At 48.9% G+C, this 276,131-nt stretch overlaps 1 protein-coding gene across 8 annotated transcripts; it reads right to left on the reverse strand.

Annotated features, from left to right (window-relative positions):
- Positions 1 to 4,273: 4,273 nt before the first annotated feature.
- LOC144933913 (diacylglycerol kinase zeta-like) lies at positions 4,274 to 240,304 on the reverse strand. Of its 8 annotated transcripts, none has more exons than XM_078859216.1 (34): positions 240,123 to 240,304; positions 138,854 to 139,785; positions 134,709 to 134,844; positions 132,139 to 132,234; positions 129,397 to 129,474; positions 128,269 to 128,325; positions 119,445 to 119,513; positions 118,638 to 118,709; positions 117,058 to 117,174; positions 115,726 to 115,800; positions 115,307 to 115,408; positions 113,811 to 113,893; positions 111,185 to 111,245; positions 109,528 to 109,641; positions 108,835 to 108,972; positions 93,192 to 93,270; positions 87,180 to 87,235; positions 86,106 to 86,168; positions 83,960 to 84,033; positions 79,146 to 79,257; positions 77,294 to 77,493; positions 75,195 to 75,295; positions 62,134 to 62,213; positions 60,340 to 60,381; positions 59,073 to 59,145; positions 49,689 to 49,729; positions 47,046 to 47,218; positions 28,750 to 28,872; positions 17,075 to 17,100; positions 16,895 to 16,932; positions 16,269 to 16,389; positions 14,342 to 14,378; positions 13,349 to 13,448; positions 4,274 to 9,929 (listed from the first exon to the last, which is right to left on the reverse strand). In XM_078859216.1, exons 2-34 carry the CDS (start codon positions 139,681 to 139,683, stop codon positions 9,813 to 9,815), a joined length of 3,684 nt encoding a protein of 1,227 aa, XP_078715342.1. In that variant the 5' UTR covers positions 139,684 to 139,785; positions 240,123 to 240,304; the 3' UTR covers positions 4,274 to 9,812. The 8 variants fall into 8 exon arrangements, with proteins under 8 accessions (XP_078715342.1, XP_078715341.1, XP_078715345.1 ...); XM_078859215.1 differs by lacking the exon at positions 240,123 to 240,304 and adding an exon at positions 185,259 to 185,365; XM_078859219.1 differs by lacking the exon at positions 240,123 to 240,304 and adding an exon at positions 141,562 to 141,920 and having other exon boundaries at positions 118,638 to 118,697.
- Between the last annotated feature and the right edge of the window lie 35,827 nt (positions 240,305 to 276,131).

The raw sequence follows: 276,131 nt of genomic DNA on the forward strand, positions 1-276,131 counted from the left end.
TACCGAAAGAACCAAGAAAATGAATCCCTGCAGTCACGAAAGCTTTAAATCAAGATGTTACGGAGCCTTCACGAAAACACCGTTTTGCGTCTTCCAACGGCGACATGTCCATCTCTGAAGTCCCACGCAAGGCAATGAATGGCTCCCTTAACGTGCATTCAAGTTCGTACCAAATGAAGAAGACATTTCCACCTCAAGTCAGTCAAACCCGCACGCCGCCTCCAACCTCTCTCTCTCTCTCCCCACGAGGCCGCAGTTCATTGTCGCGCCGTGTCCATCGGCTTTGATGAAGAGTCCCTGGCACCCCTATCTCGTTTAGAGGGTAGCGGAATGCGTAAGTCGGGCGCGCTAATCGGCCCCCAGAAAGCCTCACCTCGATAAACCCAGGACCGTCCCTGCCACAAACGACAAAGATCCCCCGTGTAGCCTTAACAGACTGTTGGGGCAAGTGCTGTTAGCGAGCACCTATGAAGGCCGGCACGGTACACGAGGGAGTGGGTGGCCAACACCACGCCCGGACGCCTTTGCCTCCCCCAGCGGCGATATTTACACAGGTACTCATTTGAGGCTGAGTCGACCTAGGGGGGAAGCCCACGACCAGTTCAAATAATCGTCACTGGTGTTGTGCCGTGAGCAGGAGTCTAACTCGGGTGGCAGAGGTTTGTAGCGCAGCGCGCTAACCGTTACACTACCGCTCCCTGCCACCACCACCACCACGGATGTATAGTTTGTCAGGGAGATGGACTATTCGCGAGTCCAGTGCATAACATCGATCTCCGTCCACTTCCACCGTGACCCGTGAAAGCCACGGCAAGTTCAGTTTCACCAGGGATCGATTCCTAACGCGGTTCGAGCGATCGCCGGTCAATTCCTCCGGCATCAATTTCTCGAGGGAATGTCATTTACATTTCATTGAGTGATGCGTTCCCCGATTTGTAACAAAGCTACAACAGCGGAACGCAGAACGGTGGGGCGGTGGTTTCGTGCGTCGTGCTCTGAGCCCGGTGAGCCGAGTTCGATTCCCGGCCACGGCTAACATCAGTGGCGAGTGATAAATAAACGTCCCTCCCCTGAACCAACCTGCACTGACCAGCGTGGCGAAGTTTAGTCAAACAACTTCCATGACCAAAACAGCGTGGTGGAGTCTTTCATCAATTGGTGGTTAGAAATATACAGCAGGCGTCAGGGTCGGGATCAAACCCACGTCCTCTTGCATACCAGGCGAGGTAGTTAACATCTCGCCACCGTGGCACCCAAGTGAGTTGGCTTGAGCAGGCCGCGTGATTGGTTCTTTCGGTAAAATCACGTTGAATGGAAACAATAAAAATAATAAAATAAAACATAATAAAATATTTCCTGATGACGGCTGCTTGCGTTGTGGCCGAAACGTCGTGAGAAATATTTTATTATGTTTTATTTTATTATTTTTATTGTTTCCATTCTACGTGACTTTACCGAAAGAACTAAGAAGATGAATCCCTGCAGTCACGAAAGCTTTAAATTGTTGGTTATTAGCGACAGCTGTAGGGATAATGTCATCCTCGCAACGGCTTTTTGTTCAGCCATCGAACAAAGACGGTCACTGCATCGCGCGCTTTCAGATCTACTTCTGCGGCCGTCTGGAATGTTCTTTCTTCCGATATTAGGAAGCCACTGGAGCTATGCACTTTTAAATCTACATTTTTAAAATATTTTTTTCAAAACTGCCTTTGTGCTTCGTTTGTTGTCCTACTCCCACACCTCCGATTAACGCGGTTGGCTACGTAGGGTGCGAAATAAGTTCAACATACGTATGCAGGGTTGGTGTTAATGACTGTTCAGTGAAGTGAACGGTGGTTGATATTGACAGGCAAGGTAGGCAGGCGTCACAAATGTGGCTATTTTGAAAATGTCTCAGAGGGGTCCCCCCATTTCACGCTGTGACAGAAGGAGTTCGAGCAGGGAGTAGCCGTCACCTGAAGTGAGACAGGCACAAGCTTTGCGTCAAATCTGCAGTCAAGGACAGGTCTTGGCGCTCCCTCGCCCAGAGGATTATCCCTAAGCGGACCGTTCTCCACTCCTCTGCCACCATCACCCGACCCCCTCCCCTCTCTCCTCCCCGTGCACCGCTGTGCCCTCGTGATATAATGAAACGTGAGCGCATTGCGCATCGCAGAATCTGACCTCAGGTGTGAATGGCACATACGCCTGCTGCTGTATATTTGGAGTTCGCATGTCTTCTCCCCGTGGATTTTCTCCGATTCCTCCGGTTTCCCCCTCCACGTTTAGAATCAACGTGCGTTTGGAGTATTCGCCAGCTATAAATGTCCACGTGATGATAAGCCACTTCGTTGAGCTATCATTTGTGGGCAGGTGACTTCTGAAAAAAGAGTCAAATAGCTCAGTGGGCCTTACCTGGTAAAATAAAATAGTTTCGTTTATTAATGCGAAGCGGAGAAGCCGTGATGATTGATGGAACACTCAATGGACTTGAGGCAAAATATATTTGATATTCCCAAAAATTTACCAGAGAATGCTGCACGGAGAACTGAGACTGGTTTTCGAGTTCTACCTTGTGATCTGTAACCAATTTAATTTAAACAAAGAAGTGTTCAGTGAGGCTTTGCTAATTGTATGTCACTCGTGGCATTTATCCATGATAAAGTCACCGAGTTTCAAGACTTTTTTTTTTCAGGAGGGTCCTGCCTCCCAGAGGCATACAGTAGCAGGGAACATCAATGACTCTACTCTACTGATGAGTCCCGGTCTGGATAACGCTGAGCACTTTAAAATATATATATACAAACAACACAGCAGCCGTTTGTGTGTAGTTACATCTATTGGGATTCATGTCCAGTGCCATCAACGAGTGTTTAGCTTCAATGGGAGGACACTGGCGTACCTGACGAAAATCCACCACTCGTACAAGGGGGATAAACACCGAAAGACACACAGAGACATATTCAATCCAGACCCAATGGATGATCCACACTGCCACGTGGACTGAGCCCAGTGCTGGACTGCCTTCTAAGTGGGAAGAGGAGGGGAGGGGACTGGCTGTAAGGACCCACCCCGCCGTGCTTTATCTATCAAGAGTAATTAAACCATTAGTTTGTTTAATTTACACGTGTCCGGGCCTGAACGCCGATAGAGACATCGACTCGATAGCTAACAGCCTCTTCCACGGCTCTGTCGGGGCTCAGAGGGAAGGAATCAGCAACGCAGTTGCCAAGGCAACTCCCTCTCCATCTGCACTGCAAGTACGTTGCAGGCTTTCTCGATCAATATTATCCATAATAAAGGCGGGGGGGGGGGGGGTTACATCGTACATTGGCTGCGTCGGGTGGTGGCGGGTTAACGACACATTTATATTTATGGAATCCAACACCCCCCCCCCTTTATTATGGACTTTCTGCGAGTTGAGTGACGTCCCATTAAACTTAGCATGCAGCAATCCGCACTGACGATTTCCGCACCGCGACGAGTCCAACTTTTTTCATGCGGGGGGGGGGGGACGACGACAACCCCATGGGCTAACGGCACTCCGCACTGACGATTTCCACACTTCTTTCACGGCCCAGGGGTTGGGCGGGTGACCACCGAACGCACGAGACAGAACGGCGCGACTCAAATGGGGAAGGCTACAGCCATCCGTGGTGGAAATGGAAAAAAATGGTGAGAATTTTGCTAAGAATACAAGAAGAGGCGGATCCTTGAGATGTATGTGTTGAACTTCTTTCGCACCGACGTAACCAGCCATGCTAATCGGAGGTGTGAGATGAGTGGCAGAGACATCTTTCAGAACGAATGGCGCACTTACATACGCAGTCTATTAAGAGGCGGCCACGTAATTCATATTATCGTGAGAACCAATCAGGGGGGAGTGGTGGTGAAGTGATTAGGGCACTGCTTCAAAGCCGGTGATCCGAGTTTAATTCCCGGCCATGGATATCATCAATGAAATCAATGCCGAGCGATATCTGAATCGGTTCCTGACGAATCCACCCTTCACCAACCCACGACCAGTGTGGTGAAGTATGGTCAAACACCCCCCCACCTCCCCATAGCTGACTTGGCATGGGGAGGTCTTCATCCAACAGTAGATTGATGAAGGGCTGTAACTAATATATATTTGGCGACGAGCATAATTAATTTCTGAAAGCATAGCGATATTAATTTCCTTTTTCTCAGTCGTGCAGGCCAATTTCTCTTTTCCACAGCTCTTATTTTTAATTAAACTGACGTCTTCAACTCATCAACGCTGCAAACATCAGTGATGGACAGAAACAACCCCTAAAGAGCGCATCACGACGACTTCAGCAAGTCACTCGATGTCATTTTAATCACGTCACAGATAATATATTCTTGTTAAAGCCACATTGTCACTGACGAATGTGTTGAAATGTTGTTGATGTTAATTGTTCTCGGGAACCAGTGCCAACGAAGAAGCAGCGGCAGCCGTGGCATCACCACCACCAAATATTCTGTAAGAATGTTCAATTCGGTCGATGATTGACCTGCGCCCACGTACTGAAAAGTGCTTTAAAAAAAATTCCAATGTCCAGCAATAATTATTTTGGTAATATAAATGACAAAAGTAATATCTGGGGGAGACACAACTGGAAAACAATAGCAGAATATAAGTAGCGAGATAAAATTACCGAGAAGCGGATCAGAAGCATAATGATGAAATAAAGAGATGGACAAGGCCAAGATGGATTGAATTTGTAGAAATTAATTTGAAAAATAAAGAGAAACACATCAATGTGCCTGAATGACACGTCCCCATTAGTGCATATTACTCACGATGACGACTGATTATTAAATAAGAACGGAACAAAATGCTGAAAAGTGTGGCAACCACACGGCAGAGATGCAAGAGTAGAGTTGACCTGAGAGACAGAAAGAGAATTCACGTGGATCAGGGACGAGACTCACATTGGAGACACAATGACTGCTCGGGAAAGTCAGTGGGAAAGGGCAGGATCTATTATCACGAGATGGGATGATGGCCGATACATGAGACTGACGACAGAATGCAGCCAAAGTAGAGACATCACCCAAGAGGACGACCACCAAGGAAGACGGAGTGCACAGATCAGCTGATGTACAAGAGCGAGATAAGACTGTGGCAACAAGGGACCGTGAGGGATGGTGGCAGTGTGGGGAGGCCTTAATCCAGCAATGGCCGACGATAACAAAACTGACCTATCTTTGCCGATTGCCATTTTTGTCAACATCTAAATAGTGCATCAGCCACACAATCGTCTGTATTGTGAGCTCCCCAGAAGCAAGGAGCAGCCACCGCTGAGCTGATCGCTCACGAAATCCAGAATGGCAGGGGGTCAACAGTCGGCTTTGCCTATAAATAGGCAGAGGAGAGTCCATTAATGTGGGGGCACTTTTCCCAATAGGTCAAAATAAATGCTACCACTTAACACGTGATGTGAAAAGGCTTAGCCCCAGTGCTTGAAGCGGTTCCAACAGATTACATCCATTAGCATTCTTCCCAGTAAACGTGCAACGTCGGGCTAACGTTTACGTGTCGTTGGGGAACCGTTGGATCAATGTTGAGGCAGCGTCGAGGCAACGTTCCATGCTTACTGGGTTGCTGCTTCACGATTAAAACTCGACAAAGTCAAAGCGATTCATTGAGCCGACGGCTTTGGTTGTCATCTGTGCAGCCTTAGAGCTATTTGTTATTAAGTTCACTGGTTATGTCACAACACAATTAACAATATTGAGTGATGAGCTACAGTCTGTCGAAAAGACGCGCAATTGCAATTGAAAAAAACGAGCCTTCGTTTGATAATTATTCTTGTTTATGGATGTGTAGTGAACTACGATAAAAAAAAAGTTTTATATTCACAGAAAAATTGCTGGAAAGAAAATCAACATCGAGGCCCTGGCCCATGCCTTGGTGATATTTACCACCAGAAATGCCAAACGCACATTTATAAAATGGGATATTAGGAGTATCCCCAGAATAAATCTTACATTTCTGTCAATAGTCAACTGGAACATCATTAAATATATTCCACTGGCATTTACAAGCGGATACAAAGACACCCCTCAACATTTGGTCATTTCGACCTTTTAGAAAAAAAGTGGTTCTCAATATATTGTTCCTCCTCCTCACACACGAAATAAAAACTAGAAATATCAACAGTTCTTTTGCAAACACTTTTTTTTTGTTGCAGATATTTCTTCCTCCTACCCCGGAGAAGGGACAGATCGTGCAAGCTACTAACTCTCATTCGTTACGCACGTTCCATGTACGTACGCCAAACTTCTTTCGCACCCGCACGCAGCCAACCGTGCTAATCGGAGGACGTAGCGACATCGCAGTCGTTTCTCTCCCAACGTCGGCGATCGTCAGTTCTCCCGGGGCCCGGTTGCCGACAGCCAGGTGCGGTCAGCACTGCAACCCCGAGTGAGAGAAACACGCGCGCGATTTCGAATCAAAACTCCAATGCACAACTGGAGCTTTGAGTGGGGAGAGAAGGGAGGGAGGGAGGCGGGACAGATGCCAGTCAGACTTCCCAACGAGTCAGCAAACACACAGCAACTTTTTTTTTTCCTCCATATCATTTAATCTCTGCCCACAGAGCTGCAATCATTTCGTATTGCACCACATAGAAAATAAAAAGAAAACACTTAACATGGATGTTTAAAAGAAAAAAGTCATTGCGCTAGGGCGAGGGTGGTGGAGAGAAAGGCCACCACAGGTGGTTTGCGTCAATGATCGGGCATGCAGTCCAACAATCATTTAGCCGGGAGTGTTAATGCGGAACACAAGCAGCGGGAATGATGTGCAACCGAAGGCTAAATGTCAGAGGTGGGACAAAGTCATTGTTATGCAAGTCCAAGTCGAGTCGCAAGTCATCAAATTCATGACTCGAGTCTGACTCGAGTCCAAGTCACATGACTCGAGTCCACATCTCATAGGTGGGACAAAGTCATTGTTATGCAAGTCCAAGTCGAGTCGCAAGTCATCAAATTCATGACTCGAGTCTGACTCGAGTCCAAGTCACATGACTCGAGTCCACACCTCTGCTAAATGTAAACGAGAAATCAAATGTGTTGACACGACGCCAACTCGCGGGCGAAGCAACGTAAGCAAACTCAACGGAGCTGGCGTTGGATTTGGTGTCGATCCTTCTGTTCGCCGCAAGCCAGTCGCTCTTTACAACCCAACGAAATACCTCATAGAAACCGCTCTTGTCTCACGTCCGCTCGCTCGCCCGCCCCACCTACGACGCAAACTGCTCGCTCTAAATTAAAACATTTTGTGTTTACGTGATGCCGTTAGATTTAGCCGCGTAAAAAAAAAAAACATCAATTGCGAATCCGACGGAACCGAGAGTCGATTTGAGGGGGGGGGAAGAGTGAGGCAAGCCGCGGGGCTCGCCGAAGAGCGCAGTCGCTCGCTCATCGTTCGCTCGACGACTCGCTTCGGCGATCTCGAGACGGCGACATCACGGGAACAAAGCCTTGAGGAGAGTGGCAATGACGGCGCTACTGGCACGAGTGCAGGCTGGAGCCTGCCTCCCTCCCTCCCAGATGTAGCTCTCGCTTTATTTTTCTTTCGGCATTACTTTTACGAACTTGAATTCTATTTAGCCGTGGACGCCCGTGCACCGCCAAACTCACCACTCGCCCAAGGACACAAACCCCAAAATATGCGTGAAAAGTCCCAAAAAAAACAATGACAGCGTGTATAGTTATATGCAGTTAAATATGCACCAATCAACTTAAGGCAATGACGACAACAAAGGAGAATAAACGTCTGTCACTGCAATGTTTAAAATGCCGGTAGTGAGCACCCGCTGTGATGGACGCTAGTCCACGAAAATTGGGCTCCGTCCATCTGCTTGGATGTCCCAAGCCGAGTATAAGCAAAGGACTCCCACATGTCAATCCCCATCGCAGCCACACCTCGCTGCACTCAAGGTCACACATTTGGACACATCACGATCATCAGAACCCTCCTTCCGTGCCCTTTTGGAAATTAATCGAATTTAACCACAGCACAGATTGAGCGTCAGAAGAAAGCCTAAACAATCATAATACGCGAAGGCAATTTATGGGCGGTATTTGACAGCAAAATCATCACTGGCAATGGTTTGCCGCATCTCATTGTAAAAAAAAAAACAGTTGCCCAATTATGGATGAATCTGATTGCGGATCCCCAGTGGGCAACTTCCAATCACATCTCACACAGAGGTCACATGATAATCCTAGGTTGTGTGCTCTGTCGACGAATATTTTTTTCTACTCACTAAACACACTCCTCAAATAAACTCAGAGCATTGCCACTCTCTGCCATGCTGTACCAAGTTGCTATAGTTGTTAATTAGTAAGTGCACGGCCGGTGACGATTTGGCTGCTAAGATTGCCAGAAAAGCGTCCCAGGTGTATTAATGGTCTTTGGCCCAGTGCGGCGTGCGTTTAAAGAGCCGGCAGAAAAAAAGCACCTGAGGACTTGACAAAATTCAGTGTCTTCCATGGCACCTTTGTCACCGGGGCCCCATCTAGAGGGTCGGCGGGCGGGCATAGACGTGGAGACATTTTCCCTGGCCCTCACACAAAAGAGGGCTCCACAATGAGTATGTTATTTTTGTCATGAATAAGGAACACCCCTCCCCTCCCTCCCTCCCTCCCGTGTTATTCTGCCCTGGGCATCCAGCCGCGCGCTTCCAGGATTCCTCCGGGCAGAAGAGTTTACCACCAGAAAACCCAATGTTTGACTTTCCTTGCTCCTGGCTATCACTGCAGGGCAGCGAGAGATTCACCTTACACTTTGAGTTATCTCAAAGTGTGTTTGGTTTTTTTTCTCTTCCTCTCTCTCCTTCTCTGATGTAAAACAATAACTTACCGTTTGATTTCAAACCGAAAATTGACGTGGATCAATCGTAGAGACATCTAAAAGAAAACGAGTGAAGATGTGCATTGACGAGAAGCTAAGATTTAAAAAGTGAATCCACTCTTTAAAAATGTACATGGGTGCAACACACTATACAACGGGGACCTTTGATAAATCTGGTCCCAAACGTTCTTACACCAAAGCGTACACTAGTAGCTATGGCAAAGAGAAATACATTATATATCCTTCAACTATACCTGAAAGGCAATGTGCGAAACCATAGCGAACGCACTTCCTGTAACTTCACAAGGTAGAGAATGACTGTAAAATCGATCTAAAAATTATCACCTAAAAAAATCATCGTTTTATTCTTTATTATTTATAAATAATGACACCATAATTAGCCTACTCGAATGTAACTTTACACCAGGATAAACATAAATATCGAAGCAATTTAAAAAAGCCACTGAATATTGTAACAAAACTTTGTCGACAAATGCTGAGAGATTTAAGAGAACTGACATTCTTTACGCTGCTCTTGTCATTTTTGTTTTTACTTCCGTCGCCATTGCAATAAAAATACAACATTTCATCAATAAAAGCTGCTGTAAAAAGAGGAAATTGATTAAATCTTCGTTTAAAAAATAAACTAGTCACATCATCCATCATTATTATCATCATCATCAGAGCCTTTGCATCACCATTTTTAAAATATGATTCCATTGGGGGGGGAGAGTCGAAGAGTGATTTTCCATTCTACCGCAGAGTGCAACATGTAAACTTTAAATTTGTTTTTTTTAATCAGCTCCCCTTTACAATGCGTCTCATTATACCCAACGCTCGCGTCGTCGCTCTGTAACATACACTCGTTTTCTGAATAAAACGTCAGCCTCCTTTTCCTGCCCAATCGTGGCAAAAAAAATCTCATGGAGAACGTCCGTCCTCGCGAGAGCGGCACCGGCGCCGGCTATACGGCCGTCTCCTGGTCCTCACGCACGATCATCTGGTAGTGTTGTCTGTTCTCCAGGTAGGCGGCCAGCTCCGGGTCTCCGGCCTCTTGAGCCTTGTGCTGCGGCGTGTTACCCTAGCAGGCGGTATCGAAGCAGAAAAAGGAGGCCACGGAGAATTACAAAGCATCGTAACGACACGGCGGTGGGGGAGGAGGAGGGCGCAGTTTTTACGTTGCTAAAAGAGGGCCCACTGCTTCTGAGTTATTACAGTGTTAACGAAAAAATACGGATGATGATGATCATAATAATGCCCTTATTTATCCAGGGACATTCCAGCATCTGCTTCTGCACACTGTCACCAGTCTCCAAAGTTGTATTCTTTGTTTATGCAACAGAACAACAAATATATCGTTTTAAAGTTTAAAAATAATGTGCTCTTCCAACAATTCTATTTTTTATTGCGCTATCGGCATAATTCCACAAAACGTAAAAAAAACATTTGGAACTCTGCAGCTAAGCAGTGCATCACCGTGTGTCAGAGAACGACTCCAGTAGATGATGTCGCAGAACTGCTTCTGAGCTCTTGTCAAAATAACTCGATATAGACTCGGGGCAGGCGTTATATAAATATGCCCTGCAAAGATTGACCATTACATGTCAGCCAATAAATACGTTTATTCACATGGGGGTGAAATTCGGTCATATGAATGTTAAAATATAAAAAAAAGATTGACATGATGTTGCGTGTGTGTGTGCAGTCATTGGTGACAACACTGCGACCATCAACTCGCGACACTTGAGAACCCGGTTTTATCAAGGGTGGATGAGACCTGGATTCGAACTCAGGTTCTCGGCAGTATCAGCTCGGCCCTCTGATCTCCCCGCGGGTCAACTGGCCATGTAAAAAAAAAACTTTCACAACTACATATTTTACGTAATTACTCATGGTTATTCAACAAACCATTGGTATATATTGATTCTATTACGTAATTGTGTCAAGGTTAGGCAAATACATATTTCACTGGGGGAAATCTGAAACGTCTCAAGCCATTTTCGACATCTCAACATCAGCTGCAGATGGATGTCTAACGACGTAATTCGTTTTACATTAACGAAATAAAACACCCACCAAAGTTCCAGTCACGATTTGCTTCAATCCGGCCGGATGGCTCAGCAGCAGAGCAAGCGGCCCGCTATCGGAAGGTTGAGAGTTCAAATCCTGGTTGAGCGCAGGGAGGCGAGGGGGGGGGGTTGCCTCATCCTATCATCCCTTTGGGGGTCAATATAATGATTACCACTGTGTGGGGAATTCCACAGCGGCTGTCCTACGGAAAGACTCTCCACCCGTCCGAGAAATGTGGAATCTCCACGAGTGGCTCAGGGCTGCCAACGGGAGACGAGGACTTTCCTCGGTGCTCATTTGAGCAGCAAATCACTTTGACGTTTTGAGAGATTGCTTGAACTTTCAGACGACGGGGACAGCGACGATGTGTGATCGCTGAACTGTGTCCAATGCCCCCCCCCCCCACCTCTACCCCATGTAGAGCCACATCTGTCGATGTAATTTTCCACCCTCGTGCGCATTCAACGAGATCAAGACCTGTCCATTCGATCGTCGCCCCAGGGTACATTCATTCGTGGGAACTTACGGTTAAATGTTATATCTCAACTTCTCTCTTGCAACTTTCGTTTTTCTTGCCAAACAAAAAAAACCTCACAATGGTTCGTTCAACATTGTCCCATACAGGAATGGTGAATCGCCTTTACAGAGCGTTCAGCGAACACGTGATATGCAATACATACGCGTGTGGAAAACGCACAACTGCGGCGCTGCAGAATGACATAAAGCCCCATTGCTCTGTTGTCACGCCGGATTAGCTAGAATTTTCAGACAGGAAGTTGTTTCAGCCTTTTCTCCAGGCAGGTCACATTTGTTTTCAATTGGTCCGGTTCGTATTCCCTGTGTCATGTTTTTTAATTTCACAGTCTATTAGCTTCAAGACCACGACTTTAATGCGAGCAATAGGTTACTTACATCCTCTTGGGTTTTTGGGCGTAATGATTTAATTCGGCATTTTGAGTACTGTAATTTTATAAATGGTATAAATTGCAGTAATCAATTCGAATAGCAGCTGGGCGCACAGGTGTAGGTATTTCTTACAGCGATGTAATTATCCTATCAGAGAGGTTTAAAATACTCCAGCACCAATTAAAATAGCATTCACAATGCCCATTATTTGCAGCAAGATCGTCTCAATGAATCACAATAATAATTTCTCAAGAGGGTCCTGCATCTGGCTGTCTGGCTCTTTCCTTTAACAAGCGCTTGGGTTCATGTGGGAGAACATTTTAGGGCCTGCAGAAAAAAAACCCAACGCACACGAGGAGCTAACACTCAAAGCTGCGCAAAGACATATTCAGGAAATCGTGTCGCTGCACTGCCATTTTCCGTCCGCTTCTTAGCCGGGGCCTCTACGACAGCTTGCATACTCAAGCAGTCTCCCGTGTCACACAAGTACTGACCAGGCTCGGCGGCGCTCGACGGCGCTCAGCTTCAGAGATATACGACCCGATGGGGCTCCCCCGGGGAGCGATTTTTGGTCGACGGCAAAAAAATAAAACGAGTGCCGGATTCGGCGCGGGCCTGCAAGAGGCCGGCGCCGGTGTTTTTTTTGCCGCTGGACGGAGGTAGTGGGCGCACTTGGGTTGGGTTGCGGCGTCATCCCGCTGGTGGCGGACGCGTCAATTCACGGCGGAGCCGTCGCCTGGCCTGGCTCGTGAGTTAGCGTCGTCGCCTCACGTCCGCGGCCGCCGCTTTGGCTCGGCAGGAAAAAAAACTCTGCCTCACGTGCCGGACCTGAAGCTTTTTGTCGGTTCAGCAGATTGAGCATAAGTTCATAACGAAGAAATAAAATGGATATGTCTGTAAAAATAACCCCCATCTCTTTGGGCCAGCTGGTCCTCCTCAGGAAATGAAGCCAGCGGAAATATTTACACTTTTCTGTTTTTAATCATATGCACGTTATAAAACTATAAGTGGCATCAGTGACATTTAGTTTCAAATAAGGCTTCAAAAGGAGGTGGTTAGCGCACTGTGCGATAAATCTGGCGATCCGAGTTAAATTCATTGGCCACGGCTAACATCAGTCGCGAGCGATGTCTGAATCATTCCTGGTCCAACTGCCCGACTGACCAGCATGGTGAAGTATGGTCAAACGGTCTACATTACGGAGGCCTTTATCCAACAGTGCATTGTACATACGTATGTATGTTGAATTTCTTTCGCACCACACGTAGCCAACTGCGTTAATCGGAGGTGCATTGATAAATGACTGTACACATACATCTGAATTATATACGCAATTGGTTCACGTGATCGCTCCAGCCACTTGACGCACTGCATTCACCGCAACGAAGAACAATCGATTCTACAAACGCTGACTCGCAATGCCAAACCACGACCATTCACCAAGCGGCGAGAGCAGGGGGGGAGATGGGGGGTAACCAAATCGTTCCACGCTCAGTAAATGACCGCTGATGGTGAAAGCCGCACCTGTAAGTCTGTCTTCATGAGCGAGGCACCCTTTTCCACCAGGTAGTAGCAGATTGTCCGGTGGTGGAGGGCAGCCGCCTTGTGCAGAGCCGTTTCACCACTGCCGGGAGAAGGGGAGAATGGGGAAAAGGGGGGTGCGGTGGGGGAGTGAGGGCCAGGGGATGAGTGTTATTGCAACTTGCTGACCTGGTGCCCCTACTGGACATACGTGAGAAAGAGCTTCATAGCTCATTGGATTTCTCCAGGATAATTAAAGATTCTGATTCTGTACAGAGAGAGAGAGAGAAACGTGTTTGTAAAAAGTGGTAAGACGGTGGTGGGATGGATAGGTGTACACACACCCACACATGGAGGCTACTTAGCACATGGCCTGGACAAGGCCTAGTCCAGGAGTTGGTGACTATACGGCTCACGGGAGTGATTGTGGCCCGCGACTGCATTACACACTGCCCCCGGGGTCACGTGAGGGCTACCACTCAGAAAACTCTATTTATTTATCACTTAAAGCTTCTCAGCCACGCTAATCGGGTACTAGAGGGCAATATTTTCGATCTGGCACACAAAAGCCGTTTCTAATTTTAGCACGTTCATAGTCGCTTCTGTCGCCGTAAGGGCCCTCTCGTATGGACACGACTTGCAAGTCCACTGCAGCCCTCCCCGCAGGGGAAAGGTTTCTCATCCCTGGCCTCGACAGCGAAGCCACGTTCACGCTGTGGCTTCAAAATGAACGGGGCGACAGACCACAAAGCCCGACGCCGTCGTCGCGACATCAATCTGCTGACGGTAATGAACGGAAGACCAATTACCGTTATCTAACAAAATACAATAACCGCCGTTCAATTACTGCGCTGATGATTTTGATGGACAAGGATGGGGAAACCGTGTATCAGCTTAAAGGCCGTGAATTTAAATATTACACGGGGGGGGGGGGGGGTGGTATGGTAATTGCACCCATTCGTGTCTTGTTCTGCGCAATGCGGTCGATTGACTTACGTTTCCGTGTCAGCCATGTCCAACAGCTCTGACGGGCCTAGAAACAGATAAAAAGGTTTGTTGTGTTCCGATCATGGATCGACGCTTGCTCGCCGCCGGGTGGCTATGTACGTACGTACATATGTTGAACTTCTTTCGCACCGTACATAGCCAACCGTGTTAACAGGAGGTACAGGAAACGGCTAAAAGTAGCACGTTTTAGCCGTTCATCTCAGTCAGTCAACTCATAACACCTCGGCCTGTCCTGTGACCTCCTGCCAGCGAGCTTTCCAAACTTTACGTGGCCTCTAAGTGCCTCTAGCTTGGCACAAGTGTCGTGGTGACGTCACCATCGTTTCGTAGCAAACAGCGGCAACTGTTGTACTTGAAGAGACACAGAAGCACAGATCAATTCTTGTAAGGCCAACGTGGTTTTTTTCAACAATGACAGTGAGGCACAAATATACTTGTGCAGCACAAAGAATAGGCACAGGCGGCCATCTATTCCCTGCGGTATTCATTGTACTGGGCACCCGATAGGGTGTGCCATTAAATAGGCATACCTGGTCACGTGACATCTTAATGAGGTAATGAGTCATGTGACCATCTTAATGAGTTAATGAGGTAATAGACACATTCGTATGCATGGCATTCGTTCGTACCCTAATTCGCAACAATGTTTTCCACTTCTCACAGGATTTCCAGAGGTTAGTTTAAACAGGCACTTTTTGTTAAGTGGCAATAATATTCATTGCGGTAAAATTTAAATATATATTTAAAACTAACGGGATAGCATAGAGACGCGTTTTTGAGGTAACACAATACCGAGCGGTGATTAAACGTTTATTAAAAAGCAAATCCTCATCCTTATATGAGCTTCAAATAATTTCCCAAAATTGTGGCGGGACTTTTACAGAAAAAGTAGAGAGAGATTAAGACGAGGCGGTGGCGGCGGGGTACCTCGGTTAAGCCACTGTGGAATGAAGCGCCGAACAGAGAGAACTGAACAAAAACAAACAACGCTTTATTTCCAGGATTACCTTCGTCTGCCAAAACAATTTTGAGCGACGACGGGTACGGATCCCCCCCCCCTCCCCCAAGTAAAATTAACAAGAGCCTCACTGGAGGAAGCGCGAGGCAGCGAAACGGCGGGGACAGTTTGCCGGGATGCTGACGGATCGCTTGCGAGACTCTTTCTTTGACCTGCTGCCTTTAATCTCTCCGATTCCACCTGCCAGTTAGGGCCCCTCCCGCAGACGTGCCTCTCGTGCCAACCCCTTCCTCACCGCCCCCCCCCCCCCCAACAACCCCCCCAACCCATTCACGTCTGCGGCATTGTGATCGTGTATCCCACGAGAGCCTGATCTAGCGGCTCCTGATTTGGCTTTTATTTAGGCCACCAAAGCGGGTTGGTGGGGGGGTGATTGGAGAGGAACAAAACTGCCCAGGGGCCCCTTCTTTCTTTTGTGGGGGGGGGGGGGTGGAGGAAAGAAAATGTGCAGAAATGATTGAAACAGAAATGGCACGGAGGCACAGAGAAACGGAAACGAACATAGGGCCCAAACGAGATCTACAGCTGCGAAGGCAAGCGACGAGGAAACGCGATACAGGAAGAGGAAAGGTAATGAGAGAGGACGATAAAGATGGTCCGGATCACACGAGACCACAAGGGGAGAAATAAAACAGCCTTTGCCGTGGAAAATGTTCAGGGCACACGAAGGCGCCGCTTGTGAATTATTCAGACTTCAACGAAAGGCCCTGTCGCTTTCTCTTTCGACATAATCTATTCTCCTACCTCGCTCCAGAGAATGAAGAATAAAATAAAAAACCGAGGTGGAATAAAAACATTCCAACAACTGCAGAAGGAAGACTACGACTCTGAAGAGTTAGGGCTCAGAAGTGTGTGTTCGCGGAGATTGCCGCTGCTCGTTATTAATGTAACTTTTACCACTGCTCAGGATGAATCGGACCAGATCCTTGTGCCCGAGGTTCGCCGCGTGATGCAACACCGTCCAGCCGGCCGAGTCCGTCGTCAGCATGGCCTCGCCGCTCTTGTAGGCGTCGAGGAACTGTAGTGCAGACAGGAGGGAGACGCTGGCACCGACGGACCAAGGACACGGCGAGGCGATGACTCGCGAGCTCGCAGGAGCTCCTGACGGTCCGGCTTAATAATAATTCGCTCACTCTCGATGAGAGAACGACTCACGAGGCACGAGGAGGAACCACAGACAGGCGGTATAGGCAACCCAGGGGGTGAACCGACGCCAACAATTGCCCAAGCTCTGCAGTCCTCTACGTATGAAGATGTGTTTGGCCAATTAATGAGTATTTACATGTGGGAGAAAACCAGAACGCCCGGAGAAAATCCACGCGTGCAAGCGGCGGCAACACTCTCTCCCACACAGATGGAACAGAGAGAGGCCACATTTGCAATATTGCGTTCTTCTGGCGAGCCAGGCACGCAGGGGAAGGGAGTCTCACAACATCTGTGCGATCCAACAACCCTTGCCTCCAGTGCTTCGTGCGGACAAGCTACATGCGTCGCGTCAGTCGAACATAAAGGTGACGGCGTACCTTTTCATAGTCTCCTATCCTCGCGGCGGACATGATATCTGCACCGTGGTGGCGGGGGGAGAAGTGTGCGAAAGGTGGAAATAAATTACATTGAGGACAAAAAACACGCAGTTTTACGAAACGGATTATGAAACATCATGTTCGAAGGCAAATGTGTATGTTTCCAAACGAGAGTCTTACCCGAGTCTTCAGAAGAGAATGTAATCCTAGAACCAAAGAGTAACAAAAAAACAATGAGTTCACAAGATGAAGCAGCAGGTATCTTTCTGATGGTCAATTAGGAATTTTCACAACGCAAACGCAATATTCAATTTTAAACGATTTCAACTCTGCACTGCGAAAATCTATCATGAAATCGGTGTAGCCTACATCTGCTGCGCCATGCTGATAGATAAGTAACCTATCTGTATACATAATCAATGCAAAATCCAAAACAAATGTAAAAAAAAAAGCATCAAGAGGGCATCACGTAAACATGGACAACCGGCACAAACGCCACACAAAGCCAGCAGCAACAGGAACAACAACCACAAATGACTCTGTAGTAATTTTTTTTCTATTGGGGTGGGGGGGGGGCGTTCAGGGGTGGATTGACATAAAAACAGTAAGATTGGCACAATGGATGACACCAAAAAGCCTTGAAGTGAAACTCAAAAATCAAGCTGAAAGCGTGGGCTTTTAAAGCCCAATTTTTTCGTGCGTTTCCCAGGAGACGTAGAGTGCTATTAATCTGGCGTCCAAAAACGGGCGAGAGCCTCGAAGCGCGTGCACTTTAAGCCACGCTCGCGCGCTCGTGATCCCGACGCGAATCTGCATGTGTAAAGGGGGCCAACGGTTGGCCTCCCTCGCGCTCCGCCTCCCCCCGCCCGCTCGCACTCCCCGCCTCGACCTCCATTCAACTCGGAGACAGTTAATGAAGCTTGAGCCGCTGGAAAAGGGGCCCGCGCTTGTTTAGGCGTGCTTGTTGCATCGTCTGGCGCCGCGTGGCCCCGATTCGGCGGCCACTCTTCGCACATTTCCAGGAAAGCGCGACGATTAACAGAGTGCCGATACCGATTTGCGACAAACTCGGGCGCACGCGCCTCAGTTTTTAATATTCAGGCGCGCGCGCGTGGGCAGGTTAACTGCGCGGGAGAAACATCTCAATCGGTTGTGGGGGTGATTGTGCGGAACCCTCAAAAGTCAACCTGAGGACAATGCCCCCTCATTTTCTGCCGGCTCGGATTCCGTGACATTTATAAGTTAATTATTTCAATACAACTTGCAGTGACACCTTCCAAATTGCATTTCAAATTAAAAGCTTTTTGGGAGAGAAAAAGGTAAAAACCCCGATTTCCATACATTCAATTCACGAAACGTAATTACAGTGTTAAGTTATTTGGGAGAAACGACCAAATTATTACCACTGCAATTACTGCAAAGGCCGCAATTAGCTACAATGATATTTACTCTCGGCCCCCACATTTCACGATTCATTATAAGCGCTTCAACCCATGGCTTGACGGAACCTGAGTCCTAGCCCTGGAAATTTCACGGAGCGAAAACCAGATGTGTAACCCGATCGCAACGCGCTGCGCTGCGCACGATTCTTCGTACGCACGTACTCGATTTACAAAAGAATTATGGCTCAGACCAGGGCGTCTGTCTGTCTCTCGACAGATTTAACTCTTTAATTCGAACCTTCCAAATCTGCTCAACTCAGTCAAAACTGAACGTAGCAAAATACTCTCTTGCCAGGAAATTTTGGCAAAAGAAATCACGAACCCACCCCTCCCACCCCCGACCTACCCCACTCCCGCCAACCTCTCGTTCCCCACCCCCAAAAAATACAGAGCACTCAGTATCAACCGAGAAAAAAGCAGCTGCTGCACCAAAGGGGTCATGAGGATTCAAAAAAATATATATTTCGAGTTTGGAGGTTTCTCAGCTCATGCGCAGCCTGAGACAATCTCACTTACATGACTCTGCGGGGACTCTTTTAATTTTATTCCCTTCCAGATAATTCCACATGGGTCGACCAAGTGGCGAGAATTTATCAAGTGTCGGAGGATTACTTGCAGATACTGCCTCTCTGTATGATGGATGTGCGTGCTGTACAAGTTGGGCCAGGAACAGAGGACCACAGACACTTAGTAACATCGCACTTTGTTTTGAATAGACTTTTTGGATTGCGTTTTTTTTGTCATACATTCATTGCCAAATGTGATTTGGAAGGTTAAGGAAACATAACTCTTAATTTGGCTACGGAATAAAACATTCCAAGTGACCTATCTGTGTGCAGCAGAGGCAGACGGCGTGTCTATGAGTTTTTTTCCCCAGCTTTATGTTTTTTTTATAGAATGCCCTTACCCCTGGACTAAAGGATTTAAGATGTTATACCAAATCACGAATTTATAAAAATGCATATTTTTTCACGACTTTATTCGTGGAAGTCTTGCAGAGGAGCGAGCGCAGATTCCCACGCATCTGAGAACGGCTGCGTTAAAATATTTTCAAAGAGCCTCTTCTGAAAAACCCTTCAAGTGACCTTTTTAAAATCTTTACACAACAGGGGGCACATTTTCCCACACACACGCCACTATGAGATTGTCACTTAATGTTCACGGCGAGATTGTATTTTTTTAAGCTGATGGTTTTGTTGTGGAGTAATTGACCAGATTGAGACCATCAACTCGGTATCCCTGAGAACCCAGTTTAAGGGTGCCAAGATGGCGAGATGTTAACTACCTTGCCTGGTATACAGGAGGTCGTGGGTTTCATCCAATTATACAATGCCTGTATATTTGGAGTTTGCATGTTCTCCCCGTGGTCGCGTGGATTTTTCTCGGGGGACGGGCGGCGGGGCAAGGGTGGCATGAGAAAGGACAGCTTTCTCGTGCCAAGGGGCGATGGCACTCCCTCCGGCTACTTTTCCTCGTCGATTAATGACTAAAAAGTGCAATCGACCACGTATTTCTTCGTGGTCGATTCCTCGAGCCTCTTGTGAAGAAAGGCGTTCGCCCCCTCCCTCCCCCCACCAAGTCCTGACTCCCGAAGGCAGGAAACCCCCCTCCCGGCCGCCATGCCCGTCGTGACACGGCCGACGACGCCGGTGGTGACACTGCGCCGGCACACACGCACGGGAACAGGCCACGGGGACCCCTTAGTCCCCCGTCACTCCACGTGTAATCCGATTAGTCGAGCGATCGAACCCAAAATAATATTAACGACAATCGGGTCGAGCAATCGATAACTTACAATGAACGGGGACTGCCTGGCTCTAACGCCATCGGCCGCCCTGCACAGAGCAGAGACTCCACATGGGCAGGGTGCCCACGTGCGAAAGGGTAGGAGGTGCGCGCTCTGCGATCCCTTGCTCGTGCCACCGCTGGTCGGAAGGGCCTCCGCGAGAGCGAGCTCGAGAGAATCCCTCTGGAGGGCATTTGGCCAACGTGGAAGCCGGTCGTTGACGGACCGCAGTCGCGTCCTTTCGGAGCGTGCCGGGTGGACGGAGAGGAAACCGTCCCACTGTTTCAGGCGCCGCGCGGCGGAGATCGGAATGAACCAGCGACTTCTGGATTGCAAATCCGGCGCGCTAACCATTACACCACAGTGAGCATTGGTGACTGCACTGTACTGATGAGTCCTAGTAAGGACAAAAACAGTCTACGGTTGTCCATCGCTGTATCGCTGCTGCTGACGGTCACATTTGCTAAAAATTTGTTTTTTATGGGAACCTAAGAGGACCACGGTGGAGTTCTTCAGAGCCTGTCTGTGGTTGTTTCAAAAGGCACAAAGGCCGAGCGATGTTTGTACATGTTTCTGTGTGTTGTTTGAAACATTACACCGGCAGCAGCACACGTGCGGGAGGTGTTGAAATGTAGCAAAGTGCTCCTCCTTCCCCACCTACCCCCATCTATCTCCAACTACCCCCCACCTACCCACCACCTACGCCCCCCCCACCTCTCCACCTACCCCCCCTGTCCATTGCGCCCTCCCCCCCAAACCCCACCCCACCACTTTGGCCCCCCTCCACCGAGACTCCCCAGCCCAGTGGTAAAACAAACTGGTAACTGATTGGAAAGCTGACCTGGGTTACGGGTCGCAGGTGCCCTGTAATGCAATTTACTTACATGCAGTGGGATTCCTTTTCCAGTTGTGTTAGCTTAATTAACTTTGAGTCTGTGTAAGCCGAGGACAGTCAATGGCCAACGCATTACCAACAACGCACATTAAAATGGGGCAGCACGAGCTTCTAATGATGCAAGTGGAGCTAATTATGTTTTCCTTTAACATGAATAACTAACAAACAAAAAGTTTTAGTTAAACGAAGAACGTATTGCCGCGATGCTGTTGTGTAAACCTTGGCAAACTACAAACTCTGGGGAAATGATGATCTGTTGTTCCCAGTAATGTTTGTATAGAACTACAAAAATGTGCGTGCCACCACTGACTAATAAACGTAACCTCAACGTACATTTTAATACCGTGCAACGTTTTATGTTCATAGCAATTACAGCATTAACCCATCACGCATTGCATGATAAATAATTTACTCCGCTGAAATATGGACCAACGCCAACTTAAATCCTTTAAGACAGGACAAAGAAAAGGCATATCGGCGTTATTTATTTTCCTAACAGCAAGAAAACTATGACTGATAATTTATTCTGCTTAGGGGGACGATTAAACGCTTATTGTATTCAACGGCCACGCATTTTGGTGCGCGTTCCAGACCATAAGTCTCTTGGCTGAAGCTTTTTTGTCCGCACGCCAACAGCCGCCGGTGTATGACGCCAACGATCGGCGGGCACCAGCGATCCGTGTGGACGTATGGGAGAGGCTTTAAACAAAAAAAACGCAGCTTTTGCAGGACAAAAATTCCAATGCAGTTACGGAGCTTAAGGACGCCCGTAAAACTGTCACGGTGTAACAATACGCAGAAAGCCTGCCTCGGATAGCTCGGTAATAAACCAAAACTCCCGCGGAGAGCCAGAGACGGAGAGAGGGCGAGCGAGTGAGACGTTGCCAGGCCCAACTTGCGTTGCGCTACCGTGGGTGTCGTGGGTGTCTGGACACCGACGACATGTTTAGCTTTGGGGGTAAAAAAAAAAACTCCTGCCATTGCAGGGTCAGCGTTTTCCCTCCCCTCCTGCGAGGAGACGTGTAAAATGCTGATTATGCTGTTCACGGGGTAGAGTTAAACACAGGGTTTGTATGCAGGCAGAAAACTCGGTACCCGAGTGAGCAGCCGCTAGTCGTGTGGATTTTATATAGTTACGGCTTCATTTGATGCTGGAGCTGTTCAGGGCTGAGCTCCAGAAAAAAAATATGTCCGTGCCCGACCTCCTGTTGAGGATCCAGGAAGTTTTGGGACCCCCAGAAAATATTCCCAAACAAATTAAGCCCCGAATACAATTCTGGTGCGGTCGAACTACTCTTGTCCATGATGAGGTTAGGGGGTGCAACTTCTCCGACCTTGTTTGTAAATCTTAAACTAAGCATTGTTGAACTTATTTCGCACCACCATACGGAGCCAACCGTGCCAATCGGAGGAAGGACGACCAGCTAAACACAAAAAGCGATTATAAAGAAATGAGTTTTCAATCTAGACGATGATGTAAAAGTGCACAGCTCCAGTGGCTTCCTAACATCGGAAGGAAGAGCGTTCCAGACGGCCCCAGAAGTGCATCTGAAAGTGCGCGACGCGGTGACCAGCCCTTGTTCGATGGCCAGACAAAAACAACATTGGCGATACACAACATTGACAGCGGTCACCAACGTATGAAGAACTCCACAACTCTGGCTGTCGCCTGATGATGCCAGTTGTAATTACTGGCGAAACGTCACAGTACTCGAATTGTAAATGTTATGGGTTTACTCTCCAACACACCGGTGCACTGTACTAGTAACCAAATGGCATGTTTTATTTACATGACAAACCTTACTAATCGGCTATGTCTAGTGGTGGCGGGTTTAGCGACATTCATATTTACGCGATCTAACCCAAAAACCTCTATTATGGAAGAACTCATACTTCCCCGGCCTCTATTTAAGTGCGATAGCTTAAAATGACACCAGTTATATATTTTTTTCATTTGTAATTATAAAAAAAAATAACCACAGGACCCCATTCGCCGCTAGTGGGACAACGATCCACGTCCAGTGTAGCTGCACCCCCCCCCCACCCTCGTGCTCGTAACTTGGTGGGGGGAGGGGGGGCTCCCTCCGCATTCCCTGCAGCCGCAACGAATTGGCCTAATGCATTCAGGGTGCGTGTGTTCCATCACCCGTCCCATTCCTGGCATAATAAAGGTTGCAAATGATACTCCAGTGACGCTAAACAGTTTCGGTCCAAAGAACGTCCTCAGCAAAAAAAGAAAAATGAGCATCGTAGAATTTACTACGCTTGCTGAAACAAAAAAAATGGTAAGTGTTCCACAAACGAGACTTTAATGCGGTCTCTCAGTGGTTGGAGGTGGAATGCATTTCGGTTTCATTTCATGTAAAAGAAAGGCAGAAAATGTGTCAACTCTATAGATGAAGTTGATTCAGTGAGGCTGAATTTCATAAACAACATCTATGCCCAACTTACAAACAAGTAGCGTTTCATTGTTCGAAACATCAGCCAATGTTGATTATGACGATGTTTAGCCAATCATTCTGACATCTTTTTGAGTAGATTCAAAAAGGGATCATTTCGCGAAAAAGAGTCCCAGGGTAAAACATCAAACTCAAGCCAAATGGGGCTGGGGGAGTGGGGTGAGCCAGCTCTGAGTTTGCCCGAGGAGCTCCGATGGAGTGTGGCCACATTTAAACGGGGCAGAAAGTGCAATCTCAACTCGCGTACGGTGCACACTAGACATATATGTATATGCAAGGGCCAGGTCGGAGGCGCTTGCAGTGAAACACAAACTTAGCGCGGTCCTGCATCTGCACACTCGCTCGTTTCGAGAGAGGAAGAAAAAAAATCTCTCCCGACAACAAAGCTTCCTAATTTACACTTCCGTGGAAAAAGAAAAGCAGACAAAGAAACGGTGGGAACGTCTCGCCGGTTTGGAACTTTATGACATAGCGTCAGTTATACAAGTACCAGGAGCCAGACTTTAAAGTTTACCCTTCATTTAGCTGGGAAGCTTACACTCGAGGGAGTAATGGCACATCCATTCATTGATTATAATTATCGATTTTTTCAAGCTCACAATACCTGCATTCCAAATGCTTTCTAACAACTTGTGTTTAACAATTAGAATATATATATGTTGCTGTTGGGTAGTGTATCGTACTATGAACCTAGAGACCTGAGCTCACCACATCCCGACTGGACGACAGCAAATGGTCTCCTTCACGCTCATCCCAAATCCCTCATCTCTAAACTCACTCGTAAACGTTACCTCATCACTGCAATACTCACATCGTAGTTCCCACCGGCACTGAATCCAGTCCAAGAAACTTTCAAGATAGGACTAATCAGCATATTCAATTTCCTCCAAGCACCCGTCCCCTGCCTACCTCTCTCCCTCCTCATCTTGATCTACTTCCCTCCAAATACTCTCCTACTGCTCACCTCACTCTACTCACCTCCATGCACTCTCCGATCTCTCAATTCTCATCTCACTCCACTGCCCACCACACTCGCTCCAGCAACCAAGGCTTTCTGTAACATTTCCCAGCCCACTTTTGCTTAGTGGGAGGTCGCTCATTCTCCTCTGCTGCTTTCCCCCAGCCGTCCGTGCTGTCAATTCCCCACCCCTATTCAAGACCTGCCTTTTCCCCCCTCTGCCTTTGACTGAATGACTCTTTCTCCCGATAAAATGTCCACTGTTCTGCACAGCATGGCGAGATGCAGCTGCATTTCAACGGTCTATAAATCCAACCATAAACACTCCTAATAGAGCCGCCACAATGTAGGTGACAGCAGTCCACGTGGAACGTTCAGCATCTATAGCGCACGCTGTTAGGATAGGGTGCGACAGGAACTCCCTCATTTCACCCAGAATGCAGTTGGTCATGACATCCCATGACTGACTGCATTCAAGTGACCACACTGTTGATGAAATTAAAAAGTACGTAACCAGTCTCGACACATTTTTAACTTTTGAACTGAAGTACGTATTGGAAATAACTCGTGTTTTTTTTCTTCTTCTTTGTTAAATACATAATTAAGCGTGCTGTTCAAGTAACTCAATATCCCACTAAATATTTTTCTCAATTGAATAAATCGTGCTTCAAAAGGCCAAAAATAAAAGGCAACTGTTTAGCCATGTGGAACTTGCTTTCAATAATAAATCTGGATGGCAGCAGTAAATTATTAGAAGCACAATGAACAACTACCCTTCTCTGAACTCACAGTCATCCGTCAGTGCCAGTGAGCTGTGGAGACTCAGCATTTTTCCACGTACTCAAGCTGGGGGAATGTATTTACTGAATTTAAGCATCTGCAGCTCACCAAGGCATCACCACGTGGTCAGGCATATCCTGAAAACCGCAACGAAGATTCGCATATGGTGCATCCTCGAGAATCACGAACATCGCCCACAGGCATTTCAGAAGGATGTCTGTTAACTGCCATCCTACCCAGCTGGTTCAGCAGCACTGGATTCACCGATTCACAACCTCCCCGATACCACGAACGATCGCAACTCGTCGTCCCAATTCCAATTTAAGACGCCAATTTCTCTCTTAACACCACTCACGGCGGAAGCTCCTCCACTCGATAAGAGCCCCGGAAATCCCCTCGACAGGGATTTTGCATTGCTTACTCTCCTAAGCCAGCCGTCTCAGAAGTGGTGGGGGTTAACCACAACTTTTCACCCCACCACAAGCATCCTGCCTAACGACTAACTGCGGCGCATCCGTTTACGCAGCTGGGTAGACAGAGTTGTGGCAATGTAAGGATCTTTCCCCGCTGTTTCAATCCGCAGGTTACGATCAAGATATGATGCATGCACCGCAACCACAGGAATCAATACTAATCGACGAAGCAATAGCCCACGTTGCTCAAATGCGCTATGGGCACAAATATCATGAATAAAGTCGAAGCATAGTATTTTAATTGCCTCTCCGCTCTTTCTCTATCCCTGCTTTTGCCCACGGAAAATAATTGCCTGCTCTGTGTTTGAAACTCAAATTCGATGGCCACCAATGTGAATTTGTTATCCGTTTGAAATACCCCAAATTCACATGGCAACCGGTGCCAGCTTGACTTGTGTGCAGGACGGGTTGCACGACTGCAGGCCCCAGCAGGGCAGACTGATGCCTTCCAAAGCTCTCGTGTTGCACATATCAGGAGAGACTGCACTGCCAACAGATTGAGTCTACAAGCAGCTGTTTGACCTGATCAAGAAAACACACCTGCACCACAATTAATTTCACTCTTCATCTGCACGATCACGCAATTACAATCTATCGTTAACAGAGGAGAGCGGAGGTGAATGTTAATTTTTTTATTTGAAAAAAAGTATGCAGTGAACAATCTGGAAAAAGCTGATAACATATAGTCCAGGTTATTTTTGCTCTCCCAGCATGTTACAGCATTTCACATTTGTTGTTAAAAATACTGTATATATTCTTTCGATAATAAAGCATTCCCATCCACCACCGGAATAGCACGGAATAGAATTGTAAGCTAAAATTATAATGGCATGATTAAATAATGCAGCAATGCCACCTGCTCCAGCGGAGACAGATGGCCGCATCTGCAGTTGTGCCCCTTTTCTCAGCAGAACATTCCCCTCGAAAAAGTTGAAATGAAGCGCGCAGTGAAAAATGAATGAAGTCGGGTAATCGCTCGAAGTCTCGGGCCATCTGCCACGCCGGCGTCACGCCTTCCAAACGGAGCTCCTCTCTCCCCGCGGCTCAAGTGCGAGTGCAGACGTGACGAGGCAACAAAATCAAGCGGCGGACGTACGGACGGACGGAGCGGCCAAGGCCATCAATCCAGCTACCGTCACAGAGCATCGACGCTCGGAATCACTCCCCCTTGCCCGGCACGCCCGGCACGCCTGGCAACGCGAGGACGGGCCGGCCGGGCGGCCTCGGCCGTGCCACAACGAGCCGCAGTTCTTGGCCCTGAGCCGCCACCGGTCAATCTCGGATACCCGTCCACAGGCATCGATCTTGTCACCGGCTGGCGAGAGCTCCGGGGTGAGAGAGCGTTCCACGAGTAAATAATTCGTGGTGCGCCTAGCGCGTAGCGCTCGCGAGGCCGCTAGCTTCGCGGGAAAGCGCGCCGCTAGCGCATCGCGATGGTTGTCGCCAACGCGACGATGTTCAGCTTACGCGATGCCGCGCAGCAAAGTGTAAACAACGAAAACCATACTTACAGCTCCCTCGGCTGAGATGACACAAGTCTGTCAACACCGATGTATTGCTTAAGATGAAATTTGAAGTCGCATACCCAGGTGACTTTTGTAAAATAGTCACAACAGGGACAAACGGGCGGCGTGTCTGTGCACAATGTTACTTTCGCATTCCCAAAATCACCTGATACATTATCAACATCACGATCACCATTATCACCGATGCTCTATCCACTGCCGCCCCACACTGTCACCACCCCTCGCGGAATCGCAATGCCGCTATCCATCTCGTTCCTGTATGACTCTGGATCTAATCGCCTCATCACTGCAGTGGTCACTCTCTTGGGCGCGCATTACATCCTTCGGCTAACATTCTGTGACCAGACTCGCCCATGGTCCATTAAACCCACTTGCTTACCATGTCCCCAATTTCCACTTTCGACCCTATCCATATGATTCTCTTTCTATCTCCAAGTGTAATACAATACAGTAATAGTGTATATATATAGTCTATGCACTTGGCATAGAGATTGCTGTTATATAATTACGTACAAAAGTCCACATATGAGATCACCAACACACACACACTCGACCTCTCTTGTGAACACCACAACCACCCTGAGAAGCTTGAACAAGATCGGGTGGCACACCCCAACCCCTCGTCCCACCCGCCCCCCAACCGTCGGTGGTGAAAGCCACGCTTCTTTATTCGCATGGCAGAGAGTCCATCCAGATTTGACCAAACTTCACCGTAATGACGTTCACGTCGGCGACTGCCGAGCGAGCCGGCGACAGCCCCCCCCCAACCCACCCCGCCGGTGACCAATGTCAGCGGGCGGCGCGCGTGGCCACGCCGATTCCCGGTGGTTTTCAGCTCGGCCGCCGCTGTCCCCTACCCCACACCACCCCCCCTCAGCCTCAACTCTGCGGGGGGCAATTCTGAAAGGGGGCCACATCTGCCGTGCCGGGCGAACAAGAAGGGCGGCGCCGTGAAGTAAAAAAACGATCGCCCGCTCGCTCGCTCGCCCGCCTGCCCGCTCGCCCCCGGGGCGAAACACCACGATCGGTTCAACTGGGGGCGAAGTGGGTGGTCGGGTAAAGAAAAGAAAATAAAAATATGGAGGGTTAAGGGCAAGTTATCTTAAAGGCCAAATAAATGTGGAGATCGTTTCGTCTTCCCGGTTGTTACCTCCATTAAATTGTAGCCAATTTGTTCTCGACGGCAGGTAAGAAAAAGAAACCCAAGGAGCAACTGCAATGTCCAACCACGAGGAGATCCATTGTTGATGTCACCGAATCGACTCCACGACGGCGATGACGGGCTGAGCCAACCACTCCGGCAGTGATTTCGAAGAGACTAACCTCTCCGAATGCCCATTACAAAAACCACCCGCGGAAAGTTCCAGATCTCGTCGGATCTCAAAAGCTCAGCAGGTTTGAGTCTGGTTGTTCCCACCGCCTGTATACCTGTGGCAGCAAAAAGGAAGCTTACCAATGGGGAATACTGTGTGCGTGCGCGTGCGGGCGTGCGCGGCATTCCCAACGACCGTGCTGTGAGCGTGCGAGGTGACGTACAAGGGAGGCGTCTGAACGTGGGACGAGTTCTCCGGGAGGCACCTGGGCACCAACTGGTCACCAGCGGATGCAGCTCCCTCCAATCGGTCACCTGCATCATCCGCAGCAACTGCTCCCTCCGGCCTGCAGGTCAAGCAAATGGAACATCGTCATCCTCGTCGTCCTTGCAATTACGGATGAGGTCATCGGCAACCGCCCCCGCTGAACTAAGGCATCCCCACGCCTTTTGAGTCATGGGGGTTATTTGACCATACCTCACCGTGCAGGTCAGTTTGTTTTTGATATAGGCGGGGAGTGGGCGGAGCGTACGGGTGCAGTACAAGAATGTTTTTTTGGTGCACTACCCATTGCTGTCTCCAGTGCAGGCCCGTAGCAGCCCGGTTTCATCCGACGTAGTAGCCAAGCACCCTAGAACAATCCAGGCTCGAACCCGCTTAGCTCCCGAGACAATAAAATGGGAAAATTAATTGCCGATATGTGGGAAGTGGACAGCGGTCTCCCTAGGGAGAGACTGAGGCCATCTCTGGGAATGTGTCAAATGTTCACGACTGGCCCTGGACCGCCGCTGCCAATGGAGATGAGTGGAGCCTTCCGAGCTCGTACGGACCTTGACTTTTATAGCAACAACAAAGGCTCTAATTGGAACGTGAACGTTAATTGCATATTGTGAGTACTCCAAGCGCACCAATAAATACGTCCAAACGATGACATTAACAAGAACCGGAATGAACGCACCATGCGCCGTGAAGCTTAAACGCATCCCGTTCACAACAATCGGAGCGCGTGTACGTTTCTAAGGACAATCGACGCGTCTGTACGTTAATAATCACAATCGACATGTGTACGTTTCTAATGACAATCGACGCGTCTGTACGTTAATAATCACAATCGACATGTGTACGTTTCTCATGACAATCGGCACGCGTGTACGTTTATAAATTGGAAGCAACAGCGTGGCACACCACACTCCGCCTTGGGCAAAACGCTAAAAACCAGAACGATCCGCTGTTTACCATTGGCCCACTTGCAGAGCTCATTTACGTTTATTTATACAATACACGTACACTAGCCTTCGTCCATAATGCCTTGAGGAGCCCATTACAGCACGTGCTAATTGAACCAAAGTGCTTGTTTAAGTCTAATAGCGCTGTGCTGGGAGAAGAGAAGGCAAGGGGGGGTGGGGGGGTAAATAAAAGTCCTCACGGACCACGGCTAATTGTCATGGAAATACGGGCAGGAGAAGAGGTAAACTTTAGAAAAAGCACGTGCACAGTTTGTTGACTCAGCTTAACGGGGGAGAGTGGCCTCGGTTGTTTTCGCTGGAAAGCCCAGGGCCGAAGCCAATTTAAATTTGAGCACGGGGCGGCGGGCGATTGACGGATGGACGGACGGGGTCAAGCAAACACTCGCTGTTGACAGGCACGTGCAGGTTTGGTCAGACTGGACTGGACTCACGGACGGACGGGCTGACTTATGAACTGACCGACGGATGGACGGATTGACCGATGAACTGAATTTACTGACGCATGCACGGACAGGACTGAGCGACGGACACACAGACTGGACAGACAGACTGGACATACTGATGGACACACGAATGGGCTGATTCACCGCTGAACACACAGACAGACTGACCCACGGACCGATATACTGATCGATTGATGGACAAACGAGCAGGCTGACTGATTTACCGATGAACGGTCAGATAGACAACACTGACGGAGAGACTGACTGATGGACACACGAATGGGCTGACGTACTGCTGCAAAGACAGTCAGACTGACTGACGGTCAGACAGGCTGATGGACACACGAATGGGCTGATTCACCGCTGAACAGACAGACTGACCCACGGACCGATAGACTGATCGATTGACGGACAAACGAACAGGCTGACTGATTTACCAATGAACGGTCAGATAGACACACTGACGGACAGATTGACTGATGGACACACGAATGGGCTGACGTACTGCTGCAAAGACAGTCAGACTGACTGACGGTCAGATAGGCTGATGGACTGACGACCGACCGACGGTCCGATGGACGGAGCGGACATCTGGCAAAGGCGCCGCCGACCGAAAGGAAAGGGGTTGTCTAACGAAAGCAGCAGCTGGTGCGCGTTTGTGTCCCGTCCACGTTGGCGAGCTGAGCCAGGTCGGGCCAGCGCCAGCGGGCTCGCTGTCAAAACAAATCCCCTGTGACGACGTCGCCGTAATGCCCGTGTCAGATTTCCCCCCCCTCTCTCCACCCAGAAGAGTGGCGGGAGGGAGGAGGCATAAGGGGTCGGTGGAGGGGTATAGGTCCTGATGTACACGCGCGCGACACTGACTGTCTTCGGTTTAGAGTTGCCAACCAAGCGCCTGCTGACCGAGTGGTATTTGACCATTTGCAACAAGAATAATGACGCTTATAACGCGCCAGATTTTGCAGACAAGTCAACTGGATTTCGTCCGAAGGAATACAAAAGCCATCCCTCCCCTTTATCCAATCTTTACATCAATAAACAAGTGCGTCATCAAGCAGGCAGGCACTCATGCACGGAGATTAGCGGTTTCCAGATAGGGCGCAGTTTACATTGTACACGATGGGCACTGATGAATTGAGACAAAAAACCAGGGGCAATGCAAACACAGAGCACTTAAGCGCATCCGCGGGCCTAAAGCCGACAGCTGTTTTTGGTGACGCCATGGTACTTTTCCCGCTATTGTGCGAGCGGGACTGATCTGTCCGTCATAGCCGTACGCACACACCCACACGGCATGCGCGTACCCACACGGCATGCGCGCACCCACACGGGGCATCACGAGACACCCAACGCTTATGCCAATGCTAGAGCAGAAATGCCACTTGTTGGGGAGCGCCCTCATCGAGCGGTGGATGAAAAGGGCATTCATTGTATTGTGATTAAAATCGTTATTAACGTGCAACAAAAAATAAAAAAAACCTCCATCAAAAATGAGCAGCTTTAAGAATTATTTGAAGGATTTTTAGAAACGAAAGAATAAATTGTTTGTATGATCCAAGACGTTTTCCGTGATCTCAGCAGGAGCAGAGGCTGAATAGCGGTCACTGGCGGATGAGCCAGTGGGTGGGCAGAGAACTGATAACAGACATCGTGAGCATAGCGGACACACGCACACAGCCATTTGGCAGCACGCTGCGTCTTGCACGGCCCGTACATCGCCATTGCTGCCATCCTGGCCGAACAACAACGACGACGACGACGCAACATAAACAACGTGACGCGCTCCACCTCACTGCGAGTGCTGTCGTCGAGCATTCCATCATCATCATCAGCCATGATCTATCCACTGCTGGTTAAAGGCTTTTCATCTCTCACGGTTCTGCGATGTAACATTCATTCAAATTTTTTTTTGTAAAAACTCGCCCGCACTAAAGAGGGTACTTTACAGGATGCATTAAACGAAGGTTGTACCCCCACCTATAAAATCAAGACACATGTAAAGATATAAAAATGAGAGGACGTACTCAAGGAAAAGCTAAAAGAAAAAGTCTTGAACTGTTTGTTCGGTGCTCGGAGTCAATATGAGGGCCGGCAAAACAGAGTTCTCCACATCTGAGGCACCACACTCGAGAAGGCCCCGACTGCGACCACTACCGCCCAGCGTAGAATGAAACATCCTAGGTTGAGCTCGCAGGACCTGGCCCGAGGAGCGTCCCATCTAGAGGACCTGCACACCAGCCGATTCTCCACGGAGGACGTCCTCTCAGGCGCGTTTCCTCGCCCTGGTGGCCACCGCTGGTTGGGCTCTAACCACTGACCACCACCATCCCTGCTCGCCATGACAAGGCCTGCCCAAACACACTCACTTTACTTAACAATGACTCTAACTTGCGTACTTGCTCAAATCCACGGGTGCCTTCGAGCATTATTGGCGATAGGTAAAATAAATATATAGATTTGCTGTTCCACGGAAAAATCAGAGATTTTTGTTTCAAAGTCAAATCAGTCTTCCAGACTTATGTCAACCAGGCATGTAACAATAAATTAGCCTAAACTGTACAGAGGAATAATAAGCAATAATAATAAACAAGCAATGAATACCAACGAGAGGGTACATTTTTTTATGAAAAATAATTTATTCTGGAATCGAATTGCTAGAGTCAAGATTCGTGACAATATAATTGTCAGGGGAAGTTGAGAATCGCTACACGCCATGCGTGCACGCTGAGCCCTTTCTTAATCCACTGCTGGATGAGGGCCTCCCCACGGCAACGTGTCATTGGCGTTATTTAATCATGTCATTACGTGAGCCTATAACAACTTTGTTACGAACGGAGGTCACCCATCCACGCACTATCCAGGATTAGGTCAGCTTAGATTCCGAGGTCTGACAAAATTGGGACACACTGCTGGTGATTTAGTCATCTGGAAATGTACAGCACGTTTTGAAGGCCGGGCCATGGTTTGAGTTATTTGCGGAGCCAATTTGGAAAGCTTTTTGAGGACCCTTTCCAATGCCAGAGTGGAACCACAATCCAACAAATGCTACCAGCCTGCCTGACAGGTCGCCAACAGTCATCAGCGCGTGTCTGCGCCGGATAGGCAATTTGGCACAATCTCTTACACGTTTCCCTCCCACAGAGGCCACGTTGTATACGTTTAGCGCCTACGTACGCCGTAAATACGCTGCAAGCCAGGTGCGTTGTTCGCCTTCAGGAGCATGGCGCACTACTTTTCAGGTGCGGTATCTAAAAAAGGCCTTAGTGCAAATATTCCCAAGTGATTGAATACATGAACTCGTCCTTATATAATACAAAGTGTAGTTTTAGTTTTTTTTTAACGCAGTAATAATTACATTCATACGGGTCCGTGATTCAATGGTTGGGGAGGTGAGGGCTGGCGGATCACGTGGAGATTTGTGAGATTCCCAGATGGCAGTACAGCAAAAGTGGATGTAATGAAACTGTACGGAACTCTTGAGTGCTCTCCCCCTTGTACGAGTTGGTTTTCGCCAGGCACATGGTGGATAGCTACCACAAGCCGAAGGCTAATTAATGGATATGGTCAAACATGCCATTTGCAGGACTCTCCTGAAACGAGATGCATTGGAACCCAATGAGATTTTCCTGGATCAACAAGGGGCATGCTTTTCATTACTACTCCCACTACTACTTCATTACAGCAGTGTGCCGAAGGCAGAACACAATGAAGCCAGAGTCATCAGCCCCAATCGCTCAAATCCTGAGAGTTGGCCACAAGCAAAGACTTGAAAGCTCCTTTTCCTCTGGCCAACTTTAAGCTCGAGGCTTTAAGGGGTTCTGAAAACAACAGCGGAGTGCCAGCGCGCGCTCGCTCGCCTTCCCCACTCAAACGGGTGCACGATGACGGAAAGGGACGGAGAAACCGAGAGTTGTACGGCGGCGTCCATTCTCATTTTCCAGATCGGGTTGAAATATTTATGTCGTGGCCGTGCAGTGGTTAGTGCACCGTGCTCTGAATCCGGCAGCCGTGAGTTCAAGTCCCGGCCAACGCCTGACAGCATTGGTGAGCAATATCCGAACCGGTCCTGGGAAATCCCCACCACCCTTCACCAGCTCGCCTTGACCAGCGTGGTGAAGTATGGTTGAGCAAAAACAACCCCCATCACCGAAACGGCGCGTGGACGCCTTCATCAACCGGACGATTGACAAATGCCCGTACAAGTTGAATTACGAACCTTTATGCGAAGAAATGTAATAGCACCGCCACAATAGCGTAGCTGGACGCCTCTAGTGGGAATGTCCGTTCATTCGCAGATGAGGATAAACAAAACACTTTATTCTTTGGTTCTTTTCGGTTAAGTCACGTCTAAAAATAAAATAATAAATCAAAATAAAACAACACATTACGACGTTTCGATTGCAACACAAGCAATCATCATCAGGCATAAAAGAAATAGCAACAAAAATCTAACTAGAAAACTATAGACCGACATACATATAGTTTTCTAGTTAGATTTTTGTTGCTATTTCTTTTATGCCTGATGATGATTGCTTGTGTTGCAATCGAAACGTCGTAATGTGTTGTTTTATTTTGATTTATTATTTTATTTTTAGACGTGACTTAACCGAAAAGAACCAAAGAATAATTCCTGCAGTCACGAAAGCTCCCAAATTAAGACAAAACACTTTGGCAGGGTACGGGAAAATAAAGAGTCTGAAGCGGATAAAGAGAGAAGGAAAAGCAGTTTAATGTAAACATTCTATTTAGAATCAATAAATGTCCAAATGATGGGCCACTTTGTTGAGCAATCGTGTGTGGCCAGGTAGCTCAATACCTCAGTGGGCTTTGCCTGATAGGATGGGGATGGGTTTAGTTTTTCAACGGTTTTACTTAACTTGACTCCTATGTTTGTCGTGGTCAAATCTTGTAATCAAAATTGAGTCTACTTCCTGTTCAATCAATTCAAAATGTTACACACGTACTCAGATCCGGTGACAACGCATGCCTGTATCAAAATCGGCATCAATTAATCAATTAATTCGCTACTTTAAAGCAATTTACATTTTGTATGGACGCCTTATTATTTATATATTTGTGTAGGTAAAAAAACGCCGCGGTCCCTCAACTCTCGAATCGCCTGCTCCGTGTGAACGAGTTACAGAAGTAATCTATGAATTAAAGTCAGCGATGATGTGGGAGCAGGCGCCGCATCATTGACGTACTTCTCGACCGTGATTTCAACGAAGTTGTTAATAAAACCGTTGTTTAAATAGAACATTTTTAAGGAGTTTATATTTGTATGTGTTCGTGTCATTTGTTTGTCTTTCTTGTACTTTGCACTACTTTAACTTTTTTGGACTATTTGCTGTAAACTTCTTACCTGCCCTTACTGGACATCTGCGACAAAGAGCTTCATAGATTCCGCCAGTAGAAATAAATATTATGATTTTGATTCAGAGATGGAGCGATGAAATCAGCTCATTTGCAGATGCCAGTATAGGTGGATATGTTCATCGCAGGATTATTTTGACAGAAGGCGATGGCTAGGGGGGAGCCCTCCTTCCAGCAGTGGATTGATCACAGCCCCCGCTGCCACGTCCAGCAACAAATGTCATTTATTTCGGTGGTGAGGGCTCACGCGAGAGCTCGGGAAAGGGAAGACTCGGGCGAGCAGAGCCTTGAGAATCAAATTCTGAGCCCTGCTGCAATCTGCCCCGCAAGGCGAATGTGCCGACCTGCAGGACTCGCGGTGCCTCTCATGCAAACGGAATTCTCGGCACAGCAACACACTGCAACGCACTGCAACGTACTGCATCGCACTGCAACACAAAGACAAAACAAAGACAAAGATCCCCCGTACAGCCTGAACAGACTCTTGGGGCAAGTGCTGCGTGTGCCTTACGACAGTCCGTTGTTGAGGAACCGGAGTGAGCTGACTTAGTCACCGTTTGCCCCTCTAAATATGTACGTACTATGTACATTAAGTCTAGTGTTGTTCTCCTTGGATGGGCACTCACTCTCCTCTGCTGACAGCATAGTTTAGAACTCCCTTCCCCAGTCATCCATGCTGTTGACTCACTGCCAGGCTCAAGACCTTCCCTTTTTCCTCTGCCTATGACCGACTGCCTCTTCTTCCTGTAAAATAAATATCACTGATGTAGAGCTCTGCAGAGCGTCTTGGGAAGCCGTCACATTTTGACCATTTAAGTTTGAATCGATATAGCCAATGCTTAAAAAATAATAAGTTGTCTCGAGGCTACGGTCCTCTACGCAAACACAAAAATAAAACCCAGACACAAATTTGGTTCTAAATTCAACCGCATTTCACAGAGGAGGATGCTGCCGGAGGGGAATGAAGAGGTGCTCACGTTGCTTACATGAATAGAAGGGGGAACATTCTTGTTGCCTCGAAATTCTTCAGTGTTGCCACACACACGGGGCACTTGATGCAGCGTGAGGCTCGGTGGAACCCCCATCACGCCCACCCACCCCTCAAAATTACCCCCGTACTCCGCGCGGGATCCTTAACACATCGCGAGGGGCGGTGGATACTCGGTGGCGTGGAAACACAAGCGCCGCGGGATCGCATTATGGACGGGAGGGCAAATACAAACGTCACAAAACGTCGCAGACCTTCCATCCAGTAGGGCCCGTGGGACGCAGCCGCGCGAGATGACCACAGCCAGCGGAATTCCCGTTACGCTCGGCCGCCCACCCAGTCCCATGCTACCCCCCCCGGCCACCCTTCCCCGCCCCTCCCTCACCCCTTTCTTTTGTTGAGGAGCCACCTCCAGTCCCAATGTCCTGCACCCAAAGTCCTGCTTCCAATAAGCGCGATGGATATATTTGGGAGGGTGGGGGGGTGGGGACCATGAACATTGACCAGATCACCTGGAATTCACCGGAACTCGTCCCACCGTAAAAGCCAAGCAGGTCTCAAATGGGATACTGCTTGGACAGACGACGATGATGCACCATAGGTTCGTATAGGCTGTGGGGCTATGTGGTGTGCAGGAGAGGGCAGTATGGAAAACATCGCCATTGTACAGTACTCTACTTCTACGCTCCGAGATCTATGCTACCCTCGCCTTTCACCAACCCACACTGACCGACGTGGTAAGGTATGGTCGATTAATCCCCACGATCTGCACGGTGTGGTGGAGGGGCCCTCATCCGGCAGTGCATTCAGAAAGCGCCTGATCATGTGCATGTATTTGTTTACGGGTGTACCATTTCTTCTGTTCGTAAGTGGATCATCGTATAGCATGGGATAACTGGGCGAGTTGAGCACAACATTCGAAATCTAAATCGGATCTGCGGAAATGTAATAGGATCAGAATCAGAACTGAGATAATGATTGATGATTATGATGACAACAATAATTTGTTTCTGAAACGATCAGAACAATGTGATAAGGCCTGAACCTTGCATGTAGACGATGTGTGCATGTAAATATATTGTAATATGACAATGCATTCTGATTTAGTGGCTGTGACTCATTGTGAGTAAAATAATTTATTTGGAGCCAAACAGCTGAGAACAACGGCGTCTTTGTCACGTTCAATAAATAAAAGTGTTTATTGCTCTAAGCCAGGTTGAAACAAATCAAACAGTCGTGTAAATGTCTATACATTTGGAGATTATCAAATTGTGTCATTTACACCACTTCAAATGTGCTGCTTTACCAGAATCGGCTTTTAATGTAGCAAATATAAATAAGCGATAGAAGCAGCACGCAGCCACGTCACCACATCTGTTTCTGAAATTGTTTGAATTATTATTTATCATAAAAATACGAACTTTTTTCCACCCTAATTTTGGTGGCCACAAAAAAAAGTCTGCCCCTTTTAAATCGCTTCTACGGCAACATTTTGCAAAAAAAAATAACTTAGAATTTTTACTTTCAATTGTAAAAAAATACTTATTTTAAAAAATCTCATTGTTTTGGCTTTGGTGCAAGTTTCCCCAGATTTTTTTTGGTTCCAAAGTCTGCTCTGGTTTGTATTGAAGATTTTTTTTTAAAGTAATGTTTTTTTAAAACAATTAAATATGTCAAACGTTACAAAATTAATCAGAATAAAAAGACTTCTACCTCATTAGATAGAATTATTCCTACGGCCAGTAAAGCTTATCCAGTGAACGATAAATTAATCTCGCTGTCTAATTAAATGGCGATAAATAACGCAGCAAAAACTACCCGAAGGGGCTGGATTCTGTGCAGCAGCGGAGAACCATTTCAGGAATGCTTCAGACAATTAATCCTGCAGGAGCCCTTAAGTGTCCGTGCACGTGGGTGGTTTAGACAGCTGCATAGTGTCTGTCGATGTGGGGGTATTCGACAGCCCAGTGACGAGGATTAAGGTGCAGCCCTGAAAATGCTTTCGCTCAAGCCACCGCTGGCAGATCCGACCGTGTCCGTCCAGAGCTCACTGAGCTGCATTGGCATCCAGTTGCCGGTTGGCGAATGAATGCATTATCATGTTGCACACTCATTACACACAAAGTGCTCGCCACAAACGAACCACAATACCTTGCTGATCTCGTCAAGGGGCATAAACCATCAGGTGAACTCCGGTCATTCTAAACAGCGGGCTTTTGGCTGGCACAGCCCACCTCGTTCGCTTTCAGATGCGCTTCTGCGGCCATCTGGAACGCTCTTCCTTTCCGATATTAGGAAGCCACTGGAGCGATGCACTTTAAAATCTCGATTGAAAATGAATTTATTGAAAACTGCTTTTGTAGTCAGTGTATTGTCCTTCCTCCCGCACCTCCGATTCTCGCGGTTGGCTACACACGTTGAGAAAGAAGTTGAGCATACATAGACTCGAAGGGTGTCTCGAAAGCCTCCTCTAGGAGGGTACTTTTGACCTCCCCCTTCACACTGGCCAGACGTCTTGGAAGAGGTGGGCGTACCCACACTTCACCCCACTGCGCACGACCAGCCAATCGGCTCGCTGCGGTGATTACCCGAGGGCGAAGGGAAGGAGGAGGAATCGTAAAGTAGAGTCAACGCACAGAATCAGAAGAGGGTCAAGATGGGAATTTGTGATGCTGGTATTTTGACAAGCACTGACATAATAATCAATGCCACGTCAGCTTGAAGCGCGTGAAAAGACTGGGCGATATAGCAATCTTCCTCGGGACAAACTACATCAGGGATTTGCTTCAAACAGCATATTTTTTCACGGTCTAACCACTTCATCGTACTGTTCAGTTTCACCAATTAAAAATTCAGTTGATCTGAGATCGAAGCAACAACAAAAAACTGTTTGAACCGGGAATCAAGACTGAAATTACAAAAAGTTACAAAATGCTGTCACTGCTTAGCTCTCAGATGCGAGTTGTAGCACGAATCGTTCTGCATGATGCCTGACATTCCACTCCATGTGCCGGGAGTTACGTTTGGGTGCCAGGGTGGTGAGATGTTAACTACCCGCCTGGTATATCGTGGGTTCGATCCTGACCATGACGCCTGTATATTTGGAGTTTGCATGTTCTCCCCGTGGTCGCGTGGATTTTACCCCGGGTTCCTCCGGTTTTTCCCTCCATATTTAACAACGTGCGTTTAGAGTACTTTGCTGCTATAAATGTCCACGTGATGATAAGCCACTTCGTTGGGCTACCATTGTGGTCAGGTAACTTCCGTAATAAAGAGCTATAATAGCTCAGTGGGCCTTTCCTGGTAAATTTTTTTTTAAGTTTAGTTGCTCGGCACAATGTCGGCGAACATCACGTGCCGAACAAACACGCGGCACGACCCAAGAAAAAAGAAAATCCATACTGCGTCGCGTGTGGCACAACCACGAAAATCGTCCGCAAAGCACTCTTCCCGCTGTTGTTCAAACTGACGGTCGAACCAAGGCCACGACATTTCCAATTAAATTTCGGTGTAACTTTGCCAAGAAATAAATTCAGCATTTTGAATGAAAAAAAATAAGAGAAAAAGTTCGGCGTTGAAGTGTACAGCGAGAGAGAGAGAGGCCTCATTAAATACAGCCCCATGGAAGTGGTTGCGATGTGAAACCGCAGCTTCCACACAGCACCCTCGTGCACACCAGATTTTCTCCATCACCATTATCTTCCTGGCACTCGTCTTTGCCTTTCTTGTAATTTGCCATCAATTCCATGCAGTGCATTTGTTCTCCACTTTTCTTAAGAGCAGCGGTGCAATAACGCTGCACTTCGTAACACCATTAACCTTTAAAAAAACAGAAGAAAAATTATAATATACAAAAATAAACACCGCGAAGAGCGAAGTGATTTCTGCTGCCTCAACATCCATCTCCACGTACCCCTCCTGCTACCCAGAGCCACAACCATCCAACTCGACACATTTTGTATTTGTATTACCTACCCATGGCAGATAACAGTAGACGGGTGTGGCAGACGCCACAGCCGACTGAGTGATCTTGCGCAAAAGCTCCGTGTGATGAAACGCAAATTAGTGGTAAGAAGAGTGGGAGGAGAACGGGCTACAATGGTCGCAACGTGGCGTCCTTCAGCCGAACCCGTCCACCTTGCTGGTGACACGGCCACCAGGCTAGATCGTAACGCGCGCAGGCTGTTTGACGAATCCGTTTCTCGCCAAATTTGAGCTTCGCACGGCCACATGGAATGACACATTAGCGCAGAAAAGGGGGCTTACTGGAGCTGTCTGGGGCTGAGCTCTGGAAATGATTGTCCTAATTCACTGCACCCCGCCCACCACCCCCCGGCCTTTCTCTGCCGCTGCTGTCAAGGGCATAGACACATGGAAGTGCGAATGGAGTGCTGGCACATCCTGGAACCATGTGCACAATTGTCGTTGTATTTTAAGAGACGAAGCATTCATTTGTGTCACGGTGGAAAACGGTGATGCTGCTTCAGAGCGAAACGGTGAGTATCGTTTTAGACATATCGTGACACCTGCAACGGGTTAACATTCCAGGGGAAAGTGAGCCAGACGATGAGAATATAATTTGAAATATTTGTTTTGCCCACGATAATACATTTCAAGGCAGTGACAGCCCACACATTAATAACTCCCACTTAGAGCACGTCTGTCCCCAACTCGTGGAAATATCTTCTCACGGAATGCTTTTGAAAATAAATCAAAAAGTGAAGCGCGTACGGACACACTCAACGTATCGCTACGTATAGCGCTTTGAGAATCGAGGGCTCTTTTTACCCCCCCCCCACCTCTAAAAACTCTGTCCGCACTTGAGCTTAAAGACGCATGTGTGGGCATGTTGCAAGGAGACACAGATTTTGCTCTGGCACGCGACATTTCGGGATCTTTTGAGGCCATCGGGACGAGCGGCCACATGTCTGTCACACTGGCAACGCTTGAAGGAGGTGAACGCCGCGAGAGGAAAAAAAAGTGTTGCTTCGGAAGCCAAACCACCGCTCGCTCGCTCGCAGATAAATCGTCACACAGCACTGCAACGAGCGAACGCGACGGCGCTGAGCCTACACGGGCAGATTAAAACAACGCGCATTTCTGTAGGTGTGCTCACAAACAGCGGGCAGCCACAACTGTTACCAGGGGTGGATTTAAAATATCAAGCTTTTTAAGTAGGGCCCTACATTAGTAAACAAAAACATTCATAAAACATACATTTGCAGGGTGTCAAGGTGGGGGAGGCAAGGGGCGATTGCACCCCCCCCGCCCCCACATTGGATTCGTCACCACCTCCCACCATGGCTTGTCATGTGACCACCACATTGCATGTACAATGCTCTCTTGGCCTTGTCTAAGCCACCAGCTCGATAGAACTGAACGTGCGGTCGGACGGTATCGTTGTTTCAATCTGCAACTCAAAAGAAGACTTGAATAATTTGACCATCCCAACGGGGCAGCATTGAAACACAAAGACAGCTGTAGGCTGTCTTCTTGGTTCTTTCAAAAATAATTCTCACGACGTTTCGGCCACAACGCAAGCAGCCGTCCTCACGTGAAGAACAGGTCTGTTCTTCACCTGAGGACAGCTGCTAAAATAAAAGAAAGTTTTATTTTTATTATTTTATTATTTCCCTTCTACGTGACTTTACCGAAAGAACCAAGAAGATGAATCCCTGCAGTCACGAAAGCTTTAAATCGAAAGCTGTAGGCTGGTTTCGTTTTTAATGAGGACTCATCAGCACAGTCATCAATCTTGCATTGCCGCCATCTCTCTCTGGCAGCCCACATACGTTAGCAGAGGGCTTACCACTACAGTCTACAGTATGGTGGGGGGGACCTCCCATTGGTGCCCGCCTGAAGTAAAACATAACTCAAACCCTACGCGTTCTGTTAACGACGAGGGAACCCATCACCACATGGAAAGAGGCGACTTGGAAACGCCGCCGACCGAGCCGCTTAAACGAGGCAAGCGTCGGCAGCGAATGCAACAGAGGGTTGAGAGTGAGGGGAGATCTCATTAGGAGCCCACGGCAAAGGCTAGATGGGCAGAGAGGCGTGGGCGTGCATCGCATCACACAGGGACGCAGTCGTCCCGGCAGGGAACGTCTGACCCCGCCGGTAATGAGAGATGATTTGGGCCAATGGCTTGGCTAAAATCCATGCACAAGCCGAGATGCTCTCACCGCCAGCGTAATGCACCCCCCGATCTTTCATGTCCACTCTCAACGGCTCATTTTACAATGATAAATAATGGATGAAAAGGTTTTATTTTGTCTGTTTGTCCGCCCTGCTTATATTGGCTTGCAAAACACATGAATAATAAAGCCTTTTTGAAATGCGGAACCATCATTTGTGATTTTATGACAGGAAATGTTGTTGTTATTTTCATCGTAATGGATAGTGTGCATTGAAGCTGGGGGGAAAAGTCAAGATAATGAGCGATATGAAGAGAGGAAAATGCCAAACAATCCATAGAATACTGTACTATAAAATAAATGTATTTACCAGGTAAGGCCCACTGAGCTTTATAGCTATTTTAAAGTAGCGACCTGGCCACAAATGATCGCTCAATAAAGTGGCTCATCACGTAGAAATTTATAGCAGCTGAATACTCTAAACGCGCCATGATTCTAAATGTGGAGGGAAAAACCGGAGGACCTGGAGAAAAATCCACGCGACCACGAGGAGAACACGCAAACTCCAAATATACAGGCGTCAGGTTTGTGATAGAACCCCCGACCTCCTGTATACCAAGCGAGGTATTTAAAGTCTCAACTTTGTAAAAAGAATACGTGAAGAAAAGAGTGAGAAAAGACATCGGACTGCACAACAGTGAAGTGATTGCAGAGACCACAACAAACAATGGGAGCCGTAAAAATAGAAGTCGAGGATTGATAAATCGCAAAAAGTAGCACTTAAGACGGCAGGATGGAACCCTATTGCACGATAGAAACAGAATAATAAAAACGAGCGGAGGAATGTTATGAATATATCTATGGAAAAAATAATCATACGCCCCAGGAAATGAATCAATTTTGTGAGAAGGAAATTCCAGACATCACACTTGAAAAAGTAACCACTACTCTTCGCAGTATGAAAACGAAAGGGGGGAGGCTTGTGGATGAGATGGAATAAACTGTGGACATCGTGACAGAAGGGGTACCAGATGTTATAATAAAGTTATCAGTGGAAAGTTATTAGTGGAAACAGCTCCACTAAGTTTTAGCCTGTTATAAAACAGAACTGAAGGACTGTATAGAGTTACGTTGGGATGTCTCTAGCTGCAAGGGATAAACTGTCTAGGCGTTTAATGATCGTAATAAAAACTGTATGCAAGTGAAGAATAGGCAGGGATATAAAATGTTTGTTAATTTTGACATGTTATCAGTCGGTAAAGGGCCTATAACAACTACGTTGATGAATCTGAGCCTTCGTGGAGGCATTTCGATCCTATTTCGCACAAACTAACAAAGCCACCCTTCACTCTGCATTTCTTTCACTAAGCACCGCTATGGAGACACGTATTGAACAGGCATCAGGGGACTGAAGAAAATGCAGCCAATATCTGAATCTTATCCACATCGATATAAGGGACAGCTTTCCAGAAAGCAACCAACCATCCATCCAATTACACAGCCCTGCCCTTTTGCTCAGATCTCCTTCATTTGCCGACGATCTGCTAATCGGTTTCTGGAGGACGGTGCTTATAAACCGCGGCACGTGTCCCAGCGTCAAATGCGTCAAACGTTCAACGAATGCGATTCAAAGACAAAGATTGGGGTTAATCAGAAACCTACAAGAGACACGCCTTTGAGCAGTCATTTTCCATCACTGTGGGTACCAAAAAAAATACAAAATAACAAAAATGTTTTTTTATCGTGTTTGCGTGTGCATGCTGACTGCAGCACAGGCGCACGGTGACGGAACTCTGCAGCAAAAAAAAACTGGAAAAGCGCAAAGAAGCACGGAAAGATGCGTGCTCGGATATTACACCGACAGACAGAAAGCGGAACATGTGGAGACATACGCAGGTGAATTAAATCATCCAAACCGTAACAAAACAAAATCACGTGGGCTTTAGGCAGGCTGTGTCGCGAGTTGGAATGGAAACCTGCCCGCGAGAACGTCCACCGGGGAGACGGAGTGATGGAATCCGTTCGCGTGCGGGAGCTTCCGTGGAATATTACAGGGCAGGATCGTAAGAGGTGGCGGCATCTCAGGGCAGCCTTCAACCAGCAGTGGATTGACCATGGCTGATGATTACGAGAATGATGAGCCATTCAAGATTTTCAATTTTAGCTCAGACAATTTTTACTAGGACATGAAAGCCAGAGACGCATTAATGTCTCTCCAGATTGCTCTCTGGACTCTTAAGCCAAATTGCCTTGACTAACTCTCAGCCAATTCTTAAGGGGGGGTTGCGGGTGGGCGGGTGATGGAATAGGCAGTCTCACTTGAGTGCATGAACGTACCACAGGCTTACTGGCACGGAATACTAACGAACACGCATCCAAAGGGCGTGAAAATGACCACGGGTGGATATTATGTTTTTCAAGACCGCGAACAAGTTTGACGAAGGAAAAACACAAGCAAACTTGCCAATTGGGTACGCGCGCACGTTCTGTGAGCGTGCGCGCACGAGGCGACGGGGGAAAGAAAACGACTAAGCGCTCCGTTGTGCCGCTCCATAGCGGCGGCGATGAAAAGCGGCCACGCGGAAAGGGTGGCCGAGGAAACTCCACTTTTAGAGCAGGGGTGGGGAACCTTCTAATTTACCGATGGCCCAACAGGGCTTTCAAATGCCTTTGGCGGGCAGCCACACACATTAACGCAGAAACAAAGACGGAGATCTCCCGTACAAGCCTGGAACAGACTGTTGGGGCAAGTGCTGTTAGCGAGCACCTATGAAGGCCGGCATGGCACACGAGGGGGTGGGTAGCCAACACCATGCCCGGCCGCCTTTGTCTCCCAAGTAGTGATGTGTACACACTGCACTAGGTGCTAATTTGAGGCCGAGTCGACCTAGGGGAAGCCCAGGACCAGTTAAAATAATCGTCACTGAGTGTTGGCCGTGAGTGCGAATCACATGAAGGCACACACACACCCTGTAGTGACTTCTGAAAGGAAAACTTTTGAAACACAGTTGTTGCCGGGTCGAAAATATTCCTCCACTCGTAGACGATTCAGTGGGCGGGGGGGGCTAAGATTCTTGCAGTGACGAGTAAATATCGTCTTGTGGCCCATTTTAAAGTGATAGGCCTCACTAATGTGGCCGGGGCACGTAACGAAGTCACGGGGATAACGGGTTCCCGAGGGGCATTAGGTCTGATGCCTCTACCTGAACGTTAGCAGTAAACGTGGACATTTTCACGGGACATAAAGGCAACTCAATGGCAAGCCCAGCAGAGAACACATAGAGTTTGCTTGGCCAACAGTTTGTATTTTTTGAGGAAAATTATTTTGTCTGCAGCATCAACAACAACAAAAAACACGCGAAGGTTGTTTGCAGTGCAGGCCTCATTTTGATCATGATATTCTACAGTTCTTGCACAACCCACCGTTGAGGCTTCCCCACACCGTGTGACTGCACTTCACCACGCTGGTCATTGAGGGTTCGTGAAATGGTGGGGGCCTATAACCAGTTTAGATATCATAGTTGCTACTGATGTTAGCCGTGCCCTGGTATTCAACTCAGGTCACCGGGTTCATAGCGCAGTTCATGAAACCACGGTGCTGTCGCTACACACCAAAGCGTGCAGTATGTACAGTAAAAAAAACACATAAATAACGTACGGCTCTTTGTCAATGTGGATCCACTTCTGTATTAAGACTTCCCCAGGCCATGCAAGTCACAAGGTCTGCTTGACCATACCTCGAACGTGAAGGCCAGTATGAGTTTGGCGAAAGTGAGATTCAAATTAATTGCAGTCCACGATCCGGCGCGACAAAAAATTTTCGTGGGCGGCTGCCAAAGACGTCGCATTCTCAATGTGACAAGTAAAAACCGCAATTTTTACTTTATTTTATTTCTTTTTTTCTTTTGCAAAAGCTTAAAACGTTTACGCCCAATAATTCCTCGTGTGTCAGCTGTGTTTTTGGTGAGGTTCTTATTTATTTATATATCTCTGTTGGGATAAGCTTTGATGCTCGCTAGATGGCTGAGCATTTGAGAGCTCTCAGTTGCCTCCCAGGGGAATGGAATTTGTGTGCAGTCAGGTGAGACGGCTTAGGGGGGGGGGCTTGTGGGGGGGGAATGAACACCCGCTTTGTTCAAGCCCCCGCCAGCTCAGACATTAAGCCCTGGTACCGCAGAACCTGCACTTACGAGCGTACGGTTCTCAAGGTTTTTTCATGCTTACCTCGCTGCAAACGGCAGGCGCGATAAAGATAAAGCGAGCGGGGCGAGCGGCTCGGGCGGGAATGGACAAGGGTTGTTGTTTTTTTTGGCTTGCGCGACTCAACTCACCCTCCGGTCGTGGGCTCCACGAGGTCCGGCATGCCCGGCCCGGCCCCCGTCACGCCGCCGCCGCCGCCTCCGCCGGCCGTCCCCTCCCCTGCGAGGCCGCCACATGCCACCGGCTCCGGGTCGAGCACAAAGAGCTCGTCCACAGAGGTGTCCACCACCAGGTGGAGGTGCTCCTGCAAGGCCCACAGCGCGACGGTCGAGTTGGCCCAGTTCAAGAGGGAAAAATCGCATGACGTCGCAAACGGCTGAGCGTCTTCAAGGGATTTTCTTTTTTTTTCTTATAAATTCCCCTCCCCAAGTTTATGCCAACATCGCTGTCGATACCGTGTCACGTACAGCCCTTTTGTCACTCCACTTGTAGATGAGGGCCTTCTCACACGGTGTGGGTCGTGAGGGTTATTTGACCATACTACACACTGATCGGTGAGGGTTGGTGAAGGCCAGAAGCAAAGACATGGCAGCATAATGCACTCTTACAATGGATTTTTCAGCAACTGAACACTCTGATGCCCACAGTGTAGCCCCGCAGTAGCCAAGAACACCTGTATGTACGTTGTATGTATGTTGAACTTCTTTCGCACCATACGTAGCCAACCGTGCCAATCGGAGGTGCGGAATATCGAATCGGAAGGGCGGAATATTAATGCTACTGAATACACTTTCGCAATTGCATTCACGAGCTTATTATCCGCACCAGTAGCAAAGAGTTAACTGGCATAGCAATCAAAGCAATGTGTTTAGTCCTCAGACCTTGCACCCGCCAAATTAAGTGACAAACAAACATTTTAATAGTTACATTTTTCTTTGCAACCGTGCTAACAACGACAACTCGTGGCTTACACGAGAACCAGGCTAAACCGTGTGGCACGCCTGGAATCGAACTTGGAACCTCAGAAGCGGTGGCTCGGTGCTCCAACACGCAGATTATGTTTTTCTGAGCCTTCGCAGTCGCCTCGAATACGAGAGGTAATTTCAACAGAATATCGGGATGTCCACATTTGCGAAACGTGTGCCCGGGCACGATGCTGAGTACGCAGAGAGAAGCGCCACCAAGGACCGGCGAAAAAAACACCTCCACGTGCTAAATTTGGTACAAGCCGCAACCTATTAAGCATACATCAAATGTGAATACGTCTATTTGATCTGCGTAGTAAAGAAAAAAACCCACAAAGCATTCAGTGGGATATCATCATAGAAGCGGCAAAATATCACTTTGGTGACCTCTGCACTTGCCTTTACCGTCTGAAAAATTCCGAATTTTAAAAGTCCCATTACGGGGGGGGGGGGGGGGCATTCCAATAGTGCCCCGGGGTAACGGCCAGATCGCGGTGTGCCAGTGTAAAGCACCCAACGCGTGGACAAAAAAAAAAACCCTCCATGGTGGAAAAGTTAGCGTAGCGCTAATTGTGCTCGCTGCATACAGATTGTGCCGGCAAATGGCTATCAAGAGTAAAATGAAGGAAAACAAAAACCAAATCAGCACATCATTGTACCACATTATCACAACAGATGGCCTGTTTACGAAACGGTATTTTATTTTTAATATGAACGCCACTGTTCCGTCAGCGTAGCTGATCAAAGCCCACAATTTGTAAATATTGCAATCAGAATTTCTAAAAACGCGACCACAGAGTGTTTAGACGCAAAGCCGCACGTTTGTTTTGTTAATGTGCCCCCTTCCCCCAGATTGATGCCGCGGGAGATCCATACAGTCAAAGAGCGTTACTGAAGCATTAGATCATTGCGGTCGTTAAAGAGAAGCTCATTCTTGCGATGAAAGCTGCCTTGCTGAGGGGCCCACAGTCCGCGAGGAAGCTGCCTTGCATTCTCCGCTGCTGCCCTCCGCGTCGTCTAGCAACCGCTATTTGAAACAGGCAGGAGGCTGGCCAGCTAAGGTCACCGATCAGTGAGGTCCTTCTATTCACCCAGTGAATTTAGGAAAAACAAGGCAGCATAGAATTCACAAAAAAGCTTTTCTTCAGAGTGGTTGGGCCTTCCTCGGCTCTTCTCGCAACAGAATAATGAATGCAGATCTTTGTCTTCCAAATGACCCGATTTCTAAAACATCTTTTAGAGGCGAAAATTAAAAAGCGACCACACTTGGTCTAAGAATGGGTCCGCATGCCACCCTGGAGTAAATGCCCTTCATTACGAGGCCCCTTAAACACGCGATCATGCGAGGAGTTTCAAACCTACAGGTCAACTATACAAATGTAGGATTACCGAGACATTAATTGTTAAGACTCCTCTCTATTATGAGTCAAATAAGCAATCCATGGGGCTTTAAACTGCGTTAATATTGATCCTTCTGTCCTTCCTTAATGGGGTAAACTCAATTCTCCTCCGTGCAAGTGCATTAGCCAACTGCATGATTTACAATTCAATTACAAGTTTTAGTGCAATACATTTACTGCCTCTGCCGCCGCCGTTGCCGCATTGGGGATTCTTATGCAGCTTAAACGATCTTCACGGTCACGTGCGGCGGGGGCCCAGCGATGGACATTTTTAATTGCATTTCACCCCGTCCGGCCTGCGCAGCCGCAACAAGATGCCAGACGCCAGAAAACGGCGGGTTTGCGAACAGGGAAAATAAATGACAGCAGCATGGCCCGGCAAGCCGTGGGGCAAAGGAAAGGTACGTACCTGTGCTCTGTCTATCCTGAAAAAACGCTCGGCAGATGTGGCTGTAAAATAAACGACAAAAGTAACACACTTCAGTCAGGCGAGGCACTTGGGCACGTTTCTCTCAATTCGAGCCGCAGTAGCAAATGTCCCCTGAAATTTGATTAACCGAAAAAAAAACAGCGGTATCACCCCGAATGTCTGGCCTTATCCACAACCTTGTTTGCAAAGATTTAAATCACCTTAAAATAAAGGGGATATTTACGAGCAAATATTTTTACCCTTAAAGTTTGACTCAATGGGGGTTTTTTTCCCCTCCATTGTGGGGCACAAACACAGAGGGCGCTATTGTCGAAAGCACTCGTGTGTCAGTGTGTACAGAGTGTCACTGTGTGCGCAGGCGAACGCACACTTGTGGCAGAACAAAGAGCATTAGACAAAATACAGGATTTATAATGTACGTGAATCATACAAAAACATTAATACGGTAAACATACACGTATCCTGATGGGTGGCTCAGTAGCAGAGTGAGCGGCTTGCGGTCAGAAGATTGCGAAATCAGATCGAGGGTTGTGGATCGACACAGCCAATCATCCCTCCAGGGATGATAAAACGGTTACACCACTTTGTGGGGAAGCCAACAGTGGTTTTCCTATGGCAATTCTAGTGCCTGTCATTGGCATGTGAACAATTCCACCACTGACTCAAGGATGTGGTAATATTTTTTATTTATTTTATAGAGCGTCATTCGTGAAAATTGCATCTCAATACGATGGATACTCATCCTCAAGCACTCTCATGGCTAGCAGACCTCGACATTGGCATTTAGCTCCTGGACGTATTGCCATCGCAAGAATAGATTACAGAACATACACAAATGGACGAGAACACTGCAGAGACACAAAACCACACACGTCCACGGGAACGGAAGTCAACAACATGGGGACCAGAAGGAGCGAAGGGGGAACGCTTGAGCTCCTGGCAGGAGAAAATCTAGGGAATGACCATACATAGGCGGCAAAAGCACCAACTCCTCACATAGGCCAAGAGTGCCACCACCTCCTCCTGTGTGGAGTTTGTATGCGCTCCCCCTGTTCTGCATGCATCTCCTCCAGATTCTACGATTTCGTCCCATAGCTAAACAAAAAAAACACCCGTGCAATGCAACTGGTTAGTGGCCTAAATGTCCGAATGCTCCATAAATTACCTGGAAATTACTCAATTGGAACCACACACAGCAGCAGCATCAGCCCATATTGCAAAAACTGGACAGGACCCTCCTGAACAAGAGTCTTGAGACTCCGCAAAGCTTTCCCGGTAAAACATACGTCATAATCATAATAAAACACACCAGAGATGTGTACAGGAGAACCCCAAGAACAACCTACGCAGTGGTATCAAGTGAGAGGGGCGTGCGATTCGTGAAAGCCGGGGAGTGCCGTTCCATTTTTCAGAGCTTTTTTGGATCACTACCGGGAGTTTACAATTCCTCGGGGACAAAAGCGACGGGCGCTGGGGTCAAGATCATAAATCACCGTGGGAATTCCCCATTTATCTGGCCGACGCGCGGGCTGCCCCCGCATCGCCAAAATGCGGTGGGCATCGCGCGTGGAGAGAATGGCAAACCGACTCTGGTGAACGAGATCCGGTTGCTACCTCTGTGGTAGAAACAAAAAAATAACAACACCGGGACGTATCATGGGGGAAACAGCAGAAGCGTATCTGACTTAACCAGAATTAGGGGAGAGCCACATGAACAATGCATTCCTCTCGTTTGCTCTGTTGCTGGCAAAAAAAAAATCGGGAAGTTCGGTGTCGCGGGAAGAATTAAATACATTTCTCCGTGAGAAAATGGCTACCTCAAAAAAAGGGACAATCCCGGGGGGAAAAAAACCCCTAGCTCCACGTCGCAATAGCACACGCGTGTGTGCTCAGGAAGCACTGCTCCCATCCCTGAAACAATTCACCCACTCGTCGCTGCTTAAAACAAAACGAAAAATTCTAAACAGTGGTGAAGATGGAAATAATTAAAACTTGGTTAAAAAAAGAAACGGGACAGTGCGCGGAGTTAAGAATGTCCCCATCTGCACCCAATCTTATAAGTAAACGATGGAAATAACGTTTGCTGCGGACTCACTATTAAACTAAACTATTTTAAATTTTACCAGGTATGGCCCACTGAGCTGTATATCTCTTTCTCAGAAGCGACCTGGCCACAAATCATAGCTCAAACGAAGTGGCTTATCACGTGGAAATGTATAGCAGGCAAATACTCCAAACACATGTTGATTCTAATTGTGGAAGGAAAAACCGGAGGACCCGGAGAAAAATCCACGCGACCACGGGAGAGAGAACATGCAAACTCCAAATATAAGGTATCGTCAGGGCCGGGATCGAACCCACGACCTCCTGCATATCGAGCGAGGTGGTTAACATCTCACCACTTCGGCGCCCTTAGTGCGGAATTATCCTGCGCGTCTCTACCGCCACAACGCTTATCCCCAACTCGGGAAACAATTTGTGTCTCCGTGACGCCTCCGACGGAGCCATATGTCAAACTTCGCAGCCTCGCTCACCGCCCGCAGGAACAGCTGTTTTTGAATTGAGAGGCAGTCAATAATTTATGTCCACTCTGCCAGTGCCGGGGCATCTGCTACAAAACAGTTCTGCCGTCTCTAACAGCCTCAGGGTCAGCCCATAAAAGGAAGCAAGAAGCCAGAATTACTGTACGCACTTAATGCCTCGCAGCCCAATGGCACTACGCGTGTAGTGGCACTGTGGGGAATAGGGCCGTCGCCGATGTTTTTGCTCAGCGCCAAAAAGAAGCACGCAAAAAAAGAAGCCATACTGCGCTGTCGTATTATTTCCCGCATCCAATTCTATTCTCACATGTTATGGCAGCAATGTGTTTGGGAGCTAAATTGCCAATGTCGAGCTCTGATAACCAAGTTTCGTGACTGCAGGGATTCATATTCTTGGTTCTTTCGGTAAAACAATAAAAAATCCAGAAAATGTTTTATTGTTTCATATTTTTATTATTTTATTATTTCCCTTGTACGTGACTTTACCGAAAGAACCAAGAATATGAGATAGAGTTTGTTTCGTGTTTCTGTCCCTACGTCGACGTAGTGCAGACCACAGTGGTTTATGATAGAGTCAATAGTTTGGGTTGCATGACCAAAGTCACACCACTGTGACTCGTCTTTAACGTTCCGTTCATCAAGGATATGTTCGCATCGGCCTGTTGGTCTTCTGATGCCATTGATGTTTCTGCCAGCATCGAGGAATGTCAGAGGCACGGCTTGCGATGACGTTTGGGTCTCGAATGAAGGGTTTATTCTGGACGTCCAAGGTCGTTCCATGCTGTTCGCTAGTAGTGCTCTTTCGGATCTGGCTGAGATTCTGGGATGGTGACAGCAGCAGTGCAATCCCAGAAAGGGGGATCGGGACTTGAGACTGCGGCGAAGTTCACTGTCGAGGTCTTCGTTGATGGGTAGTAGTTTTCTTTTTCCTGCATTAAAAGCCTACCATTCTACGAGAGTAGCACAAACTTTCTCAAACACCGCACAACAACTCTCCAACCCTTCTCACTCACGCACTCACGCACGCAGGCAAGCACGCACGTGGACAAAAAGCTGCCCTTCTTTTCAAATGTCACGCGTAATGCCGCAATTTTATAAAACACACATTCCTCTTCGAAGAATTTGCTTTGACTTTGAGGTAAAACCAGTGCCGTTATGTTCTTTAAAAAGCCGCCATATGTAAAAACGTTACGTGCTCCGTGTACGAAATACAACTGATAAAAACACATAAAGCCCAGCGACGTCACGCCATGGCAAATGGAGCGTCTCTTCTTTCCAAGGGAGTTCCTAATTTCAGCCTCAATAATAACGCCACTCACTTACCCATGGATACTCACGTGATATAATTTCGTTTCGATGAATTGCAAGCCTTAAAACAGGTCCAAATCGCCTACAGGGCCTACAATCATGGACTATAATAATGGTGACAATTATTTACCAAGAGTCTGAAGGACTCTTTTTCAACAGAGTCTTACTACATTGGGATATTTGCCCGATCCCATTTTTTTTGCGTGTTTGGCTTCATGTTGGCAAGGAATCTGTAGTACCCAGAAGAAAGGGAGTGGCATGCAACATCGCCACCTCCTGGCCACAACATCCCAGACCCTGGCCTACAACACCCGGCAAGCTCGCGCATTGTTCACCCATCCCAACACTATCCGACCTCAACCTTGCATAGCTTTACGAGATTTTAACAAGATTGGGTTGCATTCTGGGCAATTTGGCCGTACGTCTTTGAACATATACATAGCGTTTATTTTAACCGCATTTGTTAAAGCCCACACTGGCACGCTGTCAATCGGCATATCTTGACTGTGGGGGAGAGCGGGTGGGACGGGGCGGGTTTTGATGTCCGTGTGCAGAATAGGCTGAAAGAGACCCATTATTCCGCAGATATTATGGCTCGTCTTACACGTAATGGAGCTATTAAAGCGATCCTGACGACGCTCGTGCTTGACAAGGGGCGACAGTCACTGCTCGTTATTAAGCCGCGGAGGTCTGCGAATGCCTGCACGCGTGCACCGCACGTCAGTCACGCGCGCTCGTGATGACCCGGGGCGAGAGCGACGCACGCGGGACATTTATGCACGGCACGAAAATGGAAATCGCGGACGCGAAACGCACGGGGCTCCTCGGCAGAGAGAATCTCTCCACCGTCTCCCTGTGAACGTAATTAGCATACGGTCTAGACGTTTTTTTTTTATTTTTCTTGCAGACAACTGGAATCGCACACCTGTAATTGGCGACAGCATCAATCGGTGGGAACTGATGCTTGGTTTTGCACTGTCTCTCCGCTCATCGATTGAGATGCTTCAATTTCATTCCTGACACATCAGCCCTCACGCGGTAACTCTTGGGGGGGATGTTTGGAAACATAAAGTAGTAAAAACGTGATGGTGTGTAAGAATAAATGTATTTAAACACGCGTGTGGGAAACAAAAACGGTGCCCGAGTGCCGGGCAAAGGAGGGAATGTAGACCAAAAAGGATGTTCACCGCTGGGATGGAGCTACGGAATCAGCAAAAGTGCAGGTGCTAGATGGATTGTTGAATTGCAAGACCACAAACAAATCAGGAAAGCATTCATCCAACAGTGGATGGATCATGGCTGATGACGATGTGGTGTTTTGAACGCACACATATTATACACGTATAAATTTAACGATACAAACATTGACGGCCATTTGCGAATCCACTGTTGGATGAAGGTCTCCTAGTCTCACATAAGTTACGGGATGGATGGTGAAGGCAGAGGCCAGGAACGGTTCAGATATCTGTGAAAAAAGAGCATCATAAGCTCATCAGATGCTTCCAGTCCAGTATAAACAAAGGTATCACTCGTCACTGATGGTGGCCATTGCCCAGAGTAAAACGCAGGTGGCCAGATCCATCACGTGGCTTTGCAATCCAACGCGCCGCCGCTCCAGTGGCGAGCGACAATTAAACCGTTCCCGGGACCTCCGTCCCAATTCGCCAACCCAGTGCGGTGAAGTATCGTTGAACAACCCCCAAGGCCGGCACAAGGAGTAGCCTTCATCCAGCCGTGGACCAAATGGGCTAGATTAGTTTTTTTTTTATGTTGACATAGAACTTAGATAAACAATACGAGTTATTGGTGAAAATTAGAAATCTGTGGGTGGTTTGGAACCCAACAACGTGGTTTCTCAATGTTCACTCTGAGCAAAATATATACACACGCATTTCTTATTGCTCGCTCGCGCGCATGTGCGTTTTGTTATTTTCTTTGTTTTTTTTTATCGCTCCACAGCAATGTTTTGGCAGGAGAGGGCCGGATTAAGTCCTGTTCTATAAAGAGCACTGTATGATGTTTCGATTGTAGATTTGCCGTTTTGTCAAAAGTCAGACTCTAAAGCTGCGTGGAAAGCCTATCTCGCGCTTCTGACAGAAAAGCTTGCACGGACAAGGCAGACTTGCAGGCAGACTGGCAGGCAGGTGCAGAAACCCAAACGACTGCTCTCGACAGGGCCAGTAACTAACCCAGGATTGCTTCAATAATTCCTTGCGGCCTCGCAAACATGCGCCAAAGCGGACAGGACATCTTGGACCACGCCATTCAGAAACGGGGTCTGACGTGAATCGTTGAGGCGAGAATCGCTGATGGAGCGGCGGCGGCGGCAGCAACAGCTTAGAAAGGCTTGACAAAGCAGAGCGGACGTGGGTGGATAATTGTTAATGAGATGCTTTTGCGAGTGGGCCACGCTGCACGTGCTGATCATGCTAACGAGCTCGCGTCGTTGTGCTCAGTCCGTCGAGTTGCATGGGGAACGGCGAAGGAGGCGCGGCCCTAGAGTCGAGTGAGAGATCGCGGAGGGGCATCCTGCCATGGCACGCTCGTCAGACTGCGAGGGAAGAGAAGAGGAGGTGCTTGCAGTGCAGCACGAAATATCAGCGCAGTAGCAACATTCGCACGAGGAGAGGCGATCGAGGTGGCAAAGGTGCAGCCGTCCAATCACTTGCTTATATGACGGTTGGCAGAAGTGCCTCTGCTTGAGGGAGCTCTATAGGAGCCTTCTGGAGGGTCTTTGGCCTGCTGGGTTCACACTGGCCTGACATCTTTATTGACGAGGTGGGAGAGAGCCCAAACTTTACGCCACCGTGCCCGATCGCCTGACTCTGGCGCCCCCCATAGAAACCGGCCGGGTGGGCAGAGCGGGCAGCAGGGCGGATGGTAAGAGGGCTTTGTCCATCGTTGCAACTGCGACGCAGGCGAATCTAATACGAGCCGTGCGAACCACGACGCGCCAGGGCAGCAACCCCGCGGAAGGCGAAGCTTTGCGTCGGACTTTTCGCGTCCTCGCTGAGCGGCGACCCCGTACGCAGACGTCCCCAAGAAGCTGACGCCTTGGCCCCCAGCCGCGAAAAGCATCTTGCAGAGCCGGCCCCTCGCCTAACGAGGCAAATGCCGCGAGGCACAAGAGCTCTGAAGCACAGCCGCCTAACGAGCCCAATTCTCACGCGTAGCTCGCAGCTATTTTCATAACGAGGCGTCTTTAATCGCGATCTGTTTACTCTGGAAGATAAAAAAAATCACGTAAAGTGGTCGTAACGTTAAGAGGCTGCGTTGTTTCGTGTCGGGGTGTTTTTCTCTCCCCCAAGTCACGGCTGTAGCGGCGTTGGAAATCGCACGGCGCGTGTAAGCAGGCCGTTAATTATTTCCCTTGTTTGAACATTTCCATCTTTGGGGAGGGGGGTGGGGGGAAACATGAGGTTTGGCATCGACAAGTCCGATCGATACGACATCCGCGTCGATCCGCCGGTCAATTAATCTCTGATAATGAGGCCACCGGGTCCTCCAGGGGGCTTGGAGCAAACGAGCACAACGTGGGCGTCCGGCTCCCGCTTGAAGTCGGAAAACCCCCGGGAGACTCCAGGGGTCTTCACCTGCCTGTCCCTCGTCTCAGCAAGGTCACGCAATTGATGTGCCCCACGGCCAAGCCGGAAGTTTTGACCGGAGAATTTTAAATGAATCATTTCACGGGGAGTGGGGGCATGGGGATGGGAGATGTATACACACACGGAAGGAAATCTAATGAAGCATTAAGACATATATTTGAGACTAGGCTATAGCCCCGTCCAAGGAGGTGTATTGCAGTTAATCTGAAATATTAAATTGAAAATAATGACCCGCTCATGATTACATTTTGCCTTAAAACTTTCGTGACTGCAGGAATTAATATTCGGTAAAGTCACGTAGATATAAAAATAGAAATAAAGTGAATAAAAATGTAAAATAATATCTTAATTTTAGAACTATAATAATAAAAAATAATAAAAAACAAAAACCACTCATGTAGACTGTAGCCTGGTTCTTAATCTGAGTGAGTGTACTGGCAGTCTATAATGTAGACTGTAGCAATGGTTGTTAAGCTGGGTGAGTGTGCTGGCTATTTTAATTATTTTAATTTTTTATTAACTTTCTATTTATTACCGATCATGATTATTAATGAGGGATGGGGCGGGGTCCACATGAGTGACGTCATCAGCTCATGATCATTAATTAGGGGGGGGTGCCCAATGTGGAGTGACGTCACCCGCTAATTATTATGAATGAGGGGGGTGCCTCACGTCACCCGCTCATGATTATTGAGGGTGGTGCTCTATGTGGAGTGACGTCACCCGCTCATGATTATTAATGACGGGGGGGGGGGGCTCATGTGGAGTGACGTCACGTGCGGGACACACACACACAGCCTTGTTTGGCCCGTTATATTAGCTGCTGCTTCGATTTCTTTATTCGCTTTAATTTCCATAATTAAAGGTCAAAATGAAAGTTAATTTGCGTAAACAAATTTTCGTTTCCGCTCCACCTTCTTCATGCGGAGTGACGTCACCCGTTCATGATTTTTAATGACGGGGGGGGGGGGTGGAGGACCCCACCTGTTCATGATTATTAATGAGGGGGGCTGATCGACGTGGAGTGAGGTCACGCGCGTTACACACAGACATTCTTGGCTCATATATTAGTGACTGTGATACTGATGTTTGTATAAAGTCCACTGTGACGCCGAACTGAATTCATGTTTGGACCGAGGCTCTATCGGTGATTTTGTAGCAATTTTAAATCATCGTAATAGTTTTGAGCCTTTGTGGATGTGAAACTCACCACACCACGTCGGTTATAGGGGATTGTTTGACCATACTTGACCGCACGGGTGAGTGCGGGTTGACGAGGTGGGGATATAATTTGCCACTGATGCTAGCCGTGGGTGGGAATCGAACTTGGCTGAGTTAAACCACTGAGCCACCGCGCTACCATTTGAAATACGTAAAGATGAACATGAATCTATACCAACTTCTAACAAACAAATTATAATCACAAAGCAAGTACAATTATTAATACGTTAGTAGTAGCATTGACAGCCCATAGTGTAGAGGGAGGAACTTGCCAACAACAGTAGTATACCAAACAGTCTTTGTTAAAAACACTTTCATTTCAAAATAAACAAACTCATTCCAGTGTTTCACATGTAAACATGTAACACAACACATTATGTTACACAACAACACAACAGGACCATGCAAAAACATAACTGCAATTGGTTGTAATTCCTCATACTCCAACAATCGATATCTATACTTGCAAATGTACAGCCCTTTTGTCAATCCACTGCCAGATTAGGGCCTCCCCACGCCTGACCTGGGCGACGAGGGCTATCTGACCGTACTTCACCACGCCGGTCGGCGCGGATTTGGTGAAGGCGTCGGGAGCATAACAAGGGGGCAGGGGAAGCGTAGAAGTAGAGGACAACGATGGATTTCGCCGCACGGATGCGTTGGTCGCCGGATCGGGCGATGTTACTCACAGTCGAGGAAACACCACTTGGGCGAGAGACGCTGGGAAGACAGCACCCGAGGATTGGTGCCATCGCCCTCCTGCTGCACAGACGAGAGAGACGGCGGGTCTCAATATGTGGCGCGCACGTGTCGAACATGCACACAGCACCCACCAGTTCACGGTCACACCTCGATGCCAGTGATCCTCCAAGCAAGGTACTCACCCGCCGCCCCACACCATCGTGGAAAAATCACAAACCTTCGACTTAAAGCTTTCGTGACTGCAGGAATTCATATTCTTGGGTTTTTCGGTAAAGTCATGTAGATAGGTTCCAAGAAAATAACAAAAAATAACAAAAAAAACTACTACGTTTCGATCTTCCTGATGACGAACTCTTGTGTTGCGATCAAAAAACGTATTTTTATTTTTCTTTGAACCTATCTACGTGACTTTACCGAAAGACCCAAGAATATCACAAACTTTGCTAATTAAATGAAATCGATTCGTATGAGATGCACGGGGAGAGAGGGGGGCAGGCGAGTGGTACGCGTTGGGGATGGAGGTTATCGTCCCATTCGTAAAATGAGAAGATTTTGTGGCCTACGAGTCAGAGCTTCCCCTATTTCATTGCAATCGCGATATTCATTTCAGCGGTGGCGCAGCACAATCACAGCCTCGTCGTACAAACAACCAGGAAGCCATGCATAGTCCACGATGTCAGGTGCGTCGTTTGAACTGGGCCCACGTAAGCAACGTGCTGTGTATTTGGTGTAAAATCCAGTAACTCCCGACGCATGCAAAATCACATGAGCGGAGCAGCTCAGCAATCACATACGCGAGACGACGTCGACAAAATCAAGAGGAAAGATTGAGGACGAACAAAGCCAAAGCTCCCCCGTATAGCCTCAACAAACTGTTGGGGCAAGTACTGTTAGCAAGCACCTAAGAAGGCCCGCATGGCACACGAGGGGTGTGGGTGGCCAGCACCATGCCCGGCGGCCTTTGTCTCCCTCGTCGTGATGTTTACACACCGCTCCAGGTACTCATTTGAGGCTGAGTCGATCAAGGGGAGGCCCGTGACCAGTTCAGATAATCATCACTGGTGTTGGCCATGAGCAGGAATCGAACTCGGGTCGCCGAGTGTTCGTAGCGCAGCGCGCTGACCACTACGCTTCCGCTTCCGACGAAGAAACACACGCAACCGCATGCCCCACATGTGAACGTGCATGCCAAACACGGGGGCATGGCACAGGATTGGGATGCAGAGGGATGCAGGGCGGGTGGGGGGGACAGACCTGGAACCTTCGCTGGAAGCTGGGAGGGATAAAGGGAAAGTCCTGCAAGGAGAAACAAAGGCGACGCAGCCAGAGAGTGAAGCTAACGCCGGTCCTTCCTTTCCCCCCCCCTCCACCTCCTGCCAGCTTCCCTCCCGTGGAGTTAAACACCGGCCAGCAGATGCACTCACCCTGGCTCGGACATGCGCAGAGAGAGCTGTGTTGGAAAAGAAGAGCGAGAACTTTTTATTGATGCTCATAATTTCCATTCGGACCCCCGACTGTTTCTTATCAATGCCAGGACAAACCCCGTCGCAGCGTCGCAGCGTTTTAATAGTGAGGACCGGTGCTCCCCCCTCCTGCCCCCCGCACAAATCGTTACCCCTGCCTAGTTTCCACTCGGCAAACGCACGCTGTGCCCTGTGCATGTGAGACCACATCTCTGCAACACGAGTGTTGTAGCAGAATTTTGCATTTTGGAGTTGGGTGGGGGGCAGGAGGGGCGGGGAATGGGGTGGCAGGGGGGGGGCGGGGGGGCAGGGGGGGCTTGGGGAGGGGTTGCAAGGGGGGCGGGGGTGACAGGGGGGGTGGGGGGGGGCGGGGGCTGCTTGCGTGGGTTTGAACATGGATGCCGCCCCCCCCCCCTTTTTTTTCCTCCGGAAAATGCAATTAAATCAATCGTGGATTTTCTTCAAATTTTCTCTATGTTTAAGAGGATTTCGTACTCATAAAGAACCCATGTGGTTAAAAAAAAAACTCTCCCCTAGCAACCAGAGGACAAGCTATGAAAGTCACCGGGTTATGGGAAACGGTCTGTGGCTAAGAGCATGAGGGTTATATGTTTAGACAAATGAGTCCAGGGTAAAAAGGGCAGCCGACCAGTCTGACGTAACTGCAGGGAGGATTGCGTTTCCTTGCACGCGCGCGCGCTCAGAATTCACGCCAGCCCTTCCATTTCTCATTCTCTCCCGCTGCGCTGCTTTAGCTCCGCTGATGGCGGCCGCCCCCCCGTGGCATCAGAACTATCGCCAACGATTACTTTTTTTTGCGCCCCCCCCCCCCCGCATACCATCCCCCACAATCCCCTCCTCTTACGTTCTTTTTGTGTGGGAACACCGCGGGGTCTCCTGATGCTACGCAAAAAAAAAAAACCCCGGGTGAATGCAGACCACCTAATAATGCAGCCCGCGACGAAATCACGTACGCATGCGCGCCGCGAGCGCGTTGAATGTCTCGTGCGTTTTTTTTCCCCCGCCCGCGTTTTGAAGAACGTCATGTGCTCGCGAACGCGTGCGCACTCCGCCACCGCCGCCGCTCTGACCGCCCGCAGCTGGACCCTGTGACAGCGCAGCAGGGCAAGGGGGCTGCTGGATCATCGCTCGCCCGCGAGTGGCGGAAACAAACGCAGACGAGCTGCCGCCGTCGATCGCCGAGTCCCCGGGCGGGCGCAACCGCCGAGACGCGTGTGTAATCGGCGCGGCAGCGACTCCGCGCGATCGGCGGGGTTGGAGCGCTGCCTCAACGTGCCGCGTGGTTGTTGTTCGGCGCGACGTCCGACGTTTCGCTCCGCGCGCTGCCAGCTTCTTGAGAACGTGAAACGTCGGACGTCGCGCCGATCGACACGCGGCGGCGCGACGGAGAGCTGTTCGGCATCGCCGTGAGAACCTGCGCGGGAAGTGCCGCGGAGATTCGCGCTGACAACGTAAGGCTTCGCAAGGATTTAAGGCAAAAAAAAAACGAGCCCGATTGTTTCCAGTTCACGCACGGACTTACAAATGCAGGTTGTGCAAGAACACACGCACGCACGGCGCTCACCTCTTGAAGGCGGTCAATGTGTGTCCGACACACCATGAGGTCGCAATCGCCAGGCACCACAATGACCCCCAAGGGCACGGCTGGAGGGGACACGTGAAGGGCAGCGGGGGAGAGAAGTTGAAAGCGAATTGAGCCAAGGAACAACAACCGCAAATGTCACCACACTTACCGCAAGGCAGTTATTTTCGTTAACTGTAACCAAGTTTCCAACTGATTCTTTTTCTTTTCTAAAAATTGGAGTTTCATCGGATGTTTATAAGCATTCAAATGTCCTGCCAAAAAATGTTTATACTACTCAATAACATAAAAAAAAACATTTTAATTTGGTTCACGTTCTTTTGAGTGAAATCATTTTGGATGCAGCAAACATTATTATTTTGTTTATTGGAAATAAGCTACATGTCACGAAAACTGTCCAATAATCACAGTTACAATGTGGACACGCCTCTAACCGCTACACAGAGACTCGGGCTCTATTTCAGCCGGTAGGGCCCGTCGAGCCAAGCGGCTCTTTTAGAACAACAGCCACAGCCCCAAGACCATTGGCCGTAGTGGCTATGAGATGTTAACTCAGGAAGTCGTCGGTTCGATCCTGACCGTGACACCTGCATATTTTGAGTTTGTATGTTTCTCCCCGTGGTCGCGTGGATTTTTCTCCGGGTCCTCCGGTTTTCGCCTCCGCATTTAAAATCAACGTGCGTTTAGAGTATTTGGCTGCTGTGCATTCCCACGTGGTGATAAGTCACTTTGTTGAGCTATCATTTGTGGCCAGGTCGCTTCTGAAATAGAACTACATAGCTCAGTGGGCCTTACCTGGTATTAAACAAATTTAAAACATTTATAGAACGTGCAAACCAACAAGAGCAAAAAACAACTTATTCATATGTGAAACATGCCAAAACTTACTGCAAGCAGGAAACACATTACATAAAGTGTTTAAAAACCAATCAACAACAGTGCTGCTATAAATGTCCACATGATGTGCCACTTCATTGAGCTATCGTTGGTGGCGAGGTCGCTTCTGAAAAATAAACTAATGGCTCAGTGGTCTTTACCTGGTAAAAAAAAAATAGTTTAGTTGTATTTGTATTTTTTTTATGATTTTCTCACCTTTCCCATACTTAGCACTCCTATCGTGTTTTTTATATTGTTTGTTGTTGTAATGTTCTTACCTGTGCCCCTACTGGACATCTGCGAAAAAGAGCTTCATAGCTCATCGGATTCCTCCAGTATAAATAATGATTCTGATCCTGATTCTTGTCACAGGTGCAAGTAAATAAACCGTGTATACACCCTCAGATATAACGAAACTTGGTTCGAGCATTCATAGCGATCGTGGGCTGACGTGATTCTGCAGCAGTGTCTTAAAACGCATATGGCTAGGGAAGTTACTGTGACCCTCACCAGGACAAACGGATTGAGAAACAAACGACCAAATAAAAATTTTTATTTAATGCGAACTAGAAACCCAGTGCAATGCAGAGGGGCTCTATTTTTCACAGCGCATCTTGAGATGAGGTCTCCCTCGTAGACGCTTTATAAATCCAAAACGTAAGTGATGATCTATCCTTCCAACACTAATGTAAGCAGATTCATCATTGTACAACATTTTTCAGCAACATACAAATCGACTCAAGTCTTGTCTTGAAAGTGCTTGCACTTACACCAACTCTCACAATGCTATACGGGGCTCCTCGTGGTGACATAGGCACTTTGTAGAGATTACCATTTAATAACTTGTATTTTAAAATGTTTCTGCAAAATTCCTCCACGGCTCGTAAAAAATGTGACGGAGTTTGCGTGCGTGGGCATAGCATGTTTACAAAGCGGTGTTTGATAAACTTGGATATGTCAACAGAAAATGTGCGGGACTGCGAATGCACGAGAACTCAGATCCTAACGCACATCGATGTGTGACCTGAACAGACACACCAGTCACACTGTGATGCTATACCCAATATAAAATTGAAAATCAATCAAACCAATGCAAGAGAGAGCGAGAGCTCACAGTCCACACTGATCTACAATTCTTCGGCTCACAAACACTGCACGCGATGTTATCTTGGCATTCAAAATAACGTAAATGAAAGAGAGCCCATTAATGTTTGCGGAATTTACTGCAAAGTGGCGGCATTAATCCGTGACAACGGGATGTAACCATCTCCCCCGGGAGAGCGATCCGGCAACAAAAAAAAACTGGATAACTTCTAAGCGGGGAAAACTTTTAATTAATTTTGTAAACTCTTCATATTTATTCCAAGCACTTGCAACGTAATTGCCCCAGTTGTAATACATCTCTCAAATTAAAGTTCCCAGAGAAAGGGAAATTATGGTGCTTTCATATCACGCTCTGCGGCCGAAATAAAGGAAGAGAATCCTCCAAAGCTCTCACCTGGGCTGTACTGGACCATCTGTGGGAAAAAAATAGCTTTATAGATCGTCGGATTCATCCAGTATAAATACATAAATTTCGATTTAAAGCTTTCGTGACTGCAGGGATTCATCTTCTTGGTTCTTTCGGTAAAGTCACGTAGAAGGGAAATAATTAAATAATAACAATAAAACATAATAAAATAATTTGATTATGTTTTGTTTTTATTATTTTCTTATAATAATATTTTATTATAATAATAAAAATAAAACATAATACAATGATTTTATTGTTTTATATGTATTATTTTATTATTTCCCTTCTACGTGACTTTACCGAATAAACCAAGAAGATATAAATACATATTTTTATGATTCAGATTTTTTTTACGTGGTGCCAGAAGTGAAGATGCAGTCCTGCAATTGCTTTCTTGTGCCACTGCTGGTGGAAGCCCCTCCACTAGAGGAGAGCTTTCGAGAGCCCCAAGCAGGTATTTTCTCACACTGTTGCAGCCTCATATCAGTCCTCTGCTGTCACCCCCTCGGTGTGGAACTCTCTATCCCTTTGCACATCCGCAAAATCAAATACACTCCGACTTTTAAGAAACATCTAAAGGCCTCTATCTGTTTGGCCAGGCTTTCGAGCAGCCCTGAGCTTGGCTCCGCGCCTTCGAGCTGTTGGCTTGTCTGCAAAATCTGGCGCATTTTAAATGTCATTATTATCATTTGGCCGACTCCTCAACATTGTCCACACATCTTGGAAGAGGTGCGAGTAACCACACTTAACCCCAACTACACGACAAAACCTGCTAATCGAGAATAATCTGTCGGTGTAATCATTTATTCTGCTGAGTGGGCAACAGGCGGAGGAAGATCGGGAATTTTAAAAACTTGCGCCCATTGTTTCAACCGCCACGCCAGGAGGTCAAACCGGCGACCTCTGGATCGGTGCGCGCTGGCCGCTGCGCTATGGCAGCAGTCATATCACCAAGAATGGGCCTGATGTCATCAGATCGATGAAGCTCAGCAGGTTTGTACCTGGACAGTTTTTTCGGATGGGTGACCACCACGCACAACAGGCAAGACAGCAGTAAAAGCTATTGTTGTATTGTGCTTCTATGCTCCGATGCCAATGCCTTCACCAGCATGCACTAACCAGCAGGGTGACGAATGGTCAAATACATTCCGCAGGGAGGACCTCAGGAGTGGATTGACAAGAGTGCTGTCGAGAACAGCCCAAAAGGTCAACAATATTCGTATTAATTGCAACAGTCTCCCATCAGTTGACCTCTGATATGGCATTGTGGAGCCGTGGCGCAGTTGTTAAGAAAAGTGCTGGGGTATCATGCTGGCGACCTAAGTCTGATTCCCGGTCAAGGCTAAGATCAGTGGCAAGCGACAGCTGAATGGGCTCTGGGCCCAACTCCTTCACCAACCGGTACGCTCAAACGAACAAGTATGCTCCAACAAACCCTGACAGTCGACATGGCGTGGCAAGGCTTTCATCTAGCAGTAGACTGACAAAGACCTGTAAACGATCACTTAATACGTTAATCATCACAGCATTGTGAGCGGCATTAAAACAGCTGCCCTCAAAAATGCCTGAGCAGCAGCACGCACTGAGGTTAGAAGCGTCGAGCTGAATTGAAAGATGCACACACATTGATGTGCACAGCATTCCAAGGCACTCAGTGGGAGTGCCCGGCGCTTCGCGACCGCACTCTGTCATGAAGCCACTTGTTAGGAGACACAACCTCAAGAATGCGTGACCTTCAAGTGTTATTATTATTATTGCCGCCGCCACCGTGCGAAGCCTCATAACTTTGTCTGGGAGCAGGCGAACAACAGAGAATGATTCACTCGTCTGCCTCGAAAGGCTACCGGGGAAACCAGCTGTTAGCGAGCACTTGTGCTATTGTGGCTTTTGTGTCGCATGAGGCCAGAGGGCCATCAATCCTGGCTCTGCTGACGATGATGGTGATGTATAATGCACCGCGTCCGGCGCTCATTTTAGGCCGAGCAGATCCCCACGAGGTACGGGCTGCGGATGCCGATTGTCCCGTCATAAGCATGGCCACATTATGGACTTGTGTCACTGCAATCAAGACAGTTCACTAACCGCTACGCCACTGCTTGCCACGTGAAAGTATGTTTGGAGGCTCACTGTTGGCGAGCACCTATTAAGGGCAGAGCGGCCCGGCGCATGTGTGGCCAGCACCATGCCTGGCCACCTTTGTCTCCCCAGTGCAAATATTTAAACACCACATCAGGTACTCGTATTCAAGGCTATGCATATGTAGGGGAGGCCCAGGACCGGATCAAATTGTGTCGCTGGTGTTAGCTGTCGTCGCCGAGTTCACAGTGGAGTGAGCTCACAAAAACAAAGATTCCCTATCATAGCCTCCCCAGGTACACATGTACATCAACATAGGTAAGGTCCAGGAGCAACGAGCTAAACACTACACTACACAAAGATCCTCCATATAGTCTTAACAGACTGTTGGGGCACGTGCTGATAGCAAGCACCCATGAAAGCTGGCACAGCACACGAGGGCGTGAGTGGCCAACACCATGACTTGCCAACACCATGCCTTGCCGCCTTTGTTTCCCCAGTGCTTATGTTTACACACTGCACCAGGTACTCATTTGAGGCTGAGTCGAGCTAGGGGAGGCCCAAGGCCCGTTTCGGATCATCGTCACTGGTACATATGTACGCGATCTAACCCAAAAAAGCTCGATTAAATATACCGGTCGCGAAAGCCTACGTGTTAAATCGTCACCGGTGTTGGCCATTAGCGGGAATCGAACTCGGGTGGCTGGGTTCGTAGCGCGGCACGCTGACCGCTGCACTACCGCTCACCACACACACAAAAGTACACTCTAACATTTGAACAAAAGCCAAGAAACGAAATATAAATCAGAGGGCACTATGCTGGGGAGAACTGGCCTATAAAACAAAAAAAACGCATTCAATTCTAGCGCCTCCATTACCGTTTTACAGAAAATCCGCCGGTGGTCGCCAAGGGCCGGTTAAAACTCGTTAATCGAAGCGTAACCTGCCTGCATGTCTTGTGCGCACAGCAGTTAGAGCTCACTTTGTATCCCGTACTTTATGTACGCACGTTGAAATTCTTTCGCACAGTACGTAGTCGACGGTGCTCTTCGGAGGCTCCGGGAGTGTGCGTTGCGCGACGATCGTTCTACTGGAGCGGCGGCGCAGCGGTTAGCACACACCGCAGCATGAACCCGGTGAACTTAGGTTCGATTCCCAGCCACAGATAACGTCAGCGGCGAATGGTATTAACAATCAGTCCTCGGCACCCCTCTCGGCCCTCCACCAACCCTCCTCTGACCAGCGTGGTGAAGTAAAGTCAAACAACCACACCTTGAGGCTAACGAAGCATGCGGGCGCCTTCAGGCGGAAAGTGTATAAACTAGATTCAGATGCCCGCTTGCACTTCCGAGCAAAAGTTGTGCACTTGTGCAAGCCCGCCAATTCACCTGCAAGGCAATTTTCCACATTGATAGCCAAGCGAGTCGGCCACAGCACTGAATTCTCCCCCCCCCCCCACCACAAATAAACTTTCAAGGCAGCTCAACCCAAAATTTGCTCATTTTGCTAACACCCTCAAACCCCCCGATCCCCATGTCGACGATCCACGGAAATCCCAATTCCAAGTGGTGTGTTTTAAACGCACAAATAAAATCCTACCAACCCCCCCCCCCCTCCCGTTTTTTTTGACCGAGAGAGATGTGACGTGGGGGGGGTAAAAGAGGCTTGGGAAAGCGGAGGATTTTTGTTTTATTTTAACAACACGCAAGGAAATGGATTAGCGGCACAAAATGGAGGGCTCTGCCTTTGCCGGCCAAGATTACCAGCAAAGCGACCTCTCTGTGGCTGGAGTTGGCGACGAGCAATCGATTCGGGTAACCCCCGGTTTGTCGCACCTGCTGAGGGAATTAAATGTTGAAACAAACCAATTATTTGTTTTATTAATGGTAACGGACTGTCTGCTAAGGACTGCATGAGGCGGCAATTTGTCCTGTTGTTTTTTTGTTCGTGAACAGTACTTATCTCCAGTCGGGCAGCTGGTGAACATGTTTGATATCGGTTTCTCTATCCACGAACATGGCCCGGCGGTTGATTGCCCAATGCAACGTTAAAACGCGGAGAATAAATAATAACAAAAATTAATTCACTAGCACTGCCCTGGCTTATGAATGGGCAAGTTTAAGGTGAGCAGTTAACCCATTATTTGGTGGGAATTGTTCAAATGAGATACCGTTGGGTTAGACAAAGCCGGTATTTATATTGTAGTCCCAGTTGACAGGAAATTTATAATAAGTGGCAGAATTGTCCGCGCCTGCCCGCCCGCCCGCCCGCCCACTCAAACAATGAAACGCCGTGAAACAAACTGTAACAAGGGCACTATAATTAAGTATTGCACAGCCATTTGCTAAAGGAGGTGGGCATTAAAGCTCAACTTAATACATTTTGACAATGCCAAGTGCACCTTGCTGATCGGAACTTTAGAAGAAGTGTATTTATAAACCGGTGATGAAGACACGCCGTGCACTATAACACTGGAATTGTTTAGGGCTCGCATCTCTCCGTACGCTTCCCCTTCCATCGTGTTCTGCGCCCCCTTGCTGCGCTTGCAGGCATCCCCATGCAAGGCCCCAGTCAAGCTCCGCTCCTTTCAAAGGTCACTTCTTCTCTGCTGCTGCCCAGATGCACTGGGATTTTGTTCCCCGGCCATCTGTCCTGCTAAGTCAAGTTACCATGTTCCAAAAGTCCATGCTTGTCTTCTGCCCATAACGGACTCTTTCTCTCCAGTTTTCAGTATTCAGAAAGATAGGTGGGCTTGATGGATGGGGTGGTAAGACCGTGATGAGAAAATTAACTGGGGGAGCAAGATTGACGATAAAAGAACTGGCAACCTCGTAAAAAAAATCTTAAGCTCAACTTTTCAACCTTCGTTAGTGAGGTTCTTAATTGTAATTCATATATTTCCATTGCTTTTTGAACAAAATCAATGCATTTTCTGTGATGTGAAGAGGGCTAAGACACAACCAACTTGGTTCTCAAAAAATGAAAATACTAAGCAAAGAACTCTCAACAGCCAGCAATTCATACCATGAATGATTTGGGGAAAAGAAATCTTCAGCAGAAAATGTGAACATTTTCATTCCAAAAGGGTTTAGGTTTATAGTGCTTTGACGAATTAAGCTCTGTATATGCATCAATGCCATACTACCTACTGTGGCGTACGGTTCAGAAGCACGGTAATCAATGACAGAATGGGGATTCGAAGTTGAAAGGTGCACGCTTGGAATTACACATTGAGATACAAAGGACCACGTGGATTACAGAACACATGAAGGTTTAAGGATATCATTCAAACTGTTAAGAAATGTAAGTGGGCTTTGGCAGAACACATCACAAGGAGGGTCGATGGCTGATGATCAAGGACAATGATGGAATGGAACGCGTAGGACAGGACATGGACTGGGGAGATGGAGCGATTAAATGAGCTCAGAGGAGTATTAGATCACAGGATCGCAGGAAGTGGCACTGGCGTGAAAGGGCCTTCATCCAACAGTGGACTGAGGATGGCCGAGAGTTTAGCTTGTTTGTTCTTCCCCCGCACCTCCGATTAGCACGGTTGGCTACGAACGGTGCAAAAGAAGTTCTACATACCATACATAGACTCACACAGAGACCCATAGACTCATACAGAGACCCATAGACTCACACAGAGACCCATAGACTCACACAGAGACCCATAGACTCACACAGAGACCCATAGACTCACACAGAGGCCCAAAGACTCACACAGAGACCCATAGACTCACACAGAGACCCATAGACTCACACAGAGACCCATAGACTCACACAGAGACCCATAGACTCACACAGAGACCCATAGACTCACACAGAGTCCCATAGACTCACACAGAGACCCATAGACTCACACAGAGACCCATAGACTCACACAGAAACCCATAGACTCACACAGAGACCCATAGACTCACACAAAGACCCATAGACTCACACAGAGACCCATAGACTCACACAGAGACCCAAAGACTCACACAGAGACCCATAGACTCACACAGAGAGCCATAGACTCACACAGAGACCCATAGACTCACACAGAGACCCATAGACTCACACAGAGACCCAACGACTCACACAGAGACCCATAGACTCACACAGAGACCCATAGACTCATACAGAGACCCATAGACTCACACAGAGACCCATAGACTCACACAGAGACCCATAGACTCATACAGAGACCCATAGACTCACACAGAAACCCATAGACTCACACAGAGACCCATAGACTCACACAGAGACCCATAGACTCACACAGAGACCCATAGACTCACACAGAAACCGAAAGACTCACACAGAGACCCATAGACTCACACAGAGACCCATAGACTCACACAGAGACCCATAAACTCACACAGAGACCCATAGACTCACACAGAGACCCATAGAATCACACAGAGACCCATAGACTCACACAGAGACCCATAGACTCACAGAGACCCATAGATTGTTGTCCTTCCCCCGCACCTCCGATTAGCACGGTTGGCTACGAACGGTGCGAAAGAAGTTCAACATACACATATATATATCAATGCATGATGCATTCATTGAGCTTCTCTTGCATATTTACATATTAGTACTATACTCAATATACATCAATGTTTTAATCTTTCAGTAGCCTAGTTTTTCAAATGTGCTATGATAAAATGTGGAGGTGATTAGTCCGAGCCAATTTGCGCTGCAGGAAATGAAAAATTCAGCTTTGATTTAACGTTGATTCATGCATGTGCACTGTGTTCGATTCCTCGTGTGATGCATGTTTTTGTTTTTAGTCATGGATTTTGTTCTGCTTGCTTTTTTACTTTTTTTTGCCATCTTTATTTTCGTTGGTTTTTCTTTTGTCATTGCAGTGTCCTGCCAGGCCAATCCAGCTAATGACACTCGTCCCAGGTCTCTCTTGAGTGAAACAAAAGCCAACTTGAAACTTGACCGTGAACTTCGCTAACAAGAAGCCCATTAAGCGAATAAAACACGAGGAGGACCCAGATTAGGGGCAATTAGTCAGCCAAGGGAATTTCTGTCTCGGAAAAAAATATCACTCCATGAAATATGCATGGTAACTCCCAAAAATAATATGCCTCATTATAAAAGCAATTACTATTGAATCAAACATATCTGTCGAGATAATGCCATATCGGACAACTGAACAGAAAAAAAAACATTAGTATGGAAAGTAAGTCAGTCAAATAATTCGGCAACATGTCAGAAATTCTACCCGTGAGTTAATGGCCTGTGTGGTTCGGTCAATGAAAATAGCAGCAGCTGCCAATTAATAAGAGTTATCAATAATTCACTCTCCTAAATCTTATATAATTTTAAAACGCATCCAATTGTTTGTTTGTTTTTTGCCCAAAAGCTGCAAGCTCATTCATAGTTAATCATCACTATTTTTATTCTGCGCACAAGTTGGCAGCACACTAAACATTACAATCAAAGATATATCTAGCCGTGCTCCATCTATCAATCACTGAGATCCATTAATGTAACTCGGCTTCCCAGACCCCCGCTACTGCAAGCACCGCAGATTCACACTTTCCACTTCATTGAAATGGCAGGAAAAAGTCTGGCGTTTGTTGTGCAAGGGTTTTAATAGCTGGCGCTAATAAAACGTATTTAACACAAAAACGTGCAAATGACAGAGGTCACACATTACTGGTGACGTCGGCACAAAACTTTTACCGTCGCTTAAAAATGTAGCGTCGTCTGACCCCGCTCATCGTGCTCCACGTCAACAGGAAGCCGCTCTTACCGTGGCCATCAATCATTGGTGCGTGACGATGGTCAAAATGTGCCGATCTCAATGACGCCGCTTTGCTCTTTTGAGATAAAGACAGATGCAACCCGCTCGGGCGACGGATTTAATTCGAATGAGACGCCACCCGCGGCACCCCTCATTTCATGTCATCCGAAGAATGAGCCGCAACAACAACTGTGTAGTCGCGAGCCAAGGAAGCCATTCGGATCTCTCATCTGGCGCCGCAAAGCTTTTCGTGCGTGAGAACGGCCCACGGAAAGTGGGTATCGGGGAGCTACCTTCGAGATGCCTTGCGGTGACCTCTGGTCCCACCCTGCCCCGCATATGTTCGTCAAGCTCGTCGAGTGACAATCAAACCAGTGAGTTGATGGCCCCAGGCCGGTCACCAATGGCAAGAAATATACCATCACAGTTAATGCGGTTCTGCACTTAATTTGCCCAGTTTCCAGCTATGTTTAATTAAGTTTAATTGAAGGCGGTTGCCTGAATTCAAACCCAGGACCTCAGCGGCGCCGGCTCAGCGCTTGGAGCCCCGAGCCGCCCGGCCAACTCCTCCTTAAACGTGTTCAAAAAAGAATCTTCACGCTCGCCGTGGTTTTCATGGCAGCCAGCGACCGTGTAAAATATTTCATCAGATTACCCCTGCGCGAACGTCTGCAAATAAGCCCCCTTTGTCTAAGGCAGGTTAAGTCCGTGTGAAGGCAATGTTCTACTTTTCCTGTGATCAAGCGCCCGTAATGTACACAACGCTCCCGCAATTTTCTCCGCGAGCCTTTCCCGAATGCAAAGCCGTTCGCTGGCTTACATTCTGTCCAACAAGACTCGTAATAACGAGACGACGGGGACTAAGCTACGGGAGGTCGCGCACCCCGGCGAGCAGTCTGAGCTGTAAAAGAAATGCAATTTGTGGGTTGCGCTCCATTGCTAAAAGAGTAAAAAAAAAAGAATCCACATTATAATTGTCTGCATACAATAGCAGCTGGCGCAAACAAAAAAAAACTGCTTTTGCCCGTGCATTCTCCATAGACCTGAAATTCCCATGGACAAGATTCTAACACTTAATGAATTCCAATGGGATGCAATTAAAAAAATAAAAATAAAATGCACACGCCGAATTTGTCTCCAGAACCCCAATCATTTCCCCCCCCCCACCCCCGTTGTGAAATATAACGACGAGATGGGAGTAATTTGTGGCACTTGCGCGCGTAATACATCAATAAAAAGATCCGATGCATTGGATTCCACCATTTCCCACTCGCTAACAATTAAAGCAACTAATATTGCATTGATTTGACATGCCACGGATTTATTGAATAAACTGTTCCAAACGCTGCACCTGGGAACGTAATAGGGAGGCAAGGGTGCAACCATGCAAGCGCTCGCTCAATGCCACCGCTGGCGAAGGGGCCTCCCCCCCCTCTCGAGGATATTCGGCCTACTCTTCCAAGCCAGAGAGACGTCTCGGAAGACGAGGAAGTACCTACATTTTACCCCACCGCATCGACTGACTGAGGCGCACCATTTGTGCTACTGGGTCGACAGTGGTGAGAGGATTTAAGAAACACATTTTATTTGTTTCGACTGACGCGCAAGAAGGTGGAATCGAACCGGCAACCCTCTGAACTGCAAGTCCAGTGTGCCAACTATTACACCACCGTGGTAGCATCCGCATGAGGACTGTGTGTACATTATATACCATCTTACACGCTTAAACATCACCAGATGGTTCTAGTGAAGGGCATAAGTCCTCTCAAACGATGAAGCGTTTCCAATGGGTGCAGAAAAGCACCAAGGGCTTTTCGCGGGCAGGCGAGTGCAAATTTTTAACGATGCGCGACTTAATGTCTTCCTCAGTTTCCAAAGCTTCTTGACGTCTTCATTGCAGGTCGGGGTTTTTTTTGTTTTTGTTACAGATCATAAATTCAGATCATAAATTCAGCAATTAATCATGCGCTTGGCTTGTCCGCATGTTTTTCTTTGTTTTTAATCAGCCTTCAAAAGCTCGCCCCCATCATCCACAATCTCTGCACTTTCACCCACTGTTCCGACAAAACCCATGTTTGGAAAATCGCTAATAACCCGCAAAGGCATACTTGGAAATCGTCAAGCGAAGGAGGACCGGTCCTCAGCGCACCTGCGTCTGCCACGTGAAGCCACCGAGTTAAAGGCGAGAGGCAAACTTACAATAGATGGCAAAGGGAAGAGATGCCGTAAAAAAACTAAGAAGAAAAAAACCACAAACAAGTGCTGCTTTTTCGTCCGCTCACAAAATGACTTCTCGCAGCCACTTAACTATGGAAACCAATGATTTCAAGTGGAATTTGCATAAGCTTACAAGAGGAGCAATTATGTAAAAGCTCACGACAACATGTCTCCCAATTGCGAATCGAAGCGTTATCATGAACGTGGGGGTGCAACTCGCTTCCAGAGTCGAGTCTTCTCTCTTTCATTGCACTGAACGTGTGTTCCTAAACCGCGATATACACTTGTTGAAACCTTGTTATTTCGCCACATTTGAAATACAGCGCTACGCAGTGAACAAACGATATGGCAATACTGCGTTGGCAGCGGCGCACAATGCACAAATGACAACAAAAAACCTCAACACACGTTCGTCAACAACGCCGTGCGTGGCCTTCAAAGGAAAAAAATATACAATAGGCGACGTTTCAGACGATGGCTCTGCCGCGTGCACATATAAACCTACAGAGGGCCAGAGAGACAAGAGTGGGTATAGAGTTGGAGACGAAGCTTTTTTCACCATGGGAGCGCTTGCGTGCCGGGCCATGAACTGTGACACCGTGGGGGACTCACAGGCTTCCCGCAGCTTCTCCTTGTCGTAGTACAGCGCCTCGTAGTTGTGCATGCTCACGCGGCTCACTCGGATGCGCAGCTGCTCCGGGAGCGACTGCTGGCTGCGGACAAAAGAAAAAAAGAAAATTAATACGATGAAAAATGCACGAGGATTTAATCGCGCGCGCGCAGGATCGACGCGCACGCTGATGCCACAACACCGCGCCGTCGCTTTCGCGCTTCTCCCGAGGTCCCGCAGGTTGTCGCAAAGTCAAACACCCGACCGACCTTCAAGGAGCAGCTCTTATAGTCTCATCGTGGCCACCGGTTGCCTTCAGCTCACCTCCTTGATCGCTGCCCTCTGGCTGCCGCTCTGATGCCCGTCTCGGTGAGCTGCCCTCCCCCAGGGTAGTGCACGTGGCCCCACCATCACAACCTCCTTTTCCTGACAACCTCTACAACGCTCGTGCTGATTCTGAACCTGCAAGTTGTTTATCCTATTCTAAACCCGTAAGTTTCTTCCCTCTTTGTTCGAGTCGCACACGCATAAACGTCGACAAACACAGCAAGGCATGCATACTACTGCTGTCAGCATCTATTGAAGCCCGCATGCCCATGCCGAGGTGCCTTTGTCTTCCCGTGATAATGTTTACACATTGCACCAAGTACTAATTTTAAGCCGAGTCAACTTAGGGGAGGCCGAGGATAGGTTCAGATACCACTTGCCACTGATGCTAGCCATGGCTGGATATAGAACCCAGGTCAAACGCTGGGTTGGTAGCGCAGTGCGCCAACCACTGTGCCACAACTCCCCGCATACACACTCTCACAGACACACAGCACAATTCTCAACCCCCTCTCCATGCCAATACATAGACATTTTTGCATGTGAGCTTTAGCTTTAACTTGTTCTAACGCCAGCTGCGCTTACCATCGTACAATCCAGCAGTGTAGCGAGTGCGATATTTAACGGGAAGCTCCACATGTGAATACGGCAATTACAGAAATAATCTCTCGGATTACGTTTGAGCATACAGTCGGCATCTTCCCAACACCGATTGTGGCCGCTCCCAGCGCCACAAAGGATAGTTAGGGGAATAAATAATTCGCATACTTCAATGGAAGTCAACCGTTCCAAAAAGACAACAAAAACTAAAATTGACTTGGGACTGCCGGAGCAGCAGTGCGAGAAATACGTCTGTACTTGGCGATGTATTGAAAATTTCTCGTGATTAATTCATCCAATGAGCACGTGGCAGGACAACAACGAGCCTAATTAAAGGGCCTTGTTATAAAGCAATATAAAATGTCAGCGTTAAAATGACAAATTAAGCTTCAAAGCACAATGAGTGCTCCAATGTATGCGACGTAGTTGCTGGATCGCTTTGCCGAAACGTCTGCCGGTAAGCTTCGGTTCCCTGGAAAATGTTCCTGATTATTTTGCCTAATGTCACGGGTTCAAAAACATGCCACACAAAATCACGGGTGATTAATCACGCTGCCACAAATGTACACGTGCCTTGGGTTACGTACGGTTATTTTTTTTATCGTGGCAGTTAAATTACCAAATTGCATTAGAACCTTCACCGGGGGGGGGTTCACCGCTGTTGTCAGGTTTGTTAATCAAAAAAATTGGGAACATCGCCACTCAGTGCCAGTGCCTTTATTTAACCCTTTACAGGGACGCGCTTTGCGGCCTCGTGCCCTCGGAAGACAGCAATAAAAATATAAAGTGGATTAATTTCCTTAAAAATACAAAACCTTTGTAAAATCATGCATAATAATGCCTGTTCTGCGTCCGTGACGGAGAGAAATGTATCAGAGCGCAGTTTTATTTAGCCTAGGGGACCCTCTATAGTGGCAGCTGTCCCCGTGCAGCACAAGTAGGGGGCATCATCGCTCGAACTTATACCAAACGGGTACTGCCATTGTAATCAGGAAAGGGCTGACGGTGGGCGCTGGGTCACGATGACCTCAACGTACGTACGTTGAACTTCTTCCCCACCGTACGTATGTGAACCGCGCTAATCGATGACCTGAAAAATCCGTCCCCGAGATAATTCGCGCGTCGGGCGGGGCGACAGCGCCGAAGCGACGCGGCCCGAGGCCGCGCCACTCACTCGTTGAGGAGCGGCATGGAGGGGCGCCGCTTGGCCTTCTGCACCATGTTGGCCTTGTTACGCAGCGCGATGTGGATGATGGATGGCGCAAGCCTGCAGGGCTCCCCGTCCACCTGCATGGGGATGCTCTTGTAGGTGGTCAGCGTCACCTCCTTGCACTGGTGGAGCCTCTCGCCGTGACCTCCGACCTGCAGCGCCGCCTGCAGGGTGTGCGGCAAAGCCGGGGGGAGGTTGTTGGAGGTGAAAGGGGCTATCGTTTGTCCGCACCGAAGGGAAAAATAAAAGCGTTAAAAAGAGGGATTCGTCATTGTCAGGCTCACAGATGGGAGATCCCCCGCTCGCCTGCCCACCATGATGAAAACGTACGGCTGTGAAGCACCGCACTCGGCCATCGGATGTCGCCTTGAAAACGATCGCGTGGGCATGTAAATAGGGGTGGAGGGATGCAGGGATTCATCGATTTAAATTGATTCTTCGGCTCCAGATAATAAAAGCACTGAAACTGTGCTTGGGAAATTCTGTTTTACAATGTGTGCGTGTTGCATGCGATGGGTGCATTGTCACTCACCGCAGCCACTTGAGGGACTACTTTGTTTCTTTTTATCGAATCGCACCCCTAAAATGCATTGACAACTTGTCATTCCGCGGAAGTACGGCGGCAGTTGAATTGTTCGTCCCCTCGTCATTACTCGGCCAGATGACAATGAGACGACCACCGACACCGGTACAAATTAACATTTGTTTCTACCTGTGAGCGTCCCTAAGGGTTTTTGGATTGCCATCGCTGTCGATAAATTTGAGAACCGGAAAACAAAACAAAAAAGCGGCTGGAGGACGGCTTCGACCGCGGCAGCGCGGGGGCGCAGCTCAGCGTCAATAGCAAAAGGCTTGAAATAACACAACGTGCACGTGTGGGATCATTCATATGAATAAGTGACAGCCTACTGTGAAGCCACTGCTATGCATCACCATGCAATGTTGGTCAGAGGGGTTGTTGGACCATACTTCAACCCACGTTGGTCAGGGCAGGTTGGTGAATGGGGGCGGGGGAGGCAGTGGGGGGCCAGGCTGGGACCGTTTCAGATATCCCTCGCTTCTGATGTTAGCCGTGGCCGGGGATCGAACTCAGGTGAGGCAGGTTCAGAAGGTAGTGTGCTAACCACAGTGCCACTGCTCCCCCCCCTCCCCCACAGAATTACTACGTGAATAAAACGACTTTCATGGACTATATTTACACCCAAATTATTCACATTGCAATGGAGACGCGGATATATTCTTCACAACTTAGTTGAGGGCAATCTTTAACTTTGAGATTCTGGCCGCAGACGGGACGCGTAATTGCACCTGTGAACGGCGGCTGTTGTCTGACGCCCTCTCTAAAGTGGGCGGCAAGCCTGGGTGATAATGTCCCGCTGCATTACCTTGCAGCTGAGAAAATTAAGCTGCCAAGTTGATGCCAACCGGTGCAGCGGTAAGCGAACTGACCGCTTTTTGCCCAGCCACCGAACGCAGCAGTTTTAAAACTAAACGATTTTTTTATTTTACCAGGTAAGGCCCGCGGAGCTACGAAGCTATTTTTCAGAAGCGACTTGGCCACAAATGACAGCTCAACGAAGTGGCGGTTCGTACAAATTAGGGAAGGGGCCCTCTTTCCTGCTTCATATACTGCCGAGCAATGAGTCACCCGGTGGCGTCACAGGAAGATACATCAATAAGAATGGAGCTTCATTAAAAATTAGAAGTTGTTATTTTTATAGACGACCGCACGGGTCAGGCAATGAGCTCAAACAAGGAGAGGTGTGCGGTGGTGGCGGCAGTGACGGCGTCGGCGGCGATGGCGGCGGTGTCGTACCAGGGAGGTCATGGTGAAGCCGATCACCTCGATGTAACCATCGTCGTGCCTCTGCGGTTCAAAGTCGTGGTGCTCGCCGGGCGTTCCCCAGGGCATTGTGCCAGCACAATACCTGTCGTCCACACAAGGTGGCGGGGGGAGGGGGGGGGCGGTCATCCTTTGGTTGGCCACGGCTGAGACGTTCGAGAGTGGCGCTCCCGCGTTCAAACACTTCGCGAGGCAAATTGCGCGGCGCTGGTGGCGGTGCGCAAGGGTCGAGGAACAAAACAACTCAACGCCTTCGTCAATTACGCTGTGTGCTCCTTAAGAGGTAACGTGTATAATGACCGTGTCATGATGTTGTAAAGAGGCAAAACTAATCGATGACTGATTCGACATATGGTTGAAGCACATCCCCTTCTACCGACGCCATTAACGATACGTGTTGGTGGCTTCTTTGTTAAATCTCAGTGCGGCTGTTCCACGATTGTAGATCGTGGTCGACGATGATGGTATTAAATCAACAGATATCATCATCAGACATGATTTATCCACTGCTAAATGTAGGCCTACCGAAGCCTTCGCCATCTCTCAAAATCTTGCGATACAACAATGGATCAGAGTTTTGCGCGCACGAGCCAATTGTATCACTCCAGCGCACACACACACACACACGCCCCATAGAGGTGTACATTTTATATAGAAGTGAGTCAATAATGACACAATACATTCAGAGACTGTATTGGCAGTTGTGTACGTACACACATTATATATATAGAACAAAACTTTATCACAGTCATAATTTACTCTGCTTTTTGAAATAAATGTACAATAAGCTGACATTTCGATGAGTGACTTGATAATTGGAAACTGCACCGTGTACTGCGCTACCTTGCGAACACGAGAAACATTTTAAGAAATTACAAATTCAAATGGTGTGTTCGCTACACGATGTCTATCGATAAAAAAACTGCTTATGACAATTCAAAACCACACAATGTCAACTTCTTTCAAATTTTACAGTCCTCCTGGTGCACCACAGTGTAAAGTGCAATCTCTAATTATAATATCTTTGTTATGAAAAAGGGCCATTGCCCAAAACGTCAGCCAACGATGTTTGTTACAAAGCTATATTTTTTATTTTACTAGGTAAGACCCACTTTTCAGAAGCAACGTGGCCACAAATGATAGCTCAACGAAGTGGCTTATCATGTGGAAATTTATAGCAGACAAATACTCTCAACGCATGTTTCCAAATGTGGAGGGGAAAACCGGAGGACCCGGAGAAAAATCCACGCAACCACAGGGAGAGAGACACGCAAACTCCAAATATACAGCAGGCATCATAGAAGAGATCGGACCCACGATCTCCTGCATACCAGGCGAGGTAGTTAACATCTTGCCACAGTGGTTCCCATAAGGCAGTGTTAAGAATGAGAAATGCTGTGAGTATGTGTTCCTCTCCCTGAACCAGTACATTTCTACATTCTCCATTCAGCGCCAATAATTTGCAGGCATCTGGTCCTTCGGAATATCTCTGCAGTCCTAATCATCCATTAGTGGACATAGGTTAAGCACAGTGTGTCCTTGATTCGGAGTATTCATTAGCACAAATTACGTGATTATTGTACAGATCTCTAGGTAATAAATAACCAACAGAAAGTCACACGGGCGGCCGCAGGTTTTTCAAGCATTTTCTGTGCAAATAAAACGCAGCTTTCTTTAACCCTTGACAAGGGAGAAAGCCAAACGAGATTGCTGCCCCCATTTTCCTGATTTAAATTTAATGCAATTACTCGTGGCAGTTAATACACGCATAATGAACAATCCCAATTCCTATTTTGCATAATTTAGCTTCACTTCTGCAGGGGCGGCGGGGGGGGACCGTGTCATTTTTACGACTTCCCTCACACCATCGCTCGCTCTGCCAAACTCATTATCGACGATAATTTTTTCGAAAGTTGGCACGGCCGAACTGGTGCCCAGTGACTTGTAAAAGTTGATCGGCTCCTCAAGGCAACAGGCGGTGGAGAAAAAAATAATTAAATCTCTAACCCTTTATAATGTGCGGTCTTCATTTATTTCATATCGACTGCACCAACAGCCCGTAAAGCAGCTTACCCGGTCCCGAGGGGTGCATTTCAACAGTGGACACCAATCAAGGATATCGTGGCCTAATTTTTGCAAAGTCACAATTGCAAACGGTACAATTTACGCTCGGCTAGGAACCGCAGATATATCGGCCAAGTCTGGTGTCCTCAAGGCCAGTCCTAAGCCTAGGCCTGGTCCAAAGCCTACGACTGAACCAGTCCAAGGCCTGTTGCTAGGCCTTGACGCTGGCTCAAGGACAATGTCTCGGTCAGAGGACATCGCTTAAGAGGCACCGGCCTTGACAAAGGCCTATACCTAAAGGCTCCCGGCCTTGACCTCTTCCTTGGCCTAGTGGCTTTTGACCTCAGCCTTGTGGCTGTCGGCCTTGTAGGTCCCGCCATTAAATGCAAGGCTGCATCAGCCGCCTCATAACCCCACGGTGATTACAGACCCATTATGGCTTTTTAAGGGGGGCAGTTATGGTGGCACAGGCTGGCTTGAATGTTGGCTACCAGCTGATTACCGAGTAGCACAACGGGAGGCCCCGGCTTCACCTCTTATGAGCAGCGCTGGATGCTCTCTCGGTAGAAGCAGATCTCGTATTTCTCCCGTGTCAAATTAAAACCGCTCATGCATCCAAATTTCATAGCCAATTTTGGAACATTAATTGTGCCGGGGCACTACAAGCATCCCAAGATTCGAATTTCGTGCACCGATTACCAGAGTTCTCACATCTAATGTCTTATGTTTCCCCTTATCTACCTGCAGCGTGCAATAACAATATAATACAATTTACGATCACGATGCGAAAAGTTTGGAATCGTTAGAATTATTAAGTTGTTAATTTTGCTCAAAGTAATTTTACGATAATGAATTTTGTACACCACAACACTGAACAATTACCCAACATGCCACTCCCCTAATTTTATAATTTTGTACTAAACTGCTGCACGATACAATTTGGATTTGTACTCTGTACAGACGCAGTGGGTGCATTCACAAAATATTTTTTAAAACATACAACTCAGGAATGTTTTATCGGCTCCAAAGAGTGACGTTCACACAAACAATGCATGACTCCAGTTGGTCAATGTGAAATAAATCGAAATTCATCTGCCAATTAGCACACTATAAAATCGATGTGTGCCACGCACAATCAAGATCATTATATATTAACACGCCGAGTAGAAAAACAACCGTGTGATGAAGTGTATTCCACGGTGAATTATGATTTTATGAATAATTAAACCCAATTAATGTGGAAAACCAACCACTACCATCTCCCGCATCCTAATAATAGTAAAGGCCATTGATTAAATGAATAAATTAAGCTTTCAATAACATCGTCAACAAGGAGGCGGACGTAACAAAGATCCTGGGGGGATGCGTGGGGATGTGCGCAACCGCAGACACGTCCCCGGCTACCAAAGACTGTGCGGATGCGGGCAGGAAAGGAGTGCGCGCGACACGCCGTCGTGGCGAACAGAGAGAAAAAAACACACACGCAACAACATTCTAAAGCATTGTCAAACGAACAGCAACTTGGGAGGATGTCCAGCATCATCTCCTCCTCCTCCTCGGGGGCTTGACTGAGGAACACACAGAGCTTCTAGCACGCGGCTGCCATGTGCCGGTTCACCTTGTTAAGCCCCCCCCCCCCCCATTGCATGACTTCTGATTTTCACTGAGAGAGCCCCCCTCCCCTCCCCGCCCCTGCCCACCCCCCCCCCCCGAGGGCACGAACTAATGATAGCCTGTTGCCAACAGAAGGGGCAGCCACAACATTTTACAACCGCACAAGTTTGGCTCCCCGGAGAGGTCGGCTGTCACTTCCCGGCAAGCGATGGATCATGAGAGAGTGGACTTGTCACCGAGCTGGTAAGGGAGGTCACCCAAGATTTTTGCAATTTGCCAATAGCATTGCTATTGCTCCCATAAACTCCAGGTGGGTCGCAGCATTTCACACCAGCCCAGGATTGGCCTTTGAGGCCAATCAGCTGTTACTCCAACTCAACGATTGAGAGAGACGGTCGCGTCAATCGGACTGAATGGCGGTCACCCTATGCTGTTTTCTAACGGTACAGCTGCTAAATTTCGATTTAAAGCTTTCGTGACTGCAGGGATTCATCTTCTTGTTTCTTTCGGTAAAGTCACGTAGAAGGGAAGTAATAAAATAATAAAAACAAAACATAATAAAATAATTCTCACGACGTTTCGGCCACAACGCAAGCAGCCGTCCTCAGGTGAAGAACAGGTCTGTCGGGGAGACAGCGTCTGAAACGTCGTGAGAATTATTTTATTATGTTTTATTTTTATTATTTTATTACTTCCCTTCTACGTGACTTTACCGAAAGAACCAGAAGAGGTACAGCTGCTGTTCTGATAAAACCCTGGGAGACCGCTAGATGTAAATAATACGTGGCACATAAAGCGATTAGATAAATTGTCACAATAAATTTTTCGTTCCACTTTTACAGCCTCCATAGGGGTATTGATACAGGTTTTTATTTTGGGATTATCATTTGCACCACTGTGTTTGCTCCATCAGCCAAAGAGTAACACAACCACTGCATTTGTACAGATCCTAAATAATGTATATTCACAGGCACGATTCAACAAGTGTAACATTCGACTTTGCCCGATCGAACAAAGCATCGTGTTTCACACTTAGAGATCGCGCTGGGCCCGTTTCGTTTGCACGGCACTGTTGAGATCAAGCGACGATCTTGCCTCACGCAACTGACCTCGGAATGTTGAGAAAAACGATGCACTGAAACTTGAGTTCCTGGATTTTTGGCGTCAAATCCATTCCGTCACACTGCAATGTACAACAGGGCGAGATTACTCTCCAAGCAGTTAATAAAAAAACTGCATTCAAATCCTGCACCGTGCGGAAATGGCGCTGCCGACAAAACGTTTATTTTCTTTTATGAAGTGAATTTCGAACATCGCGTTATTATTCCACACATTTGACGCGAATACAATTTTAGGAAAATATTTTTTTAGCACCCTACGAGTGGAATGTCTTGTTTTTTTCCAGTTGTCATATATTTTCAGCTTTGCTTATATATATATTTTAATTTCCGTTAAGACGGTTAATGTTTAAGGTCATATTTGTTTTTATTTGCTGCAAGCGCCACCGCCGGTTCATTCAATGCACGGTCTTTACGACAACAACACATTTTACAAGCATTGCTAATTCAAAACTTATCATTCCACAAATTCCCAACGTAGTCCAATTCTGTTGTCTCTTTTCTCACTATCGAATTATCAACCTGGGTGATACAGCTACTCCTCTGTAGTTAAACACAGCGAAACAAAATGAGCAAAACATTGCAAAAGCAACTGCATGCTGGGTATTAGCAGTGGCTCGCAATGACTCGTGTGACCAAAAAGATGATATTAATTGTTTATTGCCAAACATTTAGTAACGTAAAAAATAACTAGTAAAATAAAGCATTTTTCATAAAATTGCCATCGGTTGTAGCCTTGGCAACGGCTTTTAAGTGTCTGCTGTGCATCTTCCTGAGTTAATTCCTTTTTATCAGATGTTACAAATAGATTTTTTTTTATTGTATCAAGTCAATGGGTACACCGTAACCCAGCAACACACCCCGCTGATGCACGGCTAAGGGAGCTGGCATGGATGAGACAAAACAATGTTCCTTCAAGTGTTCGTGTTGAGGCAAAGTGCCTCGGCCCTGCATCATGCGAGCATTTCAGACAGGACTACAAGTAGAGTGCACAGTGGAAACGCACCTCCCACCTTAGAACCCCCTCCCCCTAGAGTTCCCCTTTCATTCAGTTACTGCTGGCTCATGTGCACAAGCCAATGGGTCCGATGCATACCTGTGGAGTCCGGTGAAAGTTTACGGGTCCTATGCATGTCTGTGGGTCCTGCGCAGTCTTTGGATGCAAGTTCATTCCGTGGGTTCCCAGGTATTACTTAACATTCAACACAATTGCTTGACAGTGAATGTTTGTTTATCAAGTGCAGGCCCACCCATCTTGGCGCCGCTCAGACTAGAATTCCCGCTGCTATGAATATCTGCATCCACTGATGTGGCCTCCCTTGCTCACACGCTGCGTAAGCTGAGCGCAGGGTTTCCACCAAAAGCCAGTCCTCGTGACTCACTTTTTATATTTATTACGCTTGTTTACCCAGGAAAGCCTCACCGGGTCTCATGACCCTTTTTAAATCGGAGTACTGGCAGGTTTTCGTAGTAGGCGGCGATGATTGCAATGCATATTCCAAGTGAATAAAAAAAATCTACACCATGCAGCCGCTTTCACCCAATTACCGAGATAATTTGCATATGAAAGGATAAGATTGGTAAACACGGGAAGGCTCTCCACGCGGGTCACAAATGCTGGCGTTTGAAAACCCTGGCCTTGTGGAAACTACCAACTGACGACATTTAAAACTAGTTGAGAGCTCACTGAACAGAATAGCCCTCTGTTTGAAGAGAATACCTACGAAGCATATATGCATACTGTCCACATTTTATATGAAAGAACTTAATGGATGCCATTATGAAACAACACCACATTTTACTTAGAGCATACAATACATGTATTTCCCTTTTATTGTTTTAATATGAACCTTTGAACTTCCTCGCTGCAAAGGCCCGTGAAACCCTCCCGTTATCGTGGGGAAGCACATTGTAACAATCGTGGCTCCGAATCTCCTCCGTGAGTTCTGGCGGATGATTTGGCTAAAAGGAAGAGAAGTGGCAGTGTGTGACGGTGGGTGGGAAGCGTAGAAATACGGAAAAAAAATCTACAATAAAGAAATCAAACGAGTGACTAAATAAAAAAAATGATGTCCACCAGCGAAGCGTGGCATCCGCACGACGGTCTGCACCGATAAGCGGCTTTTGGCAGCCTTACCACGACCTTGACGTGCTTCGCCAGGTCCTTTGAACTCCTCTGCAGAAAGTCAGAGAAGGCAGCCTGGAAACCCCGGGAACAAACAACAAAAAATAAGACGACGGCACGAATAACACGCTCACCGCTGGGGAGCGAAATTCCATCGAAGCACTGTAAATGTTCGAGGATAAATAATGTAAAATTAAATACATTTGGACACAAAACCTACCCAGCCATAAAATCACCTCGGACGGAAGACCTCAAGGGTCACAAATGCAACCTTTGTTGCAAGATCAAGTGGACAGGAACAATAATTGCTTTTAATTCTGCCCTGCCTTTGCTTCTAAAACCAAATCGCCGCCTCATGAAAATGTACCCATGATTGTATTTTCTGCTCAACTGGACACGGTTAAAACGACATCTGTTTACTATTACCAAAAAAAATGTCAAGATACACTGTACAGTAGTAAAATGTCTCCTGAAGATTTTACACAGTCATTATCGATGTTCTTATTTGGAGCAAAAAAGTTACTTTTCTTTTGAAATCCTATGAGGTATGAACATTGCAGAATCTGCATCATGAGAAGTGTCTGTTTCCTCCTAAATTTTTTGTTGGTAACAATGAAGATCTGTGATGAACTCATTACGGGATGAAAACAAATGAAGATTCATAAAATAAACACAGGGTTGGAGCGTTCGTGCAGCAGTTTGCTTACAGAGCCATGAATCCGCAACCTCAGTTTGCGTTTAATTCCCAGCCATGCCTAACATCAGTGGCGAGTAATATTGCAACCGGTCCTGGAAACCACCTTCACTAGCCCACACTGACCAGCGTGGTGAGGTATGGTCAAGCAAACCCGTTGACCGACGCGACATGGGGAGACCTTGATGCAGTCGTGGCTTGATAAATGGTTGTAATTTATGACAGGACTTCAATGATACAAAATAAAAACTTTCTAGAAAACATTAGACCAGCGTTTTGGGAGACTGACAATATTTTGTTCACACAGCGTAGCCATCATACAAAATCGTAGTATAATCTCTCAGTAGATCAATTTCAGAGAATTTTGCAATTGAAAAAATTGAAATACTCACACCAGCGTAGAACATTTTATTTCGAAACCTGCTGTTAAACTTTTCAGGATTCGCTTCTGAAACGAGAAGAGGAAACAGGTGCAAAGGTAAACGCCACGGCAGAAGCCACCCACACACGGCCCATATCCACAGGTCGAACCGTGCAGCACAAGGGACAAACGTACATTGCGGGGGCTTGACGTTGTCAGAATCTAAATGTCTCGTAAAGAATACGAGCGCGCATGGAAAACCAAATCAATGGGGCCTGTCCCAAACATGACCTGGGTGCTGTAGAAGCTTTGCCTCCGTTGATCTCTGCCTGTGATTATTAACGCGGCGTTACGGCCGCTGAGACCTATCGCGGCGCAAGTGCCACGACGTGGTATCTCATTCCTCGATATTTTTTTGCGATGTGACAATCGTGTGAATTATTCAATCGCGCGAGGACGGGGAGGGGGGGGATTCGGTGAGTTCCCACATTATGCACAGACACGTTTTCACGCAGTGTCTTAATGCCAAAACACTATATATACTGTTGTATTAAATAATCCTTAGGATATTGTTATTTGATCAACTTGCTACATTTTATCGTACCATTCACAATGGACCTGCTCCCCTTACCACCCGGACACTCCTCACTCATGCACTCGCCATCTCCGTGTTAATCCAACATTTGCACAGACCACACAATTTTCTTTGAATGTACGTTCTTGTGTTTGTTTCCATCTTTCTCTGGTTATGCGATGGGAATGTGCTGTGTATTTGTATGTTTAATAAAATAATGGCTTGGAAAAAAATGTTGGATTTTTTTTTTTGACCAATCACGTTAAATGTTTTGCTCGTAATCACTCATTTGATGTCAAGGTCAAGGGTATTGTGGCCAGTGCCCTTGATGTCACCAACATTTCGCCATCACTTCCTTCCTTCCGCCAGACCCTATATAGTTGTTCCACAGTTGATACCATGTAGGACCACATTAGCATCTCTTGAAAATCAATGTGACATTTTGTAAGCCCCATCGTGCCAGCTGAAGCCACAGATCACTGCGAGGAATGACCCTGAGGGGATGTCACAAACCTTCACCCAGTATTCTGTAGGGATCTATTGTACAATGGATCCCTACAGAATGCTGCCATTTAATTTCTTTGGAAATGGGATTGACAAATTTTCGTGAAATTACAGAAGAATTGTAATATATATTCGGTGTGTGGTCGTTGAGAGACTCACTACACAGGAGAGAATCTGTTTTTTATCTCAGGTGACCCGAGTGAACAAACGGTGATAAACCCAAGTAAATAAAAAAGTGCTGGTTCAGTGCTTTGATATAAACCCCCTGAGTCAACCTACCACCTCCACCGGACAAAAAAAGAACCAAACAAACTCTCTTAGGCTGGTAGTAGGAAATAAATAACTAAATAGAATTGACCGCACATGAGGCCGGGTGACTGAGTCGCTTGGATTGATGTTAAGACGACAGGGCCAAGACACGCATGATATGGTGAGATGACACAGAAACTTATTGCTCCGACGTACGCCATTACAAATCAGATTTGTAATTTCCCTCGGCCATGGCACTTTTTTTTTGTTGAAGTCGTTGCTCTCCAGCTGTTGGGCTGACAGCGCCACCAACAAAACGGAGTGCACGCTCTGCAAAAAAAGAATAGGCTACACTTATATTGGCAGTGGAAGGCCGAAACGCAAGCAAATGCGCCTTTAAACACGCAGCACCTATAGCGGAGGCATCCGTGGGGCCTGGCTTGACCCTGGCTGGAGGAGCACTGAAGTAAGATTTTGCCCACACGCTGTATGTATACGCAATTAATACAACACTCACTCGCGAGACGGTGTGACCTCCGCAATATATACAACACTCACTCGTGCGACGGTATGACCCCCGCAATTAATACAACACTCACTCGTGCGATGGTGTGACCCCCGCAATTAATACAACACTCACTCGTGCGATGGTATGACCCCCGCAATTAATACAACACTCACTCGTGACATGGTGTGACCTCCAAAATTAATACAACACTCACTCGTGAGACGGTGTCATCTCCACAATTAATACAACACTCACTCGTGAGACGGTGTGACCTCCGCAATTAATACAACACTCACTCGTGAGATGGTGAGACCCCCGTAATTAATGCAACACTCACTCGTTAGACGGTGTGTGGCCCATATTTGGCAGTGTGCCCTTCTCTGCGTTTCGCCAGACTAGTCAGGGTTAGGTGTGCACACCAGGGCTTCATTTGTAAATACATATTTTCTGGGCTATTTGGTGCTCCCCCCACTCCACCAACCTCCAACTAACATGACCCTGCGGGAAATATTTTCTGGAGGTCAGCCCTAGACAAATCCAACTGAAATAATCTGAAATATTTTGTTTGTTGTTGTAACTTTTTGTACTGCCCCTACTGGACATCTGTGGAAAAAAAGCTTCATAGCTCATCGTATTTCTTCAGGATAAATTAAGATTCTGATATTAAACTCCAGGTGTACATGTACGAGCATGCGCGTTGTAAACGTCGGGACATTTGGTCACCGTCTTGGCCAACGTTGGTTTCCCACCCGCTAGAGAGAACATCTACTTGCTTCTTGTACTCCACGCGCACACACAATACCATACACACAGTGGTTACGAGCACATCAATAGATGCGTAATCAAACATCGAACATCTCCGCACCCCTGATAACACACCGCACGCTTGTTTTCCACTTTGCTTTGCTTCTTTTTCGAAGCTCGCACAAAAACAATCCATTAAGACCATGGAGCAAGCAAACTGCTAAGATCAGCATAAAAAAATACAATATATTGCTGCAATATCATACACTGCACCCGGGCTGTGATGCAACATTAACTTAAGCATTGCTAAGATAACTGTTCCGAACGCGTAATGATAAATGTCAGCGACTTGGCCCGACACTAATGGCGCGTTAAAATACGACGCCACAGGAATGAGATAAAGACACCGCTCAACCGATATCACTTTCATATTTCAATATCAAAGGGGCGACACCGCGATTGGGCGATCAATATTGATTCAAGGCCCTCTCTTTAGCCGAGGGACAATGGCGAACCCCAGTGGCGAGGTGTTATCTCCTTTGCCTGGTATGCAGGAAGCAGTTGGTTTGATCCCAACCCTGAGGCCTGTATATTTGGAGTTTGCATGTCTCTCTCCGTGGTTACGTCGATTTTTCTCCGGGTCCTCCCGGTCCACCCCGACCCCCCCACATTTAGGATCAACGTCTATTCACAGTATTTGGCTGCTATAAATTTCGTTGAGCTATCATTTGCGTCCAGGTCGCTTCTGAAAAAGAGCTAAATATAGCTCAGTGGGCCTTACCTGGTAAAAGAAAACAAATGTGTATCGTTTTTAGCTTAGAAGCCGCTGCTGCACACCCACCGTGACCTTACTTTGGGGCCAGGGCCCCTCAGAGTGGGGCGGGGGGAACGTCTGGGGCCTGACGTAGGGGTCTCCAATCCCCGAGGTACAAAGGGGCTCAATCGAGGTTCAGGAGAGGGTCCTTACAACCCAGATCGATTCCCTCTAAGCTGATTATGTGCTCCTTCAAATGTAATTTAGATTTCGGAGGATCGCGTACGGATCACGCAGCCCTTTTATTCGCTCGGATTGTGTGCGCCCGCCGCCTTATTTGTTTTCCTCCCCCGGCTGCGCCGTTGCCGGAACAATGAAGTTCAGGGCGAGGCCTAAGGAATATTTGTAACCGAGAGGAAATCATAACCTTTGACAGCTTACGGTATCCTGGATGCGATGAAGAGTTGTATATTATTATTATATTATTATTACCCGGCACACGTGCCGCAAATGCGTTGTGAAAATAATAACAACAACAGCAGAGCCGAATGTGGATGTCACACTCGCGGGCGGTGGGTGTGCGCCCTCTCTTGGAGACACAGGGCCAGTGGGTTTCGCGAGCGGGGTCACCGCGACGAGGAGGAGGTGGTAAAAAAATCAACCTGTAAAAACAAAGTTTTTCACTATAAATCCTTTATATGCGTGGCATCGGTTTTATTTTATTATTCATTTCTGTTTTTCTTGAGTAAGAGTTTCATTTTTATCACATTGGTATTTTAAATTAAATATGAAAATGTTTTTTCCTAAAAAGTGGAAAATTTTGGAAACATTTTTTCACGAAAATAAATTGTCACGCACAACGAGTCTGTGTGCAAAATGTCAGCTCAATTGGATCACGGGAAGTGGGTTAAAAAACGACCGAAAGATTTGCACAGTTGTAAGCGCGCAAGCAAGCAAGCAAGTGAACTTAATATAAAGGATTTAAAAAGAAAACGCTCCATCTTCCGTCGACACGCAACTATGCTCGCGTTCACAGAGGTCACCGTAATTCACGAATAATTTTCATGGACGTCTAAGAAAGCGACCGCCGTTCAATTTCGTAGATATGTGCTTCAGCGACCACAATTCACTTTCGCAGATGCCCTCGAAAAGTAATCGCCAGTCAGGTTCGTGCACATCTGTTAATGCCAGGTCCATATTTGTGCAGTTGACTTCTCCATTTGCTAACTTGCGGGTGAAGCGGTGGAGTTGCGGGAGCTGCGATTAGCACACCGCGCTGTGAACCTGATAACCCGAGTTCAAAACTCGCACATCAGCGACGAGGGATTCCCGAACGAGTCCTGTCCACCCGCCACCCCCTCACACACTATCCAGTTTGGTGAAGTGTGGTCAAAACATCCGCCTTGACCAACACTTGCGTAGGAAGGCCTTCATGCAGCACTGGATTAACAGACATCCGAAAGTATGAATTGTAACATATAAACCCTGCAGGGCTATTGTTAGCACAATGCAAACAAGGCTGTGGAATTCTACAGAGGCTGCTTCATTGCCAGTGTAAGGGCTTCCAATGCATGAAGGAAGAATTCCCCTGTTGTTCGGGCAATCCAAGGAAATTAATAACACATAAAAGACAAAGATCCCCATATAGCCTTAACAGACTGTTGGGGCAAGTGCTGTTAACGAGCACCTATGAAGGGCGGCACGGCACACAAGGGGGTGGGAGGCCAGCACTACGCCCGTCCGCCTTTGTATTCCTTGTGGTGATATTTTCACACCGCACCAGCTACTCATTTGAGGCCGAGTGGACCTAGGGGAGCCCGAAGACCGGTTCAGATAATCGTCGCTGGTGTTGGCCGTGAGCGAGAATCGGACCTCGGGTTGCCGGGTTCGTAGCGCAGCGTAGCGCTAAGGACGACACCACCGAGCGCGCACGTAAAAACAAACACCACCAGGGTTACGTGCGTGCGACGGCGGTGTGGAAGAGGCCTTCCCGCCGTGTCGGTTGAGGCCAACAATGCGCTGGGGCAAAATTTAGGGTAATCTTCACCGGCCACCATTACAACACCATTTAATATTATAAATTAAACCAAAAAAATTAAGCACCATTACTTTTAAATAATCGGTATAAGCATTGCAGAAAATATATATTTTCCATATCTGGGCAAATATCATTGCTGCTCCACCTCGTGGAAAACTGGCATGGGAGTATCCCATCAGATTACAGATGGACGTCACGTGACTCCCCAAGTGGCGTGCCGTGGCTCTGCACAAAAAAATATTGTTCATCAAGCACACTTTTCAAAAAACCGTTTTCATTGGCTCAATGTAACTCTGGCACTCTATGCCACTGCCATACCAAGTTGCTGTTGTTTCTCATGGTAAATACTTTGCTGGTGACGATTGCTGGCAACAATTGCCCTGAAAATTGCCGCAACGAATCGTGGCAATCACACTGCTAAGCAGCATAATGTTAACATAAAAACGGATAAAAAAAAGTATTTTACTGCAAATTTGGCCAAAAAACCTTACAGATCTGGGCATTAGTCCTGGCAAGATGTGTGTTAAGTTCCTAAGAAACTGGTTTATGTCTTTGGGAGTTTTTCTGTGAAATATGTGACGCATTTGGACAGAAGGACGGAGGTAAATTGACCAGCCGGAGCAATATGTAGCCTCATGGCTCCCTTAAAAGTTAAAAGTAATCTCAGCTCACCCCGCGACTCGTGGAACTCCAGAGTAACGTGCGCATCGAAGCCCAGGCTGAAGTAGTTGTTGAACACGTCCAGGGGAAGCTGCGGAAAGAGAAAACACAGCGCGCAAGCCGGTGAAACTTCACAGAGCAAAACCTCTTTGGAATGGCCAAATGATTTTTGTTAATTTTCATAGCCGATATCATTAAATTTGGTATCAAATTATTGTCGTATTTTGTTGTTGTTGTTGTTATTAAGAGCATGAATATGTCTTTTTTTTATACGGCTGCTTTAGATTGTTAAAATTATACGGCGTATCTGCAAATGCAACCGATGTAAGTGGTATACGCCAGCAGGCTAAACATAAATAGGACACAGTGTGCACGGAATGTTTATTACCTGGGTAACCATAACACTCAAACACCTTTTTCAATAACACTGTGGACTTCAAAAGAAAAGACAAAAAGAAATCGGGTAAATTTGTGGCAACGTACCATCGTCACATCCTCTATGTGCCGTGAAGATGGGCCATTCCCAAAATATTGTCTACTGTACACTTCTTTCTTTGTACGATAGCGTTATTGACGAATGCGTTGCGTTTGTTGTTGCTGATTGTGTTTGTGCATCACTGCCAACGCAGTAGAAGCAGCACCATTACCGAATAATGTAATGCCTAAGTAAAGTGACTGTAATGCACTTTGGCGAACTTTTTGCATTCATAACGTCGTAACGACGGTTACACAAATACGTCTGCAACGCATCAAATGCACCGTAAAATATTACAAAACATGTAAAGCTCCTAAAATAAATTCTTCTATATAAGATTCCACCTCACGAATTTAAACGAACTGTAAACATTGCAACAACGGAAACGAGCCGGCAAAAAAGAGAAATGTGCAACGTAAAACTTTCCGACGCACACACGCAGCCCTGTGGAACATCGCAGACCGATCTGAGTTGTGGACTATTCTTATCATCAATTTAATGCCTTTGCTATGGGGCCATTTCAAAAGGTTAATTACAATAAAAAATCGATAACTTAATTATTGTGCATCTTACTATTACCCAGATTGATAGGCGCACGCGGCAGTTTAACTCAGGATAACAAATTACACCATGACGGTGGGTGGACAGAGTCAGCAAAGAAATAAACTAATGCCATTCCTCATATATTGCTTATTCCTTCCTTCAGGAAAGCGTATTCCACTACTTCCATGCAGCCATGCAACCCAAAACTACGGACCGTATAAGTAAACCCAAAGATTTGAAGCTTTTGTGACTGCAGGAATCCATACTCTTTGGTTATTTCGGTAAAGTCACGTGGGTAGAAAATAAAATAAAAATAGATCACGACGTTTCGGGCGCAACACAAAACGTGGTGATATATTTTTATTTTATTGCATACAGACACATACAGACACATACGTGACTTTACCGAAAGAACCAAAGAGTATAAACCCAGAGACACGGAGAGATACATAGAGACACATAGAGATACATAGAGACACATAGAGATACATAGAGACACATAGAGATACATAGAGACACATAGAGATACATAGAGACACAGAGATACATAGAGACACACAAAGATACATAGAGACACATAGAGATACATAGAGACACATAGAGATACATAGAGACACATAGAGATACATAGAGACACATAGAGATACATAGAGACACATAGAGATACATAGAGACACATAGAGATACATAGAGACACATAGAGATACATAGAGACACATAGAGATACATAGAGACACATAGAGATACATAGAGACACATAGAGATACATAGAGACACAGAGATACATAGAGACACACAAAGATACATAGAGACACATAGAGATACATAAAAGACAAGCCACAGCAGTGCGATTGTGGTCATGTAACCCAACCTATAGACCATATTGTAAACCTATAGAGACACAAAGATACAAAGATAGAGATGCATGAAAGACAAGCCACAGCAGTGCGATTGTGGCCATGCAACATATCCTATGGACTGTATAGTGAACCACTGTAGTCTGTGCTCCTTCAAATGAAGAGGAAATAGCAAAACGACACGAACTCTATCTCCTGGAGCCTGCTCGTCATGGCCAGCAGACCTTGACATTGACATCGAGTTCATGAACATATTGCTGCCAAGCGCATAAACAGAATAGAATTACCGGAAATGAGATTTGGAAAACCGGTGGAACATTCGGCACTTGAAAAACAAGCAACAACCTTGTTTCTTTTAAATTATCTACAAATTTCCGTAGACCACTTCCACGAAGCTGCGTAAGGGGCTTAATGGAGGAGGCCCTATGGTTTTTGCAAGCATTACTTATTCAGTTTAACAAGTAGGCTTTCGCGACCACGTCACCCTGCTGCTGCTCTATATAAGAACGGGAGACACAGCAGAGCCTCACCATTCTGGCGAATTGCCCGATGATGCTGGATGCAATTACCAGCGAAACGCCGTACTCAAATTGTAAATGTTGTGGTTTCACGCTTCAACACACCGGTGGGCTAAAGCAGTGAACTAATTGTCCTTTGTCAACGTGACACTTTTTTACTGATTGGCCGTGTCGGGTGGTGGAGGGTTACGACACATTTATAAATAACGCGATCTAAACCCAAAAACGTTGATTATGAATTACTTATTCATTGTGAATTGTAAGTTCAGTCTTGGCGACAAAGCAGTTGGCCCGGACTTGCAACGAGCATCGGACATCGGGGCACATTGTGAATGAAGCTGATGGGACATCTGGCAAAAGGTTTCTGTCAGTTGACAGCTTGCATCTCTTTCCAGAGCCGATCAATGAACGGAGAGGTGATGAATGAAATGTGTTTTTATTATTATTATTAAGGAAGAGCACCAAAATGCAAGAAGTGTCCGGATCAAACTTACACGTAAAATGTTTAACGGGACCCCCTCTCCTCATACGAATCAATTAACTCTTAGAAGAAAAAAAAACAAAACTCTGCTTAGTGTAGAAATCATGAGGCCCGGTCAGACGATTTCCGTCGTTTCAGTTGTTACTGAAAACATGCTCGGGACAAATAGGTAAACAGAAAACGCCAATTAAGTTTAAAAATGTTCTGTCAAAAACGTCAATGACAGTAGAAAATTTTATTTTAAAGGGAGGTTCATTAAAAATAAAGATTATCGATTGTAAAGATCACACAAATGCTGGGTAAGTATGCTCACGTGTCCATTTTGTTTTCTCTAGCAATGGAACTGACGCTAAAACAACCCAACTCGTTTGTCGATAACACCCGCCTTAAAATATGTAAAAAATGTATCACCATATAATTTAGCCAACAATGAGTTCTAAAGAAAAGGCAGAAGGCATAACCCACAGACCATCCGTGTAACAAATAAAATAAACTCAAAACTATTCAAATCCCAATGGTTTCATATACATTGGAGTAACGTAAGGATTGGATTTTTTTTTCTTTTCTCGAACCGCCACTCCTGACATCGGGTACTTTGGTGCACGCATTTTCTTTTACAGCAATGTCCCAATTATAACTGCGGGTGATTGGATGGGAGCAACCACGTGAAGTTCATCTTGAACTTAAAACGGCATCATTTTGTCAAAAAATACATTCAATCAAAATCGCATGTGCGCACATACAGAAGATGGGACATTTTTACGATGCTCATTAGAAGGATGCGTCTCTTGGAGGAGACAGAACTTATTTAAGTATTTTATCAACGTGAAGATGTGGTAATTACAGCAATGAGCTCTTGCAGGTCACAGATAAAGATGAGAGTTGGGAGGTCGTGGGTGGGTACGGAAAAGTGAGGAGTGTCAAGGGAATTAAACTTGCTCTTCCCTTTTTGCTTTGGTTGTTTTTTCCCCTCTCAATTGTATTCCAATTATGGTATTGGCACCATGTCGCGAGATTTCAAATCTACTTGGCATTCTCACAGAAGATACGTCCCATGTGCCAGAGAGTGGATGATATTTTTCATATGACATCTCCCGAAAGATCCTTCAAGTAGCCTTTTAATTATGAACACAGGAGGGAATGCTCTTTCTCATAAACTTTACTCTGAGACTGTCGAATGACAGTTGAACCGATATTTTTAATTCTCACAGCTGAATTTATCCAAATTTAAGTGCGGACCAAGTATGATTTTTGTGTGTGTAGTTGTTGATGACTGGACTGAGACCACCAATGCACTACACCGGTTTAATCACAAGGCAGTTGCCTGGATTTGGACCCTAAAACTATAGCAGTGCTAGCTCTGACCTCTGACCCCTCCGTCCATGGACCGAGCAGTGGTCTCACTACCTCTGATCCACACACCCAGAACCAGTGCCAGCCAGGGATTAAATTACTGACCTGCCCCTACTGGACATCTGTGAAAAAGGGCTTCATAGCTAATCAGATTCCTCCAGTCTAAATAAAGATTATGATTCTGAAATTCTCACCAAATATTGTCCAATTTGCTGATCGACTGGGGTAGGTGGTAGACTGAGGTAGGTGACATGTAATTACTGGTAACCAGAGCCATATGGGGTTAGGTATGCTAGATGTGGAGTGCTGGTGTGGACATGTTTCCTGGATCAATGGCCCAGACAGATCGGGCTGAAATTAAGTCCTGGTAACAGCAGACACACGACGTGGGGACATTCGGTTAATTTACACTCTGTACCGGGTTAGCTGTTTCAAAGCTCAGAGAGGTATCGATTTTATTTTATTTACAATAACACTGAAAACAAAACAACAACAAAACGTGCATTTTCAGCCAACCGTCGTTACAACCGTAACACGTCAACCGAACGCACAGCGCCATGCTGCTGCCGCACTTCGTACAACCGCGAGAGAAATGCAATGTCTGCGCACACCCCTTTTTTTTATCACGGTGGCATTTAGATGCTGTTGCTTTTGGCCGCGGAAAAAAAATCACCCCCGAAAAGCAATGCTCTTTCATACGTCAGCAGAGCTGTCAAGCCCGGAGCTGGGTGGTATTTATAAGATGCTTTAGTGCAAATGTGGAAGCCCTAATGGCATGCGGTAGAAAAATGCGCTGCCGGGGCCAACGTTCCTGTCATCTGAGTGCATGACCTACGGGGGCCACGCGGAAATTCGGCAAATGACTACAAAACAGAGCACTGCGGAGCGAATTATTAACTTGTGACACTGTGGCCAGGAGGTATGCAATTGCAGAGAGGGAGGAAACGCGTGCAGAGACAAAGTCGGTAACTGCGGGTGAAAGAGAGCGAGAATTTGGCTTTATGGGGCATTTGCACCTAAGCCATTTATTTATGGAAAAAGCAATGAGGGTTACACAGAAGAAACCTGAACATATGAAAGTAGAGGCATCTGTGTTTTTCCATGCAATATACAGGTCGACATATAAATGTCAGCAGAGAGTGGTTTTAAGACATTGTTCTATGAACCCAACGACCTGAGTTCCATCCCTGGTCGCAGCTGATGTACATGGCGAGGATATCAGAACCAGCCCTGGGCACCTACTCTACCAAGCTGCAGTGAGACAAACGTGATGAAGTATGGTCAAACAATCCCACAACCAACGCAGTCCGGGGGAGGCCATCAACCAGCAATGGACTCACAAAATGGCGATTGATTATTGAATGTTTAAAACATGGAAATAAACATGCCTGCGTACACTCGTTGTTTAACTACATACTTTTAAATTAAAATCTAAGAAATCTGGGGCAACTGTGTGGGTGTGTTGTATTATATTAATCCTAGTCACTTCTCCAACTGCTGCCAATGAATTAATTCACTCTGTGCACAGATGCTCCCTGAATTACACATCTGCTGCCTGTATAACTTAAGAGGTTAGAGAGCTAGAACTCTAATAACCCACACACTCTAAAAAGTGACATATTTTTCACAATTTTGAACGCAACGTGGATGTAACCATCACCCAGGAGCCTTTAAACGAGCGCATGCCAAGAAATACGAGTCGACCTTCTAGTCATCCGACCCCAGCTGCAACAAACGATTTTCAACGATCGGTTTGGTTCGTATCATTTTGTGTTTTGCGTCCCAAATCAATGCACGCATCCCTATGTCGCTTCGTAAATGTGGAAACAAATTAAATCCGCGCTCTGCGTAGGAGAAAGCCTCCGCTTTCCTCTGCCTCACGAGCGGACGAGGCGCCTTTATCGACGGATGCTGCTGCGTCTGTCAAGACGTTTGAGATGGTCTCCAGGGAGGACTAAAAAAAAATGATCCTCCCACCGTAAACTTTGGCCTCAGGTGTGCTGCAGCTGCGAATGGCCGCGTGAATCAAACAAACTTTCGCGCCGAAGGCCTGCGTCCCCAAAAAACGAACGATACAAATACAGTAAAACCTTGGATTGCGAGCAACTTGGTCTGTGAGTGTTTTGCAAGACGAGCAAAAATTCTAAATAAATATTAATTTGATAAACGAGCGAGGTCTTGCAATACGAGTAGTATGTGTATACGCTTTGTCTGCCGAGCGTCACGTGATCACACCTGTTATACAAGTGCTTTGGATTACAAAACGTTTCCGGAACGAATTATGCTCGCAATCCAAGGTTTTACAGTAATAATGAACAACGGATCGGAAATAAACAATGTGTGGGAAGAAAAAAATAGCGGCAACTTTTGTTTGCTGCTGCTGTTTGTTTTTGTCTCTGAATGCTCGAGTCAGCCGAGTTAATTACCCTTCCTGATTTCGCAACCTTTTTTTGCACACCTCCCCCCATGTCCCAGCCCAGAACGGCTGTCTCATTATCCATCAATTACTCACTCCTGGAAACGGGCAAAAGGTTTTTTTCCACTGCCAGCACCTCGCAGCTGGCGTTTTAATTAACCAATTCTAGCGCTAATAAGCACCGCTCTCAAACCCGTCTTCCCAGCCTCAGCTACCGGTACGATTACACATGGTAATGTTGAAGATGCACCATTACCATGTAATTTCGATCCATTGTTATTGTTACGTTATTATTAAGTGTTTTATAAATGTTTGCGTAACGACTGGCATTCTCCAATTATCGTCCCGGTCGCCATCGATACGCGTTTTGCAAATGTGTAATCGTGTTTTTTTCACGTCTCAATTTTTTGATCTTTTTTTGCTACCTTTTTATGCATACCATGGCCTGGAATAACTCATACATTTGAAATTCCAGAATCCCGATCTGAAGGAAGTAAACATTTGAACGCTGAAAGAGATTAGGAAGTTTAAAAATAAAATTAAATCAACGTAATCAAAGAGATACGAATATTACAAATGTATAATAATTAATCTATTAATCGATTAATATTGACAGATGTATTTACAGCATGCCGTTATTAAGTTTGCATGACCTCTGGGGGTGAATGTAGCACTGGCATCAACAGCCTCTTCAGGCTATACGGGGGGGGGGGGTCTTTTATGTGTTCTTTTATTTGCATTGTGCTAACGATAAATCTGCAGTAACATGTACGGGTTTATGTTTCAATTCATACTAACAGATCTTTGTCAATCCAGTGCTGCACGAAGGCCTTCCTATGCAGTGTTGGTCAAAGCAGTTGTGGTAACCACACTTGGCTAAACTTCGCTATGAACACAGCAGCCAGAGTACGATTTCCAAGCACAGCTCAGCGAATGATCCAAACAACCTTCATGACAAAAACGGGCCATGAGGAGGCCTTCATCCAGGAGTGGCATTGACAAAGGGTCGCGATTCATGACACGCTACGTTCTCATGTTTTCATAAATAAAGCAGCAATCCGAAATTTGAAACACCTCCGTCTCGTCCTCTCTGGAATGTTCACTTCAAATTACCTTCGACCCACCCCATGGAACCATTAAAAATGCCACTCCGAGCATAGCGTCACGGTCGAGATTGGAGGCTAATTACCAAAAGGGGTCACTTCGTTGGCCACCAACACCATATGGCTGCGTTCCCAGCAGGGTCGTTGTGCCCTGTGGATTAAAGGCAAATTGGCGGCAGTGTCTTGCTGTGGAAATCTTTGACTTGGTGTCATTTAAAAAAACACATTTCCGATTAACTTAACATTCTTTGGGATTTCGCCACCCACCCCCTATATAATTTCACCTCAAAAGGTCACGGTGGGTTCACAGAGGACTTTTTGGTTGACGCTAAGTGAACTAGAGCTAGGGGAGGGCTCTCCGATTACTTAGTTATCGATTACTCTTCTGATTATCGGCTCGAGTACTCGACTCATCGGATTAAATGAACATAGTTGAGGGGGGAGGGGGGGAGAAGTAGTCTCCCACGTGTGCCGCTGATGGACTGGGAGTTTGGTGATGCCATCGGCATCTTCGGTTGTGTGGTGCCGAGTGTGGCTTGAAGGGTTAAATGGCGGGGGGGAGGAGTTTCCTGCCTTCAATAGGCAGAGAAGTCATTTATAGAGGCTCAAGCAATTGATCTAGAAAAAAAGTAGTCGATTATATTTTTTTAAGTTGATTAATTGACTCAATCAATGAACCGTCCCTGCTCTAAAAGGGACGGTCTATTACTACGGACGAGCTCCCGCATTATTCTAAGATGAAGTGCTCCCAGAGAACACCGTCGTGCCGTGCCCGTGGCACAAAACGCCTTCTCCGGCGTCGCAAACCGTGTTGGCGCGCCGCTCCACTCCGCCGCGCACAAGACGTCACTCCGTGTCGCGCGCGCGAGAACGAACGATTCCCAGCGGCGGCGAGTCAAACGGCGCCACGAGCCGAGAATGAGAGCTCGCCAACGTAATCCCCCCCGTCGAGACCACAGGCACCCCCCCCCCCCCCCGCTTCAGGAGCAAAGCCTCGGTGGCGCCGCCGCCACCGCCGCATTTTGTGCCTCTCGAGACCGCGCGCGTTTGCCGAGCGCGCGATCCCACGGCGGGATCGCGACGAGCTGCGAGGCGCGTGGAAAACACACGCGGAGGCGTTGCGGCAACGCTTCCGACACCCCGAGATGAGCCATGTCTTCTCACTCGTTGTGGTGTTGCTTCGTGTTTAACCCGGTCGGAAGTGATTGTGACGCATTATCTCCTCCGCAAAGGGACAACAACGGAGCACGGACAATTCCATAGGTGTCAAAATAAATCATTCTGGCCCAGATGCCGACACACAATGTGAATGATTCAGGTCTCTACGGACTTACTTTTGCAACTACTTGTAAAAACTATTCGGTGGTGAGAGAAATTAAGCGGTGGAATGATGCATCGATTAATCAATTTAAACCCATTCTTGAGCTCACAATTCCCGCATGAAATCGCGTGCGCAAGAATGTACTTTTTTCTTTCTTTTCGTATATATATGTTGTATTGATATGTGTGTTGTACGTAAGAGGGTCACGTCAACCCCTGCCGCCACTAGAGGCACTACTCTTTCGCGCAGAGTAAAAAAACAAATCTATATCTTGAAATGGATCGTGATCCTAAATCACAACAACTCATCGATTTCACTGCCGTGGCGAATGGCTGCCCACCGAGTAGAACTGCACTCGTCAATCGGTGCAAGTGCCCAGCATGGGCGTTCACTCGGCTCGTGTTTCTCAACTGCAGTCCTCGCGAACATACCAATTTTTTCTTCAGAATCTCAAGATATTTATTGATACTGGAGGAATCCAATAAGCTATAAAGCTCTTTTTCACAGATGTCCAGCAGGGGCGTGTGGTGAGAACGTCACAATAAACAATGCAAAAACACGATTGTCAATTAAGCCACCGCACGCACCTGATGATTGGTAATCAAGCTCTACGGTTCTATGAATTACACGCAAACTCAGCAAAGCGCTATGAAGAAAGGCCATTTTCCAAAAAACATCGCCGATTACATATTTTCCCTTTGGTAGGCCCACAGTGTTATTTATGAATGCATTCATAAATTGATGAACGCATCTCCACCTGAAGAAGACTGCTTGTGTTGCGATCGAAACGTCGTGGGTTTTTTTGCTTTTAAGTTAGATGTTTGTTTTCTATCTACGTGACTTTACCGAAAGAACCAAGAATATGAACACATTCATATTTTTTTTGTAATTGTGCACAATTGACGATGCGGCATCGTCAAATAACGCATTAAATTAATTTGAGGCGCAGCGCTAATCCCATAAATTAGTGCTAAATATCTATGGGACCTTTTTGCCAGTATCAAGAATGATGAAAAATAATTAAAAAAGAATAGGTTTTACGCTTTCTATTATCATTTTTCATCGAGCAAAGCTGAGCCTTACGCGAACAAACATGAACACTTAATAAACTATCTACCTTCCTTCCAAGCTACGGGCTGCAGCGAGGCCTTCGGTTGCCAAAAAGCCTTCGGCAACAGTGGCAAATTTTCACTAGAGCCGTACCCAAAGTGGCGGTGCAATTTGGTTCTACGCTCCTGGCTGTCAAAATTGTACGCGACGTTACTGACGACGGAGCACAAATGCCTCTATTATGTGCCCCGGACATAGACGCAGTACGAGCGATAAAAATATAAACAGAGCCATTACTGCGCAGCATTTTTATTGTGAATTTCTACGAAATGGATGGATTCATCAACCTCCGCCCCTCCTTATTTTGTCAGCTCAGACAAAAGGTGAAGGTGGCTGCATTGGAGTGGAACGTGCACTCTGGTGCGAGGTCACAATCCACATCTACGTAAATTATTTCCGAATTAAACATTTCTGGGAGAGAAAAAAACAAAACTCCGAGGCAAAAACTCCTCGTGTAACGGCACACGAACGACAAAGGCCAAATTTACTTCGATGCCCAACGCACGACTACAACCACGGAAAACATTTAACGAAACATTGCATTGTCGCAAGGTGGCCTTGTAATATTGCAGATTAGTTTCTTTCGAACACACATACACACTGCACGTGAGCAGATAAAACAATTTACCCAAAAACTAATTTGCCAAGCGCCAGGAAAGGCCCGTCAATCTCATCATTTTCATTTTATCTCAGTCGGCGGGGGGTGGGGGGAAAGACGACAGTTCACAGTGGCGACCGTTTTCTCTTTTTTTTTGCCACTCGACTCGCCTGCCCGTCCGCCCAACCGCCCGCCTGCCAACCACACAGGCCCTGACAGTTGACAAATTGTCCCGTTGGCTGCTTATCTCCATACACGCATACAGCTCGTGTGCCTCGATCGGCACGCAAAAAACCCCGCGCCTCGATAGCGCTCTATCTTCCGCTTCGCCGCCGCCCCCGCACGCCCGCCCGCCCGCCCGGTCCACCCGCTCGCGCAACGCAAATTGCATTCAGAGCGCAGATGCGGCACGGGGGCAGCCGCGTGGCGGAACGCGTTGCGTTGAGGCGGGGAGGAGGAAACACGTTGGCGATAAGACACAAGGAGTGCCAGCCGTGCGCACGCCGACGGCCATTTAGTCGATCCGCTGCTGGGTGAAAGCCTCCCTGCAGTCGTGCAGGTAGTTATACGATCATACAGGTGGGTGGGGGTTGGTCAAAGTGGTGGGGGAGCATAGAGCGTGGAAGTGCAGTACAACAACGGATTTTGCTGCACTTCCCACGATGTAGCCCCACAGCAACAACAACAACCACCTGTTGTGCACGACAGTCACCAAACCAAGCACTATCCCAGTTTGAACCTGCTTAGCTTCCAAGATGTGACGAGATGGAGCGCATTACGGTTGATTTGGTTAAAGGCACCTGTCAGACTGGACTGTGCATTGCTTTGAATCTTCAAAAGGTGTATGCCTGTCTGTATGCGCGAAGGTTTTTTTTATTTGACTATTTGAACCCAAAGCAGTCGCATGCATTATTAATCACAGCACGCTGTGATAAAGTCTCATTTCCAATTCTTGAAAGACTTCCCCCGACCGGTAGACTCTGAGCCAGCCAGGGTGTCTGACAGTGTCGGTAACTACTGGTGCACTCCTTAATGACATCCGAAATGGCACCATTAAAAAAACTCTTCTAATTAAATCCCGACCAAAACCAGGGTCCAATTGGCGAGACCCAGCATCTGTTTTGTGTAAATTAAAATAAAATAGAAAGCTGAACATTTCTTCTGGGCAAAAAAAAAAATGCACACGTGTAAAAATTTACCATGCGTATTACGTGAACCACACCGGATGGGTTAGAGGGGACACAGTGTTGAGTGCACTACGCTTCAAAGAGTTGTATTCCATGGCTAGCATCAGTGGATAATGATATCCGAGCCGGTCGTGGGCCCACCTGTTCACCAACCCACATGCGGTGTGGTGAAGTATGCTCAAGGAACCCGCAGGACCAACGTGGACTTCATCCAGCAGTGGCTTGACAAAGGCCCGTCATCGTCATGTATGCATGTATTTTGAACTTTTTTCGTACAAGATGTAGCCAAATGTGCTAAACTCTCAATAACTGGCCGATAACACCTTAATAGAGGACCGCAGAGCTTGAGCAATTGTTGGTACCACCTTCTCCTCACCGTGTGGCTGCCTTCCTGCTTGTATGTAGTTCCTCACACCGCTGGGTCTCTCTCTCTCTTTGACAGCGAGTGAATATTGTTTAAATGATATCATATCGTCGTCGTCGTCATCATCATCAGTCGTGATCAATTCACCGCCGAGTGAAGGCCATTCCAAGCCGTCGCCATTCCTCTAATTATCTACCACATGACTGTAAACGGAACACGTAGGTTTATAAGCACACGCTTGCTCCGTGTGCACCTTTTCTCTTTACCAAGGTACACAAATACGAGCTGTACTCTTTGTTGTGCTGTGGGGCAGATAAAGCCGACGGTCGCATTGCAAATCCCTCAACTCGAAATGCAGAGCGGAGCTCCGATTAAAAGCCGCAACCCCAAACCTAACCGCCCGCGCGTAATAAGTTGGGTGAGAGGGGGGGGGGTTGCAAATGCGAGAGCGACTCAATCGCCGTGAGCAGCATTGCCCGCGGCACGCGCAAGGCGGACGCACTGTAAATCGAAAGCATTTAAAAGGGGGCTACGAAGAGGGCAGAGAGCCTCAGAGAGACAAGCCGTGAGGGGGGGGGGCATGCGGAGCGCACGGCTCAATCACCACGTCTCTGCGGGGGGGGGGGTGGGTGGGGGAATTTATCTTATTATTTTTATTTTATTCTCTATCAAGAGCAGATTGCTACTGAAATATGCATCAGTTCCTTTGCCTGCGGTGGAACTTGCCGCGGCGGCGGCGGAGGCAGCGGCAGGGAAAAATGTAAATTTTGGGAGCTCCTGCTCACTAATTTCGCGTACAAAAAAAAGCCCATGGATGACAAAATCCACCGCTCGATATTACCAAAACAATGCGCAGGAAGGGGGGCAGGGGGGATACGCCGGCGATTGTTGACACACGGACGGCAAACATCACAGACGCAACGCTTGGTGGAGATTGAAAATTGGCGCAGACCGCAGGGAAGGTCCTTTTTTTCCCACACGACACCAAAGTTTGCGTCACGTGGATCCCTCTTCTTCAAGCGTGGCAATACGTTCGGGGCCTGGAGATCCCATGGTCTGCCAGACCCGAGAGGGGCTCTTGGGAGAGAGTTCGTGTAGTACTGCTATGCCTCCGTTGAAGGAGCGCGGTCTGCGCTCGTTTGCAGCACGGTCCGCAACTTTGTTTTGACGGCTACAACCAAGCACGTGGGTAAAACCGAAGGAAAGCTTGCGGACAGATTCATGGCAACATCTGCGATGTTGTCGCCGCTGCTAATCCTCACTAAATGAATGAGAGTAACGACTACTTCAAGTGTATCCTGCGACATCACACTTAGGTCCGAGGACTCTTTTTCATGAGAGTCCTGTTATTTTGGGGGGTTTTTTCTTCTGGCAATTGATGAGCGTTTATATCACGTGGGGGGGAAACTGGACCACCGGGAGAAAACACATGCGTGCGAGGGGTGGGGTGAGAGGGGGCAACGCTCGATCCCCGTACACAGCTGGGTACTCATGGGAGATGAACCCATTTGCTGCATTGCTCTTCTCCTGGGCAGCCAGGGTATTATCACCTCCTCGACCACCACAGGAAGGGAGCCTCACAACAATCTGTGTGATCCTCCAACCCCCGCCCCACACAACGTCACCTCCCTGAACAAATACGTCATTGAGCGTGTTATATCCGTGCGGGACGCAGCCTCTTTGACGTGGCCACATTTTTATTTTCCCCACCCCCTCGTGCGTTGATTTTTTAAAGACGAGAACCAATATCAGACCGTTTTGAGCTGGCGAAGTTGTTCGGACAGGATATAAGATGAACACACCCCCTCGTACAGCCTTGCAGACTGTCAGAGCACGTGACGTTGGTGAGCACCTATTATGGGCTGCGTGGCATTTGACAGGGGATCTAGGGGAGGGGCAAGGCTATAATTGAGCATCGCCACCACCTTCGTCTGCTCGGTGCTCATTGTTGACCACCAGAAACCCGTGCCATGCAGCCAACCGTGCTAACTTCCGATTAGCATGGTTGGCTACGTACGGTGAGAAAGAAGTTCAACATACATACAACGCAGAGCCGAAGGCCCCGTTCCGATATCAATTTCCACGGGGCATACACGGCCAAAATTTCAACTTGGGTGTCCTAGACTCACCAACACCGCCAAGCACACAAAGCAGACACGATTTGGATGCGTGGCGCGTCGTCATCGCATCTCGGCAGCTGAGTTGGGATGCGACGATGTTGTGGGGGATGGTGGGGCTGAGCAGCAGCAGCAGCAGTGAAAGCAGGAGGTGGGGGCGGAAGTGCAGATGGAGGTTGCGAGGTCCTTCAGGGGTTGAGCGACGTGAGAAGAGACCGAGCGCTCGGAATCACGGGGAACTCTAATGAACTCACACTCTTGGCCAGTGCCACGTCAGCTTAGATTAGGTGGTACACGCCACCCGCCGCTACACACACACACACAGACCGTACTTTAAAATAAAATGTATAATTGCATTTTTTTACAATTATACGGATGAGATGTCGAACTTGTAGGCTTTCGCGACCAATATTATTCATAATAAAGGTTTTTGGGTTAGATCGCGTAAGTATAAATGTGTCGTAACCCTCCACCACCCGACACAGCCAGTGAGGTTTGTCATGTAAACAACGTGCCAATTAGTTACTACTTCAGCCCACCGGTGTGTTGGAGAGTAAATCCACAATATTTACAATCTGAGTAGACGTTTCACTGGTAATTACATCCAAGATCATCGGGCGATTTGGCAGAACAGAGATAATGGCTTTTACAAAAAAAAATGGAATTATACCGGGGATGTAATTTGTGGACGTGATAACATGCCTAAAATTGTGAAATGTCAAGTTTCATTAAGCCCGGTTAACTTGTTTAAGTGTCGAGCTTTGGATAATCACCTGTTGGGTCATCTCATACGGGCAACAACTGATGGTAATGGGCAAGAGAAGCTTACATACGGGATGGAGCGAACAATCGTGGTGGACCCAACGAGGTGGACAATCGTACTTCAGCTCCCGAGAGCGACGGAGCTAACGGGCGCATCGAAGCTGACGTGGAAGTGACGGAGATAACCAGAGCGCGTAGAGCGATGGAGACAAAACGGTCGACGGCACTAGCGACAGCGACGGACCTAACCAGAGCGCAGCACCCGACAAGGGGCGACAAAAACCAAAATGAGCGCGACGGAGCAAAAACGAGAACAACAGAAGGAAGGGAGAGTGGCGACATGACGAGAGCGATGCAGCCAATCAGTGCGATGCAGATTACTGAGCACGTTGCCGTTCGCAGAGTGGGAGCGCGCGCCCAGCCGGCTCGGCCACGTGGGCCTCCGCTCACCTTCTGGACGCCGTCGTCAAACTCCTCGGGGCCCACGTCGGGGTTCCTTTGCAGGTCGAGGTTCCAGCGGTCGAGCTGCACGATGAGGCCGTCCTCCACGTGCGACAGGATCTTGGAGACCGGCTCGTCCGTGTAGCCCTGTCCGGCAAACCGTCAACGTTCCCCGTGGCGGAGGGACAGACAGCGTTAGGCGGTTCGCGCGTCCGCCCCACGGCAGCCGCGGGGATTTGCCAGATGGCATAGAGCACGGGCGAGGTGCGGTGGCACGCATGCGCTCCAGTTTCCCTCCCCCCCCTTCATAAACAGCCCGGCGTTGGGCTGAACACACCTTAACATGACAAGCCAATGCAGGACCCTGCCGGAAAAAGAATACTGGATATATAATAATAATTATTGTTGTAATAATAATCATTATCAACGGCTTTGGCCATGATGACATCTTGAAATTGCACATTTAACCGAGGTGAAACTTCACAAAAAGTCTGGGACTATTATCTTAATTGCAACTAGTCCAATTCCCTTAATTACTTCGCACAACTCTGACACGATTAAGAAGTTATGCAGCTTGTCAGGCGATGCACCCAAATTAAGTCTCTGCTTAGCCCCACCACCCACCACCCCCCCCCACCCCCCGTGGGGGTGAGTGCCACCCCTGGCCCTGAACACGCGTGGGCCACGCATGGCGACACTCACCCCGCCCCAGTTGAGCGTGCGCGCGAGGTCGTTGCCCGTGCCCAGAGGCAGCACCGCCACGGGCGGCTGGGGGTTCATCTGCAGCTGGTCCAGCACCGACAGGATCCAGCCCACCTGGTGGAGGAGCAGCAGCAGCAGGAGGAGCAGACAGGTACGAGATTGAGAGGCGTTGCAAGGAATTACTGGTGGTGTGACGGCTGAGGTCAATGGTGAGAACAGTAGAGCAGCAAGCTTTTATATTAACTTTGAAAAATGTTTGTCGTTCTATCGTTCTTCTTGTTTAGCCCTCTGCTCAAAGGCTGTGTCTCTGGCTCCCAGCATCCTGCCGGATCTTGAGCTTCCTCCTCCTTTTCTCTCTAGGGGCCCTCGACTCTCCTTCGAGTCGTCAGGGAGCATCGTTCGTTTTTTCAACTCCTTGGCCTCTTTTTCCAACGCCGTTTCTTTATCCGTTCCCTCTCCAAAACATAAATATGAAGCAATCACCCTTCAAAAGGCTCTCTTTCCCCCCTCTGCCCTCCCACGACTGGTGTCTTGAGATGGAGTCATATTTAGACTCTTGATACATACAAATAGTATTTTGTTACAAGATAAACTCTGCTCTTTTATTAAAAGGGAATTACAAAAAAAAGTGGCATAGCTGAAGCCACTCCGGATGGTAATGACGATGAGCTCAGCCCATCATACCTCCCAAGTGCGTAACATGAGCAACACTTCCGGTGAGGGCTGTGGTGGGAAGCCAGGAGTGGATTTAATTGAGAGATGGATTTCACGACTGGGTCAAAACAAATGGCATGAGCACAACCCAAGACAATACAGGATACAGACAACAACTTCAGTTGAATCATGTTCAGCATTTTTGTCAGTTCACTGCTGGACAAATGTCTCCGTCTCTATGCAGTGTTGGTCATGGGAGTTTGGTTTTACCACACTTCACCATGACGATCGGTACGGGTTGATCGGTACGGCGGTGTTCGACGACCCACGACCGATTCAGATATCGCTCGCTGCTGATGTTAGCCATGGCCGGGAGTCAAACTCAGGTCACTGAGGGTTCAGAGTGCAGTGCGCAAAGCCCCTGCACCACCGCTCCTCGGTATATTTGTCTTCAGGATATTCACGTCAACATTTGAACCAAGAAAGACCAATCAAGCAAATTGTGCATTTTGCTCAAAGAGCCTTTGTTTAGTTGTATTAGTAACAAATATGATTATGTATGTAACATTGGTTTATTCTATCTTGATTTGCTGGTTCAGCAATTCCACTGCTGGATTATTTTTTCCGCCTGAGGACGACCGCTTGTGTTGCGATCGAAACGTCGTGATCTATTACTTTTTGTTATATTTTATTTTTCTACCTACGTGACTTTACCGAAAGAATCAAAGAGTATTGGTTTATTCTCTCACACAAAAGCAACAACTTGCAAAGAAAAGCATTTTGCCGTGGGACAAACATTGATAATATGCGGCAGAAGCATCGAAAAACGCGTCAAATCTGTGCCCAAGCAAGCATGGAGTGCCGTGAAAGAAGCGGCGACCGGTCGGCCCACCCAGCGCGGAAAACCACGCTCGCCCCGCAAACAACCCCTCGGGAAGCTTGAGACCGAACGAGGTGAAAGAGAGAGAGAACGTCCGCCGGAAGGCCATGCAGGCTCACCCACCGTGCCATCCCCGCCACAAGCCAATATCCGCAGATTCGGAACCTTCTTGTACATTTCAAGCCTGGAAGGCAGCGAGACACAAGAGGCACAAACGACAGTCATCGGCGGCAGAAAACAGCTCGCGAGGGGGTGGGGGTATGAATAATGGAGAAATGAAAGGCGCTCAATTGTAATCGGGGTTTATTATTGGACGTCTGCGCTATTAATGTCACTCGCTTCAGACGTAAAGTTTTCTGGGTCTTAAAAGTTTAATCTCAAACGTCGTCGCGAGCGGCGAACGCCGACACAACGATGGTTAACCTTTTACTGTTTTCACAGCTCTTAATTATCAAGTCAGCTTCACGTTTAACGGTAATAATTTAAACGTGAATTAATTAGAAGTAGAAAGCCACTTTGCGTATCGTACGTCTGTAAAATTAATGACAACGCAATGGATGTCTGACATCGACGCCAGAATCACGGAGAAAGCCATTAGGCCAAAAAATGCTGACTCATTACAAAAGTGTCACATATTTAATTAGAGCGGCATAATTCTTGCGGCTCACAAATGATCTGCCGCTGTGTTTTTAACATCCTGCTGGGCAATTCTGACGAATTTACGCAACCGCTGTTGGTTTTAAAAAAAATAATGGACCGAGCACTAATGGGCGCGAGAGGCAACTCACGGGTCGGCATGAATTTAACGCGACGCTTTCCCCTCGACGCACGCGCCGCGCCGTCTCTGCTTTTTTTTCTTTCCAAAAAATTGAGCAAACACAGAGCCGCGTTGTTACCAAGCGATACAAAAAAAGACAACAGTTTTGAAATGAAGAGACGAACTAATCGCGCTTCTCCGACGCGCTTTCGGGTCGCACCGGCTGTTGTTCGGCACGATGTCCGACGTTTCGCTGCAAATGTTAGGAGCTTCTTCAGGAAACGAATTGCGGCCCATGAAGAAACTCCCAAATACCGCGAGTTGAAACACCGGACAACGTGGTTGAACAACACGCCGTAGAACTGAAACACGCATCGGAGAGCCGCAGGTCATAGCTGCGAAAACCTACGCAGTGGTGTTAAGAGTGGCGTTGATTCGCATAGTAAATGGTCCTCAGTTGCTGGTCGCGGCTGCTGGTGATTCTGGTGCCGCTGATTCTGGCGCCGCTGCTCCTGGTGGTCGTAGTGGTGGTAGTGATTGTGGTGGAGGCTACCGATGGTGTTGGTGGTGATAACTGAGAGAGGCAATCCCACGTGGCCAGCGTGCACAACATTCCCCGCCGCCTCAAAACCTGCAGTCCTCTACATATGAAGGTGTTATCGGCAAATAAAAGAGCGTTTACATGAGGAGCTGGTGGTCATGGTGGTGGCTGTGGTGGTGGTGGTGGTGGTGCTGGTGGTGGTAGCGGTGGCTGTATGTAAGTGTGTAGAACTTCTTTGTATCATACATTGGCAACCGTGCCAATCGGCAGTAGTGGTGGTGCAGATGGTGACGGTGGTGGTGCAGGTCGTGACGGTGGCTACGGCGGTAGTTGTGGTGGTGATGGTAATGATGGTGGTGGCGGTGTCTGTGGTGGCAGTGGGGGTGGCGATGGGCCTCGCTAGGTATAAGCTTCGTGATTCTCACTTTACACACGGCTACTGCAAGGATGCGCCCCGCAGCTAATTACGAGCACGGAAAGACCCCGCACGGAACGCCGAGGGCTATGGAGGTGCGGGCAACAATCGTAGCGTGTTGTTACGATTCTTCCCGCAGTGAGGTATCAAATTTCAGAAATTACCAATCGATGTGGCAATGAAAAGTTTTAACTCGTCGTCAAAAAGTTTTTTTTTCGTGCCGGCCGATTCTCTTAGCGCCAAATAAAACTTCCGGCATTTAGCACAGTTGCGATATGATCCAATTATGCGGTCTATATTAAGTGTGGGTTGGAGCACACTAATGTACCAATTTACTTTTTTAATGCATTTTATCTTCCACACCAACCCATTAACCTTTTAATATGTCATTAAAATTGCTAATGGGCCCTGTTTGCAATACGGATAATGGCCAACCGCATTAAATTGCGGATGGGGGGGGGGGGGAAACTGATTGAAAACTGAAACGGGAGTTCACTCATTCCCAGCAGATGTCCCCGTGGCTGTGGCTATTTGCAAGCTGGGCATAGCGCCCAGTAGCAGTGCTTATTGAGCAAGCGGACGCGCGCACGCACTGGCGCCAAATTGATTTTCTACGCGGCGAATCCCTCTTAATGAAATCACAGCAGCAGGGATGCAACGCCGTCACGTGCAGGGGCCGAGTTCCGGATCGCCGTTTCACGAGCCACAAGATCGGCAGGTGAAGTCCCGTTGTGACGCGCGACGTTCCCCTCAAAGGAAGCGGGCGCGGGGGCGTTCCGACTGGGCGTCGGGATTGGCCGCGTCGTCGCCTTAATTCCTAGGGGGCGTGACGAGGTTGCATGATCACTGTCCATAGCCCCCCCCCAACCCCCGCCGGCTGAGCTAACGCGATTCGCGCGTCTTCAAAAAAAAAGCCGCCGTGCGTGCCGCGACCCGGCAGGCAGAACTCGCGGGCGCGTCGTGGTTGACCGTGAGGAGAGACGGCGAGAGAGCGAGAGAGAGAGAAAAGACAAAATATGGGTGCTGCAAAACTCACGCGTCCCTGGGGCCACCGTTTGACAGGTCGAAGACTTGCCGGGGGTTGAGGTACCACATGAACGTCTGCATGACCTTCGTCCCCTGAGGCACAAAAAAAGATCGCGGCGGCGGTGAGCGTCCGCGCGTCAGGACGCTCGTCGCCCTTCGTGGCAGTCGAGTGGAAGCGGTCTCCTGCTCAACCTGAGCACGTGGCCGTGCCCCGCCTCCCGCGTATTACAGCCTTGAATCTACGGTGGACACTCCACATTCCTGTGGCAGGGGCGAGTCTACTCGTGGGACAACTGCTGTTTACTCCACCGCAAAGTGGTAATTATTTTATTCAACCCTGGGAGAATGAAGGGTTCTGGCCTGAACCCCGACTGGGATTTGAACTTGTAACTTTACGTTTGCGAGCCGCGTGTTCTTAAACCCTTAATTTTATTTCAAGGCAGCCGGCAACCACGCAAACTGAAATGAATCATCGTTAACGTTTTACAATTTAAAAAGGCCACTAGCGTACATGCAACAAGATTAGTTCGTGTTATAAAAAAAACACTTGTTCCAATTTCAATTGCTTAATCACTTTTAGGAAATGTGGCCAATGACTTTTCTGGATAATGGCAACATTTAACTTATCAATCTTATATTCACCCCCCCCCCCCCCACCAAACACACAGCCACTGGTGGGTATTTAAAACATCGATTAATTACACTATGTCACGCAATTTTTGTCCCTGGGAAGTAAGTGTTATGTTTTTTAATTGCTTATGCCTAAAAAGTATAGAAAATGGCTATAATTCCCCATAAACTTTGCTTTTGTGACCAGGACAGTGATATTTTGAAATGTACCTATTTTCAGTGAGAAAACGGGCGAATTTGTGTCTTTTCGTTCACATAAAGTCAGAAAAAAACAACATATTAATCAAAATTAACATGTATTTATCCTAAAGTAATGCTAAAATGACTACTAAAGATTTAGAAGTGGGTAGTTTTTCGAGATTTACGATTAAACTGTAAATCACTTTCACGAATCAGCCCCCAAATGTAGTCTCCCATCATGTTCTCCTTGAATTTATCAAGATGAACATCAAGAATATGGACTTTGAGAGACATCCTACAGCCCATTGTGCCGTAGTTCTTCACCAGAGTCTCAACCAGCTCCAGATAGTTTTCGATCTTGTGATTGCCCAGGAAGCCACGAACCACTGCGACAAAGCTGTTCCAAGCCGCTTTCTCCTTACTACCCGGCTGGGTACGGGTAGGGTACGGGTACGGCCGGGTACGGGTACCCGTTTGCGACCCTGGTGCGGCCGGGTACGGGTAAGGGATCAAAACCCGTTTGCGACCTCTGGAAGCGAGCCAGTCACGGTCCCCTGTTGTGCGCGTTCCATGAACGATCAACTGGCGCCCCCTAGCGGAGTCGCGTTTGGGGAGAAAAAAAGACGCGACCCAGCCCACACCAAAAGCACGGCCTGCAAAGCAGCAACAGCAGCAGCAATCCACCACTCTCCTTACCTGGTTCCCTCCGCTCTTGGGGTTGATGAAAATCAACACGGGCTTCGTGAGCGCAGAGGGGAGGGGTTTAATGATGAATGGTCGCCACTTGCTTTCCTGCTCCTCAAAGCACAAAAAAACACAGGAAGGCGAACACAAGATTTTTGAAGCGGCCGCGTGGATCCTCCAACTGCACAGACACGCGCAGATTGTTTTTTGTAAGTAGGTGCGCGCGTGTGCGCGTGCGTGCGAGGAAAAAAATTATTGTACGTCTTTATTACGATACCCTATTGACTTTGATGTATAATTTAACGGCAACCACTGCGGGGGAGTGTGAATTATTGATGGCGTGTTTTACATGAGCTGCCGCTTCATCGACATGTAACACCGCGGCGCGAAGGTAAACAGGCCCCTGAGCGCAGCCGCGTGTCCCCACTTACATCCATGCCTTTCTTGCTGGGCTTTCGCTTGAAGGAGGTCCGCTTTTTCTTCTTCGTTGATGACTTGAAGGAGTTCTGCAAAAGCAACAAGAGCAGCAATTATCGATTTGATGCATCTATTTTGTTTTATTTTAGCAGGTAAGGACAACTGAGCTTTATTGATCTCTTTCAGAAGCGAACCTGGCCACAAATGATAGCACAACGAGGTGGCTTATCGCGTGAAAATTTACTGAATGTGGAGGGGAAAACCGGAGGACGCGGAGAAAAATCCATGCGACCACAAAATGTTACTGCTGCGTAGGTTTTCGCTGCTGCACTGCTCGGCTCTCCGACGTGTTTTCGGGTTGTGCCGTGCGTTTGCATTGGTACGATGTCCGACGTTTTTCTCCACGTGCTGGGAAAGCCGTTTAAAATGTTTCACAGCTGGGATGTCAAGCCGACGGCCGGGGCGGTGTTATTTTCATAGTGACCTTGCCGACGGAATTCGCATTCACCGCTCGGCTCTGAACTACAATTCACAAATTCATTATTCATTTATTCATCTAAAACAAAATCCTTGTAGGCACAAGTGAGATACATCTTATCATTTACAGCGCATTCTAAGTTCCACAATGGGGCCACGAGGCGCCACAGATAGCATCAAAGGCACGTGCTTAAGACACATTACCACGCCAAAAAAAAATAAGGTGAACCAGGATTGGAGAGTTAGATTTGGGGATATGGAAGCGATGTCTGATGCAAGATAACTGATGTTGGCTGTGAGCGGGAATCAAACTGGGGTTGCCAGGTTAAAAGATCAGTGCACTCACCATTACACTATCGCCCCTTGCATAAGTCACAACATGCTCATTCATTATCACACACTCACATAGACAAATATCCTCCGTGTAGCCTTAACATACTATCGGAGAAAGTGCTGTTAGTGAGCACCTATGAAGGCATGGCACGGCACACGAGGGGGTGGGTGGCCAGCACCACGCCCGCCCACCCGCCTTTGTCTTCTTAGTGCCAATATTTACACATCGCACCGGGTGCTCATTTGAGTCGTCACTGGTGTTGGTGGCCATGAGCAGGAATCAAAACCCGGGATTGCGAGGTTCGTAGCGCAGCGCGCTAACCGCTACACTACCGCTCCCCCCCACACTCACACACGCTCGCTCACACATGGTCCAACTCTTGCGCGCGCACGCTCGCTCTCAATCACACATGCGCGCGTGCGCGCACGCACACCCACGCACACCCACGCACACACACGAAAACACACGCACACACACGCGCACATACGCACACACACGAAAACACACACGTGCACGCACGTGCGCACTCGAGTACCTGCGGCCTCCGCATGCGTATGACCCACGTGGGGGGCACGATGACGGCGGCGTGCGCTCCCAGCGAGCACGGCTCCTCGATCTGCTGCAGCATGAAGCAGGACACCTTGTTGTGGTACTGCGGAGCGGGGAGACGACGGGCGGGCATTCAACAAGGAGAAGAACCACGCGCAGCCACACCGACAACGGACCTGTCCGTGACCCGGGGCGAAGAGGTTCGCGCGCTGAGCGTCGGACCCGGCGAGCCGAGTTCGATTCCCGGTCGTGGCCGTGGCGAGCGGTCACCTGAACCTGCCGTACCCCCCCCACCCACCCCTGCACCCTCCAATTCGCCAACACCCCACTGGGCAATGTGATCAAATATGGTCGAACAACTCTCATGATGGACACGACATGTCAAGGTCATCATGCACTCGTGAACTGCCAAAGTGACACAGACTATATTTTAACCAGTTAGATTAACACGTTTCAACCAGTTCGTTCTGGATTATATTTTAAACCATTATATTTGAACCATTATTCTATCTATTTCCCTGGAAGGCCTCATCTCAAATCTCCACACAGGTGTCTCTCTCAGGAATCATCTCGAGGGCTGAACCCATGACTGTGTCGACATCTTGTGGCTACCTCGTAGGCCCCACGCCTGCACCGCGTGGTTGTCGCTGGTGGTCAGCCGGGCGATCATCAAGTCAGGGTCTAAACGGCTTCATCTTCCGAGGTCCAACGACACTGGGAGCTTTCATGGCAACGTGGCCTCAGGAAAGTTCGAGGCAAAACCGTTTATCTCAATATATGCACATGGACACAATCAATCAAATTCCCGAATCTTTTTTTATAATTCTGGGGAAGATGATTGAAAAGGAGAGTGTAAGACTTATGAATGATAGCATCTCCTTTATCAAAAAACCTCATTCGAATTATACATTAATAGATGGGAAAATGAACACATTCATTAATTATCCTTGGACCAAAAATAGAAATTGTTGCAGCACAGAAAAAGATCACGTCCGCCTTCATCTTCGCTGGCTCACACCACTCTCACTCGATCAACGGTGGGAGTAAATGTATCAAGGTAAGCAAGGATAATTACGATCACTTCATGAAATTAACCACGTGTACGCACTTAAATAGTAATGCGATGAAGACGGGAGCCATCCGTGAGGATTGTAAGGTAAGCTGAAACCCCTGTGTTTTTTGCGAGTGCCAAACCCACGGTCATAGCAGAAACTATGCATTATGCCATCGATTAAATTGATACTCACAACCAAGAGTCACGCATTGAGTCGTACTACCTACGAGAACAAATCACGATCTGGTGTTCATATAAACCGTAAAACGAACGTTCGGAAGGCCAATGTTGCACTCGGGCTAACGAAATGAAGGAGAAAGTATCGATTTAAAGCTTTCGTGACTGCAGGGATTCATCTTCTTGGTTATTTCGGTAAAGTCACATAGAAGGAAAATAATAAAATAATAAAAATAAAACATAATAAAATAATTCTCACGACGTTTCGGCCACAACGCAAGCAGCCGTCGCGGAAGTATAGGTGAGTGAACGAATGGAAGGCCCTCCATACATACCGCTTGTTTACACCAAGAGCAGCTGATTGCGACAATCTCTTTGCTGTGAAACGCGAACTTCTGTTGGAAACCCTGCAAGGGACAGAGCAGAACGTCAGGCTGCTCCGGTATTCAGATAATTTATTCAAAACGACATCACATTCATTTACATTCGCGGTGTTTTTTTTTGTCTATTCCTCCAAATGTATTCCAATCGTCGCTACATCTGTCCATGCCACGCGATAAAGCGTTCATACGGGACTTTCGCAGTGAACAGTGTGTCACTCCGCGTTAAGACAATGGGCGCTTAGAAGGGGATTTCACAGAACTACTGCTGAGAGTGCACCCCCAAAAAAGTTGCCTTTTTTTAATTAATACATTAACAGTGCTGGCAAAACTTTCCCCAACACCATGCTACGGAGGTATTAGCCGAATGTCAGTCAAATAAAATTGTAGAACGATCGTAGGTGGATTTTGGCACATTAAACAAGGAACCAAATTGAACATGGGTTTTTTTTGCATCAATTCGCTACACTTGAGAACCCAGTTTGTCAAATCCTAGATTCGACAACCAAGGATCCAAAGCTGTGGCCAAGCTCCAGTGCTCCCGAGTCCCGAGCCACCAACGTGCCACCTCCAATTCACTTGCGCTTGTCAAAGTGTGAAAAATACAAACCTCGGGGCGACCGTCATTCCAAGCCGGCACTTCATGAGAAAAATAACCCTGGTGTGACATCAGAGCGAGTCCGGACCCGTCCTTGGCCGCAGGCAAAAATTTGCCCGGCGAAATGTCCCAAATCCGGCTGGCAGTGCCCAAATTGCTCTCACCTTTCCGCACTGTTTGCACTTCCCGTCCTGCCTCCTCCGATGGACCCAGTGGTGGCGCACAAAGGATGGCTGCAATGAAATCGGAGCAGGACTTTGTATTAAAAGTAAATCTTTTTGGAGGTGGGGGGGTTGGTGGGGGGGGGAATCAAATCTGACACGACCCGATGTCAAGCAAAGCTGGCGCTTGCCGGAAGCCAAATTGCTCCACGCTCGGAATATTAATTCCGTAATCATTTGGCTGAAATGCTGTCAACTCGACGGGCAAGACAACCCACTAATTACTCTGGCAAAATTACAGGCCCCACTAATGGAGCACCAGGTTCGCAAAAAAATCATTAATATGATCCCCGTTGCCCATTGTGAGATCATCACGATAATTTAATGGCTGGAAGAATGACATTTCACTGATCATTGGACCCTCTCCGCTAAACATTTACACACATCGTGCTCGAATTAGTATTATTCTTGCCTTCCCCAGTGGCAGACATAAGTGGCACAGTTAATTAAAACAGAATTACACCGAGGTCGTTCCGTTTGCGATTTTACGCGTGATTTGGGTAATGCGCCGGGATACAGTTGATCCTCTTTCGGCGGTCATTAGAATGTCAGATATACGCGGACATTTCGCATGAGTATTGGCTCGGGGCAATCAAGCAATTGCCTGCCAAGAGAGGGCATTGCATTATGACCTGACAACATTTCTGTGAGGACTTCATGAAAGTAGTGTATGTAGATTACAAAAAAAAAACGTGCAATGAGATAAAAAAGGCCCGCTTCCAAGGGCTTGACTAAATTTTTTTTTTTTTAAACACAATGTAACAAGTATTGGCCAAACATCCCAAAAATCTAAAATAAATTAGCTGAAAATTACTCCACTGGGATTACACGCGGCAACATTTCCCCCTAAATGCAGGACCCTCCTGAACAAAAAAATAAGTCTTGAAACTCTGCAAACAAGCGTCATCATAAATGACAATGATACTACTACTAATAAGAATTCCATGTACCACAGAAGGGTCCTGTCCCTAGGAGTTAAAAGCATTCCTTTGCCAAATTGGGTACAAGAACGTTGCAAGACAACAAAAATAAATGTGCATGCACTCAATGGTTTCAGCTCTGAATTCATTGCTATGCAGAGAGATAAATCTCCCAACATTTCATAGACAAGTGGTGTGTACCCGGAATGTGGATGAAGTGGTGGCACTGTGGTCGGCCCGAGTTCCATTCTCGACCATGGCTAACAGCAGTGGATGGTGATATTTGAAAACTAACTATGAAGACGAAACAATTTTGTGTTTTACCAGGTAAGGCCCATTGAACTATGTAGCTCTTTTTCAGGAGCGACCTGGCCACAAATGATAACCCAACGAAGTGGCTTATCATCGTGTGGAAATTTCGAGCAGTCAAATACTCTAAACGCACGTCGATTCTAAATATTGGAGGGAATAGCCGGAGGACCTGGAGAAAAAGAAATCCACACGATCGTGGCAACCGGCCCTGGGCACATCTCCTTCACCGCCCTGGCCAGCGTGGTGAAATATGGTGAAACAACCCAGACGGCTGACAAGACGTGGGGAACTCTTCATCCAACAGTGGACTGACAAATGGCTGTTTACATGCAGTTACATCGTAAATAATTACACTGCCTAATAAACACTGACACGTTACCTTGAAAAAATGCTATTCAAAGCACACACAAACACTAGTTTAACAGCAATGAATTTCTAAGAAATGCTTGGCCGAGCTGCCAAAACTATTTTTTCAGGAGGGTCATACCATTCAGATATTTGGCCGATCCCATTAATGAATGATTGGTATGTGAGAAAAAACCAGGGCACTCGGGAGAAAACCCAAGCAATATACGTGAGGCTGGCTCCAAAAGCTCCACACAGATGGATTTAATCCACAGGTAGACTTCGATGTTGTGAGTGGACCAAATCTCTCTGTGGACTGAACCCATTGCTGTACTACCATCTCCCGGCCCTCATAGCGATATGCCTACAGTGTGGTAATGCATTGGTTGTCACCCATCCAGGCAATGACCATGCTCAACCCACCTCTGATAAGAGGCGGGTGCATTCAGGGTAATTCGATAGGTAATTTAATATTAATTTAGTAATTAAACGTAATTTACTCTGACACACATGCATTGGGAATATTACAATTTGTTCCCTATTATACGACGTTGCCCTTTAGGAAACAAACAAAGATGAATGCTTAGAGGGTGCAGAGAGGCATTAGGGGGAGGCGTGTTATTTTAAAAAACCAACAATTTTCTTCCTTCGCGAACCTCTACGGAAACGTGGGGAGCGAGCAAAGCAGAACTTAGCTTTTTTTTTGCCATTAATCTCACATCGCCCAAGACTATATTTTTAACATCCTTTTTCATCGTGACAGGCGCCGTCTTGTGAGCAAAGAGACTCAAGTCAATGCCTTTTCAATGCAACTCCTGCGGATATACGTGTGCTCACTTGTTATGATGTTGCGCAAATGAAAGAAAAAAATAACATGAGAATTTTGTTTCCACGAGACACCGAATCGTGTTTTTGGAAATTCCCATGCTGCGATGAAATAAAATGATGAAGAGAGAAAAAGAAAGAAAAAAATCAAACTCTTCACTTTTACAATTTCACGAAACAACGCGTCAATTTATACCACTCGCGAAATTTTCCAATTTCCACGGTCCATCGACCGACAAGGGGTTCCCCCCTCTTTGCTCAAGGTCCGCGCAAGCTCCTCTGCTCGGATCAACAAGGTCCAACGACCTTAAGCGGAGCTGCGATTGTCAACCACATTCGTGGATTATTACAAATTATTAACGCCACAAACTGCACAGAGAATCAATCGGGGGGGGAGGGGGGGGGGCAGGCAACGTGCTCGCATTGTTCTGTCCGTGCCGACCGTTCAAGCGGCTAACGGGAGTACAAGCCTGGCTTATTAACATCCGGCGAGCAGCAAAGACACCTTATAAGGGTACGCGCGCTATCTCTTCGGACAAATCGAGCCGGCTTACAAACGGCGTGCCGTGTAAGCGCTCTTCCTCCGACAGATCTCCCTACGTCACCTGCACCCCGGCAACAGTTGCCATGGCGACGCAAGACACAGAGGCATGAGATGGAGTTACTGGTCAGAGAAAACTGTTCGTAACATATTATCCACTTAATTCTATTCGTCTTTTCTCGTCATGCATTCCTTACTTACGTTTGCGAGATGCATTTTCCTCTACAATGTTTGTTGTTGCGACCACGTGATATTGCTTAATGTTAGAATATCAAGTGTTTCAAGGGGGTTTGATTGAATTTGGACCCTACTACTACCAGTTGCCTCATGTTGCTGCAACTTTGCTCGAATAAAAGAGCACGCACAAAAGTGTTGTACTGTACTTCAATGTCAATCTCTGCGTGATGAGAATTTCAGCGTCGTAGCAGCGTGGATCAATTTGTGGGCTTAAAGCCATATGCTTAACAAACACTGGAACAGCGAGCTCACCACCACAATACCTAGCTTCCACAACGCACGGCTCATCATCAATTCCACCACCATCACACCACCAGCTTCCACAACGTACGGCTCATCATCAATTCCACCACCATCACACCACCCAGCTTCCACAACAGACATCTCATCAGCGAACACACCGCACACCACAGTAACCTAGCTTCCACAACGCACAGCTCATCAGCAATTCCACCACCATCACACCACCAGCTTCCACAACAGACAGATCATCAGCTGTTAGAAATCTCTACGTCTTCTCGGGGCATTAAAAGTCTCGGTTTCTGTCATTTGCATGGCGATAACAACAATAATAATAACGCACCACTCAAGACAATGCAAAGACACGTACTTCTCCCCCTCTCATGGCGCAGCGAGATATTCTTCTTCCCAAGATATGTCTTGGTTTTTTTTGCACCTCGGAGATGGCGACCTTAGAGGTCTCCGCCTCCCCACGACCCCCCATCATCGACTCATGAATCACCACACAAAGCATCGTCAGTGCCGCTGTGCTTTATCTCGTGCCACTGGTTGTGTAGTCACGGATAGCGCCACAGTTGGACTGGTAGGGGTCAGAGAGCAAAAACGTCTTCCTCTTGGAGGCCAGATTTGGCATCGGGCAGGCTTGAGGAAGACTCTGGTGAAGGAAGGCCAGCTCATTAATAAGTACGCGTCACAGGCTAAGACAGACAGCCACTGCAAATGAGTTCTGCTGAATACACTGTTGCTTTTATATATATTGGGATGTGGGATGCACAGTATTGCTGTAAAGGGCAATGCTGTGCAGGAGCCGCATTTTGTAGGATGTGTCAAATTAGCAGCGGGCCCTGCCCTCTGCTGGCGAATCGACAACATTGCAATGGTAGCAGCACCACGGTTGAACCGGGAGCGATATGCAACTTGAAGGTAACGTACGCACTGCTTTCAGGTCGTACTGGTGAGCATAGAAGATTTTTAAAAATATCCATCATTGGCCGATGCCTTTTGAGGAATGAGCCTCGTTCGGAACAATGCACATTAAGCGCTCAATTGCGATAAGAGATTTGCGGCCAGAGACATTGCGCACGGCGCGATTAGCACGATGATTGTCCAACGGGGGACCTTTTTTTGCAGACGTTCTGCGGTTTTGGTTTTCATCGGCGTTTCAAAACAGGACGCAGCGTTGTAAAACATCCAAATGAGCCATTGGAGGCTCCAGGAGAACAAGCGTCCAGAAGCACCATCGGCTACACACGCTCATTCACGCTGGCGCACAAAGAAGCGCCTCACCAAAGCAAATGCGTGGCGGCAATGCCGAGATGTTATCTCCCTCGCCTGGTGTGCAGGAGGTCCGTGGGTTTGATCCCAAACCTGACGCCTGCTGTATATTTGGAGTTTGCGTGTCTCTCTCCCCGTGGTCATGTGGATTTTTCTCCGGGTCCTCCGGTTTTTCGCTCCACATTTCGAATCAAAACGAGTCTGGAGTATTTGGCTGCTATCAATTTCCCACGCAATAAGCCACTTTGCTGAGCTATCATTTGTGGCCAGGTCGCTTCTGAGAAAGAGCTACATGGTAGCTCAGTGGGGCCTTGCCTGGTCAAATAAAAAAAAAAGTTTAGTTTCACGTAAGTTGCTTCATTTCCAACAATTCGGCTACACAATGGGGGGCAGCGGCCCCCCGGAAGGGGTGCCTGGAACGCCCCCACCGCACGCCTTGCCCACCCCACCCTCCCCTGCCCGACCTGTGACCTGCCCTCGCTACGTCACTGGGTGCGGAGAAGTAGAGCGTGAGGTGTGTCGTAGTAAAATGGACAAGCGGACGCTTCCTCGAGAGATTTCAGTGTTCCGGTGGAATTCTCTGCAGTGGCAGCCGACGCTGTAAAGTGAGTTCTCTTCAGCTGTATTCTCTGGTGGGGAGTGGGGGGGGGTGCCCACGTCGTAAAATAAGTGTGCGTTGGCAGGCCGCGGAACATCGCAGTGTCAAATGTGGACGTCATGACATCACACGGTGCTGTGCCGTCACGACGTTTGCGCACGTGGCCACAAACATGCGGCGACGCTTCATCACTCGAGCTCACGCCTCCTCTCCATCGTTTCGTCATCTCGGTTACATCTCCCCAAATCTGTTATCTCTGCGTCTCGGCGAGCCACATAACTCCTGGTGGGCCTCTCCGCAAGGGCCTTCGCGAGCCAGATTTGGCCTTAGTGGGATTGTCAATCGAAGAACCCTGCTGTAGGGGAATTATACCCAAATAGCCGCAGGGGCCACAGCCGACTTGGCAGCTAACACTGGCATTCAAAAAGGAAATAGTGTTTAAAAAAAAGTGTACGGTTTCAGTGGCACTTTATCCAGTTGTATCAGGTGCTTTTGGTTAACGCCACAAAACCGGAACGGCTGTATCGTCTCTCCTCAGTGGGGCAACGGCAAAACTGCAAAAGGTTACAGTGCCACTCATGAACACAGCTGCCGCTTGCAAACGGACGCACTCCGTGCTCCTGACTTGCCACGCTCGCAGCCATACCCATGCGGCGGCAGAGGGAAAATCGCGCGGCTGACCGACTGACTGCTCGAACCGGCAGGAGGGCAACGCGTAATTTGCGGATGACAAATGTAACGGCGCTGGGCTGCCAGGCAATAGCCTATTTCCCTCGAGACGAGCTGCGTGGCTTTCAATTCCGCCATCTGGTGGCAGCAGCAGGTTTGATAAAAACGCCACTTCGAACCGCAGTCTCGTTTACTCACTCGACGACGGCCCGCGTGCGCATCTGTCGCCTCGTAAAAAAAACCGCAACAACGTGGAACTGAAAGCCGTGCTCCCCATCCCGCCTCCAACCCCCCCTGATGTCCTCCCTATAGCTGCACACGTTGTGTGGAGTGACCCGCTAATTAAGGAGGTCACAGGCTCTGCTCTCCTGCCCCTGACTTCCCTCCCAACGGCCGTCCACGCTGTCGACCGTGTGTTGTAGGCCCTCGTTTGTTTCATGCCAACGTGACCACTACAATGCTCTCTTTATTGGGATGTACACAAAGGAAGTGCACCAGCTACATGTTGTACAAATTGCTGATGCTGACGCCAGAGTTTGTTGACAAAGCCTTAAGAAATCTGCCTTCGTCTTCTTAGTCGCCTTCAAAGTTCTACTTTTTAGCTCGCAATGCATAAGAATAGTTCTCCCCCTCACCCAACCGATCTCCCGTCTCGTAACGTCCCCAGCCGTTTACTCCGTTGACGAGGCGCGGACTCCTGTCAAGACCTCCTCGACTCACAGTTTGCGCTCGCCAGATCGAACCGTTTCATATTCGGCTCCCAAGCCTGAGAATTCCTTAGCCACCTCAGCGACATCTGCCGATTCAGCGTCCATCGTTACATCACTCCCGAAAACGTGTGTGTTCAACAAGTATTTTTTTGTAATATCTTTATGAGCAATAAGTTGTTTTTATATCATCCCATCTTGGATTGTTAAGCACTTTTTCAGGGGCCTTTGTCCTGAAAGGAGCTATACGGATGCGATGTTGGTTGCTACTCAAGGCCAGGTTTAAGATATTCCTCTTCTCCCACCCTTCCACTCACGCCACGGCGGATAGAAGCGCCCTGACTAGAGAGAGCTCTGGGTGCCTACGCCTACTTTTCTTCTATCCCCAACGAACATCGCGCCGTTTTCGCGCAACATCTTGACACACCGTCGCATTTCGACGCCGCGCTCCGAATCCATGAACTGCACCGTGAATTGCGCGGGTAGAGTCTGCGTGTACGAGCGCACCTTTCACGCGACCCGTTTCACGAGCCTGTAAGAGCACCGTGCCGCCACCGGGGATCACGTTCGCGACCCGGATCATTGCCTTTCCACTTACTCCTCGTGGGAAAATGCGATCGCGCGATAGCTCGGCTTATTAAGTCGGACTTTATTGGTGCCAACGGTGGGATAGTCTTTCCAGCCTGCGCTTTCTAACGCAGCTGCCAACGCAGGCCCGAGAAATCAGCGGCGCTGTTGCCAACACATTCTGGCAGATGAGGCCCCGTAACACGAGCGTAGGTGGGCAGACCCACAAATGAGGCCACCTCGCAGTCAACGTTTCGATCATCTTAATAACACAAATACGCGGTGCAATTTTGCAGATGATCACGTCGTTTTTAGAAAACATGGCTTATTTCCGCAATAAGTCAGCGGCTTGACACGTACACAAAACTGAACTCCCCATCGCCATCCCAGCGCGGATGGCAAAGTCACTTTGTCTGAGTACGTGAGACACCGTGGTAATTTGTGAGCGATTATCCCTTATCAGGAAATCTGGACACATTACCTCTCTGTGAATCAGTCTGAATTGGTGGGAATTACTAGTCACACGAAGCGCCACTCAGTTGTGCTTCTGCAGCTGTCTGGAATGCTCTTCCTTCCGATACTAGGAAGCCACTGGAGCTACACAAACTTTAAAATCTTGATTGAAAACTCATCTCTTTAGAACTGCTTTATTGTTTGGTTTTTTGTTCTTCCTCCGCACCTCCGATTACCACGGTTGGCTACGTATGGTGCGAAAGAAGTTCAACATACATACGTACACTTTGCGATTCTACTAAATATAACAATTGCCTATACGTACATAGAGGTAACATTTTATACAATAATGCCTGCATGTAAACTACTGCCAGACTTTAAATAGAGTGCTCTTCCCAATGATGTCTGCTATTTTTATATCGGTTAACAAGCCTAATGTTGCTGATGAGAACTTCAAGGTCAAAACCGATCTAGCCCTTACTTGCTTGCTTGCAAGGACGACACTGCCAGACAAAATTGGCCTGCAAAGCCAACAGGCCCATGAACCGAAACATATCTTTCAAATAAAACATGTGGATAAAGAGACGCGGAATTTCTGCTCGTATACGCTTTCACATACACGAAGACAAAATAACGTGCGCATGCATCGAAGCTGCACAGCGTATCACGCGTGCGACAAACCGGCGCATACAGCATTCCCTCATTATGCGCGAGGGATACGTTCCAGAGATGCTCGTGAATAGAAAATGTCGCCGATAATGATGTTGGCCTAATGAATTACCTACCTTCAATTAATACATACGCCATTAAAGACGCAAACATTTTCATAATAACACATCTGTTTACCTCGTCATTTTCTCTCTCGTCACTTTATCTCTCATCACTTTCTTCCTCTCCCCCTCTCTCAGTGCAGCAGTCTTTGTCGAGTTCCAGGTGCGAATCGCGGGCAGCCAAAATAGCGGACAGCCCAAGTTCGCAAATAACGAGGGGAATTACTGCGTAACAAATCGCACAAATGACTCACGGCACAAACAGCCCCCCCCCCACCCGGAGTGGCGGGTCGACGCACAACACCCACCTCTCGGATGTTCCTGCAGCCCGCTTCACGGAAGGTGGGTTTGCAGCGGAAATTTATCTGCAGGAAACAAAAGGCAAGAACACCGAGCCTCCCACACATCCTCCTCATCCGAATGCAGGCGGACGTCTCAAATAGGACGGCTCAACAAAGGCGCGCGCTTAACAATGCCCCCACCGGATGCAGGTTCCGTACGCACCGGCCCGACCGCCCATCCCCATCGCGTCGAGCATCGCTGCTGCCCGAGACGAGTTCGGAAAATAAGTTGCGGGTGGACTTTGAACGCCGAGTTGTAGGTTAATGGATGATTATGATGACGTGAGTGTTATGATGTGAATAGTTGAGAAATGATGTTACAGTCAGTTAGAAATGGTTATACAATTACAGTAAAACCTTGGATTGCGAGCATAATTCGTTCCGGAAACGTGTTTATAATCCAAAGTACTCGTATATCAAAGCACTCGTATATCAGTTGTGATCACGTGACGCTCGGCAGACAAAGCGTATACACGTACTACTCGTATTGCAAGACCTCGCTCGTTTATCAAGTTAATATTTATTTAAAAAAATTGCTCGTCTTGCAAAACACAATCGTGTTATGGAACGATCCCCGAGCACTTGCCCGCAAGAGGATTTCTGCGACTCGGTGGACATCCTCATCGAATTATTCAAAGATATGTTTTGTACATAAAAGTGACAACTGTTATACAAGTTTAACATATAAAATTTTTTTTAACTGCAATTAATTTTATAAAAACAATGAATTGTAATTTAATTTCATGATCTGTTATATAACTGCAGATACAGGAACAATCTATACCTGTCAACCCATACGGTTTATCTGTATTCTTGTACAGAGAAATTGAGTATTCAGGTCCATACCCGCGTACAGACGTTTCAATACGGGCACAAAATAATAATTTTGTCTATTTGTTTGTGTTTCTCCCTTGTGATGGGACTTGGTAGGATGAACGTTGAGATTTATAAGGGCACGGGGTGACCAATAAGGTCTGAATTGGTCTGTAACAAGGTAGGTGCTGATAAGGGGTTGACAGGTATGACAATCGTCGCTGGTTCACACGCGTTCCCACCGAGGCTCAGAGCAGCGCTGCAGCCCCACACAGCACTCACTTTGGCCAGCTGATCAATGCAGGCCACGTGCACAACTATCTTACATGCGGCACACTTTTTCCTTGGCAGAGATTTCTGCTAAAAAACGACAAAGGGGAGAGAAATGCAACGGTGAGCGACGATAACAAGAGTTTGTACATGTATCAACCAACGACTCCCGACTTTCAAGCACACGCAGACAATGACCACGTTTCACCTTTACCTCGGAGGCACCTGAGGCCATAAAACGATCCAACGGTGGCTGCAAGGGACATTTCCAATGCTCCCACTGGGAACACCAAATAATGCTACAAGTTTACAAGATAGACCTGACTCCATGCCTTGTTGTTGGTGAATGTTCCCATTTTTCCGGGGGGGGGGACCCCGCCAAATGTTACACCACCACCGCCAGCTACACAAACCGCCCAGGTGACACGATTTGGCCCATTTAGTCGGGATGCGAATCAGGTCCTCAAGTGGGAACGAAAAAGCTGTTCGAGAAGAAGGATGCTGTGGAAATGGCGCAGGTGCCTCGCGAGAGCCTTAACTCGGAGGAAGCACAAGAGGGCACTCGTGTAACGTTTGACGCTGGAATTCGACGGGGGGCGAAATCTTATTTGTGGATACGCGCGACGGCTGCCAAATAACGCCCAGAGGCCTTCCGATATTTATTCAAGCTTACGGTTGTGAAAAGCGCGTAATTTCTCCCGAATATGATGCGTGCAGATTATGCAAAGGCATATCTAATGAGCGAAAACATTCAACGGGTAGATTTCTTGTTTTTTTATCCCAAAAAAACGGAGCGGCAACCTTTTCGGCACACGGTGACCTCTCCGCGCCCCCTTACGTAATAACAAAATGCCACAGCTTTAATTATAATCCGTGACCCGAGCACGAGAGGTGCGTAAGCGGCCAATCGGGAAAACAGCGGCTCCCACCCACGTGCTCCACGCACAGCGGCGGCGAAAGTGACGGTGGCGGCCAGCATTCCCCATGCACCGCCTCTCCGGGTGTCGCCGCACGCCACTTTTCCCAAGACGTTAAGACGAAAGTACCGAAGGGCACAACGTCACGCGCGTGTTGAACCAACAGCAACGGCGTGCCCCGCACACCATCAGCTCCACGCGGGCCCTGTTAGCTTATTTTCAATTCCACGTAAACGTGGGCTAGGAATGAAAGTGAACGCAGCGTCTATCTAGTGGACATCTGTGAAAACTACCGGACATCTGTGAACAAGAGCTTTATAGCTCATCGGATTCCTCCAGTATAAATATTCTGATTCTGAAAATATTCTATATTTTATTTCACGGGTGCAAAATGAGTTAGCGGTATTACAGCTGGGGGCAAATAGTTCCTCGCGGATATTTAGTTTTTTCTCTTTAAAACATTTAAACATTTGCAGATGCCCTATGTTGGAAGACATCCCAGGCACGCTGGCGCGCCGTTAGCACTGAAACTAAGACAGATGGCGCCTCTTTCCCGTGAGCAAGTGTGAGGGTCACGCACCACAGCCCACCATTCCACGTGCACCCATTCTGAAAGACGGCATTTGTATATCATTTTATAGCCAATTACCTTCCCGCGCCAGCGATCGCCATTTTTGGAATTGAAATTTAAAGTGTTTAGATGGATGGTTTAATTGGAATACTGTACTACGCTTAAAGTGTCCTATGTTTCATATTTATGCACTTTCAATTGCTTTACACAAATATGTAATGATGGTACGCTAATATTTTTCCTTTGCGATTTACATCAGGACTGTTTAACGCATTGTCGAGAGAAATGTGTTTATAATTTTATTCAAAGCATGTGTGACGTGCCGGACAAAACATGTTGTGCCATACGGCTTCCCAGCGCGTCGTCGGATGGCGTCGCTTCACATTCCCTTCCTGAAGAAGCTCCCAAGTGTGTGGAGCGAAAACGTAAGATACCGTGCCGAGCGACGCGCGAGAGCACGACCCAAAAACACTTTGTGCGCGAGCTATGTGGAGGCCGTCGAAGTGCGTGGATTGTTAAAATCAACTGTACGTGTGTATTTTGATTTAAAGCTTTCGTGACTGCAGGGATTTATATTCTTGGTTCTTTCGGTAAAGTCAAGTAGAAGGGAAATAATAAAAGAATACATATAAAAAAAAATTGTAATATTTTCATTATTTTATTATTTCCCTTCTACGTGACTTTACCGAAAGAACCAATAATATGTACGTGTGTATGTTGAACTTCTTTCGCACCGCACATAGCCAACCGTCCTAATCGAAGGTGCGGTGGGGCGGGGAAAGACAACGTTTGTTTCACGGAAAATCCCGCTCAGCCCGTATCGGTGGCAACGGCACGCAGCCACGAAACATGTTTTATGTTTTATTTCAACAGGTAAGACCCACTGAGCTGCATAGCTCTCTTTCAGAAGCGACCTGGCCACAAATGATAGCTCAGCAATGTGGCTTATCACGTGGAAATTTATAGCAGCCAAATACGCTAAACGCATATTTCTAAATGTAGAGGGAAAAACCAGGAGAAAAATCCATGCGGCCACGGGGAGGACACGCAAACTCCAAATATACAGTAGTCAGGGTTGGGATAAAACCCACGACGTCCTGCATAACAGGCGAGATAGTTAACATCTGGCCACCGTGGCACCCATTGTCACGACCCAAACAACCGAGTAAGTTTGGCGAAGGCACGTATATCATGTGGGTGTGTGCGCGTGAGTGCGGCGTGATAAGGTGAGGAGTTACACGGGGGAGGGGCACCAATGTTACTGACCGCTGTCTTCGCCATGCAGCTCTCCTCTCCCACGTAGCACACGTCACCCGACACGCTGGCGTCGTACCACAGATGCTCCCCAACGGAAGCGTTCTCCTGCGTGCAGATGAGACGGTGGGGGGTGCGGGATGACGGGAAGGGGGGCAGGGGGAAGACACAGGAACCAAGCAAATATTAGTTGTCAATCTATGGGACCTTATTTGGCAGTATAAAAAATAATGAAAAATAATAAAAAGGTTTTACCCTTCCTGGCAACAAAACAGATGTTTCAAAGACAATGCATATATCATCAGAGCATTTTTGTTTGCATGTTTTGCCACAAGTACGTGTGGTTAACGCAGATTCGATGCCTTGAAAAAGGTATCTATTTTAACATCTTAGGACCTGTTTTATTGCCAGAAAAACTAAAACCTATTCTTGTTTTTCATTCTTATCTGTCAAAGTTGCCGCTTCAGTGAACTTACAACGTAAAATAACACGTTATTAAAAAGTAATAGGGGGTGTGTTTGTCTTTGCACTGCGACTTGGAGGAAAGTTGGGTGCTGTCAAATGATGGACTCACTGGGGTGCAATGAGTTATGGGCGTTCGGAGATTCTCGTTTTATCGCGTCGTTCCGTGAACATGCGGGTTGTCTGAGGTGTAACGGAGTCTTCTCATTGTGTGCACATGGCTAAGTGTTCGATAAAGTTACATATGAAAAAAAAACTAAGATCACTCTTTTCGTCAGTTGCCAATCTCATTGCATTGACCAATGAAACCCAGTCGTCTGAAAAGTCACGACCTCTATACGGCAGAAGCTCTCCTAACGACGGTGATTGGTTCCTCGGAACCAGTCATCAGGTGATTTGGTCATTCAGCGAGTATAGGAAAAACACGTTAAAGGCTTCAATCGTCGTGATAGCATCAAAAGTTACCCTTTTTCACCCAAAAAAACGTACTTTATAATATTTAAACAATGGATATTAATACATAAAGATACTAACAACATTATAAACACATCATAATTTAAATAACATAGTTAATCAATGCATTAGTTCATATTTACTGTACCTACAACAGCCCGTCGTGAACAGGGGAATGGTCGGTAAGCGAACACATTGGGCTCTATGGAGGCACTACACTACTATACACTACACTATACACTACACTACTATACACTACACTATACACTACATTACTATACACTACACTACTATACACTACCCTATACACTACACTACTATACACTACACTATACACTACATTACTATACACTACACTACTATACACTACCCTATACACTACACTACTATACACTACACTATACACTACTATACACTACACATTGGGCTCCGTGGAGGCCCGTCGTTAAACAATTAGTCGTTAACAGGGGTGATTGTCAGAGGTGTGGACTCGAGTCATGTGACTTGGACTCGAGTCAGACTCGAGTCATGAATTTGATGACTTGCGACTCGACTTGGACTTGCATAACAATGACTTTGTCCCACCTATGAGATGTGGACTCGAGTCATGTGACTTGGACTCGAGTCAGACTCGAGTCATGAATTTGATGACTTGCGACTCGACTTGGACTTGCATAACAATGACTTTGTCCCACCTCTGGTGATTGTTAAGAGGGGTTTCCACTGTATCTCTCCCACCAACAGAAATCAATAATAAATACGTTAAGATTTAGAAAGTCTACGCAGATCCTTCCCAATGTGTTTCCCGGTCGTGCCACACGTGTTTGACATGCTGCTCTCCACGTGCTGGCTTCTCGAGGAATGTGAAGCGGAACGTGCCACAGATATTTTGCCAAACAACACGCAGCACCAACCCGCAAACACGAGCCGAACAGCACAACGGCGAGAACCTACGCAGCGGGATATCAAATTATATCCACGTTGGTTCTCAAGTGACGGTGACACACAGGGTCATTCCATTCCACATTCCTATGGCGCGCGCCACAGGAACGTGAACTTTCCACCCAATCGCTCAGGGCCACCAACAAAAATGAAGACTACCCCAGTTCTTACTTGGTCAATCAGACACCAACAGAACACATCTCATTAGATCATCGGTCCAGTCCCAAAAATGTATTCGTTGGTACCACTTGAGATGACAATGCTTTAGTTGTACCAACATCTTTAAAATTACCAAAATAAGTAAATTTTGTTAATATATATATTTTTTAGCAGATACATTATCACATAAGCCACCGTTTATTAGTTGTCCACAGACTCTGGTTTCACTAAGCATGTATGTTGAATTTATTTTGCACCGTACATGACCAGCTTTATGTTTGTTTTTACTTCTTTCACACCGTACGTAGCCAACCGCACTAATTGGACGTGCGGAGGAAGCACAACAAACTAAACACAAACGGCAGTTCTCAAGAAATCTGTTTTAAATCTAGATGATTTAAAAGTGCACCGATCCAGTGGCTTCCGAACGCCAGAATTTAAGAGCGTTCCAGACGGGCCGCGAAAGCGCATCTGAAAGCGCGCGTGGCGGTGAACGTTCGATGCAGCGGACCACATCGCCCCGCACACACCGATCAAGAGCCAAGTGAAATGCGCGAGGGACGTACGTTCCAGTCGACAATGCTGCGTGCCTCTCTGTCCGCGGGGTCCTTGGGCGCAGTGGAGGGGAGGCAGGCGGGGGGCCCCGGGGCGATCAGCGACCCGGGGGCCAGGTGCTGCATGCCCGACCTAGAGATGGCCTTCCTGCATGCAGCGCGAGGCACACACGCACACGCACGCACGCACGCCCACGCGACCGTCAGCTCGCTCGCGCGCGCACACGCCAGTGGCTCACGGCTTGCACCTCGACACAGTTGCAGAGCACAGGGCCCAAAAAGGTATCAAAACGTGAAGCTGGGAAGCGGCCCCATCCCAGTTGTAATGGATAAAGAGTGAACGCGTCTTAGGTTGAGCAACGTTACAAACACTTGGGGGTAAAAGACGATGGGAGGGAGCAGTGCGGGGGAAGAAGCAGGGATAGAAGTGTAGTGACTTGCAGTGTGGTGGTTAAACAGTGTGGACAAGAAGACATCGTCGGACGATTTCAGATAATCTACATAATGTTAATAATAATGCATAAGCATTTTAAAGTGTCGCTTATGAAATATGCATCTCACAATCATTGAGGAACCACGGACATGCTGAAAGGCAGCTTAGACGGTGCCAACAATCGCCCAAGTTCTGCAGTCCTCCACATATGCAGATGTTTTCAGAAAATCAATGAGCGTTTACACACGTGGGAGGAAACCGCAGCGACTGGGGAAAAAAACACCACGTCCAGAAGGGACAGATGATATGAGTCTGCACTTTAATGTGCCACCTTCTCATGGCGGGCCAGGGTATGGCAACTCGACGTCCGTGGCAAGGGAGTATCACGTTTGTGCGGTGCAGCAACCCTCGCCCGCACAGCGCTGGATTACAGACGTGCGCCCCCAATGTTCTTGTTGTCGTTGTCAGGCTGTAGCTCTCCATTGCGGGGCAAAGGGCCCCGCCACCCACAATTACCTCCTATTCCTTCCTTTCCTCATTCGCGCCTGTCCAACTGCAGCCCTCCGAGCCGTTTGATTTCGGGTTTAACCACCACGCCGCAAAACCAAACGCTTCTCTTCACCCCCCCCCCCCGCCCACCTGCCTCCCATCGTCTCTTTCCCCACGTTGAAACGTATAAACGTCTAAACGACTACGTGTGGCACCTGTTTTGTTGCTGGCCACTTGGAGTTTCGGGGCCTCTGGTTCCAATGCTCGGCAATCGTGATATGAAAAACAAAAAACTTGCCAAAGCGAAGCCTCCCCCTCTTTTGCACGATGACTAAAATAAATATAAAGACGGACAAATGACGTATTCACACATCAATAGGTAATCACCTGCACTGCGTCTTTCGTTTAAGCAACGAGTTAGCGAAATGCTCGAGCTGCTGCAGCCGGCATCCCAAGTGCAAGTCGAATAAACCGCAACAAAAGCTCAGAAATTGCAATTACAAAAAAAATACAAATTGCGCATGAAGGTTAAGCAACACCACCCCCAAAACCTCTATTACCAAGCGCACATGGCGACAAATAGATGCGATCTGCATCCAGACTGAAACCAGCGTGACAACATTCAAAGTAAACTAAACAATAAATGAAAGTGCAAACGAGACGTAAATCAAAACACCGAACGGGTGCACTCCTGACATCCCGAGGATGGGGCCGAGATTACCGGGTTAAGGCTCCCTTCCCCAAAGCGAGTTGCGAGGGGCTCGCTACGCGCAGCCGAGCCGGTCGCGAGCCAGCTGTGACAGCCGAAAGCGGCCGTTTCGCTTTTTCAAAGATCGAACGCGCTCCTCCGGCACACTGCAAATACCACGCCGGGCCACGGGCACGGTCCCAACGATGCCGCCCCCCCCCTCCTGCCAACGTGCGTGCACGCACGGGGGCGACCGTGAGGGCGACTGCGAGAACGGTAAAACATTCAACGGCGACGCTGAAAACGATCGCCACCGGTGCCGACGCGGTCGCGACGCGCGCTCGCTAAGAAGCGTGGTGAGCGAGCGAGCGAGCGATGAAAACCTGCGACACACAAGACGAGATTGAAAAATTAATGACGGTGATTAATTTTAAATGGCCCTGATGACATAGCTCATTCTTTTTAAGCCTCCTTAATAAACAATGAAAATGCTAGTTTCCATGCAGCCTGCGGCTGAGGGTACAGTTTCCCGTACGGGCATCTGAAAGCGCAGGGTGAAAGGGCTGCCAAAGTGAGGAGCATTCTCCTGGATGATATTGGTCTGGCAGGCCAATTAGGCCCATAAGACTAAAACATTTCTTTTTTTACACCCATATGTGGAGACACAGATCGAAATTCTGTTTAGCCATAATGCTCCACAACAACACACCACAGTTTGTATCACGTGCTTTTTTTGTATTGAACAGGACCACAACAGTTTAGATGGAGGGCTCTTGCAGAACAACGTCAAGTAGCCAAACAGCATTTACATAGCAAGCCCGACGCTGCTGATGAGACCCAGAAGGTCGAAACCGGCCCAGAGTTTGCTTGCTTATACAAATGCTGCTGTTTAATGTTTTGCATCCCGATAACCACGATTGTCTACTTACGGTGTGCAAGAAGTTCAAACATAAATGTTCTACAGAAAGCCAGTAGGCCAACGAACTAAGACATATTTTTTATTTACATGTGTAGACCGAGAAGCGAGCTCTGCTTGTGCGGGCTCAGCACGCAAGTCAGATTACCCCCTCCCAGCTCTCGTACTGGAGGGTCCGCAGATCACAACGGCGCTTGCTCGTGGATGCACGGACTGTGAGCAGAGAACGAACCGACCTCAAGCGCACCCACCACCCTGACTCGCACCAATAGGCAAAACTAAATAACAAATTGCTAAACGCTCAAATTTGATCGTGCGTTTTAATGATGGTCACTTCGTGCTGGGGAAACTTGGCCGCCCGGTTGATTCAGATACCAGCGTTTGTCGGGAAATCCTCTCCTCATTGCATCCTTGGTTGTAGATATCAAGACTTGATAGGCCAGTGGAACAATTGCTGCTGGTGAGCACCTATTAAGGCCAGCATGGCACACGAGGGGCGGAACTGTGGTCAGCAACACACCTGGACGCTTTTTTTCTCCAAAATGGTGATGTTTACACACCACATCAAGTACTGGTTCCTTTCTGAATCTAACCTAGGGAAGGCCCACAGCCTATTTAGATATTCTTGGCCGTGGCTGCAAATGGGAATTCAGGTCATGGGTTGGAAGTGCAGTACAATAACCACTCGTGCCACAGTTCCCCACGAATCATATTGATATGAACATACACGTATCACGCATTTCAACACACACACACATAAAGTACAGAGTAGATATCGTACGTAAGAGGCATAGGCAACATGTACCTGGAACCCAACGTGGCTATGTGTCATGTCCAAATAACGTGAACGATATTTTGAACTGCATCTTTGGAAAGAACAGACAGCTATGAAACAGACTAAAATAAGCACACTCGTTTGCGTGGTTGAGATATACGGGGGTAGAAATGTACTGTATATTTTGGCTGCTAGAGGTCATATTTCAATATCACACGTTTTGGCAAAGGAAGAGAAATATAAAAAAGAAACCACGATTATTAAATTATTATGCCCCAAGTAGTACAGGCATTTTCGCACAGAAGAATTCGACCAAAGCGTAAGACAAAGAAGCAACTGAAATAAATTCCACAATTGACCGCATTCACCTCAACACCACAGCCACAAAGTGTCTGCGGAGGTCCCATACGGTAATAAGGAATTACAATCGGACAGCAGTTTGAGCTGAGTGGTCGAATGTTGGGAATTACTGCTGCAGCACCCCAAAATACCAAAACGCTCGAGCAGTCTTCGATGGAAAGAGGCGCGCGGAGCAAGCTCACGCGGCCTAGATGCTGGCCACCACCTGGGACGACGCTCTGAAACCTCGATGCGACGTGCGTCACCAACGCCGCGGTGGGCACGTGGAGGTTTAGGAGGGATGAAACTAGTGCCATGCAATCTTCATACTACCAAGTGCGTATGTGTGCGCGCGCAGGTATGTGCCTAGTATTATCGACCACGTTCAAACAACTGTCGCATTATAATTCATTTGCACTGGACGATACATGTAAGGACACATTGTTATATCCGGCAATTGCTGCACAAATTATAGCGATAACCAGGAAAATACTGATTCAAAAATTCCAGCACCAACCTGTGCACAACATGAGGTGCCTCATAAAAGGCGGTGGCCGACTTCACGGCCGGCTTACGCCTAAGGCAACGGCCTGACTTTTTGTGGACCAGCTTCCATCTGGGCTTTCCTCTCAAACCCGACGCCGTTTCCTCCGCCGCCGACGCTTGTCCAGGGTTGCGCGCACATTTCGTCGCAAACGGCAAAGGAGGGGGAGACGCCGAGGATGGTTTCGGGGAACTCGCCGGCCCTTGATGGGCCTCTACGCGACCAATCGACTCCCCCTGTGTGTTTCCCCCCTCGTCCGCTCTAGTCCTGAGGACAAAATCGAACCCCTTTTCTGAGCCGTAGTCCCAGTCACTTTCGCACAAGCTGCCGCTGCTGCTGCTGCTGCTCGCGTCCCGACGCCAGCAGGCCTCGGCGGTGTCGTCCTGCGCCCCCTCCGGCCCCTGGCAGCGCGCCTCGTTCTTGGGGCCGCCGGAGACGTGCGACGGCACGAGGAAGCGCGGGTTGGCCCAGAGCGGTGCCGTGCTGGAGCGCCGGCGCTGCCGCGAGCCGCGTTGCCCCGACTTCATGAGCCGGGAGAGCAGCGTGGAGCCCTTCGCCTTGGCTGCCCTGCTCTTGGCGTAGCGCGCCTGACCCACGAGGCTACAGCGCCTCCGTTGGGCGAGGGGCCCGGACAGAACGCGGTCCTGCGACAGGGGCCTGCGGCCCGCGGAGAGGCCGCCGCCGCCGCTGCAGCAAGCGAGCTCGCCTTCGGGGCTGCTGCAGCCGGCGCCGGGCGGAAGCCGCTTGCGCCGGGAGGCCCGTCGCAGCTGCAGCACGATGTGTCGCTTGAAAAATGCCTCCATGGCTCTCGGGGGCAGCAGCAGTGAAGCGGCGGAGGTTCAAGGGCCTCCGTCCATCTAGGATAGCGAGCGCCCAGCGTGACGGGCGCCTGCCTGGACTTTAGACTGGAGGAAGGAGAGTGCTTGTGAGGGATCGGACGGAAGTGCAACGGAAACGCAAAATGTTTTTGCTGATTTTTTAAAATGAGCCAAATACCAGAAATGTGTTTTTTTTTATCAGGTAACATATTGATTTTTGTTTGTGCTCCTAATCGTTGGCTTTGTTTGTAAATGGGGGTTTGGTTTCACAATGCATTATTAAAATAAATAATCCGTGCATTTGGATTTCCTAATAATGTACCATGCCAAAAAGAAGCGCATCTGTTACAGCCGTGGTATTTAGTTTCAGTTATATTACTGGATTACCGTATTACACGTATCACCAGTTTGTCTTAAAACTTACTTACACTGTCCACATTTATTTATTCTGCACACTTGGAATGTGCATAAACTGCTCTACATACATTAATAAAAATGCCCACATTTATCTACAGACAACACTCTCTAGCCTTGTTCTAAACCCACTCCCTTTTCGATCTGCGACAATGCGATGCAATTATCCTCGCTCGTATTTACACTCAAAAAGCGCCCGCTATGCCCACGCCGCCAGATTTTCAAATGTAAAATAAAATTGCCCGATGGCTGAGTGGAACAACGGGGCGACATTCATTCCCACAAAGGCCATCGTTCCGCCAAAAAATTAAAACATTTCCATCCAAATGTCACTCGTCTGGATTTCTGAGCATTTACTGCCAGCTCCAAATGTGCTTGGACGTGACAACCCAGAACGGCTAAATTCCGTGTAATTTACGAGGCAAATTAAATGCTAACCTGGATCTCGACACAACGGCTCAGGACCATTAATGTCAAAGAGAAACCTCATTCGCGCATATTTTATTTCACATTTAATTCGCATGCCTGAGGCATAAACACGGCCTCGCTGGAGGACCGTATTTCGAAGGACGCTGCCAAATTTGGGCCTGGAATTTTTACAAAAGTAATCACCCACACAATTACCGCTCGTGGTTTAGGCGGGCGGGCGGGCGGACCGCGGCTTTGGCGCTCCTTGCCGCTACGATATTGTCCACGGCAGTAACGCGCGAACGTAATATAGCCAACAGCCGCCCAGATACCAAGGCAAACAAGGGTGGGCACTTAAAACGACTGCGCAACGGGGATGTGTGTTTACTAAAGACGCGAGGGCGGGCATTTATCGTCGACGTTCGGAATGAGCCGGGCCGTGAGGCTCGCAAGCAAGGTTCGCCGAGAGCCCGAATTACCTCCGGTAACATGTTAAGGACCCCGGCACGTACATTATTTGAAAAACTACGTGGACCAAATTATGAAGGTTGCATTAGTATAAACGAAATGCTCGACAGTGTGAGAGAGGGGGGAAGTTTCCATTTTTTCTATTTTCATAGTTCCTCAATTTTGGCTTAAAGTAACACTGTCCTGCAACAGGCAGGCAGCTGCAGACCACATTTTTTTTTGACCCATTTCAAACGTTATACAAAACGTGGGAAATTCCTGCACGATTTAGAATTACTGCTGCAGCCCTGGATTATCATTATTATTATACGATTAAATGCGAGCGAGCGTCGTAGCATCGTCGAGTTTCCATAGGATCGGCTCCAAAAACAGCACATGACTAAGAGATGACTGTAAATGTCAAAGCAAAAAAAAACTCAAGCGCAAAAGCTGCCTTTCTAAATTAAGAGTTCATTTCAAGGAACGCATTGATCATTCGGGTTCTGGAGAATCGGCGGGCACATGACAAGCGCCTGCACATGGAGCACCTCGCACACACACACACAAAAAAACAAGCGACATGTCACGACTCACCTCGCTGTAAGCGTCCCACGCACATCGCGAACGTCGGTCCGGAATTAGCGGCGGCAATTCAAAAATGCTGCGCCGAGACGCGCAACTCGCCAGTTACTTTTTCCAACAAAAACCTGGTGGGTGGCGGGAGGTCTTTTCCACACTCTGATGAGACGGGCAGTCGGTTCGGTCTCTGCGGCAATATTTTCGAGACGTGGCGTGTTTCCTATTATGACCGCTCATGTGCAGAGCACACTTCTGAGTCGAGTCCTTCGCAGTAACGCACAAACCCCGCCGCGCTTACTCACTTAGTCCTAGCATACAGTACGTCTAAATATACTCCCGTGTATGGCACGCAAGTATAATTACAGCACATTAAATATACCGCGGGACGTACGGACTGGGGGGGGGGGGATGAAACAATTGCTCTTCGTTTGCAGCGAATAAATAATGAACGCTAAAGAATTACGGTGCTTGACCGTAAATAACAAACCCCCCAAAAAAACCGTAAAAGGCAGCGGCAGCAACGACGGCGACGACGCCAAAACGGGTCTCTCTATCAATCGCCGGCCGTTCGAGATCGCTGGGAGGGACTCGGGCTGCCCGGCTACGGTGCAGCAGGCAGAGAGCGGCGAGGTCGGCGTCGAGTCCAGCTCTGCCCCGGGGCTCTCTCGCCGCCGCTACTGCCGCCGCTCAGTGACGCACGCCGCTGCCGCCGATGCCGAGAGACGGAAATAGCCCTGAACGGGGCAACCGACAGGGGAGAGATGGAGGGTGAAGGCGCGGCATCGCCGCCGCTGCTAAGAGAGACGTGGGGATGAGCGCGCTTTCCACTCAAACCCAACCAAGCCAACACCCCCACCCCCCCCCCCGTCACCATCAACTGTCCCCCCCCCCCTCCAACTCTCACAACGGCCCGTGAAATAACTAAAACAACAACAAAATGTATCCAAAAAATCCTCTTTGCAGAGTCTGCGGTGTTTCGACGCTCTCCGCTCCGACACAAAACACTCCTGAGGCAACACAAATAAATAAAAAGGTCCCACACGCTGCACGCACACACGGACGAACAATAAAGACAAAGATCCCCCATACAGCCTGAACAGACTCATGGAGCACTTACGAAGGCCAGCACGGCTTACGAGGTGGCGGGTGGCAATCACCGGGACCCGGCCGCCTTTGTCTCCCGAGTGGCGACGATTACACATCGCACCAGGGGGTCATTTAAGGCCGAGTTGACCTCGGGTTTGCCCAGGACCGGTTAAGATATTTGTCACTGTGTTGGCCGTGGCGGGAATCGAATTTGGACCACCGTGTTTGTAGCGTTGCACGCTAACAATTGTGCCACCGCTAACAACACAATACATACCCAAAGACCAAGATCTCTTGTCTAGCATACAAGAATTGCTGTGGCAAGTGCTGTTAGCGAGTAGCACCTTGGTTTCCCGAGTGCTGATGTTAGCACCACTTTAGCAGGTACTAATTTCATGGCTGAGTTGACCAAGGGGAGGCCCAGGACCAGTTTGGACAATCACCGATGGAAGCTGTGGCCGGGAATTCGAACTCGGTTGGCCGGGTTCCGAAGCCAGCGCGTTAACCACGAGGCCACCACTCCTCCACACGCGCACACACACACACACAATTCACATAACCCACCCGGCTAAAATAAAAATGCGAAAACATCGGCTCAGTGGTTGCACCTTCTCGAGTGCCCTCGAACGTTGACATGAAAACAGGAGGAGCGATAATGGCCGAGTCGGTGTCCGCTAAAAACGACTGATGGGGCCCTAATTACCGCGCGTTGCTGGGCCAAAACCCCGCTACAAAGACAACGAGACCCCGCATAGCCTGCACGAACTGTCGGGACAAGCGTTGTTCGCAAGCACCTATTAAGACCGGCACGGCACGTGAAGGGGGTTGGTGGCCAACAGCACGTCCGACCGCATTTGTCTCCCCAATGAGGGTGTTTTTTACATCTCAACGGGTACTCGCTTAAGGCCGAGTAGAGCTAGCGGAAGCCTGGTACCAGTTCGGTTATTCGTGACTGCTTTTGGTCGTGAGCACGGCACACGAGGGGGTGGGCGGCCAGCACCACGCCCGGCCGCCTTTGTCTCCCGAGTGGCGATGTTCACACACCAGGTTCTGATTTGCGGCCGTGTCGACCTAGCGGAGGCACAGGACCGGTTTAGATCATCGTCACTAGAGGCCAAGTCGCTCACACACGTGCAGATCTGTGTGGGAAAGAATGGCTGTTATTTCGGGGGGGGGGGGGGGGGTGGGGAGTAGGTTGTACACTGCTCTGAGAAAAAGGTGCTTGAAAAGTAAAATGGGTGTAACATCGTCACAAGGATAATTATGGGATAATTATGGGGCTAGTTTGTTAACGGGTTTGTGGAGGTAAACAAAAATAAATTGAGCCCAATCCTTGGTGACTGATCAAAGTTTACTTGCCAAAGATTTCCATTCTGTCTCCTCCCGTCTGTCTACTGCAGAGGAGGCATAAGCGGGGAGTCTGTTGTCAGACTCGATAACGTTAACTGCATTTTTGTTTCCCTTATAATTTATTCATGAACAATATTTTTTTCATATGACAACCATTTGCTGCTTCGTTGACTCAAACGAAACTACTTTGGAAAAAATAGACAGACAAAATGTTTGGTGAATACAAATTGAATTCTGCTGCCAATAGGCCCTTCAAATTTATTATTTTGCTTTGGCAATTGTGCACGGCCGACTTTGGACGGATTTCATTATTTTAGTGCTCAACAGCAAACCGTATTATCAGTTGCTCAACTGCCAAAGGGCATTTGGGTGCAGGTTATGGGTGAGGGCTAACCAACCTTGAACCTGGGGGGGGGGGGGGCGTCAATTTTTTTAAGGTGCGATTATAACAACTATGATTGGTTGTCGCCATAAGTGTGCATCGAGTGAATGTCAATTGTTTCTTCACAAATTACAGAGACTAGATGCAGAACATTGTTTGTGCATCGCACGGTAGTTTAGGCCGGTAGAAATGGACGGCGAGCAGTGGTGAAGCGGATATTCCGCCGTAGTGCTGAACTGCCAACTTGGGTTCGATTCCTGGCCATGGCTAACATCAGTAAAAGTTAATACAGTAGAACACTCTTAACGACTACCCCTGTTAACGACTAATCGCTTAATGACAGGAATCCATACAGCCCAATGTGTAGTGTATAGTGTAGTGTATAGGGTAGTGTATAGTAGTGTAGTGTATTGTAATATAGAGTAGAACCCCTCTTAACGACCACCCCTGTTAACGACTAATTGCTTAATGACAGGCCTCCATAGAGCCCAACGTGTATTGTAGTGTAATGGGTAGTGTAAAGTAGTGTAGTGTATTGTAACATAGAGTAGAACCCCTCTTAACGACCACTCCTGTTAGCGACTAATCGCTTAACGATGGGCCTCCATCGAGCCCAACGTATAGTGTAGTGTACAGTAGTGTATAGTGTAGTGCATAATAGTGTAGTGCCTACATAGAGCCCAATGTGTTCGCTTACCAACCATTCCCCTGTTCACAACGGACTGTTGTAGTACAGTAAATATTAATTAGTGCATTGATTAACTATGTTATTTTAATTATTTATGTGTTCATATAATGTTGTTAGTATCTTTACGTATTAATATCCATTGTTTAAATATGATAAAGTACGTTTTTTTTGGGTGAAAAATGGTAACCTTTGATGCTATCAGAACGAATTAAGCCTTTAACGTGTTTTTCCTCTACTCGCTTAACGACCAAATCACTTAACGACCAGTTTCGTGGAAACAATCACCGTCGTGAAGAGTGGGTTCTACTGTACCGAACTTGTTCTCTCGCCTCCATTCACCGATGAGCACTGACCAGCATGGTAAAGTATGATCCAACAACCCTCATGACTGGCAGAGCATGGAGATATAGAGGTCTACATCCATCAGTAGATTGACAAGAGTTGCTATAAATGATGATGAGTGTTCGGCCTTCTTGAAGACGGTGGGTGCAGTGCTCAAACAAGTGCCGCCTACCGACTCCACAGTCTTACTGGGCAACTTCAATGCTCACGTGGGAAACGATGGAGATATCTGGAGAGGCTTGATTTGGAGGAATGGCCACCTGATCTGAACCCGAACGGTGAGATATTATTGGAATTCTGCGCTAGTCACGGAATGTCAATAACAAGCACCATGTTCAAACACAAGGATGCTCTTAAGTGCACTTGGTACCAGAGCACCTTGGGCCGAAGGTCAATGATTGAGTTCATAGGTGTAGCATCAGACCAAAGGCCATATGTTCTGGACACTTGCGTGAAGAGAAGGGCAGAGCTGTCAACTGATCAATACTTGGTGGAAAGTTGGATCCGATGCTTGGGGCACTGGGATAGACGTGGAAGGCCCATCTGGCGGAAGACCCAGTGGAAAAAGATTTCAAATTCCACCTCCGGGAAAACTTCTGATGCACTCCCGGGGAGGTCATGGACATTGAGTCCGAGTGGACGACGTTCAGGACCTCGATTGCGGATGCAGCTGTGAAATGCTATGGCTTAAAGGCAGTTGGTGCCTGTCATGGCGGCAACCCTAGGACCCGCTGGTGGACACTAGTGGTGAGGGCAGTTGTCAAGTTGAAGGGGCCTTTTCCCGAGCTATGCTCGGAGAGATACCAGCTCGCCAAGAGGGCGGCAGCTGCAGCAGTTACTGAAGCGAAAGCCCGGGGCATGGGAAGAGTTTGGAGAGGCCATGGAGAGGGAATACTGGGCAGCCTCAAAGATGTTCTGGCAAACCATCCGACGGCTTAGGAGGAGTCGACGGGACGTGGCCCAGGCTATTCTCAGTAAGGGTGGAGTCACATTGAACTCAACTAAGGAGGTAGTCGAGAGGTGGAAGAGCACTTTGAGGAGCTCCTCAGCCCGGTGGACATGCCCTCCTCTCAGGAGGCAGCCCTGGAAAAAGCTGGGGGGGGTGTTCGGATCCATCACGGCTGCTGAAGTTACTGCGGCAGTCGAGGGACTTCGTAGCGGCAAAGCTGCTGGGGTGGACGAAATTTGCCCAGAGTTGTTGAAAGGGCTGGACAGTGTGGGAGTGTCGTGGTTAACGCGCCTCTTCAATGTTGCATGGAAGGCGGGTACAGTACCTCTGGATTGGCAAACTGGGGTCGTGGTTTCCATTTTTTAAAAGGAGACCAGAGGGTCTACTCCGACTACAGAGGGGTCACACTCCTCAGCGTCCCAGGTAAAGCCAATGCCAGAGTGCTGGAGCGGAGGCTCCGCCCGGTGATCGAGCCTCAGATTCAGGAGGAACAATGTGGATTCCGTCACGGTCGTGGAACAATGGATTTGGGCAACTGGTAAGGATGCCCCCCCGGTAGACTCCCCCTGGAACTCTACCCGGCACGTCCCACTGAGCGAAGACCCCGGGTCCGGCCCAGGACACGCTGGCGGGACTATGTCGCTCGGCTGGCCTGGGAACGGCTGGGAATTCCCCAGGAAGAGCTAGAGTCTGTCGCCAGGGAAAGGGAGGTCTGGACTGCCCTACTCAACACGCTGCCGCCGCAACCCTCACCAGGACAAACGGACTGAGAAACGAACATAAACACCCATTTATTTACACAGGCCTAGATAGACACCCATAGATTTAAAGACGTACAAGGCTAAGTGATGCCAAACTGCATTACTTCTTGCCAAGAAGTCCACAGCCAGTTAAAACTGCATCTTGCACCTCCTACACTCTGACATTACACTGAAGAAACCTCAGAGGTGTCATTAATCAAGAGCTCTCGTCCTCTACCCACATACCTGAACCCTGAAACAACTCACACATGCACCATGTCCTTACTAAAGCTGCTACTGAGACCCTCATCCGTGCCTTCTTCACGTCCCAGCTCAACAACTGCGACGTTCTGTTCCCCCTCTAAGGCCTCCCCAAATCCCTCCTCACCTTCCAACTCAAGATTAATCAAATGCGGCTCGCTGATGGACTTCTAAAACACGACAAGGCACCCCAATTCCTCCGAACCCTCCGTCGGCTGAAATCCAAATCACAGATCAACTTCAAGGTGGCCCTTACCCATCTTCAAGAACCTCCACAGACGACCCGCCAATGGCTGTCATCCCACTCTACAAAGGCTTTCTGTCAAAACCCCAAGTCAACCTTGAGTATGTATGTATGTTGAACGTCTTTCGCACCGCACGCAACCAACCGTGCACGTTGGGAGATTGCTCGTGGTCCTCCACTGTCCCCCACAATCTGGAACCTCACATCTCCCAGCCATCCGTGCTGTTGGCTCTCTGCCCTCCCCCTGTTCAAGTTCGGGTTCCTTATTAAATACATAAATAAATGACCACCAAACCCTTTCCCCATAAACGACCCACGTCCCTGCGTCTTGTGACGCAGTTGCATTGAAATCCTGTGCAAATCCAGTACCGCGCTGTATCGACTCAAAGACACACACAGGGGCTTACTGACTTATACGGCGAATCGATAGATTCACACGGAGATTCGTGGACTCACATAAGGAAGATATGTCGCCAAATTCACCCCAGTCTCCCATCACCGACATGGTCACAAGAGGCGTTTATCAGAGGTCGCAAACGGGTTTTGATTCCTTACCCGTACCCGGCCGCACCAGGGTCGCAAATGGGTACCCGTACCCGTACCCAGCCGGGTACGGGTAGCCAGGTATCGGGTAGGGTACGGGTATCGGGTACCCAGTTGCGACCTCTGGCGTTTATCCAGCAGTGGATCGATAGAGGGCGGCTGCAAATGATCATATACCATGTACAAAATCCTCAAAAACACACACGTGTGCACACTGCAGTGAAATGCTTATGTTGTAAACCGTGCTTTGCCCAAAAGACGTTGCTAAAAATCAACAAATAATTCCAAAACGTAACAAACACCCACGCTATGAACGTCTGTCACAACGCCTATGCAAACTAGCGACCACAACGAATTGCACCACGCGATGTACACATTTAAAACATCCGCTTACACTCCACACAATCCCATGTGCCCCGCAGACTAAGAAACGTCTCCGGTCGCATTTTTCTCTCTTCTCGTCGAGCAAGCCGATCTAAGGGATTTTTTTTTCTTTCTTTCTCTCAGTGGAACCGCCATGAAATGAAATAACCTTCACCAACTGTGTGATCTACTATGTCTCAGGGAAACTGTGCGGCTGCTATGGGTAGCACTCTGGACTTGCAAATCAAGAGGCCTCCACCGTTTCGATTCCATTTCCCGGGCGTGGCAGTTGAAACGACGGTTCAAGTTTCTTCAATTCCGCTCACCGACTCTTTCCACTGGACAGTTATAAATTGCTGAGTGGACGCCACGGAAAAGTCGATCAGCGAGGTCACACGTGGTAAAGTGTGGGTGATTCCGACCTCTTCCAAGACATCAGGGCAGGCTGGAAGGAGTCGGCCAAATTATCCTCTAGAGGGGACTCTCTAAAGCTCCCTCTAGGGGTCTCTCTAGAGCTCCCTCTAGTGGAGGTGCTTCTGCCAGCAGTGTTGTGAGAAAGTGTTTGCAGGGCTGAGTTTAATCTTGACCTATTTAGTCTCATTTGTATATTACCACAATTGGGGGTCACGATTCGATCGTATTGTTTTTATTATGTTTACATTACGCAACGACTGACCCTTTCTCTCTTCAAAATAACGACTAACAAGACATCTAAATGTTTGCCATTGTATGTGAACCCGTGACAAGTAACGTTTCACATATCGCAGGAATCAAACCGTCTCTTGGGTGTAGAAGTTCCAGGTGTCACAGTTAAAAAGAAACACTGCCCCCTTCTTATCTGCAGTGTATAACCGAGGCGGTGAGCCAGCTGCTGAACAAAATAAAGCGAATGTATTCATCCGAACACTTACACAGAAATGAAACACACCACGATCACGGAATGATTCTGCGATCGTTATTTCTTAAAAATTAAAATAAAAACGAATTCCCCGTTGAAGTCTCCTGTTGCGTTAGCATAAACTGTTCGAGCAAAGTCTACGAAGTGAACAGCAGCGATCCCTGAAACGCGTGATTAAACGCGTGTACACGTGAGCTCGGTGATAAATATGAACCAGCAAATCGATGCGTCTTCCCCACCCCGGCGCCCACGCCCCAACAAAGTCAGTGTACAGTGATTGTTTTTGTTATGAGCATACTGCCAAAAAGCATCGTGCCTCAATGCAATGGGCCGGGAGCCACAAAAACAAGGTACAGTACAACCGTGCAAATCCGACCCATCGCACGTCCACTGTGACCAACCAACCACCGCCTGTACCTCGGTCCCCCCAGAAAGTCGGATGCGTGATGTTGTACTGCAAAACTGCATTGGCGTGAGTCCACTCCTTAAACTTCACTTCAAGTGAAAAAACGCAGAATGTAGCAACACATGCCTCTTGCCCCAGTGAGATTCTAAAGCCACGTGCTGAAATTTCAGTGACTAATGTAAATAAAAAAACGGGACCTAGCCCAAGCTCTCACATACACACACATACATGCAAAAACAAATATCCCCCGCATAGCATAAGTGCTGTTCCCGAGCACCTATGAATGCCGGCACGGCGCACGAGGGGGTGGGTGGCGAACACCACGCCCGGCCGCCTTTGTCTCCCCCAGTGGTTTTACACACCGCACCGGGTACTCATTTGAGGCCGAGTCGACCTCGGGGAGGCCCAGGACCGGTTTAGATAATCATCACCGGTGTTGGCTGTGAGTGAGAACTGAACTCCAGCCGCCGGGTTTGCAGCCCAGTGCGCTAAAGCGCTACACCACCGATCCCCATACACGCACGCGCAATAAGGAGCGGCGAAACAGCTTCGGTGTTTTGTCTCACGAACGCAGCGGCCGGCCGGGCCACCTGCGGGTTCGGAATGACGAACGGATCCGTGAGCTTACACGCATAACTTTTCGTGAAAAATGTCAACGGGCTCGAATGACCATGAACCCCAAACAACAGCGTTCACCACACCGACGCCTCCGTTTCCTCCTATTTAGCGATTATGCTGCTGCCGCTGCGTCCGTTAGCAGTGGCGCGCAAGCACAATTAAGCAAATAAAAACTCAACGCGTTGGTCAACAAAATTAAACAAAATATGCAATCGGCGACTTTCTGGGTAGTTGGGACTCTTCTCACGGCGCATCATGCACTCTCTTATCGTCGCTTCGGTCAAAGCATACAGCCAACTCTCATTGGAAACAGTTTTTCCGAAAGGTGAGATTACATAAGTGATCGCCAAGCGTGTTAGTACGTACAGTGTACATAAACCGAAGGAGCTTTTACCAGTTTGGTGTTACACGCGTATCACAGTCTCTTGTCTGCCCAGACACAGGCTTCTGTGCAATGGACACCCAGTAACTGTGTGATGAGGTTCGTAGAGGGGGGGGGGGAATGTATGTTTGCATGTTGCATAAGCGCCTCGTGCCCTATCTTGTATATATCAGACCGCAGGAATGTTCATCTGAATCGTGCAGTGGTTCGACTCTTTCATGTTTGGGCATTTCCTTTGTATAATAATAATAAGATCCCTCCTTTAGCAGTCTGCACAGGACGTGCAAAATACAAAAAACGCTTGCTCCAGTGGCGAGGCAGCTGCTAGCGTGGGTGTATCGGTGAACTTGAAATCAACAAGTAGCAGGTTCGATTCAATGTCCTGGCACGGCGGCTGAAAACCTGGTGCCAAATTCTCAAATGCCCTCCACCCCACCACCACCTCTGTCCACGCGGTGGTTTTAACGGGCGAGGCACAATTAGTTCACACATTTTAGAAACGTGCGTTTGGAGTATTTGGCTGCTATAATGTCCACGTTGTGATAAGCCACTTTGTTGAGCTTCGGAAAAAAGACCTATATAGCTCGGTGGGCCTTACCTGGTAAAATAAAAAAAAAGTTTAGTTTAGTTGATCGGTTAGTTAGTCGCGTGCGGCGGGATAAAGTGTGGGCACGGCCACCTTTTACATCAAGGCCTGGTCAACGTAGAAGAGTTGACCCTAATACCCGATAGAGCTATCGCTCATGACCCGCGCCTTAAAATTCCCCCCACCGCAATTCTTTTACCTCCGTGCATCTTTAACCGTCACGTGTCTGCTGAAGGTCAACGTGAGTCGAGGTGTCTAAATAATCGGTTTAAGGCAAAGGTATGCCGAGCGGTGCTGGACGCGCGTGGCTGGCAGTGACATCACCAGCATCTTCCAAGAGCCGGGGGGAGAAATGACGGGCCCACAGTAAACATCGCGAAAAGTGCAGCGGTGCAGATCGACGTCAAGGTGATGCTTTAAATCACGAAAGTTACGTTGAAAGTGAGCAGATCTATACCGAGATATTATTTTTTTCACCCGGATAGAATAAATGCGCACAGCATTGCAATTTTAAAAATAAATACGAATTAAGCACTGTTTTTGCAATGGTGCACATGCGCAAATTTTTTAAAAACTCGCCGCATACATTTTCAACACTACAAAAATTATAATAATAATAACAACAGTTTACAGCTCAATGTTAATCATATACTGGATGGCAGCCCACACACACCGCATGGGTTATAGGTGGTGTTTGAGCATGCGGGTTTGCCATGCGGGGTTTCGTGCAGCTTGAAATCTCAACAACGACAAGTTGGAGCGTGCCGTGCAGTATTCGCTCGCTCTCAAGCAGAGAAAGACGGAGAGAACGACGCAGAGGCGGGAGGAGGAGCCGCGGGCAAGCGGAGAGGCGGCAGCAGCAGCAGTTTTCGGCCAATTAACCTTTTCACCATTCCGAGAAGACTTCAAGCTGCGGGCTGGGGTGTCCCGTTCACCGCTGAACCTCGGAACGCACGAGCAATTCGGCGTTCATTTTGTTTAGTAACGCCGTGCTTTTAAAAACGTCGTTACTCACCGCTGAGAACCGTAGCGACGCGACTGCACTCTACGAGAGCCGGTGCCAAACTGTGCCACGCGCCCTGCCCCGTGTCGCCTTGTGGAAGCCTCGGTACAGATGAAGCTATTTTATTCTAAATTTTTATTTCGGTTCCCTTTCCGATGACGTACACGTAGTTTAGAGGGGGCGTAGTAACGCCGCACACGTACGTCATCAGAATGGAATCGGAAGAAAACTGATGACTTACACGCGCGTCATCGGAACGGGAAAGGTTAACCCTATAATGGCCATGAATTCCTCGCACACCGTCTCAATGTATGCCCACTAATACCACTCGAGTCTCAAAGAAAATAATGTTCGCGATACCAAAATGAAAGAAATGCAGTCCCACGATTTTGGATGTACATTTGTGACTCTAAAGGTGGGTAATCCTCATGAAGTGGTCTTGAACTTGACACTTGTACGTTAACTATGAGGACTGTAATTCAGAGGGCCTTACCTGGTAAAATAGTTAGTTTAGTTAAAGAAAATATCCCACGAAGCGAGAAATGCAAATGAAATACCACCATGTCAGATGAATTGACTGGGATGGTGCATTCATTCTGTGTCTGAGTCAAATAATTGCCTTATTCCACACAAAACATTTATTGCACGCAAAAAAGGCATAGTATTAACAAAAACTACAAATAATTACCTCAAAAATGGCTCCACGCATGTATTATTAGGATGATGTGAATGCACATTGTGGCTGTGAGGTGGCCTAATTTGTGGAACAGCCTAGAACTAATTCGAAACTTTGAGTACGCATCACTCACCACGATGTGCAATCTCCGGTCAGGTAAAAGGGGAGGCTTGGGATTTCTTCCCATTGCTTTATTTAATTTGTTGTCCTTCCAATGCAGCGCCGATTAGCACGATTAGCTACGTACGGTGCGAAAGAAGTTGAACATACATACGTACATTGCGTGCAATGACAAAGTGCAATTGCTTGACCTGCTGAAATGGCTAGGTGGGGGAGGGGAGACTGGCATCTCTCAGTGGCTTGCCAAACTGGTGTATCTGTGACCACGCAGGCCAGCCAATAATCCAGACCATCGCTTCCAGGTTACCGGTAACACATGTGGCTTTAAATGAAGCCAGCAAAGGCGCCGAGTGTCAAGCTGTGGGTCATGCCCTAGCATCCTAAAATACACCCGCCCGGGCGATGTCAAAAATGCGTGGCTTTTTTTATTGAATTATGCACCAGCCGTCTAACGTCTGAACACTTCGGTTCTGTACACAGGAGGGGTGTTTATGCTCCCTGCCATGGGAAGTCCGTCCCAAGTCATATCAGAAATGGAGGCAGCTAGGCGTAATTTTTATGAAATCTTAAAACATATCTTTGTTGTCATTTGCTACTTCTGGATTGATTGACCGGTGTCTTTTGTTTTTTTATTGCAAAGCACCCTGGGAATGCTCTGCATGAAGAGCGCTATATACAACCACAAGATAGTATTGTATAGTGCATGTATAGGGCGATCCATTTATAGATACGCTGGATGAAAGCCTCTGCATGCTGTGCCTGGTCATGCGGAATTGTTTTACCAGGGCAGGCTGGGCACTGGCATCCTAACAAACAAAAAAACATTCTCGGCACAGCCCCTCTGCGGGATCCATCGCAAGGCTACGAGAGAACGCAAACACGAGCGGCATGAGAACACATGGGCGCGCTTCCAAGCATTGCACACGCGTGCAGGAGGCTGTGTTCGTGAGCGTGTGTGCATGCGTGTGTGCGCGTGTGTGCGCGTGTGTGTGTGTGTGCATGCGCGTGTGTGTTTGTGCGTGCGTGTGTGCGTGCGCACAGAAAAACAACTGGAGCAGGTGGAAAACAACAAAACAGCGGTGTGGGTGAAATTTGCCAGCCTCTTTTTAAGCATTTGGTTTTATTATTATTGCAACACAAATCGTTGGCTCTACTGCAACTGGTTCGTATTTGAATAGGCAGTTCAGTGGGTGATGGAGCGGGGGAGCATTATGCACACTCCTGCCATGAACCCCGTTCAGCTAGGTTTTATTCAGGGGCACGGCTAACGTCAGTCACACGAGTGATATCTGAAACCCGTTCTGTGAGCCGCCTCCCCACACTTCTATCCTTAACAAACCAGATACTTGTAGCGTGGTAGAATATGGTCAAGCAACACTCAGGATCGACACGGTGTGTGGGAAGGCATTAAAATCCAGCCGTAGATTGATGAAGGGCCATAAAAAGTTATTGAGTGCAGCATTATGTAGTTCAGTAACTTTAATGCTGGTACTAAAAATCGATGCTTTTACTAAACGTGCAAAGTTTATCAGTGTGAGCGTGTTGGTGTGTTCAGATTTTATGGTGCTCGATCACCCTTGGCACATGACAACCTGACAGAGGTCACCGTTCATCGTGCGAGAGGCAAGCTTGAAGACGCAGCAGCATGGCCTTTACCCTGCATTTTCTTTCCACCCGCACAGATGACGCTTAAACGCCGATGGCAGCACACCACTTCGGCTAATAACAAAAATATTTATAGAAAAAAAACGTTCGTACAAAATGTTCGACATCGGTAAAGAAACACGCAATAAGCCAGAGTGAAATATTATTTTAGTGTTACTGTTGTACTGGCCCGTTGAGTTTGAATTGTCTTAGAATAATTTGAGATGGGGGAAAAAATATCAGAAATATAGAATAACAGAGCACGTCTTTTTTTACAATTCCAGGATGCTACCAATGGCATCTACGGTCACTCAACTTTTTTGTTACTTATTTTTAAAACAAATTTTGCATTATGCATAGGAACAGACGCAAAACGATACAACTTAATTCTGTATGCAAATAGCCTACTAAAACTTACGCAGATCGTAGGTGGGCATAATGTATTTTTTTGGGAAATTTAAGTTAAGTGTTGTGTTGAGTTACCCCATCTTACATTGATTGTTAAATGTTTAGTTTAATTATTTGCTATTGTGCTGTTGTTGACTGTTTCACATGCATGTGCCACATATTAATTTGTGACCCAGCTCCCCCTTTGCAAAAAGAGACTATGAAAGTTTAATAATAATCTGTTCTGTTCTTGCATATGGCAATACATTCACGAGCTAATTACCAATGCCGAGGTCTGCTAGGCATGACGAGAGGGCTTCAGTAAAGAGTTGGTGTAGTTTTGCTGTTCCTCCTCCTCCGTTGAAGTAGCGCAGGTTAGAGTTGCTTACTAAAAATGGTCCAAACTGATCATAATAATTTATAATGCTTTGTCAATTCACTGCCGCATGAAGGGGCCCTCCCCGACTCCGCGTTTGACCATACTTCGCCACGCTGGTCAGCGCGGCTCGGCGATAGGAGGCCCACGAGTGACCGGTTCGGCCATCGCTCGCCACCGACACTCAACCGTGCCTCGGCGAACCGACGACGTCAAAGCACGGTGGCTTGAACCCCACGTCGACCACCCGCTCCACGGCCGCCAATTTTTTATTTTAACATTGCACAAATGTTGATTATTTTTATAAACAAAAAAATTTCACAGCGAAAGCATTAAAAGCAAGAACCCCGTGGTGGGGGGGGGTACGAAAGATATCGAACGGTATCAGTAAAAACTGCGGCCGGTTCTTATCGCTGCCGAGTTCTGCTTAAGGATGACTCACGGCCGCCCCCCCTCCCTCCCCACTGCGGTCGCAAGGTCAGGCAACTGCAAAGCAACGTAAACAAGTGGGGCCACTGCTGATCGCCGTGCGCTCCCTCCCACACGGCCGAGGGTGGGTGCCCCCCCGTGCCCCCCAAGGCCCCACATTCGTGCACGGCGCATACCCCCCCCTCCCAGCCCCGCCAATGGCCTTTCTGTATGAAGGGGGTCACCGTATCTTCAGATCGTCGTCGTTATCGTCAGGAGCCACGAGCTATCCACTGCTGTATACCCGCAGCAACGAAAGGTGGGTGAGACTTTAGCCTGCTGTGCCCAACATTAAAATCATTCTCATCGTTGTCGTCTACGACTTAACATCGCACCTCACACGAGTATCCAACAAGTCTCCAAGCGCCAACAGCATTAAGAAGCACAACTGTTTCAAAGATCACCAATAACAGTGTGCTTACACTGGAGCGTATAAACTTGTACCATCATGTATGTATGTATGTACGCTGAACTTCTTTCGCATCGTATGCAGCCAACCATGGTAATCGGAGGTGCGGATAATCGTGAACAGCCATTCTCTATCCACTGCTGTGTACCCGCAGATGACTGATGGCAGGGTGATAAATACAGGGTCTGGGGCAGCGGGCAGAGAAAGTCTGCCAATGGAGAGAATACTGTGGCGGTGGTGGCACAGAGCCTGTGTGGATGGAGTGGTGGTGCATTGCTCCGAACGCTGCCCTCTTTTGAACCAGATTCCCGGCGTGCGGCCAACATAAGCGGTGGACGATATCCAAGCCGGTTCTCACCTGCCCCCGTTCACAGATCCGCAATGACCAGGGCGGTCACGTTAGCCTGCGGTGACGTGGACCCTGCAGGGATAATCTTGTCTCAGGCCTCCTCATTATTCAGCAACATCTGCTGCCAAATTGGCAATTACGTAGTGTAGCGACTGACTCAGAGACACTAAGAGTAGGAGGCACTCTGTTTATTAACACGGCCTAACAGTTCACACTTGGTGACTACGGCTCCCAGTCAGGACAGCTGGTGGACTGCCTGAGTGGCGACGCCGAGACGGTGAAGACGGAGATGGCGGCGAAGACTCCAGCAGCACGACGGGGACCCCACTCCACACGACAGCCCCGAGCTCCCCTCCCGGTGCCCCTCTTATACTGTCAGCGTGACCTGGCTCCGCCCCCGGCCACGCCCCCTTCTGGAACCTACTAGCGGGTTCTCGATGTGACCCCTTCCGTGACTTTCCCCCGAGATCCCTCTCCGGTCTATCACGTGACCTGCTGTCATTCAGGGCTGCTGCAAGCTGCAGATCCCCTTCCCTGCCAGCAGCCAGCGCTATGCTGCTACGCGACCGATTCTGTGTCACTACACATGGAACAACTCGCAACCCTGACCGCGCCCACCTCGAGTGTATGAATTGTCACGACTTTGTTGTGGTAATTTACGTAAAATAAAACATTGATTTCCTTGTTAGCATTGTGGCGTACTGTAACACCTCTGGTAGGGTGATGTAAGCTCATCACGTGAAACACGTCATCATCATCAGGATCTATCTACTGCTGAAAGCAGTGAAGGTCTCCCGAAGCCATCGTCATGCTTTTGGGCCTCTCCTACCGAGCTACCGCACACGGGCTGAACTGGTCGCTCCATCTCCATGGTAGACATGCGCGCGCACAGCGTGCGAGTTTGAAAACGATCGATTCTCACGAGCGCAATCAAAAACAGAACGTCGCCTTGAGAACAGACTTTAAACGGCGCGCCATTAGGCCCCCATTGTTACCGAGCCTTTTTGCTCGCCTCAAAAAAACTTTGGGCCGACCGACGGTGGTAGTGCCCGAGACCTCTATTCTCGCCTAGTCTCCTCTGCGGCGGCAGCGTCCAAGACCGTTACTCGTTACTTAAACGCACCATCTGCAGGGCCAGCAGTCACGGCCATGTAAGGGTAACTGTGACCACAGCGTTGCTCCTAGCTGCGAGAAGAGCGCCCGTGCGCGCGTTCATGTGCGTCAAGAGTTCCCACCTCCCGAGTTGCAAATAAAAGGTGGATGTCACGGGCAGAAGAATATCTCGCAACACTGGGAGTGGGAGAGAAGTGCATGGCAATGCATTGTCGTGAGAGCTGTATTCGTAGGCAACTGCCAGAACGGACCGTGGCAGCGTACAATGGCTCACAACGCCCGATTCGCGAAATACAGAGGAGGAGACATCACAGCGATGCACCACTCCGCTAACTCCCGAGACAATTATCCGGCTCAACCATCCTCAATGTAAAATGATCACTGTCGGTCGACATGAGGGGTGGCCAACCTCTTAACAAACCAAAAAAACACAAAGTGCCTATGAGTTCTGCAAACAGCCAAGTGTGCACATACACAACATTGTATCGTACAACGTATCGTACAACTTTAAATCATTATTCTTTGCTACTGTGACGGTACGTTGGACATTACGCCCCTTCGGTAGAGCCGCACGTGGTGGATTAAAGGGCCCAGCGTGCAGCTCGGGACACGCCGGTGGGCCACCGCTGGGCTCTAGGAGCAGGAGGAGGCAACTACCAATAAGCGGGACTTTTATTATCCCGGGAAGACTTATTAGGGATTTACCAGGAGAGCTACCTTGCAAACCAGGACAGGTGGCAACCCGCGCGTGTGTGTGGAAGCGGCACAGCGAGCCGCTTCTTGGTGGTCGCAGCGGCCCCCCCCCCCCTCCCTAAGCCCTCGTGCTCGCACGATCAATCTCAATTTGTCACCGGCGATACGGTGAAGGTTAGCGTTTAAATGCGACCGTTAAAACAGGCCAAAAGGGGTTTCGGGTTTATTTTTTTCCTGCGAACGTTGCTGCGGATTAAGTCTCTCCGCGTGGAGCTTCGAGTGTTATGTCCGTATGCGCATTGGGTTTTCTCCGGGTTCTCAAGACTCGCCGAGGCCTTCTTGGCTACATAACTGTCGCGATTATTATGAATATTAATCCGAGTAAATAAATTAATACACGTGGGAGCGGCATTGCATTGGTTGGGTCGCTGCACTATGAAACTGGCGACCTGAGTTTGACTCCCGGCCACCATCAGTGGCTGAGCGATATCAGCACGAGGCTTGGGTGTTCTCCATCAACAACCCCATGCTGACCAGCGTGTGGTGAAGTATCGTCACAATAACAACTACGTCCCGCACGACGCGGAGGAGATCCTCATCCGGCAGTGGATTGGCAAGGGAGGGCCATATGCGTGCACCGCGACAAGAGCGAGACGGTGGCAGGGAGAAGCGGAGTGACGAAGTTGTGCAACTGATGCATTTCTGGGCACGCAGAAGGGGAAGGCGACGTAAAAAAATTCCCGCGATGAATAATTTCTGCGGCTCAATCCGTTATTCACGCGCAATCTGTCATGTTTGGGTTGGCTTTTAGCTGCAGCCAAAATGCATCACGCTTCTCTCCGCCAGTGACGCATTGCTTTTAATCATGCGTCACAGGCGAAGCCACGTACGCGAGGAAAACAACAACAAATACAATCACCAAGCGGCACTACGACAGACACCACCGTCGACGTGCAACAGGCTGCTGTCAAGCCACTGCTGGATAATAATCATAATTTAAACTTACAACTACAAACGAGTCGCGGGAAAGGCAGCCAGGCGGTGAGCTCGTGCCGAATTAAACCCCCGCCCCCCCCACACGAGGTCTGCGGTCCTCTATATGTAAAGGTGTTATAGACCAATTAATCAGTCATCGTTTACATGTGGGAAGATACCGGAGAAAACCCACACGCGCGTGCGAAGGGGGCAACGCTCAATCCCATAGAGACGAAACAGATGGAGTCCACATTTCTGCTGAACTGCCTTCTCCTGGAAAGCCAGGGAGTGGGCACCTTGAAGGCCCACGGGAAGGGAGTTTCAGAACATTCGTGTAATCCACCAACCCTCGCTGCTGCCTCCACAGCGCTGGACTACGAGCCACGTGTGTGGCCACCACCGCCCGGATGCGGGTCGCCCCGTGCCGTGCAGGTCGTGGGGGTTGGTGAAGGTGGGGATCATCCACGTGGGCATAGGAGTGCAGTACAACAATGGGCATTGCAGCACGGTCCCTTGCTGACCACCACGTAGCATCGCAGCAGCCTACAACAACACTCCTGTACCATGTATGTTGCACTTTAATTTTGAACTTCTTTCGCACCGTACGTAGCCAACCGTGCTAATCTAAGGTGTGTGGTGGACACCCATGCAAACACTATCCAGGCTCAAACCTGCTTAGCTTCTGATATTTGATGGGACTGGCACATTGTGGGTGGTTGGGTCATGGAGGCTTATTGCAGTGAATTGCTAGGCAAAGGTTTACCATCAGCCTCAGTAGGTGAATGCAAATTGGAGCGTATCTCTGAACGCTGATGGAAGGACGGCAGGAGGAGACAGATGACAAATCCTTGATATCCAGAAGAGCACCGGTGAATCCGAAGAGCGCGGAAAAAACAGAATAAATAATAAGTAACTTTGCCTCAGAATTAAGAAGCAAATATAAATATTTGACCAAATATAAGGAAGGCGAGCCTAGAACTGGTTCAGACATCACTCACCACGAATGTAATGTGCAGCCGGGGATCAAACTCAGGTAGCCTGGTTCATAGTGGAGCACGCCAATCACCGTACTGTCGCTTCAACAGAAGCGCCTGCCTAATTGAGAATTCATGTTTTGAATATACAATTTAACAAAAATTATTTGACAAGGCACTCCGTCGTAACATTTTATGAGGTTAATTTTATTACCACGCCCGGGGCGGTGACATTAATTGTGCTGGAGAGGGCATTAACTTGAGGCTGTAATAAAAAAAATAAACCTCATTCTACGTGCGGCCGCCCAGAGCCAAGCCATCTCCCGTTACCAGGTTTCTCATTAACCTCGATTGGCTTAACAGGATATCACGCCGTCACTCCCCATCGCTCGCGCACCCCCGAGCAAAGGTTCGTCTCGAAAAGGGCACTGTCTGTCTGGCCATTTTTCCACCCGTCGTCACAATTTTAAACAAAGTGGGCAACGCATTTAAACAGAAAGCTGCCCTCCTAATGAGGTCAGGAATCGCTCGCCATTGCGTGGCGTCTCCTCCTGCGTCTTTTTTTTGTCGACGGGGCCCATCTAGACGAGGGTGCGCGCGTCCGTGTGCGTGCGGACGGACGTGTTAATAAGCGCGATTTGTTGGGGTACACGAGAAGCAGGAGGGGGCGGAGGGCTGGCTGATCATTATCTCGTGAGTAATTATGACTAAACAGGCGGACGGCTGTACACTCGTGACTGCATTTGACGAGCAGCAGTCGACGGCGGACGCAAAAAAAAACACGAAAGCGAGGTACGGTTTAAGCAACAACAACAACAACAAAAAGACGTGAGCTCAATCACACGGTGAGATAAAGAGCTTTGCCGTAACGGCCCGATTGGTTGGCATTCGAAAAGCCCAGGTGCCAGCCGCCTCTTGAGCCAAAGCGTCGCTCGCTAACCGCGGTCGCGTTCGTACAAGTCGGCGGCGGCGGCGGCTGCAGGGGAAGTCGGTGGGTCCCCCTGGCGTACGCCCACGGTCTCTGTGGACAGCGGAGGCAGGGGTCTCGCGTGGGGTGGCGCGGGGTGGGATGGCAGGGGTCGTGTTACGGTAACCCGACCCCCGGCCGCGTCTACCGCCACCGCAGAGGTCGGCCCGGAAAGACAACGGTCACCCATCGGGCAGTCGCCAACAACGCGGCAAATCGATGAAGACGCCGCAGCCTCGCTTCGATCGCCGGGGCCGCCCGACGTCGGTGCGTGCGAGAGGGGAATACTGCCGGCTCGCGGGGGGGACGTCGATAAATAATTCCCGTTCGAATGATTCGGTCTTTGTGAGGAAACAAACAAAAAAATGCATACACATCAGAGTGACGATTCATATTCATTCGCTTGATCGCTTTTCTTATCATGTCGACACGACGGAGCTTTTGCATGAGAAAGGGGTGCTGACGGCATCCGTCGCAACGTCGGGAGCGCGACATTTTGCATACACGCCACGCGCGCCCGTTGCGAACATCAAAGGGCATCTCAACGCAACCACCGGCTGCGCAAGCGACAACAAAGGAAAAGTCACTTTCATTCGGTCAATACCGAATCGCACGAAACTAATGAGCCATCGTCGTCGGATCTTTGAGATCCGTTGCTAGGTTGCGCCTCGCACGCGTCCGTTTAAAATTAGCCACTCGGGCGTCGCTGAGTGGAATTTTCCAAGCGGACGCAGTGTGCGGTGCTCACCCACTCGCGCAGGTGGCTTCTGACGACGGGCGGCAGGAGAACGGGGCATGCACGCACGCCACGCTCGCACGCACGCACACACGCACCCACGCACGTTCACACGCACACTCGCACGCACGCACACACGCACCCACGCACGTTCACACGCACGCACCCACGCACGCACACACGCACGCCGCGCTCGTACGAACTTGTCCGCGGCGACGCCAGCGGCTTAAGTCACCTCGAAGGCCACGGCGAGGATTATCAAATGGAAATTCAGAAAACTTCACAGATATCCCCGACCCCACGTTAGCGGTGGGGGAGGGGGGGAGGTTGGTCGGAGATGTTCGGCTGCGAGCCGCTACGGTACTCGCAAGATCCTCACGAAAAAAAAATGGGCTGGCCAACCTCACACTTTATTGGTGTGAAATTAAAAACCTGGCACAAGAAACATCGATTCAATGGACATAGCTGCAACCGTCACTGACCAGCGCGGTGAAAAAGTGTTCATCCAACGTGTGGCATTCGTCCACCAGTGGCCTGACAAAGGGCTATAAAATATTAAATTCTTACATTCAGGGGCGAAATGACAATGTCAGGTTTCCACAACTCTGCACCTCCGATTAGCACGGTTGGCTACGCACGGCGCGAAATAAGTTCGACACACAGGAGAGAGTGAGAGTCAGTTCTGTTTTTATCTCCGTCCGTTTGAAGGACTACAGTGTGATTTACAGACGACGGTGGAGTGGGCGGGAGACGGTCGGCTTCTTGCGGAGGTCCACGTGTTACCCTCAAACACAACTGATGACGTCATCTCGTGCGAAATGGACGTCATTAATTTGAACCCAGATCATTATTTTGTTCATCATGAAGCGCTATTCGTTTTTTTTTGCGTTCGGTCAGGTGTAGTGGCACACTCAATACAAAAAAAAGCAAATCGCTCCATAGATTATGACGTACCACGCCGAGTAAAATTCTGCTCAACGTTGGCTCAACGTTGGCTCAACGGTGCGCAATGACCAAACGAATGCGTGAGCGATCAAAGGGATCAACAACGGGGGGGGGGGGGGGAGCCATCTCTTCCACCGCACGCTGCAGGCGCACACGACAAAACAATTTGCGTGCGCGAAACAAACAAAAACGCCCGTAATTGACTCAAACAATCTTGTTTGCCCTCTTCGATAATTATGTAACTCGCATCTTTAGGGGCCGTCCATAAATGACATCACGCGATTTTTGACGATTTTTGACCCCCCCCCCTCTCGTCATACGGCGTCACAAAAAGTCAGACCCCACCTTAAAAATTACGTCACAAAGCTCTGCCCCCCCCCCTCAAAAAACATATTTATATTTTGAAAATAAAACAAGCTTCAAATCGCTTTAAACTATTGTCATTGTAGTGCGTATTTAATGTGGCGCTGCACTCTGATGTTGTAGGAGAAAAAACCTATTAAAAAGGAGGCGTTGGACAGCCTAAATTTAGCATAAAATTCACTTGAAAATATTCTAACTAAAACTGCAGATGTTCAGAATATTATATTGAAATTATCTTATAATTATAAAATATTAAAAGTAATTATAACTATTAAAAAAATACTTGAAACTTTGTAGTAGAACGAAGCACAATTATAACAATCATATATTCATTCCACAGAATTAAAAGCCCTGGTAGAATCATTAGAATCAAAATGTTTAATAACAATCATTAAAAAAGAAATTCTAAATATATGCTTCTCCATTCTCCCATGGAGAAGCAAAATGCTCATTCATGGAATAAATAAAAGGTAACCTTAGTAAATTTAAATAATCAAATAGTTAATAATGAAAATTAATAAAAATTAGTGTTATAACAATTCTATATTAATTTTAAGTTGCGCATTTTTATGTGACGTCACATTTCTCAACCCCCCCCCCTCGTCACACATCGTCACAAATGTCTGACCCCCCCCCCCCCCTAGGTGCGTGACGTCATTTATGGACGGCCCCTTAATTTATTGGCATTGAAAGCAAAAGTTGCATCGCTGGCAAGTCGCACGCGGCGCGTGATGGGCGGGCGGGGGGCAGGGTGGGGTGGATGATGAAGGAGGGAGGCACGCTCCTCATCCCTGAAAACTTTTGCAATCGAAGACCGAAGCCGATCGCGGCAGACCGAGCCAAAAGAAGCCGTGAACGCGCGGTGAATGTTCACCGTTGCGCGTAGTCACTTTAAGATGTTTCTTGTTCATGTTTTTGTTTGTTGTGGTTGCACCCGATTCAAGAGCCGAATGGCTCACAGGGCTATACCTAATAAATGAACTAAACGAACTAAATGAACCGTCCTGCCGAGGATTTGGATTACAGAAAACACGCGGAGAAGCGTGAATGTATTTGCTCTCAGAAGGCTCGAAAGTAAACCCATCTTTTTTTTTTAAGCCACATTTTAAACCCACCGGTAAACATCGAGACTGGGCAAAGATCACGGCGTCACGATCATTGTTCAAGCCTTTCATGTCACCGCCACACCTCATTGCCAACACTTTCTGCCCTCCGCCAGATCGCGCAGCTGCTGAAAAGGAAAGACACGCAACCTCCAAGATCTGTCCTGATGGTATCCCACCATCTGCTCTTCGGTATTCCCCTCGGTTGCCAGATTCGTGGAGACCACTTAAATGGGTCTCTGCATAATCGGCCCTCCGCCGTAAACCATCGTCACGTGAACTCCGGTCATCCTCGCAGCAGCGGCTTATGGCTGGTTGTCGAACAAAGACGGTCACTGCATCGCGCGCATTTGGAATGCGCCTCTGCGGCTGTCTGGAACGCTCTTCCGATAGTCGGAAGCCACCGGAGCTATACACTTTTAAATCCAGATTGAAAACTCGTTTCTTTAGAACTGCACCTCCGATTAGCACGGTTGGCTTCGTACAGTGCGAACGAAGTTCAACATGCATACATATGTAGTGGTGATACGCGCTGGGTGTATATGTCGTGTGCCAGCGCGTATGTACGGGTGTGTGTGTGGTGACGCGCGCTGACGGGGAGGAGCAGGCGTCAGTGCGCGGGTGGGGGTAGTGCTGCTGATTGGCTGTGTGCCGGTGACGCGCCCAGAGGGAGTGATCGGGTAGCAGCGCGGTGTGATTGGTCGGGGAGTGGAAACACGCGCTGAGCGGAACCGGATCGGAGGGATAGCGCGTGGGGATTGGGTAACTGAGGAGCGGTGCCGACGTTGAGGTCCGCATCCGCTCCGTCTCCCGGGAAGAAGGGGTATATAAGGTGATGCACAGAGGAGCAGGGGGCAGAAGTGGAACCATCTAAGAATGAAGACGAAGGTGCAGAGATAGAGCCCGGAGAGGAGAGTAATGGAGAGTAGAGGAGAGTAATGTATAGTGTGTAGCCAGCGAGAGAGAAAGGTCTACACGAGCTGAGTAATGTATAGTGTGTAGCCAGCGAGAGAGAAAGGTCTACACGAGCTGAGTAATGTATAGTGTGTAGCCAGCGAGAGAGAAAGGTCTACACGAGCTGAGTAATGTATAGTGTGTAGCCAGCGAGAGAGAAAGGTCTACACGAGCTGAGTAATGTATAGTGTGTAGCCAGCGAGAGAGAAAGGTCTACACGAGCCGAGTATGCATACGGTGTAGCCAGCGAGAGAGAAAGGTCTACACGAGCCGAGTATGCATACGGTGTAGCCAGAGGGAGATGCAAAGTCTACACGAGGCGAGTGGAGAGTGTAGCAGAGGCGCAGAGTCTACACGAGGCGTGAGAGGAGTGTAGCCGAGGCGCGGAGGCTACACGAGGCACAGAGAGCCGGCAGCACAGAATCCAGAGTCAAGAGAAGCGCATTGTGAGAAGAGAGGCCACGCGTTGTATTGTTACGAGTCAAGATTTAATAAAAGAAGTGTGTTCCCGTCAAGGAGTTTCCTGCCGTCATTTTCCAATACTTCATCTGGCGTCAGAAGTGAAACGGGCTTCCAAGTATGGAGACGAGGAAGACCCGTAGGACCCACGGGATTGACCGCGAGGAAGACCTGGACGACTCGGGGCCGCTGGTGGCGGGGGGTGAGGAAGAGGACTTGCCCACGCTGCAGGGTCCGTCGACGGCGCCGGCCGAGCGACCGGGGACAGACGCCGGGCTTCGTGAGGCGCACTCCCGACTGGCGGAGCTGCTGCTCGCCGCCGCGTCCATCTTGGCGGAGATCAGCTCGTCGGGAGGAGCGGGGACGGTGGGGGACATTTTACAAGGTCGCCCCGCAGATTCCCGCCAAAACGAATGGGGGATTCCCGCCATTGCGCCTGGGCCTACTTTTGGCGGGAACGGCGAGCGCCACGTGGTGGTGGGTTCCCAAGCGCGCGCATCGACGTCATCAGCGCGCGAGGGGGTCCGCCATCTTACGTCTGCTGCTGGAGCCGCCATCTTAGACACCGACGGACAGGCGGAGAGGAACCACGAGGCGGATGACTTCATTTTTCAGCAGCGCCTGCCCACGTTGTCAGCCTTCAAGGCGGAAGGCGGAGACTGGGGCCAATTTCAGCGAAGGTTTTTGGCCCATCAAGAGATGTCAGCGTGGTCCGATGCTACGGCGCTGCGGGCATTGCCCGCCATGCTGGACGACGATGCGCTCGCGGCCTTCAGGGCTGCACGGAAGTCGGACCGCTCCACGCTGAAGGATGCGCTGGGGTTGTTGGCCAGGGTCTACGGGTCTCCCTCTACGTGCCGCCATCAGTTCTACGCAAGACGGAAAGCGGCCACGGAGACCGCGCTGGCCTATCGCACGGCGTTGCTGGCTCTTGCTGATGCTGCGTTCCCTCGGATGGACGAGGAGGGCCAAGACGCGATGGTTTTGGAGCAGCTGCTCAAGTTGGCGCAGGACCTGGGGGTCCCTATCAACACAGCTGACGAGATTGATATTTCTTCTTTGAGAGTCGCCACGAGTATTCAAGCGCACGAGGCCCTACAACGGAAGCAAGGCGTTGGTTGCAACGCTGCTGTCGTCGCAGCCCCGGGTTTGGTGGTCGCCGAACCCCAAGTCGTCAGCCCACGAGAGGAGGCGTTCGCCACGGGACGACCAGGGGACTGGAGGCCGGGGGCCCGGTCGCCTCTGCGATCGGGCCGAAAGTCGGAGCAACCAAGATCTACTCCGACCCTCGTCACGTGCTATAACTGCGGCCTCCGGGGCCATGTGGCGTCCGGGTGCCGCGCTCCGCGGCAGCGCGCCATGGGAGCTCGGCTGGACGACGACCGAGAGCCCAAGTCATCTCTACAATCCCCGGCAAGTCGCGGCACCTCACACGCTCGGCCTGTTTATTCGGCACACATGGGACGCCGCGTTGCGGCGGAGGAGGGCCGGTTAAGGTTCGGGGATTCGGTTCGGCGAGGGGGGTTCGGCCGGGACCAGGGAGACATTGAATGGGCGGAATTGGGGCATAGAATTGTGGCTGCTTCGGCGGGTTCGTCCGTTGTTACGGGATCTATTGATGGGGTTGAGATTAGGGTGTTAGTGGACACGGGGGCATCGGCAACTATTATATCGGACCTCATTTATAATATTCTTCCGGTCCAATGTCGTCCGCTGCTTCCAGTGGATGTGCCATTTTACGCCGCTAATGGGGGATCGTTGGGCATTATCGGTCAGGTTAGGGCGTCCATTTGCATTGGAGATATCAAATTGTCGGGACCCGTTTTCGTTTCGTCTTCTTTGGCAGTTCCGTGTCTTTTGGGCACTGACTTTTTGGCTAAAATGCCCATTAAAATTCTTATTGATCAACGATGCATTGAACTGCCATCGGGTCGCCGGATTTCATTTTTGACGGGCCCTACTGACATTCGGACGGCGTGCGCTACGATACAAGCGGTGGCGACGCAGACAGTGCAAGTGCCCCCGGGTTCACAGATGTTGATTCCCCTCCGGTTGCGGAAACCATGGGTGAGGGAGGCTTCGGGACAGAGTATGCTTTTGGGTCCTTCTAACAAGGCTGTCGGGGGTCTTGATTTATCGGTGGCTCACACTTTGGTGCGGGCTGACAGGGATCCGTTTGTGATGGTTTTGAACGCGGGGTCGCGACCAGCTGTCATTCCGCAGGGCACCGTGCTGGCTCACGCGGCGCAGGTCCCTGGGGATGATGGGTTGGTTGCGCAGGTGGGCTCGAGCCCCGCGCGGAACGTTGAGCCAAGGGAAGACCTTGAGTGGGTCCATTCGTTATGTGCCGCCTCGGACGATTTGTCGGCGGCGCAGTTGGGTGCGCTGCGCGAGTTGCTCATTGAATTCTCTGATGTATTCAGTAAACATAAGTATGACATTGGGTGCACGGATTTGTTGCACCATCACATTGAAACGGGCGATGCGGCGCCGGTCAGGCAAAATCCCTTCCGACTGAGTCCCGTGGAGAAGGAACATGTTCAGTTGGCTGTTAACGATATGCTAGAAGCCGATATTATTTCGCCCTCCTCTAGCCCGTGGGGAGCGCCTATTGTGCTGGTTAAGAAGCAGGACGGGTCCCTGCGATTCTGCGTTGATTTCCGTCGCCTGAATAAGATCTCTGTGGCTGACGCATATCCGCTCCCCAGGATGGATGAGTCCCTCGATGCATTGTCTGGTGCGCGATATTTTTCGACTCTTGATTTGTTATCGGGGTTTTGGCAGTTGCCGCTCGACGAAGAGTCGAAACCTAAGACAGCATTTCGGACTCCAGGGGGGCTGTTCCAGTTTAACCGGTTACCCATGGGACTTCACTCCTCTCCAGCGACGTTTCAGCGACTTATGGAGCTGGTTTTGTCGGGCTTGCAGTGGGATACATGCTTGATTTATATGGACGATGTCATTGTTTTCAGTAAAACATTTGAGGAACACCTCCGGCGATTGAGAGGGGTGTTCTTGCGAATGCGATCGGCTAAGTTGAAATTTAAACCGGCCAAATGTCACCTCCTTCGTAGGTCCGTTAGATACTTGGGTCACATTGTCGATTCTTCGGGGATCTCCACCGATCCCGCGAAGACGGATTGTGTCGGTTCGTGGCCGACACCTACGTCCGTTTCTGACGTGCGTAGTTTCATCGGGTTTGCTTCTTATTATCGGCGGTTCGTTGAGCACTTCGCCACTATTGCAAAACCCTTGCACGCTCTAACGGCGAAGGGAGTGAAGTTCAAATGGGGACCGGAGGAGGAGGCCGCGTTTCGCTCCCTCCGGGACGCCTTGGTGGGTGCCCCACCCTTGTGTTATCCCGATTTTGCCAGTCCCTTTTTGCTGGACACGGATGCTAGCAACATGGGCATTGGGGGGGTGCTATCCCAAGTCGTTGGGGGTGTCGAAAGAGTTGTCGCCTACGGTAGTAGGGTGTTGTCTCCGGCGGAGCAGCGCTACTGTGTCACCCGTCGCGAGCTGCTTGCCATTGTTTTTTTTGTGCAGCAGTTTAGGCCATATCTTTATGGTCGTCACTTTACAGTCCGAACGGACCACGCGGCGCTACAGTATTCATTGAGGGTCGCCCAGCCCTCGGGCCAGTTGTCGCGTTGGTTGGAAGTCCTCCAGGACTATCAGTTTACGACTACGTACCGTAAGGGGTTGCGACACACGAATGCCGATTGCTTGTCGCGGTTGTTGCCTTGTGATGAATGCGCGTGTTTGTCGGGATCGGCGCGCTGTAAACCGACGCTTGCGGGGGAGATGGGGGCACTGGCTGCGACAGCGGGCGCACCGATCGGGGATGATTCCACTGCCTCTCAGGGTCGGGACTCGCTGCTCTCGCTGTCGCTCAGCGAATGGGGCCGCCTCCAGATGGCGGACAGCTCGCTGCTAGCATTGCGCCGCAAGGTTGGGGGTCCCGAGGGGGACCAGGAGCGTACCGGCTCCTATGTACTTGAGCGGGGCGTGTTATTGAAATGGGACAGTTTGTCCCGGCGGAACGCACTCGTGGTGCCTTCCGCTGTGAGGGGGAGGGTTGTCTTGGCGGCACACGAACGCCTCTTGCACTTGGGGGTTAACAAGACACTTGCCCTGCTTCAGCGTGACTATTACTGGCCGGGAATGGGAAGTGATGTGGTGCATATTCTGAAGGGGTGCGTTGAGTGCGCCAGGCGTAAACCACCGGCCGTGGCAGCTAATCCACCGCTGCAATCTATTCAGGTCTCGCGTACCAACGAGCTCGTTGCACTCGATATTTTGGGGCCCTTCCCAGTCACGCCGAGAGGGAATAAATATTTGTTAGTGGGGGTCGAATACTTTACCCGATGGCCTATGGCGTGGCCTCTCGCTAACCAGTCGGCAGCGGCTGTGACGGATGCCTTCGTCCAGGGCTATGTCCTGGACAAGGGGGCTCCCGAACGCCTGCTGACCGACCAAGGTAAAAATTTTTCGAGTAAATTGTTGCAAGAGGTGTGCGATCTGTTGGGTACCAAGAAGGTGCGTACCTCCCCGTACCACCCGCAGACTGACGGGATGGTGGAGAGACTCCACAAAACCTTGACTTCCATGCTGTGCCAGCAGGTGTGCGAGGCACATGTAGATTGGGACCTGCAGGTCCCGGGAGTCCTTGCCGCGTATAGAATGGCCCCCCATGCAGCTACGGGGTTTTCCCCATTCTATTTGATGTACGGTCGGGAAGCTGACCCGCCAATAGAAACGCAACTTGGCCTGTCCGCTCCACGAACTAATTCTAATTTGGCAGAACATATTAAGTTTAATATTCACAAGCTGACAGAGGCAAGGGAGGCCGCGCGGCTTAATTCGCGGGCTCGCCAAATTGCTAATGAACGGTTGCGGGCACGGAAGGTGTCCATGCACGAATGGAAACCAGGTGACAGGGCCTGGCTGCATTGCCCTCAGGCACCCTTGGCTACGTCGCCTAAATTGTTGAGACCGTGGAGGGGACCCGTGGAGGTCGTGCGCGTTGCACGGCCCCAGTGCGTTCAGATAAAGTGGGGAAAGCGCCGGTGGTACGTTCACCCCTCCCGACTGAAACCGTTCTCGCCTCCATATGGCCTCCCCTTGTGTCGTGATGGCCGGGCGTGTGACGTGACCGGCGACCCAGAGGGGGAAATGTCTCTGCCTGATCCACACGTATTTTCGCCTGATCTGCTCCCAGGTGTCTCGGAACTGACAGCTGCCGATCACCGGCGGCCGGATCTCCGCGGCGGGGCCGGCCCTTTCAGGCCCGTTCCGCGCCGTCTGGAGCAGCCGGAACCGCCGGACGGTCGTCAGTGTCCCGCCCCATACGATGGACCAGCCAGACGGACTCGCGCCAGGTCGTGCTACTTTGCATGACCTGCCTCGTGAGGAGTCAGGGCAGTTGGAGCGCCTCGTCACTGCGTGTAGTCGCAGGGACGTGGGGCGCGTTCGTTTCGAATTTGCTCGTATCGTGTTATTGTTGACTTTTCGGGTTCATTGTCAATCTGTACATAGTTATTCTTGTTGTTGTTGTTGTTGTGTTATGTTACGGGGCACACTCGGGGGGTTACGGGGTTTTTTTTTGTTGGTTGTCGTTTTATCGTCGCGGTTGGTTGTTGTTAGCAGCCGGGCCGGCTGCGAGCTATGTGGGAGGGGGTGATGTAGTGGTGATACGCGCTGGGTGTATATGTCGTGTGCCAGCGCGTATGTACGGGTGTGTGTGTGGTGACGCGCGCTGACGGGGAGGAGCAGGCGTCAGTGCGCGGGTGGGGGTAGTGCTGCTGATTGGCTGTGTGCCGGTGACGCGCCCAGAGGGAGTGATCGGGTAGCAGCGCGGTGTGATTGGTCGGGGAGTGGAAACACGCGCTGAGCGGAACCGGATCGGAGGGATAGCGCGTGGGGATTGGGTAACTGAGGAGCGGTGCCGACGTTGAGGTCCGCATCCGCTCCGTCTCCCGGGAAGAAGGGGTATATAAGGTGATGCACAGAGGAGCAGGGGGCAGAAGTGGAACCATCTAAGAATGAAGACGAAGGTGCAGAGATAGAGCCCGGAGAGGAGAGTAATGGAGAGTAGAGGAGAGTAATGTATAGTGTGTAGCCAGCGAGAGAGAAAGGTCTACACGAGCTGAGTAATGTATAGTGTGTAGCCAGCGAGAGAGAAAGGTCTACACGAGCTGAGTAATGTATAGTGTGTAGCCAGCGAGAGAGAAAGGTCTACACGAGCTGAGTAATGTATAGTGTGTAGCCAGCGAGAGAGAAAGGTCTACACGAGCTGAGTAATGTATAGTGTGTAGCCAGCGAGAGAGAAAGGTCTACACGAGCCGAGTATGCATACGGTGTAGCCAGCGAGAGAGAAAGGTCTACACGAGCCGAGTATGCATACGGTGTAGCCAGAGGGAGATGCAAAGTCTACACGAGGCGAGTGGAGAGTGTAGCAGAGGCGCAGAGTCTACACGAGGCGTGAGAGGAGTGTAGCCGAGGCGCGGAGGCTACACGAGGCACAGAGAGCCGGCAGCACAGAATCCAGAGTCAAGAGAAGCGCATTGTGAGAAGAGAGGCCACGCGTTGTATTGTTACGAGTCAAGATTTAATAAAAGAAGTGTGTTCCCGTCAAGGAGTTTCCTGCCGTCATTTTCCAATACTTCACATATATACCCCACCCAACACACATATTTATTGACTAATCATATTTACAAGCACGGGGCACTAACAAATCACCATCGACCGACAACCCTCGGGAAGCTTGCGGAATTAGGGAACACTTTGGGGTGGAAATCGACAAGCAACAGAAGTGCCACAGTGATTCAGTTCCCTCGCCGGCTCGGCACTACCCGAGAAACAGACGGCAAAAATGTCTCGGGATATCGGAGACCTGGCACCATCCACCCACCAAATACGATCCGCGTCGTGGAGCAGAGCGCTACATCAAGGCGTTGCGAGGCTGGCTTGGGGTCTGGCTTGGGGCCTGCATGGCATCGCAGCTGCGTGAGCTGAAATGTCAAATCCCTTCTCGCCTACGGCTTATGATGCACAGAGGCACCCCGGCGGCAGCGTTGTGTGTTTGTACCTGTGTTTTTAAATAATAATAATGAAAATCACATTTTCATCCATTGCCGGATGAAGACCACACGACACTGTGTCGGTCATGGGGTTTATGTGACCAGACTTCACTATGCTGGTCAGTGCAGTTTAAATGATGGACGGACCTAGGTAGGACCAGTTCAGATATCACTCGCCGCTGACATTGGTTGGGTTCATAGTGCAGTGCGGTAACCACTTTACCATTGCTCCCCCCCCCCCCCCGTGCGCGTTTTTAACTTACGAGCAATCACAATGCCAGTTATTTACCCACGGACCACTCGCATGAGGGTCCTGCATTGGGACATTTGGTCAATGCCATTCATGAGTGGTTTGCACGTCCGGCGAAACTGGAGGACACCTGGAGTAAATCTGCGCACACACACACACGAGGAGAGCATTCAGAGTCCCATGCACGTTGAGTTAATTCCCCGAGACAGACTCAATTTATTGGGTGGACCAAATCTATCTTTGGACCATGCCCATTGCTATTCTGCCCCCTACCGGCAGCGCTGAGATCTCGCAGCCCTCTGCACCTACGACAGCTCGTCTTGCACTCGAGGCCAACCATCCAGGTCCAGGACTCACCTCGCTCCCGCTCCGCTCCGCTTCCGCGATCTGAAAACACCGCGCGTGCTCACGGAGATTTAGCCTGCCACGAAATGCGGATGGGATAATACGATTTAAAGCTTTCGTGACTGCAGGGATTCATCTTCTTGGTTCTTTCGGTAAAGTCACGTAAAAGGGAAATAATAAAATAAAAAAAAACGTAATAAAATACAATTCTCACGACGTTTCGGCCACAACGCAAGCAGCCGTCCTCAGGTGAAGATGCTGTCTTTCCGACAGCCCTGTTCTTCACCTGAGGACGGCTGCTTGTGTTGTGGCCGAAACGTCGTGAGAATTGTATTTTATTATGTTTTGTTTGTATTATTTTATTATTTCCCTTCTACGTGACTTTACCGAAAGAACCAAGAAGGGGGAATAATACGAATTTGATGCCCACGGATTTCACGTGGACTTCATTCGTCACCTCCGATGAGCCGCGGTTGGCAACGTACGGCGCGAAAGAAGTTAAACATACGTACAAACAAGCCGTGATCCCGACGGGACGCACACAGTGTTGAGTCAAACTATAACGGGCGTTGTACTGCAAGTGTATTATGATTCATTCTGCGTTACTGTTCTGAATCATTCGGAGTTCTTATCGGGTCCCATGGTATAAAAAAGCAATCTTACAACTCTTATCCACTCTGTCTCTAAGGCCTCTCTCTTGTTGTGCTACGAACAACAGCCGTTGCCTAATGCGTCGACCATTACACAGTCATACCCCGATTTACGTCTCCACGCTTGTTACGCCGCTTCGCAAGTACGTCGTCACCACGACCCGATCTGCGTCGTCCCAAACCCGCACTCAAGCGCGTCCTTTCTCGTAATCCGTCGCCTCCGCCTCCACCACCTACAACTACCCTGTAAACAGCTTCGATTGACGTCGTTTCAATATCCGCCGTCGCACCTTTCAGAAACGCATCCCCGACGTAAACCGGGGAATTATCGTAGATATATTTTAAAAAAAAATTAAAGCCACAGTGTTATTATTGACGACTGCGTCGAGTGGTATTGTTCATTGTGGTTGCGCAACACTGCCGACGCAGCAGCAGCAGCCATCAGCGCCGCCAAGTGAACGAGTTGCCGTGGTGCTGCTAAGCTACAGAACTCGCGGTAGAGGGCGACAGCCTCCCAACAAAAATCCCATAAAGCGCGGGGCACGCGGGCACGCAACATTCCCGAAGGAAGCCGCACGTGCAGGCGACACCGACGCAAGGGGCCCAAAAACCCAACGCTTTGGGGTGCAACGTCCCTTCGACCACCGCACAGCGCGTGGCACCGACGCTGAAGAGACGGGAATTGAACCTCCCGCGTCGAGACAACACGGACAAAATGAACGAGCGGTACCGCGGTGCTCGTTTTCCGAAAAGTCAAATAAAACTCGGGAGACGGGTCGCTCTGGGCATGATTCTGGTGGCGCGGCCCCCCTGGTGGAACGCAAAAAAAGGTCGTCCACGTCCTTTCTTGACCTGCGGAGACGCGGAGCGGCTCGGCCGTGGCCGGAATTGATTTTGAATGCCGCCGACCGTCACAGACGACGGTGAAGGGCACCGTGTGTTTTTTCACGCGAGAAAGCCATTTGCCCGGCGCGGGCGATGAGCACGGGAGATTGAGCCGGGGGGGGGGGGAGTGGGGGTCACCTTTAGGTGCCGGCAAGTCAAGCGTGGCAGAATAGAGCCGACGAATAAACTCAAACTTCACAGAGCCAGCGGCTACGAGACCTTCCGCCCGAATTTGTTTTGGTTTTCGTTGCAGACAAGCGCGATCGCGAACACGCAAAGCAATTAATTTTCGCTGTAACGGACGTCAAGGAGTCATCGAAAACCGGAGCGAGTACCAACAAAAAACCACGCACGCGTATATGTGTGTCTTGTCACGCACGTACACAGCAGCCCCGACGCGAAGCGTGAGCCGCACACACGCACGCGCCCCTTTTCGCATTCCCCCCCCCCCCCGCTATTATTTTTAGGCGGTGCAATTTATCGCCGGCGGCACGCGAAATAAATGTCGGAGGGATCTTTAATACTCGCGAGCGCCCAAGCGGAACGCTGGTTTACCGCCCCCGTACGGCGACGGCGACGACGGCGGAAACACGTCTTAAATGGGTGCGTAATGCAGCGGCTGCCCTCGCGCTATGTGCTGAGGACCAGCGAGCACTGACCTGACTCAGAGAGGCATGTGTGAGTCTGAGCCACCTAACCACGTCAGTGACATGTGGGTCACAATGACCGTAAAGAACACGACATACACAAAGACAAAGATCCCCCGTAGAGACTGTTGGGGCAAGTGCTGTTCGTGAGCAGCAGCAGCACCTGTGAAGGCCGGCAACGACACACGAGGGGGTGGGTGGCCAACACCACGCCCGGCCACCTTTGTCACCCCCAGTGGCGATGTTTACACACCGCGCCAGGCACTCATATGAGGCTGAGTCGACCTCGGGGAGGCTCAGGACCGGTTTAGATAACCGTCACTGGTGCTGGCCGTGAGTCGGAATCGAACTCGAGTTGCCAGGTTCATAGGGCAGTGCGCTAACCGCTACACTAGCGCTCCCCATATATACAAACACACATAAAAAGGGAGTGGAGAGGTGGCGCAGTGGTTATCAAACTACACTGTAAACACGGCCGCCAGAATTTGATATACAACAGGGTCCCTGGGCTCACAACTTTACCGGCCTTCACTGACCAGAGTGGTGAAGTATGGCTTTAAAAAACCCCATGGCGAGCAATGGAATAACAAAGGGATGTACGTTATTACAATTAAAATCGGAATTGTCTTATCGAGAGTGAAAACATTCGCATGCCAGAGCAAGGCTGTTGCTCGCGTCTGCTGGCGGTCGTGTGTGAAATTCCACATTAGTAAGGCAGGGACCGGAGATTGCGTATAAAGCTGCCAGTCACTTCCATCTCAGTGGTGCAGCTCATCCGGTGGCTTTTATTTTACAGATTCCAGGAGGGGCATGATGATGATGATGAAGAATTCAGTCTCACCAATTTGAGTGTCTGCTGCTCTGCCACTCAACAAACTGAACGTCACACGTGAAATATCAGCCCATACGAAACACATCATGTTGATTGTTAATGGATTTAAGAGGAAGAAAACAATCGCATCCCGTACAAATATTCGCAAAGGCATTCTCAATGCGTAGAAGTTGAAATCATTGTCTTGCGCAATGCCGGGCCACATTCCTACGCATTACCAAGAGCGCTGAACATAGCCGCGAAAGGCTGCCTTGCAACGTAAATTATTTATCTCAAGCACACACACACACGAGGATAGCTGAGATACCCGAAATATTGAAGTCATCCATTGTTGTTTCGATGACTCCACTAATCGGGACAATGTGAAAATAGTTTGGGGAGGAAAAAATGTCTCTGTTCTGTTCCAAAGTGTGCCGCTAGATGGCAGGCGATGGGCAGGGCTTAGCCACATCAGCATCATCAGCAGCAGCATCATCAGCATCATTATCAGCATCATCAGCCAGTTCACAATGTGCTTGGCTTGTCGGGGTTTTGTCCTGCCTTCGGGAGGTAGGCCGGGAATTTTTGTAAGGGGCCCAAATAATCGATTAACGAAAACAGCGGCCGCTTATTGTAATTTTGAGCCAATCGATGGACTTAATCTCCACGCAGGTACCAAGAAACATCTCATCCACAAGCAGAGGGGGCGGCGGTCGAAGAGCGGTTGGGTGAGATGGGGAGGGGGCATCGGTGAGGTCACCAATGTTGTTGACTTTCGTTGGGGGGCCACGGGACGGGGGTGGTGTATTCAAGGAAGCAGTTTTAGTTGCTTCAACAATGCAAGTTTGCGTTCCTTCACCCGAGGGGGGGGGGAGGAGGGGGCGGTGAGCAAAAAAGAAACCCCCGGCCAGTTCCGAGCGTAGGAGCTGCTGCTGCTGACAAAAGAATAGCGATCATTTGCACGATTGCCACATAGGAATGCGGAACTCACTCGGGGATCAGTTCTGGTTACATACCTTTCACGCAAGTCGCCAGCCAGGCTGACCCCCGCTCGAGGTGATACGCGCACACAACTTCGGGAGGACTAGAACTTGACTTAACGCTTTGTGACTTTCCCGAAAGACTCAAAGAACATGAATGAATCCCTGCAGTCACGAAAGCTTTAAGTCGAGATGTAACCGCCTCTGCGGGGAGGGTATCCACACAACTCTTAGATGTTTCCTCTTCTCTCCTTCGGGAGGACTCTTTGTTTAGTCACGAACCCCCCCCAACCCGTAGGCAGAAACCATGTCCTTTGTGGCAAAGCGAAGGCGCAGTGTGCAACTTGCCAAGAGACCGCACGTACACAGCGAGCAGGGACGGCGCTGAGATAACAACGCGAACAAATTATTTTCTGGCGACGATTTTTAAGGGTGAAAATAAAGACGACAAACTCAACATTCAAGACGTCACGGGGGGGGGCGGGGTGGGAGACCGGCGTGTTCGTGCAAAATCGAAGAGTCTAATTTCCGCCACCGACAGCAAGACAACAATATAGATTGATGACATGAAGCGTTTCGTGATGGAAAAATGTCACGAAAAAAAATTACCCATCTTCGTCACTGTGCACATCTATATTTGGTTAACGTGAATGCGGACAGACACGTCGTCTTGCCAAAAGCGCTTAAAATACATCGACACTTTTCTCTAAGGCTACCACCATCATTACCTCACCTAAGAGTTTTACTCGGCTGGGTCTCATATGGGGGGGGGCAGACAGCGCTCTGTCTCTCGCTCCTCAGCCATCGCCACGGATTAGAAACGCCGCAGCCGGCAGGCGAACTCGCACGGCAATCGCTCCGAGTGGTTAGTGTCAAGGTCATGGTTGGCTCTTCCATATCTCCCCACCTGCCACCTCCACACTGCACCCACCCACCAGTCTCCATCTCTACCCCCCCCCCACCGTGCCACTGAGAGAACCATGCTCACCCATTAAACAGCCCCCCTTACCCCATCCCCACCCCACCCCACCCCCCGCAAGGGACGGGGGGCACTGATGATCGGCGAAGCCCCCTCTTCAGAGTGCCGGCAGCGGACCCCAAGTTCGGAGCGAGCTCGATGTAGCGACGGGGCCTTCGGTTCCACTACATCCATGAGCGCGACGGACGGGCAGGCAGGCGGCGCGGTGCAGCCGCAGCGACAATCCCCGCGGCCCCTCCGGCCCATTTGTTGCGTGCATCATGAGCGAGCGTAGCCCGTTGTTTCTAAGCGGCGGCGCAGGTTCCATTATCCGTTCTAGTTGAATGACAGATGATAAGGTTTCGTTCATTTACGACAGCAAATATATATATAAATAACATGCACGTGCAAAGTTACAGAATTTCTTCATTCTGAGCCAACAATTTACTGAATAGAATCCATAAATGTTAAAGTGCCGTCGCTGTACAAGTAGCTGCCATGTAGCCTAGGTATAGATTTCCCCCCCGCCCCCACTTGCATGTATTGTCTTGACCAAAATATTTGTCGATGCTGCTGCTGCTGCGTTGGCAGCAAAAGCACAAACAACGAAACAACAAAACCTCGACACATCTGTCAGCAACAATGTGGCCTTCTGAAAGGAAAAGATTACAATCGGCAACGTTTCGGCCAACCGCCCTTCTTGCACAGCCCCCAAGGTTACCTTTTGTGCTGTCGTCAAAGTAGGTAAAGTCCACCTTGTCGATTGTCAGCATGCAACTGCCTAAAAATGTGAACTTTCACGAATTACCTGCAATTTCATCAGGCTGCCTTTTAAAAAAAAAGGAATACCTCTTCTTGGTTCTTTCGGTAAAGTCACGTAGAAGGGAAATAATAAAATAATAAAAATATTAATAATAAAATAATTATCACGACGTTTCGGCCACAACGACGTTTCGGCCACAACGCAAACGTCGTGAGAAGAATTTTATTTTAATTATTTTATTATTTCCCTTCTACGTGACTTTACCGAAAGAACCAAGAAGATGAATCCCTGCAGTCACGAAAGCTTTACATCGAAAAAGAATACCTGTACACTTACACCGTGGCGAACGTACGAACGGATGAAGAAGTCGGTGGACAACCTCTCAACGGATCAAAAAGCCACCAAGTATCCCATGAGTTCTGCAAAGCGCCAAGTGTCTATATACACAACATCGTATCGTACAACTTTAATTCATTATTCTTTGCTACTGTGACGGTACGTTGGAGGTTACGCCCCTTCGGTAGAGCCGCACGTGGTGAATTAAAGGGCCCAGCATGCAGCTCGGGAGATGCCGGTGGGCCACCGCTGGGCTCTACGTCAACGTCAGTCGTATGGAGGGAGGGGGGAGGAGGACCTGATGAATGTCAACCGAAGCCCACGCTTTACTTTTGCCCTCAAGCATCACGCTTGCTTCTTATTACGAATGTTTCGGGGGGGGGCCCACTGTTGCAACATCTGATAATGTCTTGCGTTCAACGAAAATATTAAAAGAACGACGAACGCTTTGTATTTAATACGTGCGCGCGCGTATGGCTTCTGAAGGCGTCGCTTCTGCGCCAAACCGGCGGCAAGTGGAAAAACAAAAATAAAGTCTCGATGTTTTCAGATCGATATCTCGTTGGTTCAGCAGCAGCATGGGGCCCCCACCGAGCCCAGCTCTGGGCTGCGCACCGACATCCGACTTTTTGTTTTTTACAGAGGAACCAAAAAAAAACCAGCCACGTTGAGACGACGCTCACGGAGAGAACCAAGTCCGTCCGCGCTGGAGCTGCTCGCGGCACCGGAGGAAGCCGCACGGCCTCATTCCGAAAGACCTTGACCCCGCCATGAACCCGCCCGCAAAGCTCATTCGTATTCGCAGGGACAGCCAGGGGCCTTGTGGTTGTGGAGTCCCAGGACACAGCACGAACTACAAAATTACGGCGGTCGGAGGGGGGGGAGGTTGTAACGCGCCACGGGCACTGCACACCCAAACACACCTCCAGAAGATGAATGTAATATCTTCTGCTCTATATTGTTTTTCTTCCGAGAGATTATTCGTTCCGACGCGCACGCGGGTCAAACACATCAACTTGTGTCAGGGCTACAAGACTTGTGGCGAAATCTGCACCGATTGCGTCGGTGCGATCGGCGTGAAGCACGGACGGACGGCCGTGCGTCGCGGGGAGTTATTTTTTTTTGTGTGGACGAACAACCACAACGGCCGCCCTCGCCTTGCCGGTTCCGACGCCGGGTGCCCCCCACCCGCATCTCCAACGGTTTGACCTTACGCCTTCCCCCGACCACCGCCCACGCTCTCCCCTAATCGGCCTCCGCACCCGCACCCACCATCTCCGCCACCGCCTCCACCCATGCCAAAACGTATGGCTGCGCGGGGCACCGTTGCGTGTTTTGTGGCGGTTCACGGGCGCTGTGCAACCAGGGCCCGTGGATGCCGTTTGTAACCGTGCGATGGAGGTAACCCCCCCTCCTCCTCAGCCGCAGCAGGTATTTTCTGCCATCGCAAGCTGCAAACAACTGGTTGCTATGCGGTGCAGCGCAATTGAGAGTTTCCCCCATTGTCAAGTTTACAATGCCTCCAACCAGACCCACGCAATAGCAGCGGCGGTGCGAGCTGCTTAAAACCCTCGCACTCATCATCTCCGAGATAATGCAGCGGCCAGGCAATGCGCGCGCGTGCATGTCTCTGCATGCCAGCTACAACACGCTTATCGGCAGTGTTACTCCCTGGTCAAGCCTGCCGCGATGTGGATCAGCGCATCAAAGCAAGCGTCTCGCCTGCCGTCGCAGGCTACAGCAGGTCAGGCAAAGCTGCACAAACTGCCGCGTACAGGGGCCGAAGCCCAACGGCACACGCCTACAAAACACCTGGCGCATCGTTCCCTGATGTTATACCAAAGTGCGTCGTCAGCATCACGTGCCACGAGAGGAAGTGTCCATTCGGATCTCTCGCGAAGCAGTTCAGCCATTCGCGTTGGAGAAGAGCCCAGAGAAGTGGACTTCAGAGCTGGCCCCTGGGGTCCCTTCCCGTGACCTCTGTGCGCGCAAGCAGATGGCGCAGCTGTTTCCCACCCAGCCCGCCACAAAGAGCAATGTTTGACACGCCACAGTCAAACCGATACTTTCATTCTCAAGAGGTGGAATTTCAACAAATTAAGAGCGGAGCCAACATTTAACCTCATGGGTTTTGTGTATGTGTGTTTGTGTGTATGTGTTTGTGGCATGCCTAAACAGCTTTTTGTTCGGCCGGATCGAGGGGGCTAAACGGGCGCAGCACGGGCTAGAGAAGAGATGGAGTGATGTGGTACAGGAGGACGTGGAGCTGAGTGGACTTGCCGATGACTGGTACGAGCGGTGTCAAGATCGGCCTCTGTGGAGGAGGCTCGTGAAGGACGCTACTGGGCAGTTGGAGGCAGTCGCCCTCCAACAACAACGGAGGGCGGAGGAGCGACGCTCACAACAACGAGCGGAGCGCCGGGTGGCTAAAGCACAGCAAGTTGGCACAGTAGGGGGCACAGGTGGTGCATCAGTCAGTTATCTCGGTCATCTCAGTCAGTCGACCCATGGCACCTGGGTCTGCCCCGTGACCTCCTGCCAGCCGGCGTTCGACACTTCACGAGGCCTCAAGGTGCACATGGCCTGGCACAAGCGTCGTGGTGACGTCACCGCCACTTAGTGGCGAATGGCGGTTGTTGTTGTTGTGTGTTTGTGTGTCATCTCGGTCATCTCAGTCAGTCGACCCGTGGCACCTGGGTCTGCCCCGTGACCTCCTGCCAGTGGGCGTTTGACACTTCACGTGGCCTCAAGGTGCACATGGCCTGGCACAAACGTCGTGGTGACGTCACCGCCACTTAGTGGCGAATGGCGGTTGTTGTGTGTGTGTGCGCGGCCATCGGTGACCGGTTTAGACCGTCCACTCGCGGACGCTTGCCAACCAAACTGAATCACGGGCAGAGGCTGAAGCCTGGATTCATACCCAGGCTCTCAGCATTGCTGAGCTCAATGCCATGACCTCGGAGCTGCCCGGCCACTCTCTCGCAAATGGGAATCTAACGAGCTAGCGTGAGCCAGCCAATATCACAGGGCCCCCCCCCCCCACTCGTCCCCCCCCCCATCCCCCACCCCCAAAGGTTTGTTACCATTCACCAAAACTCTTCTTTCAAACAGCACCAGCTGTGTACACGCGCACACCTTTGTGCACTTGTGATGCAACGTCAGGATTTTTTCACGTGTCACTGTCTAAATCATACGCCGCTGTTTAGAGGGAGAGCTCTCGCTCCTGAACTGATAATTGGCAAGATGTTAAGTCTGAAGTGAATGAACGAGTTTTAGCCCGCGTAGAGATGAAGCGCTGCTGCTGCTGCTGGGTGACGAGGCGCGATAGAGAGGAAGAAGAAAGCAGCAAAAGAGGAAGTCGCAACTTTCGCGTGCTTTGGCTGATACTATCGAGAGCGGAGCAATGTGTAATGATGACAGCCGCGTTGCATCAGTGGCCGCAGTCTTACGTGACCGACGAAAAGCTTACCTGAAGATCTCACACACACGACGAGCTTATCCACAGGGCACCTTACTCTCGTCGGGAGTGATTTAACATGGAGCACATTTTCCAATGTTAAGCCAGTGGCTGGATCGGCTTGCTCTGGAATGCATTTTTTGTGATTTTAGCGTGGCATTGTGGGTATTTCCCATGATGCGGTGCAGCCTACACAGCTTTCACATGACGGTGCAATGTTTGGCATCACTCGCTGAAAAAAAAAAATTCTTTCTTGAAATAAATTTACTTGCCAGAATACCAGCCTTGATTTCCTTACCAAAAGAGATCAAATTAAACAGATATAATGCGAACTCCACGCTGAGTCTCTGAATATTATGAAATGTGTTTTAGTCCATCGGCCTATTGGGCTTTAACAGACCAATATTGTCCTGCAGCATTTGCTTTAGAGATAGCGAGCAAACCTTGAACTGGATTTAGACCTTCGGAAGAGTTTGTATACAACAGAGCTACGGGCCAGGCTTGTTTCCTTCACTGCATTAAATGAGTAAAACTAAATAGTTTAAAAATCAATAGCTTTTTGCATTTACCGCGGCTGGTAAAGTAGCCTGTAAGTGAATATTATGACATGACGCAATTGAATTCAAATTATCCTCTGTCAATATTTTCCTCTCACTGGTGACGCCGGATATGGCAAGAGCGTTTCCCGCATCATTCACCTGACGCAACTAACGCTTCAGAGCCAATTTACGAGCATTAACGCGGCTATTTTTACTGATGCGAGACGCGTGTTTGCTCCCCGTTGAAATCGTTTCACCCATCTCGGCGACGCAGTGCTCATATCGGATGGACTTGAAACGGAACACCGGTAGCGGGCCAGATGTAGGGCGAGCATTAGGGGACGACCGGCAGCCCCTTCCAAAATTTCCATCGTCCCGCGAGTCCGCTCACTCGCTCGTGCGCTCATCAGGGCATCGCACAGTCACCGACATTCCGTCTCGACTACCATCCCGACTAGAAAAGATAAACGTCTATAAAAGAATTTCCCCCATTTGGTATTCATTCGCTCCATTCTTAAAAGAGCAAAGCGATCACACAAAGGCGCGACACGATGCAACATACAAGAATAGTTTGCCAGTAGCTTGCGAGGAGCCATTTTACACTTTGCGGTTTGACCCAATTAAGAAGTTTACGTGTAATATTTCAAACTTGGCATATTTGAACTGCGTCACCCAGCGCGGGTAGCCCGATCTTTCCGAATGTTACGAGATCTTAAAACGTCCACTGCAAACCAGGTGGTGCATATTGACCGGCAGTACTGATTGGGGCAACCGCCGGACTTGAACCACGAGCGGCAACCGCTCGGCAATGTCACGCCCCACAATGGGACTTCAGGCTGAGAAGAAGAAGAAGAATCGAGACCTGCCCACCATGTGCACAAGCAAAAGCATTTTTTTGAAAGTGGAATCAGACTCTGGAATTCGCCCCCGTTTCACCCAGAAGCCCATTGTGGCAATTATTGTTGGGAAATGACAGCAGTGTTTATGTCAATTTCTGATCCCGAAATCTGCTGCTTAATGTTAAAGAGCCCTGCAAAACGTTTGTTAAATATACCTTTCTCGCAGTGTGCAGGCCACGCCTCCGATGAGCACGATTGGCTACGCACGGTGAGAAAGAAGTTCAACATACGTAAATACGTGAGACCCAGCAAGGGGGCAGTTGCACAGAACGGCAAAGGGGTCTTTGTGTCGGTTATGGGAGCACGAAGGGCTCCACCCAAGGATGGGGACGTCCGAGGAAGATGTGGTAGCCATCTCCTGTGCAGATCTCGTGGTGTGGGGCCTCACGGTGTTGCAAGGGGAAACGTCGGGCCAAGTTTGAGGCAGGGTGGCTCAGGCGTGGGTGAGAAGCGGTGTGTCCTTGAAAACAATGACTGTGAATCCTTCTCCGAAGCAAAACTAAATCATAATTCTCAAACCTGTCACGCCGAACATTACTGTGCGCGAGTTTTTTTTACATTTGTGGTTGCGCTGCTGCCGTGCTGCGGCTTCTCTCCAGTGCGTTTTCAGGTCGGAGCGCGTGCCGTTCGGCACGGCGTCCGACGTCTTGCCCCCGCGTTCCCCTTCCAGCGGCGAGAAGGAGCCTCCAGCACGCGGAAGAAATCGTCGGACACGGCGCTGAAACATCGCACGGCACGGCGCGACAAGCACACCACGAGCCGGGCCGAGTACGACACCTCCATCAAACTCGGCGAATAAATCGCCGGGGACATTTGTTCCGAGGGAAAATATTTAGCATCGCTGCCGCAACGAACTCACGTGGAGACGTGTTAAATGAGAGGTGAACACATCAACGCGCCAAACCCGTGGCCGTTCGGGTAGCCATGAAAGCGGCGCTGCATTCGCGATGCGCATTTCCCATCCAATTTAACAGCAGATGCCATGGAGGATATGGGGACAGTTAAGCTGGTTTACCAAGCACTTCACGTGACCGCCAACAAATGCCCCTAATCCAAGTTTAATTTGCATGAACTGTGTTTCATACAAAACGTCCACACACAATGATCCGATTAGTCCTCGCTTATATTATTCAGTAGTTCACGTAGTAATCCCCGGCCTGGCATTCCGAGCATTTATGCAGTTTGTGAAAAGGGCTTTTGTAATCATTCATTCCACATTGTTGCAACAACAAAAAAGAAGTATACATGGACTGCTAAATGATGGGCATTCGAACCCGAGTCGCCTGCTAAACATTTTACAAGCTCAAAAAAAAACCCACACAATAACTGATCAATAAACCTGACATAGCGGTGTGCGCGGTAACAATACTCAACTTCCTGGCATGCCAGCAGAAACAGGAGTCTCTCTCCCCTCGAATTGAAGGGATTTAACTCGTTCAGGGGACAGACATCACTTCTTCTTGTCATATGGCTGATGTAGACGCGGATCAACAACTACAATGTCACAGTCACGTGGTCAAGCCAGACAATTACGTTAGAAGTAGCAGAGTATATCGCTGTGACATCTCCTTCGTATTTGTGGATTGGGCATTGCATCGTTGATACGTTTTAAGGTCTGTTCTAGATGGTCACAGTTGCACACTGGAGCGTTTTTAATTTTCCACAGACAGCATTGACAAGTCTAATCAGAGGCCACAAGTTTACAGCAATAAGCAACCAGGGGTGAGCAGAGGCAAGGCCAGTGATTAGGAACTCTAAGAATCTGTAATATTAAAAAAAACGTTTCCACTTGCACATCTGAGCCGAATCAGGGCCAGGAGCCTGGTTGTCCACTGGGCTGTTCAGTGGACGACCGTGCCGATCCAGAACAAAACCGCGACACGCTGGCCAGGTGGCTTCAAGGCCCAGCGTCACGGCATAATCTGCACGCCGGGTCTCAAGTTGTTCATTTGTGTGTGATGTCAGCGGCACAGCCCCGGCTTTTGTAGTGGAAAACAAAACCGGTGCCTCCTGAGTTGCACCAGGCCGGTTGGACACGGTCCTGGCGCAGCTCGGTTGTATAGTGGAATACAGAGGTATAATTCGGTTTGTTTTTGTGTTAATGTAGGTTTGTTCAGAGAACTCCTCCTCGACCGCTCCACCAATGCCATCGAACACGGCATGATTTGAAAGCTGGCGATATCTACTTTGAGATTCTAAAAATCAAAATTGCCTTCGACTCAACAGATTGGCTGATCGGCCCTGTTGCTGCTCATCTGCTTTACCACTCAAAATAGTCCCTGCACATAACACTCACCCTGTTGCAAAACCACACAACGGAAAGGCACGTGCCTAACCAGCAGAAACAGGGATCTCTCTCTCTCTCCCCTCGAATGAAAGGGGGTTTAACTCGTCCAGGGGACAGACGGACGGCACTTCTTATTGTCGTACGGCTGGCGTCCATGCACATCGACAACTAAGGAACGTGCCCATCCGTTGTGTGGATGCTGTGGGGCGTAGGGGGAGTTCAAAGGGGTGGCCAGATAGCTACGAGCCCTCAAAGCAATCTATTAATTAATTACCACTAAATCTCAAAGGGTTTCGCCATAGTTAAACAGAACATGCAAATTCGTTACTAGTACAGCACACCGGTGTGTTGGAGAGCAAAGCCACAACATTTACAATCTGATTACGACGTTTCGCCAGTAATTACAACAAGCCTTACTAATTGTCTGTGTCGGGTGGTGGTGGGTTTAACGACACATTTACATATTGACGCGATCTAACCCAAAAACAACCTGTGTCATGGATGAAATTGGTCGCGAAAGCCTGCCACGTGTTGAACTAAAGAAACCACGTTAAAGCCGGTCGAGTAACGGCAACACCGCACTGCCACCAAGCCCACGGCCCCACGGGACCAGCGCATTACAAATGTTCGTTGCGAGAAATGTGCCAAACTTGCGTCAATTCTGGCATGAAAAAACCCCTTCATTGAAGATCGCGTGAGAGCCCCCCCCCCCCCCACCCCTTTCACGTTCACCGACATTCAAACGGAGGCTTGTGACCGTGCAGAATTTCACCACCCAACTTCGAAACCCCCAACATTGGGATGAAACAGCAGCCTCCGGCGGTACGGCGACCGCATTGGCCTAAGAAAAGTAAAACAAAACTTTAGCGAATATCGAACGCTCGCCACTATTTTACGTCTTTCTTTACTGCGGTCCGAGTGGTACGAAGAGGATGTATGTTGAACTTCTTTCGCACGGTACGTAGCCAACCGCGCCAATGGGAGGTGCGGGAGTTTACAAACCGTGTGTTGACTTGGTGAAGATATCCCGATGGGGACCGGAATCGTCAAATGGATTACATTTGTGCCTGGGGCAATGAACGGTGGGACGAGTGATGGACTGCAATCCACCGCAGTCACAATTAGGCGATTCCCTTAATTAATGATTTACTTTGTTTTAAATACCCTCTATCGGTGTACAATTTTTATACCCACTTTCCAAACAAGAGACTGAGTGTTATGCAACACGTTACATAAAGTTCAAATTAAGTTAAATAATGTATTACAAAGATATAGCGGTGCACATCGGACCAGACAATAACGATGCCAAAAACAATATTAAAGGTGCCAAATAATGATCGTGTAACGCAACTTTCATTACCTGGAACAAATACATTAAACACGTTGTCTCTCCAAGGCGCGCACCTTTTAACGCGCACACATTTACACGAGATGTCCATGAATCGTTTATGAAACCGTAATTTCCACTCGGGGTCCAACCAAATAAAAAAGAAATGTAATATAACGAGAATGATCACAGTTGCCATGGCAACAATGCATCCACATCAGCCCCGGGTGGTGAAGAGTGACGTCAAAAGTAGGAGAAGGGAGGGGAGGGAGAAAAAAAACCTGCAACATTTTCACTCGAATGCGATTCGAGGAGGGCATCGGTGATTCTCCATCAAGCGCTCCCAGCACCGCATACTGACACCACGCCCGGAGCAAGGATCGCCATCAAAAGACGGGGAGCTGTCAGAAGCTGCCCTCGCTTTTGCCAACCGCACAGCAAAGAGTCCTGCGAGATCTTTTTGATTCTTTCGGTAAAGTCACGTAGAAGGGAAACAATAAAATAATAAAAATAAAACATTGTAAAATAATCTAATAAAATAATAAAAATAAAACATAATGAAATAATATAATAATATATTTGATTATGTTTTACTTTTATTATTTTATTATTTCCCTTCTACGTGGCTTCACCGAAAGAACCAAGAAGATGAATCCTTGCAGTAACGAAAGCTTTAAATCGAAATTTATTCCTGCGAGATTTGAGTGGACTCCAGCCGACGTGGCCGCGTCAAGCATCCCGCGTCTCGCCAACTCCAAAGTCAGAATTTAGAACGTGGCGCTGCCATTCAGGGTTTTGCGCAATTATCGCAGGTATGCATTACCACGATAAAAAGAACGGAATCACACTTCCTGCTGGCTCCTTGGAAGCGGAATATTTTGCATGTCAGGAGGCAGTGGTGTTGTGCTGAAACACGCCGCATATTTTGCCGCAAGTGCACGCTCGTGTTTGGCGTAGGAAGTCCTTTCTAGTGTCCCGTTTCCGCCAAGCTCTTCAAAATCTCACTCAATTCAAGAAATGTATTAACTCGCGAAAACTATTACTACACCTTCAACAGCGCAGTTTGTTGCTAGCCACTCAGCACTTTTGAGCCTTCGGACCTGTGCTCTGGAATCCTGATTAATGAAATGTAATAAAAAAATATATTTTTACTAATTTCAATAATTTTGTGAAAGGTATAATTCATTAATTGATATACAAAAAAGTATTTTAGGTGAACAGTAACATATAAGTGTATCCAATGTGGCCAGCATAGTACTGCAAGCACCACTGTTATACTGTTAATAATTATTATTAATGTATCCAGGAAGCCGCACTGAATTGGTTTCTGTTTTAAGATGTTTTCAGCCAATTCATGTATACAAGTGAGAGGAAACCGGAGCACCCGGGTAAAACCCACGAGGCCAAGGGAGCAACGCTCGATCCCCGTCCACTTGCCCTTGCGGCACCTCGACACCCACAGGAAGGGAGTTGCACAACATCCGTGTTCGATCCACCAACCCTCGCTGCCTCCACAGCGCTGGGTTTCATCCTTAATATACGTGAATACTGGTAGGAACCTCCTGGTTACCCCAGCCCACAGGGGATTATTGTGTCCGTCCGTCGTGCAGGGAGGGGCTGGGTGGGGAAGGGTGGGGAGGGGAGGGTGGGGAGGGGCTGGGTGGGGAGGGTGGGGCTGGGTGGGGGGTGGGAGGGGTGGGGCTGGGTGGGGAGGGGCTGGTCTCCCCGTGGTGCCCTTAGAAAACTCAACGTTTAACCTACTCACGCCGGCTTGTGCCCGCCCTCACAGTCGGGCATATTTGCGGAATACACCACGCCGCCGTTGACCCTGGCCATTGACCGAGCAACCCAACGATCCTACCAGCTCCCTCCGCAGGAATGTGTTGATCAACGGTGTGACCGGTGTAAATCACGACACAAGTAGCAACAACCGGTGTAATGTGACACCCCTTAAACGGTGGTTGTATTTCCCCGGAGCAAAAAAAAAACAATTAGGCGGTGGACGTGGCCTAGCGGTAGCTCGCCCACAAGTTGTCGCACAAGTTCACGGTTCTAAATCTGGCGGCCACCCTGATTATTCCTGCGGGTGTAATAACCATAACGTATGGATGTACACTGAACTTCTTTCGCACCCTACGTAGCCAACCACGCCAATCGAAGGTGTTGTAACACTATGCTCCATCTGCTTTCACTCACAGTGGACGTTAAAGGTCTTCAGTATAAACTATCAACTAAGCTAGTTTAATGTTACCAGGTAAGACCCACTGAGCTATATAACTCTATTTCAGAAGCGACCTGGCCACAAATTATAGCTCAATTAAGTGGCTTATCGTGTGGAGATTTATCGCAGCGAAATATTCTAAACGCACATTTTTGAATGTGGAGGGAAAACAACGGAGGACCCGGAGAAAATTCACGTGACCACGGGGAGAACGAACACGCAAACTCCAAATATACAGCAGCAGGCGTCAGGATTGGGATCGAACCCACGACCTCCTGTATACCATGCGAGGTAGTTAACATCTCAGCACCGTGGCACCCATTCATTCGCAAAGAGCGAGGCATTGATTGTCCATATTTGCCACTTTAAAAAAATTACACCGCAAATTACTCAACTGGGATTACACACAGGAGCCATTGTCGTCACCTACTGGCAGACCAATGCTCCAGGCCACTTTTGCAAATGACACTCATCCTGGTTCTTTGATTTCTCAACCGGTTAAACAAGATGAACTTCATTCTAGACTGACCTCCAAGTGGTGGTCCCCAATTTGGGCCATGAGCGGACAAAGTCAAGCACAAGGCAGACCAAGACAAACACAGCAGTTGCCAAAATAAAGCAAATGGGTCCTGTATCAAGTAGAACAGCCGAACAGTTCCTTGATTTATCAACGGTCACAGGGAAATAATTTTACATTTTGACCTCCTGGAGTTGCGTGTGACAGAGGCCTTTGCAAATATCGATTCTGACATTTGAAACTGTGAAGTTACCAAATTTACGGACTTGCCATGTAAAATGTAATTGTATTAAAGTTACATACATTACACAAGTTACCAAAATGCTAAAGTAACGTAAAAATGTTTTTTTTTTAAACGAAAGGTCTCGTCTTCAACATATAATGCGGATAAAATAATCATCAAGAGAATACGGTAGAGTAATGTGTAAGGAAGAAAATAAAACTGCCTTCATTTTATCTCCGTACAATGGGCGAGCAATTTTACACTCCACAGTGGAACACAGGTCCAATTTACCAGAGCACGGGGATTCGCTGAAAAGCTTAAAATAATTGGATAGTGGTGGTCTTGCATGTCGGACTGCTGGGCTGTATGGCCTCCCCCCACCACCACACCACCAGCCTTACACCTTCTCAGCACGGATCTTATCTCATAATCCAATAAGGCGGAGGATTTTGATGGGGGTGGGGGAGAGGACAGGAGGGGGAGTGGAATTTTAGTTCTGCAAAAAATAAAAATTCGCTAAAATAAATACAGCATAGGTCTAAAAATACCAAGAATACAAATAAACGAAACAAAGGCTGCACCGAGGATTACGTTAACATTGTATTTGCCGTTTTGACGAAACTAAAATCGACAACGTTACGAAACGCGTCTCATTTGAGCAAAAGACGGCTCTTGGATTTGAGTGCCTGAACGATGTCTGCGAACTCCCCCACTTCGCGGTGGCATGCAAGATCTAGAGCGAGAGAGAGGGAGATTACGGCGTTGGCTTGTGAAGAGACAGGCCCTCGTCTGGCGGTTTATTGACCATGGATGATGATGATGATGACGATCGTGATTAGTTGAAACAGCGAACATTTCTCAAAAAATTACTTCTCCCCGATGCCAAATGTGCGCTTGTACTGAGCGACAACAACACAAATACGAAAAGACGAATCTCTTTTATAGCTTTGTTTGCCCGTCCAAGGACGGGTGGAGATTGCACTAAATCTGAAATATTCAAGAGAAAATTTGTTCATGATTATCAATGAGAGGGGGGGGGGGGGGGTTGCCCCATGTGGAGTGACGTCACCCGCTAATGGTTATTGGGGAGGGGTGCGGCATTTGGAGTGACGTCACCCGCTAATGGTTATTGGGGAGGGGTGCGGCATGTTGAGTGACGTCACCCGCTAATGATTATTGTGGAGGGGTGCGGCATGTGGAGTGACGTCACCCGCTCATGATTATTAATGAGGGGAGGGGTGCGGCATGTGGAGTGACGTCACCCCCTCATGGTTATTGTGGAGGGGTGCGGCATGTGGAGTGACGTCACCAGCTCATGATTATTAACGAGGGGAGGGGTGCGGCATGTGGAGTGCACGACCTTCTTGTGCGTTCGTGTAAAAATCCACCCACTCATGAATATTAATGAGGGGGCGGGCCTCATGTGGAGTGACGTCACGCGGGGGGGGGGGGCCTCATGTGGAGTGACGTCACGTGCGGGACTGACAGACATTTCTGGGTGATTATAGTAGGTAATGAAGAAAAAGGTACAAATTCAGAAAGTTTATTTATCATTAAAAACTTTAGAACATCTCAGGTGAAAACCATATTAGATCCACACAAAAAATAAGATGAATATTAATTTGGAAGATAAAAATGAGTCCTTTGAATATCCACTGCTGGATGAAGGCCTCCCCCATACAGTATCGGTCATGAGGGCTTTAGTTTTTACTTCACATTACCACACTGGTCAGTGACGATTTGTGAAGGTGGGAGTGGTGGGCGTGAGTGGGGGGCGGTGGGGAAGCATGGGGGGGGACCAGTTGAGATATTTCGCCACAGAAAGTTACCCGTGGGCCAGGAACCCATCGAAGGTCACCAGATTCATAGCACGGTGCTCTAACCACTGCGCCACCGCTCCCCACCTCCCATTAATTGGAACAGCAAAAGCCAGAAAAATGCGGCCGACCCCAATTTCGCGAGTCAAAAAGTGGTCAAACACGAGGAGGTGAAGAACTATCCACGTGGGCACGTGAGGCGAGGGATGCAGAGGCAAGAACGCGTTGGTGGTGGCAAATGGGTGCTAAATAATCGCTTCATTCACCCTTTTCCTGCTTCCTTTTCTGAGAAGGCGTGTGAACTGCATCGGGTGGAACGTTTGAAAAGCTGCAGATCGCATCAGTTTCCACACCCACTCTTTTTCAAAAAAGAAAGATTGCCTTGGCCGCACGTCTAGAAATCCACGCGTGTTGTTGTTGTTGTATATAGTGGCCAGCGCGCGTAAGCGATCCGCTGTTGGTGTGATGTGACATTCAACAAACAATTTGTGTTGAGAATTGTTTTTTATATGAGAATACTCGGCCACGCTTTGTCACTTGTACAGTGTACGGACGCACGCACTGCCCGCGTGCGCACGCACGCACGCACGCCCACACACAAAATACCAACTTTGAAAAAATGTAAACGTAAAACGCATTACTTCCACACTTGTTTTATTTGCTCGTCGGCTTTCCTCTGCTCGAAGACGTTTTTTGTGTTGCTTTAAAAGAGACGGAAAAACTCCGAATCAATGAACTCGCAACAAACGCATGCAAACAAACACAATTCAATTAAACACAGGTACGAATTGTCAAGGGGAAAAAAACGATTTCATTTAATTGATACAGCCCAGCCACCAACGTATTTGCTCGCCCTGACTTGGGAAGTGCTTGTTTTTGAAGCTACACAAAATACCACGACACATTCTGGGTTTTTACCCCACATGTTCCTTCCGGCATCGCAATAGAGTACCCACGAAACACATCACTCGTCAGATCCCGTCAGGTCTTGGATGCTGAGCATGGCTTGAGCCTGGATCGCGTTTGGATGGGTGCCCACCGACCGTGCCTAAAGCAGGGTCCTTTGCGCAAGAGCGCAGAAGCGTGGTCACCACATCTACGCCTCTATATAAGGAACGAAACAGGTGGACTTCTCCACAAATCTGGCTGTCGCCTGATGAAGCTAGTTGTAATTACTGGCGAAACGTCGTGCTCAGATTGTAAATGTTGTGGCTTGGCTCTCCAACACACCGGTGTGCTGTACTCGTGACGAATTGGCACGTTCTGTTTACGTGACAACCCTTGCTAGTTGGCTGTGTCGGGTGGTGGCGGGTTTTAACGACACATATTTGGATGATATTGATCGCAAAAGCCCACGTGTTAAACTGCTCTCGGCTGCTGCTGCGTGTCCGCTACGTTGTGGGCAGTGCAACGACATCCATTGTTGTACTGTACTGCGTTCCCGCATCGATGCTCCCTGCCGACCTCACCAACGCTGGTCAAGGATGTTCAGTTGACCCACATGGTGTGGGGTAGGCCTTGTGCATATATAAACAAAGACAAAGATCCCCCGTAGAGTCTGTAACAGACTGTGGGGCAAGTGCTGTTAGCGGGCACCTATGAAGGCCGGCACGGCACACGGTTGGCGTGGGTTGCCAACATCACGCCCGGCTGCCTTTGTCTCCCTCGTGGCGATGTTTACACATCGTACCAGGTACTCATTTGAGGCTGAGTCGACCTAGGGGAGGCCCAGGATCGGTTCAGATAATCGTCACTGGTGTTGGCCGTGAGCGGGAACAGAACCCGGGTCGCCGGATTCGTAGTGCAGCGTGCTAACCACGACTATACTACCGCTGTGTGTTTGTATATCTATACATGTACAGCAAACCATTCTATTCTTGTATTTCCAGTATTCCCTCGTTATTCACGGACTTGCTGTCCGCGATTTTGGCGATCCGCCAATCGCACCTGGAACTTTACACAACTGCATTGAGAGAGAGAGAGAACGTGGTGAGATAAAGCGATGGGAGAGAATGCGATGCAAGAAAGTGATGAAGTAAAATTAGACAAAGTGAAGATGTGCAGCATCATCGTAATTTAAGATAAGATAATTGATCAACTTTTATTTAATACTTCAATATTCATTTTTATTCACTTGATGCTTATTATCACAATTTTTTTTGTGTGTTATCATTGTCACGTATATTTAATAGCTTTTCATGTATTTATTTAAGGTACCGTAATTCGTTTAAACAATTTTTATTCACAAGCATCTCCGGAACATATCCCGCGCAATATGTTCAGGAGCTCGGTGTCAAATGTCGCTTCCAGCGGGTGTTCGTGGAGTTTCGCTACTCCTCTGTTGAAGGAGCGCATACCGCAGTGGTTTATTTAACTGGACGGTCCATGCAGCAATCCAAACGAGACCTTCAATCGCCAGGTCAGGAAACGGAGCGGCACAGCGACCGCAATTAGCCTCAGGTTCAATCCTGAATGCAAGTATTTGTCAACTCTGTGTGTATGGAAAATTGGTCATTACGTTCAAACATTGTGTGTGAGTAATAACCTCCGATTGAGATTAATTGCAATATTTGTTGAACGTTTCAGTGAAGTGTTTTAATAATTCACTTCGTCGACTGAACATGCATTAAAAAAATTAACCTTTCGTCAGCGTGTCTCGTAACAAATGTGGCTTCGCTATTCAGATGCAAACCCAGCGCCTAACGATCGTTTAATCGGCAATTGGCGCAACGAACTTGCACTTCATTACGCATCCACATTTGCGTAATTATGATAATACAATCACAAGGCCTCCCTACTGCATGAGGCTCTCCCAATGCCTTGCTGGTCATTTTGGCGTTCAACGGCCGCACTTCACCGTGCTAGTTCAGCGCGGGTTGGTAAAAAGGGTGGAGGGGCCAAGACTCATTCACATCTCACTCGCCACCGATGTTAGCCGTGGCTAGGAATCGAGCTTGGATAGGGCTCGCAGAGAATGCGCTGACCGATGCGCCACCGCTCCCCTCACATGTGCATGTATTTCCAGCGCACGCGTGATCACGCGAGAGTGAGGGTGATTGGTCGATTAAGCTGACTGATCGGGTCATATTCGTCACTGACTTTCTTGTGGTAGAATGCTCACGGCCCAAATCAATTGCCGTCCGAAGGTGGGAAACCCCTGCAAGCCACGCCCAGCGCGACAAGCATGATGACGCTGATGACATCACCAAGCCCGGCCTATCACCTTCCATCCAGCAGCAGCAGCAACAGATACGGGAAAAGAGGCGAGGTGTTTTTGGCCCAAATATGTTCTTGTTTTGCAACTGGACGAGTAATGGAACTGATAACCGGTCAAAGTAATTGATTGCTCGAATGGTAATCGGATTGCAGCCCAGCTCTAACTCGCACACATTGTGTATGTACGTGCCATAGCTGTGCACAGCATCCCTGCTGGAGCAATATCCCTCCACTTACAACTTCAACTGGGGCAATATATTATTCATAAAATCTGACAAAAGGATTTAACTTATTATTCATTGCTAACTGAGCCAAGGCACACTTCAGAACGAATATCGAACGGTTTGCATCTGTTATAGGCATGTGACTATGCAGCGATTCATCAATTATAAAACAATTCCTACGCTCACAATTCATACATAAATAAAATAAAAATTCCCGTACTGTATTTGTTTTGGCACATCGAGTAATACTGAGCAATAGACAAATCCTTAAAGCATTTAAAATTAATATTCTTCAGGCCCCATCACATACAGTGTAGTCTCCAAACAACCCCCATGACCGATTCCAAACTAAAAACGAACCTTTAAACAATTTTTATTCCACCAGGTAAGACCCACCGAGCTATGTAGCTCTTTTTCAGAGGCGATCTGGCTATCACAAATGATAGCTCAACCAAGTGGCTTATCGCGTGTAAATTTACAGCACACACATACTTTAAAACGCGTAACGTTGATTCTAAATGTGGAGGGAAAAACCGGAGGACTCGGAGAAAAACACACGTGATCACAGGGAGAGAGACACGCAAGCTACAAATATACAGCAGGCATCGTGGTCAGGATCGAACCCACGACCTCCTGTATACCAGGCAAGGTAATTAACATCTCGCTTCCATGTGGAGGGGCCTTCATCTATCAGTGGATTAACCAATGGCTTTAAATAATACTAAATAGGTGGATTGATCATGGCTGATTATTCTGAGTCATTTAAATATTTAATTTTATAAATCGTTATCCCATGCTTCAAAATAGGATTACAACAAACGATTATTTGAATGAATGTACATTATTGGATAAAGTGGGGTAAAGTGAGGTGCATGGGTAGCACAGCTGTTAGTGCAGTGTATGGTGTTGCATTAAAAGACCCAGTGTCTTACACAGAAAATCAATATTCTTATACAGCCTTACATAGAGAACCAGAGATTGAAATGCAGACCCCCAAGACTTACATTGGGTGGCTGTGTTGTAGTTGTCAAGAGTTCAACTCTCAGTCACAGCTAAACATCAGTGGCGAATGGTATCTGAACTGGTCCCCAGCTTCCTCCTTCGCCAACGCACACGGACGAGCACGGTGACGTACGGTAAAATCGCCTCCACGCCGTGCGGAGGCCTTCGTTCAGCAGCGAGGCTGAAATGTCATCATCAGTGGCACGGAGGTTAGCACGCTCCGCTATGAAGCCGGCAAGCCGAGTTCAATACCTGGCCACCAGTGGCAACAAGTGGCAACAGTTCTGTTCTCTCTCTCCCCTCGCCACCTTCACTATCCCGCACTGTCCGGTCTGGTGGCATATGGTCACCCCCCCCCCCCCCCCAAAGACAAAGATCCCCCGTCTAGCCTTAATGGACTATAGGGGCAAGTGCCGCTAGCGAGTAGCGCCTAAGAAGGTCGGCACATCGCGCGAGGGGGTGGTTGTGCCAGCACCACGCCCGGCCGCCTTTGTCTCTCCGGTGGTGATGTTTTTTTACACACTACACCAGGTACTCATTTGAGGCTGAGTCGACCCTAGGGGAGGCCCAGGATCGGTTCAAATATTCGCTACTGTTATTGATCGCGAGCGGGAATCGAACTCGGGTCTCCCGGATCGTAGCGCAGTGCGCTAACCATTGCGCCACCGCTCCCCCACGAAGGAGGTGGGGGGCGGATAGCCCCCACCCCCCCACAATCTTCACGACCGACGTAGCATGAGGCCTTCATCGCATTGGCGAATTCAGAATGGCAGAAACGGTTTTGAATGAATCACCCATCAATAATGTTGTTTTTATTATAATGTCGCTCTTGGGACTGTTGATGTGGGTAGAATGATGGTGCATTAAGGAACTGATGGGGCACAGTGCCCAGAACGCGTAAAACCTCCCTCTGCGATCTCCCGCTGCAACCCACGATCCTATGCAAGAACCGATTATATTTTCTGTCTCATTTTACGGTAGCGTTTATTTATCTAGCTTGCTCCTTTTTATCTGAAGGTAACAATTGCATAGTGTCCATTACAATTTGAATCAACATCTTCACCATTGTGCCATGGTCAATCCACTGCTGGATGAAGGCCGCCTCAAGCCACCACCACAGCTCGCACGATCTCGCTACGCAACAGATGCACTACAATTTGAATTCATCGAAGAGAATTGCACGATTTGATCCACGTATCAACCCCCACCCTGCACCACCTGATCCCACCTCGTTCCACCTGACCTCACCTGATCCCACATGACCTCACCTGATCCCACCTAACCCAACTGTCCGCGTCAATGTCATACACAATGTCAGCACCGCCCCCCCCCCCCACGATTTCCCCCCCACCTCCTCCTTCATGGCGCAGGACTTGGGCCCCTCCAGCCTATGAACCCCAGCGCCGCGGCACACTGGACATGTGTGAGAATGAGCTTTGTAGGTCATCGGATTCCTCCAGTGTAAATACATTTCCAGATTAATTTTTTTCTGTTACGCGAGAGCGGTGAAGCTGGCCCCCGTTGACATCACTCGCAGGTCCGAAGAGCGGACGAGACGTGCGTGCGCGTGCACTCTTGCGCCGCCTTGCAAGCGGGCGAACGTTTTCGCTCGGGAAGAATTTCGTGTGCCGGCACGTCGTGTTTTTAAATTCACCCAACGCGGGATTCGACGCATCGCGGCGCGTCGAGGCACGGCGAGACACGCTCCTCCGTGCGGCGCGCAGATTCCAGGCCGGTAGCGTCGATCGACAAAACGGTGAGGAGACAGCCCCGCCGAGCCCTACGGAGGAGTTAAAAATATACAGTACGTATGAAATTTACTGCGAGCGGGCGAGCCACACTTGTCCCATTAAATCTGTACGACGCTCATTTCGGTTTGTTTGCTACGAAAGAACAACTCCGACTGGCGCACGCTTTCCCGCGACGCTCGAGTCAAAGGGCAAAACGAGGTATCTGTAATCAACAAAGAGAGGGTGGAAAGAGCCGAGAGGTTAGCGGCCCGTCGGATAAATGTCACGTGGCAACCGCCGCTCCGGCCGAGTGGAAGCGAGCGGGGGCCTGGTTTAACACACACGGCACGCAACTGGGACCTCACTGTTGCTCACCTCAGCTCCAGCCACGTTTTAAACACACATCTCTCAGTGGGATTACCTCCACGCCAGCTCAATCAAAGAGATCAAATGAACCCGACTGAGCCGCACACAACGACGATTCTAAGAGTGTTTTTTTTTCTCTCCCCCCCCCACCCCCTTCTCAATTATAATTTCGCGTCCCAAGATTTGCCTGGGCTTGTAATAATCCTAAATTCCACAAGTGCTGTGACATTTATTTTTTGAAGCCTCACGGGCAAAGCAGGAGCTCACAACTCGTCTCTGCCGTGATCACCCCCCCTCCCCCGCCAACACACACACACACACTCTGGGCTGAGGAAAAAAGAAATGGCCTTAACAAGATCAGACCGATATCAACAAAACGAACGCCGATAAAATTGCTTTCTTTTCCGTTAAGAGCGGCTTTGTGCAAGGCGCACCACAAAGCCACGCCAGACCAGATGGCTCGAGACGACCGAAAGGGTCCCCTCCATCTCGTGAGAGGGAAAAAATCCGCCGCCTTCAAAAGGGATCAGAGCACCGGCTCCGTGTGTTTTTTGCCGCCGTTTACTTTGCACCACAGAGGAGAGAGGTGTCCCCATCACAGATCTCGTTCTCGGGGAACTGGCAACGGCGAGGCGGCGTGGTCTAAGCGACGCGAACCCTGCGGCGACGAGCGAATCCTCAAAGTCGGCTGCCACCGCTGCCGAGCTTCAGGCACGGTGGCACCGAACGAGCGAGCAGGGGGAGAGAAGAAAAAAAAGTGTCACGACAGGAGAGATGAACGGCGTTGATCATTTGAGCCGCGTAATCAAACAATAGAACACTAATGCATTTCATTAACCGTTGAGTCACATCGACGGAAATAGAATGAGAGTTATCCAACGTTTCCTCTTGGCGTGTCACGAGCCCCCCCCCCCCCCCATTAGGTCAATGCGCAATCCCTTTCCTTTTGTGTATCCGTGTTGCAGTATTTGTCAAGGATGTCTCATCGCCGAGTTTGCTGCTCTGTTAAGGGTAAATGCTACCGGTCATCAGACACCGACACGAATGCGCCAAATGATGCACGCGCCAGGCGCACAGAATGGACGTTTACTGAATATTATCAGTTTTCTTACATTTTTTTCAACAATTGCTACTTCATGTTTTAGATAATGATGCAAAATGCGACTCTATTCGCGAAAAAAAAAATATTCTGGATTTGCAGAGCTTCCAAAATGCAATTGCATCTCAAGATGGTGTACAAAATCACGTAACCATTTTGCAGCCTTCCGTCAATCCACTGCTACGTGAAGACCTCACTACAATACCGTGTCGGTCATGTGGGTTGTTTGACCATACTTCACCACGCTGGTCAGTGCGAGTGAGAGGTTGTTGAAGGCATTGGCCTAGGAGCAGGTTCAGATATCACCAGCCACTGAAGTTAACTGTGGCTGGGAATCAAATTCACATCGCCGGGTTAATAGCGAAGCGGGCGAAGTACTGCGTCACTGCCCCGCCTAAATACATACTAAATATGTACATACTTTACGGGCTTTACTACTCGGCTTCGTCTGGGACTTGGATTCACCACGCCCGGCCGCCTTTGTCCCCCCAGTAGCGATGTTCACACACGACACCAGTTACTCGTTTGAGACTGAGTCGACCTAGGGGAGGCCCAGGACCGGTTCAAATAATCGTCACCGGCGGTGGCCGTGAGCGGGAATCGAACTCGGGTCGCCGGGTTCGTAGCGCAGCGCGCTAAGCACTACACTACAATGCGTAACGCTTCCACATGCGCGGGTCACATGACAGATGTGACGTCATAGCTCACTTGCCGTGCAAAAAAATATATGCATTATTGCGCCCCCCCCCCCCCAAAAAAAATACCAAAGTCTATTTTTATAATTTTTGCATGGTGTACAGTCTAGAAAGTACCCACATGGCAAATTTCAAGTTTGTTGCATGTCGGGAAGTACGCCAAACATTTTGAACAGACACACATAATCACAAATTTCTCTTTTATATATAGTGAGAATCAGAATCTTTATTGAGACCGGAGGAATCCGATGAGCCCATGAAGCAATTTTTCACAGCGGTTATAAAGATATCGCTTTAAGAGACGAGAAAAGTCTCACCCCTGCACTTGAACATCAGTAGGGAGTCTGCAACACGAATGGCCAGCAGAGGAGAAGGAATGACCTCCCGCTGGGTGAAGGTTGACTACGCAGAGTGTAAGATCAAGGACGGCCTTTGGCCACGTTTCCTTTTGTCATGATTGTCGGCCCATTTTCATTTCCACTGCTGGAAGAAAGCCTCACCACGCCATGTCGATCGCGGCCTCCTGTTTGACCACACGTCATTACGCTGGTTGGGGTGGGATGGCGGGAGGGGGATCGTGACGGATTTAGAAAAAAATTATGCTTCGTTAAATATTTTATGAACCAGTCCAGCGCGAGGCGAAAGGGGAGCTCAGATTTCACCCGCCACCACCGTTCAGCCATAGCCGGGAATCTAACTCGTGACGGCATCACCACTGCGTCCACTGCTACATCCCTATCATATGCATATTTCAGTACAGTATAAGCCGGTGTTTGTCATTGACGATATCGTATACATGATGCAACATTTCCGTCGGTCCCTGAAATATTTATTTAAAGTCGAAAATCTCGACTCGGCGCATTACCGAAAAACGCAACAGCCACTGCACGGCTTCAACAGTGAAACAATGATGTGCTTGGTGGCGCAGCGTGGACAGTTATGGGCCCTCTTGGTACCAGGAATTAAACGGGGCCTCCTGTCCCAATTAACCCCCACGCTCTTCGTAGCCTGGTGCCTGGGGCCCCCTCCAGCCCCAGTGGTCTCCGGCTGCGACTCTCGCCGCCTGCACACGCGATAGCTCCGACACACTGATTGTATTACCCCCCGCGGCGGCTTTGCCCGAGCCACAATCCACGTGCGCTGGTCAACACGGGGCAATCACGACGAGGAAGACGGCGGCGTTGATTAAAAAGCGCGTGCCCTCGGGCCTGCGAGCGAACCGCCCAGCGCACACGAGCCAATCTCTACACGGAGTGTATTTTTAAAACAAAATGATCTTAATATATTTTTTTCAATGTTCTGTTACCTTACAAACATTCCCCACAACATCCTCTTCATGCACAAACGCAGAGCAAACTATAAATAGTCAAGCTCTTACGCAAGCGGGGGTGGAAAACAGGGGGCTCGTCGCATTCGGTGAAAGTGGACTGTGACGCAAGTGTGCATGATGGAAGAATTAAATCCTGTGCACACTCGCTTGTAAGCCGCTTGTACATTTTTTACCCGATCCACGGAGGGGCTCGAGCAAGCCCCTTTGGATGTAATTCTGAAATGACGAGCGGCGTCAATTTTTTTTTTTACATTTTTGTTGTTGTGATGCCCAGGGCACGAATCAGTGGCTAAAGGTCCCACTCTGTGAGCAAGCAAACGAGCGAGTCTCAACGAGCGCAAGGGCGAACGTAGTTAGCGCACTGCGCCACGAAGCCGGTGACCCGTGTTCGATTCCAGCTCAAGACCAATAACGGTGGCGAATATTTGAACTCCACCGCCTCCCCTCCCCAAGGTCAACTCAGCCTTAATTGAGTACCTGATGCGATGTGTAAAGATCAACGCTGTGAAATTTCGATTTAAAGCTTTCGTTACTGCAGGGATTCGTATTATTGGTTCGTTGGGTAAAGTCACGTAGAAGGGAAATAATAAAATAATAAAAATACAACAATAAAATTATCACGACGTTTCGATTGCAACACAAGCAATCGTCATCAGGTGTGAAAACCACAACAAGAAAAAGAACGCCACTTTTTTTAAAAATTTCTTGCCGTGGTTTTCACACCTGATGATGATTGCGTGTGTTGCAATCGAAACGTCGTGAGAATTTTATTGTTGTATTTTTATTATTTTATTATTTCCCTTCTACGTGACTTTACCGAAAGAACCAAGAATATCAACGCTGTCGTGACAAAGGCCGGTCAGACATGCAGCTGGCGGCACACCACACCGTGACGGCCTTAATAGGTGCTCACTTACAGCATTTGCCCCGACAGCCTAAAATGCTACAAAGAGTATATTGTATATATTTAGAATGTGTGTGTGTGCAAAGATGAACGTGTGTGCCTGCCAGATTGCGTCCATGCGCGCGTTAACCTTTGTTCGTGTGTGTGTGTAATTTGTATCACCACTGGGGAGACAAAGGTGGCCGGGCATGTTGCTGGCAACCCACCCCCTTGTATGCCATGCCGGCCGTCATAGGTGCACGCTAACAGCACTTGGCCCAAGTCTGTTCGGGTTATACAGGGGATCTTTGTCTTTGTTTGCCATTTGTATGCTGTGCTATGAGCCAGTAACCTGGTTTCAATACCTGGCTATGAATAACCTCAATGGCAAGCGCACGTGGACCTACCCTAGGCTTCACACAGCTCACAACGACTGGTGCGGTGTGCAGAGCATCCGCACTGGGGGAGACAAAGGTGGCTGGGCGTGGTGCTCGCCACGGCCACCGGTCATTGCACGAGGACAGCCTCAATAGGTGCTTGCTAACAATTACTTGTGCCAACAGCGAGGGGTGCGTAGGGTGTTTGCATGAATGTATGGACCAGTTCGGGGGGTGGAGAGTCGGGTGTCTCATATCTCTTGGTCGAGGAAGCGAGTGCACACAATACCCATTCGTGTTCCTAACAAGGACAAATCGTGAGACTTACGTCGACGTGAAGATAAGGCGTTGCCATCACCAGACATCTGCTTCAAGTGCTCGGCTTACAGTGTGTGTGTGTTGGGGTGACACGATTTTCACACTCAAACTGTGCAGCCCAAATGATCAGGCTGCGCTAAGTATTTGATACTCGTAAACACACGGCCATTTGTCCATCCACTGCTGGATGAAGGCCGGGGTCGTCATGGGGGGCGGGAGGGGGGGGCGATGCGACCTTTCTTCGCCATGCGGGGTCAGCGATGGGGCAATCACTCGGTACCGATGTCCGCAGTCGCTCATTGTCATTGCTTATCTGGCAGCGCGAAGCAACATTTAATACGAGTCGCAAATTCAACGGAATTGTAAAACGTTTAACGCTCAAACGCGACCACACACACACACGCAGCACGTACACATGTCTGTGCGCGTGCGTGTGTGTGTGTACTCAGGATAGTGCGAGGGTAAACATCGCACACTCGAAGAACTGATGCCTCTTGCAACGTCCAACGATGTGTACAGTATTTTCTTTTCCTCACCGCCAAATATGATGGAAGAGTTTGTCCCTTTTACAATACGACCTTGTGTCGCCTCCAGCAAGTAAGCAGACACACCTTTGTGGGAGTCCCATTGCTGACAGGTAAAGTCAGAGAAGAACAACATTCATGGTTTCTACCAATGCTCTCGGCTGCAAGATATTCTCTTCCTTTGAATGTAACGTACAACAGCGAATTCAATATGCCAGTAATAAACAAATAACAGCTGCTGCTGCTGCTGTGTCTACACACAACAGTGCTGTGTGTGTGGTGAATACAATGTGGAAAGCGTTATTGCAGTGGTTAGCGCCCTGCGCTACGAACCCGGTTACCCGAGCTCGATTCCCGCTCACAACCAACTCCAGTGTCGAAACTCCGAACCGATCCTGGGCCTCCGCTAGGTCGACTCAGCCTCAAATGAGTACCTGGTGCGGTGTTTAGAAACGTTGCCACTGGGCAGACAAAGGCGGCAGGCCGTGGTGCTGGCCACCCCACCCCTTTCGTCTGCCGTGTCGGCCTTCATAGGTGCTCGCTAACACCACTTGCCCGAGCAGTCTGTGAAGGCTATACGTGGGATATGCGTGGATAATCCACACCCCTAGAGTGGTGCAGCACGACGCGTATACACCATTATCATGAATGGCCCGTCGCTAGAGAAGTGGTGGACCTCTGGTTTAGACACATCAACACGGCGAACTCCGGGCAGCAGCAGAAGCAGCAGCAGCGGCGGCGGCGGCCTTTGGCTGGCCATCGAACGAAGACGGTCAGCGCATCACACGCTTTCAGATGCACTTCTGCGGCCGTCTGGAATGCTCTTTCTTCCGATATTAGGAAGCCACTGGAGCTTTGCACTTTTAAACCTAGATTGAAAACTCATTTATTGAGAACTGCTATTTGTGTTAAGTTTGTCGTCCTTCCCCCGCACCTCCGATAAGCACAGTTGGCTACGTAACCGTGTGAAAGAAGTTCAACATACAAACATATAACACATTTGTCACCAGAGCGGTTGCCAGTCAACTCAACGTGGTCGACGTGGTCGAGGCCAGTAGGTACGTATTTGAAGGTGCTGTATATCAGAGCGGTGTGGCTATCGTGTGTGCAGGCGGTGAAATTGCACCTGGCCCCACAGGCTGAAGGAGACCAAGCCCCGGCCGGCCTACGAAGAAGGAATGAATTTGACACTGGGTGGGTGGAGAGGTGGGTGGAGAGGTGGGTGGGTGGGTGGGAGCATTTAAATCCCTTGCATCAGAGCCCATGTCAACCAGGCAACGGCACTGACACCGGATTTCCAGTTGCTGGCGTTTTGGGATTTTCCACAAAAAAAGGTCACCGTTGTGTGGGTGTACACGAGTTACTTGATTCGTGGGAGACAGTTAATTTTACTCACGTGATGCGAAGGAAAAATAATGACGAATGGAATTGCAGAACTTCATTTCCGTCACCGAACGTAGCCAACCGTGCTCATGGGAAGTGCGGGGGAAGGAAAACATCAATAAAAAAAGCGAAACATCACGGGCTACACACCACGGGGTGGGTAGCTCCATGAATTCGGACGTGCACATTTCAAACGCTTATGCTTGTTTAATTTAATCGTTAATATAATCAAGGAGTGGCTTTTTTTCTTTTTTACACCCAGGTCATAGGACATCAAACGATTAGGAATGTGGTTTGGGTAGGGAGACCGTGTCCACCTTTCTTGCGAAGTAACGCCCGAAAAATACCGTGGGTGTTGGACGTATAGTGCTCACAACCAAATTACTTTTCATCCACGCCCAGGGGCTGGCGATGCCCTCTCAGTTCCGTGTTTGTGTCAAACCACAGACTTCTAAGAACACAACCCATTATTAAACTATGGAGACAGCGGTTACCTGCAAAACGATGATTTTTAACATTGTGACTGAGTCTGCACAATTTGTGAGACAGTCTCACAAAAAGTTATGAAAAAAAAATACGGAAATAAAATTGTGGAGTAACGAGATCTTTAAGATTGCGACATTTACGTTGGGTTTATACAGAACGCAAACCAGCACATTCATCACAAACTCATTAATAAACAAGGAAAAAAACTACATACTGCGAGTATCGTACGCTAATATAGTGTGCTCAAAGCTAAACGATATCGCTGTCACGTTATGAAGCTGGTTATAATTACCGGCGAAACGTCGTACTCAAATTGTGAATGTTTTTGGATTTACTCTCCAAAGCACCGGTGTGCTGAACTCGTAACAAATCTTACTAATTGGCTGTGTCGGGTGGTGGCGGGTTTAACAACACATTCACATTTACGCAATCTAACCCAAAAAAACCTCTATTATGAATCTCTCTTTGGCAACAACATAATGACAATGACTTGAACTTGGAACACTGCGCTGCTGCTGCCGCCGCACGGCGTTCACTCCTCCTCGCTCTCGGAGAGGGCGGACGACTCGGAGAGGCTCCAGGAGGAGGAACCACAGACGATGAGTGGGGAAGACAGCAGCAGCAGCAGCAGCCAAGCGGCAAGCCGGTGCCAAATTACCCACCAAGCTCAACGGTCCTCTATATATTAAGATGTTATTGGCCAATTAACGAGTGTTTACATGTGCGAGGAAACCGGCGCGCGCGGAGACAACCCGCAGCGTGCGAGGGAGGCGACACTCAATCCCATGCAGATGGGTGAGGTCCACATTTGCTGAACTGCATTCCCCTGATGAGCCAGGATAGTGAGTCCCCTCTCCTCGAAGCCCACGGGAAGAGAGTTTCACAACATTGCTGTGATCCACCCACCCCTCTCCCTCCACGGTGCTGGGTTACTAAAACTAAACTTGTATTTTTATTTTACAAGGTAAGGCCCCACTGAGCTATTTAGCTCGTTTTCAGAAACGACCTGGCCCACAAATTATAGCTCAACGAAGTGGCTTATCTTGTGGAAAGTTAGAGCAGCCAAACACTGAAAAAATGCATGTTGATTCTATATTTGGAGAGAAAAACCAGAGGACCCAGAGAAAAATCCACGCGGCCGTGGGGAGAGAGAGACATGCAAACTCCAAATATACAGACGTCGGGGTCGGGATCGAACCCACGACCTCCTGCATACCAGGCGAGGTAGTTAACATCTCGCCACCGTGGCACACATTGCCACCAATGCCCGGCTGAGATCAACTACATGCACTGCAGCACACTACGTGGACTGTTACATTTATTAATAAGAAGAGAGGGAATCAACATACGAACTTCTAAGTTAGGGGCGAACTCGGGAGTAAACATAGACAACTTGAATCCCACTGTCTGGTGTGGTGTGCTAATAAAACACGCATCATCTCTTCAGCAACAACATTCGTTCAAATAACGAGGATAATGTTTGCGTGTAAACTGCAGCAAATGCTGTTAATGTATCTCTACAACAACGAGAGCATTGTAAACACGAGTTACAAAGTTTACGGGGTCAAGGTTCTAAGAGACAATCGCACGCCCTCACCCCAATTCTCAACCCTGCCAACATAATGAAAACACAGCTTTGCATTACAGTTGCCTGATCTATTGGTAAATATCACCCCACCAAATAACATAGGCGTGCTAATTTCTCCAAATATGTTTTTTACGCAATGTCGCTTAATGCCGGTGGCATGGGATTATCGGCATAAGGCACTACCACGAGAGTAATAGGTACGCCTATCCACAATAATACAACTATATTATTGTACCCCGATATGCCTATTAGACCATGGGGGCAAAGTACGATATGTAATGGAGGATAAAACGGGGTGAGATGGATGTGGCGTGCCAAAATCACTCCGAGACATGATGAGGACTGCTCAAGTTAAGCCATTACATTATTTTCAAAAATGTAAACGAGCGTGGCACCTAAATGTTCTAAGAGCTCACGCCTCGTACAGTTTTGTCAACTGAACTGGGGATCACCCTTTTTCGAGATGCCACCTCGATGCATTTAACTTGTTCACAAATGTCCCATTAATTAAAAAACGTTCCATTAATTGTAATTTTTATCCATTAATTAAATAAAAACTACGATCCCACTAAGGTCACCCCTTGCAAAAAGGTTGGCAACGCTGTCTCATGCATCTCGATGGCCTTTTTTTACTTCATCTCCTGTGGCTAAGGAAATGACGGCACACACTTTCCATGCATCAGGTCCCACCCATCGCGAGCAGATTAGAGGGACTTCAAGGGTACGCGCTCTGCTCCGAGCGAGCAAACTGTTGATGCGGTGTGGCCGTCGCCGCCACTGCGCTGCACTCATTTTAGGCCGAGTCGACCTAGGGGAAAGCTCGCACAAGACACGAGTAAACCAATGGGCAAGGGCGATGAACTTGGGATGCGTGGACCATGAATTGAACCTACGCGTTCAGGAGATTTGGGGTCAGCGCAGTAAACTACCACTCCAGGCACGACACAGCGTGGTCCAGCGTAGAGCGGAGTTGCGTCAACCGACTGTGAGGGTGCTTCTGGGGCGCAATCTGCGTGGGCTCACGACGCCTTTGTCTCCCCCGGTGCCGATATCGTTTACACCAACCGCACACACCGGGAGAGAAAAGCCTCGGCGCGGCACGCGGTTGCGATGAACCAACTCGCCACTGACGTTAGCCGCGCGGTTGCGCTAACCGTAGCGCCACCGCTCCCCACAACCACCCACTGACCCTCCCACGCGTACGGGGTTTCCAACCTAACCTCTGCAAGGTGCACGGAAAAACCGAGACGATATCGTGGCAAGGAGGAGAAGAAGAAGTGGAATAAGAACCACAGCGCACAGCAGCGTGCACAAACACCGGGCGGAAACGTCGCGTTCAATGTTTGGCTAAAACTTTAATTTCCCAGAAGCTTGATCAAAAAGGAGATCCCTTGGGGACAAAAAAAACCCCAAGAGAGGTGGCCATCCTACAAAGACAAAGTTCCCACTCGTTTAAGGCCGAGCCGACCTAGGGGGAAGCCCAGCACCGGGTCAGATATTCGCCACTGCTGTTGGCCGTGAGCCCGGGGGGGGGGGGGGTCGTTGGCGCCGCGCGCTGACCGCTGCGCCACCGCTCCCCCCACCACCACACAACTCAGGCAGCAGCAGTAGCAGTCACCACCCTCGTGGCAGCAGCAGTCACAACTCTCGTGGCAGCAGCAGTCACAACTCTCGTGGCAGCAGCAGCTGCAGCAGTCACAACATCACGTGGCAGCAGCAACAGCAGTCACAACTCACGTGGCAGCTGCAGCAGTCACAACTCTCGTGGCAGCAGCAGCAGTCACAACTCGTAGCAGCAGCAGTCACAATCCTCGTGGCAGCAGCAGCAGTCACAACCCACGTGGCAACAGCTGCAACAGTCACAACTCGTAGCAGCAGCAGTCACAACTCTCGTGGCAGCAGCAACAGCAGTCACAACCCACGTGGCAGCAGCAGCAGTCACAACTCTCGTGGCAGCAGCAGCAGTCACAACTCTCGTGGCAGCAGCAGCAGTCACAACTCTCGTGGCAGCAGCAGCAGTCACAACCCACGCGGCAGCAGTTGCAGCAGTCAAACATCTCGTGGCAGCAGCAGTCACAACCCACGTGGCAGCAGCAGCAGTCACAACTCTCGTGGCAGCAGCAGCAGTCACAACTCTCGTGGCAGCAGCAGCAGTCACAACTCTCGTGGCAGCAGCAGCAGTCACAACCCACGCGGCAGCAGTTGCAGCAGTCAAACATCTCGTGGCAGCAGCAGCAGCAGTCACAACCCACGTGGCAGCAGCAGTCACAACATCACGTGTCAGCAGCTGCAGCGGTCACAACTCTCGTGGCAGCAGCAGCAGTCACAACTCGTAGCAGTAGCAGCAGTCACAACCCTCGTGGCAGCAGCAGTCACAACTCTCGTGGCAGCAGTCACAACTCTCGTGGCAGCAGCAGCAGTCACAACCCACGTGGCAGCAGCAGCAGTCACAACTCTCGTGGCAGCAGCTGCAGCAGTAAAACATCTCGATCCCCCCCCCCCCCAAACTTGACCGAGCGTCACGACCTCGACTGAATGAATGGAAATTCTTGAATGGCTGAACGAAGGAGCGCACGATGAATGAATGAATCCTTTAAACATTTCGATGTTTCTCCCCCGTAACCTCACCTCCTGCCGAAGAATCCGGTGAAGGCGGCACGCCCGGCTGGGGGGCAGAGCCCCCCCCCGGGGCGGACTCGAACGTCGCTCCCCACGCCGCCGCACGACGAGTGGAAGGTATCTTCGTCGTCGGTAACCTCGTCACCCCCCACGCTGCTGCTGTTGTTGCTGCAGCTGCCCTCATCCTCATCCTCCTCCTGCTGCAAATCCACCTCGTCCATAGCTCCGCTGCTGCTGATGATGCTGCTGATAACAGCTGATGGTGCTGCTGATGCTGCTGCTGGTGCTGCTGATGCTGCAGCTGATGGTGCTGCTGATGCTGCAGATGATGATCTTGTCACTGCTGACGCTGCTGACGTTGATGACGGCGACGTTGCTGCCACTGCTGCTGATGATCACGACGATGATGATGATCTGTCACTGCTGATGATGATCGCAGCGAACTCAAATTTCCCCGCGCCAACAGCGCCACCCTCCTCGCCTCCCTAATCGAGAGCTTTGCGCAGCCGACTACCCGGAACACGACAAACGGAACAACATTCCGCGACTTAACTTTGGTACAGACGACCGATTATGGTGATGATGATGATGTGACGGCTATGATGACGACCCTGCTGATGATAGGACGGAAATTATAACGACGACGCCCACGAGGTTTCTGCCGGTTATGACGACGACGACGACGCTGCTGCTGCTGCTGCTTCTAATGATGATGATGGATTATTCGACGGCAGCTGTCAAAACCCGTAACCGTGTGACAAAGGTTGTACCGCACTGTATCGCAGCAGCAGCAGCAGCGCTTTCTCTGTGTCCACGTGGCCGTCTCGCCAGCTGATGCGTGTCCCTCTGAGCTGCTGCTGCTGCTGTAGCTGCTGCTGCTTCTGTAGCTGCTGCTGTAGCTGCTTTTCCTCCCCCACGACCACCACCACCCCCAACAGCTCTCCCCGCCTCTTCCACCGCATGCAGCTCGAATTCGTAACCAGGTTAATCCGCTCTCCCAATCTGACCGCACACTCCCACGCAGATTTCTACACCCCCCTCTCTCTCCTCCTGCTACTCCTCCCCCCACGCCGTTGTTCAATCGTATTTATCGTCACTGTAGTGATTCTATAATAATAATGTTGCTGGTGCTATTTTTGGTATTGCCACGAATTTCGGTTCACTTTTAACCAGACAACTGGAACCTTTTCCTTAACATCCATCCTCACCACGTGGATCAAATGTTGGCGACCAATGTCCGCGTGCGTACACGGGTAGAACACACGCACAACCCCAACACTCGGACGACTATGACTTCACACGGTGGCTATGATCACAGCACTCTGTCTTGTTCTCAAATGCCCCCCCCCCCTGAATCTCCACCTACCCCCACACACCCCTCCAATACCCCCTTTCGCTGGCTTTGTAGCTCCGCTGGGGGTCCCTTACAGAGTACAGCCCCCCTCTCTCTCCTCCCTGCTGTGTTGCTCGCCCAGACAGAGCGAGTGGCAGCACAAGAGAGGCTCCCTCTACCTTCCCGATAAGCCGAAACATTTACAAAAGCCGCATTTCACTCGCACAAACCCGCACACAACGCGTGCCGTGCAGCGTCCGCGCGCTTACTGTTAATCTATAAATACTGTGCGCGTAACAGCAGCAGCCAAGCATACACAACTTGATAAATATCATCGTCGAGGTATCCCCCCCCACCCCTTTGTTATCCTGCCTTCAGCTCTCCCTCCCCTTTTCCCTATTCTGCGTGCGCCCTCTCTCCAACACAGGAGGAAGTGGCGGTCCGGCGATCCAGGATAACGAATGTTGCAATTTCTATCGAAGGACCGAATCCGTCCTCTTCGCCATTGGCCCCTCGGAACGCGTTCGGAGGAACGCCCCCGACTCGGACCGGGGCCCAATCGGGGATGCCGAGACGAGCCACCCCATACGGGAGGGGGGCCCCCTCGTTTGGTCGGGGTGGGTGTCTGGGTTGGGACGGGTTCCGTGACCCTCCTCGGCCAAGACAGAGAGAGACGTTCACTTCACTGCGACTCTAACAACATCGCCGCTGAGTGCAGGACCCCCCCACCCCCGTCAGTGCCGGATTATCCGAGTAGCACAAGTAGCTAGCTACACGTGTAGCTACGGGCCTCGCACTTTCAAGGGCCCCGCGCTAAATGCTTTCAAGCTATCAATTCAGGTTCAGTGATTCTGCACTTGCTCTATTACTATAGTACTATACTTCCTTCGACTTTTATGAAGGACTGGGTGTTTAAGGTTATCGATTTGCCGTATTATCTGGCTTTATAGCAAATGAAAACATACAATTACTTTACTATGCAAGTTAACATTTTACGTTTTTTATATTTAAGTTTTTTTTTTATTTAGGGCCCCCTTGTAACATATGCTAAAGGCCCCGCACTATCTTCATCTGGCACTGACCCCCGTGGGTGTTAATTCGCTGTGAAACGTAAAAAATGCCCGCTCTGGCATACCAACTATACAGCAGAGGAATGGTTTGTACACTTTCAAGACACTGGTCCCGAAAGATACTGGTCAAGAAACCGAGCCTGAATCTCCGGGGTTTTTTTTTATTTAAGAAGCTCATCCTGAACAACACTAATTCTCAAAATATCAGCTCACTTCAATAACTGGTCACCTGGAGGTGAAATTTCACCTTTCGTGAAACTGGCCCTGAAAATGTTACTGGCCCTGGCACAATTGGCCTCGTGTGGTTACAATGGGGTCCTAGCGCAAGGAATGAAAGGCGGGGGGGGCCCATGTCCAGTTTCCTCTTCTATTCATATCTCAGAGGTCCGAGCTCATCCAGCCCGTGGACGTCAGTGCAAGTTGGCACCACTTGCCACACTCGATAGCTGCAACCACTGCCCTGAAACCCAGAGCCTGCAGACAATGATGGCCTTCGAGGCAAATTGTCCTGAAAGTAATTCCCGAATATTCCCAGAGCTTCACTCCAATGCAGTGAGTGCCATGGCCATTTCACAGAGGTGCGGCTAAACAAACGGGCAGTAAAGTTGCTGTCGCGTGGATTTGTTTGACTACTCTCCGGTCAGGTGACTTTTAACTGCTGCCCGTTTAATACACGCGCTCGCAGTGTCCGCGCGTAGATGCGCAGTACATCCTGTGCGACTGGGTCGCACACCGTAAACATGTACACACGTGTGCGATAGGCGTGCGGTGCAACTGGGAAGTAAAACAATGACACTGGAGTGCTGTACTTTGGACACACTCAGCCTTCCCAAAACACCATCTCGTGTGTTTATATCCACCAGCAGGTGAGCTTGCAAAACACTCTTGTGCCGTGGAACACTTTGCTCTTTTATGACGGTGCAATAAAATTTTGATTCATGCAGTGTCTGCATGCGACCGTATCAATACGCTATGCAGCCTCATTGGGCATACTTTATACAGTTAAATAAATGGGCATCGACAGACGGAATAGGAAGGTTTTGAGCCTGGATTTGAGCAGGGGCAGGGAGTTAACAAGCACGGAGGGCTGGGGTGACGGGGGATGAGGTAGAGAGTTCCAGACCATGGGGGCAACACAGGAGAATGAGCGATCTCTGACTGAGCAGAGGTTGACTGGGAGGGCTTCTGCAGAAAGCCTTGGTTGGTTGCCGTGGTTGGAGAACATTTGGAGGGGAGTAAAGTGAGGCGAGGGGTAGCAGAGCATGCGGAGGGAGTAATCGGTGAGACAAGATTTAGGACAGGTACAAATGTGGATATTCCAAAGTGTGTACGTCAGGGGTCGGAAGCCTCATCAAGGGCTGCTTCCCGACGTTCTCTATTTACGAACCACCGTCTCAGTATTCACGTGCATGGCGACTCGTAAAATATTGAGTTGTTTTTTTTTGACCGAATTCGAAATAAAAATGTGCTCTTCTTGTTATTTTGGTTGCCGACCCCTGGTCTAAGTCCTCCGTACAGAATGTCAAAAACCTCAGGCAAGTCCACCTGAAGTTCCACGCGCTTATACGGCGAAAACGCAACATTCAGGTCGACTGCATTGACCTTCCCAAGGCAGCCCATCTGAACGTTCAGGCAGTATCCATTCAGATTCGACTGAAATGACGAAGCACTTTCCTGAACGTTCGAAGTTGTTCCTCGACTGCCTGAAAATATTTCAGACGATGTGCGGACACACATTAAAGCATCACCGCAAGCTCTACATGTGCTTAAATGAACCGTGTTGGTTCACGCACTGCACTATAAACCCAGTGGCCAGACTTCGCTTTCCACTTCAAGCGGGAACTTCAAATGAATCGAACAACGCAGCGTGGCAAGACGGCAAATGCTGCGCATTAGACATTCTCTTGGCACAATTTAGCGTTTCTTAAGTGACGATTTAAATGAACTCCCGCTCATGGTTCAAGTGGTTATCGCTCTACGCGATGAACTCGACACACAGCTGAGTTTAATCCCCGCCAATGGTTCACATCGATGTCGAGTGACATCCAAACCTCCCCTCCACATTGACCAACCGCCACTGACCAGAATGGTGAAGTATGTTTAAAGAACCCCCATGACACACCTGGTATGGGGCGGCCTTCATCCAGCAGCGAATGGACATTGCCCGAAAATTATATTATAAAAAAAAATCACGAAAGTTGTCATTCTAAAAGTACTGTACTTGTACAGTGTTGGGAAGTGTGGTTTTATATATTTCAAGCGCCACCTAGAGCGTGTATTGTGTATTGAATTGCAATTTTCCGGAATCCTATTTTTTATTTTATCAGGTAAGGCGCACTATAAAACTATTTTCAGAAGCGACTTGGCCACAAATGATAGCTCAATGAAATGGCTTATCACGTGGCAATTTAGAGCAGGCAAATGCTCTACACGCATGTTTCTAAATATGGAGGGGGAAAAAAGCAGCAGTACCCGGAGTAAAAAAATCCATGGTGAGGACATGCAAACTCCAAATATACAACAGTCAAAATCGAACCCACGACCTCCTGCATACCAGGCGAGGGAGTTAACATCTCGCCACCGCTGCGCCACAAATTCCCAACCCTTCGTGGGTCAGTGTCACCCACGTGGGCCCAGACTGAGGATGCTTCCTTCACGTGGCAACCATCAATCCAGTTGCACATGTCCAATGCAACTGGACATCATCATCCATCACCTTCGTCCAGTTTCTCAGTCGGTAGGGCGTGAGAAACTGGACAACCCGAGGTAACTTTTCTTCTGCAACCGAAGCCACGATCAGCCTACCGCTGTACGCGTACGTGTCTTAACAGTTGCAGTGATGGTAAACGTGGAATGCTGGACCGCAGGGAGCGGTGTGCATGGACATTTGTCAAACGGCCGCGTTCAGACCGAGAAGAATTTAACCAAACCAGTGCCGGATGTAGGCATGAGCTCGGCGACCTCACCCGATGAAGGGGCCTCTAGATACGAGTCAAAATATCACACGAAGTTTCACATTTTTACATAATCGGTGGAAATATAAAGGAAATGGGGAAAATACTCTAAAACCGGTTATCGTCATTGCGATAAGACAGAAATATATAGGAAATCCTCCATAAGCTTGGCGTGACTTATGGCCTCAGCAATGTCACAATCCGGCCCTGAACCAGACACCGCGTCGCGAGTGTGGGTGGCATTTATCTTGTCGTCATCATCATCATGACCATGGTCGCATTACAGTTTATAAGGTCGCCTGAAACAAACACAAACTTTCACCCGGGTTTTTTGTTGTTCATCACGATTGCTGTGGACAGACCAAAAATTCCAAAACTCCAAGCGGCCAGCAATAAACAGCACGGCAAAAGGTGAAATACATAAGAGTCCGTACTTTTGTTGAACTGAGCAAGGCTAAGACAATTTGGGAAGAGAGAGACGACGAGAGAGTTTTGTTTTAATGGTGCAGCAGTAAGAGGGGGGAAATCAGGAAGAGAAGTGTTATGACCTGCAGTGTGGTGAGTGGGTGAGCGGGTGAGTGGGTGAGTGAGTGAATGGATGCGTGGGTGAGTGGATGAGTGGGTGAGCGGGTGAGCGGGTGAGTGGATGAATGGGTGAGCGGGTGAGCGGGTGATTGGATGAGTGGGTGAGCGGGTGAGTGGATGAGTAGGTGAGTGGGTTAGTGAGCATGTCGTTGAGACCTGCAGTGGTTGAACACAGCGTAGATGAGACCGGATCCTCAACATAAGTGAAGGGATAATTAGTTAATTCCATGAGAGCAGTCGCCATGGTAGTAGCAAGAGAAGAGAGGAGATGGCCGACTTCACAGTTATTTTCCCATCGAAAGACATTTCGTTGCAAGTGGGATGTTTTGCCAAACACTGTGGCTCAAAGTCACCGGAGCCCTTACATAACACTCACTCCACCTGCTATTGGCTCCATGCCTTCAATCAAGAAAAATGGAACTCGAGTGCCCAGTTCACCGTTGCCTCGGAGATCCATAACGCATGCAATCTCGCCTTGCTGCGCGGCCAACAAGGCACGGCACAAATCCAATGTTTTGCGAGTCTTGTTAATTAGAGCGCATTCCAAAACCCGTTTAAAGACACCATAATCCCATTTCGCGAATCGAGATTACATCGAAAAGTGAAACGAAATCCCGCAGACCGCACACACGCGGGTTGTCGGCGTACTCGAGGCAATTACTCAGCTATGGAATTGTCCCTTATTTTTTTTTCTTCCGGAAAGGAGAGAGAAAGGTAGATTCTTGGCATCATCGAAAAATGTATGAAGAGTAAAAGGTAAAGGCGCACCCCTGAATTTGCCCGCTCGCACCACCGCCGGCGGAAGGGGGCCTCCGCTAGAGGGGAGCTCTCGAGAGAGCTTTCTCTCGCACTTTACCCCACGACAAAGCCTCAGGAGTCTCTCAAACCCCCGTTTGTCCGGAGGGTCCAGCGGTTTGTGATGTTTGGGCAATATTGTTCATGACTATTTAGCAAGGGGAAACGCACGCATACAAGAAGGGGGGGGGGGATGTAACACTCAAAAGATCCCCACGGATAGATTCCGTCCACAGGATTCCGTCCAAAGATTTGATTCATTGATACGATTTGCGACCGGCCTCACGCCTACAACACCTGGACTGCACCTGTGGTCACTCGTCCACGTACTCACCACACTCAGCCCCACTTATCATTTAAGATCTAAGGAGGTTTGGCGGATTCCGGGAAGTGATTTGGTCATCGGTATTCATCTTAATAGACACATGCACGTCAATGGGTTTTGTGTGTGTGTGTGTCTTTAACGATGACCACTTCACAGTACTAATTCAATGGGGATATATTCCACAGTATGTTTACACGGTTATCTAATCTCCACAGGACTAATTGGTAACTATAATACGTAAATAAACAGAACTCCAGTTAAATTACATTTCTTAAAAACATGCAGAACGGCTACCAAACTTCGCATTGTTACATTGCAATTCCACCTTGTGTTGAGAACGCCTTCGTGTATGAAGGACCGCAAACCTTGGGCAATTGTTGGCACGGGCTAATTGCGTGGCCGCCTTCCCTGCTTGTCCGCGTTTCCTCCTCCTCGCACTTCGGAGTCGTTCTCTCTCTACGAGAGCGAGCGAGTACTGTGCGGCAGCACCACGGTGGCGAGATGTTAACTACCTCGCATGGTGTGCAGGAGGTCGTGGGATAGATCCCGATCCCGACCCCGAAGCCTGTATATTTGGGGTTTGCGTGTCTCTCTCTCTCTCACCGTGGTCACGTGGATTTTTCTCCCGGTCCTCCGGTTTTTCCCTCCACATTTATATTCAACATGCGTTTAGAGTATTTACATTATTTAGCTGATATACATTTCCACGTGATTAGCCACTTCGTTGAGTTATCATTTGTGGCCAGGTCGCTTTAGAAAAATAAGCTAATAGCTTGTGTTTTTGTATTGTTTGTTGTTGTAACGTTCTGACCTGCCCCTCTTGGAGATCTTTGAAACAAAAAGCGTTGCACCTCATCATATTCCTCCAGTATAAATGAATATTCTGATACTGACATTATTAGTATTCGAGCGAAAATTCTCCCCTTGTCATACATCCGCTGTTGTCATTTCCACATCACGGAACGTCCTCGGGATGGAATGGTTCAAATATCAATTGGCACCAATTAATGCCTTCGTCGGGCATTAAACTCAGGTCGCTGGATTCGTAGTGTGTCGCTCAAACCACTGCGCCACCACTCCCCGTGCTCATTCACAATTTGTTAGTAAGACTTTGTCAAAGAAGCCATATTAGGCATGGCGTGATGCATCGATTCACCGATAAAGATTGATTATTACGGTTGAGATACTTGCACGAAAGCGTACGCGTAATAATACTGCATTAATTACTATTCATGAAAATTGTATGGCAATGTTGACCTTTCAGCCTAGTTGACCAAAGAAAACTGCACAAAGGGGATGGTAAAAATTAGACGAAAGAAATAAAGTGATTTAATTGCATCGCAACCGCAAATCGCGACAACAGACTCAACGTAGGGGATATTCATTGCGGTCCTAATGTATGCAGCGTTGCATTTTACCATAAATCTTTCACCGCAGAGCATTGCCGGATAGAAATCGTGTGTGCAGAGCCCCTTGTCCCACGCCAATTAATCTAAATTCTTAAGCTTACGATACACGGCATCTCATTGCACGTGTAAGAACACATATATTTGTATTCGTTTTCAAATACTGAATGTTTTGTGTCATGGATTTATGTGACTCCCTCCAGCTACTAGGGGCTGCTATATTCATCACAATGTATAAAAACAAATTATCCCGGTTCTTTAATCACGAATGGAGTAAGTTGGGAGTGTTGTCCGGGACCGGCTCTGGTATCACCCGTCACCGATGTTATTCAAAGCCAGGAATCGAACTCGGATCGCCAGGTTCACGGCAGAGCAAGCTAACCAACCACCCCGCGAGAGAGAAATTACAGCCCTTGAAACATTTAGGACGCCGTCTGCCCCACCCAGCATTAGATTTCGGCCATTTAGACAGGTATTAACTCAAATCAGATTCTTATTTTTACCAGGTAAAATGGAACAGCGTCTTTTTTTTTTTGCAAGGAAATCATGACTAATGATGATCAAGGGCTCGTTAGTTTTTTACTCCATAACCTTCCAGACCTCTTTCCAGATGCCTGGTATTCTGAACCCCACCCCCTACCCCCACCCCCCACGTTCTCAATCCCATAACTGTTTACAATCACGGTGCACATGTCGCGGTAATTACAAACAGTGAATTTTTTAAAAAAGCCCTAAACGGTTTAGACACGTTTGAAATGTATTTATGTAATATTTCCGAGCCGGCGTACGCTGCCGATGTATGGATTTGGGGCTTTGCAGTAAATCGCGCGCGGGCGGCAAACGCGACTGCGATTCCGTCCAACCTCTACCCGAATATTAAAATAATGTTTTTTTTTTTTACAAACATCCAAAGTCTGCTCGCTCTCAGATTAAAACACGCGAAACACCAGCGCGATGGTGCAAGGCCACACCAGAGAGATACGGGAGGTCATTAACCGCGCTGCCGAGACCTGCGGTGACGAAGTTCACGTTTTGATGTTCTGCAACGGCCACCGCTAGCGGCCCTTACCTGGCCCAAACGCTCATCAATGTCTACCGCCCCTTTGTTTAATCCACTGTCGAAGTGAAGGCCTCCCCGCGCGGTGACTACCGTGGGATCGTTTGACCCTGCTTCACTAAGTTGGTCGGCGTGGATTGGTGAAGAGAGGATGAGGGAGGGGGGGGCAATTCAGATATTGCTCACCACTTAATGTTAGGCGTGGCCCTGAATCAGACCCATTTTGTTGTGTCCATGGCGCAATGCGTTAATCACAGCGAACGCCGCCACCGCCTCTTAATTTCTAGTTTGAAATTCGCCTCTCTCTACATCAGTGTTCTTCACTGCAAGGCCCGCGGTACAAACTGGGCGGCCCCTGGTGGCCTTTTGTGCGGCCTCTGACGTACGACTCTGCCGACAATACACACATGTGAAAACAACCCCCTGCGGTGGTGTGACGGCCCTCACACTGATGATGCGTTATCGGCGAAGGTGGCTCCCCTCTGAAAATAAGTGAAGAACGTTGCTCCGCAGGATGCTAAACGCCCCCCTTTTTGCCCCCTCCCCCCATGATTTTATGAGCTGTTACAATTCAGGATCGCATTTAAATTTTACGGTACAATTATTATTGTTATATATCTATCGGTGTGAAATGGTGACCGCAAGGAGTCCCACGTCGAACCCAACTACATACAACACGTGCGAATCGAAAACTATCAATTCTTGCGCGCGCGATCCAATGCGCGTGTAAAAGCCTCGCCGTTTAAATCGCGCTTTGCTCCGGCTCGATGTACAGCTGTCCGGGGTGTTCCTTTCCTCTCCTCCTGACTGCGGCTGAGAGAGTGCTCGTGGCCAGAGATGACTTGAAAGTTTGACGGGGGAGGGGGGGGGGGCCGTGACTGTCATAGTGCGCCCCCCCCCACCTTTCATATTCAATTCCTTTGTTTTACTCTTTGGTCCTTTCGGTAAAGTCACGTAGAAAGATTTTTTTTTAAATAACAGCATACGACGTTTCGATTACAATTCAAGCGATCATCAGCAGGTACAAATGAAAGAGAAAACAAACCTAGTAAACTGAGAAATATAACGCAATACAACACAGAGAGTCGGCTAACATAACAGTCAACACCCGACCTGGTTGATGACGTTCTTCCAAAGATTGCTAAATTTGAGCGAGAGACAAAACACAGACACGGAGACACTGTTTTACCACCACCCATACGCGATGATGCCAAACACTCGAACGTCATACAGATATTGGTGAAGTCTTATCTGGTTTTTAAATCTGATGAATTGTCGGAGGCTTAATCAACGCGATAACAGAACAAGCCCTATTTTAACATCTGCACGTACACGGAGTGACACACACACACGGTGAGTGGTGCTGTGGCTTCAACGACACGAAAGCCCACAAAACCATCTCGCACGCACTGTCCTCACCTCCCACCAACCGCGTTTCTGACCTCCGACTTGACCCCCAATCCCCATCAGAATCACCTTCAAAATCGCCTGCCTCTGTTACACCGCCTACAGGTATCAGTTGCCCACCCCCTCTCCCCCATTACCTCTCGGACCTCCTGACGCCCCGCTCCCAAACCACGACCCAGAAGTTGCTCTCCACACACGAGGGTCGGGACCACGATCGCCATCCCTTCGTTTCTCCGTTGTCCGGCCCCTCCACCACCACCACCACCTGGAACGCCACCACCCCCCACCCCCCGCCCCCCTCCACATTCGCAGCGCTGACTCTTTCCCTGCCTTCAAGCGCCTTCTCAAAACAACAGCTTCTTTTATTTTACTTTTACTGAGCGGATTTCTGAGCTGCGCTCCGACCTCGCGGTCGCGGCCTTCGGCAAAGCGAAAATTGTGCGCGTTAGAAATATGCATGATTATTATTATAGCGCGACACGATTGTGTTTCGACCATTATAGAAGCACTTGGTATACATTTGGGAGGGGAAGGAGAGAGGGGGCCTCAATATCCGAGAGTCAGAGGCTGTCTGCAGCTCCCTCCCGAGATGCCACTGCGGCGAGCCGATGACTGATGCAACGTAGCAGCCAGCGGAACCTCTCTGAGAGAGAGAGACACAGCACTCGGGAGTCAATTGATAAATGCCCTCTCTCGATCGACTTCGGTCCGAGCGACGATGGCTTCACAACGCCAGCCCCTCCGCCTTCCTCCCATGTGAATCTGTGACCTCGAGAGAGAGAGACAGGGAGGACGACCAATAGCACTGTACAAGGGGCCCGGGCAGGTGGACACCGTGGCTACGAATGAGTGAAAGCGAGGCTCGTGATAAGCGGGCGGTTACGATGTCTTCTGCTTCCCTGCAACAGATAAGGCTGTGTGTGTGTGTGACTGCTCGTCGGGGTCATGACCTCTAGCTCGGTCACAATGTGTGCACCTGCACATTTACAGCCCCCCCCACACCTCTTATCTCTAGTCACAATCCACTGCTGGATGAGAGCGACCCCCCCCCCCCCCTGATCAACCCCCCCCCCCTCCTTCCACCACCCCATGCCATGCTGGTTGTCGAGGGCTGTTTGACCATACTTCACCCTGTTGAGGGCATTGCGCGCTCGTGGGCAGCGCGTGTCGAAGGCGGGTGGCGTCGCCAGGCACAGCCAGCAATGGGTGTTGCTGCAGTGCCCTCTGCTGCCCACCCCGCAGCGACCCGATGACTTCCTGTTGTTGTTGTTGGTGTTCACGGTGCCAAATCTCCCATTGTGTGTGGCGCGCGTGTGTGTGGTTTTGGTTGCAGCGGTTAGCCTCTCTGCGCTACGAACCCACCGAACCGAGTTCGATTCCCGCTCACGGCCAACTACCAATAACGAGAGTATCTGAACCGGGGCCTGGGCATCCCCTAGGTCGACTCGGCCTCAAATGAGTAGTCTGGTGAGGTGGTGTGTAAACATCGCCACTGGGGAGACAAAGGCGGTCGGGCGTGGTGCTGGTCACCCACCCCCTCGTGTGCCACAGTGCCGGCCTTCATAGGTGCTGCTCGCTAACAGCACTTGCCCCAAAAGACTGCCAAGGCTACACAGGGGATCTTTATCTTTGTTTTTTGTTGTGCCGCGTGTTGTTACAACCCACGGTGACCGATACAAACCCCGGAATCTTCGCTCACACATCTTGGAGCCTTCTCCATCCCTCTCGACCAAACGAAACAGTCACCACATCGCCAACGTTGGCTAAGAGCAAGCCGTGTGGATGGGGTAGAGGCAGCCGTGCCGATGGGGTTGGGGCAGCCGTGTGGATGGAGTAGGGGCAGCCGTGCCGATGGGGTTGGGGCAGCCGTGTGGATGGGGTAGGGGCAGCCGTGTGGATGGGGTCGACAATGAACCGAGAATGCATCATGGGCCATGAGAATGGGGGACCTGGAAATGGGAAGTGAACCCCTCCACCCCCCCCCCCACCGCTTCTTCTCAGCCGCAGTGAACACGCTGATTGTTGGTGCGCGATTCGCGACAGCGCCTCGACGGGCCGCGTAAGGATTCGTCAATTAAAAATCGATTCTTGCGTTCACAATGCATGGCCTGGAATTGCTCGCGTGATGATAATCGCAATGTGTGTTGACACTGGAGGAATCCGGGTGTGTTATAAAGCACATTCTTTTTACAAACAGATATCCATTCAATTAACGTGTGCGCAAATAATTACGAGAATGTTTGAATGTTTGTCACATCGCCGTGACGCAAGAGGTCATCAAATCGTGAGAGTCACAGGGTCGGACCGGGATGGGCACACGAGTGTGAGCGCGGAGTGAAGTTGCCTTTGGCTCACGTGGAGAAGACCCCCTAGCCGTACACGGAGCCACATTGACCGACGTGGAGATACGTCGACTTACATAGACTCGTAGACTCGCATAGAGATATAGACTCGCATAGGCACGCGGACTGCATTGCTTATACATCGAGACCAGAGCCGGCCCAGCCACTAAGCGACCCTTGCAATTGCAAAGGGCCCCGTGGCCAGCAGAGGGCCCCCTAGAGTCACTGCTAGCTAGTGGGTGAAAAAAATCATACATCAAAGGGGCCTCCAACCAAATTTTGCTTAGGGCCCCCAAAGGTCTAGGGCCGGCTCTGATCGAGACGGACATACTGATGGACGAGTACGCACACTCACAGGGAACGGTCCGAGACTGGATACGATCGTGAGGATTCCACGAGTGAAGTCACTCGGGTGAAGGTTGTACGGCCTCTCTCTCTCTATCAGTCGTGCGCGATGACCACCACCACCACCACGTGACTTTTCTTTCGTGTTGTGCGCGCTGCATTTAGCGCCCACAGCGCGTGGATTTATAGCGTTTTATTCGTTTGTTTGCTGGTGACTTGGGTGTGTATTTCATATCGGAATCGCCTCCAGTGCTGTTGCTGCTGGCGGCAATAAAAGTTGTTTAAGAGTCAAAGTCTCTCTCCGTCCTCGCCTCTTGTCAGAGAGCTGCAGGCATCACGAGCCCGTTGAGGAATCCATCAGCAGAAATGACGAGTGGGGTTCCAGCTTCGCTGTTTTTTTTGTCAATTAATAAAAGCCAAGTCGGATGACAGCAGCGATGTGGACAATATAGATGTAGTGAGATGCAAACAAATGTATGTAGGCAAAGAGAGAGATGCGGTAAGATGAGAGAAGAGGGAGGCAGATTAGATGGAGCAGAGAGAGAGAGATAAATTGGGCTCACGTTAATCCACGCGTTATGTTAATCATGATTTGAATATGAGATGATATGCTGCACCACTATTTGGTCATGAACATATAATTAATGTTCAGCGTTGTAAGATGCAATTTGCGTGAATGACGTGATATAAAATGAAAGTATTATTATTAATCCAGGTCGTCATCTTGGATTGCTTGTGCCTAGCGTCGCCGCCGCCGCCGCTGAATGTACCTCGAGGCTAACGGAGCGGACGAGACGGAACGAAAGGGCACGAAGTTGCGCCGATCCTTGGAATCAAATCGTGACACCCACCCCACCCCACCCGCGAACTGCGGACAACAACAACAACAACAACAAAGACGAACCGACTCGTGGTGGGATGGAGTCATCAGAAGCGCACGGCTCGACACCGCTCCGCATTGCAGGCGGTTCGCTCCTCGCCGTCGTGATTCATTGCATAGCCGGTGACGTAGCATGTGTCTTGCGACTCGTTACGTAAGTGGAGGAGGACAATGATGAATAATGCGAAGTAAGATCAAACTCACTCACTGACTCACTCTCTCGACCTGTGCCGCGTGGACTCCATTAGCAACACCTGCACTGAGGATGTCTCATTAGCGCAAAGTTAAAGGAGGTCGTGGGAAGAAAAAGTAAAGAATATTCACATTGTCAAACATCTGCACCGAGAAACAGATACTCCACGCGCTCGCGGTGGTGACGATGGTGATAATAACAATAATGACTTTACACGCTCTGTCAATCCACTGCCGGATGAAGGTATCCTCATGCAGAGAAAAATCATGCCAAAAATAATGCCATGGTTCTAATCGGAGTTCAATAAAAACTACGCTCTGAGACGTTCCGTTCCGTTTTCGGGTACAATAATAACGACGCGAGAGAGATTATATAGATATGTTTTACGATCGCCATTTCTTTAGGCGAAACAAGTATTTTAAAAATCCGTTACGAATGTGAAAGTGGATCATAATTTACCGTGCAATTAATTGCCGATCCACTGATGGTGAAGTTCTCTTCCGCGCATGGACTGGACATGGGAGGGTTTGTGCGACACATTTTTTACACGCTGTTCAAAGCGTTGAAAGTTGACGGGGAGGTTGAACAACACTAATGAGCCACACGGCGTGGATGGGAAGCTTTCATCCAGCAGTGGATTGAGATTGACAAAGTGGCCGCACGTTATTTATTTTTTGCCATCTAAATGTATTCTTTTTTTAGATGTTGTACAGAAAGGGGTGAAGAGACGTTGATTAACAAAAGTGTTAAGGATGAAAAGGTGACTAGTGTTGCCATACAGCATTAAACAACAATGACGAGCAAGGCATCAAATCAAAGTTCAATAAGAATGAGGGGGGGGGGACATCGAATTTACGAAACAAAATTATAATTATACAACTGCTTCTTCAAACCTGCAGCCCCATAACATTTTTTTTGTACTTTTGGAAGTCGTACTTGCACCATCCCATTTCACAACGTGCACACTGATATAAATGACCATTATTATTTTAACCTATAATGAAACGGGTTTGTATTGAGCACACATAATGCCCAGAAGCAAAAATGTCACTTTTTAATAAAAACAGAAACTTCATATCTTGCTGGTAAGAGTTCAAGTAATCTTAATGTATCTTTAAAACAAACGGACAAATGGGCAACGACGATTATTTCCACATTCCCTTGACGCACTTAATTACCCCGAGAAGTTCACGTAAACTCATTGTGTCCTTCGTAAACGGGCATTTGGCTCAAGAATTGTCAAGAAAAAGCCGATGAACCCAGCCATTGTGCTGTAGCAAGGGCTTCATTTCAGCCTCGTTAGTCCCGGGTCAATGACCGGAAAAATACAAATAAAATACTTCCACATTCTGAGCACAACATCCAGGATACCTCTCGCGATGTCCGTGCCTCCTGCTAGACACGTGCTACCTTCTGCAGTCTACCGACAGCTAACCTGGGACATATTTCGTGAGCAATGAAGTTACCAGTTGTAATCGCGAAAAACATTGATATTGGTGAGTTTGTTGCATTTGAGTCAGACTCGGGGACGTACTAACAATTTAAATTGAGAAGTTCAGTGGCAGATCCGTCCAACGGCGGTAATGGAGGAAAAGCCCCCCTCCCTTCCCTCCCTTCCCTCCCTCATACCAACCTCATTGAGACCCCAAAAATGTACATGTTACTGATGTTTCCAAGAGAAAATAATTGTATGATTATTTAACTCTCATTAAAGTAGGGGATCTCGAAAGTTCCTGGCCACCCTCCCTCTGAATCTGCCTCTACACAAGAAGCCTAAAATTGCTGAAGGAAAATAGCATCTCCCCCCCGCCTCGCCCCCCCTCGCAACCCACTTGCTTGCGATGTTGGTGTACCTGACAATTTGTCTCCGAATATCGCGAATAAAGATAAATACCGAGTCCAAAAAAAACATTCTCAAAGGGCTAAAATTACGAGCTCCAGTTACCAAAACATGAGCCGATGGAGCAGCCCAGGATGTGTCCTCGCTCCACACAACAAACCGTTAAATTGATTTGCAATCTGATTTTAGCGCAACAAAAAAAAACCTGCCATATCGAGTTACGGATCTGGTAGGTAATTTAATCAGGGACGCATGTTCCATAGGACATGCGTCACAAACTGTCGTTTATTTAATATTCACGGGAACCCTGCTTGCCACACAAGCCTGGATACGTGGCTAATGTATTTGGATTCTGTTTTTTTTACGACTGGTTTAGTTAGTTTGTCCGTGTTCAAAAACTACCCTTAAATTGACACGCAAATATTTGTTTTGCAATGTACAAAAAACAACGTGTCTCTTGTATATTTCTATATATATAAGTATTGTTAACTTGAGACAAGTTATCTACTAATGCACCATACTGCAATGTGGATTCACATTGCGTATGAATGCAGGGTACTGTACAGAAAAGAGTGGTCATATTTATTTTACAGAGAAAAAGAGCCGGTCGGTCATCGACAGAGGAAAATATGAAGTTCTTGAGCTTAGACTAGAATATGGGCAGGGAGTTGACAGCACGGAGAGCAGGGGGAAGAGAGTTCCAGACGATGAGGACACGGAAAATAATCGACCTTGCAATAAATAAGCACCTGAAGGCGCCACGGTGGCTAGGAGATGTTAACGACCTCGCCTGGTGTACGGGAGGTTGTGGGTTCGATCCCCAGCCTGACGCGTGCTGATGTGTATTTGAAGTTTGCGTGTTCTCCGTGTGGTCCCGTGGATTTTTCACCAGGTCCTCCGGTTTTCCCTCCACATTTAGAATCGACACGCGTTTGGGAGTATTTGGCTGCGATAAATTCCCACGTGATAAACCACTTCGTTGAACTATCATTTGCTTTTGAGAAAGAGCCTTATAGTTCAGTGGGCCTTACCTGGTAAAAAAATTAAATTCGTTTATTCTTACAGCCGTTTGCCAATCTACTGCTAGACGAAGGCAACCACATTCCATATCGGCCATGGGGGTTGTAGTATGACCACACCTCTCCACAGTGGTCAGTGCAGGCCGGTAATGTGGGGCAGGCTCGGTTCTGATGTCGCTCACCAATGATGTTAGTTAGTCACGGCCTCGAATCAAGGTCGCCAGGTGTATCGTGCAGTGCACTGCGTCAACACGCAATGCGATACAATACGCATTGAATACCAATCGATTCTTACCACGCATGGCTTGATGCATGCGTGCATCGCGAGTGTACGAATCAATTCTGACTGACGAATCGACACGTGCCTTGCAATCAACGACTTTAATAACTCACGAACAAGCGTACCAATTAAAACGGGTGCTTAGGGCGGAGGCTCATCAAGCTGTTAACAGCTTGTTCACAATGTGCATTCCGTTCAAAGAGACCCGACTTCAAAGGGAATAAGCAATTAACCAGGCTGCACGAAAAATACATTTGACATTAAGCAGTTTGCGTAGCAAGTCGTTTACGTTTGAACTTTACTAAGCTCCGCAGTAAACTCCTCCCACTTTCCCCGGATTGTAACACGCTCTCGGAAAATATGTTTCACCCCAGACGGGTATGCGCCCGGTGTCAATGAAGTTATTCAAATATTCTCACAAAGACAATTGTCCCCTCCCCCCCGTATAGATTTAACGGACTGTTGGGGCAAGTGCTGTTAGCGAGCACCTACGAAGGCCGGCACGGCACACGAGGGGGTGGGTGGCCAACACCACGCCCGGCCGCCTTTGTCTCCTCGGTGGCAATGTTTACACACCGCGCCAGGTTCTCATTTGAGGCTGAGTCGACCTAGGGGAGGCCCCGTGACTTGGTCAGATAATCGTCACGGGTGTTGGCCGTGAGCAAAAATCGAACCCGGGTCGCCAGGTTCGTCGTGCAGCGCGCGCTAACCGCTACACCACCGCTCCCCATACACACGCAACCATCTATACACACACACTTCATGGATGATAATAAGCCGTACACATCCCCAACGTTTGCTTTTTTATATACAGAGAGATGGGGGCAAGAAATGTGCCATATACCGCGGAGAAAACGGTGTTGCTTGCTACCCAGAGGTCGCAACCGGGTACCCGATACCCGTACCCTACCCGAAACCCGGCTACCCGTACGCAGCCGGGTACGGGTACCCGTTTGTGACCCTGGTGTGGCCGGGTACAAGTACGGGTAGGCCGTGAGTCACCGGTGAGTAACCGTTTGTCACTCATTTCGGGTAGGGTACGGGTAGCGTACGGGTACCCGTACCCGGCCGGGTACGGGTACCCGTTTGCGACCCTGGTGCGGCCGGGTACGGGTACGGGTAAGGAATCAAAACCCGTTTGCGACCTCTGTTGCTACCACGCGATCGTGAAACACGCGCTCGATCGTACCGTAGGATCCCATCCTGCCCCCCCTTCCCCCATCTATTGCCAAAATTGACCACTGCCACGTGTCCATATTGCGCCTTCTGTCTGAAATCGATACGCGCATCAACACAACATTTTTGCAACCCAATGCCTTCCCAGTAATGAACCCATCTGGGGATCTCTTAGTAACTAATCCAGCACAAATGCAGGTGCATTAGCACTGATGTCCGGCCGGGTCGCTCAGCGTTAGGGCGAGCGAGTGGCTTGCAAATCGGAAGGTTACGAGTTCAAATCCGAGTTGGGGGGTTGACTCGGCCCATCATCCCTCCGGGGTTCGTTCAAATACGTTCCACTTTGTGGGGGAGAGTAAATCGTAGTGGCGGTCCTAGGGATAGACCCACCCCCCTGCCAGCACCGTAGGAATGTGGAATGTCCGGCGTAGCCTCGTGGCTCATTTGAGAAGGAAATCCCTTTGACGCGCCCGAGATGTTGGACTCGCCACGTTGAATTATCGTCCGATAGCTAAGAAGAAGAAAAGCGGGTATCGTGATTAACTTTTGTTAAAATAACTTATACCGCCGTTACTTCTATTGATTGACACATCTGTTTGCGGTAATATGATAACAATTTAAGGATTTATCCATTTGCTTCGAATCAGTTTTTTGTACGTGGTGAATGGTAGTGTCTCTAGTGGGTGCAGGGGTCACGTGAACCCATTAAATGCACGGCATATGAATGTAAAATGATCCACGCCTACATGTGTTATATGGTGCCCGTATCTTGAGCTTAAAAATGTCATTGAATTTATGAATAAATGCATGGTTAAATCCTGAATGATAGAGTATGTTATTAACCTCAGTATGAAAATGGTATGTATTTTTTAACAGAATTGAAATAAACTTTAAACAATTACTCAGGGTATATAAACCGAGTACCCAAAGCAGGTAAGACATGTATTCAATTTTCAAATAATGCTTTGTGTACATTTATATTGTTTACATCATAATTACATTTACACGTGTTTTCGCGTACAATTAAAGCTTCTGTAATTTCAAACAATCTGTATTGATTGTATTGAGTGATTCATGCAATGCAAACTTTATCTTTGTTTTAATAATTGGCCACAAGTAACCACATCAGGGTGGGGGGTGGGGAGAAACACCAAAGCGGCAAATCAGAAATACTGAAAGTGTAATTAGAAAATCAAAACACAACCCACTTTATTACTCAATAAATATACAACTTGATTATCCGCGCTAGTAACGAGGAGGAGGGTCGCGGATAATGAAAAATCTCGGATGATCCAAAAATATAACCATCTGTATGCCACAAAATAAAACGAATGTGTGTAAATTATGTTTAAGTTAAAACAATTTGAGTTTGTTAAATGACCAAAACAAACATTTGTAATAAAGAAAACTTTTCTGCTCCCGTGCAGAAGACTCTGCCCACTAAGAAGATAGCAGCAGAGCCACGTCAATCAACATCAATACATCTCCGCCCACTGCTGTAAAGATATTGCAACTACTGCGCTGTAGAGGCGATCACGTGGATTTCGGATTAACCAGAGCAACATGTTCGTCCGGTTTAAGCGCGTGACTTGTAATAAACATTTCCAAAGATATCAATGTATAGCTGTTTTAGATTCTTAATTTGGGCTTAAGCAAAAATCCAAGAGTCATGAATTTAAGTCAAAATATCAGGATAATCAAGAGGCTACTGTCATTTCAAATTTTATTCCACCCCATTAATGGACCATTCCGTGTGCGCAGGCGTCCGTATTGATCATGGATCGTACCATCCTGTAAGTGCGAAGGGGTTTTCGTGATTTAACGCCTAGTCGACCCCTTTTTCACATCACCCCCGCCCCCGCACTCCCCCCCCCCACTAATGAATGAAGTAAACCAACTGTGCTGCTGCTGCTCTCGCCAAATTAAAGCACGAAGCGTCACGCGCGGGGATTAATTTCTCGCCGAGTTAGTCATCGCTTCGCTCGCAGACGTGGAAGTAGTTGGTGGCACGTGGTTTACTTCGGAGCCACAGCCAGAGCGAGACGAAGACTGGATGTGTTCTGCCGGACACGGAAGATATGTTACCGAGTCGCCGACTTGGGCAGACCCAGCTGCCATTAAAGCGTAGCTTCCGCCGCTGAATGAACGATGCCATTTAGGTGAATCGACAGCGCCATCTGTGCCGAATTCAAAACACCAAGCGACACAACACTTACTCACGCGGACCAGCAATAAACGACGCTTAAAAGGAGAACCGAGGCACGTACCACGATCCTTCACCGACAGATGCGGTCACAGTAGCTTGCGTAAACGGGAGCGCGTTCGCTCTCAAGAGGTTCACGGTTCGATTGCAGCAACAGCCGCCCTGATTTGAACTGCGCTGTGGTATGCACGGTGGATGATACTACGCGCTTCGCGGTGGACGTTAAAGAACCTGTGACGTTCTCGCAGGAGGAGGCCACCGTGTGCCGAGGTCACGTTTCCAAAATTGTCCATGGTTGGAAGATGACCCAGCAAAGGACTCGATTTGAACCTCAAAATCTGCGAACACTTGGCAAGACCCTCTCGAGAAGGAAACAGCGAGACTCGGCGAGGCTCTCCTAGGTTAAACCGCGTACGGTGCGAAAGAAGTTCAACATACATACATACGTACAACACGCACGCACGCACGCGCGCCTTCACAGCGCGGCGAGGATGCAGAGCCGCACATCCGCACAGAAGCACAACAACAACAACAAGGCGGGCGGGTTGGATCGTCACACCGTGGCAACCACGACCAACGAAACCGGGGGCTGCTCCTCAATCCAGACCCCCGAACGACGCTGTCGGTCGAGCGGCGCCGAGATGCACGCGAGCCGCGCGCGCTTCTCTTACCAGCACTGAATGCCGCCTAGTAGCGACATTTGGAGATGTCTCGCTCGGCGCTCACGGACGCCCGGCTTTTTGGACAAACACTCGAGCTCGCTACTCCTGCTGCTCGTCGGAGCGAGCGAGCGAGCGATGGGGTGGGTGGGTGGAAGGGAGGGAGAGAGAGGGAGGGAGAGATGCCCGGAGAGAGGACGTAGAACACAAAGGCTTCCCCTCACTCCCCATTACCCCCCCCCCTCCACCGGCTCCTACACCGCCCGCACCAGCCCCCAGGCAAACCCTAATCCTTTCCGATTCCAAGTGCGCACGGCGCCGCGCTGTTGTTGCCAACTTAGCGATTTTGCGGCTAAGTCTTAGCGACTTTCTTGGGTTTCCCTAGAGACAGAGTTTCGACGAAACGTCGTCAAAGCACACCGGAGACCCGTCGAGCAACTTCCACCGCCAAGGGGGAAAAAAACACGTGTTGTAGCTTCACGAGCAATCAGTTCATCAGTCCCCCCGTTTAATACTTGGTCAAATTCTTTAGTGATTCTTTTTGACAGCTTTAACGTTTCGCGACTTTCAGAGGTTCGTTTTGGGGGGGGCGGGCTTCGTGTGAAGGAGTTGACAGCACTGCAGGTCCAGAAATCGTCACCACCTCCACCACCAAGACGACATTCTAACAACACTGGTTGCCTTCCCCGAGCAGCAAGCCTCTGCTCTCGCAGACAGAGGGCGACTCGGAGGCACGAAGAGAAATCCAGCTCTGCGGTCCTCTATATATTAAGGTGTAATTGGCCAAGCAATGAGTGTGTTACATGTGATGGACCGAGGTTTTATTTCGATTTAAAGCTTTCGTGACTGCATGGATTCATATTCTTGGTTCTTTCGGTAAAGTCACGTAGAAGGGAAATAATAAAATAATAAAAATAAAACATAATAAAATTAAATTCTAACGACGTTTCGGCCACAACGCAAGCTGCCGTCCTCAGGTGAAGAAACAGAGCTGACGGAAAGACGCTGTTTTTCCGACAGCCCTGTTTCTTCACCTGAGAATTTGATTATGTTTTATTTTAATTATTTCCCTTCTACGTGACTTTACCGAAAGAACCAAGAATATGGACCGAGGTTTTGACAAACGCGAGGAATCACCTGGTCGTATAACTCACGGTGTTAATGTAAAACAAAAACAATCCTTCTCTGTAAAAGCAGAAAGGAGTAAAAGGTGTGGCTGTGTATATGGGCATGGCTAACTTCGTGGTGTGTGATATCCGTAGGCGAGCGCATGTGCGCGCGTGTTATGTTGAGGGTGAGTGGGCGTCCGTGTGTTAAGGTGAGAGTGCATGTGTGTGGTGAGCACACTGTGCTCTAGTTCCGGTAACCCCAAGTTCATGTTCTGGCCTCGACTAACACGAATGCCAAGTGTGTATCCGATCCTACCTACCCTGCGGCCTCCCATTACAACGTTCGGCCTTCAATGAGTATCCTCGGTACAGCGTGTACACATCAACACCGGGGGAGCCAAAGACGACCGCGTTGTGTTGCAGTCGGCAAAAACGCCTTTGGTGCGCCGTGCCAGATTTAACAAGTGCGTTTCCGGCAGCCCTTGCCCAAGCCCACAGTCGACGAACAGCGCAGCGAGGGATCTTTGTCGTCATCTTTGTTCGCGAACGACAGCAGCATTTCAGTGACATCACGTGGCCGGTTTGCAGACGAGAGCCCGACAACAACGACGACGACGACGACGAAAAAGCGACGCATCGTAAACTTGGCCACCTCAGCCAATGAAACCGAAGCGTTCAGAGACTCCGGATAAAAGCCGGGTTTGTCCCAAACGCGGCGCGTCGGGTCCTCTGACTTTCTCCGGACCGCGCTCAGCAGCGGGCCAACAAACTCTACAGCCGCCGCCGCTGCTGCTGCTGCTGCGTTCAGTGACAGCGTCGACTAAACATGGTGTGCTCAACCAGGAAGTCCTTCCTGACATGAGGCTGAGTCGACCTAGGGGAGGCCCAGGGCCGGTTCAAATAATCGTCACCGGTGGTGGCCGTGAGCGGGAATCGAACTCGGGTCGCCGGGTTCGTAGCGCAGCGCGGTAACCGCTACACTACAATGCGTTACGCTTCCACGTGCGTGGGTAACATAACAGATTTGACGTCACAGCTCACTTGCCGTGCAAAAAATATATGCATTATTGAGTTCCCCCCCCCCCTCCAAAAAGAAGTGTATTTTTTATGATTTTTGCATGGTGTAAAGTCTGTAAAGTACCCACATGGCTCATTTAAAATGTGTTGCATGTCGGGAAGTACGCTAAACATTTTGAACAGACACACATAATCACAACTTTGCCTTTTATATATGGAGATAACCCTGTGAGCCATGCGGCTCTTGACTCGGGTGCAACCGCAACAAACAAAAACATGAACAAGAAACATCTTAAAGTGACGACACGCAACAGAGAAATCCAGGAACAAATCAGCAAAGTCTTCCAACAATAACCGAGTCGTTTAGAATCCCAACGACAGCTGCCTTCAACCAGAGGGCGTCCTGGGAAAGAAACAACACTGGACAAGTGGCAACCTCAGCGGCATGGGTGTCTGGATAAGGCAAATATGTTGAGAGGTGGCTAAGAGAGAGGGAGAAAGACACCCGCGACATTCTGTACGATATGTGTCTCCGTACATTCGACCATGTGGCTTGACTGCCGATTGTGCCGATGACGGAGTCATTAATTACGCAGCAGAGCGTCGGCCAGCGGGCTCGGAGGCGACTCGGCAATCCGTTGCCAACCTTCGATAAGATCGACCACCGTGCAGCAGAACACCGCTCCCCCATGATAACGAGATCGGGGGGTGAACGGAGAGGGGGGAGGAGGGGTGAACTTTTGCGCGTCCTATCAGAAATTGTAACCGACGGTCACCGTGAAGCAGTGGTTCTTAAAGCTATAATTATAGCAGCATTGCGCGCCACAATCGTTCACAAAATGTATGATGTTAGCAAACACGATGAAACAAAGTAAGTTGTACACTGCGTGCCCCTGCTTAATTTGTGTTTTCGATTATTTACTTTCTAAAAAATAAAAATCTGGCCACGTCTCGCACCCCCAGGAAGGGCATCTCGCACCCCAGAGAATGGGGAGGGGGGCGTGCACCCCAGGTTAAGAAGAATCCACTGCCGCAAAGCATTCGCTAATCGGATACACCCCCCTCCCCCGTCTCCTGCTCCCCAACTTCCACAGCGCTGTGAGTGACCCCTGCAGCAACCGGGAGCGGCGATGGGGGAGGATGAGGATGAGGAGGGGGGGTGGGGAGGATCTGCAGCGAGTCAGTAACAATTTGTTCTTTGTCGTTTCCGTGCCGCGCAAGCTACCTCGTTCACCGCGGCACGAAGGACCCCGGGCCGTTGTCAGCGCAGTTGAGAGGTTGCCGCGGAATCGACAGGAAACGGCGCCGCCGGCCGCGGGCAACAACAGATGCTGCTCATTGAACGGAAGCCTCGTGCGTTGCTGGGCTGTTCCATTATTTGTAAGTGATCGGATAACCTATCGATTGTTGATTGCTTCGATCCATTTACTCGTACGCCACAACAATAGTTGGGTTGGCGGGGGGGGTTGACAAACTTTCGTACGACATGTGCCCGCTGGATGAGAAGTGATGGGCGGGGCTCGGTGACGTCACAATCATCAGCCTCGTCACGCTGGGCGTGGCTTTGTAGCCTGCAGTGGGGGGTTTCCCGCCTTCGGGAGGCAGGATTTGGGAGCGGTAGCTGATTGCGAGCTTTAGTCAATGAAATTGTCTTAATCGGCCAAGTTTATTGAAGATGCAGCCCCCCCCCCCGATCTTATCCTGTAGCAACACATCTCGTCCCAGGCTGTCCGACGCGAGTTTGAAGCCTCATGATCGAGAAGACAAAACATAAACGGAGACTTTAAAGTCACGTTCTGGCATTCCATTCGTATCGCTCTGGCGACCTCCCCCATGACATCGCTCCCATTTCTGTTTTGAACGCGTCGTGCAGTGACGCGATATTACGCGTCGTCTTCTAACGACGCGTCTCGATCGGAACTTCAACGCCTCTTATTGTTCATCTCCTTCTGGGCGAGCCCCCCCCTCCCCCCCATGCGGACAACGCACCGCTCACCGCTCGCAGCTCGCGTGCGAGATGGGTAACTCCTTCGTTTGCCGTGAGATCTCAGCTCGCCAACAGCGCTCGAAGCTAGATTTGAAGCTTTCGTGACTGCAAGGATTCATATTGTTAGGTTTTCTCGGTAAAGTCACGTAGGTGAAAAATTAAAATTAATAAAAGTAAAATAAATATAAAATAAAAATCACGACGTTTCGGAGGCAACACAAGCTTCCGTCTACAGGTGGAACCGTCACAGCACGATAGCTGTATCAAGTGAGAGCACCTGAAGACGTAAGCTTGTGTTGCCTCCGAAACGTCGTGATTTTTATTTTATATTTATTTTACTTTTATTAAATTTAATTTTTCACCTACGTGACTTTACCGAAAAAAACCTAAGAATATAGCGCTCGAAGCTGCACGCGCTCGCGGACGGAGACAGTATCCCGAGCCCTTGAGGAAGCAGCCTCTTGAGCCGCGGTGTTCGCCTGCTCGACACCGGCCACCACTCTCGCAGCCTTATTTGGGTTGTTAAAGCTCCGATGCAACATACCGACGTGCCTCGAGTGGAAGATTTTCAATCAGAGTACAAGTCACGCCCTTATTACATGCGTGCTACGAAGGGGCCATTGTCCAAAACGTCGTTAATTAGATATGGGAGGGGGGGGGGGGTTCTTCCTTTTAAGGCCACGGTGTTACTGAAGAATGGTTGTGTTGTTGTTGTTGTATGTTGTTGTTGCGATCGCATGCATCGGAACCACGGACATTGCCAAACAAAAACATTTGAACAAAATCTTCAAAAAAAAGTTTTTTTATGTATATAAAAATATACAAATCTACAAAATAAAATCAATTAAATCACAACGTTTCGATTGCAACACAAGCAATCGTCATCAGGTGGGAAACCCACCGCAAGAAATGTTTTTGCTGAAGTGGGAAAGAAAACATTCTTGCTGTGGTTTTCCCACCTGATGATGATTGCTTGTGTTGCAATCGAAACGTCGTGATTTAATTTATTTCATTTTATACTTACGTGACTATAACGAAAGAACCAAAGAGTATGGATCCATGTAGTCACGAAAACTTAAAATCTAGATTGAAATCTACAAAGTGAACGAAGTAGCACCGCGTGGCCGCGCGCGTTGAACCGCTGCGTGAGACGGGAAGAGGGAGGCGTGGATGAGAGAAACAGGGCACACGTTCGAGACAACGCGTCGACTGTGCGGCGAAGTTGAGTGCGCTTGGCCAGGACACGTCGCTGGAAGGGGATGATGGTCAACGGTAAGTCGCCCATGTGCAGGAGCTAGATGGGCTGCTATATCTATCTGTTCCACCTTGTGTTGCGATCGAAACGTCGTGATTTATTTTATTGTATATCTAGATGGGCTGTTGCACCCCAAGAACCGCTGAATTTAGGTGACGCCTTGTAGAAGCCAGAATTAATCGGAACCTGCATTTATCCTGGAGGAATCCGATGAGCTACGAGGCTTTGTTACCACACATGTCCAGTAGGGGCGGGTCGGCAAGTCAGATATGTGACCCAGCAGTGGATGGATCGTGGCTGATGTTGATGGCCGAGGGTGTGGCTGGCGACCCCCGCTGTGGCACTGGCGGGCAGGCCTGCACGCTCGTGCCACAGCGCCAGACACCTCCCCCGAGCAATCCTTCGCCGTGCCGAAATGTTGAACGTAGCCGCGAGGTGATATACGAACGTGAAATCTGCGGCGGCGGCGTCGGCACAAGCGGGGAGGAGAGATTCTGACAATTCCCGCACGGTTACGCGACCGCGCGCTTGAGAGCCGCAGCTTAAAGCGAACGCGCGCACACCGCATGGCACGGCCGATTGAGGGCCTCTGGCACGCCGCGTAGGTCCCGTAGGGGTGATTTGACGACCGCGCTGACCAGTGCGGGTTGCTCGAGGCAGGGAGCATAGAAGTACAGCGCAACAAGTGGGGTTTTTTCACTCCTACTACACTTCCCGCTGATATATTCACTGTGATGCAATGCTGGAGGCCCACGCAAGCAATGTGCAGGCTGCACCCTGCTCAGCTAATCTCGAGTTGATAAGAAGGGGAAGGGGGGGAAAGTCAAGTCTTGGTGATTTGGTCAAACACAGAAGACGAGAATTTCGCCATTAATGCCGTCCGTCTTACAGCTCACCCGCCCAACATGCACACCGGGCAAGAAATGTTTAAAACAAATTGCGTTTGAGATAATTACTCAGTAAGCAAGTGATTGCAGACCAAATAAAATGTAAAAAATAAAAACTGAACAGAATTAACAAATATACACGACCAAAAATGTAAAAGCGCAATTCTACTGCAGACTCTCTCTTTCGTCCGATTAATTTCAATTATTCATTCGATGTCTGAAAACGTTCTATTTCTTTTTCCGCCATTAAATCCTGAAGAGTATTTCGGTGCCAATCAGCCAGCAGTCTTCGACAGCCGCCATGGTGCCAAAGCAATTTTTTGCTTTTGGGTTGAGACCGATATGTCGCAGGCGGGCAGGCGGGCGGGTGTCTGATGCAGTCATCACTCAGCAACTTCTCGGCAGTCACGAGCCTACCCGCTCGCCGACTTTACCCTCTCTCTTCACACCCCCCCCCCCACCATCAAACCCGTGAGACTTCGTCTCAGCGGTGGAATGAATCGAGCGATCCAGCCTCGGGACAACGATCGGTGGAGAGGCCTCGTTCGTGCCACTTCCACGCATTACAACAACACCACCACCACCAGCACCAACCACCACCACCAATCACGACGTCTGTACACCCAGACAGCGGTTGGAAGCGACGTTTGCAGTCCGAGCCCGCGTCTGTACATTCGCGACGCCGCTCACCGAACAACCTCTCGCATGATAATGCATTTTTTTGGTTGTTGTTTCTGAGCTCGGCAGAGACGCGCGAGAAAGCATTCACGGTCCGATCCGACGGGAAGGGTTCATGAGACGCGCGTGCGTGGTGCTGCTGATCGTGTTTAGTGACCGTCCGTGACATTGCTCGCAGCTGACAGCTGACACATTTTTGTTGTTATTATTGAGCCCTGCAAACAATTTAAACATCGCGGCGACGTAAATAACTCTCGACTCGACAAAGCATTTTTCGCGCCCCCCCACCCCCGTCCCCGAGGTATAGCAACGGGACCGCTACAACAGAGACGAAGCTCTGCAGCCAATTTTTTTGTTTTTACTTTGCTGCGAAAGCGACGCGACGTACCACTCCTTGCCGGGCTCCGTGTGCGGTATCTCCCACTTCTTGGACCTCCACATGGTCGAGGAAAAGCGGCAGCGGCAGCAGCAGCAGCAGCATCGGCGTGACGTCTCACCGCGGCGCTGCGCTCGACGCTTCCCCCATCGGAATAGAGAACCCAACTCGCGCTTGGCCGGGAGAAAACAACGCGACGAAGAAGAAGAATAAAAAACGTGCGCGCGGTCGTCTTCACCCCCCCCCGCCGCACGCCCCCCTCCTCCCTCCCCTCCCTCCCCTCCCCACGAGGCTGCCACGGTCAGGCAGGAAGGTTCGCAGCCACCACGGTGCGGTGGAGGAAGCGGCAGCGTTCACACGCGCGCGCACACTTTCCTGTCGGCACTCAGCACCGCAACCCCCACCCCCCTCGCCACCGCTAACTCCCTTCCTTGACCCTTTCGGTACCCCACTGCGCCCTCCCCCCGCCAGCGAACCCAACCGCCACCATCTAGCAGCTCCGCTGATGCAAGCGTGGCACACTTCCTCCGCGGCAGCCGCAGAATCCCGCATCATTGCCCCAAACATGTTCCTGTTTGTCCTCGTTCGTCCGCTGTGCGGAGTCGATCGGCGCCGTTCACGCGATCGGCGAGCGAGCGAGCGAATGAGTGAGCCAGTGAGCGAGCGAGCCAGCGAGTGCGCGAGCGAGCGAGTGAGTGAGCGAGACAGCGAGTGAGTGAGCGAGCGAGCGAGCGAGCGAGTGAGTGAGCGAGTGAGCGAGACAGCGAGCGAGTGAGTGAGTGAGCGAGTGAGTGAGCGAGCGAGCGAGCGAGTGAGTGAGCGAGTGAGCGAGACAGCGAGCGAGTGAGTGAGCGAGCCAGCGAGCGAGTGAGTGAGCGAGCGAGCGAGTGAGCGAGCGAGCGAGTGAGTGAGCCAGCGAGCGAGTGAGTGAGCGAGCGAGCGAGTGAGTGAGTGAGCGAGTGAGTGAGTGAGCGAGTGAGTGAGCGAGACAGCGAGCTAGTGAGTGAGTGAGCGAGCGAATGAGTGAGCGAGTGAGTGAGCGAGTGAGTGAGTGAGCGAGTGAGTGAGCGAGTGAGCGAGTGAGTGAGCGAGACAGCGAGCGAGTGAGCGAGTGAGTGAGCGAGTGAGTGAGTGAGCGAGTGAGTGAGCGAGTGAGCGAGTGAGTGAGTGAGTGAGCGAGTGAGCGAGCGAGACAGCGAGTGAGTGAGTGAGTGAGCGAGACAGCGAGTGAGTGAGTGAGCGAGACAGCGAGCGAGTGAGTGAGCGAGTGAGTGAGCGAGTGAGTGAGCGAGTGAGTGAGCGAGTGAGCGAGTGAGTGAGCGAGACAGCGAGCGAGTGAGTGAGCGAGTGAGTGAGTGAGCGAGTGAGTGAGCGAGTGAGTGAGTAAGTGAGCGAGACAGCGAGCGAGTGAGTGAGCGAGTGAGTGAGTGAGCGAGACAGCGAGTGAGTGAGTGAGCGAGCCAGCGGATGGCGCCTTCAGGAGTAGCCTCACGGCCGAATCTCTGAGATGCTGGCCGGCAGTGTCGCGTTCGTACCCTGTTCCCGACATCTCTGTGTTTGCTTGGGAAACTGCCCAAGTCGGAATTGAAGTAGTGGGCACAAGGTGGAGGGATTTATGTTTGTAAAGCTCTATCGCCACTAGCGGTAAAGCTGTGAGCGGTTCAAGCCTGGAGGCAGCCCGTGATTGTCACACCACGCGCGAAGACGTTTTATTAGGAAGCTGGCCAAAGTTTGTTTTATTTAATTTTCCTTCTTTTGTATTCGTGACTCAATCGTCGGCGGACTTCAGCTGAAGCGAAGTTGTTGCATTGCATCACTCGCGATGCCACTGCACAACACGGTCAGCGTTGCAGCACGCTGCTCGTTCAGACCGGACTCCACGACATTTGCTGATACTGTCATTAGTAAAATAATATATATATAAAATTGCCGTCTTTGCGGTGCCAGCGCTTCGATTCAAGTCAAACTTCCCTATCAGCTGACTCGCGCGACGCATCTGCTTTGCAATCTGTAAAAGGGCAACAGGCCAAAGATCCCTCTCTGATTTTCTCCACCGCTTGACGACTGCCGCTGCTCGCGTTGGGATTGACCGAAGGGCATTTGAAAGATCTGATCCTAATCTGGTGCGAGAAGGCAGATCACGACGAACAGGACAATGTGGATGTACGTGACCGCAGCTCGAGGCGCTGTACGTTCGCATGTTGATGAACTGCTCTCGCGCCGTACGTAGCCAAGCGTGCCAAGCGGAGGTACAAGGCTAGTGGGTATATATTCATTGCATACAGAGACAAAGAGACAGGCAGGCGGGGTCAAACATCGATGTCTTGAGGCTGTGCTTGAACAGGGTCAGGACGTGGATATAGCGCACGCGGCTGGAGGGAGCGGGTTTTATTCGAGCAGTAGTTCCAAACCATTCTGGACCAGCGGACCGCTGTCAGCCTCAAAGAATATTAGGGGACCGCCACCATTCCACAATAAGCACGGGAGAATGGGGGCATCACGGGAGAATGGGGGACTTATAATTGAGCAAGAGTTGACTTGGGGGTTGAACAGAAAGCCTTGTTTCCTGTAGCAGAGTGCATGGAAAGGAGCAGTGAGATGAGAGGAGCAAGGTCGGAGAGTGCGTGGAGTCGAGTCGAGTGAGACGAGAGGACGGAGGTAGGAGAGTGCATGGAGGGGAGCAGAGTGAGATGAGAGGGGAAGAGGTAGGAGAGTGGAGTGGAGAGAGAGCGCCATTGGAGAAGGGAGTTGATGTGAGTCCATGGAGGATCTGGGAGTCTGTGAGTGCAACTTTGATGATCAATTTGAGCAGAAAGACGGGGCAGCGAGCCGTGAGCTGGACGAGCGGCTGTCCTCCCCGCTCCCGGTTTGAAAAAACAACATTCGCCCAGACATCTCCTGACCACCCACCCACCCCTTCACAGATTTACGATCAACTGTTTACAGTTGCTGCGCGGTTAAGCAGTCAGAACGAGTAAATCAGAGTTCTACTCTCGCCACCGTCACCCACCCTCTCAGCCCCCGTCTCCTCCCAAACGGAATTCTTTGGACATGCCTGCACGGGAGAGAAGTCTATCTTGGGGCACTTTGCTGGTTCGTAAACAATTGACGTTCAACAGCCAGACTATTCCTTCAGAAGGAGTGAGCCGGACAACAGCGACGTGCGAGAATGGGGCCCCTTCTCCTTCCACGTGATGTTTTTTTTTGTTTAAGTGTAATTCTTTCAACTGAGCGTCAATGAACCCACTAGCAGAGGAAGTACCTCTGGATTTTTTTGTAGGTGGCGTTTGCAGAAATGACGCGCGGGGCTTCAGAGAAAGAGAGAGAGATCAAAATAAATCTTTTAAATATTCGCTCACGTCAGTATCCTGTTCGGTCGATAATAACACAACTCCTTCCACCTCGTCCGTAATAACGATCTCGCTGTCCATTGTGAACTTTACCCCCATGCCAAGATCTATGTAGCCGCGGCTTTTTTTAATTGCAACACTCAGCGACGGTGAGTTGTGCGAAATAAATTCATGTTTACGTACAAAAAATGTTAATGAGAAACAGCTCTCCAAAATGAACTTGTACTTAGAGATACGTCAACACAATTGTATCTGGTGATTCGCACCATCTTTACACACACACACTGTCCATAATATAATAGTAACAATCACCGCTCATTTTGAGATATGTCAGCAATGCCTCCAGATGTGCTCTGAGATGCCTGATGAATAATTTGGGCTATTTTTGTAAAACTTGCATCTGCTTAGCTTGTTCTCATATTTTCTATTTCAGCAAATGTAGTCCAAAAGCATGCACTATATACACGAAGCAATGATAACAGCTGCTGTTGTTGTTGTTGTTGAACGTTGACGGATAACCGACCGGAGGTCACGTCTTAAGAAATGAGGAAATGCACATCGGAAGGCAAGGGGATTTGGCGTTTGTCAACCTTAATGGTGAGATGGCCCCCCAATCAAAAGACGTCTGCCCCCCACCCCGCCTCAATACTAAGGCCACAATACACAGAGACTGCATGTCCAAGCCTCCAATGAACGTGGTCACACGGCATTCAGTTCACCTTATGTATTCGTGCCGCAACGTGGCATTGACATTCCCTAAGCACATTCGATTTTCTGTTCTTGCACGGTATCCATGCCGCAAACAGAGATTTCAGTAACCTCCCTCCCCCACCCCCGTGTGGAGTGGGGCACCGCGGTGGCGAGATGTTAACTACCTCGCCTGGTATACAGGAGGTCGGTCGTGGGTTTCATCCCAACCTTGAGTTTGCGTGTCTCTCTCCCCGTGGTCGCGTGGATTTATTCTCTGGGTTCTCCGGTCCACATTTTAAAATCAACATCACGAGTTTAGAGTGTTTGGCCGCTAAACATTTCCGCGTGACAATCCACTGTGTTTAGCTTTCATTAGTGATAACCAGGTCGCTTCTGAAGAAGAGCTGTATAGCTCGGTGGGCCTCACCTGGTGAAATAAAAATAGAAGTAGGGGTTAGGTCGCGTAAATATGTGTCGTTAAACCCGCCACCACCCGACACAGGCAATGAATAACGTTCGTCACGTAAACAACACGTGCCAATTCGTTACTAGTTCAGCATGCCGGTGTGTCGGAAAGTAAACCCACAACAATTTACAATTCCAGTACGACTCGGATGGTGGCGGGTTTAACGACACATTTATATTTACGCGATATAACCCAACAAACTCCCCCCCCTGTTATGGATAACATTGGTCGCGAAAGCCAAATACGTGTTAACTAGAAAAATAGTAGTAATAGAGTGGACGTGGAGATGTTGGCCCAGGACATCCACGTGTGGAGTTGAGAGAGAGAGAAAGCGAGAGAGAGGAGTCAGGGAGGGCAGCAGATCCCACATCGGGTGGGGTGTCTGTACATGTAAACAAGCGAAGCAGAGGAGCTACGACATGCTGCCCTCTCCTGGTTATCAAATGAGCGATAACGGGGGAGGGGGGGATAGTTTTTGTGCATTCCTCTATGACGTCAATCGTAACAACAACCCCCCAAAAAAGGTCGGATATTTTTAGTTCATTTCCATGTTTGAAGAACATCGAGGGAGTAAAACAAAAAGTTTTTTTAGTTTTTTGAGTCCAAAATATATAAAGAAAATAGAATTCACACACGTGTGCAAAAGCACACACACACTCCCGCTCCCCGTATAGCCTTTAACAGAATGTTGGAGCAAGTGCTGTTAGCGAGCACCTTATGAAGGCCGGAACGGTAGGCGAAGGGGTGGGTGGCCAGCACCACGCCCGACCGCCTTTGTCTCCCTATTGGTGATGTTTACACACTGCACCAGGCGCTCATTTGAGGCTGAGTCGACCTAGTGGATGCCCAAGGACCGGTTACAGATAATCGTCAATGGTATTGAACGTGAGCGGGAATCGAACCCGGGTTGTCAAAGTTCGGAGCGCAACGCGCTAACCGCTATGCCACCATTCAACACAAACACACTCACACGCTCACGCACACACTGAACACACACACCATTTCGGAAGTTCTCCATCATCGTGTGTAAAACGGAGGTTGTGAAACGTACACCACGCAGGAAACTGCTATCTCCATTCGTAAATACGTTGCCATATTTTTGTTACGAAAAATTTAAAATAGTAAAAAATACATTTACCCAGCATAATCACGATTATACACGTACGATTTGCATACCAACTCAACAGGCCGATATGCACATTCAACTTCATAAATGTAGAACATTGAGACGAGAGGAGGGCGGTTGTGGCCATACAATCCACACGACAGACCGCGCAGTAATAAACCCTGAAGCCCTCTCGTCTTGGTCAGCAGATCTTCGACATTGGGGTTTAGCTCCTGAACATATAGAATAGTCAATAGGCAATTATAATTGATAGATGTTGGTCTATGGGCAATGGTAGTCTATGGGCAGTGTTAGTCTATGGGCAGTGTTAGTGTATGGGTAGTGCTGAGTCTATGGTCAGTGTTAATCTATGGTCAATGTTAGTCTATGGGCAGTGTTAGTCTATGGGTAGTGCTGAGTCTATGGTCAGTGTTAATCTATGGTCAGTGTTAGTCTATGGGCAGTGTTAGTCTATGGGCAGTGTTAGTCTATGGGCAGTGTTAGTCTATGGGCAGTGTTAGTCTATGGGTAGTGTTAGTCTATGGGCAGTGTCAGTGTATGGGTAGTGTTGAGTCTTTGGTCAGTGTTAATCTATGGTCAGTGTTAGTCTATGGGCAGTGTTAGTCTATGGGCAGTGTTAGTCTATGGGCAGTGTCAGTGTATGGGTAGTGTTGAGTCTATGGGCAGTGTTAATCTATGGTCAGTGTTAGTCTATGGGCAGTGTTAGTCTATGGGCAGTGTTAGTATATGGGCAGTGTTAGTCTATGGGCAGTGTTAGTCTATGGCCAGTGTTAGTCTATGGGCAGTGTTAGTCTATGGGCAGTGTTAGTCTATGGGCAGTATTAGTCTATGGGCAGTGTTAGTCTATGGGCAGTGTTAGTCTATGGGCAGTATTAGTCTATGGGCAGTGTTAGTCTATGGGCAGTGTTAGTCTATGGGCAGTACTAGTTGGCTGTGTCGGGTGGTGCCGGGTTTTAACGACACATTTATATATTTACGCGGTCTAACCCCCCCAAAAAAACCTCTTACGGATAATAATTACTGTTGGATGGACGGAAATAGAAACAAAAGCAGATTGTGTAAACAGTCGCTAGCCTAGAGGCCGGAAAATAAAAAAAAACAGAGGAGGCTTTTTTTCTCTCGTCGGATTCAGTAAAAAAATTAAACAATTTAAAAAACCCCCTCAATATTTCAAGAGCCACCAGTGCACTGCGGTGGTGAAGACGATACGGGAAGAGTCGTTCGTGAATCACGACCTCACGAAGGAGCAGCCCCCCCCCACTTCAAGAGCCGCTTGTGGATTGCCGATCACTAGCCGAGCGCGAGCAGCAATCACTGACTTCGGGCACCTGAGCGCACCTCGTGTGAAAGCTGCGATCGATGAGTCGACACAGCCCTGAGCAGCAAGCCTGGCCACCTCGTCGTGAGTTTCGAAGACAATACATCAGAGATTCATCATGATCAGAGCATGTTTTGTTCGCGTGTTCACCGTAACAACTGTGTGTGCGTGCCGTTAATGCAGTAACTTGATTCCCTGCAAAAGCTTTCTATTTGGTGTCTGAACATCTTAACACGTGCTGTTTTAATGCCACAAAGGAGTAAGACCTGCGAAAACAAACATGATGTCCTGATAATAATGAAACATGGACATTGTCTCTGGAAGGGATTGGTCTACATCAGAGACAGCAGCCTTCATTAGGGCCTCGTCTCACCAGTCACAGACCAGAGGACGCCAAAAGGCGAACAGTACAGAGACATTTTAACACGTAGGCTTTCGCGACCAATATTATTCATAATAAACGTTTTTGGGTTAGATCGCGTTATTTAAAAATGCACCGGATTGGGTTAAATGATGACGTCACCCTGCTGCTGCACCATTTAAGACGAATTGCCCGATGATGCTGGTTGATGTAATTACTAGCGAAACGTCGTACTACTCAAAAATTGTAAATGATGTTGAATCACTCTTCAACACACCGGTGGGCATTAAGTAGTGAGCTATTTGTCTTTTGTAAACGTGACACATTGTTTACTGTTTGGCCGTGTCGGGTGGTGGAGGGTTACGGCGCATTTATAAATAACACGATCTAACCCAAAAACGTTTATTATAGCGTACAAAGACAATGCACGCATCAGAGTATTTGTGAGCAACTATATGATGGGATACCTTTTTGCCAGAATCAAGGTATGACAAATAAGAATCGGGTTTTACCCTTTCTGGCAATCAAACAGGCGTTAAGATGTTCAAACACCAAATAGATATATTTTGCAGGGAATAAAGTACTGCATTAACCACACACAGTACTTATCGTGAACGTGCAAACAAACATGCTCTGATCATGATTAGATGAGCATTGTCTTCGAAACGGATCAGTCGACACCAGAGAGAGCCTTCTTAATGGCATCGTCCCACCACCGGCGTTAGACCAGAAAACGCCAAAAACCGACCACTACCTATACTCTCTCCACGGACTGTTATCCAGAAGCGTCTTAAAACATATTTGTGTTTGCTCACGCCCCCGTCTGTGTAGGGGTTTTTTTTTATATAAGCATATAGATTTTTACCCTTTTATTTTTATTTAGTTGTATTCAATCTTGATTTGAAGTTTTCGTGACTGCAGGAATTCATACTCTTTGCTTCTTTCGGCAAAGTCTCGTGGATAGAAAAATAACTAATAGATCACGACGTTTCGATCGCAACACAAGCAATCGTCTTCAGGTGAAACAATACAGCAGGCGGACTGCTGAGGCAGGAAGGAATGTAGCGAGAGCTACTGCAGACTAAGGTTATTAAGGTTTGTGGTGGGAACAACCCAAGGGTAAGTGGGCGGGGCTAGACATGGAATTTGCAAGTAAATGTAGGATCGCAGAGCTCGGCAAACCTCGGCTAATCCGAGGGCCGGGTTCGTAGCGCGGCGCGTTAACCACTACACTACAATGCGTTACGCTTCCACATGCGCGGGTCACATGATAGATTTGACGTCACAGCTCACTTGCTGTGCAAAAAATGTATGCATTATTGAGCTCCTCCCCCCCCCCCCAACAAAGTGTATTTTTATAATGTTTGCATGGTGTACAGTCTGAAAAGTACCCACATGGCAAATTTCCAGTTTGTTGCATGTCGGGAAGTACGCCAAACATTTTGAACAGACACACATATTCACAACTTTGCCTTTTATATATATGGAGATGTAACAATGCATGCAATATCAGAACGAGGTGCTTTTGGGAAAATTGAATTGGCAAAGGAAAAGCAACATTGCAATATGGTGAGGGGGGGGGCTTAAATAGAAACCGTTTACAAGCGGTGCATATTAACTGCTGCGATAGGAGGTGGATCAAAAAAAAAAACCAAGGACACTGTCAAAGAAGATGCAAGAAGAGCTTCAAAGGGGCGCGAGCGTGGGTGGGGAGACGCGTGCTTGGACTGACAGAGAGACGGGGAAACAATGGAGGGAACAAACACACGCCTTGAGATGCAGAACTTCTCAGGCGAGTTCCCAATGTCGGTCCGGTGGCTCGCCGTGCTGCATTGGATTCCGGTTACCGAACGAAATGCGCTGTTTTCGGTCGCCACTCATCACGAATGAACCGCAATACCATCGCTGCTGGCCTCGTCAAGGAGCCGAAACCATCACGTGATCTCCGGTCACCCTCGCTGCGGCGACTTATGGCTCACCGTCGAGCCAAGACGGGCACCGCATCGCGCGCTGTCAGATGCGCTTCTGCGGCCGTCTGGAACGCTCTTCCGACATCAGGAAGCCACTGGAGCTATGCACTTTTATATTTAAATTTAAAACGAAAGTCTTTAGAACTGGTTTTTGTGTTTAGTTTGTCGTCTTTTCTCCTCCCCCCGCACCTCCGATACGCACGGCCGGCTACGTACGGTGCGAAAGAAGTTCAACGAAAACAAGATCAAGACAAAGATAACCCATATAGCCTGAACAGACTGTTAGGGGCAAGTGCTGTTAGCGAGTACATATGAAGGCCGGCACGGCACACGAGGGGGTGGGTGGCCAGCAACACGCCCGACCGCCTTTGTCTCCCCAGTGCCGATGTTTACACACCGCACCAGGTATCCATTTGAGGCTGAGTCGACCTAGGGGTGGCCCATGACCTATTCAGATAATCGTCACTGGTGTTAGCCGATTTGAACCCGGGTCGCCGGGTTCGTAGCGCAGCGTAGCGCTAACCGCTACACCACCGCTCCCCAACACACACACACAGAATACGTACACCCGAAGTGACTCTTAATACGAACGAGTGCGCTTGGACAATGCCCAAGAGACGATGGCTCACAACGGACGAGGCTGGCGATGGAATGGCAGCCGGTGGCGAGAAAGCACCCCCAAAGGGACACGACCCCCGCAAGTGATTGCCCCATGAAGATTGCCCCTCGCGTGCGTGAGCGAGACGGGCTCCCTCCACTGCTGGAGCACGACGGATGGCAAGCGGCACACGGGGGGGTTTCAACCGAGTGTGGTAATAGTTGTGATATTGTTCCTGTGGATAGATACAAAGAAAAAAATGCTGTTGGACGTCGCGTCTCTGTGATTTTCGTTTGGGTACTGTTTGGTTAAAGTATTCCTCTTTCCCGCACCCTTCTCCCCCCTCCCCTTATCCACACTGCTCCCAATCGTTACCACTACCGCAGGTGCATTACTACATAGCTTGTTATATATTCTCGTTATATATGTATTACATTTTCATCTTTGATTCGCTAAGTAGTGGGGTTCTGTTCATCTGTCATCTTTTTAAGGGACTGGCTCATTGATGTGCAGCGTTGTGGGATGCAATTGCATGAATTACATTATATAACATGACATTATTTTCACGTATCTGTTGTCGTTCCCTACTTTTGAAATTCCCACTGTATTCTGTGTTCTTTAAATGACAATTTAACAAAATGCTTATAACAATAAAAAAAAACACGTGCTACTGGAAATTCATCTCGTTTAATTCATCTCGACGGGGCGCGTGTGTGTGTGTGTATGTACGTTGAACTTTTTTCGCACCGTACGTAGCCAACCGTGCTCATATGACGTGTTCTTGGTGACGTGGTCACAACGTGCGCGTGGCACCTACTCCCGCTTCGCATCCACCGCTGCAGGGCACACACGAGGGTGCTTAAGTGTACGTTTAACACGTAGGCTTTCGCGACCACTATTACTCATGATGACTTTTTTTGGGGGGTTTGAACGCGAAAATATAACTGTGTCGTTAGCTCAGTAGTAACTGATTGGTACGTTTTGTTCACATGACAAACCTTGCTAATTCGATATGTCGGTGGTGGTGGGTTAACGACACAATTAACATTTACGCGATCTAACTGAAAATCCCTTTATTATGAGTAATTGTGAATGTTGAACTTCTTTCGCACCGTACGTAGCCAACCGTGCTAAATCGTCGGCGTGCGCATGCTCGCAATAAATCATTATGCTCACGATACACGCATCACATTTCTGCGCTTGAGAATAATTTTTTTACGATTTATGCAAATGGTACGTTCATTATTTGCTCGTACTATATGTAGGTTGATTATTGATGCAAAACTGGCGAATCAGTGCATTGTTACAACGCCCCCATGTATAAACCCGTATCTTGTAGTAATATCTCTGTAACATTTGTAGAGCGAGTGGCACGTAATTAACCCATTGCGTAATGAACCCGAGGTTGACCTGGGTTCGATTTCCGGGCCATGGTTAACATCGGTGGCGAGCGAAATAACAGAACCAGCCCCGAGCCATCTCACATCCCCCTCACCAACTCGCGCTGACCAGCCTGGGGAAGTATGGTCAGACAAACAAACCCAATGACCCAACACTGCATGGGTAGAGGCCTTGACAAAAAGGGGCTTGCACTCATCCTATTTCCATCGCAGAAACAACAAACGTATGCGGTGGTGCAATTAACGTAACGCATACCGACAACGCTCCTGAACGTACCCCAACTATAAAACCGAACCGCTCGGTCTCAACACTCTTCTCACAACGCTTCCCGGATCGCGTTGTCTGTCCAATGCGTGCGTATTTTCTTGGTTCTTTCGGTAAAGTCACGTAGAAGGGAAGTAATAAAATAATAAAACATAATAAAATAATTCTCACGACGTTTCGGCCACAACGCAAGCAGCCGTCCTCAGGTGAAGACCCCGACAGACCTGGTCTTCACATGAGGACGGCTGCTTGCGTTGTGGCCGAAACGTCGTGAGAATTATTTTATTATGTTTTATTATTTTATTACTTCCCTTCTACGTGACTTTACCGAAAGAACCAAGAAGATGAATCCCTGCAGTCACGAAAGCTTTAAATCGACATTTAATGCGTGCGTACATGAGCTGCGTGTGGATTCACGCAAAGCGTGTGCGCTCCACACGTGCAGCAACGCCGCGTGGCACCTGGCTTTGTCGAGCACACGGAGCGCGCTCGTGCCGTGTGTCGTGCGTGCCCGTGGTGAAGACGACCCGCCAAACAAGCCAGGCGTTTGGATTTAAAGCTTTCGTGACTGCAGGGATTCATCTTCTTGGTTGGTTCGGTGAAGTCACGTAGAATGGAAATAATAAAATAATAAAAATAAAACATAATAAAATCATTCTCACTGTAATTCTTACTGTGAGAATTCTTACTGTGAGAATTATTTTATTATGTTTTATTTTTATTATTTTATTATTTCCATTCTACGTGGCTTTACCGAAAGAACCAAGAAGATGAAGCCAGGCGTTGTTCACGCGCCCGGTTCCCCGACGTGCTGACCCTCGCGCAAGAATAATTTGCGAGATGCTCTCTTTGACGTCGGAACATCAAAGTATATAAAAGGTGATTAGATCTTATTTTGTAATAATAATTTTAAAAATATGAAAAAAATCTCTCAGGTTGTACCGCGTGGCATTGTTTCTCGCACGATGTCCGACGGTTTTTGCTGCCGCGTGCCGGAGCAAAACGGCATGCGGTGTGACAACGCATTGGGGGCAAACAGCGGTAACAATCACAGCACAGCAGTCGCGACGAACCTACGCAAGACGCATTACGGCAAACGGGAACGTCGAACGGCGTTGTGCCAAAAGTTTAGAACGTTGACGAGCGCAGGCGCGGACGCTCGATACGGCTGACAGAGAAAAAAATGAAGATTACTCACATCGGAGGTGAGAAGATACCTTAGGAGAAGATACCTTAGAAGACTGCAACGAACACCGCACGCGCGCAACTCACCGCAGAAAGAAAACGAAATCCGTTCTGGCTGAAATCACGGAAATCACGGTGGAAAAACCACACACCTCTGTCACTTGAAGATGCATTCTTGTTCATGTTTTTATTTTTTGTTTGTTGCGGTTGCACCCGATTCAAGAGCCGAATGGCTCACAGGGCTATACCAAATAAATGAAACTGAAAAACTTAAACTGACAACAGCGAGGGAAAGGATGGTTTGAGAATCAATTACGCACGGTGTATTTCAAAATCTGCGACGGTTTGGAGAGACGACGCATACGGAACGGCGCACTGCGATCCAACGTCGCCTTACAGGGCACCGTGGGTTGGAGGACAACATATGGAGCGGGCGACTCGAGATCGACGAGATGACAACCGTGGCAACGGGCACCCACGAGCCAGCACAACCCCCAACAGCAGAGGCCGCGGAAGACGACCGGGCAACGTGGAGTGAGAGAGAGAGAGAGAGGGTTGGCAGCCAAAGGTTGTAAGTGGCACCTCTGGGATCATTACGGTTAAGGAAGAGATGACCACGACGATGATGATGATGATCTGATTGATGTACTATTCAGGTATTTCCAGCTACGGTACACCACAACAATGCCCACGTTGTCGTCATTCTTTGAAAGTTGATTTGGGGCCCGCTTAGTCTTCTCATGCAATGTGGATCTCTCAACGAGGCGTTTCTATGAATCTCACAACCAATCCACTCTTGCCAGCGGTCGCCAGAAAGGCTGCTGGGAGCAAGCTAAACCCGCACACCGCAATGTATCAAGGCTTTTATTTCGCGATGGGTAAAATGAACAAACCGGCAGAAAAGTTGTAACTCTCAAATCGGACAAAGTCAGCCTTCTCCACTCTGCCCAAAACCTGTGGTCTCCTGTCGCCACACAACAAAAATGAACCGCGACATTTTTTGCACGCGCACAAAACAATCTCCGTCGACCGTAACATCCGATCGTCGCACTCTGTAATTGTGCTCGAGAACGGAATAACGAAGCGACGGCCAAGGAATGGAACATATCCGAGAGGCGGGCCACCGAGGAGGAGGAGGAGGAGACGGAGGGATGGAATCAACTCGTGCTGCCGGTATTGCCCGTCCTTGCCAACAACAAAAAAAAATAGTCTCGACTCCGTGACATCGGGCCGGCCAATGTAGTTTTGGCTTCGTCTGAGACGGAAGCCGGGAATTGCCGGAGAACGCTCCATCCGCCACTCGTGCGTGCTAAAATAAGGGCCGACCAGCACTCCCTAAAACAACAGCCCGCCGAAACGGACGCGTTCTACGGAACCCACTTGCCCTACTGCATCCTCCAACATTTCGACACAGGTAAGCGCCCTTCGTTTTTTTATTTTTTTTGTTTTGAGCCAAGCGAAACGAGGGTCTCGCGTTCCTATGGGGACTGACCCTGAGGCGTGTTCAGCCGAAGACTTGTTTTTCTACGGGGAGGGAGGGAGGGAGGTGGCTAACGTTTGACTGCCATATATGGAGAGCAGAGGCAGAGAGAAATTTGCTTAGACTTCCTTGACGTCAAGACACGGCGAGCCCCGAAATAGAAACGGTTTAAAATTGTGTTATTTTTGGCAGAAGCGGTCACAGTGCACGCCACAGAAAGAAAAAAAATGTGAGAGAGAGAGAAATAAGCAAAGTTTCCAAGTGTGTGTGTCATTTCTGTCGTCAAGTTGAAACTGCTCGCAAGATTTTCGTTCGTATGTGGAGGGGTATGTGTGTGTGTTTTTTCGTTACTTTAAACTTTTAAAAACGAATGCTCGTAACAAACAAAAAACTAAACTTTAAATGCAGTTCTAGATTTGAAGCTTTTGTGACTGCAAGGATTCATACTCTTAGTTTTTTCGGTAAAGTCACGTAGGTAAAAAAATTGAAATTAAAATTAATAAAATTAAATAATAAAAATCACGACGTTTCGGAGGCAACACAAGTCTCCGTCATCAGGTGGGATGCAGTGCTGCGTTAGCGACGAACGGAAAGGTATATACGGCGAGCAGTTGGCAAACGCGACAGATGGACTCTGTTGGCATTAGTTTAGTAAACCATTCGTGATTTTCACGTTAGCCCTTGGTGTTTTGGCGCTGTAGTCAAAGTTATGACCGCGTTTGTTTACCCAGGATAGCCTCACCGGGTCTCAAGAGTTGGTTTTCAGGAGGGTCCTGCCAAGTGTTCACAGTAGTTGGGGGGTGGGGGGGGTTGCGATGCTGCTGTGTGATCCTCATTGAGTCATTTGCAGGCAATTTTCGCAGCATTGAGATGTTTGGTCAGTCCCAGTGGCCTTGTACGTTGCCAGCTCTTGTGATCGTCCACGAAAGCTGGTCCACCCTAAACCGCATCCACTGCACAAACCATGACAGATGCGGATACCCGATGCACAACTTGAAAATCTAAACAAAAACCTCTCCAGTGGCGGTGGTGTGCGACCGTGGTCATCCGGAACAGATCGCACAACGTGTAAAACGACGCAATGCCCCGACAAACAAATTCGAAGGAGGAGACATCGCAGCGACGATGATACACCACCCCGCTGCTCCTGGCGCGGTTCGTCTGTGCTTGACCACCTTGAATGTGCGATTGCAATCGTTGCTCCGCATCTACATCAGCCGTACGAAATAAGAAGAACGCTTACGGCTCGGCAACCGGTGAGCCTGGAGGAAACGCATGCACAATCGCGGGAGAACATACAAGCTGCCGTGGGGCACACGTGTTACCACCGCGCTCGTCGGCCGCCCAAGTTAAACGCAACCAGTGTCCCTGCTCGAACGACTGACCCTCGACCAGCAGTCAAAATTCCACCTTCCCATGACGGGGGCAGTCTATCCGTAATCAGACCTCGATGTGCGCCGACACTCACACACACACGGAGAGATTGTGCAGCGTTCGAATTGTATCGGTGGAGTGGTAACACATTGATCGGGCACACTGCGCTATAAAACCCCGCAACCTAGGTTGTATTCCTGTCAACGGCGAACGTCAATCAGTGGCGAGTGATAACCGACCACTCTCCCCTGGACCTTCTGCCACCTTCACCAACCCGCACAGACCAGCGTGGTGAAGAATGGTCAAATAACCCCTCCCCCACCCACCCACCACGATGATCAAGACAGCCGTGGTTAGACAGACATGGGGCTACTCCACAGCAAACTCGATATCTGTCTTGCAATATCCACGACAAGATATGAAATATATTTTTTGTCATAATAATTCATACCTGTCAACCCATTATTATCAGTGCCTCGTTCGTCATCCGTGTCCTCATAAAAGTCCCATCACGGGTGAGAAACACAAACAAATAGACAAAACATATTTTACGCAACGAAAACACTTTAATGCATTAATTTTGATCATTGGTAATTTGCTACTTATCATGCTACCGTCTGCGGTCTTGCTGAGTGTGTGCTGATGCTGATGCACACACTCGTGTTGTAAATGTACAACAGTAAACACGGCATTACTACGTCGGGTTAAACAACTTCATTTTTTATTTTTGCCTCGTATTTAAACGGCTGTGCGCCGCATGGACCTGACATCTCACTATCCCCGTACAAGAATACGGGGTAAACCGTTTGGGTTGACAGCTATGATAATTACGAACATATTGTTACGTGTGTGGGTATTGTATACATCCGTGTCATCTGCCGACAGCCTCAGTAACCACCCCTCCCTCTGGCAGCGCGTCAAAACCGCAGGGTGCCTCCAATGATTGCTTTTTCACAGCGACGTCACCCACGCTATCAACACCCCCACAGCAAGCAACATTTACACACAAAGACAAACCCCCCCCTTGTCTCGTGTAGCCTTCACAGGCGGTTGGGGAAAGTGCTGTGAATCGTCACTGTTGTTGGCCGTGAACGGGAATTGAACTCGGGCCACCGGGTTCGTAGCGCAGCGCGTTTACCGCTACGCTACCGTTACACACCACAAGACAAAGAACCTCTTATAGCCTCAACAGACTGTTGGGGCAAGTGCTGTTAGCGAGCACCTATGAAGGCCGGCACGGCACACGAGGGGGTGGGTGGCCAACACCACGCCCGGCCGCCTTTGTCTTCCCAGTGGCGATGTTTTTTTTACACGTCGCACCAGATACTCATTTGAGGCTGCGTCGACCTAGGGGAGGCCCAGTGCCGGATCAGATAATCGTCACTAGTGTTGGCCGTGAGCGGGAATCGAACTCGGGCCGCCGGGTCCGTAGCGCAGCGCAAGCACGCTAACCGCTACGCTACCGTCACACACAGACAAAGAGCCCCTGATAGCCTTGACTGTTGGGGCAAGTGCTGTTAGTTAGCACGTTACACACACACACAAAAGACAAAGATGCCCCGTATAGCCTTAACAGACTGTAGGGGCAAGTGCTGTTAGCGAGCACCTATGGAGGCTGAAACGGTACACAACGGGGTAGGTGGCCAGCACCACGCTGACCGCCGTTGTCTCCCCAGTGGCGATGTTTACACACCGCACCGGGTACTCATTTGAGGCTGAGTCGACCTAGGGGAGACCCAGGATCGGTTCAGACAAATCGTCACTGGGTGTTGGCCGTGAGCGGGAATCGAACCCGGGTTGCCGGGTTCATAACGCATCGCGCTAACCGCTACACTAGACATACATACACACAAATCCTACATCAGCTCGCGTGGGCAGGCAGCATTTAATTAGTGCAGTACAAGTAACGCTCCCACACATCGCTAATTGCGCGGCAATCGGAAGTTTGTTAACTTGGCAGGCGCTGCCATAACGGTGACTCTCTCGTCATACGTTGGCCCAGACTCCGAGAGGAAGGGCATGTGAAGTGAGAGCAGACAGGTGAGCTCTCTGTTCAACTTGAACGTGAACTTTGATCATGGATTCCTCCACCCGTGTTGAGGACTGGTGTCAACCAGGCACTGACTGTTTTGCTTCACGAACCACAATTTGTTAAACCAAAATTAACACTGCAGGTCACTACAATACACTCACCCACCCACTCACTCACCACACTGCAGGTTGCAAAACACTCACCCACCCACCCACTCACCCACTCACTCACCACACTGCAGGTCACTACAACACACTCACCCACCCACTCACCCACCCACTCACCCACCCACTCACCCACCCACTCATTCACCAAACTGCAGGTCACAACTCACTCACCCACTCACTCACCGCACTGCAGGTCACAACATCACACTCACCCCCACCCACTCACTCACACACTCACTCACCACACTGCAGGTCACAACAACACACTCACCCACCTACTCACCGCACTGCAGGCAACAACAAGACACTCACCCACCAACTCAACCACCCACTCACCACACTGCAGGTCACCATACTTCTCTGTCTGCTTCTTCCTTCGCACTGCTCCACTGTGGAATTCCCTCCTGTAGTGGATTCCTCCCCATGCCCTTCCAACATTGCTCAAATCAAGAACCATTAACTCATTCGTCAATAACACTGTGGCCTTAAAAGGGAAAATATAGACAGCGATTTGGTCCACATGTCTCACCATCAATAGTGCTGTGTGTTGCTGGCCGCTTGGCATGTGAGCCTGTGCTCAGCAATTGTGATTTGCGAAAGAAAAAAAAGCTCTTTTTAAAATAATTAGTAATATTTTTCCTGTTTGGCACACTGTGCTCTGTTTAGTTTTCGTAGCGTGCGAATTGCATTTATAGTTAATGTGCATTTTCCTTCGCGGTTATTTACGCGATTGCTGTTTGTAATTTGAAAGCTTTGCGAAAATGTAAGACAGAAATTATCGGTGGATTTAAAAATTGTGGCAAAAAAAAACACTCCACACGTATATTTTTGCAGAGAAGCGGGGCAAATGTGGCATTAAACCGATGTACTTCACGCAATTAATATTACTTCTAAGTTGCAATCGGAAAATTAGCTCGAGTTTGTCCTCGGTACACATTTGATTAATTTCGAAACCAGAACGTGCACTTGAAAACATTGGGATGAAAAAAAGACATCCAATGCAATTCGAGTTTTATTTGAGAAACACGTGCTTACGTTAATTCACCGTTATCAGCAAAAAAAAAAGTGAGAACGTTCAACAACAGATTACAATCAAAACCATTTGTAAAATTGTCAGAAAAACAGATTTATGGTTGTAAATACATACACAGTAATAATACCATGTTATATATATATATAAAACCTTTTATATATATATATAAAACCTGTCAAATTAAACACCGTGCAGCTATGCACGCGCACAACGCGGTTGATTCACGGGGCCACATTACCCAGAGGGTGTTACAATCCCTTCAGCACGCTTCACCACGGCTGCCCACAGCCGAGGGGGGGTTGCCGTGACTCTCGCTCGAAGGCTCCCGGAGGCCACGCGACTTGACACCCTCCTCCACCACCACCACCGTCGCAGCAGCAGCAGCAGCAGCTTGGGACGATTGCCACGAACAAACGCTCACACTCACCGTGCTGCGCGCGGGCACGATTCGCAAAGGACGTGCGCGCGTGGGACCCGTAAGTGCGCATTACCTCCGGCCCCTTGCATAGCGGCTCTTCCACGCTTCGATGACTCCCATCATCGTTTTAATCGGCGTTCAGTTGCTGAGACCCGGGTCATATACCAATATCGATCGGTGGTGGTGGTGGTGGTGGTGGCGGGGGTGGTGCGAATGAAGATCGGACGAAGATTTCTTAACAAACTTCTGGCTGTCGCGCGTGCCCAATTATTTTGTATTCCAGCATCTGCTCCGCCTAAGCCTATTTGCTGTGAATTAAATAATGTACGCGGCAGCGTGTGTGTTTTTTTAAAGCTACAACAAGAACATGCTGACCATACATGGCAGCAGGCCCGCGATGTGGTACTGCTGATGCGAGCGATTGCTACATCATTGCAGAGCAAGGAGAGACGGCTGGGGCAGTCCTAACCCGCCACGCCACCCGTTAACACTTAAGGAATTTCCATGTACAGCGCGCTTGATGATTTTTTTTCTCTTTCATTGAAACTGCTAGGTTGGGACTGTCATTGATTGTTTGCATTTGATTTGAAACGGCACGCCAATTGGAACTCGTGCATAGCAATCATCGCCCCCCTACTGGCAGGCTAATGTCGCATAGTCACTCTCGCGCAATGAGACGTTCTCACATACCCTCATCTCGTGCGGTCTCTGCTCGCTTGTTTAGGCAAAACAAAGCATGAAGCTTCGCTTAAGTACCCCCCCCCCCCCAGCAATTCTCAAAGCTCCTTACATCACACGCCACCTCAATCGTTACAATGCTCCCGCTGTAGCTTCTGTTGTTTTCCTTTACCCTAGGGCAGCGGTTCTTAATCTTCACTGCAGCCTCGCACCCCTTTGGCTCTCTGTCATAAAACAAAACATGTATCATGTTAATACATGCAAATGGTTTGATGAAACAAAGTAGTTGTACCTGTGTGCCCGTGCTAAATTTGCGTTTCGATTATTTACCTTCTACAAAAAATCTCGCCACGTCTCACACCCCCAGGGGGTGGCAGGGTGCACCCCGGGTGAGGAAGAAGAAGAACCACTGGCCTAGGGGAACCCCCTGATGGCAGCTGCCCCTGTGCGGGACGAGGTGGTGGCTCAGCGTACGGCCTGCTAAGTTAGCCATCGGGCTGCCAGTCGGACGCGGTGTTGCTAACCGCGACGCCAAGTTGATTTGCGAGTGTGCATTCTCAAATGTGGCAAATATCTGATGCTGTAACAAATCGGGTTAATGGCCTAGTTGACATGCGCTTCGTTTAATCCGCACCTCCGATGAGCACGCTTGGCTACGGACGGTGCGAAATGAGTTTTGCAGTACATACATACTTCTTGGCACATTTTACCATGTACAAATTTTACCATTTAAAATGTCACAGCTGTCGATTGCATACAGTTCGTCAAAATGCTGCAAGCGACAATAGGTAGACGGAGTGCTACGGTTTTGTGGTGGTCGAGACCTTCATACAACAGCGGGTTGAACATGGCTATTGATGAAGACGACGATGATGGCGATGCAGTCGTGTCTGCGAAGGGTCCGAGAAGTTTGGAAGGATTTACTTTTAGATATCAGGGTGCCGCCCAATGCTTGACATGAGTGCAGCAGATGTCAAAATTATTTTTATTTTTCTACGAGGGAAAGGAGCAGGAGGGACGCGAAATATCTTTACTGAAATAACATCACAAATTACACTGGCAAATATCCAGTGAGTGATACAACAACAACCACAATGTCACGTTTGTATATGTGTTGTTAATATGTTCTACGTGCCTAGCCGCACGACCATTTTCTCAACCAGTTCACCAACTTTTTTTTTGTTAGTTTCATAAACATTCATATTTTCTAACCATATTTCTGAATAGAAAATAGAATAACGCGGTGCTGAATATATATACGAGTTCAACATCACCACAATCATAACCATCAGCCTTCGTCAATCCACTGCTGGATGAAGGCCTCCCTAAATCCGCTCGTCACCGTTATCCGCTCGTCACGCGCTCTGAGATTCGTTCCATTCCTCGGCAGCAACTCCACTCTCCTGGCCTGTCCACGCAATTCTGGCAAAGACGCGTCAGGCCCAAATCCACGTTCCGTTTTGCGGTGCCCCTCTAGATCCACATCGTTTCTCGACGTCATTTAAAAGCGTGCAATGTTGTTGCGCAATCATGACAATTGAATCGCTACACCCATCGCCGCTGAATTAAGGCTTCCCCACACCGCCGCGTTCATCGCGGGGGAGTCGTTTCCGTGCAAAGAAATCAAACGCCGTCAAGAACAGCGCTCTCGCACAATTTTAAAACGCGCAGCCCGATGATGTGCTTCGTGTTTAAATCGCGAGCTCTCTCTGGGAGCTATGTGGGTGGAGGGTGGAGGGTCTACTCCGTCAAGTGTCGTGGATGAGTGCGACCCGAGCGTGTGTCCCCCATGCGGACCGGTGCATTAGCGGACCAAATCGATGCGGATCACACGAACGCCAACGCCTTGACGACGATTAATCGTTTTAAACTATTAATCGTTGTTGTTGTTGTCGTTTCTGCAGCACCAGTGCGCGATGCGACGACGTTCTGTTTGGTTTCTTACGATGAGCAAAACAAGTCTTGCTGGCCCGAGTCAGACGGACACGTGAAAAGGACGTGTGAGATGCTAGTGGTTGTGTGTGTGTGTTGTTTGAAAGGGAAAAGGTCGGCAGGCAAAGGTGCAGCCCTGCAACTGCTTGCTCACGCTACTGCTGGGGGTGGTGGCTGCCACTGCAGGTAGCTCGACACCAGAGTCCCAGGTGGGCCGAGGCAATGAAAGAGACCTCACTGTTCGTCAGCTCGGGCGGAAGGAACTCGCCATGCTGCTCAGTGGCCGATCCAACTCCCCACCGCCGCCCCTACTTCCCACCCTGCCCTCGGCATTGGCGATCAGCTCCCTCGGTTGTGGAGGCGCTGTTGGCCAAACTGATGTTGTGCAGGCCCTCTACATCACAAACCATTCGTATGGTATTCGTATTGTGAAGCAGTAAGCAAGCAGCAGTAACAGCAGCAGCAACAACAACAGTAACAGCATAAGCAATAACAGCAGCAGCAGCAACAGCAGTAACAGTAACAGCAGCAGCAACAGCAGTAACAGTAACAGCATCAGCAACAACAACAGTAACAGCAGCAACAGCAGTAACAGCAGTAGCAACAACAGCAGTAACAGTAACTGCAGCAGCAACAACAGCAGCAGCAACAACAGAAACAGCAAAAGCAGCAACAGTAACAGCAGCAGCAACAGTAACAGCAGCAACAGTAACAGCAGCAGTAACAGCAGCAGTAGAAGCGGCAACGTCAGCAGGTTAGGGAGCGCTCCGCTGTGACAATCAAGCGACGTTAAAGTGCGCGCGAGTGTTCAGAATGTTCTGAACTTTCGCACAAATGGGAACATCAACAATGAAGCGTGAGATTGTATTTTTTATTTTCCGTGCGTGCAAGGCGTCGCCTAACGCCGTTACTCCACCACAGGTGTCAACACCCTCCCAGATTTGAGGATTAATATAATTTGCTAAGCCGTATTCAAACCGCTATTACATTTTTTTCTTACAACTACAAGAGATGGCGCTTCTTCCTTAAATCTTGACATCTGTCATATATATTGTTAATTGATAGCACAACCATTTTAAAGCTTATTGCAGAAAAATAAATCAGCAGACTATAATGCATTCATTCAAAGTCAAGCTCATTGTTTGGTGATGCTTCCGCTGCTACTGCTTCGGCAGTGGTGCAAAAGCACAATTAACAACAACAATAATAACACTGCGGCCATAAAAACAACAAAATTGTTTTTTTTAAAAACGACGTTTCAGGCAATTGACCTTTTTCACAGCGCATCTCCACCTCTCTGGCCTCTCCATGTTGCTGTCAATAAGGGCCATTACCTAAAACGTCACCATCGCATCCTATTTTTTAGTATGTGTATACATAAAGGCCGCAGTGACATTGACCAACGTGTTTCGCGTTTCCCTAACGTGTGCGCTCTGCAGAAAACAGATTCGAGGAACACGTGGATTCGAGAACGCACGTAATCTTGTGAGACAATCAAAACATTTAAGCAAAAACTAAATGGGCTTGGGGAGAACACGTGAACTACTGGCTAGGATGATGGTCCACGGCCGAGCACGATGAAGGAGTGGCAGCCAGGGAACGGAACGCTTTCGCGAGAACGATGAGGAGCGCTGCTCTGGAGCTACCTCCTCCAACTCCTCCTCACACAACTCTCTCCTCCTGGTGTCCCTTTCCCCACCGCACTCTCTGCTTTTAAGTCTCTCCAGAAAACGTTGTCCTCTTACAACCACGTGGCTCGCGCCTCCTTCGTTTGCTTCTTCTCTCTCCTCTCTTTCACTTCGCTTCCCCAGTAAACCTGCAATGCTGGACCAACGTTGATCCAACGTTGGTTCAACGTTGGCATTTGGTTGGAACCGTTGGACCAACGTCGGTCCAACGTTGGCTCAACATTGCTCCAACGTTGGATCAACGTCAGCTGAACGTTGGCATTTGGTTGGAACCGCTGGACCAACGTTTGGGGACAATGTCCCACGTTCACCGAGTCTGCGGGTCCCTCCCTCCGATTTTCCCCAGCGTCCGCTGTCGCATTTCGAGCCACATATTACGTTACGCATGGGCGCTTCATTACAAAGCTAATTTGGTGCAACGATCACCGCCTTCGCTTTGAAGGCGCACTTCACAGAGCCGGGCACGGCAGCGGCATCATCTCATTCCTCACGAGGGAAGGAGGGGGGGGAGACGATGCCCCGAATCCTTCCACCTCAGCTCGCTTGTGAAGTCAGTCTCGACAGAGCAGGTCGCCGTGCTCCTACCGCCCGCATTGGCGAGCAATGCCAACGACTGCAACGATAACGTGCACGCTTACAGCCCCCCTCTTTCTGGTCGATCTACTGCTGGATGAGGGCGCCACCACATTGGTGCGAGGTCGTGGATGTTGCTTTGCGCGCCTCCCTGTACCAGGCTTGGCTTATGATAGGAGGAGCGTAGATACGGGAGCTTGGGAATATAGTTAGATCTTTGCTGTGCCGCCCTCTGCTGCCCATCACCTTGCTGCGATATACGAGGCTTGCTAAAGAAGAGTTAAAACGGTGAAACGGTGATCATTTCGTGCATTGCGCTATGAACCCCAAATACCCGAGTTAGATTCCTGGCCACGGCTAACTTCGGCAGGGAGTGGTGTCTGAAACGGATTATTGCCGTGTCCCCTTCATCCAACCCGCACTGACCATCGTGGTGAAGTACGGTCAAACAACCCCAACGACCAAGAGGCCGATTATGAAGATATTCATCAGGGCAGCGTTAGGGCAACGGTGCGCGCGGCGCTCTGTGAACTTTGCAACCCGAGTTGAGTCACTTCGGAGGCCACGGCTCGTGATGTCTGAACCGATCGTGAGCCACACCCCATTTCCTAAACGCACAGACCAGCACGGAATATTGTCAAGCCACCCTCGTGACATTTATTTCCAACAATGCACCGACAAAAGGGCATCTGTCCAATGTCACGATAGAAACTGAGGCCCTAATGCCCCCCCCTGCCCGCATGAAACAACAACAACAACGAAAAAAAAACAAAACCCAGGTTTGCACTGCGCCACCTGGCTTATCGTTTTTTTTTATGGCCAAATAATTGGTACAAAATGAGCACTGCAGGGCGATATAATCCACGAATGTCCGTACGCGCACAGGCGTCTTGGGATGCGTCTGCACCCAGTGGAGCGTCGCGTCTACAACAACATGCGCACTAAAGATCCGCACTCCATAATGAGTCGATGTCAACTGGGGATGGGGCCGGGGGAAATACAAAATCGCTTATTTCCACGGAACCACGTGTAGCGCAAAAGAGCGGTTTTCCTGACAGCGCCTTCATGCAACGGGGCACTGTGGCGCGCGCCAAGGGGTTGGTGTATCACTCACAGATTTTGCGAGACTTCTCAAAGCATGCTGGGCAGCGAGGGTGTCCAGGAGATGGCAGGTAAGGCAAGTGGGTTCCTGAATATATTAAACTAACTGAACTCGTTTGTATTTTAGCAGCTAAGGCCCACTGAGCTATACGACTATTTTTCAGAAGCTACCTGGTCACAAATGATAGCTCAACGAAGTGACGTATCTCGGGATAAATGTATAGCTGCCAAAATACTCCAAAGTCGTGATGTTGATTCTCAATGTGGAGGGGGAAAAACTGGAAAACCCGGAGAACAAAAATCCACGCGACCACGGGGAGAGAAACACGCAAACTCCAAATATGCAGCAGGCGTCACAAGGTCGGGATCGAACCCACGACCTTCTGCAGAGCAGGCAGAGTCAGTAAATATCTCGCAACGACGGCGGCCGTGTGTGTGTGTGTGGGGCCCTCTGAGTCAGTAAAAATCTCGCACGTGTGCGGTTTCTGCGGGGTTCCTGAAAAGCAAATTGCATGCGATGATGATGGTGATGCTGTGGCCAGAAATTCGTGCCAACTTTGATGCAGCTCACCCAGGAAGTGGTAAATGAGGTACATGGACTTTTGGATGCCCCTCGTCAAACGTATCACAAATTATGGCTTGTGGATGCAAGCACAATGTGTATTTTAAATGAGGTCTCCATAATTTGCGTATTCATGCATTCGTACAATTTCGTACGTACTTTGAACAAGTCTGGTGTTTAAAATTCCGTGCATATAAAGCGTAATGCATACAGTATTTTAATGAGAATGGCGGTATACATATCTATTTATTTATTTATCCCGAACGCGGTGAAGCACTGACCCCAGCTTTGGAACTACGGTCAATTTAAGCACAATGTATATTTATCGAGAATGTAGTCATATTTTACGTATGTATTTATTCTTAGCCGCTAGACGCAACGAGCCTGCTCCTTAAACTCGAGTAATTACTACTGTTTCAGCAGCATGGACTGCCCGATGCATGTAAATTACCGTGGCCAAGAGATCACATCATAAATGCAACAATTTAGGGCTGTGGTTAAATTAAGAGTTGGTACCGATGAACTGTTTGGGAGGGAAGATTTTTTTTTCTCCCTTGGGGCGTTGCACTCACACGTGACGGCGATACGGACATTAATGTGTACGACCCTTTAGTCAATCCACTGCTGGATTAGGGCCTCGTGGGGGTTACATTTGATTCAGTGAAGGTCAGGAGACATTATGTGTGTATTATAAATGGATAAACAACATGGAATAATCATAAATATAACACAAATATGAGGTTAAAGAGGGTTTCTCAGGTGTGGCGATTTGACAGTTTCTGGCGAGTCGCCAGTGGCTGTTCACGATAACCATCCACTAAGATGTGGGTTTTCACACTTAAGTTGGCTCAATTTCAACTCTGATAATTACAAACATTGGTTTGACTCAGCGGGATGAAGACGTCTCTCCAATCGCAGGTCCGGTGGGAAAATGCTGCCCCCTAGCGAGGATGGTGACGGATCTCTCGTGTCGCCATAACCAGTTCCGCGGTGCCTTATTCCAACGGGCTATTCTTGAACCACGAGGATTTTTCGCCACTCTGCGAGAGCTGTGAATTGATTCACGATCTCTTGACACGACACCGATGGTACGATCAGAATTAGGCGTTTTTTTGCGGGGGGGGGGGGGAGATAAAAATATCTATTTTAAATAAAAAAAAATATACAAACGAGATGGCCAAGAGGCAACGAGACAAAAGGGGGTCACAATTTCTGAGTCGATTCGAAATCCACAATCGTAGGCAGCATTTGCACGCCGAGAGAATAGACGCAGGAGTGATCTTCGTTTCCGCGGTGACATGGGGGATCAACATCGCGTGAGGTGATCCGCGATTTCCCTCCTCTCATCTGCAAGGTGAAGCAACAGCCCATCGCGGATGACCGCGGGTGATATGATAATCGTGGGTAATCTGATAGCCACCGGTAATCTGATGACCGTGGATAATCTGATAACCCTGAGTAATCTGTTAACCGTGGGTAATCTCATAACCTTTTGGTGAGCTGATGGATTGTCCGCGCAGCTCCACTTATTTACGGAAAATAACGCGAGTATTAGGATGTCCGCTTTCGCTATAAGTATTACGGGTACAAAAGCGGATAACCGCAGCATAATGGGAATAAATAGGCCCGCGGATGAGAGGAGTTATTGCAATAGTAGCGATCGAAGGCACGAGCTGAGACTCGCAGCGGCTTTATTTCCCCCGACTCGTGGAAGCGATTCGTGGCATCGCGAATTTAAGCGCGGGCCCACGAATAATTTGCAAGCATCTTCTTGGTTCTTTCGGTAAAGTCACGTAGAAGGGAGATAATAAAAATAAAACATAATAAAATAATACAATTCTCACGACGTTTCGGTCACAACGCAAGCAGCCGTCCTCGGGTGAAGAACAGGTCTGTCGGAAAGACAGCGTCTAAATGAGCACCACCAAGGCGCTCTCCTCCCCTAACCCAGCTTAAATATTGTCTGCCAAGCTTGGTGGTGTTCATTCAGACGCTGTCTTTCCGACAGACCTGTTCTTCACCTGAGGACGGCTGCTTGCGTTGTGGCCGAGACGTCGTGAGAATTGTATTATTTTATTATGTTTTATTTGTATTACTTTATTATCTCCCTTCTACGTGACTGTACCGAAAGAACCAACAAGATGAATCCCTGCAGTCACGAAAGCTTTAAATCGAAAAATTTGCAAGCAGTCATCTTGGTGGCAATTTCACATTAGCGGGCGACTCGACGTGACACTGGAATAATGGCCCGAATGTTGTCGGCTCGTAGGCAACTGCTTGTGCCTTGATCGAGAAACCCGCGCATTACCACGCCATTCAAGCTGCACCCGGCATAAATACCGGCGGTGTGGGGGGTAGGGTTGGCCTTGCTCTCTCTCTCTCTCTTCGTAGGCTGCAGAACCTCAAAGGAGCAGCATCTCTCCGCAAATCCCTTCAGACGGACGAGGACATCAATAATTCCCAATTTTTTTTTTACCCCTTGCGTTTTCACAATGAAGCGAAAGAGTGATTGGTGTGAGAAGCTGTCAATTAAAAACATCTTTCGTCTGTAACAAGGCTGGGAAGGGTGAGCGGGGGGTGTGGGGGAGGTGGTGGTGGTGGTGGTGGTGTTAACCCGTTCGGGGGAGACGACACGTCTGGGGATCTGCGGCGCGGCAGTAAGTAGAGCCGAGCCGCAGTCTCCCGTCATTATCCAAGAAACGGTGTGGTTCCACGCAAACCTTCCGGTTTAGCATGGTTGGCTACGTACGGTGCGAAAGAAGTTCGGCATAAACACACACGACGGCGGTGAATTGGCAACAACAACAACAACAAAAAAGAAAGCCGTGGAAGAATGCCGCTCGTTTAAACTTGCGTCACTGAGGGTTGATTGATTTGAATAAAGGAAAAACAACAAGGATGTTATCGATTGACAGACAAAACGAGATAGTTTGTCTCATCGTTGCCCTCTGCACAGGCGCCCGAGCTAAACTGTTAAAAAAAAGGAGTTCAAAGTTTCGATGAATTGACCGGGGGGTAGGGGGTCAATCTCACCGACATTTAGGGGGAGCTTCACGCACGCTGCCGAGCCCACGTGTCAAGTGTCACGGAACAAAAGGCCACTGTAATTATATCCCGCCGTTCAGACGGAATGGCAAATTAAACTTTCATTACGAGGCACTCAGTGCTAGCGAGGCTAATTTTAACGCGTGGGAAATTCGCGCTCTCTCTCTCTCTCTGCCATGCCACATCACGATGTGGGTTTATTTATTAATATTAATATATATTCTTATATCACGCGTGAGACGCACGTTGCGCTCGCAATACATTGTTGATTAATTTTGCTGAGTAGGCGAGCGTGCCTCCCAGAGGTCAAAGCACCGAGATACAGCACGTGTTGAGATTTGATCGTGGGGTCAAATAAGCGGCGGCGGCCGCCTGCGAATAAACGGGGTTCTCAAGTGCGCCTGCACATTTAGCACGGCTTGGCTACGAGCGGCTTGAAAGAAGTTCAACATCATACATACAAAGTGATGGCCTCAGATGGGTCACCAATTGCTGCACTGAGACAATATGACACAGAACGTTATATGTGGGTCCGCATTGAATGTGGCTGATTTCCTGCACGGATAATACATATGGCATACTCTAAATTAAATCACGACGTTTTGGGCGCAACACAAGCGTCCGTCATCAGGTGGGAAAGCATGGCCTCCTGCTGATGCAGACTGCGCAAACGTCGTGATTTAATTTAGTTGTTTTCATTTATTTTATTAAAACATTTTACCTACGTGACTTTACCGAGAAAACCTAAGAGTATGAATCCTTGCAGTCACGAAAGCTTCAAATCTAGAATAAGTATGTCAGTTTGACCATTGTGGAACGAATATTTGCGGTCATACGCAGCGTGGGTGGGAAAGTGCCACCCACCACCGTGTGGACCAGAGGTCACGTTCATGGATCTCAGAAGTAACTCTGTGATAATCCGCTTCTGTGGCCATTCTCTGACACCAAATAGGTTCCACTGCACCTTGCGACCTCTGGGCGAAACGCGCTTTATAAGTTTAAATTAGTATTATTATTAAGTATCATTACGAATGTTTGCGCCAGAAATTGGAAGTGATACTTCACCTCTTGACCTGATGCTGATAGCACAATCAGGACAAAAACAATTGGGAAGGAAGTGAAGGAAAATATATATATTTTAAACCACTACACTTAAAACGATAAACAACTTAAACTATTTTATTTTACCAGGTAAGGCCCCCTGAGCCATTTAGCTCTTTTTTTAGTAAGCGACGCGCCGACAAATGATTGCTTAACGAAGTGGATTACTGTCGCGTGGAAACTTACAGTGGCCAAATCCACTCAAACTTCGTCGCCTGGCACTTTCGTCTCCGCGCGATCCCACGCTGCCGTGGAGGAAGGCGGCACGGGCCGGAAATCGTCCGGGCCCGGTCGTTCTTCCACCTCTGGGGTTTCCAGTCGTGGCACAGAGCGCCACTTGACCACAGGTGACAGCATCTGGGTCCGGCGTGACGGCGCACGAGCGGGCGGGAGGGGTGACTGAATGGCTGACTGGCTGGCTGACTGGCTGGCTGGCTGTCCGGCTGGCCGGCTGGCTGGTCGGCTGGCTGGCTGGCTGGCTGGCCGACTGGCTGACTGGCTGGCTGGCTGGCTGGCCGGCTGGCTGGCTGGCTGGCTGGCCGGCTGGCTGACTGGCTGGCTGACTGGCTGGCTGACTGGCTGGCTGGCCGACTGGCTGGCTGGCTGGCCGACTGGCTGACTGGCTGGCTGGCTGGCTGGCCGGCTGGCTGTCTGGCTGGCCGACTGGCTGGCTGCCTGGCTGGCCGACTGGCTGACTGGCTGGCTGGCTGGCTGGCTGGCCGGCTGACTGGCTGGCTGGCTGGCTGGCGGCTGGCTGACTGGATGGCTGGCCGGCTGACTGGCTGGCTGGCTGGCTGGCTGACTGGCTGGCTGGCTGACTGGCTGGCTGGCCGGCCGACTGGCTGGCTGACTGGCTGGCTGACCGGCTGGCTGGCTGGCTGACTGGCGGGCGGGTGGGCGTGCTGGCTGGGGGAGCGATTTGCAGTGTCGCCAGGCCCGCACAATTCCGCGTGGATAATCGCGGCGTAACGAGGGTTCCAGGCACGCCCGCGCCTGCCACTTGATTGCATCGCAAATAGGATCGCACACGCGGAAATCCAATTAGTGTCGCGATTAAGGCTCGGTTGGACACTGCCGAGCTCAGAGCAAGGGGGAGGGAGGGATGCGAGCAGAAGTGAAGAGGTAAAGGGCAGATGTACACAAAGACATAACAGCGAGAATAATAAATCTATTTATAGATAAACACATAAATGCACTGCTGGATGACGGCCTCACCACCCCCCCCCCTACGCCGTGTCGGGCTGTGAGGTTTATTTGACATTTCGTGGTCACCGTGCTTCTGAGTGCGAGTCGGTGATGGCGGGGAGCATAGACGCGAGGGGCATAGAAGTAGAGTACAACAATGGATTTAGCTGCAATGCCCCAACCACCTAGTTACACAGTAAGCCAACCTGTTTGTGCGTGGCGGTCGACCCATCCTAGCACGTCGAGGCGCAAATCCCTGCTTTTAGCTGTCGGCTGCCGGAGAGATCGGGCGATTGAGGGGCCATTTGGGGATATGCAGAGTGCTAAAGACACAGGCAAACAAACAGACAGATCGGCACATGCGTAAACCCATGATGACATCAATGCGATTCGTTGACAGGCATGGCCGATGGCACCAGAGGAGTGCTTCGTCACAATGGAGGGTTCCCCCTCGCTCTATGCGGATTCCGTTTGTGCGATGTTGCGTATATGCGGCTCACCTCTGTCAACCCAAAATTCGCTCTATTATGGGGGTTTGAGTTCACAGATATGCGGTCGGACGTGGGACAACGTTGTGTGTGTACTGTTTATATACTGTGTGTGTGTACTGTGTGTGTACTGTGTGTGTGTGTGCACTGTGCGTCTTATAACGCCTTTGTAAGTGACGGAGACGCAAGATGCCACAAATAAATAAGCCCCCCCCCCCCGTGGAGTTTGAATTGCGTCGCCATCAACTCCACGATGGTTAGGAGGAGGGAGGGGGCGGCAAAATAAAAATTCGAGTTGCAAGATCTGGCAAGAGGGAAAAAAAACACCCCGTACCCGTCTTATAATGCCTCGGAGAAGATCTAAACATCAACAACGCTGCGTCGCAACAACAACAACAACAACAATAAAATCCATCTCACATCGCTGTCAGTACGCGCCAAGCCATCTCTCAATCGCATCGTGGCCCGTGGCGGCTGATTCCCAGTGGCGGTATCGCTACGTTGTTGTAACGCTGGGTCACGGCGTGCGCCGAGTCTCATCGAACCCACCGTCTCTCGCGACAGCAACGCGACACATTCCCACCGATGCTATCAAGCCTCGCAGATAATCATGGCAGTTTACCATCACGCGCTGCATGACATCCTCATTATGGGCAATGTGAAAAGCCGTTATGTCAGATCGCTGCTGTCTGAGTGGGTGTCATCACCTCTGGCGATGTGGCATGTGGTGGGGAGAGGTGGCGCAGCGGTTAATGCAGAGCTCGCTAACAGCACTTGCCCCGACAGTCTGTGAAGGCTATACGGGTTATCTTTGGTGCGGGGTGTGGGGTGGGGGGTTATTTGACCATACTTCACAATGCAGGGACACGTCAGGTGGGGGGAACGAATGCCGAGACACGGACAGCATTGACCAGGGAGTGGAGGCTGAGAGGACGCATGAGAAACAGCGGAAGCCAGAGAGAGAGACAGCAGCAGCGAGACCAAATCACAGAGTCGGGAGGTCGTCTATTGGACAGGAGCAACTGGCGAAAGGAAGGAATTGATGGACACGTGGGAGGCCTTTGCCCAGCATTTGGAAGTCATAACTGATTAAAACAATAGCAACTTCACCACGCTGATCAGTGCTGGTCGAGGGAGGTGGAGAGCATAGACCTGGGAGTATCGTACAGTACAACAATAGACGTTGCTGCACAGTGTTCTGCCGCTTGCAATGTATCCTCGCAGCAACCTATAGCACCTGTTTTATGGATGTAGTCGCCCATCCAAGCACTATCAAGGCCTGCTTAGTGTCTGAGATCTGATGAGATCAAGGTGCATTATGGGTTATTTGGTCAGAGGCAATCCAATTAGGCATCACCACCATCATCGTCACCATCAGTCAAGGTCAATCCACTACATGAAATCGATTTATAATCTGTTGCAATATCCCAAATATGCCATACGAAAGATGAAAAATCCACTGCTGGATTAATGGCTCCACCAAAGCACTACCATCTCACAAATCCGCGATTAAATATTAAATTTTAAAATGTTTTTTAGTTTACCAGGCAAGGCACGCTGCTCTTTCTCAGAAGCGGGCTGACCACTAAGTGGTTTATCGCGTGGAAATATACAGCAGCCAAACACTCTAAACGCGTGACGTTGATTCTAAACGTGGGAGGGACAAACCGGAGGACTCGGAGAACAAGTATAACCCGTAAAAACAAAGTTTTTCACTATAAATCCTTTATATGCGTGGCGGCTAGAGTCCTCTCGTCCTCTGGTTTGAGATGGCTGCCACCTATGGGTCAGATGATTGCATTGCAACATTAAGCAATTGCTAATTAAATATAATATTTTTGTCCTAAAAAGTGTAAAATTTTGGAAAAACATTTTCACGAACATTAATTGTCACGCACAACAAGTCTGTGTGGAAAATGTCAGCTCGATTGGATCACGGGAAGTGGGTTAAAAAACGACCGAAAGATGTGCACGGTCGTAAGCAAGCAAGCGAACTTAATATAAAGGATTTAAAAATCAACGCTACCGCGGGGAGCGAGACCTGCAAACTCTAAATATACAGCAGCAGGCGTCAGGGTCGGGATCGAACCCACGACCTCCTGCATACCAGGCGAGGTAGTTAATTTCTCCTAGCCACGGCGGCACCCACAATTTTGCGTTGTCCCAAAAAAATCCCATCCACATGTTGAAAAAAAAACAGTTTAAGAAACATTTTCATTTTCAACATCGATGCAAATAGATTCTTTTTTTGTGCGGGTGGGGAGGGGAATCTCTCTGATGTGACAGTGGACCTTAAAAGAGATGCAAATTAACACACTCGCTCTCCCGCGTTTTACGAATATTTATTTCCGGGACACTAAAGTGGAAATGAACCTGCCGGTGTTTATTGGCGCATCGTTCAACTGTCCGAATCAGTGCCGCCGCAATATAATCTCCGTCACGTCTCCCCCCGGCGCTGTCGTCAGCCATGGCGAGGTCACCTTCACTCATCCAGCAGCCGGGAACGCCGCACCAGACAGGCGGACAAACTCGCCCGTTGCCAAGGTGGCTATGAGATGTTAACTACCTCGCCTGGTAAACCGGAGGTCGTGGGTTCGATCCCTTCCCTAACGCCCGCTGTATATTTAGAGTGTGCGTGTCTCTTTCCCCGTGGCCCCGTGAAATTTTCTCCGGGTCCTCCGGTTTTGCCCTCCAAGTTTCGAATCAACGTCAAGCGTTCAGAGTATTTGGCTGCGATACATTTCCACACGATAAGCCACTTCGCTGAGCTATCATTTGTGGCCAGGTCGCTTCTGAGAAAGAGCTGTATAGCTCAGTGGGCCTGACCTGGTTAAAAACATAATACAATAAATAAGATGCACGGCTTAGGCAGCAAGCAGCTGGAGTGGCTGCTCCTGGATCCAGTTAGAAACTCCGCCCCAGGTTTTCCATATTCAGGTGATTATATGCGCAGGTGCGAACTCGTTGATTGGAAACGCGAAGGCAGCGTGCTTTTATGATGGTGGTAATTAATGATTAACTAGATTGATGATGACTGAATGACGATTATGATTGAATTAGTGGTGTTTCTATTGGTACATTTCTAATTATGATGATTATGAAAGTGACACACTGACGATGACAGAATTTATGAGTGACGATAATTGCGAACGAATTGATGATGTGATAACAATTGCATCACGCTTGATAATAGCGATGGTTTTGATTTAAGTGAGGGTCACGATGATGATGACTGAAGTTACATGGGTGCTGCCTGCATCAATGTTGGGCTCCACCAGCCTAAAACTCCCTTTGAAAGCTGCATGGGCTGCGAGCGCTCGACTGCTGGAGGAAGTACTGACGCTGAAGTTACTGCCCACACGCTCCAGTTTATCAGTGTGTCTCTATGACAGTCCGCGAGTATCTATGAGTCTATTTGTGAGTCTGTGGGTTCTCTGTGAGAGTCTGTGGGTCTATATGCGACGAAACGCTGATGGTAAAGCCTCTTGCCAGCGCATTCCGGGTTATCGGGGTCTCTACGTTAATCTACGGGTCTCTGTGTGAGACTTATGGGTCTCTGTGTGAGTCTACGGGTCTCTGTGTGAGTCTTATGGGTATCTATGTGAGTCTACGGGTCTCTGTGTGAGTCTTATGGGTCTCTATGTGAGTCTACGGGTCTCTGTGTTAGTCTACGGGTCTCTGTGAATCCTGTGGGTCTCTGTGTTAGTCAAAGTGAGAAAGCATTGATGGTAGAGCCACTGGCAAAGAATTTTAGTTTATCATTGAATCCAACTCCACGTTGTCACCCGAGACTTGAACACCCCAGGGCACGGTCTGGCGCTTCCTCAAACCGGACTCACGAGGCGCGACGCTGATGGAACCATCCCCTTCGCTTGTCGTGATTAAAATCGATTCCAACACTCGTGACACGTGCATTGAATAATTCACGCGAGAATTGTGTTACTTTTTACTTTTTTTTTTACCCAAAGTCAACATTTAAGCTAACGGAGCGAACAAACCACCCCTATATGAATGAGACAAACATTTCAGAAACTCTTCCAAGGAGGTGGTAAACACGAGACGACCACAAAAGTAAAGTGGCTCTTGAATTGAACGTGGACCCCGAGGCATGGGGGGGGGGGGCGGGAGCGAATCGAAACACTTCTCGGTACCTTCTACACAAACAACGGGCGACCTTCCGTCATCACTGCCAAGGTCACTCCTGGAAAGCCACGGTGATGGATGTTCAGAATTGAGCTGCTCAGGTGGTGACCCGGTCCACTCACCAGTCACCAGGTCACCACCAAGCCCGCAGCTCCGTCTCATTTTTCATTACTGTATCGGCAGGTGACTTACGCGAGTGAGTGTGTGTGTTCTTGGTTTTCAGATTTTATTTGGTGGTTTTATCTCAGGGGCCTGCCAAAGCAACCTTACCCACCGACTCAGAGGCGCGCGC

Source organism: Lampetra fluviatilis, chromosome 8, assembly GCF_964198595.1.
Source record: "Lampetra fluviatilis chromosome 8, kcLamFluv1.1, whole genome shotgun sequence".
NCBI classification, from domain to species: domain Eukaryota; kingdom Metazoa; phylum Chordata; class Hyperoartia; order Petromyzontiformes; family Petromyzontidae; genus Lampetra; species Lampetra fluviatilis.

What these genes read in the sequence shown, in the direction of transcription:
- LOC144933913 (XM_078859216.1), bottom strand. Translation starts at nt 139,683, where the DNA reads ATGGAGGCATTTTTCAAGCGACACATCGTGCTGCAGCTGCGACGGGCC. An exon ending in TCCATGCCGCTCCTCAACGA is followed by an intron (nt 75,296 to 77,293) that starts GTGAGTGGCGCG and finishes TTTTGTCCGCAG; the next exon opens with CCAGCAGTCGCTCCCGGAGC. An exon ending in CACGTTCAGACGCCTCCCTT is followed by an intron (nt 17,101 to 28,749) that starts GTACGTCACCTC and finishes CTTTGGTTCTAG; the next exon opens with GATTACATTCTCTTCTGAAG.